This window comes from Malaclemys terrapin, chromosome 9, assembly GCF_027887155.1.
Source record: "Malaclemys terrapin pileata isolate rMalTer1 chromosome 9, rMalTer1.hap1, whole genome shotgun sequence".
In the NCBI taxonomy this organism is placed as follows: domain Eukaryota; kingdom Metazoa; phylum Chordata; order Testudines; family Emydidae; genus Malaclemys; species Malaclemys terrapin.
Genome location: NC_071513.1, coordinates 78,222,396 through 78,507,216, shown reverse-complemented (window position 1 = coordinate 78,507,216; position 284,821 = coordinate 78,222,396). Strand labels below are relative to the sequence as shown.

Below are 284,821 nucleotides of genomic sequence, written 5' to 3'. Positions count from 1 at the left end.
AGTCCTGCCACTAACTTTAAGTTGCTGCCGGCTCTAGGTTGTTCCTGACTAGATTGCAGATGTACCTACCACACATAGATTTTCCCAGAAAGACATATTTCCACGGAGGATGAGAACTGTAGAAGAGGCCAGTAATATATAACACTGTTCTACAGCCAAAATGCTTCTGAAATAAATGTAGTCAAACTTTACTAATTCTGGGTCACTGAGAATGAAAATGATGTTTAAAATTGTTGATTGGCTCTAGTTTTCAAGATATGCTATTGGGTCAGTATATATGACCCTTGACTTGGGAATGGCGGAGGATAAGTGAGTTATAAAGGGAAGGGATCTCAATTTAAACCAGAAATGACTAAAATACATCTTTGACTGCATCTATGAATAAATCTATGACTGGGTTTGGACAGTACTTGCTTTTTAGGCAAAACAATGAATGATGCAATCTGAAGCTGGTATTGCGTCATACATGATATGAATTGCATCATGTTATTCCTAGAAGTTATGGATGATGCAATCATAAAGAAGCTTACATCACTCTGCTGAACAAATTGCCCTATATCAGCTCTAGAAATCATACAGTGTGGTGCTCTCTTATTGGTCAGTGTTTGATTTTGCAAAGGAACACATTTCTGTTTAGCCAAAGTGAGCAGAGATGCCTCATACTTGTGTGAACAGTGCAGATAACTTCTGCTATATTTGTGGTGAAGTGACTTTTGCATCACAAAAGCTCAGTATAACCACTATGGTTAAGAAAGCCTATCACCTTTATTTTGGCTGCAAAATTGGAGATCAGGACAAGAAGTGGGCCCCACACATATGCTGCAACACTTGTGCAACAAATCTTTGCCAGTGGTTGAACAGGAAAAGGAAATCTATGCCTTTTGCAGTGCCAATGATTTGGAGAGAGCCAACAGATCATACCAGCAATTGTTACTTCTGCATGGTGCCTCCAGTTGGGAAAGGTGTGTCAAAGAAGAAAAAGTGGACTGTGCATTATCCAAACATTCCATCAGCTATATGCCCAGTACCCCACGGAGAAGGACTGCCGGTTCCTGATGCAACAGAATCGTTTTCACTTGAGTCAGACGAGGAAGAGGATGAAACTTCTGGTCCTGAACCATCAATGTCACAGGACCCACATTTTCTCCCATCCTCCTCCTCTGAACCACACCTCATAACACAAGGTGAACTGAATGACCTTGTCAGGGATTTGGAACTACCCAAGAGTAAGGCAGAGCTGTTGGGCTCCAGACTACAGCAGTGGAATCTCCTGGCAGGTGATGTTAGGGTTTCCATGTTCCGTGACAGTCAAAAGGATCTTGTCCCATTCTTCTTCATGGAAGGTGATCTTGTAGCCTGCAACAACATCGATGGTGTGATGGCAGCCCTCAACATCGTTCACTATCCAGATGGGTGGAGACTGTTAACTGATTCATCGAAGACGAGTCTTAAAGCTGTTTTACTGCATAACGGCAATGTTTTGCCATCAATTCCAGTTGGTCATGCAGTCCATATGCAGGAAACCTATGACAACATGAAACAACTTTTGAGGTGCATAAACTATGACTAACATCAGTGGCAGCTTGGTGGCGATTTGAAGGTTGTTGCTCTCTTGCTTGGTCTGCAGACTGGATACACAAAGTACTGCTGTTTTCTCTGTGAATGGGATAGTCGTACAAGAGATTCCCATTACATCAAGAAAGATTGGCCACTCCGACAGTCATTGGAGCCTGGGAGGAAAAGTGTTCAGTATCCATCACTTGTTGAATCAAGGAAGATTTTGTTACCACCCTTACACATCAAGCTGGGTCTGATGAAGAACTTTGTCAAGGCCATTGACAAAACACAAGCAGCTTTCAAGTACCTCCGTGGAAAATTTCCAAGGTTAAGTGAAGCTAAGATAAAGGAAGGTGTCTTTGTTGGTCCTCAGATTCGTGAACTTCTTCGAGATGATGCATTTGACCATGCACTGCGTGGCAAGGAAAAGACGGCATGGAAAGCCTTCCAGTTAGTGGCAATAAATTTTCTCGGAAACAACAAGGTAGACAACTACAGGTTGTTGGTGGAAAACCTCCTCAAGGCATACAAAGGCTTGGTTGCAAAATGTCACTAAAGATACATTTTTTGCACTCATCTAGATTTTTTTCCACCGAACTGCGGCGCAGTGAGCGACGAGCACAGCGAGCGATTTCACCAGGACATTGCAACAATGGAGAAACGCTATCGGGGCAAATGGAGCCCATCAATGCTTGCAGACTATTGCTGTACAGTGACAAGAGATGCTCCATTTAATGAATACAAGAGACAAGCCAAGAAGCGCCGAGTAGACACTGAATAGGACTAAACTATGTACATAATAGTTTTTTGCCTTTTGTTTCATAATAAATTTTATTTATATAACCCTTTTGCTGATTTTAAAGTGTTACATAAATAGGACAGGTGACATATTCTCATGTAAAGCAACCATAAACACATGAAAAGACCTAGATTGACAATTTATGATTAAAACTCTACTGTCTACACAATATACATAGACATAATATGTAAAAACTTAAATATCTTAGAAACAGTAGCCAATCAGTTGTTTTAATTGTCATATTTGAATTCAGCACATCAAAATACATAATAAATAGCACATTTTATCTCTGAAGCAGATGACTTCTCAAAAATTGTAGACCAGTGTAATCAGCTTTATTACAAAAGAGGTGGTACCCTTGTAATAGAGCACCTTTTTTCGTTTGCAGTTGTCTACAAATTTTCAAATGGAGGTATGGACCCCTTTGGAAATCTTAGACATAGGTTGCAGATCCCCAGTGGTTCATGGGCCACATGGTAACCATTGTTCTATGGTAACAGCAACCTTTTGTGGACCCCTTAGTCATTGTCTGTGGACCCAGACCACAGTTTGAAAACCCTTGGAATAAATTAACAAACATTTAGAATGAAAGGTACTAATGCTTGATAATGAGTTAGGTATAAGGTATGTTTTCAGAGGTGATTATGCATTATAAATATTTTGAGACAAATTTAGAGAGAGGTTGTAACCTACACACCCGATGGCAGGAAAGGCAAATGTCTTTGTCCTATTTTATCTTACATTTGCCTTTCCTGCCATCGGGTGTGTAGGTTACAACCTCTCTCTGAATTTGTCTCAAAATATTTATAATGCATAATCACCTCTGAAAACATACCTTACACCCTCCTGCTAATTGCTATGCCAGGGATGACTCCTCTTTCTCCTGGTAATGTTCCATTGGCTTGTAAATTACACCCACCTATCAATGTGTAATTTAGATCACTTCTGAATTTGTCCCTTTGTGTTTACCTCCCTTGCAACAAAGATTGACCTAAATAATATTTCCCAGCTAGCTTCTGACTCAATAGAATTTTCCTGTCCATTCCATGTTCCCCAGTTGTGCCCTTTGACTGAATTTGATGTTGCAAGAGAAATTCTGCAATTTCAGCCATCGTCCTTCAACCTGAAGTCTGATGACCCTTCACCTGTATAACTCACTTTTCACTGAAAATCTGGGTTGTGGAGAGACGAGCTTAGTGATCTAAGCATCATGGTTTGAATAGTGTACCTATATTCATTAGAACCATAGGCTTAAATCTTGTTAGAGTCTGTTCAACCTTCATTGGTTAGAGGATGCACTTTACTTTTGTGTAGATGAGTCAATCAAGCTCTTAATAACAAAGATGCTGTCTGTTTCAAGTGGGTTTTAAGAGCCAAATTTTCAACAACAAAAAAAGAACAAAAGCTATGATTGGTTTTATGCACAGATATTTGAAACAAGCATTTGCCATGATTGTGCAGGAAAACCAAGTGTTTGCACACACAATTGGTCTATTAGGTTTCTAAATGGTCAGTTGTGCATATGAATAAATATCCAAAAACAGATTTTGCCTCAGAATAGGGAGATGATGACAACACAGGATGGAAAAGGAATGAGAGAATACACAGGATAGTTGGTAGAAAAGTATTTTTCTTTGTGTTTCGAGTAACTTAGGTTAAGGATTTTGATAGCAAATGTTACCTTAAAACAAAAAGCTTTTATTCAGGCAAAACACTGAGTGACTTCAGTAGTGTGTTTTTTGAGGTGCAAGACTGGACCTCGTATTTATTATGAAATTATTGTAGCATCAGCAATGTCTGTTTTATTTCAGAACTGGCTCTAGCATAAATGATATTTAACTGTTCTTTATTGTTTCTTCTAAGAATAATTATATAGTACTTAATGTATTTCTATGGTATTTATCACCATAGTACTTGAGCATATTATCTGAGGATTCATTTAATTCCCATAAAGGGATTTAAATGTATATTAGACCTTTAACTTATTGTAGGTTTTACTAGAACAGCACCTGGTTACTGAGGAGAAAGAGGACTCCGAGGAAGCATTCTGGGATTTGTAAAGAAACCCACACTGCTGACTAATTTTAGGGCTCTAGGCTGAAATTCCATGGGTAGGGAGGACTGGAACTTGTATCTCCTCTGCTGCAGTGATGGACCAAGACTGACAAATGAGCTAAGAGAGATGAAAACATTATCTAGTTTCCCTCCCAATCTTTCCAGGAGATTACAGGTAGCAGGGTGGCTGGGAAATGTAGTCCCTCCTAGCAGCCATATTTGTAGTCCTGGCAAAACCTGCTGGGGAGGATATATAATTAGCACCCTTCCCACAAAGAGGGAGACAGGTTTTGCTGATATACTTTTTTGAAATTGTGGAAGGTTAGGCAAGTAAGCCTATTTTATGTCTTTATTTATTTTTAAGCCTATGTTTTGGCTGTGGAGAGGCATAAATAACACAGGTAGAGGAATTTTTTAGTTTATATACTCCAAAGATGGCTGTGCCTTTTTTCTGTTTTGGCCAGCCACAAGGTTCCTGAGTGACTGCATAACTCTGCTAGGAAAGAGCCTGCAATAAATATTTTGTAGTGGTAGGTTTTGTAGATTGCTAGTGGAGTAAACTTCATACTCGTGGGCCTATAAGAAAGTCATACTCCAGGCTCCCACAAATTCCACATTCCATTGTAGGTAGATAATATGTGCATTTCTTTTTAGTTCACTGTTGCCATGTTTTTGTTGGATTTTTTTTTCTTTGCAACATCTATGGTATATTTCTTTGCACTTGTTTTAATAAATAAGCTGTCTTTTTCAAATAATTGTGATTACTGGTATAGGGACAATAAATCAGTTGCTATGTGTACACTTACCAACCTGTTGTTTTTCTCTTTTCCTCATGTCTATGTTTCTCTTTCCTCCCTGCTGTTTCTCTTTTCCCTTCCTTTCCTATCATTCCTTCGTTTTTGGCTTCTCCCACTTTTCCTTTTTCTGATTTTTTTCGCTCCTCTTAGTATACCTTCTTATTTCCTAACTGCCATGTCCCAAAAGCAGAGGAAAAATTTGAAAGGAAGGTGTAGACATAAAAATACACAAATATGTAAAATTTATTTCTTTAAGGTAAGTAACATGTTCTCTAATGTCAGCATTTATTTTGTAAATAACTTGCAGTAATATGAAAGAGATCATAGCAGGTTTATGTGGGATGGAAGTAAAGATGTATATAAAATGTGGGACGGCCCTCGAAAGACTCACTCCTACACTATTTTCTCAGGCAAAATACCCATTGAAGTCAGTCAACGTAGGGACTGATTTAGCAAGATATTCAAGTAAGCACATGTCTGTCTTCAAGCATGTTGGTAATCCCACTGACTTCAATGGGACTGTGTGTGCTTAATTACGCAGGGGCTTAATTAAGTACCTTGCTGAGTTGGGACCATAATGAATATCTGTCATTCTGTCCATCTGTATGTGTATATATATAAATGGAAGTTTCCCCTGAGTAGAGTAAGGAATATATAATCATAAGCAGGAAAACCATGAAACTCCAAACTTCAGTACATATAATTACCTGCAATTAATTCAAACCAGGGGTGTGTGGATTTGCCCTTCTGCAGCTACCCACCCTGAAGTAGGAATAGGGCAAGACCCACCACAATCCTGAAAACCCATAAATGACCCACCAAATCTTGGATGGTAGAGAAATTCCATGGATATCTTGGCATCCACAAATTACAGGGGTACCTGCACAGAGAGTTTATGGGTTTTTTTAGTCATCTCCATCACCCTTGGCAACACTGCTCCCTGTGGAACCTTGTATCCATAGTCTTCCCACTAGCTGGTGCTCCAACCCACTCTGAGGTAGTTTAGATGTTGGATCCAAATTTCTACAGATCAGGTAGTTAAACACCTAAGTATTGTCACTTACACCCGCAATTAATTGTGGATGCAAAATGAGAGGCCAGGTTAAAAATGTCCCTTTCAACAAAATACAGCAGAATTCTTAGAATTAGAATTGTCAGTTGCTGTGTTATTTATAGTAGCTTTGTGGGGAACAGCTTTCCTAGAGCCACCAGCTTTATTTTCTATTGAATCAGGCGACAGAACGATAATTTTTGATTTATGATGTGTGCCCTCAGCGAACACATTCCTTTCAAGACACAAAAAGCTGCACATCTCATTACAATGCAGAGATGATTTCTCTATGTGTGAAACCTTTCAGGCTGAAAATAACAAAACCCAACAGAGAGTAAAAATCTTGCAATAATAACTGCAAAGAATAGTAATCAATCAGCCAAACAAGCCATGTTAACTAGAACATCAGAAAAACATTGGGGGTGGGATCAATAAAGGGAGTTATGTGTTGCAAGACTCAGTGTCACAGTACTTCACATTTAGGTGCCTAAAAAAAAATCATAGAACAACACTGTAATACACAAAGTCGTATTTAGGTGCCTAGGTTCTGCCTTATACAATGAATGTGGAGAGATAGTTGCCTTAAAATCTGATCAACAAAAACCAACTAAGTGCAGAGGTGCTGACAACAGGGGTATATGCTAACCCCTGCCTGTCTTTCGGAGATGGTCACCTATCTCTGCTTCCAATCTACAAATGGGAACCTGCCACCTGGAGAGTCAGGCACCTTTGGTATCTAAGCTGCTGCTTGTGGGAATGAGTTAGGTGTCTCACTCCACACAAAGCAGGGCATGGAGGGGTGCTGCCAGCATCCACCTTATAGCTTTTAGCCTAGTAGCTAGAGTATGTGCCTGGAATGTGGGAGACCCAGATTCAATTCCCCCCTCTCTATTGGGGGGAGGACTAATTAGGGGGATCTACTTCTCAGGAGAGTGCTCTAGCACAGAGTTCTGAGATATTGTGATGTGAGGCTCCCTTAGTCTCTCCTGTTGAAGCTATTCCACTGTGGATAAATAATGAGTGACTGGGGGAGTGGATGCCCCGGCCCAATCACTATTTAAGCATTTATCCACAGTGGAAGTGGAACAGTGACTGGGCGAGAGAGGAAAGGACTCTGTGGTTGGGACATCCACCTGGCAGTTGGAGACCTGATCACCCTGCTCCAGTCATTCTTTCATTATTTATTCACAGTGGAACAGCTTCAACAGGAGAGATTAAAGGAAATCCACATCAGACTATCTCATAGTTCAGTGGTTAGAGCACTCTCCTGAGAAGTGAAAGACTCCACTCTTCAAATCTTTTCTCCACGCTCTGGCAAAGAGGGAGGAATTGGACCTGGGTCTCCCACAGCCCAGGCAAATGCTCTAACTGCTGGACTAAAAGCAACAGGGGGTGTCAGCAGTGCCTACCTCTCCCTCCCTCAGAGTTTTGAATGGGACCTGATAGGCATGCTCAGAAGCCCCGCCTGTGACTTAATATCTATCTTGGCTCCAGTTCATGAGTCACTCTGGGACTTAGGCAGCAGATAGGCACCCAAGTGCCTAGAGCAAGGCGGCAGCAGCATGCATGCCCAAGTGTCTAAAACTCAGATGCCTAGGTTAGCTGCTGAGTGAGTTAGGCATCTACATAGAGTTAGGCAGCAGCCAAGTGGGAGTTTCGTGGATTGCAGTGGTGCGCATGGATAGGGATCAGGGTGGTCGGGGGAGGAACAAGGGGTTGAATGGGGGCAGGGGTCGGGGGGGCAGTCAGAATGGGGCAGCAGGGGGCAGTCAGGGGACAGGGAGAAGGGGTGGTTGGATGGGGGAGGGGTCCCAGGGGGGGCAATCAGGAATGAAAGGAGGGGTTGGATGGGGTGGCGGGAGTCCGGGGGTGGTCAGGGGATGCAGAGCGGGGGTGTGTGGATGGAGCAGGGGTCCCGGGGGGAGCCGTCAGGGAACAGAGGGGGTTGGATGGGGCAGATAGGAGGTGGGGGACGGGCCATGACCCCCTCCCCGAACCGGCCCTCCATACAATTTACGAAACCCGATGCAGCCCTCAGGCCAAAAAGTTTGCCCGCCCCTGCCTTATGTGTTTGGGGAAATTACTTCAAGTGAGCAATAATATTCTGTCTGTGTCTTTCTGTACTATATCCCACTGTCAGTTACATTTTAACTGCATGGTATATTGTGAGCTGATCTTGCAGTCCATACTAGGACAAAATAGTCTATGGGAAATCTGCCTGAGTAAAATTGCAGAATTGGGCTCCTTATATGATTCCATACAAAATGAATCACTTCAGTGAAAAACAAAACAAAACACCAGTAAATTAAGTATTATTTGCCACTTCAGGCCCTATAAAGGACTGTGGTAAAAATATAAATTCTGTTTAATAAAATATCCCTAACATCTTCAGAGGCCCTTCAGTGCTGGGGATTTTCTGAAGACTCTAGCATTTGTTACCAAGAGAACAGAGATTGACTAACCATTCTTAAAATAGGCAGAATTATCCTAGGATTAGGATTTATCCAGCGATCAAATTTCTGTTTTATTTTAGACACCATCATACAGTAGGTTCAGTAGTCAGATACTAAGCCATGTTACTAAATTAAAATACACTTACAATTTTTGGATGCTGGTGTTAATATTTTCTAAAGAGTATTTAAGCATTAATTTGCAGGGGAAAAACACATCAGGAATTGCACTTTACAGACAGGAGACCTGATCCTGCAAGGTGATGAGAAACCTGAAATCCTGGAATCACACAGACTGGGGTGGGGGTGAGGGAACGAGATCTGTAACCTACCATCTTTGGAGTGAGTCATCACAGGATGACTTTTTCTTTAGGTTACTGGTTCAGCTAGAACCTTGGTGAATAACTATTGCATTTTTTCTCCTCTGATGGCTGTTAAGTTGCCTATATGAAACTAATGTGATGGTTTCAGTCAAGCTCCTAGATAAATGTCAGTGTCATAAACTCCACTACCCTAACTGGTGCCCAATGAACAAACAGGCATTATTAGGCTATCATTTTACCACCCCTACAGAGCTAGTCCCTGCACATCAAGGATGAGGCCCATTAAATGTTGTGATATAGGGAAGCTGGGCCTGTCATTATCTGTGCTGTACATGTTCGGTGGACAAACAGAGGCCTATAGTCTCCAATACTCAGTCATTCTTCCTAAGTGCTAAATTCTCTGACATTCATACTCCCACTAATTCAGACACAAGGCAGAAATTCCATATTAGGACAGGCATGTCATGAAGGAAGCACATGATCTCTTAAGCCTTGTCTACATTCCATTTTTTGTAAGAATTCTCATTACTGCTAATACTGATACAGCTGCATTGATGTTAGCCATGCTGGGATCTCTAGCATAGATGTCTCTCTAGCTCCAGCAGCCATTTTCAGTAGCACCCGGCCAGTTAGATGTGCAGGGCTGCTTGACAGAATGCTGAAAATTGCTGCTGGAGAGAGATCTCCATTAGGGCTCCTCCCAACACTGGCACATCTGGGCAGGTGTTTACAAAAACTTCACTGGTAAGATTCACACAGTAGACAAAACCACAAAGTCTGATTTAGCTACCTAACCCATAGCATTCCAATTGCTGACTCCTGCTAAGTGTGACTTCCCAGCACACGTTTGCTCTGTGTGTTGGTGAGATCACATTTACCCCAGAAAGTTTGCTGCAGCATGAAAGGCATCACATTGGGTCACATATATCCTTATTCCTTTTTTACAAGTTATTTTTTGTTTACAAAATAAATCTCCAAAACCCCAAAATGAAATTTTAACCGTAAATCATACAAGAAGATGAACCACGTAGTAGTAGTAGTAGTAGTAAAATCAATCTCTTTAACCCTTTCATCCCCACTTGTTTTTACTATCACATGCAAAACAGACCACAGAAGTGGCTCTTATGATTAAAGGATTGATCAGTCTATTTTCCTTGTGCCAGGAATCCCCACCCTGCAAGAGTTAGATAGTGGGACTGATTATGTAGTTTTTATTCAACAATTAGTCCCAGTGAAGTCAGCAAGAATACTTAAATTGAGTAAGGATTGCAGAATCTGGCTGCAGAGCAATGCCTTTTCTCCTTGAGTTAAAAAGGAATCTCTAGTTATCAGCATTAGTACTCTTCTAGCACAGGGTCTTTTTTCCAGTCCCTTGTTCCAGGAAGCATGCCAGACAAGAAGTCTGACCCTGGGAGAAAGCCTTAGGAGCTCTGCTCCACAATTGGAAGCAATGAGTGAACTCTGATGAGACCCACCTGGATTGGATATACAGCCAGGCCTGTAATAGCACTGTCGCACACAGACTCACAATTTGTTTTTATTGGAATGAAAGCCGTGTACAGTCTTTGAAGAAATGCTCTATTGCAGGGGTGGCCAACCTGAGCCTGAGAAGGAGCCAGAATTTACCAATGTACATTGCCAAAGAGTCACAGTAATACATCAACAGCACCCCATGAGCTCCCTCCTCTCCCCCCCCCCCTCCCAGCACCTCCCGTCCACCGGCAGCGCCTCCCCCTCCCCACACCTCCTGATCAGCTGTTTTGTGGTGCAGGATGCTGGGGGGGGGGGGGCAAGGACATGGCAGGCTCAAGGGAGGGGGTGGGAAGGGCTGGAGTGGGGGCAGGGCCTTTGGCAGAGCCAGGGCTTGAGCAGTGAGTACCCCCCGGCACATTGGAAAGTTGGCGCCTGCAGCTCCAGCCCCAGAGTCGGTACCTATACAAGGAGCCGCATATTAACTTCTGAAGAGCCGCATGTGGCTCCGGAGCCACAGGTTGGCCACCCCTACTCTATTGATAGTTTTTTGTGATGGAGATTCTTTAGGGGCAGCTGTTGCAAACAGAAAAAGAGTTTGCTCTTAATCTCTCCATCTACTGCCTGCATGCTGTTTGTTCTCTGTTCCAGGACTGCTGTATATAGTTTATTTACACTTATATATATATATATCCAGACTTAGTGATTTCTCCTCCAGTGAAAAGCCAGCCTGCAAGGCTCTCTCATGTATATCTCAGTAGAAGGCAACAATATTTTTGTTATTTTCAAACAATACTGATCATTACTATCAACCTGCTTTAGTAAATACATTTTGGCATAAACAAAAAAATATAAACAGCGAAACTTGAAACAAAATTAAAAGGTTATATTTTGTGAACTGTTCCCAAGTCAGGAGCCCTTACTGCCACAAGCAGCCAGAACATCTCAGCTAATCTCAGTTGCCCTATGGAGTATAGAAATAAAATTATGAAAGAGGATGGGGATTTGGAAGAGAATGCAGACAGACAAACCAACTCCCTTCTGACATCCCAATCTCACCACTCACCAGTACATTGCTCCAAGGATGACAACAGCGGAGAGTGAAGTGAGGGAGCTGCATCTGTCACAATCCTACCATTCAACAATAGGGTAGTCATGGGTGAGCACCAAAGGGAGATGGGAGGAGAGCAGAACCCTGGTTCTGATCCAAAGCCTAATGAAGTCCATGGAAAAACTCCCATTAGTCATTTTGGGAGAGTATGCCAGCTCAACTTCTCACTTAGTGTAGAGAGCATTTTTAATCTGAGAAACTCATCAGAGTCACAGGGCAACTGTATATTTCCTCTTAGTCGTTTAGCATAGGCACCCACTCTCCAGCTTCTGGCTCCTCGTGACCAGCGTATCTCCAGGCTGAACAGTTGCCTACCTTCTGTGTTAGTCCCAGCAAAAGACAGTCTGCCTAAACAGGCCTGTTTACTTTCTCTTCAGAAGCTAACAACAGAGTAGAACCTCAGAGTTACAAACACCTCGGGAATGGAGGTTGTTCATAACTCTGAAACATTCATAATTCTGAACAAAATGTTATGGTTGTTCTTTCAAAAGTTTACAACTAAACATGGACTTAGTAAAGTTTCAAAGCTATACTATGTAGAAGAAAAATGGTGTTTTTAACCATCCTAATTTCAGTGAAACAAGCACAGAAACAGTTCCCTTACCTTGTCAAAACTTTTTTTAACTTTCCCTTTATTATTTTAGTAGTTTGTGTTTAACACAGTACTGTACTATATTTGCCTTTTTTTTTGCGAGGGGGCAGGGGAGTCGCCGCTGCTGCCTGATTGTGCACTTCTGGTTCCAAATGAGGTGGGTTTGACTGGTCCGTTTGTAAGGCTATGTCTACACTACAGCCAGCAGCGATGCTCTGAGATCGATCCACCGGCAGTCAATTTAGCGAGGCTAGTGAAGACCCACCCAATCAACAGCAGATTGCTCTCCAGGCGACCCCTGTACTCTGTCCCCAAGGAGAAGAGTGTAGACATAACCTAACTCTGGTGTTTGTAATTCTGAGGTTCTACTGTAATTGCCAACAGTTAAGTTACCACAGTTGTTTCTATGCAAGCATATTTTATTCTTAAACTAAAAGTGCTACAGAGAAAACATATCCAAATCAATTAAACAATCTACACACATGCTAAGAACCTTACTAGAGATCACCTCCCAACCCCCATTTCCACAAAGGCTCTGGCCAGTGTCAGTCCTTCCAACCTTTCCCTGAGTATGAGGCTCTCCATGGATCAGGGGTCCTGCCTGTCTGCTGGATCAGAATGAAGGCCCGGGTGTAAACTGAGCCATAGAGAGACTGTGGTATGTCTAAGGTCAAAGAGTAAGTTAATGGCATGTGAAGGAGAACAAGGGTGGTAGAACCAAGAGGGTAGTAGGAGCTAGTGCCCCCACAATAGAAATACTGCAGAAGCTAATTTATGTTTCCAATTCCACTTACCCATCCCCTCTGACTCCACCCCACTCTCCCCAGCTCCATTTACTGCCTCTCCATTGGCTGATTGGCTCTCAATTCCAAACAATCAGGTTATGGCCAGCATCCCTCCCCTCCAGCAATGGGTTGGGGCAGGGCATCTTTCCACACTCTGCTATTCAAGGTGCATGGCTGCTGCTTCTGGTGGAGAACCCAAGAATCCTAAAGCTTATTCCCATGCTCTAAACACTAGCTCACACACCCAAACTATTGGCCTTTATATTTACTTTTTAAAAACAATATAAGTAGCTAATGTTTCTCACAGTGGATTCAGAAGTGTAAATAGACAAATAAAGTTGTTATGGTAACATGAATAAACGTGGCTTAGACTTATTTACAAAACACTTTGCAGATGGCAATAAGCAAACACTTCAGTTTATCAGCTGCCAAGGATCCTTGTTTGATAACTCTCAGTGTTTTAATCAGTAGCACTTTGACTAAGCATAGTTACTGATTGCGTGGACAGTGGGTATGATTAGCTTGGATCCTGCATGTACATGTTTGAAACTTGTTCACACTTGCCTTAATCAATATGGGGTTTGTCGCTTGCAGTAAGCGCATGGGGCGGGGGGGAATTTCCCCCCCTAATTCAGCTGAGCTAGAGAAACACATTCATGACATTGTATCTCACGGTCAGTGCTGCCTGTTACTGCAGGGCTTTTCTGGCAGGCATTTGTTTTGAAGAGAAGAAACTCTTTGCATTTAGGCTCGATATTTGTAGTCTTCTCTGGCTTGTTGTAGTATGGATTTTGCTTTTTTGTTTTTGTCTTTTGTCATTAATTGTGGATATGAACTTGGCAAGGCATGTGTTTTGTTAGCTCAGCAAGGTCTCCTAGCAGTTTTTAAGAGCATTTTGCAAGATGAGGATTTTCATTGCTTTTGAAGGATTTTGTGAATCTTTTGACATTTCATCAGACCAAACTGTGCAAGCTGTAAAACTGATGATAAAGGTAGGTGTTTAACTAATTATCAAGCTAATTATTTTTAATTTTGATATGTTTAACTTATGGTTTAAATACATGTATAATATAAATGTATACTGCATAGTATTCCCTATTCTAATGTAAGGGAGTTCATTTTATAGGTCTTCTGGCTGCCTATCCCTGATTTCTGTGTAAGGCTTCTGAGACTCTTACTGCCTGATTTTCAGGTTTAGCCTAGCTCTGCTTGTTGCAATATGAAAGATGGGGACAGCAGGCAAAGCTACCGTTATACTACCATTATAATAGACAGGCTCCTGGTGAAAGTTAGAGCAATCTCGGGGCTACTTTAACTTGCATTTGGCTGCCAGCAGCCAACCCCAAGGGGCATTTCCCTCAAGTAAGAATCCTCAGGAATTCAACAGCAAACTGGTTACACATCTCTTTCTCCCTAACCATGTTTCCCACATAGACTCTACTGTACAGGTGGGATGGAATCCCTTCCTGATCAGATCTGCCAGCTTTATGGTCCTTCTATGCTACCAGAAAAGCATAAAAATCTGGCCCTTATTCTTTAACAGGGAAATATTCAGAAACAAACTTTTACCTTGTAAAGGTACAGGAGATAGATAATGTTCACTTCTTACATGTGTAACATACATAACATGTCTAGGCACTTCGTCTTCTGCGGAAAGCAAGTGAGGGAGGGCTCATATCTGGTGCTGATACAATGTAGTATATTCTGGAATCAGGACAGAAATATTAAACGTGGATACATAAATCTGAGTTTACTTTTGGGGGTTGTTTTCTTTTTATGATGGTTTACAGGCTCAGTGGCATTGTGTCAGAGCAATTACAGACAAGCATTGGTCTCTCTGCAAAGGCATCTTTTTGAACCACTGACAACAAGCGCCACAATTTTATATGAAATCTGATTGTCTCCATCACCAGCAACTCTGGGAAGGGCGTTCCAGTTCATGGGAGCAACCGGGAAAGTGTTCAGAGCTAGCGTGTGTTTGTGTAGAGAGTCAAGGGAACAGTCAATGGAGGAAGGAAGACCCTGTGGGATGCCCTAGTCAAGGCTGGGATTAAAAGAGAGACTTGAGTCCCCAGAGGTCTCAAATTGTCACCACTGAACTCCAGGCACATGTGCAGCAACTTGCACTCTACATTACATGGTGCCAGAATGATCACAGTGACATTTTAACTTGCTCCTTGTGAGATGAGACTCCTGTGATTCAGGAGTCCCTGTGGCTGCAGGTTTAGCTGCATTGTCTGAATTAACCCTATATTGTTTTATGCATTTACTTTGACACGGCAAGAAAAAGCACTATTTATGTCATGTTCATCCTTTCAAGGAGAGAGTCCACAGTTCTTGCACAGTCAGGCTCACACTTTAAAAATGGCTTCTAATTTTGGTGTCCTCAAGTTCTGATGCCAGCTGTGAATATGTAGGGTGAGATCTTCAAAAGCACTCAGTTTGGTTTAACTCTGTTCCCGCTGAAGTCAATGGGAGTTTTTTACATGAGATCAGATAGGCCAGGAGTCGGCAACCTTTCAGAAGCGGTGTGCCGAGTCTTCATTTATTCACTCTAATTTAAGGTTTCATGTGCCAGTAATACATTTTAACATTTTTAGAAGGTCTCTTTCTATAAGTCTATAATATATAACTAAACTATTGTTGTATGTAAAGTAAATAAGGTTTTTAAAATGTTCAAGAAGCTTCATTTAAAATTAAATTAAAATGCAGAGCCCCCTGGACTGGTGGCAAGGACCTGGGCAGTGTGAGTGTGACTGAAAATCTGCTTGTGTGCCGCCTTTGGCACGCGTGCCATAGGTTGCCTACCCCTGAAATAGGTCAATACAGAGCTCTTTAGAAAATCCCACCTGACATCTAATTCAGGTACCTAAATATTCATTTAGGTGCCTCATTTTAGGCACCCAAGTTTGATGCTGGTAGTCTAGGTCCCTAAAGTTGGGCACCCAAACATATGAGGTAACCAAAAGCAGAGGCCACTTGGGAAAACTTGAGCTTTCATAACTCCCCAGCAAGAAGGTCACAGCCTCCGTATTTTTGCTTTAGCTTTGTGTCACTTGTAATAGATCAGATGTATTCATTTGTAGCAGCAAAACTTCATCACGTTCTTTAGCCTCCTATACACAGAGAATTTATGTAATTTATAAGCAAAAAATAAACCAAGCAAAAAATAAACCTAGCCTAAATCAAGGGTCTTAGATCTCAACACTATTTTCTTTTCAAAACAAAAAGGTATAAATCTTGTATCTAGCAGTTGTATGTTCTTAGAACACTTTACTTGGACTGTAAGCCCTGTGGGGCCAAGAGCAGTTTCTAAGGCACTACTGTAATATACATACACCAATAATGAATGTAGATTTGTTCTGGGTAGGAATCACTGCTGCATAGACGTTCTTTTCACAATTTATTATTTATTTTTAGGATTATTTCCACATTCCACTTTCTGAAGACAAACAAGGCAGACGATATTTGGAGTTGATCTATGCAGGAGCAATACTGAAGGACAACTGGATCCTTGCTGACATAGGGATATCAGTTTCCTCGACTATTAAATGTGTTGTTAAGGTACAGTATGATTAAAAAACTGATAGTCTTAAGTTGTCCAGAAATTGTGTGTTGTTTGGTTCTCCTTCTAGACCCTGTGCTAAATTTAACATCACTAAGCAGCAGTAGAAAGTATCTGACCTCAAGAGTAGCCCCCTGACCTTCAAAGAATGAGTGTAAAAAGTTGTTATGGTAACATGACTGATTGGGCTTGCATCTATTTACATGGAACTTTAAAGACTGTAAAAATAGGGTCTCGCTACAGAAATTGAATTTGTGGAATGAAAGACCTTTACAAATAGGGAGAAAAAGCCTGATACAGCACAATACCCATTTCCCACTGTAGGCAATAGATTTAGGAGGATCTTGTCAGCAATATATTTCTGTCATCCCCAAATCCATTCCTTCCCTCAGTATCAGTGATCACAAATTGACTTTAGGTCATGATCTGTCATTTTTCCTCTGCTGAATATATACCTTGGCAGTCAGTTGCTGCTGCTCCTTCATGAAGTGCAGAAAAGCTAAAGGTAAATTGCATTAAATAGAAAAATAGCACTAGTCTCTCTACTCCCACTTGCACAGGCTTCCAGTAAGCTAAGTGCAGCAAGTTTTAAGTACAGCACATAGTATAGTCTTTATAATACTATTGTTGAGAATAGAGAGAGAGAGAGACCACAGCTGGAACCTTGAACTTGAACCTCTTCGAATTTCAGAGGGTGTAGATTATATCCCAATCCTTAGCTCCAATCCTACCCCAATGGTTTTGGTTCTGAATTGGATTCTAAACCAGAATGAGCCATTTTTCCATTCATGGTTCAGTTGTGGACAAACTTGTGTGAGAAATGCTCACCATTCAGAGGTCTAATCTTGCAAGGTTGCCAGCATTCAAGATGACTGAAATCTCATAAGCAGCTGATCTCATGAGACTTTCACCATTTTGGGCTGAAATCTCAAAATCAACTATTGAGATTTTGAGACCATTAAAAACAATGATGAGCCCTGGCCCTTATTAGACCTCTAAGCTGAACCCTAAAGCCTAACCAAAGCCTATCCCTATATCTAATGAGAACCAAGCATTCTGAGTTAATTTTAGAAGCATTGTTCTAAGAAGAATTATCACTCATTATAACTTAGCATCATGGTTTGGCTTCCTCCTTGCCATGGAGAATACCCATGGAAGAGGATCAGGGAACTGCAGGATTTCCTTGCAGAGTTTCATCTACATAATCCCTGAAAGAGAAAGGATCTGGGGGCAGGAGGGGTGGAGACTTGGAGATCTGTGGAGTAAGGCCTCTTGACCCAGTGCATTCACTGGTTCTCCAGGGAAGGGCTCTTCCCCATCTCCCTCTCTATAGAGGCAGGAACTCATCCACGTGGATGGCTCATCTTTTATTTGGTTCCATTGGCCTCCCTCTCCTCTAGTAACACAACTGCACCAGGAGACATGCTGTCACTGATTGGGTCCACCTGCCCCTGTAGGTGCTTAGTAGCAGTTGCAGATGACATGAGTGGGAGTTGAGAGCTCCCAGCTGTATAAATTTCCCACTGAATTTTTGCATGGAAATCTGGTGTGGTAGGAGGGGACAGCACCATAGAAAGTGGAAATTGCCTTGCTTCGACCCTGACCCCAGCCTCAGTCCAACTCAAAATAAAACTGTATATCAAGAACTAGTTTATTTCAGTTTGTGAAATGTGAAAAAGGAAAAAAAAAATCAAACAGGTGCTCCCTGCATTGTACTATCTAAAACAGCATGTATGATGCAAAAATTCAGAAGACCAAAATCTTACTTTGCAATTCTGCTGTAACTGGAAAATCTCTTCTTCCTTCATTCTCAGGAAGTAGAACATATGATTTCATCTTGCTTTCTAAATGCACCTGTATTGGAATAACCTGGGTTTTTCTTGTTGTGTGTAGCAAAAGTCACTCTTTTGCTGGAATACATGAGAAGGAGTTAAAATTTCAGGGGAATAACTCCTAATTCTGTATTACAGTTCTATGCCAACACTATTAAAGGAAATAAGCAATGCAAAAGATGTCACAAAATACAATAGCAACTTAGGCTGGTACGGTTTGGTAAAATAACTGTATCCTTAATATATAACTAAGGAAAACATGACATATATGATGTCTTTTGGGCATAATTTTCAAACCTGGTAGCCTAAATTTGGACACCTAGACCTGCATCTAGCTGTCTAAATTGTTGCTGTTTATATATACCTGTTTCAGACACATCAATGATTATACAGGCTATTAAAAGTATATTTAGACATCAAAATTGGGCTGCCTAGGGCAAATTCTGTCTTCACTTACAATTGGAAAGTCAATAAATAATACTTCGCACTTCTACACATCTCACATTTCAAACATTGTCTGAGCATTAATGAATTAAATCTCCTAGCATCCCTGTAAGCCAGGTATAATTAGTTATTATAAGTATTCTTTCCATATTACATGTTGGGTAACAGAGGCACGGAAGTTAAGAAACATTTCCAGGGAATCTGGGTACAGCTAGGAATACAATCTAGGTTGCCTGACTCTCAATGCTGTGTTTTAACCAAAAGGTCCTCCTTTTTCAGTGCTGTTGCACACATGGGCCTAAAGACAGAATATGGCAGGTGGGGGCTACAGTTTAACCCATGTTCACTAAAAGTCTGTAATTCCATTAAAGTGTACAACACAGCTGAGCGAGGCTTACACAAATTAAAATGAGATAATTACCAATTGCCATCACGTACATTTATTTTTAAACAGTATTTTGACTGGATTGTTCCCAGTTACAAGAAAAACAGAAAGTACTTCAGTTAAAGAAGGTATAAAAGTTTTTTTTTTTTTTTTTAATACAGGGCTTTTCAGTGTCTGAATGTCCCTTGTAGCCTATGATTACTATGACAAAGTCTTATCATGCAAAGGTATTGTCAAGCTTATTCAATGTTAGGCCTAAAACTTCCGGAAGCCTCAAAGATCAAGCATAGCAACCAGAGCAAGTGTAGCAAGTTTAAACTAGGAAATATTGTAGACTTGTGGTCAGCTGCAAAAAGCAGGCTTTGCAAAATTAGGCATAGCAAATTCAAACTAGGAAATATTGTAGACTTGTGGTCAGCTTCAAAAAGCAGGCTTTGCAAAATTAGATATGGATTTGTGGTCAAGGTGTAAAGCAACCAAGCACTTCTTTAGGCTGCTTCAAATGTGTTTTGTGTCTGACATATTAACCACAATTAGGACAATTGGCTGTATTCGGAGAATCTGAGTTGTGTACCTGTGCATAGATCATAATTTCAAAGTAACCACAACTACCACAGTAAACATTTGGCCTAACCTGATTGGTTGACCTGCTTCAAAACACGGCGGGCAGATGAGATAAAATGTGTAGAGCCTCAGGTAGGCTTGTGTGTGTGTCTTGATCTAAGAGATTGTTCTCTTTGATTGGTCAGACCCACACCCCCTGAACTACACCGACTATCTGTGCAAAGAGCGGTCGACTAAAGGGTAACGTATTCTCGGCAGGGTAAGGTTTTAAAGTAAAAAAGTCTGGTTGCATGCAGTATAAAGTAACGGAGTAGAGAAGTCTGGGTTGCTCGAGCTAATTTGATCTCAAGTTGTGTTGGCACTACAGTATTACAAATGGTAGTGTCAGAATAATTAGATCTCAAGTCGTATCAATGCTGCAGTATTAAAAACAGTAGTAAAATCTTAATAAAAGTATTACATTGTTTAGAAATACAGTAGTTATAAGTTGCTAATATAGTAGTTTTACTTATGCTTGTGCCCACTGGTGGCGGGAACAGTACGTGCAAAGTTGGTAGTCAATAAGTAACAGTAGCTTTGTGTGTACTTGCCTTCAGTATCACCAGCCATTTATATTCAATGCTAATAGTATGATTTATAGTAGGAAGTAATTGATGCATAATATTACCTGTACTTGTGCTTGTTAGCAATATAATTTGCCATTTATATTAATCCTTATTCAATGCTGGTCTCTATTTCTCCTTTTCCTGTGCTGTCTGTGTTGCATGTATAGCTGTAAGTCATTAAAAACCTTTTTTGAGGAATAATCAGTAGTCTTAATTTTCTCTTATATGGACACTCATAGACTTTAAGGTCAGAAGGGACCATTATGATCATCTAGTCTGACCTCCTGCACAATGCAGGCTACAGAATCTCACCCACCCACTCCTGTAACAAACCCCTAACCTATGTCTGAGTTATTGAAGTCCTCAAATCGTGGTTTAAAGACCTCAAGGTTCAGAAAATCCTCCAGCAAGTGACCTGTGCCCCATGCTGCAGAGGAGGGTGGAAAACTCCGGGGCCTCTGCCAATCTTCCCTGGAGGAAAATTCCTTCCTGACCCCAAATATGGCGATCAGTTAAACCCTGAGCATGTGGGCAAGACTCACCAGCCAGCACACAGGAAAGAATTCTTTGTAGTAACTCAGATCCCACCCCATCTAACATCCCATCACAGGCCATTGGGCGTATTTACCTGCTAATAATCAAAGATCAATTAATTGCCAAAATTAGGCTATCCCATCATACCATCCCTTCCATAAACTTATCGAGCTTAGTCTTGAAGCCAGATATGTCTTTTGCCCCCACTACTCTTCTTGGAAGGCTGTTCCAGAACTTCACTCCTCTAATGGTTAGAAACCTTTGTCTAATTTCAAGTCTAAACTTCCTAGTGTCCAGTTTATATCCATTTGTTCTTGTGTCCACATTGGTACTAAGCTTAAATAATTCCTCTCCCTCCCTGATATTTATCCCTCTGATATATTTATAAAGAGCAATCATATCTCCCCTCAGCCTTCTTTTGGTTAGGCTAAACAAGCCAAGCTCTTTGAGTCTCCTTTCATAAGACAGATTTTCCGTTCCTCGGATCATCCTAGTAGCCCTTTTCTGTACCTGTTCCAGTTTGAATTCATCCTTCTTAAACGTGGGAGACCAGAACTGCACACAATATTCCAGATGAGGTCTCACCAGTGCCTTGTATAACAGTACTAACACCTCCTTATCTTTACTGGAAATACCTCGCCTGATGCATCCCAAGACCGCATTAGCTTTTTTAACGGCCATATCACATTGGCGGCTCATAGTCAACCAATACTCCGAGGTCTTTCTCCTCCTCTGTTACTTCTAACTGATGTGTCCCCAATTTATAACCAAAATTCTTATTAATCCCTAAATGCATGACCCTGCACTTTTCACTATTAAATTTCATCCTATTACTATTACTCCAGTTTACAAGGTCATCCAGATCTTCCTGTATGATATCCCAGTCCTTCTCTGTGTTAGCAATACCTCCTAGCTTTGTGTCATCCGCAAACTTTATTAGCACATTCCCACTTTTTGTGCCAAGGTCAGTAATAAAAAAATTAAATAAGATTGGTCCCAAAACCGATCCCTGAGGAACTCCACTAGTAATCTCCTTCCAGCCTGACAGTTCACCTTTCAGTATGACCCATTGTAGTGTCCCCTTTAACCAGTTCCTTATCCACCTTTCAATTTTCATATTGATTGATTCCCATCTTTTCCAATTTAACTAATAATTCCCCATGTGGAACCATATCAAATGCCTTACTGAAATCGAGGTAAATTAGATCCATTGCATTTCCTTTGTCTAAAAAATCTGTTACCTTCTCAAAGGAGGAGATCAGGTTGGTTTGGCATGATCTACCTTTTGTAAAACCATGTTGTATTTTGTCCCAATTACCATTGACCTCAATGTCCTTAACTACTTCCTTCTTCAAAATTTTTTCCAAGACCTTGCATACTACAGATGTCAAACTAACAGGCTTATAGTTACTCAGATCACTTTTTTTTACTTTCTTAAAAATAGGATCTATGTTAGCAATTCTCCAGTCGTACGGTACAACCCCTGAGTTTACTGATTCATTAAAAATTCTTGCTAATGGGCTTGCAATTTCATGTGCCAGTTCCTTTAATATTCTTGGATGAAGACTATCTGGGCCCCCTGATTTAGTCCCATTAAGCTGTTTGAGTTTGGCTTCTACCTCGGGATGTGGTAATATCTACCTCCATATCTTCATTCCCATTTGTCATCCTACCATTATCCCTAAGCTCTTCATTAGTCTCATTAAAGACTGAGGCAAAGTATTTGTTTAGATATTGGGCCATTCCTAGATTATCCTTAACCTCCACTCCATCCTCAGTGTTTAACAGTCCCACTTCTTCTTTCTTTGTTTTCTTCTTATTTATATGTCTATAGAACCTTTTACTATTGGTTTTAATTCCCTTTGCAAGGTCCAACTCTACATGGCTTTTGGCCTTTCTCACTTTATCCCTACATGTTCTGACCTCAATAAGGTAGCTTTCCTTGCTAATTCCTCCCATCTTCCACTCCTTGTAGGCTTTCTGCTTTTTCTTAATCACCTCTCTGAGATGCTTGCTCATCCAGCTTGGTCTACAACTCCTGCCTATGAATTTTTTCCCCTTTCTTGGGATGCAGGCTTCTGATAGTTTCTGCAACTTTGACTTGAAGTAATTCCAGGCCTCCTCCGCCTTTAGATCCCCAAGTTCCTCAGTCCAATCCACTTCCCAAACTAATTTCCTTAATTCTTTAAAGTTAGCCCTTTTGAAATCAAAAACTCTAGTCCCAGATCTATTTTTGTTTATTCTTCCATCTAGTTTGAACTGAATTAGCTCATGATCACTCGAACCAAGGTTGTCCCCTACAACCATTTCTTCCATGAGGTCCTCACTACTCACCAAAACCAAATCTGAAATGGCATCCCCTCTTGTTGGTTCTTCAGCTACTTGGTGAAGGAATCCATCAGCTATTGCATCCAGAAAAATCTGAGCCCCATTATTATTACTAGCACTTGTCCTACAGTCAATCTCATTACATCTGTGTTGGGTGGTGAGAAGTAGCGATCACCCGGGGCCCCATTGGGGTCCTGACGTGTGCCTCCTTCTTCCTTTATCTCCACATAGTCTTTTTCTTGAGTCTTTTCCCTCTCCCAAATCCCATAACAGGTCATTTTCCTTAATTTTCTGAGGTGGCTGATTGCTGCCTTTATTTTAAAGAAAATACAACTCCTCCTCTTGGAGGATTTTCACTCTGGCTGGAAGGAGGAGTAGTTCCCTTTGCATGAAAAGGACTGTTTAATATGGTGACAGGCTTTGCACAGGACCTTTACAGCTGGTATTAAATCTTAACCCAAAACAACTATTTCTGTCCCTCACAGTCAATGTCTGTAACAACCTTGGCTTTTTTCATCCACCATGAGGATCACTTTTATTCTCTCCAGGATGGCATTTGTGTGGTTTTTGTGTCATGGGGCTCCTAACTACCCTTCTTGTCTATAAGCATATCAGATCTTCTCGGCTACTAAATTAGAGTACTCTGTGCACCTGTCATCCATACAAGTAATCATGTCCATGTTACCACTGCTGTGGGGGTTACGCAAAAGTCATGCATTAATAAGGCCAGATCCTTGGCCCTGTCCATTTCTTTGGACTGCCAATGCTGTCTTAAACAGGTGAAGTGCCAGAGTAACTACCCCTACATCACCTTATTACAGCCTCCAGTGGAGGCAGTGTGGCCATGCGGGAGCGGGAGGGCAATAAACTTTTGGGGACCATTACCAGTCAGCACAACTTAGAGCAGCCCTGAGGATAAAACCAGACCCTGGCTAGCCTCAGGACTGAGGGATGTAATGTTGGTGTACAGCCACCTGTGATCACCACTACCCCAGGTCCTGTGCCAAGCACATTTCATCCAGATCTGAGTTTCAGGGCGGTAGGCTTCAGCTGATTTTTCAGCAACGCTTCCTGCATGAGTGCTGGAAAGAGGGAGAACAGGATCCCTGCATTTTCTCCCCACAAACTCATCTATGCTGGGCCAGGCACAATTTGACCTTCAATTTTTTGTCAGAAGGGAGATAAGTGCTGATGCTAAAAAAATACCAGGCAAAACGAAGCATTGTAGAAACAGACATGATAAAAGTACACAACAGTACTGCATCCTAGATTTCTGTTTCATACACACAGGGAAGACTGTCTTTTAGAGTGGGTTTTTTTTTTTTTTTTTTTTTTTTGGATTAGCTGCAAACTGCAACGCCATGTTCAGTAATTAATGAGGTGGGCTGTTGCAAGGCAGCAGCTTCTGTGCACTAACAAGCCTGGCTTCTCGCCATGGTTGTTATATAAGCCGGGAAAGATCCTCAAGATAGCTTGGCTGTATGTAGGTCCCTCAGTCCATAAACAATAAAGAACATTTTTAGTCTTGCTTATTGCTCCATTCTCTGTCATAGGATTAGTTGGCCAGAATTATTGCTGCTCCTGGCACAGCATCACTAGGGCTGCTGCAGCGCATAAAAACAAGGAGTGGAACAGTGAGGCAAAAGGACTGCAGTGTTCAGATGTCTTTGAGAAACTTAGCTGCTTGTTTACTCCAAGTCTTCTGGTTCTAGCATTATTGTTGTTGCTGTTTCCCTGGGGAGAAAGATAAATTGAATTTAATCAAGTCCTTGATCTGTATGCATGTTGCATGCTGTGTGTTTGCTTTTTCTTGGGAAGAGGCAGAGATTTGGTGGTAGGAATTCTTTTTTTAAATTGCCTGATGCAGCACCTCCCTTGGTAAATCTGTATAGTCACTGCCCATTCCTGCAAGGTGGTGACCGCCTCCAGAGAGTCAATAATTGAGAGGCCACCGCATTTTGCTTGAGATGCTCAACACCTCTGGGGAGTAGGCCTTAAACATGTGGCTCTCTTTAGGGTTGAGAATTTACGTGCATTTCCATAACACCAATCAGAAAACACTAGACACACCAACAATCAGTACTTAAAACACCATTTACAAAATATATGCAAAATGACGCAGCATCAACAACAGTAATTGATTTCTCAATTCACCAAAACTGAGACCCTCTCCACTAAATCCAATTTCCCTTAGAAAAAACGTGCATAATAGAAAAGCTTTGCACATGAAGGTCCATAAATTCTGGCTTTGTTGGAACAAAGGGTGACATTAATTTTGGGAGGTGAAAGCCTTCATCCTATAATGTTTTGTCAACAACCCCTAGGCATGGAAATCTAGGAATTGTCAGACTAACTGTCCCAGCTGATATCAGTTGTTGGAATGGAATATAAGGAGAGAGCTGGTCTCATGAAGGTTGCCTTCACTAGAAAATGGTATGATGTGGTTTGAACATGACTGTGTAGAGTTGAGTCAGCTGACACAATGCTGACCAAGACTGAATAACACTCAGATTCCTTTCCTCAGTACTCCTTCCTAGGCAGTCATTTCTCATGTTGTATATGTTCAACTTATTGTTCCTTCCTAAGTGGAGTACTTTCCATTTGCCCTTATTGAATTTCATCCTATTTACTTCAGACCATTTCTCCAGTTTGTTCAGATCATTTTGAAGTTTAATCCTATCCTCCAAAGCACTTGCAACCCCTCCCAGCTTGGTATCATCTGCAAACTTTATAAGTGTACTCTCTATGCCATTATAAGTTTATGGAGGGAATGGTTTAATGGGATAACGTGATTTTAGTCAAAGGAACAGCGTGCCATCGCTGGTAAATAGTATAATGGCCAATGAGGGTCTGGCTGGAGAATCTTGCCTACATGCTCGGGGTTCTACTGATCGCCATATTTGGGGTCGGGAAGGAATTTTCCTCCAGGGTAGATTGGCAGAGGCCCTGGAGGTTTTTTGCCTTCCTCCGCAGCATGGGGCAGGGATCGCTAGCTGGAGGATTCTCTGCTAATTGAAGTCTCTAAACCACAGGATTTGGGGACTTCAACAGCAGAGTCAAGGGAAAGGGTTGGGACGGCTTTGTGGCCTGCATCATGCGGGAGGTCAGACTAGATGATCATAATGGTCCCTTCTGACCTTAAAGTCTATGAGTCTATTATCTAAATCATTGATGAAGATATTGAACAGACCTAGACCCAGAACTGATCCCTGTGAGACCCCACTTGACATGCCCTTCCAGTTTGACTCTGAACCACTGATATTTACTCTCTGGGAACGGTTTTCCAACAAGTTATGCATCTATCTTATAGTAGCTCCATCTAGGTTGTATTTCCCTAGTTTGTTCATGAGAAGGTGATACGAGACAAGCCTTACGAAAGTCAAGATAGATCACCTCTTCTTCTTCTCCCATATCCACAGGGCATGTTATCCTGTCAAAGAAAGCTATTAGGTTGGTTTGACATGATTTGTTCTTAACAAATCCATGCTGACTGTTACTTATATTCTAAGTGTTTGCAAATAAATTCCTTAATTATTTGCTCCATTATCTTTCCGGGTACTGAAATTAAGATGACTGGTCTGTAATTCCCCGGGTTGTTCTTCTTTTCCTTTTTATAGATTGGCACTATATTTGCCCCTTTTCCAGTCCTCTGGAATCTCTCCCATCTTTCATGACTTTTCAAAGATAATCGCTAACCTAATGGCTCAGATATCTCCTCAGTCAGCTTCTTGAATATTCTAGGATGTATTTCATCAGGCCCTGGTGACCTGAAGACATCTAACTTGTCTAAGTAAAGTTTTAACTTGTTCTTTCCCTATTTTAGCCTCTGATCCCACCTCATTTTCACTGGCATTCACTATGTTAGAAGTCCAGTCAAAATCTTTTTGGTGAAAACTGAAACAAAAAAGTCATTTAGCACTTCTGCCATTCTCACATTTTCTGTTATTGTTCTCTCCCACATTGAGTAATGGGCCTACCCTGTCCTTGGTCTTCCTCTTGCTTCTAATGTATTTGTAGAATGTTTTCTTGTTACTCTTTATATCTCTAGCTAGTTTAATCTCATTTTGTGCCTTGGTCTTCCTAATTTTGTCCCTACATACTTGTGTTATTTGTTTATGTTCATCCTTTTATCTTGACCTAGCTTCCACTTTTTGTACGACTCTTTTTTGAGTTTCAGATAATTGAAGATCTACTGGTTAATTCAAGGTGGCCTCTTGCCATACTTCCTATCTTTTCTATTCTGTAGGATAGTTTGCTATTGTGCCCTTAATAATGTCTCTAAAAAACTGCCAACTGTCTGAACTGTTTTTCCCCTTAGACTTGCTTCCCATGGGATCTTACCTACCAACTCCTTGAGTTTCCTAAAGTCTGCCTTCTTGAAATCCATTATCTTTATTGTGCTGTTTTCCCTCCTACCATTCCTTAGAATCATGAACTCTACCATTTCATGATCACTTTCACCTAAGCTGCCTTTCACTTTCAAATTCTCAACCAGTTCCTCCCTATTTGTCAAAAATCAAATCTAGAACAGCCTCTACCCTAAGTGTCTAATGCTGTCATCTATGCTACTTTTAACAGTCATGTCAAATACAATAACATTTTCTAGTGAAAACAAGTCCTAAGTGTCGAGCATGCCAGTGACACTACAGAAATAATAAGGGACACAAAACCCAAACTATGAAGGGCTGAAATCTCATCAAGTGGGTAGACAGCCTTATTCTGTTAGTTGAAATGTGAATGATCTTCAGCTAGTGGTGCTTGGGAAACCCAAAAAATTTCATTGAAAATTTTGACTAACTTTATCATCAGGTATAGCACCACAGTGACTTACTGCAATATGTTCTATCTGGAGAAGACAAAAGTACAGGCTTTTGACAAGGCCTTAGTCAAGCCCAGAGATAACAAAAGCAACTATGCGGGGGGGGGGGGAGGGGGGCTGGCTGGCTGGCTAGCTATCTGAACATCCAGAAGCAGTCAAAGATCCCATAGGAAGTCTAGATTGTAAATTGTAAGATATCCTCTCTGCCATCTCCTCTTGTTTCACTAATAGAGCCAAATTCTGCTCTAACTCACGGATGCTACTCAGCTGAAGTTAATGGGGTGCACTAATGTGCAGAATTAGGCTTACATTTTTAAGCAGTGACCAGTGTTAATTGTTGTACAAGATGTAAAATATAGACAGACCTTACCTTGGAATTGTTATAAATGAAGTAAAAATACATGCTCATGACTTTCATCCTTGCATCTGAAAGCATTTTACAAATCTAAAATAGATAAGCCTCACAACATCCCTGTGAAATAAATATTATTAGATCTATTTCATAGATGAGTGAACTGGAGCACAGATTTGTTCAGGGCCCACTCCTCCAGGTGTTAAAAGCCCCTCTCAAGAGACAATGAGTGCCCTAATGTCTCACTGATGTCAAAAGGCGTTTACGTTGTTCAGCACCTCACAAGAGGTGCTCAATATCTTGCTGGTTTGGAGCTTTTAATGACTGGATGAAGGTCAAGCAACCAGTTTGAGGGATAGCTGGTAATAGAACCTAGTCTCCTGCTCTATCCACTAGAGCACACTCAAACAAAAAGGGCAGTAGATCCTTAGATGTGTAAAAACAGCGTACCTAAACTATAGATACAATTTACAAGAGCAATGTTGCTGGAGTACTTATGTCATTATTATTTTTACTTTTAGGAAGAAGACAAACCAGCCTTCTATGTATACAATGCTGTAACTCAAGAGAAAGTGCCCATTAAGGGGAGTATTTATCTTCTTGCTACAAAAGTGTCCCTTTTGAAAACACTGGTAACCCTGAAATGTGGCTTTCCAAATAGTGTTTATTGTCTCAGGACTCCAGAGGGCAGGGAGATGTATGACTGCAACATACTGAACGATTACCAGTTAGATATAGGTATAAGATGGTTTTATTTTCACTATCTACTAAATAGAGCAATGTTGACCAAATGTGTGTCTAATTCCTTAAATACAGAAAACTGACATGTTATATTTATCATTAAGTTTATATTTAGGGAAACCTCAAAAGCATTAATATTACTGATACTTTTCTAATGCAGATCACAGTATTTAAAAAAACATTTTGGGTCATATGATGCCCTTCAAAATAAAACAACATGAAAGGCAGGTGGAGAGACAAAAATTAATGATGCACAAAAGGAACTCATAATGCACTTCTGCATGCCCTTGTAACAATATTGGGCCTGCACTTGTACCATTGTAAGTTGGGACTTATTTCACTGGAGCTGCACTGGTATAAAACTGGTGTAAGGGAGAGAAGAATGAGGATTATTATCAGACTGAGTGTTGCTTGTAAGATGGGAGAATACACAGAAATTCAATAAGAACAATGCAAAGTTCTACACTTAGGAGGGAATAATCAATTACACAAATACAAAAAGGGGAATGACTGCCTAGGAAGGAGTACTGCAGAAATGAATTTGGGGGTATTAGTGCATCGCAACCTAAATATGGGTCTGCAATGTAATATTGTTCTAACAAAAGCAAACATCATTCTGGGATGCTGTGGCAGAGGCATGGTTCACTTCTGCCTCTTTCCACACAAAAAAAACTATTTGGAGACCTTCTTCAGGTAAAATACCAAGTGATTCATTTACAAAGTTTGTTCACAGACTGTGTAGCAGCTTTATCAGTATTGTGGGGCTCTAAGGGTATGTCCATACTGCAATTAAAAACCCACAGCTGGCCCATGTCAGCAGGCTCAGGCTAAGGGGCTGCTTAGGTTGCTGTGTCAATGTTTGGGCTTGGGCTGGAGCCCTGGCTATAGGACCCTGCGTGGTGGGAGGGTTCCAGAGCTTGGGCTGCAGCCCAAACTGAATGTCTACACTGCAATTAAACAGTCCCTTATCCTGAACTCCCGGAGCCTGAGTTAGCTGGCACAGGCCAGCTGGGGACTTCTAAGCCCAGCAGGGGAGAAATCTCCTATGTCATTGGCTCTACCAGCCTACAGCAGTTTCTCTCCCACCCATTGTACTTCCTTCCGGTGCCTTTTTACCTTCTGAGTTAATGAGGTAATTAGTTATTAACTCTTCCAGCCTATCAGTTTGGCTCAGTTCCCACATTCAGGTGTGCATAGGGCAACTAACTGAAGTTGCTATGGTCAGACTGCTGGATCAGGTGCTGTTGCTTGGCACTCTGTCACACATGTATTACCAAGAGTGTTGTAAGCTAACACGTGAGAAGTAATTCTTCCACTCTACTCAGCTCTCTTAACTAGAGAACTGTGTCCAATTGTGGGCACCACATTTGGGGTAGGATGTGTACAAATTGGAGAAAGTCCCGAGGAGAGCAACAAAAATGATTAAAGGTCTAGAAAACATGAAAAAAATGGGTTTGTTTAGTCTGGAGAAAAGAAGACTGAGGAGGGACATAACGGTCTTCAAGTATGTAAAAAGTTGATAAAAAGAAGAGGGTAATAAACTGTTCTTCTTAACCTCTGAGGACAGGACTTAAATGGGCTTAAATTGCAGCAAGGGAGATTTAGGTATGACATTAGGAAATGTTTTTCCTAAATGTCAGGGTAGCTAAGCACTGGAACAAATTACCTAGGGAAGTAGTGGAATCTCTGTCCCAGGAGGTGTTTAAGGACGGGTTAGACAAACACCTGTCAGGGGTGGTCTAGTTAATGCTTAGTCCTGCCTCCGTGCAGGGGATTGGACTAGATGACTTATCGAGGTCCCTTCCAATCCTACATTTCTGTGATTCAATCATTCATAGTGTGCATGTATTTATGCCCAATTAGTTACAATATATTCTAATGACTTACAGTGATCTTCAACTTGTAAGGATACCAACAGTGGATAGTTTGCAGGTAGCCAGACTCTGAAAGAGAGGCTCTTGAGGCCCAAAAACTGATGGTACGGCTACGACAAGGGAAACATGGAGCTTCAGAAATGTTATATTCAGTTCTGGTCACTTGATCTCAAAACATATAGCAGAGAGGATTAAGAGAGAAGTGACAAAAATGGGATTGTATATGGAGAGATTTCTGTATGAGAGACTGAAAAGACAGGGACTGTTTAGTTTTGAGAGGAGACAGAAGATGGGACTTGATATAGGTGTATGTAATAATGACTGCTGGAAAGATGGCTAACAGGTCACCTTTATTTACACTCTCTCATAACAAGAACAAAGGGACATTCCATACAGCATGTAAATTATCTGTGGCGCTCTGTGCCACAAGACATCACTGTGACTAAGAGCTTAGTAGCACTGAAAAAGGATTAGACATTTATGTGGCTAATGAGGACATCCACAGTTTTTGTTTTTTAGAAGGCACATACACCTCCCCCTCCCCCTCCCCCCCCCCCCCCCCCCCGTGCTCTGAGGCACTAGTGATTAAACTGGTTGGTTGGAAGCCAGGACTCCTAGTCTCTATTTCTGGGTATCCCAACAAGCCACTACGTGACCTTGAGCATAGCACCCAGCCTCCCTGTACCTTGGTTTACCCATTGGTAAGAAAGAAAAAATAATAATGAAATTAATCACACAGTACACGTAGAACTATGGATGACAACCAATAGTACAGATAAGGGCACAATTTCTTCCCTCATGTCTACTCCATATAAACCCATTCATTTTAGTGGAGGTGGATCAGGCTTCAATAGGACTACTCACTTGCTTAAAGTTAGGATTGTGTACCTTGCTGAATCAGTGCCTATGTAAAGGGAGAATTTACCCCCACCCTAACTTTCTGACGTCCGAAAAGCAGTATGTTATCGTATCGTTTATTTTTCCCTGAAGTAGAAAATGTATGTTTGTGGATAAATGTATGGAATAAACTAGCATGTTAATATAGACTTAAACATACTATAGTCCTAAGTCTGGAGAGTGAATACGAAATACAGACCAATTCTGCACCTTGTATAGTCAATTTATACCAGTATAAAATGAGTGTAAAATGGGTGTAAAATACTACTATTATGATCTGATAATGCTTTACACCTGCTCAAATTTCCATTAATGTGGATGACTACACAAGGTACAGGGCAATGTTTAATTTGTCCCCATAATATTTAGAAAGGGAATAAATATAAAATAACCCAGACAAATACAAACTTACAACAAGCAAGTAATGTTTGGTTTCTAGGAGTATATTTACAAAAGATGGATAATTAAGTTGCTGGTCAAACACACATCTGATACCATTTATACAGTATTACAGAAATAAACATTCACCAGCAGACAATCTAAATGTAAACTGCTTATAAAACTGTTCAGAAAAAAAGCCCCAGGACTTGGTCACCAGTATACATACAGAAACTGAACCATTGAAATCATGAGTTAGGTAATCTGATCAATAATTCTACTATCTTGGGTGTGAATATTTGGTGCAGGGTCCTGAACTCAGTATATACACAGTAACATTTACAAATCAGAACAGAAACACGTTAGAGATCCAAAACTTAGAGGCCCAGTTTTGCAGTCCTGATGCATTCACAATTGCTGTTGCAATCATTGCAAATGTGGGGGTTTGTGTGTGGGAGCTGTCCGCACTCACACAGATTTAACACCCACATAACTCCATGAATTTAAATGTGAACATAAAATCAGCCTGCCAGGAACAGGCTCTAAACGATTAAATTTAGAATCTCACAGCCTATCTGATATTTGCAATTTTAACACTGGGCCAACTTCTACCCCCAGAAACCAGTGGATGTTACAGCCATGAAAAAAAGATCAGGACTGAGACCAGAGTATTTTTAATGCCCTCTAATGGAAGTTTTAATTACAATACTTCCTAGAACAGGAAATTCCTGCTGAACTTCACTGCCCCAAATCTTTTACAGGAAGTTGGGTCTGTGACTATGTTTAAAATGTGAATATCAAATTATAGTGGATTGTTAGTAGCAAACCTCAAGGTCCTTTCTTACTTATCATTTATCTGTTGTTTTTTTAAATTTTGATTTAAATAATAAGAAAGACACCTATACACAGGCTCTAGGTGCCCAGACACTCAATCACGTTTACAACATAATACTTCCAGTGGCATTAAAAAGCAAACCATCAGAGAGGAACAATAGCACAACTCAACTAGCCAGCCAGCTACAAAAAGCTCCTTTCAGTCTCCTCCCATCCACCCATCATTCTGAGACCATACCCTCAACCCTCTCAAACACCCCTTCCAATAGACAGTTTTTGCTACATGCCTGTAAGGTCACAAAATTCAGGCTATTTCAGACCAAGTAACCAATTAATATCCCATCTGTGTGCAACAGACTACAAACATCCCCTTTTTTGAATATAAACTAGCCAAAACTAACACTTCTTCAGATGGTTGGGTAGTTTGGTAAATTCCCAGTGATAGGGGGCTTATATTCTCTTTTCTGGCCAGCCACTAGAGGACAAGCTATTCGCAGGTGTGTGGCCTGACATGCCCTCCAGTGGAGGGTTGTGGTACACACACTTCAGCCAGTAGGTTGCAGACAAATATCTTTTATATGCAAACCGAGAGGTTTAGACATTTATAAATTGCAAAAATAACAAAGCTGGAAGCAAGGTAAGTGATTGCATCTCGCTGTTGGTAGGCACAACACTTCGCCTGGATGTGTGGGATGGATGGAAAGAATTCCTGACTGGGTGCCTCTTAGGAAACAAGCATACAGTCCAACGCTTCCTGTCTGATGAAGAACCAGTACTCAAGTACGGTAACTAATTGCGTTTGGTTTTTAGCCCATTTTAATTTCTCCAGTCCAAGCACCTCTGTTCCCTAATAATGTCTTTTGAAAATTGATTATGTCTTGGATTTAACTGCCAATTTACTTTAGTATTTTAATGTAAGGTACTATTCAAGCAATTGAAATATCTCCTAAAGGGAGTATAGCAAAAATATCCTCATAATATAAAAAATATACCAGCTACCATTTTAGTAATTTGGAGCCTGATCCATATTGATGTCAGTTGACTGAGGATCACACTTTTATTTTACAACAGGAGTGTATGTATTTTAAAAAGTCACTCTTATTTGGACATTTGGGAATTGTAATGACATCTCTGAAGGCTGCCCTAAAGATCACCATCACTTCTTCACAATTGTTTTTAATAAACTGTTCTTGCAACCGAGCAAGAACTAGCCTTGTAAAATTCTACTTGCCCATTCACCTGGAATGAGTTTTTCCTAGGCAAGTAAAATATAATTAGTTTTAAGTTGTTATGGTAAAGGAGACCAGGTAGCTTTTGTGACTGTGCCACTACATTTTCATGGAGATTTTGCAATCCAATGCCATATTTAATGCCCCCTTAATAACTCTGAACACATATAGATTGTTTTGCAGTACATAGCTTTGGTGTGAGATACAAAGGAGAGAAAGGATCCCAGATCTTATCAGTGCAAGGGAAAAGCATCCTATTACTGACCTAACTGGATAAAGAAGATCATTTGACTATGAAAGATCTTTAGACATGACATAACACAATAAGATTTATTCTAAATGAACTACAGTATACCAGCCTTTGCCCCTGTAAGAAATCACAGCACTGCCTGATAGTGTGGCACCATGTTTAGAACATGGCTACAGACCTTGTGGAACTTGACTTTATCAAGTTTTTTGTTTCCCCCATCTTATGGGGTTATAACAGGAGTAGAGCACAAGATTCTCAATATTTAATTTACTAATTAAAAACCCAGACTGTAAAGTGTCAGAAATATAAACAAATGGTATCTTTTTACACTGGATGCTAGGTAACAAATGACTTGACGCTATAGATTTGGAAATAATTAATTAGTGCCTTCATACTATAGAGTCTGCCCTGAGTTCAAATAGCCTATTGCTGTCGGGAATAGTTCATCACCCCATCAATTTTTTACAAGTCATACTACTTTCCAGAAGATGGCAATATCTCATCTGAATTTAATCTGTTTCCTTTAAATCTGGGCATTATAAACACAGTGCCTCTTTGTGGTATCTAATTATGAATGCACTATAGGATATAAAAGAGCAATGCATGAATAACAGACTTGAACGGAGTATTAAGCTAGAATAGAGTAGCTCTCCATCAGTGGAAATGTAATGAAAGATGCAATATAATGAAAATAATTGTCATATGGATTACAGTATATGAGATAGTAGCTCAGTGTCAATATTACTCCATATCTAGATTGTGGTGATAGTCTAAGGTTTATTTTTCTATTTAGTGGCAGTGGCTTTGCATAGCAAGTGGTTTCTACTGTCTTTACCAAGAACAAGGACACACAGAACATAAGGAATTGTTAGATAAGAATTAGCCAGACAAGTCTATCCTCTTTACATGTATTTTAACCCTTGTCCCCTATTTTGTACCTGTATCATTTAATCTCCTCCCCCACTTTTAAAATGTCCAACTATTTGTCTCTGAAATGCTTACTCTTTTTACACTGGCCTTTAAAGATCTCATGGTACTCATCTTCTCACATTTTTGAATGTCATGTGGATGTGAAACACCTTACTTTGTGTAAACTGTAAATCCTGTTCCACTTTATGAAACCCTTCTTCACCCACGATATCTCTAGTGGGTCATCTTAAAATCTTCTCTCCACAGACCGTAAAATCAGCGTATGCCTCTGTTTTCATTTGTGGATAACAAATATGATCAACAGTGACTAAGCCTTTTAACAAAGGTACAAATTACTTATTCATATGGGGATCATATTATCTAATCAGCCCATTAGAGCACAAAATTATGAGACTTACAGACATATCTTGGCATATGTTTGGCTGAATATTTTTGTGCTGTCATTCTGCAAAGAAACATACATCATTTTGAAAGGTAGTATTTTTCTAATGCTTATGTGATGTTGGATTTCTTTAGTTCAGTTAATTAATTTTTTTGCATGTTTCTTTTTTTCAGATATCAGAAGAGGGTGGCTCTTTACATGGCAGCATTTTTTGGGCACCTTGAGCTCGCGGCATGGATCCTGAAACAAGGCGTGAGACCCAATGCGGCTGTGGGTGTTCATCCCTACCGAGAATGGTGTCAGGAAACACATCATCCAGATGTAACTAAATGTCCGGTTCATGCAGCTGCAGAAGCAGGCCAACTAATTATACTGAAGGCCTTTGTCAATTATAGTGTGTTGTGCCTAGAGTGCCAAAATCCAGCAGGGCAAATTCCTCTGAACATATGCCTCAAACACAAGCATAAGGATTGTGTGCTATATTTAGTTACCAAAATGTGGTCACTGGTTTCTTATCCTAATTTTTCACTTCCCATGAAGATCTATATTAAATTAAAGCAGTGGCTGCTTAGGGCTCAGAGTCACATCTTTACCACGAAATGGCTTAACCAGGCTGCAGTCTTCAGAACACGAGTGGGGGACACGGTTATTGTGGATGGCTTCACAAAGCCGAAAATGACTTCCAAAGCCAGGATCAAGGCAGCAGGCAATACGGACTATCAGTTACCAAACCTAACTGATCAAACTCCACATGAGAGAGAGTCATGTCCCTTGACAGTTACAAAGGGGAACCAAAAAGTAATAAAGCTCAAATTACCTCCATTGGAAGACACGAATAAGCTCCCTAACATACACAGACTTCACCAAAAGAAGAATATTAGAAAGAAGGCTGCTCAGCCTAGAAAAGATGAAAGTATGGACCAAAATATGTGTTTAGCTAAAGTTCCTTTGCCCCCTATTTCTAGCCTCAGAAATTCACGCCCTCCTTTCTACTATTCAACACCTAATGCTAAATTGCTCTTAAATTCCTCCTCTGAGTGTTTCTCAGAACACAATGGAAGAACTCCAAGAGATAATGCAATCTACTGCTTAGCTATTGCCAGGTATGGTATTCTCTTTTGTTTTCCTTCTTTATTTATGTCCCTCCCAGGTGTTTATATTTTCTTCTCCCAGTGCTTGCTCATGTCCATTCCACATTAGGTGTGGGTGTGCCCCAGGCACAGTCGTTGGAGATTTTTCCTTCAGTGGTATCCGTTGGATCAGCTTTAGCGCCCTCTGATGCTATGCGCTCGTGCACTGGTATAAGGGCCCCGGACAACCTGCACCCTCTCAGTTCCTTCTTACCGCCCAAGATGGTTGCTGGAACAACTCCTCTTGCCTCGGCAAGGCTTTCATCTAGTGGCTTTGTTATTCCCTTCTTTCTTCGCAAGTTTAGTTACCTTTAGTTTATTTCTCTTAGTAGTGTGTATATATATAGTTAGACCCCACAGTTGCGTAGAGGGACATGCCCCAGTCTCCAGACTTCAAACTCTGTGCCTCCTGTGGCAAGCCTATGCCAGTGAGCGACCCGGACTTCAGCTGTCTGAAGTGTCTGGGGGAGGCTCATGTGCAAGAGCATTGCCAGATCTGCCACCAAGGGTGGGTTGTGGAATACATATCTGCAGCCACATCTCAAAGAACAACTGTTACAACAGGTAAGTAACTGTATTTTCTAGGTATAATAATGTGATTTGATTTACAGTTCTGTTTTGCCCTCGTTATTAAAATGAATGAGAAAAGGAACCAAAATACTTAGAAGCTGATCCAAAAACTATCAGGTTTTGTAAAGCTGTATTTTGTTTGTATGACGTTACAACTGGTCACTAAGGTTTTTTAATCATGGACTGGTGAATTATAATTGGCACTTTCTTGGAAGTTACAAATAACCAATATTGGCAGAGACAAGGTGGATGAGGTAATATCTTTTATTGGACCAAGCATCTGTTGGTGAGAGAGACAAGCTCATTAGCCATTACAAACATTGAATCTATCTCCCCTTGTAAGTATTCTCACACTTCTTATCAAACTGTCTGTACTGGCCTAGCTTGATTATCACTTCAAAAGGTTTTTTTCTCTTAATTAATTGGCCTCTCAGAGTTGGTAAGACAACTCCCACCTGTTTATGCTCTCTGTATGTGTGTATATATATCTCCTCAATATATGTTCCATTCTATATGCATCCGAAGAAGTGGGCTGTAGTCCACGAAAGCTTATGCTCTAATAAATTTGTTAGTCTCTAAGGTGCCACAAGTACTCCTGTTCTTCTTTTTACAGTAAATTATGTATCAGAGGGGTAGCCGTGTTAGTCTGAATCTGTAAAAAGCAACAGAGGGTCCTGTGACACCTTTAAGACTAACAGAAGTATTGGGAGCATAAGCTTTCGTGGGTAAGAACCTCACTTCTTCAGATGCAAGTAATTACTTGCTTATGCTCCCAAGCTCCCAAGCTTATGCTCCCAATACTTCTGTTAGTCTTAAAGGTGCCACAGGACCCTCTGTTGCTTTTTACAGATTCAGACTAACACAGCTACCCCTCTGATACTAATATATATGGTTTATGATACATTGTGTTTCTACAACATCTTCTATAAGAGGATCTTGAGGTGTTTTATGAACCATGATCTGAACCTTACAACCTACCTGTGGGGTAACTAATTGGACACAACCAACATATCTAGCCAATTTGAGTTAAAGAAAGTTGCAGGTTCCACACCTGCCTCTGACTCTCTAGCAATATCTCTGGTTTTACAATTGCTTGCACAAACAGCAGAGGGAAAACTTACTGACTATATAGGGGAAGCAGTGAAACTAGCTATACATAAAATGGTATAATATAGTGTAATTTCCCCACAAACTCTTTCAGTTACACTAGTGTTGGGGGTTATAACAACAATAGGTTAAAAAAAATCAGACAAGTGATTTTTTTTACTTGAGTGCCTCATTTTACTGTTAATAATTTGCACTTATAATTTTCATCAGAGGGGGGTTATGTAAATTATGCAGATGAAGTTAATAAGATACTTTTAAAGGAAAAATAATTACCTTGTTGAATCTGCAACTAAGTGAAGACATCAGAATTTGGACTGATATAAGGGAATTAAGTACATGCCTAATTTTAAGCACCATTGGCTTCAAAGACACTCCTCATGGACTTGTGTCTTGATGAATTAGGGTGTTAGTGTTTATTCAGTTAATGGAAATTTGTCTCAGTAAATGTTGAGTGAGGAGCTCAGGATCTGGCACATTGTTATTGTCTCCTTTCATTTTAAAAATCAAACTGTTGGGAGGAGGGTGAACTCCTTTGCCCTCAGGGGAAGAAAGTGGGTGTGAAACTGTTAAAGGGCAGAAAAATGTCAAGAAAAACAGATGATTTTGAATTGCTGTTAGTAATAGGTGGCAGGAAGAATCTGTCAGATTTTTTTTATGGCTGAAAGACAGGGAGAAGAGCAATGTATGATTCCAAGGTGCAAATGGAAACATTGACAAGTATGAACAGAGCCAGTGCCAAGCTTGAGTCTATTTCCACTAAGCGATAACTCAGGGGTTCCCAAACTTTTTGCTGGCATGACCCCATTTTAATGAATTATTTCCTCCTGAGACCCCAGACAGCATGAAGGACTCCATTTTGGAGAGCAAAATGGTATTCTCCACACAGCGTGAACATGCATACCCCATACACGTGAGGTTATACCGCATGGAGGACGCCATTTTGCTCTACAAAATGGTGTCCTCTGCACAGTGTGACTTCATACTTATGGCACATGCAAGGTCACACTGTGCAGAGGTAGGGTGACCCACCTGTCCCTAATTGGGCAGGACAGTCCCAAAATGTACGTTTCAAGTCCAGGTCAGCATTTGTCCCAAATTTCCTGTGGCGCCACTCCGTGCCTGCCCGAGGCTTAGGGGTGATGCCAACCTTTTCTTGGTGGGATGGATGAGGTGGGCCTTAGGGCCACCCCCCCCGGCCATGAGGCCCTGTCACCTGCTCCTCCTCTCAGGGCCGGCTTTAGGCTGATTCCTCCGATTCTCCGGAATCGGGCTCCGCGCCTAAGAGGGCCCTGCGCCTTAGGCGTCTTTTTAATTTAAAAATTTTTTTTACTCACCCGGCGGCAGTCCACTCCGGGTCTTCGGCGGTGCTTTGGTGGCGGGGGGGTCCGCTCTGGGTCTTTGGCGGCATTTCGGCGGCGTGGCGGGTCCTTCAGTGTTGTGGAGGACCCAGAGCCAAGTGAAGGACCCCCCCCCCCCCCCCGCCGAAGACCCGGACCGCCGCCGGGTATTTGAATTGGGCCCCGCAGGTCCTAAAGCTGGCCCTGCCTCCTCTTCCCCCCAAGCCCTGCCCCATGCCAGGCCAGAAGCTGGAGCCGGGCAGTAATGAGAGCCACCCAGGGAGCCCGAAATGCTGTGTGGAGCCCTGGATGATTCACCTGCCCTGGGTGGCATGCCCCGGGAGCAGGGACACAGGCTAGGGACTCCTCTTGGGCACCCCGGCCTCCCACTTAGGGCAGGTGGAGGGTCCAGTGCTCCCCACAGCAGCCCAGGCTCCCTAGGCGGCTCTTACCACTGCCCAGCTTTGACTTCTGGCCTGGACAGAGTCTCAGGGGGACGTAGAGGAGCCGGGGGACAGGGCTCCTGCATGTGTCCCATTTTTGCATGTTGAAAGGGTGGTCAAACATAGTACCTATCTATAAAAATGGGAATAAGGACAGCCCAGGGAATTATAGACCTGTCAGCTTAACTTCAGTACCTGAATTCAAACAATCAATTTGAATAAGGTAAGAGTCAACATGGATTTGTCAAGAACAAATCATGTCAAACCAACCTAATATCCTTCTTTGATAGGATAACAAGCCTTGTGGATAGGGGGAAAGCAGTAGATGGTGATATATGTCAACTTTAGTAAGGCTTTTGATATTGGTTTACATGATCTCAGAAACATACTAGAGAAATATGGCCTAGATTAGCCTATTACAAGGTGGGTGCTTAACTGGCTGGAAAACCATACTCAGAGAGTAGTTATCAGTGATTCACAATCAAGCTGGAAGAGCGTATCAATTGGGGTCCCACAGGGATCAGTTCTGGATCCACTTCTGTTCAAATGATTTGGATAATGGTATAGAGAGTATACTTATAAATTTTATGGATGATACCAAACTGAGAGGGATTACAAGCACTTTGGAGGACAGAAGTAGATTTCAAAACTGGAACAATGGTCTGAAGTAAATAGGATGGAATTCAATAAGGACAAACGCAGTTAGGAAGTAATCAATTGTACAAATACAAAATGGGAAATGACTGCCTAGGAAGGAGTACTGCAGAAAAAGATCTGGGGGTTACAGTGGATCACAAACTAAATATGAGTCAACAATGTAATAATACTGTTGCAGAAAAAGCAAACATCATTCTGGCATGTATTACCAGGAGTGTTGTAAGCAAGACACAAGAAGTAATTCTTCCACTCTACTCAGCACTAATAAGACCTCTACTGGAGTATTGGGTCAAGTTCTGGGCACCACAGTTTGGGAAAGATGTGGACAAATTGGAGAAAATCCAGAGAAAAGCAACAAAAATAATTAAAGGTGTAGAAAATATGACGTATGAGAAAAAATTGGGTTTGTTTAGTCTGGAGAAGAGAGGACTGAGGAGGGACATGGTAACAGTCTTCAAGTATGTAAAAGGTTGTTAGAGGAGGGTGATAAATTGTTCTCCTTAACCACTGAGGACAGGACAAGAAGTAATAGGCTTAAATTGTAGCAAGGGAGATTTAGATTAGACATCAGGAAAATCTTTCTAACTGTAAAGGTAGTTAAGCACTAGAATAAATTGCCTAGGGGGGGTTGTGGAATCTGTCATTGAAAGTTTTTAAGAACAGGTTATACAGACACCTGTTGGGGGTGATCTAGTTAATACTTAGTCCTGCTTCAGTGCAGGGGACTGGACTAGATGACCTATTGAGGTCCCTTCCAGTCCCCCTACATTTCTATGGTTTTCTGATTCTAGTTGCCATTCTTAAGTAGTAATGTGGCACTTTATTGTCAGATCAACCTCCTTCCCCATGTTCTGGTGTCCCTAAACCTCTGACTGCTAGAACCTGGGACTGGAACTCAGTAAATTGCCCTGTTCTGTTCACTCCCTCTGAAGCATCTGACACCGGCCACTGTCAGAAGACAGGACACTGGGCTAGTTGGATCATTGGTCTGACCCAGTATGGCTGTCCTTATGTAGTAAAACCAATGGTAGGAGTATAGGAGGAGGAACACTCCACATGGATTTCTTCAGAGTTCTCTGTTAATTGTTGGAAGAGGGAGGGTTGCCTTGTCTTTGGAATGACTGGCTGCTCCACCTCCATATCCCTGCACAGAAGCCCCGCACCTCCCCCTCGCTTCAGTGGAGATGCACAAACAAGACTTTTCCTGGCCAAGGCTGCCCCCAACAACCCCCATTGGCTGGGAACAGCGAACTGTGGCCACTGGGAGCTGTGGGGGGCCGTGCCTGCGGACGATCAACGTCAGCAAAATGTCTCACGATCCGCAATCAAATTACCCAGGTGGGCCGCAGGTTCCCACCCAGGGGCGGCTCTAGCTTTTTTGCCACCCCAAACACGGCAGGCAGGCTGCCTTCAGCGGCTGCCTGTGAGAGGTCCCCAGTCCTGCGGATTCGGCGGCATGTCTGCAGGAGGTCCGCCGGCCCCGCGGCTTTGGCGTACCTGCCACCGAATTGCCGCCGAATCCGCGGGACTGGCAGACCTCCCGCAGGCAAGCCGCCGAAGGCTGCCTGACTGCCACCCTCGCCTTGGAGCGCTGGTGCCTGGAGCCGCCGCTGTGCTCGCCACTGCTGTAAAGCCATCCTTGCTGCAGCTGCTGTCCCTAGCACCACGCTGCACCCCTGCCTTCCAGACCGGCCTGCCCAGGTGCCATGTAGGTCCCCAACTCTGAGATGGGACACAGGGTGCTGAAGCAGGGCAGGGCCAGGCAGATCCCCTGAGGAACTCTTGTGCAGGAGCGAGTCCCACAGCATCAGTAAAGAGGAGCAGAACTGGCCACCTCATGCCCACTCAGGTTTGGCCCTACCACCAGCCCTCTGTCAGGACAGGGAGGGGATAAATGGTATTGCAATCTGGTGCAGGGGAGTCGCAGTGCCACTCAGGTTTGGCACTGTGTCCCTTCTGTCATGACATGAGGCTAAACTTCAATAGCGCTGCAATGCCCATGCACCTGGTCACAACACCACTCACTCAGTTTAATCCCTGTAGCACTCCCCGCTCTGCTGTTATGACCAAATCTGAATGGGCAGTGGTATGGCCAATGCTGTTCCCCCTCACTGCTGCCCAGCAGTATGCACTGTGCGTAACGTGCATATAGCTGTAGGTGCCACAGATCCCTGCTCTAGCAGGGGAGATAGATGCATGAATCTGAAGGCCATGATCAGGGCCACAGACCGACACATTCTATTACCAAAACAGTAGTGTACGCGTTGTGTAAATGAATCTGCTGATTCAAACTTTGGGCTTATGCTCTATCAAAACTGTTTGCTTCTTTTTAGGCAATAATATTAAACAATCCTTGAGGATTACAGAATAAAATATATTAATATAAAGTAATGTGGTAATATGATAAAAATGCTTTAAAATATACTTTGTGAATGCGTTTTTGGGGGTTATCAAAATAATACTAGATGGACGGACACTGTAGATAAAAGTTGTGTAAAAATGGTTTTAATTTATCACTGGATAAAATCTATGATATTTCTTCTTCACTGTTATTTCCCATACATTTAACTGATTTTCTAAATTTCCTGTGAGCAATTGTGTGTCTAATTTGTGCACACTACTACAGCAGTTCCAGTGTGCACTCATATCAGGTTGCTGCTCATGGCCTGTTTGTATCTAACCATATAATATGCACATTCAATTACTTTCAATCATGGTATTGTACACACAAATTAGACAATTAATTGTGCATAGTCAGACTGATAATCAGGCCATTAGTGAGAAGAATTGTATATTATGAACTTGATCTTGCTTTCTTGGGAAAAATACCCAGTCAAGTCAATGGAAGTTTTGCCTGTGCAAAAGGTGCAGTTTTGCCTGTGCAAAAGGTGCAAGATATATCATATATACTCGTTCATAAGCCGAATTTTTTTAGTAAAAAAGGGAAGCACCAGAGAAGGGGGTCGGCTTATGAGCGCGTAAGGAGAGGGAGAGGTGGAACACAGTCCCTCCGCCCAACAGAGGGAGCAAGGAGAGGCAGCACAGCCAGCAGAGACAGAAGAGAAGAGGCGGGGCCAGAGTGTCTCCACTTCTGTCCACACTGCTCTCCCCCCAGCCTCCGAAGCAGCTGCAGCTCTGAGGCTGGCAGGCTGCAACCATGCCGCTCGGCCCCACCCCCTAGTGCAGGCTGGGGCTGCGCCGCCCAGCACAGCCTGCTGGAACATGCTGCGGCCGCGTTGCCCAGCCTGCCAGAGCAGTTCCAACCAGGTCAGAGACATTCTCCCCTGGCCCTCCCCAGATAAGATGGAAAGGGATGGGATGGAGAGAGTGTGGGGGTCCCGGGCCAGGGGTGGGGTCATGTGGGGGGTGGTCACAGGGGTTACTCCTCTGACTCCCAGCTTCTCCCCCACAAAAAAAATTTCCTCACCAGCTGCTGTCCCAGCCCATCAGGGTAAGCAGCTGGTGCGCTGGGACACTTTGTTTACTTAGGTTTACCTCCGTGCCTCTGGACGCTCAAGGTAAACAAACCATCTTAACCCCCCCAGCAGCTTATCCTGATGGCCCGGGAGCCAGAGTTTGCTGACCCCTGAATTATAGGGTCAGCTTATGAACGGGTTATAAAAAATTTCCATTTTTACTTATCCATCTTGGGGGGGGTCAGCTTATAAACGAATCGGGATTGAGTATATACGATATAAGCAGATATATGTATATGGAAACAGTTAATTTGTCCTGTCACTTGTCTTGCAGTGCATTTAAAGAGAAACCATGGCTTCAACAACTGGGAATTGCAAGAACCCTAGCTAAGAAGAGCGTCTGCAAACCTGTATACTGATAGAGGCCTGATTTCATATTGAATGTTTCCAGGAACCTGTAGTTTGGGAAGAGAGCCTATGTTTGAATGCTCTAACATTATCATCAATGTCCTATTTGACAAGCATCCTAAATTCAATTTTTTCCACTGACATAGTACACAGATATGGTCAATGAAGGTATATTAACAATTAATACATTACACGAAGATAATGTATAAATCATTAGTGGATGCTCTGGGCTTCAACTGTTTGATCTCTTTAGCTCTAAAGAGAAAAAAGATTAAATCATGTGACAAAAATAATTCTGAAAAACGGAATGCAACGTGTAAGGGAAAAAGAATGACTCATTAGATTAGTATGAACCAAAGGTTTTCAGCATTGTATAGCACTACCGTGAGAGGAAAAATTAGATCACTTAGGACTAAGCTTTAATGTGCTAAGCAAAGCCTGTGAGAATCTCCCATTGAATCTCTAGTCATGCTAGCAGACTTCATCCTCTGGCACTCCCTAGGAGTTTAAAGACCTTCCACTCCTATATCTAAAACAGTTTCAAAATGACTTTGATTAAAATCTTTTCTGCAGCTCCTGCTATCCGGAACAGCCTGCCCTGTGTCTCTCTACCCTTTTTAAGTCTCATCTGCAAATCTATCTTTTCTCTCTTGCATACTTTCTTTCTCTCTTCTATTGAGATATTTATTTAGGGTTCTCGTTCTGTCACACCTTACTTACATGAGTAATCCTTACTTGTGCAGTTCCATTGAACTTAAGGGACTAGTCCTGTGTGCAGTAAATGTGTGATGAACAGGAGTGTTTGCAAGGCCTTGTCTACACTTGAAATGCTAAGCAGCACAGCAGCAGAGCTTTAGTGTTGAAATTAATTACAATGATGGGAAGGATTCTCTCGTTGGCTTAGTTAATCCACCTCCCAAGAGCCGATAGCTAGGGCTACATCAACACTACAGCCAGGATCCACGCTCTGAGATCGATCCACCGGTGGTCAATTTAGCGGGTCTAGTGAAGACCCACCAAATCGACAGCAGATCGCTCTCCAGTTGACCCCTGTACTCTACCCGAGGAGAAGAGTAAGGTGGGCAGACAGGAAAGTTTCTCCCGTTGACCCCACCCCTCCCGTGGTGTAGACCCTGCAGTAATTCGTCCTAAGGTATGTCGACTCCAGCTACATTCTTCACGTAGCTGGAGTTGCATAGTGTAGGTTGATTTACCGTGGTAGTGTAGACATAGCCTAGGTCAACAGAAGAATTCTTCTGTCACCCTAGTGCTATCTACAGTGGGGGTTCGGTTGCCTTAACTACATCACTCAGGAATATGGATTTTTCATTCCTCTGAGTGATTTAGATGGATTGACTTAATGTTTGAGTGTAGACCTGGCTTAAGAGACTGGTCTTTATTGTCTGACCCCAGTCATTTGATATGGGAAAGGGTTAAAAAAAGTTAACACCCTTGTCACATGACAGGGGTGATTATCCACTGACTTGATCAGCTAATGTTAGAATGAGTAAGACTTATTTGCAGGAGTAAGAGTTAACATGATCAGGCTCTAACTGAGGCTGTATTACTTATCACTGCAAAGCATTTTGGTGTACAGAGCCTGACTTGTCTCCCACAGATATCATAGATTTACCATTGACTTAAATGGGAGAAGAACAGGGACCCCAGTTAGTGTGAAATATTCTATTACATACCCTGTCACATGAACTGAATTAGAAGTACTGTAAAATACACAAAGAAAAAGGGGTCACACATTTAAAATCCTGCCATTTCATAAAATGAAATCTCCTGCATTGGCAGGCATATGGACTAGAGTGCTTAATAAATCATTTCCATCTCTCAAAATGTCCCTGATATACAGGTAGCACTTTCATATTGAAATTCTTTCCTGAAATATAAAATGATAAAATTGTCTCTGAGGGCATGCCTACACTGCCTGGCCTGCCTCAGACTATGGGGCTGTAAAGAATAGTGCACACCAAAGTGCTGTGCTATAACTCCCCCATGTGGATGCTGCAGGCACAAGCAAAAAGGTTTCTCATTTACATTAATATAGTCCTCTCCAAACAGGACTGTGGTAATAAGTACTGGGAACCTTGTTCCCACAGTGTCTGCACAGGAGAGTTACAGCACAGGACTTAGGTGCGTACTGCTGTTCACAGTTTCGTAGTCCGAACTGCAGGGCAGTGTAGACATGCCCTGAGATAGTATCGTCAGTGGTTCTGTGGGAAGCAGGAGTAACAATGCGTATGTGTGTCTTCCTGTGTATTTCTTCTCTGCCCCCTCACTCTTATGAGAGAAAAGATGGACAGGTGAGCTATTAAATTAACAACTGGAATACATTTGTTGGTCTAGCAACTGATTGCACTGTATGTTGCCTGTGATTTTTGACATCTCAGTATTCTTCTCAACCAATGTCAACATGAATCTCACACACAAAATATAAGATTGTTTTTCTACAGAATTATAAAAATAAAAATGATTACAATGTATTTCCATTTTTCTTATATATCTTCTTTTGACAGGTATTAGCATATAATATCTTTATTTTCAATGCTGCACATTTATATACCATACTTGTACTTAAAACCAATTGGTGACTACCTTTTAACTACAAATCTAGGATCTGCTCCTCCTCCCATTTAAATCTGTGGCAGTTTGTCCACTGTGGCATGAAACCAAGTATCAGAGGGGTAGCCGTGTTAGTCTGTATCCACAAAAACAACGAGGAGTCCGGTGGCACCTTAAAGACTAACGGATTTATTTGGGCATAAGCTTTCGCGGGTAAAAAAACCCACCTCTTCCATGCATCTGAAGAAGTGGGTTTTTTACCCACGAAAACTTATGCCCAAATAAATCTGTTAGTCTTTAAGATGTCACCGGACTCCTCATTGTTTTTGTGGCATGAAAGAATTGGTCCCATTGTGGTCATATTACACTAGACTGCACTTTATAGGAATTACAATGTCATCAATAAACAAAAAGCCACAAAGATGCCACAGATCCAGACTAACAGAGCTACCTCTCTGATACTTGAGTATCATTGTAGAGCATTGGTAAAATCAAAATCTGATCTATTTTGCTTATATAATTCTTTTTAGATATCCACAATGAAACTATTATAGGATTTTTTACAGTTCCTAGCCCTGTAGTAGATGAGTGATATGTTTAAACAAAAACCTCTCCTACTCATCCAAGGCAGTCTCTCAGACCAGTTGGAAACATTTTCATTTAGAATATTATTTTCTGTTTATTAATATATCCAATAGTTTAAAATTAGATAAAAGGAACAGGCAGAAAAACGATAAAGAACATTAGGCTGATTGTTTTCCTCCTGCCCTTTTTGGAGGGGACAGTGGATTTAGGGATAAGCAAACATAGGCATGCGCACGGGGTGTGCCCAGGCACACCCTAATGCAGGGGTGGGCAAATGGCCCCCTCTCCCGGCGCGGCAAGCCGCGGGGTCTGCGCTCCCGGGCCGGAGCGCCCGGCCGAGTGCTGCAAGCTGCCGACCCCTCTCCCACCTTCGCCCCTCCCCTGGAGCCATACCGCTGCGTGTGCAGCGCTCCGGGGGCGGGGCTGTGCACTCCCGCAGGGCACCGTTTAGCTCCATGAGGAGGCTAGGAGCCTCATCTTATGGTAAGGGGTCCAGGGCCAGGGGAGTTGGATAAGGGGTGGGGGCAGTCAGGGGACAGGGAGCAGGGTGGGGTGATTAGGGGTGGGGGATCTCTGGAGGGGGCAGTCAGGGAGCAGGGGGGGTTGGATGGGGCATGGGAGTCTGTCGGGGCAGGGGGTGGATAGGGGTCAGGGCAGTTAGGGGACAGGGAGCAAGGAGGGTCCTGGAGGGGCTGTTGGGGAGGGGTCTCTGGAGGGGGGGGGTCAGGGGACAAGGAGATGGGGGGGTGGATGAGTCGGGTGTTCTGGGGGGGGCTGTCAGGAGACAGGGGTGTAGAGAGGGGTTGGAGGAGGCAGGGAGGAGGGGGGCGTTGTATAGGTCGGGAGTTCTGGGGGTCCTGTCAGGGGGCGGGGAGCAGTTGGATAGGCATGGGAGTTCAGGGGGTCTGTCTGGGGGCGGGGGTGTGGATTAGGGTCAGGGTAGTCAGGGGACAGGTAGGGGGTAGGGTCCTAGGGGTGCAGTAAGGGGACAAGGAGCAGAGGGGGTTGGGGATTCTGAAGGGGGAAGTCAGGGGGCGGGAAGTAGGAGGGAGTGGATGGGGGCAGGTCTCCCTGGGTGCACACCCTCATGAAATGGGCTGCCCACGTCTATGAAGCAAACCCTATGCCTTCACCAGATTTGTCAAAACTTGGGGGGGAGGGGAATATCTATGAATGGGTGACTTTTAAACTAAATTTGTAAATATTTTACTCGGTATCCACAGGCCTTTTCCATTTCTAAATTAACTTCTTCCCAAATAAAATCTGCCAGCTGTGGGAATCTTAGTGCACCCACCTACATAGGGCACCCACAAATAAGTATTAGCTGCTTTATTCTCTCATTTCCCTTTTGAATAATTTACAGTAAATTGAAAGCTAGAGGTGAAGCACAGCTACACATCACCTATAAATATTAACAATGTTTGAAACCAATTCTTTAGCTCTTCACTAGTGAGGGGCAGGGCTCGTACAGCGCTTTGCACGCGTAAAGCACTGTCTGGACTTGATTACGCTCATGCTTTGCGGGATCAAACCCTGAATGTGGGAATTAACGAAATTATAAATCAGTAACAGCACTGAAACAGTTTCCCTAAACTACTGCGGAGATGTTAATCCACGCTCTGGGTGGGCCGCAATTAGGGTGACCAGATGTCCGAATTTTATAGGGACAGTCCCGATTTTGGGGTCTTTTTCTCATATAGGCTCCTACTACCCCCCACCCCCTGTCCTGATTTTTCACACTTGCTGTCTGGTCACCCTAGCCGCACTGCAGCAATAAATCTGACCCACACTCGGGCGTGGAGACCTTCCTACTCTCGGGGGGTTGAAATCTGGATGCGGCTCTTAGCTGTGCGGACACAGACTCTTGGTGGGGGATTGAATTGTCCCCGGCACACGCAGGCCCAGCCCCCATTCCGTGCAGAAGAGCCGCTCCCCGCCCGGCCTTTCCCCTGCTCCTGGAGCCCCGGAACCCGTGTGCCGGGCTGCGCTCGCCGGCCGGAGCGCGCTGGCGGAGCCACCCTGACGGGAAGCGGGTCAGCTGACCGCGGGGAGGCGCCCGGCCTAGGAGCGGAGCAGGCGAGAGGCCGCGGGGAAGATGCTGCTGGTGTTATCGGAGGAGCACAAGGAGCACCTGGGCTTCCTGACCCAGGTGGACAGCGCAGGTCCGGCTCGCCCTGCCCCGCCCCCCCGCACTGTTCCCCCGCCCTGGCCGGGCTCCTTCGAGCCCCCGAGCCCCCAGCACGAGCGCGGCCCCCCTTGGGCAGCGAAGTGGGGTCTGTTGCCCTGCTAAACTGAAACAGGGTCCTCTGCCCTCTCCCAAAGCGCCTGACATCACCCGTCTCTGGAGCCCGCTGCGGTTGAGGGGCCCCTAGGAGCCCAGGGTCTTCTGCAGGGGCCACGCGGCAGCTCTGTTCATGAGGGAGACCTGGCAAAGGCCTGGCCGAGGTGTGAAATGTGTCCCTGGCATTGCAAAACGCCCCGTCTCCCAGCAGGCCGGAACTGCCCGAGGGTTACCCCAAGCACAGGAGTCACTGGGCAGGTCTGCAGAGCGTTTAATCTCCTTTCATTTCAGTTGTTGGTGAATTTGGCCGTATCGCAGTGGAGTTCTTAAGAAAAGGCACCAACCCGAAAATCTACGAAGGAGCCGCAAGTAAGAGCGAGAGAAGCGGGGCAGAAGGGTAATGCTGCCTAGGACCTTCTTGGACTGAAGGGGAATTGTTAAAACTGAGTTTTTTAAAACACTAATTTAAAAAACCTAGGTATTTTAGATTTTATTAATCAAAAACATATGCCCTACTCTAAGGAGTATTTCTCCCTGAAAAGGGAGAATTGCCATAGACTCCATGAAGTCCACTAGGGACTTGGCTGTTACTGATAATTTCATATAGAAGGTGCTTAGATACTACAGCGGGTGTGGGCAAATTTTCTGGTCCGAGGGCCACATCTGGGTGAGGAAATTGTATGCAGGGCAATGAATGTAGGGCTGGGGCAGGGGGGTGGGCTGCAGCAGGGGGGTGGGGTGCAGCTTGGGGCAGGGGGGTGGGGTGCAGGAGGGGATTCAGGGCAGGGGGTGGGGTGCAGGAATGTGTGGTGCAGCAGGGGGTTGGGGTGCAGGGTAGGGAAGGGGGTTGGGATTCAGGAGGGGGTGTGGAATGTGGGAGGGGGCTCAGGGCAGGGGGTTGGGGTGAAGGGGTGTGGCAGGGGGCTAGGGGGCTCAGGGCAGGGGGTTGGGGTGCAGGAGGGGTTCAGGGTGTGGGCTCCAGTGCCACTTACCTTGAGTGGCTCCGGGGTGGAGCAGCGCGCAGCAGGGCTAAGGCAGGCTCCCTGCCTACCCTGGCCCTGCGTCATTCCTGGAAGCGGCCTGTATGTCCAGCAGTGGATACTGGGGGTGGGGTATGGTGGGGCAGGCGGCACTGCCATGTGTTGCTCTCGTGTGGGTACCACCCCGAAGCTCCCATTGGCTGCGGTTTCCCATTCCTGGCCAATGGGAGCTGCAGGGGGCGATGCCTGCAGGCGAGGGCAGTGCACAAAGCCCTCTACCTCCCCCCTTCTGCCAGGGGCCGCAGGGACATGGTGCCAGCCATTTCTGGGAACAACGCAGGGCCAGGACAGGCAGGGAGCCTGTCTTAGCTCCACTGCGCCATGGGACTGGCAATTCCGTGGGCCGGATTGAAAGCCCTGACGAGCTGGATCCGGCCCACGGGCCATAGTTTGCCCCCTCCCTTGTACTACAGTGTTGAGCAGCAATATAAAATTCAGAAATATATTTGGGACAGATGTAACATCATGATGCCTTAAATGGATGTCATCAACTTGAAATATGCAATTAACAAAATAAATTTCTGGTGCTTCTGAATTTCTCTTCCAATTTTTGTTGTTTTACAGTAACATTTTCCTGGTTTTCAAAAAATATTTTTCTGTCTCCTGTTGCTTTGTGAAAGGCCCATCCAATTATCAGGGTAAAATTGTCTGTTTAGTGGATTATAGCTGGGAGGTGGAGGAATGAAATTAGCTGTACCCTAAGGATTATCAAATGTATAGAGAAAACCAACTGAAAACACTACTTTTCTTTTTTAAATCTTTCATCTATAGCAATCATAAATTATACTTGTAACTGTGGTTTAAATAATTTAGGTGTTTGTGTCCCTTTAATATAATGCCTCCCTTTCCAAAGGGCAAAGTCTGAAAGTTGGCAACACTAGTACCAATCTGGTCACCATTGGTTAGATTTAAAAAGTGATACACAAGTGAGCATATTACTTTATTAAATCATATCATAAACTCTAAAGGGTTCTTTCAGGCCCCGTTGTGACTTACCATGCAATGTATGCTTAAGTCAGTACTAGTTCTGCTGTGCTTTTTAAAATTATTTTATTTATTTGTTTGTTTATTTATGTATTTAAATGCCATGTGTGTTATAGCCTGAACAGATGCACCTTACCTTGTCTTGAATATCTGTTTTGTTTTCAGGAAAACTTAATGTTAGTAGTGACATTATTCAGCATGGAGTTGAGGGATTAACATATCTTCTCACTGAGGGCTCCAAGCTCATGGTAAGGATAATGTCGCGATAGTATATATCTGGGGGTAAAAGTTTGAGAGAAGTCCTCCAGTTTTTTATTGGAAAACAAAGGCTTCCACAATATGCCTACAATGCTGGAAACACTTAGACAAGGAATCCAAGTCAGGTTTTCAAAATTTGACAACTTCTTGATGATGGGAGAATGAAAGGGTGTGTATAAAGGCAACATCATTTTTACATAGTATCGTAATATTAAGCATCCCAAAGCACTGTATGTGATTCACTTCACTTTGCCTAGCATGTGCATTTCAGTGGCTCTGGAGTTAAACTTTTTTAACAGCACATAGCAACAATACACAACAATAAAGAACAGAAGGTGAGGAATAATGCTTTAAAAAACAAACAATCCAATTTAAGTGAAGGGAAATCTATTTTTTGAGTTCTGACACTGTTCAAACGCTGTACTGAATACAGACTAGATTAACTCCTCTTATTGGTTGTTCCTTGGAGCTACCCAGGCTACTACTGGTCTGACTGGCCTGATGCTGCTTAGTTTGTGAGATTTTAACTAAATCATCATAAAAGGTAATGTGAATCCAGGCAAATAGGAAAGAAAGAAAGGCACCTGGTTAATAAATTGTCTTCCCATTGGAAAGACTGTTCAAGAAGTAAGAGGATACTTGAATATTGCAAATGTATGAAATAAGTGGAGCAGTTGACTAGTAGTCCTGAGTTAATGTCGTTCACTTGTATTCTTCTGGTATTGCTTCCAGTTCTTGGAATAGAGTGAAATATCTTCCTTTGGAAAGTAGGGTGACCTGAAAAATGAAATAAATTCTCTTGGTATTTTGATGGGATAGAGCTTGCCATGGAACACTTATAATATGTGAAAGCTGTTGGCAACAGTGCAAAAGAAAGACTCTTCTCTCAAGTACATGACTCCTTCCAGAATAATAGAAACTGAACCAGACCATAAAATAAAACATACATGTAGAAAACCATTGATCTGGGACTGTCAAAGTACAAGGGCCACTCTAGATTAATGTAATGTGAGCTCTGGTGTTGCACCCAGTGCTTACATACATAGCTTGAAATTTCTAAAATGCCTGAGTACTTTAAAATTTTAATAATAATGCTACACAATAGTTTATAAATTTATTTGATATCTAGAAATGTACTAGGATCGGTCAAGGCCCAGTAAGTCATTGTTATAAGCGCCTTCTATTGGTACGTTATTTTGGTTCTTACTACTTTCAAATAGGTGTACCAAAATGATTAAATACAAAATGTTAAGCGTATTTTTGCCCTTTTTAATTTATTTGAGTAGTTGCGTTTGAATATTATTATTGAAGTTGATGTACGTTGGTAGCAATATCATATCCGCAATTATACATTAGTTAACATGTGAGAGGTTTGATGGGTTCTAGATATGGAATTCCTCTCTTATATTTCTGCATGAAAGGTATTGTAACTAGGTAATGTGACTTTAGAAAATGTAATATATAGATTCCGGGGAGCAAGTAACATAATAATAGCAACAACAGTTGTGCAATTCCTGATTACATTCTAAATTGATAATTTCTAGATCTCTGAGATAGACTTCCAAGACTCTGTACTTGTTCTGGGATTCTCAGAGGAATTGAACAAATTATTGCTCCAGCTTTACCTTGACAACAGAAAGGAGATCAGAAGCATTCTTGGTGAACTGGCCCCAAAGCTTCCCAGTTACCACAGCCTTGAATGGAGACTAGATGTGCAGGTAACATACCCTAGTATTAGTAGATAATCTGAATTTCATTTTAGCACATTTTGGCAGAACAGGCTGTTGTGAAAAACATAAGGTTAATTCAATCTTTTTAAAATGCTTGAGGCTGCAGTATCTGCATTTATATAAATATTTGCAGATGTTTATTTACCAGTCTGCATTGGAAGACGGGGGGCTTTAAGATAGATAAAGAATATAGTTAATGTTGTGAAATGATTTCATTGTTTTATGCACTGTTACAATGCGGAGTTCAGTCAGAGATTTATATACTAAATTAAAGGATAACTTTAAAAACAATAAAATAGACTAAATAATAAAGTCTTTGGTGTAATATATAATGAAGCATTGTCAAATGACAGCATTGCAAAAAAATACATTGGTTTAAACCAGAAACTGCAATCATTATCTAATAATGATAAAACTAGATACAGATGGAAAGAGTAAACTATGTCAGTCTATGAATAAAGTTGCAGAAGTGTTGAGTTCCAAATTGACACTTGGGTTCCTAGCATATTTCTTTGTTTTAACACGTACTGTTTCTTTTTTTTCCCCTTACTTCCCCATTTCATCTCATTTGAATATCTTCATAAAGCTTGCCAGCAGAAGTCTGAGACAACAGATTAAACCAGCTGTCACTATAAAGCTACACCTTGATCAAAATGGAGATCAGACAACCAAAATATTACAAACTGACCCTGCTACTCTGCTCCACCTAATTCAGCAATTGGAACAAGCCTTGGGAGAAATGAAAACAAATCATTGTAGGCGAATAGTCCGCAACATCAAATAACATTAATTTGTGACTTATCTCATTAAGTAATTTGTGAAACAGTAGTAGAAAACAATGTTCACAAATATACATTTTGAGGAAAATAAACATCTGGATCAGATGAAATGCTTTCCTGTGCCAGGATCTTGAGCCAGTGGTTACAGGCCGAACTTCCTTTGTTGCTAACTTTATACAGCTGCCTGATGTGAGTTAGGATAATTGTCTTGTGCTTTAACTCAATATAGAAATTAGTCTGGTCAGCGCTACGTTAGTTATTTCTCCTTGATGAGTGTCCCTAATATTATATAGGGCTGCCTCAATGTAATACAAAATTGTGTATTCATTGCTATATTTTTCAAGCAACATTTTTCTCTTGTGTTCTTTCTTAAAATAAAAAAATACTTACACTGAGAAGGAGTGATATTTTACCAGGATTGGTCTTCCCTCTAAATTCTTATGCTTATAGAACCACTGAATTTAACTCTTAAGGTTCCCACTTCTTTTCCCTGTCATAACTTCTGTTAGTAGCTGCTAAGATGCTTTTATGAATAGGTGGCAACAAATTCTGTAATGCTGCATATATCATCAAAGTCACATTACAGACAAATAGTAGGTTTGTTTTAGATGTTTCCTATGTTTCTGGCTAGACTTGCAAATAAGAGAGTCAGTCCACTTTTAAGTTTAACTTATGTTAGCCAAAGCACTCTACTACTGTTTAACTTTCTGCAAAGATGTGTAATATGGTAGCACTTCCTTGACTATAGCAGGGTGTGATGGGGTGGCTACCTCATGCAGGAGTGGAAGGGGTTAATGGAGGCCAGATGGGCCAATTAACCTAGTAGATTGGAGGCTAAGAAAGCAGCCCTAATTAGAGGAACAGGCTGTGCAGGAACAGATGGGGCCCTTATAAAGCCAGGTAGCTGGCTGCAGATAGGGGTCACTGTTGCTGGGCAAGGCTGCTGCTGGGCAAGGGCAGTCTTCCTGCAAAGCGGGAGCAGTGTTTGGAGACTGCAGAGTGCATTGGATGCAGTCATACCCTGGAGAGAGGGAGGAGGGTTTTGGAATTGGTAGACCCAGAGAGAGAAGGGGAACCAATGGTAGGAAGCAGTACAGGGAACGAGGAGTGAGGGTTAGGAAAGGAAAGTCCAGGACTGCTGAGCTGAGGGGCCCTGGACTGGAACTCAGTGTAGAGAGTGGGCCTGGGTTCCCTTCCCAGCCCCTGGGGAGTGGCCAGGGCATTGGAAGTGTCAGCTAGACAGCAGGTCTGGAAAGACTGAATTCCCTGGAAGGGGAGGACCTTAGTGACCTGGCCAGAGGGCCAAGCCACGAAGAATAGGCTGCATATTCAGGGCTGCAGACTGAGGGCTTGTCTACACTTACCGGGGGATCCACGAGCAGCGATCAATGCATCGGCGGTCGATTTAGTGGGTCTAGTGAAGACCCGCTAAATTGACTGCAGATCGCTCTCCGGTCTACTCATGTACTCCACCGGATTGAGAAGAGTAGGGGGAGTCGATGGGAGAGTGTCTCCCATAGACATCGTGTAGTGTGTACCCCACAGTAATTAAATCCAAGCTATGTCGATTTGAGTTACTCTATTCACGTAACTCAAATTGCGTAGCTTAGATCAAATTTCCCCTGTAGTGTAGACAAGGCCTGAGACAGGATGGGGGGAAGACGCACTGGAAGGAGAGTGCGCTGGCAGAGCTAATTGCCAGAATGGCCAGCGGGAGTCGTTGCAAGTGGTGACTTTGACTAAGGGCTAGTAGTTACTACTGGCACATTCTGGCTACCAGCTAATAATGGCTAGCTTAGATAATAGTTTGTACATGCAAACCCCAATGGCTCTGCGTAAGTTCAGACAAGAGAATCTCAGAGTTATGGACACCAGCGTTATGAACTTATCAGTCAACCACACACCTCATTTGGAACTGGAAGTATGCAATCAGGCAGCAGCAGAGACCAAAAAAAAAAAAGGCAGTACGGTGTTAAACGTAAACTACTAAAAAAAAGGGAAAGCAGCATTTTTCCTCTGCATAGTAAAGTGTCAAAGCTGTATTAAGTTAATGTTCAGTTGTAAACTTTTGAAAGAAAAACCATAAGGTTTTGTTCAGAGTTGCAAACATTTCAGAGTTACTAACAAACTCCATTCCTGCTGTGTTCGTAGCTCTGAGGTTCTACTGTAAACACAGGTGATCTGAACAGTAGCAAAAGCAATATTATGGGTTAAGCAATGATAGTTTTTAAGCTTTAAAGAAAGCTATTAGGAAAAAGCAAAAGTGCAACTGCTGCTTCATCCTCTTTTTTTCAGATTTGTTGATTAAAACATTCTATGGCTTGGATTTTTCTCTGACAGGTCAGTTGTAGCAAGTTTTCCAGCCTGTGGAAAGATGGCTTTATAATGTGGAAACATTGACTTAATTATTGCATGTGAATGTTATTTTAATTAAGAAATGTAAGTGGCTTTTAGCATCTAACATGGATGACAAAAAAATGGGACTTCTAACATTTCATTCATGCTTTAGTATAACACTTTGTAGCTTCAGTGAATAGGATGTTAGTATCGCTTTGTTGTTACTAGTGGGAGTGCATTATACACCATGGGAACTGTAGTGGAGAGAGAACAGATAGTGAAGGGGAGTTTTGTACGTGTGATTTGGCTTCAATTCATGCTGTCCCCCCTTCTTCCACGTTGATGTTATAATAATGCTCCTTTGCTGCTGCTCAGGATTTATGGTATAAAATATACTTTTTAATTGTTGTAATTTTCTTAGTGTTTTGGGTTTTTGCTCCTTGTGGAAAGTAGCATTTAAAGCCAAAGACAGCAGAAGTGCATTAAACTGTAGCAGTTCTTGCTATTTAAAAAAGGGGCTTAATTTAGAAGTTTCAAGCTTAATTAGTTTAGTTTATTTTATTCTTTGATTTTTGGGGGGAGGGGAGAGCATAGGGGAGAATAGCCAATGTTCATGGTTCCCTCACACAATTGTTCACTCACACAATGATGACTAAATTTCCTCTCCCATCTGCAACGGAAGTTTATATCAGTATTGTTTCCTATTTTAAAAAATGGCAGACCCTTGGTGTGGAGTCTTGTTATTCAGTTTCATTACTTAAGACCAGCTAGCAGGTTGTAGAAGGGCTACTGTATCTCATCTACGAAGATCAGAAAGGGTTTTGTTAAGCACATATGTTCCTCTGATAATTATTGACTAAATTTGATCCACTAGCCTCGTCTACTGGGACTCGGCTGCTGTTGCTATCATTTAATGGAGAAAAAGCATTTGATTAGGTGCAGAGGATATATCTTTTGCAGTAGTGGGATGTTCTCTGAATGGATTAAGTTCAGAACACAAAGTCCTGTGCTAAAGTGGAGGTTGATAGAGTTGGTTTTGCATTAGCGAGGGGTGGGCACCACTGTCTATTACACATTCATTTGAAGCACTGCTTGAGAAGATTAGTGAAGGGCTACTGGGTGTTGTGTGGGGAGGAAATAAATGGTGTTTCCCTTTCCTTGGATGCCAGTGTCATATTTGTTATGCATCTGATCCATGAAAAGATTTGTTTACTATAGATTCCTTGGAATGCTTATGAAGCACTATTTGCTAGTTTAGAAAACTGATGTGAAATGAGAGACTATATATAGCTTAGCCTTTGATTGTCAGAAGAGAAAGAATAGTCAAGTTTTTCTTAGTCTGTCATCTGTGTGTCCTCTGTGTGTGTGTGTGTGTGTGTGTGTGTGTGTGTGGCACATCACACATATGGGGATTGTATCAAATAGCGAACTACAATCAAGTTGAGTTACTTGGTATCTCCATTGTTTGTTTTTTTTCAGTGCCAGTGCTGGTCTTCCATATTTTTAGAGGAAGTGCAAGAATAGCTTGAGTAGCCAATTCATATTTCGCCCCACTGACCTCTCCTCAGTTGGGCCCCATTCTAAAGTCCACTGAAGTGAATGGGAGTCTCTCCATTCACTTCAGTGGGATTTGGGTCAAGTCCAAGAAGGCTCTCGTCATTCACTTCCTAGTCCCAATGAGGGTCTGAGCACACCTATCTTTTCCATCTTAAAGAAAACCTATTTTATTGCAGCTATTCTCAGCTACTGTGGACCAGTTGGTACCATGTGCAACTGTTTGTAATCTCTGTAACCATGTCTGTGGGGCATCATTGTAAGGTATGGGGGTATTTTTGTTGTCCCTCCACCACCATATTCTGAATAGAATGGAGAGTTCCAACTGGACCTTGGGAATATAGAAAATTTGGGAATGATAGTCAATGCATATCCCACCGGCATTTCTGTATGTCTCGTGCGCTTATGCAGTTTCTCTCAGTGGTGCACAGGCAAATGCTATATTCTGCAATATTCACTTGTTTTCAGCAAAGCTAATCGCTGCACGGCGGGCCTCTGTAAATAATCTCCACCAGTTCAGTGCTGGTGCAGATGGCTAGTGCTGGAGTAATAGTCCCTACAGTGAAAATAGTTCTCCTGACACCATTGCACTGTACAAGTCAACTGTGTGGATGGTCTGTACTCTACTATCCCAGGTTACATTTTCCAGAAACCTTTATACCAAGTGCTGCATGCACTGTTCATTTGTATGCTATTTTGCCAACCTCAACTTCTCCAGAAATGATATTGTCCTGAGATCCACTTCTTTATCAGCATGTCTAATGTCTTAGAAAAACACTTTCTATGCGTGTTGCCAGCTGGCAAGAGGCGGATGTGTAGGTACTGATGGCAAGGTGATCCAGTTGGAGCTGAACTTTGTGATTGGGTGTCTAAATGTCTTACCAAGCAGAGCGTTGCTCAGGATAGCACACAGTGCTATGAAAATATTAAAGGGCTGAAGCTGCAATATAACAAGGTCCAAAGTAGCAGCTGGCATGGAGGCAAACCCGCCCAGTCAGATGCACTGAACCAAGTTCTTGCTGCCTGATAGTATGGAGGCACTCTGTATACTATGATGGTGAGGGACCAAGATGTGGAGGAGAAGAAAGAGAACACCAGCTTCATGTCTTCAGCAAGGACCCAGGAGGAGGAGCTGGATTGGGGGATGCCCAAGACTATGCTTGGAACCGAGGCCCAGTTTAGAGAGTACCAAGCTTTGGAGGTGGCAGCTGAGCAGGTTCAAGATGAGAAACTGGGAGACGAAGACCCCTTGCAAAGTACGTTGCTTTTTATTATTTGTACCATTGGGGCTGGTTTTTCAGGCAGACATAGGGGCTACAGGGACAGTTTGCTGGGTTCTAATTAACGCAATCTGACTCTTAAACAGGGCCGGCTCTAGGCACCAGCCTCCTAAGCATGTGCTTGGGGCGGCATTTTTCAAGGGGCGGCACTCCGGCAAAAAACCTGGAGCCAGCCCTGCTCTTAAATGGGTGGTTTCAGCCTCACGTGAGGGTAGAAGTGGCCCCTGTCTCCAATTGTGCAAATTCCTCTCTTTCCTTGCCTCTGTAGTTCAAGGTGGAAGATTCAGCAAGTCAGCAATGGAATCGAATACCCGTGTGGAGGCAGGGTAAAACTGAAACATATTGGCTAGTTTGGATGCACTGCAGCATGGCCACTTACACCAGTATAATTCCATTGATTGAATTACCAGTGGTTCAGTTCTCTAGTGCAGATGTAACCCAACGGCCTGAACTAGCAACCCAGGCCCTGTCTACACTGGCAAGTCTGTGCGCAGTAAAGCAGCTTTGTGTGCTGGAACTCCCGAGGTGTAACACACTACCAAAGCCACTTAGTGCGCAGATGCAGCACTCTTAAAAAACGACCCAATGAGAGGCGTAGAGCTTTCTGTGTCAGGGCTACAGCGCTGCGGTGCCAGTGTAGAGACCGTAGTGATTACAGTGCTGCAACTGACCTCTGGGAGGTGTCCCACAATGCCTGTTCTCACCTCTCTGGCCATTGGTTTGAACTCTACTGCCCGGCCCTCAGGTGACCAACCGTCAGTCCCACCCCATACATTCCTTTGCAAATTTGAAAGTCCCCTTCCTGTTTGCTCGGTGATGTGTGCAGTGGTATCAGCGCATCTTTCCAGGTGGCCATGCCTGCTCCATGCACCAGGTGATTCCCCACTTGGAGCAATGCTGAGCTGCTGGACCTCATGGGCTTTTGGGGAGAGGAGGCAGTGCAGTCACAGCTGTGCTCCAGCCGTTGGAATTATGATACCTACGGACAGATTTCTAGATGCATGATAGAAAGGGGCCATGACCGAGACACATTGCAGTGTAGAAGCTGAGGAACATCTACCACAAGGCGTGGGAGGCAAACCACTGCTCTGGGGCTGTGCCCACGAGCTGCTGGTTCTACAAATTGCTGGACGTGATACTCGATGGCAACCCCACCTCCACTGCGAAGGACCCTGTGGATACTTTGTTGGCTTACGTGCCAGTTGAGAGTGGACCGAGCCAGGAGGAGGCAATCTTGGATGAAGAGGGGGACTGAGAGGCAGAGGATGACTCGGAGGCCAGAGATGCATGCAGTCAGGAGCTCTTTTCTACCCTGGAGGAGCCTAGCCAGTCACAGCAGTTGGATCTTGGCGAAACGCAAACAGGAGAGGAGGCCCTGGTAAGTGGTTTCTGATTTTGGGAATTGCTGAAGCGAGTTGTTGGGGGCAGGAGGGTTGCAGAAAGCAGGCTTGTCTCCCACCTCATGCCTAGTCTGAGCGGTGGAACAGGCAGTTGACTCCCTCACTTCACAGGAATCTCCCTCAGAGATCTCCAGGAAACTCTCATGGAGATGCTGGGCAATCCGTTCCTGCAGGTTCCTCAGCAGAGCTGCTTTGTTTCTTGCCCCATAAACAGTAACTTTCCTGTGTCACTGTGCCATCACGGGAGGCAGTGGTTTGCCTCCCACGCCTTGTGGTAGGTGTGGTAGGTGTTCCTCAGCTTCTACATAAGCTAGCCACATAGGCACCACAGCGGAAGCCGCAGGCTTGGAGAAGACCCTCCCTTGATTCCCTGCTCACTCTCAGCAGTGAGATATCTTCCATAATGATCACATCCTGTGGAAAGTGTGGGGACAGGAATGATTATCAGGCCCACCCTACAGTGCTGGCTCTCTCCAAGAGCCACGTCCCCGCTGTACAGCAGGGTCCTGGAACAGTGATTTACTCTGCCCCTGTGGCTGCTCACCACTGTGGGGGTCTTGTGGCTCATGTGTGCTTGCCTGGGGTCAGCCAGTTAGTGTCAGGTGTGTGAGTACTGGCTGTGTTTTTTAAAGCGCTGAAACAGTGTTGTCTGTGTTGCAAACAATACTGCTTCTGTAAAATGTTGCATTTAAACTTCACATAGATGACCTTGGGAGCACAGCCTCCCTCTTTGCTATTGGCAACAGAACGGCTGCGCAGAATTAGAAAGCGTCCAAGGAGGACTTTATGCGTGAGGTTATGATGCACTCCGCCGCCGAGAAAAAAGAATTGAAGGAGTGGCGGGATAGCGAGAAGGGGGACCGAAAGGAGAATGTGGCACATCAGAAAGAAGCCACAGAGCGGCTCTTAACAGTTATGGAGTGCCAAGCTGACACGCTCCAGGCGATACTAGCTCTTCAAACTGAGCCGCTCCGTGCCCGCCCTCCCCTGTAGCCGCTGTCGCAAAACTCTTTCCCATGTGCCCCCCAAGACACCAGCAACACACTGGTATCAACCTCCTGGCTCCAATCTATACCCACAGCATTCCACTCCTCCCCCCTCACAGTCCTGCAGTGTAGACTCCCACTACCCACTGCACTCAACACCCATCCCTCTGCAGTTTGGCTGTGCTGAAGTCCAGCACCCACTGCATCGTACTCCAAAGGAAAAGGTTGGGTGTGATCCTGGACATTCACAATCTGTAGCTGTCCCAGGACCCCTCTTCCTCTTGATACCGTCTCTTCCCCCATCACCCTCCCTACTGATGTTTTTTTTTTTTTTCGTTTGACTCTCTCTCCTTTGGTTGTTGTCTTTCAATAAAATAATTGTTTGTTTGAAAGCAATCTTTATTCTATTGAGTGAAAGCAAAAAGAGCACTGCAAAGCAACATACAATTATGTTAAGGGCCCCCTCTTGCATCATGTGCACCGATCACTTCCTAGCATTACAGGCAGTACAATCCTGAACATAGCAACAAATATTAGTGACTTTCAGTTTCAAATTGCTGTCTCAAAGCATCCCTGATCCTTACGGCCCCGTGCTGGGCCCTCGAATAGCCCTGGTCTTTGGCTGTTCAAACTCAGCCTCCAGGTGCTGAGCCTCCGTGGTCCAGCCCTGAGCGAAGCTTTCTCCCTTCCCAAATATTATGGAGCATACAGCGTGCGGCTGTAAGCATAGGAATATTGTCCTTGGCCATGTCCAGCTTCCCATACAGGCATTGCCAATGGGCTTTTAAACGGCCAAATGCACACTCCACAGTCATTCTGCACTTGCTCAGCCTGTTGTTGAACCGCTCCTTGCTGCTATCAAGTTGCCCCGTGTATAGCTTCATGAGCCACGGCATTAAGGGATAAGCGGGGTCTCCCAGGATCACAATGGGCATTTCTACTTCTCCTACGGTGATCTTCTGATCAGGGGAGAAAGCCCCTGCTTGCAACTTCTTGAACAGACCAGTGTTCCGAAAGATGCGTGCGTCATTCACCTTTCCGGACCAGCCTGCGTTAATATCTGAAACACCTACGATGATCCATAAGTGCCTGGAGAACCATTGAGAAATACCCCTTGCGATTTATGTGCTAGGTGGTCTGGTGCCAGAATTGGAATGTGTGTGCCATTGATTGCCCTTCCATTTGTGCAAAGCCATCCACAATGTCACATACGTTGCCCAGAGTCATGGTCTTTTGGAGCAGGATGCAATTAATGGCCCTTGCACACTGCCATCAACACGACTCCAATTGGTTAGCGACCGATTGGTAGCAGTCTGGAGTAGCCAGCTTCCGCAATGCAATCGCCACGCACTTCTTCAGTGACAGGGCAGCTCTCATTCTCATGTCCCTGCGCCGCAGGGCTGGGGTGAGCTCATCACAGTCCCATGAATGTGGCTTTCCTCATGCAAAAGTTCTGCAGCCACTGTTCGTCATCCCAGACATGCATCACTATGTGGTCCCACCACTCAGTGCTTGTTTCTCGAGCCCAAAGTGGCATTCCACTGTGGTCCGCACCTCCGTGAATGCCACAAGCAATCTCGTGTCGTAGCTATTACGCGTAGCAAGATCAACGTCACACTCCTCTTGACTTTGTAGTTTAAGGAATAACTCCACTGCCACTCGTGACGTGTTGGTCAGAGCGAACAGCATACTGGTCAACAGCTCGGGATCCATTCCTGCAGCCTGAAAAATCGTTGAAAGATGGCGCCAAATGCGGACGGAAGCACAGGGATTGCTGGAGTGCAAAGCAATGCATCACGGGGCATTGGGACAGGACCCAGGATGCCCCACGAGCGCCCCCCACCTTCCCACAAGTCTTAGCAACAAATGAGAAAGAGGTGCTCTATGGGATAGCTGCCCAGAGTGCACTGCTCCAAATAGCACCGCAAGTGTGAACACACTATTGTGCAGACAGCTGTCAGAGTGAAAGCACAGCACCGGTTTTCCTTCGGCGCTCTCTGAGTGGCGCTGTAACTTTGCCAGTGTAGACGTGCCCCCAGTCTCAGTACCTCTGAGCTGTGGTAAAGTTGAAATCCAAATTTGGATCTGGAATTTCTACAGTGCTCATTTCAAATCTCACCCATTTCTGAAGCACACAGAATGAGAGTTCTTTTAAAGGAAATAAGTAAAATTTCCTTCCTTCCTGATGGCTTTGCTGTTGCTTTCCAGAATCAACCCTTCTAGTGTTGGAGAGCACATGGCCTTCTTCACTTCCCATAAATTATTAAAAACATTGAGGTAATGTCCTTAACTCTAATCCAGTTAATTTTTAAATAGGCTACCTTTTTATCATCTCCATTTTCTGCCAATAAAAATAAAGAGCCGGTTCTGAGGTCACTTTCAGAACTTGAAAAAATAATAATGCATAGAGGAATAGGAAATGTCTTGTTTCTGCAAGAAGAGTAAAGGGTAACTGTTGAATATAAAAAGGAAAAACCCCAGCACCCTTAAGGGATCTCTTGGTTGCCTCTCATTGTAGGCAATCTGCTTGTGTGAATAAGGGAATAAGATTTAGCCCTAAAATCTGTATGTTTAGGTTAACGTCAGATTTTGATTAGGAGCAATATTTAGTAGTTTGCTGTATAGGTAAATACCATTAGTTTCAATGGGACCTTTTGTGGAGTAAAGTGCTATTTAACATGAATAAGGGTATCTAAATCTGGGCTATACTTGAGACAGCAACCATTCATAAAAATCAATTACAGTCTCTGGTCCTAATCCATTGATGCATTTGGGCAGCTTTTTGCTGGTCAGCCTGTTCAAAGCTTCTGTGGAGCCAGCTTAATTAGCCATGTATGGATTTCCCAGCAAAGAGAGAGATCAGCTGGTGTCAAGCCACCATAGCAACTCTTAATCACCACCACCACTGGTGGCCGCTATTCAGAGAGCATGGCCAGTGGGAAGGGATCATGCCTAGAACATCTCTGATTGTCAGGGTGGCCTCTTGAGGCCCTTGGCAGGCATCACAATTTAGAGCAGCCACTTGGCCTTCAGCTCTCTGGAAAATAGACTGGCACATGGCCAATGTCAGGATTGGGGGGGCCATACAACCTCCTTTGTGCCCTCTCCTCCTCAGCCATAAGTTAAGATCTGTCTCTTGGCTTAGCATTATTATGCATTGTTTTCAAGTTTAAAAAAATAATTTGGAAGATGTAATATGTTTTTGGAGCTGTTGCTATGATGTATTTGTGTACCGTGTGTAATGAAATGAAGCTAGTTTTGCATTATTTGAACACAAAAAGCTACTGAACCTGGAATGACTATTGTTTTTAAAACAGGGTGTGGCTTTGTGTGACAAATTTCAAATAGGAATTGTACATTATTGCTGAATTTTAAATATAACTATTGAAAATGGAAGCCTATAGCAGGAACACGGACCCAACTTTTACAATTATATAATAGAATAATTATGATAATGTGGCCTTTCATCCAAAGACCTTGCAGCAATTTGCAAACAGTAATTAATGAAGCCTAGAACATTCTCTAAGGAAGTTAAGTATGACTATAATAGCTTTAAAGATTGACATGTTTATCAATCTGTTGTATTTAAATTTCATGTTAAGGCGTGGTGCTACTCTGAAAAATTATTTTAAAATGGTCTCTACCCAGCAGATCTGCTCCCTATGTGTATTCCAAGTCATAAATGTTTTTTGTTTTTACTGATCCTCCAATTTGCTCTGGATGGGCACTGAAATATGTGTTAGCTACTTAAGCTAAACAATCTGTTCTACCTTGTATTTAGCTGTGCCATTCCAAGTAAGTTTCTGAGTCCTGAAGAAGAGCTCTGTGTAGATTCAAAAGCTTCTCTCTCTTTCAACAACAGAAGTTAGTCCTATAAAATATATTACCTCACCTATCTTGCCTCTGTAATATCCTGGGACTGACGTGGCTACAAAAACACTGTATACAACAGCCCTGTGAGGTAGTTTTGTCCTCCCTTATTCATTTCGCTACACATTTCACAAACCCAGCTATATTGGGTATGGTCCCATATCATATCCACTGTACCCAGGAGACTTGGGCTTTATTCCTGGATCTGCCAGATTTAATTTAAAATGGTAAAGACAAAATAAAATACGGCACTCTTCGTGTGAAATAATTGTTCACAGAGAGACTTGCACCAAAATAACTAAGGGTGTGAGAATTTATTTTGTTTCAGTTCCAATTTGTGTGTAGACAAGCCCCACGTCTCTTGTATCTTGTAACCTTCCATGGATTGCAACAGGTGTTGTGTAGCAATGAAAAACTGAGATTAGAGATAATCTGGCATGACATTTATAGGTTAAATTATGCCTTTCTAGTTTATCTAAGTAAGAGGAAGTAAATCTCCTATCTCACCCTATTGGGTCTGGTGTGGAGCACAGCCCCAGCTCTGTGGAGACTCTACACCCATTTCAGGTTATGTCCAGGTTGTGAGGTACTGGACCATAAAAGCTTTTTTTGGCTGAGGATTGAATATAGCAAGTGAAACTTGTCCCACTATAATTTTAAATCTCTGCTTTTACCTGATCCATATTAGTGTGGGTGGTGGGGAGGGGACATTTTTGTGGCAGGTTGTGTTTTAAGGTGGTAGTTTGAAACCTGCTCAGAAGCTTCAAATATTACTAGTAGTCCTGTTGGAGATGGATTAGTGGGCAGACTGCTAAGAGCAAAACAAATGATGTTTAACGTGATTTGTGTAATAAAGAATTTCAATTTGACTACAGATTGTATGAATTAGAGACACTATACAGTAAATGATATCAATCCAATCAACCTTTCAATCCATTTATCAAAGTGCAAGAACCTCCTGTTTCAAGAGAAACAACAAATATATACACCCAAATTTACCTAAGTGAAAATAGCATTCAGGCTGAGATACAAACCATCATGACCAAGCATGCTTCAGAACATATGCAATACATTTCTGCCACACTTCAAATGGTGTAAGATCCCCCCCACACTAGTTTGCCTACCCTGCTGTTTGTAAAACTTAATACACTTTCACTGGCAATAGCATAACAATTTTCATTAAATAGAATCTGTGGAATTTGTTTGTATATTTATAAATTAATGTGCAAAAAGGTATCTACCTTGTTAATGACAGATCAAATGGCTAACACATCATGGATGCAAAAGTCAGGAAACATCTGCACAAGGCTAACATTATTCCATGAAGCTATGGCAAACAATGATAGCTTTAGTATGGAAAACTTTGCATCTATGGTTTATATAAAAATGGCAATCAGGATAGCTTCTAATTATTCAAGTTCAAAGTACAGGTATCACTTAAACTAGTGCCCAAACACTTTTTATTCTAACAAATAAGATATATTTTGATTCAGTTGTTTGATTCACTTGTTGAGTTGTTTGCATTGCTATCATTCATATAATCTTTTCCTTAGCGTTTTCACTCTCATTTTGACAGTTTTGCCTTTTCTGCATATTCTGTCATCTTCATTGGCCCATCATGATATAGAAACATAGAGGATGCAAATTCCTATCTGATTAACATCCCTGGTGGTGGTCAGTACTAGCTGTGCCAGAGAAACCTGGGAAAAATCCACAGTGGACAGTTATGGAATAAACTGCCCATAGGGAAGGGTTTCTTCCTAACTTCAGGAATTAGTGGTTTGTTTATGTCCTGAAGTGAGAGGCTAAAGGCTTTTCTAAGCCACCCTTATTTTACTCATCCTGACATAATGTATTTGTTGGTGGTTTTTTTTTTAAATGTCTGGGTTTTAGGTGTGCAAAAAGCTGAAATGTTGCAAGTTTGCCATTCCTTTCCAGAAACCATATAGCTGAATCACTTGATCCAATTCTCTCCTTGCTTCAGGGAATGGTGTAGGGCAGGGGTGGCCAACCTGTGGCTCCACAGCAGGAATGGGCGGAAGGGGGTGTGTGTGTCCTGGGCCCTGCCTGCATGCTGTGAAACTGCTCATCGCAGCAGGTGGGAGGGAGGGGGGAGGTGCTGATTGGCGGGGCTGCCCACAAGTGGGAGGCGCTGTGGGCAAGGAAGGGGGGAGATGATGGGGGGGCTGCTGATGTATCCCTATGGCTCTTTGGCAATGTACATTGGTAAATTCTGGCTCCTTCTCAGGCTCAGGTTGGCCACTCCTGGTGTAAGGGGTCTCAGCTTGCAGTCTGACTTACCTAGACTGTGAATCACAGATTCAAATCCCAACAAGGCTGACTCAGACCTTCATCCATAAAATGTTAATACAGAGTTGTATAGACAGGGTTCTCTGAAGGTAACTTAAAAATTTAGGTCCTGCCTGTGCTGTATGAACATTAAAGATTCCGTGGTATTCTTTTCATAGACATTTATCTTAGTGTCCTTTTCAAAAATGTCATCTTTGCACAATTGTTGTGATGTCCCGCATACTGATGAGTTTATCACCATGCACCCCCAATGATGACTGCATTTTAGATGTGGTGGATGTATACAATTTGTAAAGTTCTTTGGGAAGAAAGATTCTATGGATTATAAATCAGTCATAAACCACATATCCTAGGGCCCAAATCTGGAAACCCTTAATTGCCTGAGTAAGGGTTAGCAGGATCAAGCCCTAATCCAAAGGATGATTCAGGAGAAAGCAATGCATGTATTTTTAAAATCGGGATAAATTGTTTTGATTGCTGTTTTAGGTGAGTGATTAGCATTTTATATACTTAGATTTATATACTAGTTCTCATTTACAGGGGGGAAAAAGGGCAAAATAGTTGAGATTTTCTTTATGGTCCTTTGTATAATTTATTGAAAATCACAGCATCAAATCAGGTATAAATCAAAGTATGATTGGCTAGATAGTGTATTAGAAACAATCCTTTAATATTTATATTGTAGCTTTTTACCCCAACAGTTACAAAGCACCTTACCAATTTTACACTCTCAATAGCTGCAGCAATTTCTGAGATGCACCATAGCATCTGCTTAATGGTGCACAACATTACCCAACAGTTTAGGACAGGAAGTGAAGAAAATATTGCTGTATTCTGTTGGTTGACAACATAGGGTTGGATTGTTCAGTTGTAACCAAAAATGTGCATTCTAGATGTTTTAGGAAATGTGATACTGCCATCGTTTGACATCATATTTCCAGCAACCCTAGTGGGCGTACAATACATACACAGGCCTGTGTGTCAGGATAGCTAGGCTCTACTCTTCATTCACCTGCTGAGCTTGGGAAAGTCATATAACCTCTTTAAGTGGGAAAGGAAGGAAATCCAAACTTGAGAAGCCTTCCTCAGGCACATCTGCAAATTGCATCTTGCATCTATTGGTTTTTGAATCACGACCAGGTCTATACTAGAAAAGGTTTGCCATTATAGGTACAAGAGTATAGCTAATGTAAGCATAACTCAAACTAGCAAAAATGTGCTTTTGTTGATATAGCTTGTGCCACTTTTCATGCAAAATAAGCTATACCAATACAAGGGGTGGAGGGATCACTCAGTGGTTTGAGCATGGGCTTGCTAAACCCAGGGTTGTGAGTTCCATCCTTGAGGGGGCCATCTAGGGATCTGGGGCAAAATAATCTGTCAGGGATGGTACTTGGTCCTGCTGTGAAGGCAGGGGACTGGACTCAATGACCTTTCAAGGTCCCTTCCAGTTCTACATTTCTATGATTCTAAGCAGTTTTAAGCTGGTATGTCTGTTTCTATAGTAGGATTTTTGCTGGTATAGAAATGGTGCAATAAGAAAATCATACCCTAATTGACATTACTATAGCAGCAAATGCTTTGAGGACCTTATATACCCCAGTGAAATGTATTATAATAGCTATGTCAGTCAAATTTAGGCCTTGTCCACACCATAAATGCCAACCAAAGGAGTTTTTCTGCCAGCATAAGACCACCACCATCCTGAACAACATTACCTATGCCACAAGAGGCACTTTTCTGTCAACGTAGTTGCATCCATGGGGTGGTAGGGAAGGGAGGAGGTTGTCCTTTGCTAGCTTAGCTATGTCTCCTAGAGAATGTTTTTACATGGCTGTTATAATACAAAATAAACCACATCAGGGTGGGCAATAGTGGAACATTTGGGGCACACCTTGGGTGTATTGTGAGGCACAAAGCCAAAGGTTTAATGTCTCTGAGTACCTGTGAAATGTGCAAATAGCTCAGTAATGCACACCCTATCAGTGTATGCTTAAAAGCTACAAAGACAAGCTAGAGCATCAAAATACCTCATGAATCTTCACTGGGAAAATGAGTGAGATTCTGCAAGGCCTAGAGGTTTAATTTACAGGAAGTCTGAGGAAAAAGTTCTGAAGGCAACTAGGCTACTGGATGTAAATTAAATGGAGCAAAATGTATTCTGACAAACCCAACTAGTTCTTACTGTAGGATATAAATGACTGATGAATAGAGATAAGGACAGATGAATATCAGCACTATAGCTGAAATGTTACTACTTATGCATGTATCAGACTGAGGTGGGTCTATAATAAAATTTTAGAGAAAGTTCAGATCTAACTTGTCATCATAAAGCCAACCTCTTTATAAACTGTTTAAAATAGATTCTGTGTAGCTACAGGACAAAGTGCAGAAGAAATAGCTAGAAACAGATAATTTGTGTCATTATGGATCTCGGCTTCTTACTGCCATCCATTTCTATCGGTTTAGTTCCTATATTGGCACCTGTCATCAGAGCATCTCAGCATCTCAGCTCTAAATTCACTATTAAACTGCCATTAAAAATGGCTTCATCTAAGAAATTTTTGCTCTGAGAGTTTTTGAACAGTCTTGAGAATTTTTTTAAAGTAGTAATCTGTCTCCATTAGAACCAAAATGCTGTTAGAGGAAACAATTTAGAAATCAGTTTTTAAAAAACTATTTCCTAGCATTATAGGAACTTCTTTGAATTGCAACCTTGAATGAAATATAGAATGTCAAAGGAAGTTTCAGAATCCATTTTAATATAAAATATCTGTTGCATGAAATAAATGCAAAGACACAAACTTTAACTTGCCACCTTTATACCAAACCGTGCTAGGTAGAATGGTTCAGGCCCCCTGTTCATAATATGACATCCATATTGGGGGCTCAGATTACATCCTAGTTTCCCCCCTTCCTCCCCACATAAATAAAGCATGGGTTCAGATTGGGCAATTTTTAAAAAATAGGTCAACTAAATTACAACTGTCAAGGCAACCAGTTAACAGTTTTCTTCACCGCTGTTAAAGAATGGTTTAACCCCCATCTTGAAGAATGGATGAGACCTTAACTGTGACCTCAGATCATGTTCCAGCTGGAGCTGTAGACTTCAATAGTCCCCTCATTATAATAAGGAATTAACTCTGTTGGATTAATTAACTCTGCAGGGTCCCCAAATACACTTGTGTTTGTAGTGCAGATGGACTCCATCTCCAAGGGGCCGGGGGGGCTCTCTTGCTAATATCTGCCCCAGGAGACTACAACAGTTAAAGAGAAGAGGGGAGAGTTGGGGTCTCTTGTGAGAAGCCTTACCAGGAAGATGGAGAGCTAGTGCCACGTCACTCCTTTAGGGGGAATTAAGAGATTTCCTCTAAAGAGTTGGGGGACCCTGAGGAAGCCAGGGCTCTTCTTCCCCTAGCAGGACTTGGCACTCTCCATCCTCCCCCAAGTTGTGGGGATCCCATGGGGAACAGCCCTTCCTAGGGGATCCCGCAGGGCCGGGCTCTTCTCCCCACAGGGACACAGGAGACGAGGGTTCTTCCCCCCGCCCCCAGGGCAGGGCAGGGGTCCTCCCACAGGTCAAAGCTCGCTCTACCCGCCCGGGTGTGTCTCACGGAGCTGGGAAGCGGGGGTGGGAGATCGAGTTTCCTCTTCAGGATACCAAATATGGTAACGATGGGAAAACGGCATCGCTTGGCGTTGTTACTGGGACGTTGGCCCGACGCTGCAATCGGGGCTGGTACAGCAGACCGGGGGAGTCTGTGCCCTTCTGCGTCTCCCTTAGGGGATCGGCGGATCGATCTCTCTTTACAGCCGACCAGGCGGCACCTTTGCTCCGCCTAATAAGGCCACTTGTGCCTTCAAGTGTTGCAACCTGAACCAGCCCCGCCGCCGGGGACTCTGAGTGACGAGAGCCCCGCAGATCTCACCCCCGAGAGCCTTTTCTCGCATAGCTGAGACTCCACGACGGCTTTGGGGAGGCTGGAGCTCGGAAGGGAGGAGAAGGGGGCGGGGCTCGGGCTGCCCTAGGCACACTGCTCATGAATAATGCCGCTCCCCAACTTTTTGCCCCGCCTTATTCTCAGAGAATTTTTCGCAAAGTTTGTTTGGGACAGACCGGGATTGGGAGCAGCCGCGGCGCAGCCCCCACAGCGCAAAGCGCCTTGTGCGTCAGGCTTAGGCAGCCTGGATTGTGAGGATGTGAGGACAGAATCACCCCCCGCCTTCAAATTCGCCTTTGCAACGCGGTGCCAGCGCAGAAGAAGCAAAGTCCTGATCCTGCCCGCCTCTGTGCAGCTGGGGGAGGAGGAGGCGGAGAGCGAGCGAGCGACTCCGTCCCGGATCCGGACACGGGTGGCAGATAGAACGTTCCCTGGGTCCCCACGTTCGGATTCGGAACGTCCCAGACTCCCCCTCCCCCGCGTGCCTTGCTCCCCGTTGGAATCCGGACAGCAGCCATCTCTCGCCCGGTGACAGCCGCGAGAACTCTTCCTTCGCCCTCTAAAGGAGCCCGCACCCCCTCCCAGGGAATTGCAGCAAGTAGCCAAAGTTTCAGAGAAAGTTGCATAACTTTGCGTGGGGACTGACTCGGATGCACTCGATCGTGCGAGATAGAGATTCGTGTTTGAGGGGACTGGCTCGGACCCCTTGCTTGGTCTGCTGCTGAATGTCCGGACGCCGGGCACTCGAGGGAGGGGTGCAGTGACGTTTTGTGGGGGGCTGGTTTGAAGTGCCTTTATCTGCTGCTGATCACCCAGGCCCTTGTAGGATACAGGCACTACCTGCACCCCTCATTCGCTGATTGCCCATCCCCTAGTTTGTGGGGGTGCTGCCTGAGACCCCCCCCCCCATTCGCTGCTGACTGCCCGCCCCTTACGGGATACAGACACGTTTTCAGGGGAGATCTGCCCTGGATCCCTGATCCGCTGCTGATTCTTTGCCTCCCGTTGGGAAGTTTGTTGCATTGAGCTGGTGTTGCGGTGCAGAAGATGAACCCTGCTCCCGTCCCTCCGCCTCCGGGGCAGCAAGTGATCCATGTCACCCAGGACCTGGACACGGAGCTCGAGGCGCTCTTCAACACGGTCATGAACCCCAAGCCCAGCTCCTGGAGGAAGAAGATCCTGCCCGAGTCCTTCTTCAAGGAGCCCGATTCGGGCTCGCACTCCCGCCAGTCCAGCACTGACTCGGGCAGCCACCCGCTCCGGCTGAGCGCCGCTGGTGCCCAGCATGTCCGCTCACACTCCTCGCCCGCCTCCCTGCTAGGCGCCGGGGCCGGGGCCACCCCCAGCCCGGCTCAGCAGCACGCTCACCTTCGCCAGCAGTCCTACGACGTGACCGACGAGCTGCCGCTGCCGCCCGGCTGGGAGATGGCCCTCACCCACACGGGCCAGAGATACTTCCTCAAGTAAGTGGGGCCCAGGGTGCCTGGAGATCCAGGCGGGGCGAGAGGGGCTGGGGGCAGGTGTAAGGGTAGGGCTGAAAGAGACCTTGGGCCCGCTGTGTGTTTGGGGTGGTGGGGTTAAAGGGGCCTTGCACCGGCTGTGTGTGTGGGGGGTGGTGGTGGTGGTTAAAGGGTCTTGGCCCGGCTGTGTGAGTGGAGGGGTGTAAAAGGGACCTTAAGCTGGCTGTGTAAGGGGATGTGTGAAAGGGACCATGAGCTGGCTGGGGAGGGACGGACAGATGGATGTAAAAGGGACTTCGGCCAGGTGTGGGGGGCAAATGAGGGCTTTTACCAAGTTCCTTATATAAAACATTGATGATGGGGGCAAAGAAGATTCTTGCACTGGGGCACCGTGTGGAGATAAAGGGGCCCTAGGGTTACTGACTGTTGAAAATGAAGTTAGTCATTGCCATGTTCCTCTAGGATGACATAGAAGCTGGTTGGGGGGTAGTTATGGGGACTATAAGGTGGTTGCCAGGTTTTGATGATGAAGGGGGGAGGGTTAATTGGCTGGTTGCCATATTTCTCACATGTTGATGCTGAAGTGGAGATAGCAAAGGCTATGGTATGGAATGGTTGCCAATGGTCTTATGTATGTTGTTGAAACTCAGAAATTGGTGTGGGTGCCATGGAGAAGTTCATGAAATTCTCACAAGTCACATACACATAGAGACCATAGAAATCACAGAGAGACATTCTACGGATCACTCCATTTTAAGGAATTTCATTCAGGAGGACCTGGGCACACCCATTTACAAGTGAGTCTATAAGGAATGATGGAGTCTGACTGAAGGCTGAGCCCATACGGATAGGAGATAATACGCCATTTGTGAAGTTTCTGTATCCTGTAGTTTTTTGTTTGTTTTATCTCCTTGATTTGCAAATTATCTTGACTGTTAGTACTGAAAAAGAGAAATTTACTTAGATTACTATAGTCAGTTCACTCCACCATAATACAATTGTCATGGTTTGTCACATGATTTTTTCATGATCAATTTATGAAAGGACTCTTGGAGATAAACAGGATGAGAATACTTAATAAATAGCAAGAGAAAAATATAGGTATGATTGTTTTCATGGTCTCAGGTGAGTGTATGCTGTGTTGCAGGCATTAAAATGTGACCTAAATGGTATCACAGGTTAAATATTGCAGTATATTAACACTTATTTCAGTGAAATATAAGGTTATCTTTTCCCATTGTTTCCACATTAATTAGTATTAATGCACATTCATTCAAGTAAACTAGGTTAAATAACTGAGATAGAAATTCACAAAAATGAACGTCTTCAGATTAAGCTGCTTTAGTGTCCTTAGTTCAATCCTTTATTGCCATGGAGTCTCAACAACATGATCCTTAATTAGACAGTTCTGTGACACTGTACAAAAATAATAAAGATACCTTGCTCTTTGATAACATTTTCCATCAGTATATTGCTAAGTGCTTTACAAAGGAGGTAAGCCTCATTATCCCCATTTCACAGATGGGGAAACTGAGACACAGAGAGGTGAAGTCACTTGCCTAAGGTCAGCAGGCCAGTAGGGGAATCAGGATTAGAACCCATGTCTCCTGAGGCCTAGTCCAGTGGTCTATCTACTAGGCTGTGCTACTGTGCTTTTCTGTACTGCTTTCTGTCTGAGAATTCAAAAGCACTTTACATCCTCTAATTAAGCCCTACAACAATCCTGTCAAGTAGGGAATTGTTATCCCCAATTTACAGAAATGAGAAACAGGCATAGTGCAGTTTTGTGACTTGCCTAAAGTGAATATCTGTGGTAGATATAGGAACATAACCTAGGCCTCCTGGCGTTAGTTACAAGGCCATCCTTCATATCTTGGGTGGCTTTTGAAAATGGAATGTAATTCTGCAGTGCAACCGGTGTAAATTATATTTTTAGCTTCCATATCTTTAGTGACATTGGATGCTTCTTTATACTAGTGACATCTATTTTTTTTTAAGACGTATGTATGGCAACATCATCCAGTATCGTTTTGGTTAATAATTTTGGCCAAAAGAGTATTATATTTTATTTCTGACATCGACATCAAACTGGTGCATAGCAGTGAAGCAGGCCTGATAATCACTGTATTTATTTTGGTAAATTTCTTTTAATAGATTTATTCCTGTACTCCAGAGTTCATTGTAAACAAAGTGGTAGAATATTCAGTTTGTAAACAGTCAGTAACAGAAAACCTTGTTAGTGTAACAAATATATAAGAATAGTGTGGGAGTTCAACTGTTCACGCTGCAGGAGATATATATTCATTTAGCACAACTTCCCATCAAGGGAAATAGGAAGCTCCTTGAGCTTGAACCTAGCCATGACATAATATATGCCATCTGCATCAACAATGTATGAGAGGGCTAGAAGTAAAGCTAGTGAAGATTGTATTCTGAAGAAAATCAGTGACATGGTTTTATTATGATTTCATCACTTGACCACTTTGCAACCTGAGGATGATTCCGAAACCCCAAACCCAAACCATTTATGCACTTCCCCTGTGGAACTTGAGGTCCCGCCTTTGGTTGTACTCCAGGTTACTGTGAAACATGAAAATACACCTTCCCTATTCTGCCATTTTATGTTAGTCTACATTGGTGATAACATTCTGATGGCTCAAATAAGCATGCTTCTAAGGTCTGAGCCTGTGAGTTATTGAGTGCTCTGAGTTACCACCTAAGGCAATGGGAGACTTTGTCACTGGGTATCTTTCAGGATTAGTCCCCAAGAGAGCAATGACAAAGCTATAGAAAGAAGGAAAAGACTAAAAAGAGACTGATAACAGCACTGTAAACAGTCACCCTTAAATACAGGTTTTTCTGTTAATACCTGTTAGGACTCAGCCAACAGGTATTTTCAGGGTTTGGCTGATGGTGGCATTAAACATGATGAGTTACTATACTTTTGTCAGCAATCTGGCTTTTGGTTAAGATCAAAGTGATCTCCTGTGCTCTCACCTTCACCCATGCTGTGCGCATAATGCTGGCCCAGCTGCAAAACCAGTATTTACAATTTCCCATCATTCTTCTATTTTTGCCTGGGAAAGGGAATTGCACATGGGAGCACACAAGTCCATTTGCTGCAGATGATTGTCCATTTCTTAAGTTGCACTTCTTTCCTTTAGTATTCTACATTCCATTTGGTAAATAAGTATCAAAAGATATGATCAAGTGTAAAAAGGCATGTGTCATTTATGTGGCCTAGTTATCCTGGAGCAGTACTTACTTATCATTACTCATTTCGTTCATCTGATCTTAAAATTGTCAGCTATACCTCCAAGCCCATGCCACACAGTTGTGACACACAGAACTATTCATATTCAGCCAAGAAAACTCCAAAAAGTTAGATGCATTCCTGCTATATAGGCCAAAAGAATATGGCCCTCTGATCTCCTGCACATGTAAGCCTGAATAAAAGTATCTTCTATATTTTCTCCCATAACAATAACAAAAAAAATCAGGACAGGTTTTGGGGAATTTTGTTTTATTATGTTACTTTGTGCTTTATTTGTTGTACTTTTAAAAATGGACATGTCTTGGTTCACAACTTACTATTCTTTCCTTTAATTAAGGTTGACATTGTGTGTATGAATCGCTGCCTAACCTGGAATCTTTTGTGTGTGTGTTGTGGACTTTTTGTTTGTTTGTTAGGGTTTTATTTGTCCAACAGAATTTGTTAATCATTAAATTGCTGGGATTTTTTATTATAATTAAAAATGTGTGGAATGAAAGTTTTGTTATACGGCAAAGCAGTATTATTTTTTTGAGGATAACACCTAGCTACCTAATAATCAATTTTTAAACTCCGATATTACCACTGAGTATAATATATTTGAGAGAAAATAATATTTGTTGGAGAAATCCTGATTTAAAATAGTGTTAAATGATGTTTCTTAAGAGCCAAGTGAAAAATAATCTGTAATGTCAGAGACAAGTAATAAGATTGGTCAATCAGATTAATTTATTTTAAAAACAGTTTTGGTCAGACCACATATATAAGGTTAACTTTGTGTATTCTTAGAGGCTATCTTTTCAAAAGTTTACATTGTCATCCTGTCTTCAACATTTATTTGTGCAGAGTCATTGGCATAAATCAGTTGTGAGGTAGAGGAGCAGAAGGAAGTTCAAATAGCAAAAATAAAGTTGTCCTACTCTTATCAAAGCACATTATATTTTTGTATTTGTTAAGATTTTTAAAGTAAATTCAGCATATCTATCTATCTATCTATCTATCTATCTTTTCAAGATGATTAAATGAAAGTAATGGTGTAAATGTTAATGAACAATAAGTTTTGGTTAGCTTTGCTGACCAAGAACTAGCTATAACTTGTAGAGATCACAGTCTTGCATGTTAATTCCTGTAGGGGAGTTCTGGCTATGACTGGAAGAAACATAAGTAGCCCCAGGACCGCTCCACCCTGTAATTAAATACCAAACCACTGAAGTGGGGGGATGGAAAGCAGACTAATAAACACATTCACTCATGCAGTAATGTTATCTAAAACATTTTTGCTGTGTGTGCATGTGTGGAAAAACCCTTAAATTTGATTTTTCTTCTAATAAAGAGGATTTCTGGAAAGATAGGCATGCCTATGCATGGTCCTTTTTTTGGTATATGACAGTATCAATTTCATATTATTCAACATGCAGAAATGTGTCTGTAGTAATAAGGATTCTTCAACTAATACTTATTACCACTTATGGTGTTATTTTTATAGGAGGCATAGCCTAATATTTCAAATGAAGTCTAAGGTTCAAGTGTTTTCTCTTTGTGTGTTAGTGTTTCTGGTTGGATTGTGATTTCATTCCAGAGGATAAACAGGTCTGCGTAGAGTACAGTTTTTGTACTGAACAAATTTGTGGAACTGGTTGCAACTTTTATCTTTACCATTGTGTATTTTTAAAAAATGTTATAGTAAATGCTAGCAGTTTAAAGTAAAATTTACTAATAAAAGCGTGCTCAGGGAAAAAGCAGTGTAATTGTTGGTAGTGTTTTGTTTATATGGCATGCCCCAAGTTTTCCTTCTAGTGCCAGTGGGGGACTGGAAGCTTGGTTTCACATCTGGTCCGTTTTATATTACTGAGCATGTGCATGGAGTAGGGAAAGGGAGAGGAGATAGGAAGCAAAAGGAGACAGTATGAATATGCTTTTTCCAGAAAGGACCAACAAGATGTACAGTATTAAAGATAATTATTATACATACATATTTTCCTAATACTACTTTCCTATAGCAAATTCCAAAGTAATTTCTGAAAGTGCCATAGGGATTACTATTTATTATTGTTTAGTGCAGACAATGTACTCAGTGCTGTACTGTACTCAAAAATAAAAATATTTGCCCTAATGAATGTAAGATGTTAGTTAGTTCCAAAAGGGAGACGAGTTATCTATAAGTCTTACAATCTCTCTATTAAACTGGGTTCCACAACAGGAAAAAAAATAGTGTCTTTGTACTACAGTATTCTGCAGTAGTTGGTCCAAACCACTACGGACCTGTCTACAGCAGGGAACTACATAAATGTATTTAAACTACTGCCAACCACTGATGTAAAAGCGCAGCAACACTGTGGCTTACTTTGGTATTAATGTATAGTGTGATGGTGTTAGGCAAGAGGTCATACATCTTCACTATTTTTAATTTTGTGATTTAGAAAGCTACTCACTTTGCAATGTTGCAAAGTAGCAGCCGTGTTAGTCTGTATCCGCAAAAAGAACAGGAGTACTTGTGGCACCTTAGAGACTAACAGATTTATTAGAACATAAGCTTTCGTGGGCCACAGCCCACTTCTTTGGATGCATATAGAATGGAACATATATTGAGGAGATATATATACACACATACAGAGAGCATGAACAGGTGGGAGTTGTCTTACCAACTCTGAGAGGTCAATTAAGTAAGAGGAAAAAAAACTTTTGAAGTGATAATCAAGATAGCCCAGTACAGACAGTTTGATAAGAAGTGTGAGAATACTTACAAGGGGATATAGATTCAATGTTTGTAATGGCTCAGCCATTCCCAGTCCTTATTCAATCCTGAGTTGATTGTGTCTAGTTTGCATATCAATTCCAGCTCAGCAGTCTCTCCTTGGAGTCTGTTTTTGAAGTTTTTCTGTTGTAAAATAGCCACCCGCAGGTCTGTCACTGAATGACCAGACAGGTTAAAGTGTTCTCCCACTGGTTTTTGGGTATTATGATTCCTGATGTCAGATTTGTGTCCATTAATTATCTTACGTAGAGACTGTCCAGTTTGGCCAATGTACATGGCAGAGGGGCATTGCTGGCACATGATGGCATATATCCCATTGGTAGATGTGCAGGTGAACGAGCCCCTGATGGTATGGCTGATGTGATTAGGTCCTATGATGATGTCACTTGAAGGCACTTTGCAATGCCTTTTAGAGTATTTCATTCATCCTTTAGAATCTAGGTGCCTTTTCCCCATCTCTAATGACTGTCCAGGTGGAAGGTAGTGATTCCATGACCATGCATAGGGGATAATCCTGGTCCCCTTGCCAATATTCCCGCTCAATAAAAAAGGGGTTATAATGTCCAAGGGTATGTGGTATCTATTTCTGAGTCCACAATGGCTGCTGTATACAATCAGTGTGTGTATTTAACTACTTTACAAAGTCCTTTATAGGTATGAAAGTTTTAATACAAAACCAAAGTTTATTCTTCGACAATTCAACTATGTCTGACTTTTATTAACAGAGCATTTGAATGTCAGAATGTACGCATCAAAACTAAACAGATTTGATGATTTTGGTAACTGGTGAAATATATATCATTACAGTAGTTTTCCTAAATATATGCTAAAGTACCTTTAATTTAAGATCAGGTTTACCAGTATCACTTTAATGTCTAATGCATTACTTATCATGAGTCTATGGACCAATTATTTTCTTAGTTACACTGGTGTAAATCCAGAGTAACTTCCATAGCTTCTGTGCAGCTGAGAACAGAATTTGACTTTATCTCTCCAGTTTCATGGGGATGGACTTGATCTACTAAGTATTTTCCATTTCTAAATTCTGTGACTTTTAAATTACTTTTTTGGGGGTCAAACCCTCATTCCTGTGCAAAATTTGAGTGACTGGCCTGTGCCGGAGGGAGATGCACTGCAATCCAATAGGAGAGGCAAATAAATCCATTAATACAGTTTAAAGAAGCAGGGGATCGTACATAACCCCACAGTCAGTTCATTCGGTTCCACATGGAGAACACTTACAGGTTCAGGAACTGCAGAGTCTATATATTCCATTGATTTGGTAATTTGTAGTACCATATACAAAAGAAAATCCAAGTGGAATTTGAAAATTGATTCTCTTAACCAAAGTTTGATAAGGTGCAAATCGCAAAGTTCTTTATGGTTTGTCTAATTAAGGACTAAATGAGGACTTCAGGATTTAGCTCTGTATTATTTGAAGAAGATTGTTTGTTTGTTTTATTACAGTGCAAACAAAATATCTTTTACACTTTCAGCAATGAAGAGTTTTCTCTCTGTGTGTGTGTATATATATATACACACACACACACACACAGGCACACACACATACATGCACACACACATTTAAACTTTGTTTGAAAAAGTCATTATGAAAAATGTAATTTAAGTTCAGTAGAGATAATAATTGGGAATCAATCATGAGAAACCTTAGTACATTTCTTTTGCAGGTCAGTAACATTGGTGCTGAAAGTTATGATCAAAAATACTAATAAAAGCTGTAGATGGTGGGCCATATTCTGCTGACAGTTACACATTTGGAACCCTACTGTGTTCATTGTGGTTGTACGCAAGTAACTGAAAGCAAAATTTGGCTTTTTGTGTTTTAATAGTAACAAATGAGAATTTCACTGCTCAGAAAAATTTGCAACTGTATTTTCACATACATACTCACTTTTTACATCTTGAGTTTGAGTGCCTAATTTGATTATAGTTAGACTTGAAAGAAATTGATTTTTATCAGTAGGGTGACCAGATAGCAACTGTGAAAAAACAGGACGGGGGTGGGGGGTGTAATAGGCGCCTATATAAGAAAAAGTCCCAAAAAACGGGACATCTGGTCACACTATTTATCAGTAAATAGAGGTAAATGTCAATTTCATTGTATACACAAACCAACAACAAATATTTCCATTGATAATTGAAATGTACAGATCGGCAAAGTAAGAAATATGGAGCTTGAGAACTTATTAGAGTTTGATATAAGGCTCTGTATATTTTGACATGTAACACAGAAATTTTTTTGTTTTAATGGTTATAAAACTTTAACTTTTTGAGTCTCAACATCTGTCATTATATAATTATATATAGCAACATCTGACCTTCCCCATGATTTCATGCAACTGTGAAAATTTAAATAGATAAAAATTGAAGAAAAATTAAACCCCATAATTTTGCACAAATGTGAAAATTGATAAAAATTGAAAAACCGCTTAAAAATAAAATCAATATTATCCATCAAAATGATTTAAAAAAAAAGTTGAATTCTGCCAAGCCTAATTATGGTCTTTGGGCAGATACAGATACACCAGTAGTAAAAATTGTAGGTATAATATGTCAGTCTAAACACTCTTAGTACAAAGTCCTTAAACTTCTTGTCTTGTTACATGAAGGTAAAACTGACTTTCTGGTAGTTTTAGGTACTTTTCCCAGCTAATAATGGTGCTTAAAGGTAGTCTACATATATCTGACAAATTACAAAGAGTACATAGCCAGGGTTGCATGCAGGGCTTGTATAAACATGTGAGTTATTAGGGATGGTCAAGAATAATAGAATAGAACAGGAAGGAAACTTCATGAATGATTATTCAAAAGCTTACACTAGTTTCCTGAAGACAAGTTGTTGAGTGCAGTCATCTTACGTTTGATATGTCTCTTTTATGTTTGTATAGTTTTAAAATGTATTACACAGTGTATACAATATACATATATGGTACATGCAAACTTCCATACGATTAATGACAACGTGCATTGCATTAGGGAGATTGGCAGGGAATTGTGAGTTTGCTAATTGTGTTGCTTTGGTTGATTTCCAGGTTTTAAGATATTAACTTTCATGCCAAATGTTACCTCCGAAACATTGAATTGAAGAACTGAAAAACTGCATTTGGATCTCCCATGTGTATAGATTAATTAGAAATAAAACATGTTTTACAAATATAGTTAATTTTTAGGCACTTTTTATTTGTATTGCTGCAAAGGTGTGCAGTTAGTCAAACTACAGAGAATATAAAAGAGAAAATAGTAGAAAGTACTATGTAAGATACAGGGACATCAGGTATCAGCTAGCTCATTTTTATTTGTTATAATCCAGTCAAGTGGGTATAAGCTTGGATAGGCTTCACTATTGTAAGTTATAGAGTTGCTTAACAGGACAGGTAACAATTTGTCTTCAATTATATCTTCGCTTTAGGTGAGTTGTCCTGTTGAACTATTGTGTATGTAAAATCTCTAAAGTTTAGTCATTTTTAATTTAGCACATGCACCGTTTCATTATATTAATTTTGTGGCACTCAAATTAAGCATCACACTCAATGTATGAAAAAAGGACATTTATATTCAAAGGTGCACTAATTTAATTTTAAATAGGCTTACAATAATACCTTTAGTTAAAGTGGTGCGACTTCAAATATAGACCAGACCTAAATTCACTATAGGCGCCAGATCCTGTGAAGGGCTGAGTGCTCTCAACTCTCAATTCCCGTTGAATTCAGTGGAGTTGGGGGTTTCTCCACTCGGTATCTTGCAGGATCAGGGCCTGTGTTGAAACCTTGAAAAAGCTATACTCAAAGGAACATGTTCCACCAGTATCACACATGCGAAAGTAATTGTTCTTTGTGTTTGTCTGTAGCTACATTTTAATAATTATTGAGCTATGGTGATTATTAACCAAGCTTATGTTTAACTGTAGGTGTAGAAGTGGATTAAAAATCATTAAGGGAAATGTAATACTTTCAGTTGTTCGAATGGGAGACAAAAACATTTTCAGGTTAACTTAAAAACTTTTCAGACTTTCAAAGTAAGTGGGAAAAATGGCAGATGAAAACATTATGGTTTAGTAGCACAACGTTTTGTAATTATTACCAAGAGTTTAACAATTCCAGAATTTGCAGCAATGTGTTTAATTTAACCTCATAATTCACCAGTTGTTAGTTAGCAAACTATTATTTGGGTTAAACATTTTGAATTGACAAATCATTGGAATATACAAGCATATTATGAAATTTGTTACCATTAGTTATGAAATTTGTATGCAAAGGTATAAGAATAAATCAATCATGTAAATTGAATTATAATGGCAATACTCTTATAGCAGAAACTCAGAGGCAGTTAAGACACAGTGTCTAGCGTTCATAGGTCATGTCTACACTATGGGACTAGTGGCATAACTACAGAGCTGTAGCTATTCCAGTATACCCTGTATTTTAGACATGACCTACAATGAGGGAAGGGGTTTTTCTGTCACTGTAGGAACGCCACCTTCCCACGGGACAATAGCTAGTTCGACTGAAGCATTCTTCTGTCAGCCTAGCTGCATCTACACTGAGGGTTAGTTCGGTGCAGCTACAGCGCTTAGGGGTGTAGATAGCTATATCAACCTAAATTGTAAATGTAGACCAGGACTTGGAAAGTCCTTTTGAGAGCTGTTTGACATCTTGTTGACTGATAAGTATCTATTTTGGGTCTTGATTTGAGAGGTGCTGAATAGAGCAGAGTTTGGAGTTCTAAGTTAGTGTGTTTGTAAGCTGACTCCACAGAGCTGCTGCAGCTGAAGTGACAGATCATATTTACTGACACTGGTTATAAATGGACTATTTAACAATGTCTGTTTTGTATACTAAGAGCAAGGGCTGCCAAATGTAAGATTAAACACACAATTATAGTTTAGAGTGAAATAAAAAGAAGGAATATGCATAACAAATAATATCTAATTCCATTGAAATATAAGGTTTCTTTTCCAAAGGCGTATATGAATACTTAGAGTAGATGGTTTTAAAATCAGATCGTTTCACTGGAGGAAATTGTAAATATGTGATCTGACTAGATAATTCATTTCTCTTTTTGTAAGAGGGGAAGGGGGGTGAGGTGGGGAGAAGAGGCAGTGGGGAAGGAAGGGGGATGGGATAGGGCAGGGGAAGAGAAGGGAATAGCGGAATGGGGTGGAGGATGTGGAGGGAGGGAGAGGAGGAAATGGGCAGGGGGAATGGGGAGGGGGAAGCAGGAGCCCTGCATGCAGCAGCTGGGGCCCCCCGGTTAAGCCAGCCCAGCGCTTGCAGTCCACTTCCAGTGAGTACCCCTGCCACAGGTACCTCCTTCAGTGCCCTCCAAATAACCCTTCCAGCACCCCCTAATGCCATCTCCAATTCCTCTTCCCTGTCAGTGTCCTCTATTTGGGAACTTGAAATATGGTAACTTTAGGAGTTGCTCTGTTCTCACGGCCTTGGTTTCTGGAGCTGGTGCGAGGAAGTCCACTCTGCCAGCAGCCGCCTGTCCCCTGGGCTGGGCATCGGGCTCATGTGGCCAAGTTCAGAGTTCAGTCTGTGTGACCAGAAGCCAATGGGGTAGGGCAGCCAAGGGGGACAAGGGGCGAATCTGCTCCCTGCGCACAGGGAGTGTGGGGAGAGTAACCCTGTTGCAATGGCAAGTCCCTGGGTGGCAAGCGGGGTCTGACTGGGCTGCTGAGAGCCAGATGCCCAAGAGGAATGAGTACTCCAGGGAGCACGTTGGGGAGCATCTCATGGCAGCCAGGCTTCGTGGGCAGGGGTCTGCTTCAGGGGATGTTGCCGGCCAGCACAGAGCTCCTTCAGGGCTGAGGCAAGAGCATGTTGGGGCGCCAATTGAAGTTGTGCCACCAGCTCTGTCTGGGAGCACCAGGCTACGCAGAGGCTACGCAGAGGCGGCCTGGCTCGGGGAGCAGGGCAGGGAGGTCTGCTGGGTGGGCAGCCAGCCAGTACTCTGGCTCCCAGAGCATGGAGAGCTGGGGGCCCGAGTGGACTAAGGCCATTCCATCAGCTTCCGATCTGCTGGCTCCTGGCAGGAGGCGACGGTTTTCAAACTGTGGGGCACATTCCTCTGGGGAGGTGCACGCCACAGTTTGAAAACCGCTGTGCTAAACATGTGATCCCCCCACATGTTGCCTCTAGGGGCGCAAATATGACTGCTTGCCCCGGGCACCAAAATGCTTATTTATGACTCTGCTGGAAGTTCCAGCTGAAGATGGCTAAACATGAGCCCTGCGGTAGGCCTCAGAAATATTGCCAAGAAAGGTTTCTTGGGTGAAATATGTGAGAAACCTATCACTAAGGGCTTGTCTACATTCAGAAGTTGCTCCAGTTTAACTTAAATTGGTTTAAAAATTATTTATTTTAAAACCAGTGCAAATCACTGTGTGGATACTCTTATATCAGTTTATTTTCTATCAGTTTAACACTGGTTATATCTGTTTAGCTTGCACCTGTAAATGTAATGACACAAGCAAAACTTATTTAATGAATAGAAGCTCCCTTCCAGTCCTACATTTATATGATTTTAAGTGTCCGCATGCAGAGTTACACGACTTTAGCTAACTTGGTATAAAATTGCACCTTTAGTGCAACTTTGTCTGTGGAATAGGCCCAAAGTCCTTGGGCGTATTGAATGGATGACACCAATCACCTATGTATCTATCTGTTGGTGTCAGCAGGAAATTTGATTGCTCCACATACAGTAGTGTTCAAAACAAATATCAGCTAGTTACTAGTACTTTTTTAAGGGGAGGAAAAACCTGCAAATAGATATTGTATGCTGAAGGGTAACAAAAATAAAGTGGCTGTTTTAACTACCTTTTACATATATTTTCATACTGTTAGCCTAGAACACTAAACTTTTTGTTTGGGATCATTCCAGAAAATGTGTACTTGACCTAACTAAAGAAGTAAAGGATTTATAACTTGTTTGGGCTGATTAGAGTAAGAAGGGAGAACTATCAGTATGGGATTTTCTTGTTTTGTTTTGTTTTTTTAATCTTTTTAATGAGTTGGTGGTGTTACCAACTTTTAAAACTCACTAAAGTGATATGAGCTAATTGAAAAGAAAATCTCTCTGAACACCTCAACTCTATAATGCATAAATAGGCTACAGTATGCAGGGTAATCTGCTGAACCCGAATGATAAATGTGTCTGATTTCAACTGTCTGACAATGTAGAGACTACACAGTCTGTCATTTGCAGCTCTCTGCTGTTTTCTCTCTCAAATCCTGATGGAAGAGCCAGTGGTTAGGCTTGACTCGTTTCCTGTTTTAAGTATGCTTTGGATGAAGTTGAAAACCTGTTTATTTCACTCAGTCTGCTCAGCCTTACCCATAATTCCTTTACTTTGATTATGGAGGTTATTATAGGACAAGAGCTTCTTTGTAACAAAGCATATATAGTACTCTGGGGCCTAGCGTGACTAGCAGATATAAATTGTATGGAAGCAATTAAACTACAAGGAAATGTCATATGGGCTGAATTTAAATGTACAGACTTGTGGCATTGATTAATTTTTTTCCTCATTTTATATAGAGAGGGAGAGTTAAATTTTTTTTTTTTTTTACATTTGGTTAAATCAAAGTCCAGACCCAGTGTTATGCTGACGCCTGTGCCCGGTGTATGAACTCTTAAATAATGTACATCTCAGGGGAATTATACTATACTTTAGTATTTCTTTCCTGTGATAATTTTTAAAATGCAGATGTGGCTCCAGCAGTTGAGGAGAGCCTGTTTTTTTATTTTTTGTTAGTTTGTTTTCTGTTTAAATATGTTGCTTTCTGAACATAAGGGAAGAATATACAGGCACAGGCACAATTGTTTGGGAAGCTGAACAGAGCTTATTGCAGTTAGACTAAACTTTTAGAGTAACATCTCCTTATGCTCAGGGGTTCTGGAACAATTTTGATAGTGGGGGTGCTGAGAGCCATCGAACCAAGCTGTAAACCTCTGTATATGATGGAAACTGCTTCAAGCTGGGGGTACAACAGCACCCCTAATTCCAGCACCTATGCTGATGCCTCCTTAGTTTTCTGGGGCAGGGTTTTCATTTCTGTATGGAGCTCTTCTAAATATTGATTTTTCTCAATTCCTCTATGGATTGAGCTTCTCTGACTGTCCAATAATTCACCCAGTAGAGGATAAAAGCCACCGAGTCATAGTGAGTGGCCCAGTTACCCTCCACACTATTATTAATCCTACTGTTCCACTCCATCCTTTTTTTCCAAGGTTAGCTTTCCTGTTCCACTCACTCTCACCATTTCTATTCAATATTTCTCATTCCCATTTTTCAAGTGTTTAGTGAGCCATAAAAAGAAAGGCCTCACAAAATGAACTTGAAATAGAAGTTCTTAATCAAGACGTAATTTATATTTTTTTAAGTCTGTATTTTTTTAAATTGGAGTATAATATGTTTTTAATTTGGTAAACTGTAAGATCTCATTGCTTCCTAAAACTTCAAAGGACATTTACTGTCAGCTGTACAAATCTGAATAATATGTTTTTTTAGCTTGAAGCGTTTACATGCAGTATGCTTAAACCTAAATACAACAGTATTCTGGAGGATGGATGGCCCAGTGGCTAGGGTGCTAGCCTGGGCTATAGGAAACATGGGTTCATTTTCTGCTCTGCCATGGGCAAGTCACTTAGTCTCTCTGTGACTCAGTTCCCCATTTGTTAAAATGGGGATAATTGTGCTTCGCTACCTCACAGGGGTGTTGTAAGGATAAATACATTAAAGATTAGGAAGCACTAAGATACAATGGTGATGGGGGCATAGGTACCTAAGAAAGATAGACGACAGATAGCATTGAGCAAGGGCATGAGTATCAGAAATTGGAATGGATTAGAAACTGACTAGCCCAGTGTCCTTGTCTAAGGAAAACTAAACAGACACAGTGGATGGTAAATTGTCTCTGTTAGTCTGTATCCACAAAAACAACAAGGAGTCCTAGTCTTTAAGGTGCCACCAGACTCCTTGTAATTCTTGTATAAATTGTGCTATTGCCTAAACCTTGTAGGAAGTTTGATGTAGACATTCTCTGGACCATCCCTTTGCAGCTCCTGTCCCATAATCCACCTAGAATAGGCGTTGGGGAGCTCAAACAAAGCGGGCTTTGCAGCAGTAAATGAGTTTATTACATTATACAGCCTGCATTACATAGCCAGTACTGTACAGCATTGTCTTGGACTACATTAAAAGGTCAAGATTTTCAAGCTGACAAGACTAGAATTTAGTGTGGGAGTTCTTTACAAAAGGTTTTATTCTTTCAAATTTTGGTTTTGACACTACATTTTCCTAATTGTTTTGACATTTTACGCATCTTATTGCATGCTTACGCAGACAGAAGTTTAACTGTGTGCTTTGAAATAAGGATGGGAAAAATGCTTTTTTGCACGTTCATATTACTTCACTGCCCATGCCTAGGTTAAAAATGAATAGGCAAGGTGAAGTTAACCCAAATAAAAAACGATGGGTCAGATTCAGCCTATAGGCAGGCACGTGTGTTTGTACATGTGCAATATACAATCCCCGTGCCAGCAGGGGCAGCTTTGCTGATGGAGGGTAGGTGGTAGAGCCACTGACCCTTCTGCTTCTTTCCCTCTAGGTCCAGGTGGAGGGCAGCTTAGTTAATAGCCCAGTGCTTCACGATAAGTCTCTCCTGAAGATGTGCTGAATCAGTTCATTTCCTAGCTAGCCTGGCCACAGTGTCTCCCACCTTGGCCTCACCCAGTTTGTAGGCTGTACCTATCACCTACATGACTTTTTTTTTTAAGAAGGGGTGTGAGGTTCTACTTGTTTGATCATGTTTTACATTAAAAATTCAGATTTTTGTCTTTGCTTGGGCGACACTGTGGTGACTGGAGAATCAGTGAGATTATGACATCAGAAGAATCAAGAGTGTGAAACTGAGCAAGTAGAAGGGAAGGGATTTAGAATTAGGTGTTTTAAAACACTTTTTCTTTATATAACACATTTAATTCCAGTGCTTGACTAACATTTTCCAGAAACTAAATCTGTTAAAGATTCAACACTTACACTCATTTAATAAATGTGTAAGAGGAGCTCACAGTATACATGCTCTGAGCATAGGATTGCCAACCCTCTAGGATTGTCTTGGAGTCTCCAGGATTTAAAGATTAATCTTTAATTAAAGATTATGACATGTGATGAAACCTTCAGGAAAACGTCCAGCCAAAATTGGCAACCCTATAGACTAAGCATCTAGGAGATCTTTTGGCAAAGCCAGGAAAGGCCAAACTTGACACTCCTGATATTCCTAAAGTTTAAAAAGAAAGAGAGAAAGAACCTCCCAGACTTTAAAGCAACAATAAAATACCTTCTTTAAACATAATATTGAAACAGAGACAGGCACAAGCCCAATTAAAGTTGACGTGAAAAAAATTTTTATAAAGTCTGGCTGTTGAGAATTCTTGGAGGTATTTATTTGGTACTATTGGGTAATTTTTGACTTTGAGTATATTCTCTCCCTGTAAAATGCGAGTATTTTTCAATTCTTTATTGACAATTTATTCACAAACCCAAACAATTGAGAGTTAAATCTGGGTTTCAGAGTTATTCTGATCTATCTTGTCAAGGCCTTTGTAGAGAATTGTTAGTTCAAGGACTATTGACGTGATCAGCTGTAACAGAGACTCGGTTGCATCTGACTCAGCAGGAATACTACACAATAAGATATTACATTTTCCACCCTTGGGAGCAGTGGTTATTGTTTTTACCTTGCATTTAATTTACATCTGGAAAGGGGAAACAAAGCTATGTGGAAAGTTTGAGACATGAATTGACAAATGGCTCTCTGTAATTTCTTTTAAGTCCTCTTTTTAGTTGGCCAACATTTTACTTTTGAATTAATAGTCCTATTTAGGGGTTGAGGTTTTATTAAAGTATTTTTTTAAAAGACACTATCAGCTGGGGCTTTGTTTGATCAGTGCTGCTGAACTTTTTCTCATTCTTTATGACTGTTTATCTTAAAAGGCAGTGGAAAAAAACAAGCTGTAAGTAAGGTACAGCCTTAACAAATCATGTGATCTGATAGGTTTTTAAAATTTATTTATCGTACCTACAATCTAATGAAGGTGTTGTAAAACATTTAACTAGATAAACTTCCTGATACCAAGAAACATTAATGGTGGAAGGCTTACATTACAAAATAAATTTGGTTAGGTGTGTTGTTGTAGCTTTTTTTCTGTTACCAACAAAGAGTTTGATTCCATAAATCCTTACTCAAGTGAACTATGCCTATTCAGGCAAGTAGTCTCATTGACCCAGACTACTCCTGTGAGTAAGAATTACTCATCCGAATAAGGGATTACAGGATTGGCTCCAGAGTGGGATACAGTATCCCATAGAAAGCACTTCCTCCCTTCTCCTTCCAGAAATGGAATATATCTTCCAAAACTTTGAGTTTGAATATATGGTGTTAGCATCATATTTTCCCCCTGATGGAAAGATGTTTGTGGCTTCACAGAAGGGCTATGGGTCTAGGCTTCATACATGGACCCTGAGTAACTGTGAAGATATCCAGTGGAGGGGCTAGACCCTCTGCTTTGTCCCCTGAGTTACTGTTCCCATCCTGGCTGAATGGTTTGGTTTGCTGATGATCCATTCTGCCATTGGCTCCCCCACTGTCTTTTCATCCCGTTCACCTTTTCATATGTGGGATGAAGACAAAAGAGTAGAAATCAATGCCGTTCCAAGAGTGGCTTTGCTCCAGATCTGCCTTCTTCCTAGCAAGGGCGTGATCCATACCGATATGTGAGGATCCACCCACAGTACGCTAATGTGGCAGTTTTTCATTGGGCTTACAGGAGAGTTGGACTCAATCTTTGTCTTGCAAACTATAATGTCTAATGTACTTCTAATGATTTACCAGTTTTACAGATAGCCTAATCCTTAGGTCATGCATGAGTTATATGCAATATTTATTTTCCTGGATTCCCTGAATCCATTGAAGCAACCCATCTGCAAGCTGAACTCCCATTCCTGACAAAGGTGGTGCTTTCTTGGGGGGGGGGGGGTCCACTCAGTTTGAGGCACTTAAAGGAGAGGAAAGTGATCAGGAACAGTCAGCATGGATGCACCAAGGGCAAGTCATGCTTGACTAACCTAATTGCCTTCCATGAGGAGATAACTGGGTCTGTGGATGAGGGGAAAGCAGTGGATGTGTTATTCCTTGACTTTAGCAAAGCTTTTGATATGGTCTCCCACAGTATTCGTGCTGGCAAGTTAAAGAAATATGGGCTGGATGAATGGACTATAAGGTGGATAGAAAGCTGGCTAGATCGTTGGGCTCAACGGGTAGTGATTAATGGCTCCATGTCTAGTTGGCAGCCGGTATCAAGCGGAGTGCCCCAAGGGTCGGTCCTGGGGCCGGTTTTGTTCAATATCTTCATTAATGATCTGGAAGATGGTGTGGACTGCACTCTCAGCAAGTTTGCAGATGACACTAAACTGGGAGGAGTGGTAGATACGCTGGAGGGTACGGATAGGATAAAGAGGGACCTAGACAAATTAGAGGATTGGGCCAAAAGAAACCTGATGAGGTTCAACAAGGACAAGCGCAGAGTCCTGCACTTAAGGCGGACGAATCCCATTCACTGTTACAGACTAGGGACCGAAAGGCTAGGCAGCAGTTCTGCAGAAAAGAACCTAGGGTTACAGTGGATGAGAGGCTGGATATGAGTCAACAGTGTGCCCTTGTTGTCAAGAAGGCTAATGGCATTTTGGGCTGTATAAGTAGGGGCATTCCCAGCAGATCGAGGGACGTGATCATTCCCTTCTATTCGGTATTGGTGAGGCCTCATCTGGAGTACTGTGTCCAGTTTTTGGCCCCACACTACAAGAAGGATGTGGAAAAATTGGAAAGAGTCCAGCGGAGGGAAGCAAAAATGATTAGGGGGCTGGAATGCATGACTTATGAGGAGAGGCTGAGGGAACTGGGATTGTTTAGTCTGCAGAAGAGAAGAATGAGGGGGGATTTGATAGCTGCTTTCAACTACCTGAAAGGGGGTTCCAAAGAGGATGGATCTAGACTGTTCTCAGTGGTAGCAGATGACAGAACAAGGTGTAATGGTCTCAAGTTGCAGTGGGGGAGGTTTAGGTTGGATATTAGGAAAAACTATTTAACTAGGAGGGTGGTGAAGCACTGGAATGGGTTACCTAGGGAGGTGGTGGAATCTCCTTCCTTAGAGGTTTTTAAGGTCAGGCTTGACAAAGCCCTGGCTGGAATGGTTTAATTGGGAATTGGTCCTGCTTTGAGCAGGGGGTTGGACTAGATGACCTCCTGAGGTCCCTTCCAATCCTGATATTCTATGATTCTATGATTCATCTTAAACGGGACTGTTTTTCAGAGAGCAGGAGCTCAGCACTTTCTGGAAATAATCAGGGTCTTCTAAGGTGACTGTAGTTGGGCACTCAAAAACACTTTTCACTCTTGAAAATGTAGACTATAGGACTTAATCCAGAGTGATTTTGACCCTCATACCTAATGTGGACGTCAGCTAAAGTTGTAGGGGTTCACCATTTGTCAGGATAAGGCACAAAGTGTCGTTTTCAAAATAAAATTTTCCCTTCTGTTTTTTCATTATTTTTTGTGACAATAGAAGTGTTTGGTTCCATTTCGTAGAAGCTGTTGAGCTAGGAAAACGAACAATAATACTCCTATCTTGGGGATGGTCAAGCTTCACCTGGCTGTTCGCCAGGTTTTGTTGTTAATTTAAATATACCTGTGAGCAAGATAAATGAGCTGCCTTTGTCACTGAGACCTCCTTCCCCAGCCTTGGAATATGTCAGATAACTCCTATTCAATGATGGCTAAAATGCAGATTATTTTTTTTTCTTTTTCTTGGCTTCTAGTTTATCTAAGCAGGACTATTCTGAGTTGAAGGATGCTATCTAGATTTTTTTTGGCCCCCTTTACCTTTGTAGGTTTTTATTATTTTTCTGGTGGGGTCTATGTTCCTCGTTTCCCCAGTACAATTCTCTTTGAAATGGAATCTTCAAATAAAATTTAAAAAAAGAAAATCCATACACAGATTTGTAAAAATCCGCCACTTAATTTGTTAGAACCAAGAATAAGTAATGAATTTAATTATTTTAGGCTACTTGAAAGATCGTCTTAAAAATGTTAACTGGTACTTTTAAAATTTGTTTTAAAGTGGAGACTTCATATTAATGAAGAAATAATGTAAATTATACTATCTTATAAAACTGTTTTGATCAATCATATGTATATTTTTGTTCAGTAGACTTTTTATTTTCAGGGTTTTTCTGTGAACATTTAATAAAAGGTAAAAAAAAATTAAGTAAAAGTAGAATGAAATGGAGGCAAAATATTATGCATAAAGTTTCTGTTCTTTAGGTTTCAGAGCAAATATAAAATCCTCCTTGTGCAGCAGCAGAATGGTGATCAAGGTTGGATCTGTGCCAACAACATGTTGAAACAGTAGTACAGGAATGTGGAGAGTTTAATGGCAGGCCACTGCGTTTAGCATGCAACACCCTATGAGTGCACCTGCAGGTTATGGTACTGTTCATCATATTAGCTTGGGGGAATAAAAACTTAAATTCCCAAATTATGGTTGCGGCAACACTTTGAACTTGACTGGCAAAAAGTAGAATACTTCAATAGCTAATTAGTCTGAATGACTTAATTTATTACCCCAAGATTAATCACTGAAATGTTGGCAGTACAGTTTTCTCCTTTATCGCTACATAATTGTTGTAAAATTCTTGAACTGTAACTTTTTTATGCAGACTTTTTGTGATTTGAAACACATTCTGCCTTTTCAAAAAGTAAATGGTGAGCGTGAAAAGAGTACGGCAAATTTAATAAAAGCATGATTTTCAATCCATCGTAATAACTAGTACTATATCACCAGAAGTTATTAGATGTGGTTTCATATTTATTTTTCTCGCTGCATCTTTAGTCTATCAAATCACTGAAGGCAGACAATAGTGAAGATGGAATGAGTTTTCAATTTGTGACATCTCTAGAGTTATGGGATGTGTCATTAAACTTCAAACTAACAATGACCTATTTTGAAGGCTTTATACCTTGCTCATAAAAATTAAGTCTGGGCTAACTTCAGAAAAGTGAAGGTTATTTTTCTATGTAAGCAAATCCTGACAAAGATTGATCAACTTTGTTAAGTTACAGCAATGTAAATGAACAAACAAACACAACCCCCTCACCCCCCAAAAAAACATGTGGTTGGGAGTGGGAAGGTTGAGTAATTAACACTTAAACAGCTTTGCAAAAACATTTAGTGTTAAGGATGCATAATGTACAAACTGTTTGTTACACATTTGTTATAATGCCTTATTTTAATTGCATGCACAGCAAAACATTACAATACACAATATAATATACTTTATAGAACTTCATGCTGCAAACATCTCAAACTACTATATAGTACAATAATATAAAAAGTAAATCAATATCTCTAATCCATACTGTAAATTGCAAAGAAAAGGTTTAACTATACTCCTAAAATTATCAAGGATAGAACTTCTCAGAATCCCTACTGGAAGAGTGGCAGTGATGGAGACATAATGTGTGGCAAAAACTACATTTGCAGGCTATTACAGTAACCTCTCGCTTAACGTTGTACTTATGTTCCTGAAAAATGTGACTTTAAGCTATACGATGTAAGCAAATCCAATTTCCCCATAAGAATTAATGTAAACAGAGGGGGTTAGATTCCAGAAATTTTTTTTTCACGAGACAAGACCATCTGTCTGTCTATCTATCTATCTATCTATCTATCTATCTACACACACAGAGAGTATAAGTTTTAAACAAATAATTTAATACTGTACACAGCAATGATGAGTGTGAAGCTTGGTTGAGGTGGTGAAGTCAGAGGGTGGGATATTTCCCAGGGAATGCCTTACTGCTAAATGATGAACTAGCATTCAGCTGAGCCCTCAGGGGTTAACACATTGTTGTTAATGTAGCCTCACACTCTACAAGGCAGCACGAATGGAGGGAGGGGAGACAACATGGCAGACAGAGGCAGAGACACAAACCCTGTGTGTGGGAGAGAGAGAGAGATGCGTATTGCCCCTTTAAGTATGCTGACACCACTCTAAGTACATTGCCTTTTTAAGTAGATCAGGAAGTTGAGACAGCAGTGCAGCCAACAAGCTCTCTCCGTCCTGAGCCCTGTCGTGTCCCCACCCTGCTCTATATGGAGAAGGGGTAAGCGGGGGGCAGGAGTAGGGGGGAGGGGGACACCCTGACATTAGTCCCCCTCTTCCCCTTCCCCCCCCCACTCAGCAAGCAGGAGGCTCCTGGGAGCAGCGCCAAGGCAGAGGGCGGGAGTAGCACATGGCAGTGGGGGGAGGGACAGCTGAACTGCTGGCAATTGATAGCCTGCCGGCCGGCTGCCACACAGGGAACTTAGGGGAGCGGGAAGCTGATAGGGGGGTGCTGGTCACCCTGGTTCCAAGCCCCCACCAGCTAGCTCCAACGGGCTACTCTTCCTGCAAGCAGTGGACAAAGCAGGCGGCTGCCAAACAACATTATAAGGGAGCATTGCGCAACTTTAAACCAGCATGTTCCCTAATTGATCAGCAATGTAACAATGAAACAACGTTAACCGGGCTGACTTTTAAATGAGGAGTTATTGTACATTCTTGACATAGAGCACTGAAAGCTTAACTTTATTCTTACCTCATCCAGTTGTCTATATATCCCTGAACAATTCATACTTTTCTTTTTGTTCTCTTTTCACAATGGCATATGCTAAGGATGCAGAGATGGCCTTAACTTGGAGTTTTGTAATTTGCATTGGTTTGTGTCACAAGCTATAGTTCCCGCCTCTATGAATTTGTTTGATGGACCAAACACTGCCATCATGTCATTGCATTACTATCACATCTGGGTGAAGATCATGCTGTGCTGCAATATCATCACCTTGTGATGTAGCATAATAATGTGCTGACAGTTTGTGGGCCTCAAAAATGATTTCAGGACTTGTGAATGTCCAGCAAGCAGCTCTTTCATGATTCGCAATTGCTCCTATTAAAAACAGTAAGCTGCCATAGTCTGAATGTTGTTTAATTAACACTGTTTTGAACTTAATTTAAATAAAAGCCTTTGGGCTTTCATACTAAAAGAAGTCATATGGAGGCATTTATATTGATTTTTCAATTCAAATGAATGCCCAAACTTGGCACGCTAATTGCTCCTACTGTTTGGTGCAGTGTGGCTCTGGCAAAGTCTCTCTCTTAAAACATCCATTTCACTTTGAATTTTTGACATAGGGTATCTTGATTATCCTCTGTCTTCCTCATTCTTTCTGCAATATGAATCTTAGAGAAAGCTGTATGTTAAGGGGCTAAAAGAAGACATAGTCTTGCAAATAAAACAGTATAATGAATATCCCTTATTTTAGGAACTTTGTCACTTTCCATTTTGTGCTACCTTGCAAATTTTCCCTGTGGATGTAATCAGATGTTTGCATTTATTTGAGTAGTTCTGGAATATTGTCTGGTCTACTTTACTAAAGGGATGGCTGTTGCTGAGGATATTGTCTCATGTACGTTTCCTTTTTCTGTCAGGCTGGCCTCTATTAGAAAAATATTTTTCTCAGGCTTTTTTTTTTTTTTTTTTTTTTATCTTGGAGAGACAGAAATGCCTGGTTCATCTTCCTAGAAAAACAGGATGCTGTTAAGCACCCCAAGTGACAGTGAAATAGACTCCATTACTCACAATTACATTTATACAGGTACCAAACAATATGAGAGTAAATGTGTGTCAGTTACCCATGTTGTGTTGTGATTGTTTCCTTTCCTCCCATATTGTCTGAACCAGTGGGGTATGCAGAGGTCTTTCCCGGGGGTATATTCAGTGATGAACTCCCAAAATCCTAAAAACCGGTTCCCTACCGGGTCCTCGGCAGCACTTCAGCAGCGGGGGGATGGGGGCCTTCACTCGCTCCGGGTTTTCGGCAGCATGTCCTTCACCCGAAGCGAGTGAAGACACACACACACACACACACACACACACCTGCTGCCGAAGTGCTGCCGAAGACCCGGTAGGGAACCGCGCGGTGAGTACAAGCCCCACATGCCTGTCTCCCTCCCCCCACATCCGACCCCAACCCACATCCTGCCCCCCTCAGAACCCGCAACCCATCAACCCCCCCGCTCCTTGTCCCCTGACCACCCCCTCCTGAGACCCCAACACCCTAACTGCCCCCCAGGACCCTGTCCCCTACCTAACTTGCCCCACTGCCTGTCCCCTTACTGCCCCGACCCAATCCACCACCACCCCGACAGACCCCCGGAATTCCCATGCCTACCCAACCCCCCCATTCCCCGTCCCCTGACCATCCCCCCAGAACCTCCGCCTCCTTCAACCTCTCCCTGCCCTTTATCCAACCCCTCCTCCCAGCCCCACCCCCTTACCATGCTGCTCAAAGTGGCAGGAGCTGCAGAGCTGCCCAGAGCGCTGTCACTGGCGCGCTGGGGCTCTGCAAGAGGGGGAGAAGCGGGGGAGGGGCCAGGGAGCCTCCCCAGCTGGGAGCTCAGGCGGGCCGGACAGGACGGTTCCGCGGGCCGGATGTGGCCCTCGGACCGGAGTTTGCCCACCCGCCGGCCCCTTTAGGAACCGGTTCTACACCGGCTTCTAAATTTAACAGCCGGTTCTTGCGACCCGGTGGGAACCGGCTCCAGCTCACCACTGGTATATTAACTCATCTAGATATTTGCCTAGTTTTACAAAAGGCTACATAAAAAGCACTAGCGAAGTCAGTACAAACTAAAATTTCATACAGACAAAATGAGAAAGTCAGCAATTTTGCAGCTACAGTGTTCTGTGACTGTTTGTATTTTTGTGTCTGTTTTTGTAAGCAAGTAGTTTTTAAGTGAGGTGAAACTTGGGGTGTGCAAGACAAATCAGACTTCTGAAAGAGGTACAGTAGTCTGGAAAGGTTCAGAACCACTCTGAACCATATATAAAACAGTTTTATGCACAGTGTATTCCGCCTTAAATAAAAGTATACAAACCCTTGACTAAACCAATGCTCAGAATAAATTGTGAGCAAATAAAGGATTACCTTTAGAGTACATCCAGTCTGTACAAGTTTGTGAAGCCTCAGTTATATTAACATTTACAAACTACAGAACTCCTGTTGCAACTCTTACTCATGTGAATAGTCCCATTGAATTCAGTGGAACTATTTGTGTTAATAAAAGTTGCTTGAATCTGTTCCCAATGGCAAAACAACCAATGGCACTGGTCAAACCAGTATACATACAGTAGTATCGGCACTTCTATGATTAAATGTTTTTAGGCTGAACAAGTGAAAATAAATTTACCAGTTTAAGATGTTTGTTTGCACTTGTATTAATTAAAAAAAAACCAGCTTTGATTTATAAATGGAATGAGACAAGGTTGTTAGTTGACAATATGTTATAATTGCTTCTGGTCCTCTGAAAAAAAGAAAACATGAATTATTGTATTATTAAAAATTAGCTACTGCATATGCACAGAAAGATTTTTGGTATGGAAATCATTCATCCTGAGGGCAAAATTCCCTTAGATCTGCATAGAAACCTCAACTCTACCATTCTGGTCTCCTGCATGCTGCAAAACACCCACTGCAAACACATGTAGGAAGCCAAATGACAACATGCATAAAGGGAGAACAGAGTATTGGAGTCATGTTCTACCATATGAATCAGAGAAGAGAATAACCTCTACACTTCTGACTTCTGTGTAATATGTACTTTACTGTTAGTGAAGTTTTTATTTATTTTTGCAGCCCCAGTAGTGTGCATGGTACTCTATGGACCCCTAAAACACCAATTCTTGCCCAGAAGAGCTTACAGTTTAGGCGTCATATCCTGTGAGGTCCCTTGTCTTTGCCTTGCAGGATCAGTGTTGGAAAGAGCCCAGTAGACATGGATAGCTTTCTGTTACATACTTGTTTCAGAAAATTACTTAATGATGTTTTCACCCAAAACAGACCAGAGTGGTTCCAAATGATACAATTTTCTACAAAACTGCTTATTTGTGAAAAAAAAAATGTAATAAAAACCCTTGTGGATGGCAGTTTTTATTTCATGATTTTTGCCTCTGGATGAAAGCTAATGGTGACAAGCTGGGGGAAAAACTTCTTTTAGAGTGTAAAAAAATTATGAAAGGAAATCTCGAGATTAATATTTTTACAGTAGCTACTGTTATAGCTTCCTTTAAAAAAATTCAGAATAATACAGAAAACAAAGGTTTCCAGATCAGAATGTTTTTGAGGGGGAAAGGGGTTATTAGTCTATGTTCCGCAAGGGTTTAATGCTCAGTCATGTGTCCAGCCTCTGTGGACCAAAGTTCATGCATGCTTGGTCACAAAGTGCCATGAGTTTTCTATGTTCTCCATTGTGACATCTGTCCGCATCCACAAACCAGCATGGCATAATCAGCAGTCTGTGCTGCTTACGTAAGGTTAGTGTGTTGCAGGTAAAAAAGGAGGGATAAGGGCAGAGCTACATGTGTCTGCATTATGCCAATATAGCATAACTCTAGTCTGCATTATACCAATATCTAGCCAGGGTTATATTTATATGTTGCTCTATGAGCACTAAGAGCTTCCAAATAAAAATAGGGCTTTAAGAGTCCAAATTGGAAAAATAAAACAATGTTTCTGTAGTGAAATTTGCAAAAAATACACTTCCAGGAGTTGCAGCGTTTTCTATGTCTGTATACAAATGGCATGCGTGGCTTCCATTATTACAAGTAATGTGTGAGTTATTTTATTTTCTGAATACAGAGCTGTTAATCCTGCTTGCATTCATTCCATAACTATTTTTGTTAACTATCTCAGAGTAAATTATTATTGTTTCTACTGATCATCAGTTAGAAAGGGTGAGCATCTCACATCATGTCTAACTAAATCAGTAAATACTAAGCAGGCGCGCTCCTCCCCAAACTTTCTCACGCAGTGTCAGCAAAGTTGTGTTGATATGCTTTGTGATTTGTTTAGTGGAAAACAGCAATGTAATAATAAAAGCTATTCAAATCACTGGGAGAGCGTCACTGTTGATACTCAGTATTGCCAGCTCTTGCGATTTTATTACTAATTTCATGATATTTGGTGTTTGTCTTAAAAATTCTGCTCCTGCCATCTTGGAATTAGGTGAGTATCTCAGTGTTCATTTAAAAAAGTAAAAGCTTGTCTACAGTAGAAAGTGTTGCCATTTTAACTATTCCAATACAGTTAAAGCATCAACCCCCCATCCCCAGTGTAGTTGCAGTTATACAGTTCTAAAAATGCTTATTCTGGTATAGATTATTCCTTTTCAGGAACCAAAATAAGTTGTAGGCACAATTATAACAGTATAATTGTATGTACACTAGGGCTTTTACTGGTATAGTTATGTCAGCAAAAACTGACAACCCTAATGGACATAGTTATACCAGTAAAACTTTTTAAGTTTGTCAGGCTGTAGTTTCTAGCCTTCATGGGTACAGAGAAAAGCTATGGGGGTGCCTAGCTGACAAGGAGATATAATTTACACCTCCATGTGCCAGCACTGGTGAATCTTGTCTACTTGCTACAGAGGCTGCAGTCCTGGTGGGGCGCAGCGGAGACTGCTGGTCAGGATTGCGAGGAGGAAGAGGATGAGCCTCTGGCAGCGAATGAAGCCACCCTTCTACTGAATGGCTACATCAGGGGTCGGCAACGTTTGGCACACGGCTCGCCAGGGTAAGGACCCTGGCAGGCCGGGCCAGTTTATTTACCTGCTGATGCGGCAGGTTCGGCCGATCGCGGCCCCCACTCGCTGCGGTTCGCTGTCCTGGGACAATGGGGGCGGCGGGAAGCGGCGCGGGTGAGCGATGTGCTGGCCGCAGCTTCCCGCCATCCCCATTGGCCCGGGACGGCGAACCGCGGCCAGTGGGGGGCCGCGATCGGCCGAACCTGCCGCGTCAGCAGGTAAATAAACTGGCCCAGCCTGCCAGGGTCCTTACCCTGGCGAGCTGCATGCCAAACGTTGCCGACCCCTGGGCTACATGGTGCCTGCCCTTCTGATTATCTGAACTCTCGATTATCAGAAGAAAATCTTTATCCCCAGGCTGTTCAGACACTCAGAAGCATACTATACTATCTTGATAGTGTTATGAGTATAATGAAAAAAGAATAGCTAGTGCTGATGCTGCCACCTCAACAGTTTGTTGATTGCAGCCTGTATCTAATCGTCATCTTTTTAATGCCTGGGAAATAAGATATTTTCTAATCTGTGTTGGTATGGTTAAAAAACCACTAACCTGGTAAACAGTGTTTTAATCACCTGTTAGAGTAAATTAACCAAAAATGCAAAAAGTTATAGTTCATCATGGGGTGAAGCTGTTTCTGTTAGTTGGCCTCTGCATTCGAATGGGCGTTCTGCTAGGAAGTATCATTAAATAGCAACCCAAAGGAAGAGAGACATGGAAAAAGCCCCAGACATTGAGGGGAAACAGTGTAAACAGCTTTTCTTAAAAACTGTTTTGAAGATGTTGTGTTCAGAATATGTGAAATTCTGTGTCCGGTTCCACAGGCAGGTAAGTGCTCTGTGCAGTGCAAAGTGTGTGTTTCCACTGTGTGGAAAGGGACTGGGAAGGACAGAATACATGGAACTCTGTTCCTTTGTGAACTCTGTGGAGCTAAATTATCTGGCACCCATCTTTGCAATAGCACTTGGAAGTTTTAGATAGGTAAGCAAATAGGAAGGAATGGCCACTAGTTCCACAATTTGGGTTGATCCATAGAAGAAAACCCCACAGAGAGGCTATGCAGTGGCGTGTTGCTGCTTCTGTAGTACTTGGACAGTAACTGTGGCTCCTATGTACAGATACCCTGAGCCATGCCTCCAACACACACCTGTCCTGCACCTCTAGTTGCTTCTTGGGCTTTGATCAGAGGACATGAATTCTACCCATAGTAAATATTTATCTAACTAACTTGGGGCTATACTTTGACTCTAAGTTATAACCATGTATTGGGCAAGCATCGGAATTGTGCTACAGTGGGAAGAGCAGGAAGAATTCTTGCTGACTTCACTAGAATTCTTCTTGGGGTTATGGGGAAGTGCATATTGCCACTGAAGCTCCACCATACTTTTTGTGGATGAAATGTTTGGCCTTCTCCTCTTTGCACAGGCCAGCTCCGTTGCCTACTGTTTGGGGTCAGGGCCTCACCCTGTGTCTCTTTTGTAAGGCTATCACCAAGTTAACACAGTGAGGTGCTCCCCAGCTAGGGAGACCAGATAGCAAGTGGAAAAAATCGGGACAGGAGTAGGGGTTAATAGGCGCATATATAAGAAAAAGCCCCAAATATCGGGACTGTCCCTATAAAATCGGGACATCTGGGCACCCTATCCCCAGCCATATTATGTCTTGCCCTTACACAAGTGCACAACTAGGAAAGGCTTCTCTTGCCCTCATTTCCCAAGCCTCTTAGCAGGTGCATAGGGCTGTTCCAGGTTTGCCTCTGAAATATTAACTGATCATTGGAATTTTCCTTTAAATGGCACTGTTGCTTTTTTAAATAGCTGTTGTTCCACTGGCTTATTTTTATTCCACTGTTTCAGCAGTTCAGGATAAAAATAATTTTATTTGAAATTCGCTGCTCTTGAACAAAACAGGTATTCTTGAATAAGTAAATGCTAATGTGTGATGAGGATTTGTAGTGCACATTTTGTATCTGTAAAAAAAAAATTGAGAATATTTTAAATCTCTTTTGCAAGTGTACATTGTTAGCTCAAAATCTGTTTTTTAAGAAAACTGAATGGAATTTACCATTCAGTTATCTAGTGATTAAAGCACAGGATTGGGAGTCAAGAGATCTGGGTTCTATTCCCAGCTCCATCACTTATTTGTTTTGAGAGCCTTCAGCAAATTATTCAGTTTCTCTCTTCCTCATTTTTCCCATCTGGAAATAAGGGAGTACTAATGCCTGTCTAATAGGGGTTTTAAGTGGTTTAATTAATTAATTCTGGCAAAATGCATCGAGCTGCTCAAATGGAAGGTGCTAAGGAAGAGTACAAAGCACTTATTGCTATTATTATTTATCATTATGATACACCTTGAGGTCTTATTCAGGTTTTACTCATTCCTTACTCAGGCAAATTCCCACTGATATTGATGGGATTTGAATCATTATTCTTACTGTGAAAGTCATCTTCTACAGGATATGTTCAGTTGATGAAGTACATTTTCCTATAGCATAATCTACATCAGCAAGCTGTTAAGGTGGCATGGCAGCTACCTGTTTTTCTTAAAAACAAAGCTTTTTTAGTGATATCTTTTTCTGTGTAGTCAGTGTAATGATTAGAATATATTTTATATTGCAGTAGTTTTCTCTTGGAAGACACGCTGTCAATTGGGTAGCCATTTTTTAAAAATATGCCAGACTTGCAAACATTCCATGAGCCACATAACAGCAGAATTGATTTTTTTACCCATTTTCATCTCCTAACCAGTGTGTGTGTGCTGAAATAGCCAGTAACTTAAAGCAAGCTAAAATGGAAGCATGTGTTTATGTTTACAGCTGCCAGTGCACACACTAGGCCTGATCCTGCTGCCTCTGTGTAGGCAAAACTCCCCGTGATTTCAGTGGGAATTCTGCCAGAGAAGGGACTGCAAATACAGGCCCAGTACTGGTGAATGTGCAGAGAAACCCAGCATCCTGCCACCTGAGAATGGAAAATCACGGCCAGATCTCCTGGTGTGATCACTTTAATGTGGAGGCCAATGTATTGTTGTTGTTTGAATATTTTTTAAATGGGCAGTTCATCAAGAGTCATAAGAAAGAAAAATAAATCCTGCTATTAAAAGCCTCCAAGAATATCTTCCTTGAGGTTGGTAAAATATGAGACCCATGAGAGATTGATCACGTCTCACTAAATGTCAGAGGAAGAATAGTTTTGCCCATGAAGAATACTGTAACTTAAACACTATATAATGAGAGAGTGAGAGAAAGAGAAGATCCCTTTCAACCACATTTGTCCACTTGAAACAATTACTATTGTGACCAGAAGGACTCTTTACTTACACAGTGTTTGAAATAATTTACCCATCTCTAGCTAACATTTGTAGGAGGACTGGTTCTCAGGCTTCACTAATCATACCTCCACTGAAATACAATGTGGTGTTTTGTAACTCTAGCAGCATTAGCAGCTGTGCTAGTGACGTAAATGAATACAATTGCCTTTAAAGTCATTCTTGAAGGGGGAAAATCGAAGTTTACTCATTTGAAAAGCTTTGTTTTTAAGACAAACTCTGCATAGATCTTTGCAAAAAGCTCTTATAAGCTAATTTAATTTGCACAATGCTCATTTAATTTTCCAATTTATTTTGCTTGTTTACTTGTAAACAGTACTTTATTTTTACACTGAAGTCATTAAACTTGGAACTAAAATAATAAATCATCCCTCTTCAATTTTATTTTCCTTTCACTTGTCTTATTTACTCAGAGCTGATTGTTATTCTTTAGTAAAAGAGTTATTAATGTATACTTAAAATCTTTACCACACTGTGACTTTACAAACAAGAAAAATAAATCTGTATTAGGGCCTGGTGCTGCAGCATTGCATGCACAAAACTCCCTTTTACTTGAATAGGAGCTGTTCAAGTGAGAGCTGTAGAAGGAGAGAAGAGCTGTTAGACATATTATGCATTGCTGTCCTGCATCAGCCAAGCCTTTGCTCTTACTCCCTTTGAGGCCCATGGGAATTTTGCCACTTGCTTCTGTAGAATCAGGATAGGGCTTTTTATGAGCAATGATCAAAAGGGTTTTCTTTTCCATGTCTGATACTTCTTGTATTAAAAATGTTCAACATTCGTCTAATGACTTAATGTCAAATTCTTGTAAGTCTTGTGCGTGCAATGCTGCAGTTCCAGGACTTTGGCTCTGCTCATTTCTTCCTCATCTCATTTGTTATGCAGATGTAAATTGGGGCGATGCAGGTACATTTAGTCTCTAGAAATTAAAATGGCATGTTGTTCTGCATTAGATTTTAATCCCCTTTTTTAGGTGTGCCAAAATGATGCAAGAAGGAAGATGGTGTGTCTTTAAATCTGTCCTAGTCTAAAGACTTAAGTTACGTATGGGACACATGGTATTAAAACCCTTTATTTTTTAGGGAGATTCTATTTGCAATTTTATCTATATTCCAAGTTACTCTTTTTAAAAAATAATGTGACTCATATCCTCTTTGGGACATACTTCCTGCAAGAAATACAGAGATATGAAGCTGGAAAGTGCCACTTTGAGCTTCATTTGTGGTAACATGCAGGATACACGCACATACACCAAATATAATATTTCTAGTAAATAGAACTTGTTTAAAACAATTGAGAATTTCCTTTGTCAAAAATTTGCCAGCAGACTGGACTTTTTATAGGAAATAAACAGTAAAATGACAATACTCATTGATACATACCAGAACTGTTCATATGATCAAGATAATAAAACAATGATGGCTACTAAAAAAATGCTTTGAAATAGCAGTAACTAAGTTACATACTTTTAGTATTAATTTAACTACCTAAGATATAAAAACTGTCATTTTATTTTAAGTAATTTTGATCTAGTGTTTGGCCACCGTTCGCCACATACAAATCTTTCACACCTCACGCCCTTTGCTTCCTTTTCTCCGCAGTGCACGATCAAACATTTGAAGTTGTTTGAATGTCAAGATATTGGCATTTTTGAAATACAAATAGCCATGTTTACAGAAGGGTTTATCATGTGTTAACTAACTTCTGTCAGTTAAAAGCACACCTTTTTCTTAGTGAAGACAAGGCCTTCATTAAATGAAGATTTGGAACAACCTTTTTTTGTTTTGTTTTGTTTACATTGTACCTGCAAGATGCTGACATGCTTGATTTACTGTAATTAAAGGGAGAATAAGAGTATGTCTACACTTAAAACACTACGGCGGTGCAGCTGTGCCACTTTATCCCAGGGTTAAACCCAGGGTTGTGAGTTCAGTCCTTGAGAGGGCCGCTTAGGGATCTGGGGCAAAAATCAGTACGTGGTCCTGCTAGTGAAGGCAGGGGGCTGGATTCGATGACCTTTCAAGGTCCCTTCCAGTTCTAGGAGATAGGATATCTCCATTATAAAAAAAAAAATCACTTTAGCGTAGACACTACATGTGGCGTTGACAGACCTGGTACCACCTCAAGCCAAGGTCCCAGGCCTTACTGAACACTGACAAATGCATAGCTGGACACCAGCCTGGCTCTTCTGTATGTTAGTATTGTTAAGATAGATATTAGAGTGGTAAGAATGTATTTGGTGTTTAAACCTGAGCAAACCTTATTGTTAATATAGTAATACAAATTATGACCTCCCAATAAGAATGGTCATGCAGTTGATCATTGAAATAAATGGAGATATCCCATCTCCTAGAACTGTAAGGGACCTTGAAAGATCATTGAGTCCAGCCCCCTGCCTTCACTAGGCAGGACCAAGTACTGATTTTTGCCCCAGATCCCCAAGTGGCCCCCTGAAGGATTGACCTCACAACCCTGGGTTTAGCAGGCCAATGCTCAAACCACTGAGCTATCCCTCCCCCATTGACTCAGAGATGGGCCACTGTGATGCTCAGGCTTTGTCTTTGCTGCTTAAACAACAAGGTAACAAATCCGCCATAGTTATTTCACTTTAAAATCCTAAGTGGAAACAATACAGGTGTGATGTTTACTGCAAGGTAGCTAGCCAAGGTTAGCATTATATCCCCGACTAGAGTTGACTTTGGCTAGTTTACTTCACAGTAAAACCTAGTGCCTTGTCTCCACTGTGATTTTACAGTGGGATAGCCAATGTATATTAGTTATCCCAAAGTAAAAACACTTTTTTGTTAGTGAAGACAAGTGTTAAGAAGAGATGAAAAGAAAGAACTTGGTCAAAGGACACAGATGCCTGAGTTTTATTATAAAAGCAAATATTGCTTATTAAATTGCAATGATTATGAGTTTTGACTAGAGCTAGAAGAAGTTTTCTGAACTCCCAAAAAAAGTTTTTGATGTACGGGGAGGAAAAACCCGCAACAATGCTGACAAACATTTTCATTGACATTTTTCTAGCTGATCAAAATATTCCACATTTTGAATTTTGGAGGAAAAACTTCCTCAAAAGGCACAGACAACCTTCATTCTGGCATTTCCTAATTTTTGAGTGCTTGACTTTGTGACCTTAATAATGTTGTTTTAGTGTAGGGTATTTTTTTTTGTGTGTGTGGGTATAAAATATATATTTTCATAATAATCCAAATACTGAAACAAAAATATCTAGTATTCACAGTAAACCTACAACTAGCCTGTTAAACTCTGACACTGATTTATAGATCGTTTCAAAGTCCTTTTCCTAGTTATGATATATGGACTATAAAATAATGAATCAGCCCTTCAGTTGGCTTCTAAATTTGTGGGCATAAATTTGCATCTGATTAAATTATGAAAGGATTTCCTAATCTAATTTCCTTATCTCTGGGCTCAGTCAGATAATATCTAAATCCCTCTCATTTGAGCCTGAAATTTGTGGATGCCAAAATGTAGTCTCATTAATGGCAGGTGCAAAATTGCATTCACAAAGTTTAAAGGCTATCTTTGAAAATCAAGCCCCTAATGTGAATATCCTGTGGACTATTTGTTGAGTCCTTGGAATCCTAGCAATAGCTGCTACATATAGGTACGTACATTTTTCATACTGGAGGTAAGAGCCCTGTCATAGTTTCAGGACAACTGCAGCTGTATTGCCCCTCTGTGATCCATCCATGCTTCTGGCTCTCAGCTGTCACCACTCATGGGCAGAGATCTGCATCTCATTCCTTCATGACTGGGGGATATGATATTTAAGGCTGCACAGTTTCCTGTCAACACTGCAATGTCCCCGGCAAACCAGACTGTATAAAAGATCTCTGCTTTGCTTTCTCTCGAGAGGCTATGCTCAGTGTATGTCTGGGAGTTAGTTACCACACAGCTCTTTGTAAGCAAGCATGTTTATTCTTAAAGTGAAAGCATTCCAGAGAAAACATATTAAAAACAATAAAAGAACCTACATGCTTGCTAAAAAGCTTACCAGAGGTCAACCCCAACTTTAGCCTCAGGCTCCACAACTGAGTTTTCTCCATGGTTACAGGTTAATAACTGTCTCAGATACAGACCCAGAATCAGGCTGGGCAGTTCAGCCATTTCTTTATCCAGCTCAAGCCTTTAATCTTCAGTCTTCAGGAACAGGTAGCAGATAAGCCTGGGATTTTGCATAACCGAAAATAGGGAATTAGCATTAACCACTCCCTAAGTATTTTCCAGGAACTCCACTTCACACTTATTGTCCCAGAAGTCCATTGTTGTCTGGCACATTTTCAGTATAGTACTTTGAACTCCTAGGCCTCACATCCCATCATCCTCATAGAGAGATTACACGCAATCCCGGCCCACAACAATACATAACCTTTTCATTGAATACAATGGATCCCAAACATACATAAACTTAAGTCAGTAAGGGCTCCCAAGGATATGCCATATACATGTTTTTTCCGTGTATTGTTGTCACTTAGCAGCAGATACATTTGCACATTATTGAGGTAGAGCACTATAAGAAAATACCTAAAGTGTAATGTTGTTGTTTTCTTTTTGAATCTAACACATTCTTCCTCTTTAATTAATCATATGGTGCCTTCCAAAAGTCATCTTCCAGGGCTCAAAGGGAGCATCAATCATGGGGAGAAGTGGGGCAGTTGAAGAAGCCTTATATGGTCACTTCTGAAGGGGCTCTCACTTAGGATATGTAGTGACCTCCATAAATGTAGAGTGTGGAATATCCACACAGCTCTAGTGGGCTCTACTCCACCTCTGCCCAGGATTTTGTTTTTTGTGAAAGTACACTATCTTTATTATTATTATTATTTATTGTTAAAGAAAAGATGCCACCTCTTTTTTTCCCCCTCCTGTAAATGTTTGGTTTTATTTGAATGTTCTATCAGCAAGCTAGCACATTATCCTGTATTATAGCACATAAGGGATCCTATCCTGTTCCCACTGAAGTAAATGGAAATATTACCACTGACTTTAATGGGAACAGGTCCAGGCCCAATCAGAACAACTTGCTTGGTAGTGGAACATTTTGAACTAACAGTAAGTAATACATAAAAATAAAATGTCATCCACTTGCATCCAGCAGATTAATCAAATTATAATATATTTTAAAAAATAACTTACTGTGTATAGTTAAACTGGTCTTGTTAGTGTTGTAAACCATCTGAATGCATCCAGACTAGTATAATAAAGATACTTTTGAGCTCAGTTACACTGGTGTAAATTTCAGAAACTCTAATGATTGTAATGGTGGTTTTGAGGACTAATAGTGGTTAAGTGAGAGCAGAATCTTACCAAGTATCTCCCTGTGCAAAGGTCCATATCACTAAAATTAAACCAGCACCAGTCATTTGATTGAATATAAGGTGTTGCTGATGAACATTGCTACAGCATCGTCTCCTCCTTTGAAAACAAGACTGCTTCACCTCATCATTTTTATTTCAGAAAATTTGACTTTGCCTTGATGTTTATGCAGCAGACCATGTTACTATGACAGCATTTTATTCCATAGTTAATATCACACGATTAATGCATTATTTGAAGAAACTATCAGTTATTGTTCAACATCATTAAATACATGGACAAAGAAAGGTACGTAATATAATACTGTCTGTGATGTTAGATCATCGCCTTAAGGGCACAGAAATTATCTATATCCCAGGTCATGATTAACCAATAACTACTGAAGGAGACTGTAATTTTAGGTTTGAATGAAAGAAGCTGATGTGAAAACAGTACATTAGAAAAGACTAGAATAATTCACATCATTCTGTTGTCTGACAAGCTGATTATTAGATTTATTGTTAGTTTTAAAAGCGTCTTAACATGGCTGACTTTTTGAAAAAAGCATAATTTGAATTCAAAACGTTTTTTTTAACAGATCTATTCTTCTTGTCTGAGCTCAACATGCCAAAAAATCATCATCAATCTTTGTTAAGATGGTAAAATTCCTTGTGGAACCTATCTTCATTTCCATTCTCCTGTAGAGTTATTGACAAAGAGGTCTTTATGCCACCTACTACTTTAATTGCAGTCAAGGATTCAATTTTTCTTTTAATATTGTATTGAATTTTATTACTGCACATTATTTATGTTTTCACTAAAACAGGGATTTTGAAGGCCCCCAAAACAATATAATACAATCTACCGAAAGTATTTACTCATTCTCAGTTCTGCAAGTAGTCCCACAAAAGTACCTGCGACTATTTGCTGAGTAAAATACTAAACATGAGTAAGGGTGGGAGAATCTGTCCCAAATAATTTTTTGTCTTTTATTTATATGTATAAATTAAGCATCAGAATTTAATTTACTTATGAACCTTATATAACATTAGCACTATCTATTATTTAAATACCCTTCACAATCATTGAAAATATTATTTTTACAAAGTTACATTGCTGTATTCTAACGTTGAAAGTGTAGATTGGTCACACTTTTACTATGGATTCAAATGCTCTTGTTAGGTTTTCCAGAACTTGGTTTAATTAGATAAATGCTGAAAAAACAACTTTCAGGTTTATTGTAGATGTCACATTGGCTTTGTGAGATCAGACTATACATTTGGTTTAGCATTATGAAATCAACAGATTTAGAGCCAGAGTTTGTATCCTAATCATTATGTGATGTTGTGTGTCACAGCATTAATTTGTTTAAATGCTGCATGCTGCATTGCAGTGTATGCATCTTCTCAGACTTGCACGAGCGCAAAATAATTCAGAAAACCTTTGGGGGTTTTATTTTATTCTTTAAAAATAATTGCATAATTGTAACCAACTGCAGCTAGCTTTTTTTTTTAGTGTGCTCATTATTCTCCGCTTAACGGAAGTCTTCCTAGTCTAAGTTTTTTCTTAGATTGGAAAAAAAAAAGGCAGATTTACTTAGAAGGGAGTACTTTACATTGGATTTATCACAGTGTCAGAATTGGCAGCACTTCCTTGTGTTCAACTAAATCTCATTTCAAATCCTGGCCCCATTTTAAAATTCTTGAAGTGAGCACCAATGCAGAACTGTCACCCTTCTTCAGCTGAGGTCAATTAGCAGCTAGCAGACACTGTTTCTTTATTTTGGAAAGGGTTCGTTTGGGCAAAGACAGTCTTTTAACCAGATCCTGCTTTTCATCTGTTTTTGATGGCAAAAGACCATATTTCCCAGCCATTTGCAAACAGCAACTGTCTGGCAGGATTTCCTGGATACACAGTAGTTTGAGATTGTTAAAGGCCATCTTTCTGAACTTTAGTGATTAGCCTGGTTATTTGTACTGTTTTTTCTTCCAAGAGAACTAATCAGCTTATCATTTAGAAGGTAGAAATGGGGTCCAAGAATAACCCATCTACTAGCTGAACCCCTCCATCACAAACAAACAAACAAAATCCTTGAAATTGGGTGTCTCCAGATTTGGTGAACTAAGACTTTCTAAAGTGCAGTAACCAGCATTTTAGAAGTCGAAGTTTAGGATGTAGTAATGACCGACGATCAATTTGTAAACTCCAGAAATTGAAATTCTGTAGTCTCTCTGGCCCTCATTTAGCTTGACACTGTTAGGTGCTGAGCTGAACAAGTGCTGAGCACCTCACAAGATCAGGCTATCGGGAGGAGGAGTTATATAAACAGAAAACAATCGATGACCAATTCTGTTAATAAAAAGGAACATTTTTTTGAAAATTAATCTCTTTTTCCCTAGCAAGCTGACAACCACAGTTAAAAGCATAGGGATAACGAAAGTGTGTAAAAGCAAGTATGGGTACAGCCCTTGGACTTCTCACAAGTCCGAGAAGCCCCCAGCCCGCTCAAATGGATGATCCCATGAAAAGTTTCAAGCTGAAACTTGTGGAACTTTCAGGCCTTCTGAAGTTTTCGGGTTTTTCCAGAGGAATGGATGTTGTGGCCAAGTATCACTGTTATCTTTTATTGGGAAACCTATACAAGCTTGAGGGGATGTGTGATTCCTTGGGGAGCAGGAATTCCTGTGGCCTCAACTCATAAAGTCAGTGGAACAGCATAGGGGTTGGGGTTGATGATGCTTAGGATCAGTCTAGCAACAAGTCTCTAGCAACAAATGCCCCAATTTTGTGTACTTTTAAAAAATTTTCTTACCCTGTGTGGGATTTTGAAGCGGGCAGGATCTTTCTCTCACTTTTTATTATTTAGGATCCCTCTAATTTTCTTTATTCCAAGCGATTTTGCACCTATAATGGTTTTACCTTCTCCCTGATGATTAAGAGACTCTTAGAGGTACAGGATAAAGAAAACAATGAATGGTGAAAACATGGGATGAAATCCTGGCCCCATTCAAGTCTATGGAAGCTTTACTATGGACTTGAATGGGCCCAGAATTTAACTCATGGAGTTTATTTGGTTCTAGGGCATTCAGCACCTGGACAAAAAGTCGTAGAAAAAAGGAAGTGTAACTGTGCATCTCTCTGATTAGTGGGAATTGTTAACATCAGACACAAGAATGATTCTTATATCTCCTTTCTCTGCCCATATCATCCACAGGGTGTGAATCACATTCTTTCTGAATCTGAATGAGATACGAGTGTTGTGGGTTTGTTTGGTTGTCCATTTTGTTTTTTTAAACCTGGCACCCAAGCTATGATTGGCCTCAAGAATGTTAATCTCTGTGTGGTTTGTTGCTGACTTGCTGGCCAATGAGGGCTGAGGCCCCAGGATGATCAGTGTGGGAAGGCAGGATTCTCAAACCAACACCAAGGCAGACAGGCTGGAGGGAGATGTGCAAAGCAAGGGGAAAATGGGGGGGGGGGGGACCAGGGGGCCGGGGGGCGGAGGCGGAGAATGACCCTAGCTGCAGCATGGATCTGTTTAGAAACTGGATACCATCTGCTGAAGTGCATGTTGTTATATCTTATAAAACTAATTTATAAACATTTCTTAAACTTAGTTTAAATGTTGCGATGGGCCACATACAGGTTTGAAAGAATATATCTTATTTTTGACTGTCTGACACTGCAAGGAGGAACGGTACTTGGAAACAGCACAAAGCTGAAATTCTTTCTTAGCCACCTAAGGGGCTGATCACATACTTCCTTTGCAAGCAGAACTCCCACTGAAGTCAATGGAAGTTTTGCCTGCGTAAGCAGTAGGTGATCTTGAAATGCAACCCAATGTACCTCATATGTCTGTCTGTTTCATTGAATATATCTGCAGAACAAAAATTTAATATATTGGAGCAGTGACAAATGGATAAACTTTAATGTTTGTCTACTGCAGGGGTCGGCAACCTTTCAGAAGTGGTATACCAAGTCTTCATTTGTTCGTTCTAATTTAAGGTTTCGCGTGCCAGTAATACATTTTAACGTTTTTAGAAAGTCTCTCTCTATAAGTCTATAATATATAACTAAACTATTGTTGTATGTAAAGTAAATAAGGTTTTAAAAATGTTTAAGAAGCTTCATTTAAAATTAAATTAAAATGCAGATCCTATCAGTTTAGGGTGATCCTTGCCCTTGCTTTTCCTTGCTGAGTTTTCCAATGTCTGGCACATATTTGGATACTTTAAGCTGCCCGCAGGCTTCTGAATGATCAGTTGTTAACCAGCTCCGAGAGGGACAGAGGACAGATTTCATGTGTGAAAATACCTGTTCACACAGGTATGTGGATCCAAATGCTGAAAGCATTGCAAACGCAATTTTCTTCAAACAGTTAAATTTCACTGGCAGGGACATCCAGCAGGTCAGAATAGAGGCCCCATAACTTTTCTTGGTAGCTTCAAGTGCACTCTGCAGATCTCCAAACTGATGCCCGCAGTTCTGAGCTTTTTAATTGAATGCACTGCATTTCAAAATCTTCAACACCTATCCACTAAAATACAGACAAATCCAAGTCACTTTCATTGAACTTTTCAGGGTTAATTAGAAAAGAAAGCATTGGGCCAAATCACTGGAAATCTTGAAATCTGTCAGAAAATTCTGATTCCAGTTCTTGCACGTACATTCCAATCTCATCGACACTGACTGTGCAATGTGTTGATAGCTCTTTTATGTGTTGGAAGTAGCGGAAAGTCGAAGTTCGAATATCCCAAGAAAAAACTGCTAGTTTTACAACCAATGCCTTCCAGGTTTCATAAAGATCCAGAACCGTTTGCCCTGCATCCTGGAGACAGAGGTTGAGCTTGTTTAGGTGAGCAGTGATATCAGTTAGAAACATGAGCTTACACAGCCATTTGTCACCATCCAGTTCAGGGTAGTTTTGTCCTTTTTCTGACAAAAAGGCCTTCATTGCATCAAAACAGTTTACAAAGCGCACCAAAACCTTGCCACGACTTAGCCACCAAATGTTGCTGTGAAGTGGAATATTGTTATAGCACTGTCCATCTCTTCTAGCAGTGTTTGAAACAGTCTGTGCGTCAAAGCAGACCGAGCAACAAGGAAATTCACAATTCGCACCACTGTATTCATCACATTATTAAGCTCTGAATTAGAAATTTTAGCACACAGGTTTTCTTGATGGATGTGTTGTCGCACAAAATATTTTTCTGATGTCAACTCCTCATTCCTCAAAATGGTTTACAAAACTTTCCACTATATCTTCCCCCTTTGATGTGCCATGCAACACAGGCAACAAAGTTCATCTTGGATTTCATCGGAAGCACAATATCTTACAACAACTGCTAGATGTGGAAGGTCGTTTATATCCACGATCTCATCAACTGCGATGCTAAACACTGCTGTGTCTGTTAATGCAGTCGTCTGCTTTTTGTTAATGTTTTCTGCCATTTTGCTTATGCGTCTCTCAATTGTTCTGGCAGAGACAGGCAGTTCTTTTATTCTAGATATGATCGTATCGTTATTTGGCAAATCATTGAACAAAATCTCCGAACTGCTGAGAAACTTTTTATATAATTCCCATCTACTGCAGAGTTTCTTTTAGCATTTATCTTTTTAGTACCCACAAAATATTTTCTAAAATGTTGAGGTGTGTGTTTGCAATTTTATATAATTCCAACTACAGTGTAGAGCTTGATCTTGCAAATATATATACACTGGACTAACTCTACTCACGTGAGTAGTTCCAAGAGCAGACCCATTAATGCATGACACTTCTTACTGATATACATTATTAACGTCTTAATTTTTAATAAATCTTTGGGGAAAACACTGTTGCCAAAGTAAATTTGGCAAACTAATTAAAGGCTTATTGACCATCTTTATGTCCTGAAGAATTAGGAATGCTGAGCTTTGAGGAAAAACAAGCTGCTGGCATGACAACAGAGAAAATATATTTTAGGGCCTACTCCAGCTCTGCATGTCTAGTGCACTACTGCAATTGCCATTTGTATTAAAATCTAAAGACTATTGCTCTCAAGGTCAGAGAGCTACAGACCAGAAGCTGTTACCTCTTTTTTATAAGTTAATCAATGTGCTGACCTGAAAGCTGAGGTTATGAGAATGATCTCTGAGTGAGAGCTGCAGTACCAGGACCTACTTTACACAAGTGTGTGTATTTTGAACTGTAGTGCTAATTTTCCAGTGGAAGAGAATTGTCCATTAGAGAAATGAGTTCCTGAAAGCCTTTTGTGTTATCAGTTGGAAACTCTGACTAAGCAGAGCAAGAAAAAGAAAACTTGTCATAGGAAAATATTAGAACTGCTATGCACACTTAAAGATTCCAGAGGCTCCTGTAATGCCATTTTATTGTCCCTTTCTGAAATTCCTAGTTCTGCAATATGTCAAAAACAAAAAGATGTCCAACATGAGGTTCTGAAGTGAAAAACAAATTTTGTTTCTGTAACAACAAGAAAGAAAGAAAGCCAAAACAGAACATGTGCTTGGTAATACTGTAATGATCGTAAAAATGTTTGTGGGTATTTATTTTTTAATCACAGATCAAAAATAATTCATCCATTGTAAATTATATAAATATAGCAAGTGTTGAAGTTTTAGTCAAATTACTCATACAGTAATGTACTGAACCCTGGTTACTTATCTGATCCAGAAAGAAATGGTGTTGAAAAGGCATTGAATTTTCTGTACTCATGCTGCCGTATACACAACTTCTGGTGGTATTAATAGTCCCTGAAGTACAGCTTTAAGAGGAGAATTTTGCCCTAACTTTGTAAAGACTAACCGAGAGTCCTGTGGCACCTTTAAGACTAACAGATGTATTGGAGCATAAGCTTTCGTGGGTGAATGCATCCGACGAAGTGGGCATTCACCCACGGAAGCTTATGCTCCAATACATCTGTTAGTCTTAAAGGTGCTACAGGACTCTCTGTTGCTTTTTACAGATCCAGACTAACACGGCTACCCCTCTGATACTTTGTAAAGACTGTGCCACTTTCTGCCTTGGGATACGTATACACACAACTCCCTTTGACTTAGTGGCAGAATTTAGCTCTTCGGTTAGAAAGGTGAATTTCTTGCTACGTAGTTCTCGATTACAAAAAAAAAAAAAATTTTTTTTTACTAATACATTTTTAGTAGCAACAATTCTAAAATCTGCATGCTAATCAACACTATAGTAAATTATGAGTTATTGTTTCTTATTCTTTCTAATGCTTCTGTTTTTACAGTTCAGCCCCATTTTTTTCATTTAAACTTTAATTGCTATTAGATGTTTCTCTTTTTGACATAGTTGTTGTACTTGTAAGTAGCCAGGAGTGATCACTGGGAAATTTTGTATGGCTCTCCACCCCAAACAGAACAATTACTTATTTTTCATTTTGTCATGTATTTAACACCTTCTATGTCTTCATAAATCAGAGACACTCAAGTATCTTTGAGAAAAGGCATATTTGTGTTCAGATTATTTATTACATATAGAACATATAAAAATACAGGAAAAATGTAAAAGAACCATATGTATCTTTAAATATTAATTATGTAAAACCATATCAAACAAATGCATTTATATCATTATGTACTGTATATATTAAAAAAAAATCCCACGACAATGTTGTATATAATAGTTTCATTCAATGTCCTCTTTTCCCTCTCTCAAGAATTGGGATTTCATCCAAACTGTAAAGGTTAAGTTATCAATAGAACTCAAAGGGTGTTTTGTTTCCATTTGTATAACTAGTTTAATGTTTTTAAGTCCACAGCATATACTAACAATGGAATCAGTCAATTACAGGGAGGCTTAGCAAGACATTCTTAAAGTTCTCTTCACAGTAGCAAACACTGTTGAAACTAATTCAGGAAAAAGAGCAACTCTTCAGTGAAGAAATTATTTTAATTAGTAGTTCACATAGGATAATAAATATTCAAATATTTCTGTAATGTTCCAGCTTCAGAATCAGTAATTATAATGAACGTGCAATAGGAAAACAGGAACTGTGGCTCAATCAATTAAATATAAATAATTACATTGTGTCCCCTTGTTACAGCTTCATGAAATTTTCATGAAACATTAACAGTGCTGGTAAAGGCAAGTGACATGAATTTTATTAGACAAGTCTGCAGGCTAACATACTGTATACAGTCATAGAAAGTGGAAATGAATAGTTGAGCTATTGAATGATGGTAGTAGGCATAATCCTAATTACTGAAGTTGTAAAGGAGAAGAGATTGAGACATACTGATTTTGTGCGTCTAGTGGTCTCACAAAGGACAAAATCTCATTCATTCCAGTTGCTGAAATTAATTGTATAAATCAGATCACTAGCATATAGATTTAAACTCTTCATTTTATCAGGCAATCTCTCTCTCTATATCCTCCTGTAAAATGCTGTTGGTATACTTTGGTTTTGAGTAACACAAGGTGTTTTTGCTTTCCTGATTTACAGTGAGTGGTTAGTATCAGGAGATAAGTAACATGCTAAAGTTAGAAAATAAGATTTAACAGCTGTTTTCAGTGCCTGGTGCTCCATTCTCACCAGTTGTTTCAAGGTTATTGAGAGGAGCCACCCATAGTGCTTTGCAACAGCTGTATACATGGGCTAAGGGAAACTCATTTATTCTGAGTGCCAACAAGTATTTTGAGACTGCACTAAGAATAGACACATCTGTTACATTTAGGAGGTAGGAGTTGTAAGGTTTTATTGGAAAAAGCTTATTTTTTTAAACTCATGAAGTAAAATGTCCGTTCACTCGTGAAAAATGTTTCAGATATCGAAGATAAAACTTATTTGTAGATTTCCATTAATCTACCTGTAGTAGATTTTTTGTTTGTTTTCAAATTGTCTTGACCATAACTGAACTTGTACTGAAGCATACACTGCCCTGCAAACCTAAACTCACCCATTTATTCTGTGTAGTATCCACCCATAGATTACCTGTTGTTTCAGGAATTTAATTATAGAACACAGGAACACTGTTAGCAAAATTATGGGCCAGCCCCTTTGTTGGGGTGAACTGTGCTGAGTACAGGACCAGGGATGCAATGAGTGGCAGCAAAGGTGTGACTTAAATCACCCTTGGGCTCTCACAGTTCCAGGGCCACTGTAAATTAGTGCGCCCTCAGAGCTATTCTGTTTTACACCCAGCAGCCTACACCCCACAAGGTCTCTTTCAACTGGCAAAAGATCAGCAAGAAACAGCAGTGTTATGGCCAACCCCCTGTGTCAGGAGCAAGGTGTCACACATAAGCTGCTACAGTGTTCCTCCAGCACAAGAGGATTGCACTATGCAGGAAGAATCTTCCAGTGACTAGGTTTGCCAGGCCTATAGCTACTCTGTGCCGGTGGGATGGTGCAGTGTAACCCTGGATCAGCACCAATGTGTGCATACACTCTGTAAATTTATCCATGTCTATCCTAAGGTAATGTATTGAAGACTAATCTGTCCTATACAGCACTGATCACTGTGGTGTCAGTACATGATGTTGGATAATTTTCCACAGGAACTATCATTATTTCTCACCTGTCATCTGTGGGTAGGTGGAGCAGCTTAAAATAAGTGGACATTGCAGTTGTGTATATTGAAAAAGTCATAAAACTCTCTTCTTTGGAATATCTGAAGTAAAACCAACCCTATGATATTTCTTTTAAGTGATGCAGAAAAAAAGAACTGTTGTGGAAAAACATTTATTCTCCTGACCTGTCAAATTTCCATACTGTGGTACAGATAAAAAATGTTATAGTGGAAATTTATTGTAAAGAATAGGTTCATGGAAAACTGTTTTTCTCTCCCCACCTTTTTTTTTAAAAAGACTCTAATGGCTTATTACATATACATAAGATTGTCTATATTACAGTCCTGCTCTTTTAACTTTTGGTAATATCCCATTGACTTGACATCTGTGGGTAGGGTGTTCCACTCCCATCTAATTATCTGAAGTAGAGCGTGTGAGATGCTCCCTTGACTCCAAAATATTAAGCTTCCTCTAGAGCTATGACACAGTTTTCATCTTCATTTGGGGCCTCCTTTAAACTTCTAATTCTGAAGTCACTATTGTGATTACACCTTACTTCCACTGAGGAAAACGGGAGTTGAATTGCATGGGTATTGCCAAGGGCACAGTGTGGACTGTAGTCTCTGTAAATCTGTCTTGATTGTCATTACTGGCTGGACCAAGCTGCACTGGTATAAGCCCTGCTTTGTAATGGTGTAACACATCTATTCTAAGGGTCTGCAAGAGTGTTAACTATGTGAATTTCCTTAATGTAAATAGGGCATAAATTCTAAATTATAATTTTGTTAAAAGCAAATTTTACTTCTGGTCCCAACATAATTGAGGGAATACCACACAGATTCACAGACTCAGAAGACACTAAGGGTATGTCTTCATTGTAGTTGAGGTGTGATTGCAGCATGTGTAGACTAGCTTTAATCTAGATAGCATGAGTACCAATAGCAGTGAAGCTGCAACAGCAGGGACTTCAGTGTAGCCACTCAATGCACCCAGAGTCCAGGTCGGCTTGTACAGCCTGTGCTGCTGTGACTTCACCGATATTCGTACCCAGTCTAGCCGGATTAAAGCTAGCTCAAGTATGCCCACACATGTGGCAATTACCTCACTACCGTTAGAATGTACACATAAGGTAAGGACCCACGATTTAATCTCTTCTCAGTATGTGAGAATGCATTCTTCCAATTAACACTAGACCTTAATTGTGTGGAGGCCAGAGGGAAAACTGGCTGTTGACAAAATTATGATTCTGAATTTAAGTATGGTAATGAAAGACAGTCAAGGCAAATGTATAGTTGCTGTGGTCTGCCTTTAGTTATTCTGTGAAACCCCATTTTCTTCAGTGGAATTGCTGGAACCCTGCTGCCCCTCCACCCCCATGCTGGAATGCTGCTTCCCCTCCCCAGCTCTGCCTCTGTGGCGGGGGGTGGGGGTGGGGTGTGCACTAGCATCTATGCTCACCCCCTCACTAGGGTTGCCAACTCTCCAGGATTGGCCTGGAGTCTCCAGGAATTAAAGATTAATCTTTAATTAAAGATTATGTCATTTGATGAAATCTCCAGGAATTTGTCCAATCAAAATTGGCAACCTGTACGGTCTGCCATACCTCACCCCACTTTTTTTTTACAAAAGTGGGCATTTGTCCCGTTTGCTCTTGCCAACTGATCAAGTCAGCAAAAGCAAGTGGGACAAATGCCTCCTTTGGAAAAAAAAAAAGTTGGGACAGCCGTGACAGGGCTTAAAAAGGGGACTGTCCCGGCCAAAATGGAATGTATGGTCACCCTATTTCCTAATGAAAACCAAAATAGATCTTAATCTCTTCAGGGTAGTGACTACTGTTGTCTAATTTGTTTGGAAAGTGCCCCCCACATTGTGGGAACTACTGCAGTCTAATTAATGAATAACAGTAATATCAGTGGCTCTAGTGAGTATTGTTGAGATATGTTACGCTAGTCACTGTGTCATGGTATTCCAGCAGTAACAAAAAAATTGTCATTGTAAGGCGGTCTCTCTGCATTTTCACTTTGCAATCTGAGCCCAGGAGTTGGCCAGAAATTTCCAGGCCTCAAAAGTGAGGGATGGGAGAACAAAAGGAAGCCGAATTTGACAGAGAAAACTTTGTTTCCTCATACAATTACTGAGTCGTGTCCTGCCCCTGTTCTGCCCACAGAATGACCATACAGATCAGTGGGTGTCTCTGCACATGCAGTACGGATGATATGTTCGTAAGGCCTTGTGTGGTGGTTCAGCTAGCAAATTCAGACTATTTGAAGTGGAGATGTAATTAACATGCTGGGTTTTTTCAGTCTTTAAAGAAGGATTCTCACAAGTGTGATTCCCTTTAATGCTGAAATGGAATAAAAAGCCCCACTGAGAATGTACTTTTCTTAATAATGACAAAAATATTTTCAGTTTAATCTTTTTTACTGAACACAATAAATCCCCCACCCTGTCTGGATTAGGAAAATGACAGCAATAATTGAAGCGCAGCCATGAGACTCCAGCACTGACAGGTGTTGGATATAAGATGTCCCTGGTAGTGCTGTGAAGCAGTGATACACACTGCTGAAGAGTGATAGGCTACATTTGATCTGATGAGGGAGAATGTTACTAGCTAATCTGGAAACCCCCACCCAGTTCTCCCACTAGTTTTAACAGCTGCCATGGGTTGCTGTGAAATATTGCTTAATTATAGAATTTTCCTTGATCCTCTTTATCCCCTTTAGAGATTTTTTGGCCCCACCCTTGCTCAAACTAACCACCTTCAGGCAAGGCATTCATGGTAGTATTATAGTGGCGCCGTTTATGCCACTGTAGTTAGGGAACTGTTGGTGTTCCCATGCTGAGCCATGCCAGTAAATATCATTGCTGTGGGCTAAAACCATGTTTTTTTAATCTACTTGTGAGTTTCAAAATTTCTTTTTAAATGATTTTTTTATTTTTCTATACATAGTTAAGTGGGCCCAATCCTTCTCTCACTGAAGTCTTTTGGGAGTTTTGCAGAGAATAGACAGGCCTTGAGAGATCATTATGTATAGCTGTATCTCCTCTTTTAGAGAAGAAAAACTGAAATCCAGGTTTTTCCTTAAGGAAAGAAGGGCTATTTTACACACGCAGTAACTCTTTCACCCAAAATGTTGCATGTGGACAGTCTATTACTCACATTTACTCCTATTAACTCTAAAGAAGCAAAAGCATACTTCCGAATTCACTTCACTTGTTTGTTCCAGGGGTGAGTTCGATCCCATATTTTATTGTGGATTCATTACTGTCTAATAATTACCAACAGAGATTGTTCTAAATAAATCTTGACTCCATAAAAGCTAGTGGTGTTTTGTAGAATACTGGTGTTTCCCATACTGCAATAAAAAAGCTTCCATCTCTTCAGAAAACCATACTGGATTCACAGTACATATTTAAATTACAGCACATTAAGATGGAAAATTAAAAAACCACAAAGACATCCAAACTCTCATAAGAGGGACATTTTCTGAATTGAGGCTGAAAGGCCTTCGCCAGCCCCTTACGCATCTTTGAACGTGGTACAAATAGTAAATCATTACCATCATTCATTCAGTAATGTTTCTTCATATTCAGATGCATAGTGTCCGAAATCAAGGCTTAAGCAGAACTTAAGTAGTGCATAGGCTTGTTTTGGCTGCTTCTGCATAAGGTGAATTTTATCAATAGGGCAAAATTGGATGTCCATGGACATACACACAACTCCCACTGACTTCCGTGGGAATCATAGACACAATTTAGCTCATTGTTTTTATAACTGAGGAATTACAATTGCTGTTGATTTATCATTTTATTCCAGCATTAAAAGGAATTTTCAGTTAAATGAAATTAACCATGCTAATGTAAAACCCTCAATATTTATGTATGTTGACACAAACCAAATTCTATTAACAATTCACTCTGCAGCCGCTATTCACTAATCTTTTTCAATAACAGCTTACTTAGAAATTACTTAAACTTAAAAATTCATGTTTCAGGAATTATTAATCCTTTTTGGAATTTGTAAAATTGTAGGAAACTCTGTCCTGAGTGTCACCAGCATTCTGATACATCCAAAGGCTAAAAAATTTGGGTTTTCCATTCTGGACTTTCATTTTTCTCCTTCCCTCAAATGTGATTGTACAAGAACTCAGGAAATTTCTCACAGCTCTTACCAAATAGGCAGTGCCAATGATATTTCCATATAGTATAGTAGTATAATGGTAGTATAAGTAAATGAGGTGGGTTTGGGCCTTTTCATTTTATTTATTTTTATTTTCCTGCTCTGTTCCCCAGACAGCTGACAACGGAACTGGAGGGGGAAGTTTTCTTACTCACAGCATCTTTGGCCCTTCTCTTGCTCGAAAGCCTAGAAATCATAAGGGCCACACAGAGATGTAACTGCATTTATTTAAAATTGTCAGAAAACTTACTAGCCTAGGTATGTCTTGCTCATAAGCTTGCCCATAGCTGGGCAGAAGGAAAGACAATGATGGATACTGTAGGGCACCAGCGCAGAAGTGCTTTGGCCCTAGCCTCATAGGGTCTGAAGGGAAAGGCTTGTGGTAGCAGGTTCCTTGGGAAATCATTAATCTTTACTTCCTTTATCATAGGTCTAAGACTTGAGTGGTGGGAGCAGCAGCCCTTGCAGCTGCTCCTCCATTCATTCCACTGCTGAACTGAGGCAGGATGCTGGAGCTCCTGCTACAGGCCAGACAGTATAACAGCAGCTGCGTTCACACTGCCCCTTGCAGCTGCAAGACCAGTTGCATTCAGTCCATGTTTTAAGCACCCTTTCTTCCCCTAACATATGGGCTAGGAGGCCACTATTTTGAAAAAGAAAACTTAAATCCTGAAGAAGTTGAAGGCATCGGTCGTACATTCCCCCTGCCGAGCAGGGTTCTGTAAGGCTAATAGAACTTACATTTACATATGGATCACTCTAGATCAGCTGCATGGCCTCTTACAATCCATCATGAAACAGTATTAAAATAATAATACATTTGATTTTGCATTTCTGTCTGTATCACTTTTCATCTCAATAGCTCAGTGCAGGTAAATATTATAACCGTTGTACAAGTGGAGAGACTGTGGCACAAAGAAGTGAAGTGACTTGCCCAGAATCTAGAGTCCACGTATCAAAAACACAAATATATTTTTACACACTTGGTAACTTCAAGTAAAAGACCAAGCAAAAAAGTTAGTTATTTTCAACAAAGTTTCGCTTCCTTTTTGTGCCACCATATACATCTGTTTATAAAGGAATCAACAAACAAACAAGCAAATGAACAAAAAATGCAGATGCAATTACTGATTTAAAATAACTAGCATTTGGAGTGGCTCGGAAAATCAGCTTTCAAACAGTTACCTTTAGAACCACTGCATGATTGGAAAAATAACTTTAAAAATATGTACAACCACACAGAACCTGAAAAAGCAATTGTTAAAACGCTTAACATTTAGCATAGCTCAGTGACTGGAAAAACAGCTTCTTATAAAATGGCTTTTAATGTCAAAAACTGTTTTGCAGCTGGAAAAACAATTCTGTATGTGGAATATTTAACATATAGTACTGGATCTCAAGGCATTTGAAAAGCTAATATCAGTACAACAATAATTAAAAAAAAAAAAAAACTTGTTGACGTGGTGTAGCAACCTATCAACAGCCTGACTAAATCAACTCTCTCACAGCTTTTTAGTAGTTAGAATAGGCTAGATTGACTAGAGCAATGCTTCTCAAAGCCGGTCCACCGCTTGTTCAGGGAAAGCCGCGGGCAGTCCTGACCGGTTTGTCTACCTGCCGCGTCCGCAGGTTCGGCCGATCGCGGCTCCCACTTGCCGCGGTTCGCCGCTCCGGGCCAATGCGGGCTGCGGGAAGGGTGGCCAGCACATCCCTCGGCCCGCGCCGCTTCCCGCAGCCCCCATTGGCCTGGAGCGGCGAACCGCGGCCAGTGGGAGCCGCGATCAGCCGAACCTGTGGACGTGGCAGGTAAACAAACCGGCCCGGACCGCCAGGGGCTTTCCCTGAACAAGCGGCGGACCAGCTTTGAGAAGCACTGGACTAGAGTATAGTCTGAAAAAGAAATGGGACATCTCTCCGTCCACTGAGGATGCAGAAGGTACACTGTGCTGTTTTTCAATCTATCTGAGAGGGGACCAAGGCTTAATCAACTAAGAACTGAGATTTATTCTTTTAATTATTAGCGAGATGTCTCTCCTCCCCAGTACAGCATAACTTGACATACTCCCACTTGCTTCTTCCCTGCCTGGCCTACATTTAGTACAATACGAGTTTATCTTGCATTAGTGTATTCAAATGAGATTTTAAAACAGATGGGGTGTTGATAAGGTAGAGATATATAGGAAGGTTCTTTTGGGTGGAAGGAGCTGCAAAAGAGGAAGTTCTCATACCCATTACTAATGGAATTGTTCAAGGAGACATAAAGAAGGCCAACAGTAGATGAGCAGAGGATAGGGGGACAGGAGTAAGATGAGAAAAGTACTGTGAAATAGACTGGAGCAAGTCCCTGGAGAGTTCTAGAAACATGGAAAGCTTTTTTGAACTGGATCTTGAAATAAATGGAAAGTCAGTGAAGTTGTTTGAAGACAGGAGTGATCTGGTGAAGGATACTGTTTTGTGTATGAAGTATTTGGAGTGATATGAAAGAAAGCTACTCCCTTTGCAAAGAAAGAGAAGATTAGAGATTGTGGTGGTCAGTGGTGGATTTTTTAAGTGGGAGGGCGTGGGCAGGAACACGTTTTTAGAGAGCTGTGAAGGTATCAGGGGCAAAAGAATTCTACAAATAAACAAATAACAATTATTGTAAGACCTTAAGATGGGGACCAAATGATGGGAGAAGAAAGTGAGTGAAGAGAGGTAATTTTCTTGAGGCAATGGGTTATGTTAGAAATGTCTGGAGGTTTGTGGAGAAGAGACAAGAGAAAAGGGGAGGGGAAGTGAAGGAGAAAGTACTTATTGGAAGGGTTTGGGGGGTGGGGCGGAGTTTGGAGAGAGACGATATCAAATATTAGCTTGAAAAAAGAAAGTAAATTTTCTGATTCATTTTCTGTGTCTTGAATTGTTTATCCAAGTAATCCCGTTCTCTTCTCCCCATTGTCTTGAAAGTTGGCTCTGTGTTCAAGCACTACACTTTGCCCACTCACTCTCATAATTAGGACCCTACCAAATTCATGGTCCATTTTGGTCAATTTCACAGTCATAGGATTTTAAAAATCATAAGTTTCATTATTTTAGCTATTTAAATCTGAAATTTCATGGTATTGTAATTGTAGGGGCCCTGACCCAAAAAGGAGTTGTGTGTGGTGGTGGTGGTGGCGGTGGGGGCGTTTGTGGATGGTACTGCTACGTCTGTGCTGCTGCCGGAGGCAGTGCTGAATTCATAGCTGAGATGCTGGAGAGAGGCGGCTGCAGGTCAGGAGCCCAGCTCTGAAGGCAGAGCCACCGCCAGCATCAGTGCAGAAGTAAGAATGGTATGGTATGGTATTGCCACCTGTACTTCTGCGCTGCTGCTGGTGGGGCGTTGCCTTCAGAGCTGGGTCCCTGGCCAACAGCCGCTACTCTCTGGCTGCCCAGCTCTGAAGGCAGCACCAAAATAAGGGTGGCAATACCATGATCCTCCTAAAATAACCTTGTGACCTTCCTGCAACTCCCTTTTGGGTCAGGACCCCCAATTTGAGAAACGCTGGTCTTCCCCCGTGAAGGGGGAATAGGGTAAAGGCACACAAAAGACCAGATTTCACAGTCCGTGACATGTTTTTCATGGCAGTGAATTTGGTAGGGCCCTACTCATAATTATTTAACACTTATATTATGGTAGAGCCTACAGGCCATCCAGGCCGGAGTCCCATTGTGCTAAGTGCTGTACAAACATATTGTAAATGATAGTCCCTGACCCAAAGCTCTTACAGTCTAAAGATCAGATATAACAGCTGGATGATATAAACAGGTGGATTGGAGATAGGGAAGACAGGATAACAAAAATAAGAGATGCACATCTTATTACCTTTAAGCAAATGGGTTGTCCTGTTGCCTCCAGTGGGACTACTTGCATGCTTAAATGGTTGCTGGATTGGGGTCTAAATGTGCCAAAGATATTAATTTAACTAAAAGCCAAAATATGAATAGTGCACCGGAAAATTCTTTTGTTTTCTAAACAAAATAATATAAAACCAATAGTAAAGGAGTGGAACATCAGAAGTATATAAATAGCAATACATTAGTCTTAGGAAAGCAACAACAACAAAAAATCCTAAATTGGTGTAAATTTTTTAAATGTAAAAATAGTTAAAATTTGCTTCCTCCTCGCCCCTTCAGTTGTGCAATAAAGTTTACTCCCAGGTTGAGATCTGGGATGCCACGTTTCTGTCTGGAGCAAAATTTTTACAGCTCTGTTACAAACCCCTGAAAATAAGACATCTAATGGAAACACTGACAAGGCCGCTAACGATAGTGATACTTGCCGGTGCCACCATAATAAATGGATAAAGAAATCATATTATTTCTCTCTCCCTGTGACATTATATACTCCATGCCAGCTGAAATGTTGATTTGCTGTTGACATTCACTTAATAAAATTAAATATTGCTTTTTCATATGATTCGGTGAATCCTTTCCTAGCACTGTTGTTATATAATATGGTAGTTAAGTAGTGAAACCTTAAAGCAAATTAGATTAGAAAAAGAAAAAGGATTGGATAGACTTTCTTCTTTCTTCTTTTTCTTGTTAGAAATACACATGTGCATGCAAGAGCAACACAAACACAGAAAATTCTGTATAGCATTTGCTCAGCACCTGGTGAGGTGAGAGCCTTTGGACTTCCTTTTGGGTAGGGAGTGTCCAAAGAGCTTGGGGGAACAGTAGCTGCAGCAGGCCAGAACTTGTCTTGCAAAAGGAAACAACAGCTAGGAAGGTAATAATACAGGTTTCCTTCTCATCTGTACCCTAAATCAAAGTACTCTATAATAGAAGACAGTTGCTGAAATGCTGGTAAATGAGAGGACTTCACACACATAAAAATAAACAAAACCAAACATCTCAACCTTGGGCTCAATCTTTAGAGATGGAGGCTTGCCTGAGTCTCAGTCGCAGTAAAGTGCCTTTACACCACTCTGGTAATGTAAAGTGACCTTAGATAGGATTGCCAGGTGTCCGGTTTTCGACCGGAACAGCCAGTCGAAAAGGGATCTTTGCAGCTCCGGTCAGCACCACTGACTGGACCATTAAAAGTCTGGTTGGCGTGGGGCTGGCAGGCTCCCTACCTGGCTCTGTGCGACTCCCCGGAAGTTACGACATGTCCCTCTGAGTCCTAGGCAGAAGCGCAGCCAGGGGGGCTCCGCACGCGTTGTCCCTGCCCTGAATGCCAGCTCCACAGTTCTCATTGGCCGGGAACTGCAGCCAATGGGAGTTGCCGAGGCGGTGCCTGTGGATGGGGGCAGCGAGCGCAGAGCCGCCTGGCCATGCTTCTGCCTAGGAGTTGGAGGGACACATCACCGCTTCCGGGAGCCGCCTGAGGTCAGCGCCACCTGGAGCCCGCACCCCCTCCCACACCCCAACCCCCTGCCCTAGCTCTGAGGCCCCTCCCGCACCCTGAATCCCTTATTTATGACACCACCCCAGAGCCCATACCCCTTGCTCACCCCAATGTCCTGTCCCAGCCCTGAACCCCCTTCTGCACCCACACCCCCTGACCCAGCTCGGAACTCCCTCTCACACTTGAGCCACCTCCTGCACCCCAAACCCCTCATTCCTGTCCCCACCCCAGAGCCTGCACCCCCAGCCAGAGCCATTACCTCCCATCCGCACCCGGGGAAGGGGCATGACGGGGGTGTGGCAAGAGTGTTAGGTTTTGTGCAATTAGAAAGTTGGCAACCCTAACCTTAGAGTGGGTGCAAATTTTAGGGCTGCTTGATGTCGTCAAAGCAGTATAAAAGGGGATTGTATTGTACCTGAGAATCAGGTGCAGTGTAGTTAAATGATAACTGAGACAAGTTTGGGAATAATTTACTTCACTAACAACAAGAAATAAGTTATAAATTAAACACAGTGCAGTTTAATTCTATCCTGGCTATATTCTGTCTCTGTCCCTGCAACTAGTTCCCATCTCTGAGGCCAAGTCTATACTGGGATTTTAGGAAACAAATCCCACTAGTGCTACCTCAGGTTCAGCCATACCAGTGATACCAGTGGGAACCCTACTGGACAGGTTTAACTGCTGTGGTAGAAATATCGAAAGCTGCTGGTGCTTTATCTTTATATAGGCTTCCCGTTCCCATTGTTACTGATGGGAATTTTTTCCTAAAATTCCCTAGTCAGTCCTGAGTGTGACAGAGTCTGTGAGAATTCACAAGAAGTGTGGCACTGGGGAGTGTCCTGCAGGACATTTAGGCAACTTTAAATGCTCTGTTGAAGCTTAACCCCTTATAACACTCAAGAATCTGAACACTCTCAATATTAGCGCCTCACAGGATCAGGCCTACAGCTTAGGTTTAGACAATAACTAGGGTGAAGAACATTTAAATTAGTACTTGATTTCTGCTGTTCATATGCATATACTTTGGTCATGCAAAGCGAGAGCCTTGATTGAATGCAGGCCTTCTGAATGTGAGGTGTGTCCCACCTTGATCTTGAGAGAATATTTGGTCAGCTTGCTTCTGACATTAACAGTTACTTAAAACAATGTCACTTAGAGAGAGGGAAAATGGTGATTAAAATGTATAATTCATAACAATCTGCCAAAAGTAGCAGCTATCGCTCTGGGGAGGATGGAGCTGGTACCTTATTGCATGAAAGAGAGGTTTATTTCCGAGCACGTTGGAGGTCACTGGCTAGGCAGTAAATGGAAGCTCTTAGTGCAGAGATTTGCCATATGTCTGTTCTGTGCAAATAGATTGTTTTCTAAAATAAGCTCCTGAAACACTAACATATTGAAGGCAGTTCCATTACACTCTAACTCCCTGATGTACAGTTACTCTTTCATTACTGGATCCTTCATACTAAGGGTCATTGAACTTTTGTGCGGCTTGGATCTGGCTGTAATTTTACCAGAAATTGCAGTGTAGCTCAGTGAATGAGATCACTAGACCACAGTGTTGTGGCCCGAGGTCAGCTTTTTAAATTAAAAAACAAAACAAAAAACTATCCATTTATATAAAACTCTGCCCACCACATGGTACAATACTAAAGCACTTGCAATTACTCTGAATTGAGAAAAAGCGTCTTTCCCCCCTCTTCCTTTCTTTCAGGGAACAGAAAGGAAAAAAAAGTTGGGCAATGACTTGGCTCTGCTTACAGAGATGTAAACAGATTTCCCAATGTTTAATAATGGTTGTATAGCCGGAAGTGGATGACTGTTCTCTAGCACAATGTGAGCTGTCACCCTGTGAAGAGCAGTAAATGAGTCAGAACATGTGGGTTGTTGATGTTGATGAGTCATCAGCTTCTCGCTTGCCTTAAAGCAGATTTACTTTGATGTGGCTCAGTCACAAAATCCACTCTTTTCGTCCCTGTGACAAACCTTTGGTAAAGAAGCCCATACAATTACTATAGTGATAGCCAAATTGTAAACTTGTATTATTTTATGTGACAGCACACTTGCAAAATAATAGATTTCAGATTAGTTCATCCTCCTCCTCTCCCCTTCATCTTTTTAGATGACTAGGTTTGAATCTCATGGGGCTGGGGGGAAAAATCCATGAAATAGAAACCAGTGAGGTCAATTTATCATTAGAGTGGGCAATGGCAAAAGGAGGACTAACAGACTTTTCATGCTACTGCTTACTAATTTAAACTAACTGATCCCTCTTGGCAAGGCAGCAGTGGAAGTCAGGGATTAGAGCCTAACAGTTTGAAAATATGATACATGAATTAGTTCAAAATTCTAAAGAACTTTAACATTTTAAAGTGGGAAGCCCACATTCAGATAGGAAACTTGTCACAAAGCACTAGGAGTTAGAGATGGAACAGAATCATAAAAATCTTATTAAAAATAGATAAGGACTTTTGCTTTACCATGTTACAAAGATGGGACAGCCACTAAGACCCCAGAGTTCATGGGCATAGAGCTCATGTTTGAAGTCATGAATGGTAAAGCTCCCTTTGATGTCAGGGAGAGGAGTGTTAGCCCACAGCTGAGCATTTTTGAAAATCCTACCCTTGCATTTTGTCTTTTCTGTCTACTTATATGGCCCGCATCACTGTAATATGTGAGTGCCTCACAGTAATTTAGAAATAGAAATAACTTCTACTGGTGAGAGAGACAAGCTTTTGAGTGGCTTGTCTCTCTCACCAACAGAAGTGGGTCCAATGAAAGATATTACTTCACCCACCTTGTCTCTCTAACATCCTGGGACTGACATGGCTACAATTACACTGCTGAAACAAGTCTTAACTCTTAAGCTTTGTCTACCAGAAAGAAGTTTTACGTTATAACTTAAGGTCTCAATTTAAACCAATATAGTTATATTCCAGTATAAGTGTCTGCACAGGTGCTATATCTGTATAACCATATTGGTTTAACTGGTAAAACTTTCCCACGTAAACAAGGCCTTAGAGAAGGCTCTGTTGTCAAGGGGCTTTTACACATTGTCACCCAGGCTCAGACCTAATGCTGACTTTAATACTGCAAGATAAATACATACTTAGCCTTTAGCCAGTGAAGCCATAAGAATCAAATGGTATGAGCAGTTAAAACTTTGCTGTCCGTCTTCAGAGTAGTTTGTCTTTTCCACGTAACAGAGTAAAACTGCATTGCAGTATTGTCCTCTTAACACTGAAGGGATGATTTGTGATTTATATTACTTGGTTTTGTCTGAAGCTTTGCTCTCTCTCTCTCTCTCTCTCTCTCTCTCTCTCTCTCTCTCTCTCTCTCTCTCTCTCTCTCTCTCTCTCTCTGATTTTTGTAAAAATCTTGCCTTGTGGGATTGGTAGTTCTAGAAATAAAACAGGGAGCAGCTGGGCTCATATAAACCCTCAGTAAGGGTGTTTGGAGAGTCCTTTGCATAGTGATTCTCTCCATTTTGCATAGAAATACACAGACTTGAGCTGAATACTTAAATGAGTCTTCGTTACAAAGACATTTCACTAGTATTAGTGAAACAGTTTACTCTTTTTTTTTACTTCAAGCACTGGACCAGCATCATACTTTTAAGCAATACAGTTCCACAAATACTTTTAAGCAATACAGTTCCACAAATACTTTTAAGCAATACAGTTCCACAAATAATGCTAAACTCAACCCTTAGTTACCCTTGCACAGCCCTGCTGAATTCAGGTTGGCCACCAAACTTAATGCATGTTGTTATACTTTTATAATAGTGTTCTGCATAAGAGCCATGTCTCTTTCAGTGTCTGTGATTCTGTGCTGGTAATAAGAAGAACAGGAGTACTTGTGGCACCTTAGAGACTAACAAATTTATTAGAGCATAAGCTTTCGTGGACTACAGCCCACTTATGCTCTAATAAATTTGTTAGTCTCTAAGGTGCCACAAGTACTCCTGTTCTTCTTTTTGCGGATACAGACTAACACGGCTGCTACTCTGTGCTGGTAATGTATCTTAATTCAGTGGTTCTCAAAGTTGATCCGCCGCTTGTTCAGGGAAAGCCCCATGCGAGCCGGGCCGGTTTGTTTACCTGCCGTGTCCGCAGGTTCAGCCGATCCTGGCTCCCATTGGCTGCGGTTCACTGCTCCAGGCCAATGGGAGCTGCAGGAAGGCTGGTCAGCACATCCATCAGCCCACGCTGCTTCCCGCATCCCCCATTGGCCTGGGAGCCGCGATTGGCCGAACCTGCAGACGTGGCAGGTAAACAAACTGGCCCGGCCCGCCAGTGGCTTTCCCTGAACAAGCGACTTTGAGAACCACTGTCTTAATTGGTTCTGATACTGGAATTTCATGCGTTGCCTGGATTCTCCCCTAAAGGAGTGTTTGAACTTTAGACTGAACACAAGGAGCTACCCAGATGTTCTGCATTCGAAAGTTTGAAACCCACTCACGAAGTTCCATGTCTTGCTCATCAGCCTTTAGCATAAAAGAGATTGCTGTGAATTGAAACTTGTCAGTTCTGATAACCAACAGGTCATGGGATTGGTATAAGGCTCACCCCATGCAGCTTTTTCAGTGTCCAACCTAGACCTTTCTGGTCCAGGTAACAAGACATTGGGCCAAATTCTGATTTCAGTTACCCTGGTATAAATCCATTGATTTCAATGGAATGGGGGGGATATACATGCTTTTGCAAGGGCTTAGTTTGGTCTCCAAAAGGTTAACAAAAACTATCTAGAGAGCTGTGATTTATTGTTTATTTTAAAAAACAGCATTGGATGTGAGTGGAAAATGAACCATCTTCCTCTTTTCGTACTTCCTGCTACCTCTCTAAATGCCATATAATTTTTTTTTTTTTTTGCAAGATCCTTTAGAGTTGGAATCTAATTTTTAGAGTTGGTGTTAGTTTTAAACCTGTACTGGTACTAATTTTCTTTTTACTAACAATAACTCTTCACATCTAGTAATGTTAAATAAACAGTGTCGGTCAATCACAGTCTTTTCCTTGAATAATGGGATAAAAACCTGTCTAGTGGACTTAGTTAAAAGTTCCAGTAGTGATCAACAATTCCTTGATCTTGAGAATCACAATATGAACGCCATACTTCAGCCCCTATATTAGAACTCTCTCTTCAAGTTTTTGAATGGAGTAGATATGTTTGTACACTGCTAGATTGGCATCAACATGGGCAATTCAGGGCACTTGTGGCTTTTGGCTAAGGCTATTGAGAACATTTCAAATTTACATAGAGCATTCCTGGGGGAGGGGGTAAGGGAGGGGGGGTCATGCAGCTGGATAGTTTTAGATCTGTGATCACTACATTTTTGGATCAATTTCTCAATTCTTTGGGATGTTCAGAAGCCTTGTCACATGGCTATCATTGCTTTACTTTTCACATGTATAATTAAGGCACAGATTATTGTTGTTCATGTAAACAGGATAAAGTTTTTGAACAATACCAATATTAGTTGCAGCTACAGTTTTGTGACTAGCTGCTTTGCATGGCAATTTGCAGAACATTTTTATCATCAGTTTTTGTAAGTCTTTTTATCTGAGAAGGGTTTTATTGCAGTGACATGGCTTGTTTGATTACATTTGTTTTACATCTTTAACTTATAGTTAATAAAGACAAAATGTGCAGATTGTGCTGATTTTTGTGTAAGATTGCAATAATACTTTCTAAAAATGTCTTAACTTAAAAAGAAAATGATTCTTTGTTTATTTATATCAGATGTTGTTTGGTTTCTTCATGTTTTGTGCTGTTTTAATCCTGACTGTTCTAATAGCTAAGAAAAGGCACAAAGTTCACAGGAAGCAAATGGCAGAGCTGTTCCTTGTAATCCCTTGTAGGCAGGGCATCTTCAGAGGGCATATTTTAAATTGCGTGAAATGGGCGGAGAATTGGCTCATGATACAAAGAGGGGGGGAAAAACCTCTTTTACAGAACTGCAACTCATTTCATCCTAATTTGGTGATCAGAAATCAAGTGCTCTGACAGACAAATGTGACAAATGTTTCCAAAAGAACAGCTATCACTTGACTGTGGCATTTATAGTATATCACAGATAGTACTAGGATAGATGTATTAATAAAAACTAAGAGTTTCAATTCCATTGTTTTGTTAAACTAAAAAATATATTTACCTCATTCTAAAGTGCCCTAACATTGAAGCTTGGTCCCCACACGTAAGGTCTGAAATAGTCCAGGGCACTCTGCAAGGCCAGTCTATTTATCCAAGCTTTGAGAATAGGAGGGGCATGATGAGGCCTGGTATTTATGGATGAAGTGGAGTACAGTTTGGGTTTGACTTTATTTCTTCTTGCTGATTTTCCTGTGTCGGGTGGGTAGAAATTGCTGGCTTATTTAATAGTCATGTATTGTTTATATAATGATGTTTTTAAAGTATGTACGAATTACTAAGAGCTTGGGACAGGTACCTTTGTTATACACATGAATCAAAAGAAGTAAAATAAACATATAACTTGCAAATATCATTAATATCTTCAATACTGACTCAAGTAATGCAACCCCTGTATGTGATCACTGCTTCTGGACTGAATGAGAAAAAAGTAATCATGTTTCTTAGTCTATTAATGCCTGTTGCTTGCAGGAAATCATTGAAATGCAAGAATGCTAATGCTGAAAGGAACTTTGATAAGAGAGGAGGATTTTAAAGCTGGGTATTTTAGTATTCTGTGTGTTTTTCTTTTTGTTAAGAGCCCTTCCTATTGTACATAATTGGTAGTTGCAGTTTAAGGTTTCTGTTTTGTAGTAAGAGTCACAGGCACGTTCTGACAAGTTATGGGTTACCTAATACAACTGGCTTTATAAATACTTTAACTTGTGCATCAAGTTCTTCTAAAGGAATGTATGCTTCCAGTTTGTAAAGCTGTATCTGCCTTTGAAAATCACTTAGAAGGAAAATTTAATCTGGCTTAATTTTTTTATCTTGACTACATTTTAAAGGATTGTAAAATAACTTGAAAGTGAAGAATCTATTCTGACATAAGATTAATTAAGATAGTATTTCAGTAATTTCTAAAGATTATGTTTTAATACGTGCTTATCCCTACTTGGGCAGTACATTTTCCCCCTATATGTTTGTTAGAAATCCCAAATGCACAACCCTGATTAAATTTAATCTTTTTACTTGAATTTAGTGTGCCAGTTCAAACAGAATGGTGGGCCTTTAAATAGAATTGACAGTTGCTATAATTACCCCCCACCCTATTTAAAAGTAAATTGGACTATACACTAGAGAAGGGGTTCTCAAACTGGGGGTCAGGACCCCTCAGGGGGTCGCGAGGTTATTACATGGGGGGTCACGAGCTGTCAGCCTCCACCCCAAACCCCGCTTTGCCTCCAGCATTTATAATGGTGTTAAATATATTAAAAAGTGTGTTTAATTTATTAGGGGGGTCGCACTAAATGGCTTGCTGTGTGAAAGGGGTCACCAGTAAAAAAGTTTGCGATCTACTGTACTAGAGAACATTGCCAAATTTATTTTTATAACTGCAACTTTCATACAAACCATTTATAACACTTTAGAGTTGGAGGTAGACTTGAAAGAGATCATTTCACAGAACCGACTACAATGATTCTTATACTGACAGAAAGGGAAAGTGAAGTAGAATACATGAAAAAAGCTGAAATGTTAATAGTGGTAAAGGCTTGCATGGAGGGCAAGATGGAAGGATGAAATAATGGGGGATGGGAAACATGAGTGAGGTGTATTGCTATAGCCTATGATCAGCTAAGGAGAAAGTATTAAGGCGAGGCTTGAAAGGAAGTGACTCAGGTGTGTGATCTACAGTTGTGGAGACTTGGAGGGAGTAGGTTAAATGTGAAATGAAAAGTAAAAACAAACAAGCAAACAATTATCAGAGGTATAAAGACAGCCTCAAAACTACTTGTTCATTTTGTTAAGGATTTTTTCTGCTTGGGGCTTATATTATTTCTTGCAATATCCAAACCTGACTTTAGAGCTTTTGGAGGAGTGGGATGGTAACATCACAGTAGGCTGTTGTGATCTCACATACAATTGACCCAGGGTAGGTGTCTGGTCCTTTGGAACTGGAAGTAACCTGAATGATGATGTGATTTTTAGTGCAAGGGGCCATCTATCACAAAAACAAGCTTGCCTGGGTGGCAAGATAGACCAGACCAAGGGGACTGACTGTGACTCCATGTTAAGGCTGTTACAGTTCTTGAGGAGTTCACAGCTGATACTTGGTGAAATCTAAGTATAGAACTCACACCCAGTTTGGGATTTGTGCCTTGGTTTGTAACAGTCTGTCCTGAGGTTGGCAGTCGCGTTTGTGAGCCACTCCAGATAGCTTGACAGCTGTAACCTGATTTGCAGCGCTCCCAGAGAGGAAAAGGCAACTGGAGTCTTAGGATGAGGGGTGGAGACTGTGATAACAGGAAGGTGGTGACAATTGGTCCGGAACAGAGTCCAGTGAAGATTCCAGTGATGGGTCCTGTATACAGGGCATGGGGAACCCCCCTTCCCGTAAATATGCAAAAACACACACAGATAGGTGTGTGTGTGTGAATTGTGAACACAGCAAATCTATAGCAGTCTGATACCAGTTTGCTGTGTTTCCAGTTCATAGTTAGTAACAGCGTCAGGGCATTCTTCTCCACTGCTTCTGAGACATCTACGCCGACTATGCAGTCAAGATCTGAAATGAGGCAAGCCACAAGGATTTTGAGTGGGGCTGGAATGCTGGATTTACTACTCAAGCCACAGACTGAAGTGATTGTAGAGCACTCTAAAGTGTTACAACAGGTTAAAGAATATTTAGATAAATTAGATATATTCAGGTCATCGGGGCCTGATGAAATTCATCCTAGGGTAGTTAAGGAACTAGCTGAAGCAGTCTCGGAACCAAGAGCTCACAGAGGATGGGTGAGTTCCCAGAGGATTGGAGAAGGGCAAACATAGTTCCTGTCCTTAAAAACAGGAACAAAGAGGACCTAGAGAATTATAGACCAGCCTAACTTCAATACCTGGAAAGATACTGGAACAAATTATTAAACAGACCGTGTGTAAGCACCTGGAGGATAAAAGAGTTATAAGGATTAGCCAGCATGGATTTGGCAAGAACACGTAATGCAAAACCAATCTAATTTCCTTCTTTGACAGGGTTATTGGCCTAGTGGGTAGGAGGTAAGCAATAGACATGATACATCTTGATTTTAGTAAGGCTTTATACACAGTCCCACGTGACATTCTTATAAGCAAACTAAGAAAGTGGTCTAGATCAAGTTACTATAAGATGGGTGCACAAGTGGGTGAATGACAATACTCAAAGAATAGTTATCAATGGTCAATCACTGTCAAACTGGGAAGGGCATATCGGTATCCTGCATGGGTCAATCCTAGGTCTGGTATTTTTCAATATTTTCATTAATGACTTGGATAATGGAGTGGGGTATGGTTCTAAAATTTGCAGATGACATCAAGCTGGGAGGGGTGGCAAGCACTTTGGAGGACAGGATGAGAATTCAAAATGACCTTGACAAATCGAGAATTGGTCTGAAATTGACAAGATGAAATTAAATAAAGATACGTGCAAGTATATGTAGGAAGGAAAAATCAAGTGCACAACTACAAAATGGGAAATAACTGGCTAAGTGGTTGTTCTGCTGAAAAGGATCTGGGGGTTATAGTGGATCACAAATTGAATATGAGTCAACTGTGTGATGCAGTTGCAAAAAAGGCTAATATCATTCTGGTGTGTATTAGCAGGAGTGTCGTGTGAAAGACGCGGGAGGCAACTGTCCTGTTGGCACTGGTGAGGTCTCAGCTGGAATACTGTGTCCAATTCTGGGTGCCACATTTTAGAAAAGATGTGGATAAATTGGAGAGAGTTCAGAGGAGAGCAAAGCAAATGATAAAAGGGTTAGAAAACCTGACCTATGAGGAAAGGTTAAAAAGCTGAGCATGTTTAGTCTTGAGAAAAGAAGACTGAGGGTGGACCTGATGAGTAAGGCTGCGAGTCTTTCACGGAGGTCACGGAAGTCAGGGATTCCATGACTTTCCGAAATCTCCATGACTTCCGCAGCTGCAGCCACACTGGCCACTGGTCCGGTGTCCCTAGGGCCAGCCACAGGGAGCAGTGGTCTAGGAGTAGCAACGGTGCCTCAGGGCCTCCTCCCCTCCCTCCCTACAGCCGGAGAAGTGGCGGCGGGACCATGGACCGCCCCACCCCAGGAACGGCAGTGGGGCCACAGGCCACCCCCTAGGAGCAACAGTGACCACCAGAGCACCCACCCCAGAGCAGCAGCGTCTGCTGGAGTGCGCCCCCTCCCCCAGCACCTAAGTTTTAGTTAGGGGTATTTTTAGTAAAAGTCATGGACAGGTCGCTGGCTGTGACTTTTTGTTTATTGCCCTTGACCTGTCCATGACTTTTTTACTAAAAATACCCGTGACTTACTGATGAGTCCTCAGGTATGTTAAAGACTGTTATAAGGAGGACTGTGATCAATTGTTCTCCATGTCCACTGAAGTAATGAGCTTAATCTGCAGAAAAGGAGAATTAGGTTAGATATTAGGAAAACCTTTTTCTAACTATCAGGGTAGTTAAGCTCTGGAATAGGCTTCCAAGGGAGGTTGTGGAATCCTCATTGTTGGGGGTTTTAAGAGCAGGTTGGACAAACACCTTCCAGAGATGATCTAGGCTTTCTTGGTCCTATCTCAAGGGGGTTGGACTTTCAAGATCCCTTCCAGCCCTACATTTCTATGATTCTATGAAAATTGCAGTGGACCTTCAATCATTTTTGTTGCTCTTCTCTGGTCTTTCTCCAATTTGTCCACATCTTTCCTGAAATGTGGTGCCCAGAACTGGACTCAATACTCCAGTTGAGGCCTAATCAGCACCGAGTAGAGCGGAAGAGTTACTTATCGTGTCTTGCTTACAACACTCTTGCTAATACATCCCAAAATTATGTTTGCTTTTTTTGCAAGAATGTTACATTGTTGACTCATGTTTAGCTTGTGATTCACTGTGATCCCCCAGATCTTTTTCTGCAATTCCTAGACAGTTGTTTCCCACGTTGTATGTGTGCAACTGATTGTTCCTTCCTAAGTGGAGTACTTTGCATTTGTCCTTATTAAATTTCATCCTATTTACTTCAGACCCATTTCTACAGTTTGTCTAGATAATTTTGAATTTTAATCCTATACTCCAAGGCACTTGCAACCCATCCCAGCTTGGTATTGTCCGCCAACTTTATAAGTGTACTCTCTATGCCATTATCTAAAATCACTGATGAAGATCTCGAACAGAACTGGAACCAGAACTGATCCCTGTGGGGCCCCACTCAGTATGCCCTTTCAGCTTGACTGTGAACCACTGATAAGTACTCTTGGGAACAGTTTTCCAACCAGTTATGCACTTACAACCTACATGGAGCTACTATGAGATATTTCCCTAGTTTGTTTATGAGAAGGTCATGTGAGACAGCATCAAAAGTCTTACTAAAATCAAGATATACCACATCTATCGCTTCCCCCCATCCACAATGCTTGTTGTCCTGTCAGAGAAAGCTATTAGGTTGGTTTGACACAATTTGTTCTTGACAAATCCATGCTGACTGTTATTCGTCACTTTATTATCTTCTAGGTGTTTGCAAATTGATTCCTTAATTATTTGCTCCATTATCTTTCCAGTTACTGAAGTTAAGATGGCTAGTCTGTATTTCCCGGGGTTGTTGTTATATCCCTTTTTATAGATTGGCACTATATTTTCCCTTTTCCAGTCCTCTGGAATTTCTCCCGTCTTCTGTGACTTTTTGAAGATAACTGCTATTGGCTCAGATATCTCCTCAGTCAGTTCCTTGAGTATTCTAGGCTGGGTTTTATCAGGTCCTGGTGACCTGAAGACATCTAATTTGTCAAAGACATCATTGTGAGTGCTACCATTTGTCCAAATTCGTGAAGGTGATCCATATGGAAAGGTAAGCAAAGTGGTGTCACAGCAGATAGAAAACTTGGAAGGCTGCAGTTCATTCAAGAGTAAAAGTAAAGGACAGCATTATAGGTGTTTATAAATGGATTGGGGTGAATCGAGAAGAATGGATAAATGAAGGATCTGAGGAATAATTGATTCCTTTTATGGCACTATGTTCTGACAATCTGCATAGTATGCTTGAGGTTTTCCTTTTAAATTGATCTCCCTTTCTTTCCCTTTTGCAGTCATATTGAAAAAATTACGACATGGCAAGACCCTCGAAAGACCATGAATCAGCCACTGAATCATATGAACCATCATCCTGCAGCGACTTCGACACCAGTGCCGCAGAGGTCAATGGCAATGTCCCAGCCAAATCTGGGTAAGTATTGCAAGTCATTTCCTAACTTTAAAAAAAAGGAACTGGCTGTTTATTATACTAGCATTTTCCAATGTACTTTTTGCTTGAGGGCAGGTAACTGTGGACATCAGTGATCCTGTCATCAGGCCAAATAGTATAGTCCCTGTTTCCTCTGTCTATTATTTCTTTCCGAAATCTCAGGAACAAGGGAATAACAGCATTGTTACTGCTTGAGATAAGGTTCTGACATTGTCAAGAGGCTTTTTGTTTTGGAACCTCCACGGCAAATCCCTTTTGTGGTATTGAGGAGGACAGAAAAGTATATCACCCCAATACTTTTCCATTCAAGCATGCTATAAAACATGCCTTCACCACCACTACATTTTATCAATCTCAAAGCTATAGTACAAAGTTCTGGTAGAAGAAATCTGCCTTGAGCCTTTCCTCTCTCTGATCAAGTCCATTGCATGTATTAGATTGTTAGATTCTGCAGCAGCAGTTGCTTAAATGCTTTCAAAATAAAGCTATTCTATTTACATTGATCTATGTCAGGTGGAGGGATGTGAGAACCACTTACAAATGGAATGGATTTTAAAAGAAACAGTTTAAATACTAGATTTTCAATAATGAAATGTGAAGACATTTGCTGAATGGCTTGGGTACTTAGGTACCTGTTGAGTCAGCAAAACACTTAGGAATGTGCTTAACTTTAAGCATGTGCTTACGGTAAGTCCATGAAGATTTAAGAGGAAACTAAAAAGGAAAGAAAAACCTTCCTTATATGCTTAAGAAATAATAAGAATAATAATTAATAATTCTTTGCATTTATATTGCACCTTTCATCTGAGGATCTTAAAGTTCTTTACAAAGGTAAGTAGTATAACTTTTTTTACATATGGAGAAAATGAAACATAGAGAGGTCAGGTTACTTGCCCAAGATCAGACAGTTAGATTAAAGAGGTCTGGTTGAGAGTATAAACCAGATTTTAGTGGAGAGCTGGCCATTGAGTTTGTGTTTATATGTTCTGTGCATATGTAATTCAGCTGGGATCTCTTTTCACACATTGAAAAGACTCCAGAAATCTTTAAGTTGTCAAGAGTCACCTATGGCAGCAATACAAAAGATATACTCATTTTCATGTTTTGTTTATAAGTACTTTACTGATAACTAGTCTCTAAGGTAAATCACCCCATGCTCTCACCACTTGTTTTTTTCCTAACAACTGTCACTGCTTGGATATTTACAGTACAAAGCTATTGTTGGTTGTGCTATGCAAGTCAGTGGACAGTAGCAGATGTGTCACGAGAATGGACATCTGAAGCAGAAACCTGAATAAACTCCAAAAGGCTAGTGAGTCACACTAAATGGTAATACCAACACTTTGCTCTGTGCGTATTATTTAAAATCACAGCTGCCAGTAGTTCACTCTGTGTTCATAGCAATCCTAAAATAAAGGCTCAAAAGGAAAAAGATGGGACAATTTTTTCTTTTGCTCACGTCAACCCTTCAGCTGGTGTTGCCACCTTTATCTTCGCCATACAGTACCAAAAAAAAGGAGGGGAAAAACCCACACATTATAATTTTTAAGACAGGATTTCCCCAAAGATTTTGAGGAAAGGCAGAGAGTCAAATCCATTAAGTAGTGATTAAAAAACAAAACAAAACAAAAAAAGTATTTTTAAATTAAAGGTTGTGTGTGGGGGGTCTCAATGAGGATTCAAGAGATTAAAAATAAAAGCCAGGTGGGGCATCACCCATTGGTTTAGTTGGGGATTTCTCCTTGAAGGGATTTGGATGCCATAATATAGTGAAAGGAAAATACTTTGGGTCAAGTTCATCCCTGGGACAACTCCACTGACTTCACCTTCAACTACTCCGTACACTTCATTCAACCTCCCACCCCCACATAATTTGGAGCAATCTTTTCTGTGTTTGTACAGGGTCTAGAACAATAGGATTCTAGTCTGTTATTAGGTCTACACACTACTGCGATAGAAGTAAAAAGTTAATTTCCACAGTGTCGACATTAATGTAATCGATTTGGTGATTTCTTCAACACAAATTACAGGGGTTTTTCTGGGCCTAGCTACTTCTTTGTGAGATGGTACAGCAAGTCCTTGGGAGTTTTGGCTGCATGGTAGGATAACTCTTTTCTTTCATCAGCTCTGTATCAGGTGCTGTATCAGGATTTCTGGTTTTACAATCCAAGTACTGATCTAGATAGACCACTGAAATGTATGTGTTAAAACCCTAAAAAAGAAAACTATATTAACTTACTAAATAAAAACGGGAACATCATTTTATTTAAAAACAAAAACAAATAATTCAGTTTAGTCTAATTCAGGGGTAGGCAACCTATGGCATGTGTGCCGAAGGCGGCATGCGAGCTGATTTTCAGTGGCACTCACACTGCCTGGGTCCTGGCCACCAGTCCGGGGGGGCTCTGCATTTTAATTTAATTTTAAATGAAGCTTCTTAAACATTTTAAAAACCTTATTTACTTTACATACAACAATAGTTTAGTTATATATTATAAACTTATAAGAAACCTTCTAAAAATGTTAAAATGTATTACCGGCACGTGAAACCTTAAATTAGAGTGAATAAATGAAGACTCGGCATACCACTTCTGAAAGGTTGCCGACCCCTGGTCTAATTGGAAAGTGTTCATACTTACAGAGATTGCAAGATTGTGATTTAAACCTTCCCCCAAAAAACTTTCACCTATCCTCATGCAAACACACTCTGGATACTGGATGTGACAGTTCAAAGTACACATAACCAGTTTTCAGTTCCATATCAGGTGTCTCTATTTTGAAATCATTTTTGCCAAAAGAAAATGACATGTCCCTTTGCTATTTTGTGACACTACCAGTGTTGTTATAAAACCTGCTTTGTTGGGTTCATGTCAGACATTTAAATGAGCAGTTTGCTGGAATAGTGCTCCGGCCCCTGAGCCAGAAGCTATTGTGCCAACATCCTACCAGACATCACAGGAAAAATGAAAACTGGATAACAAGATAAACCGCCCTTCTGGCGATAGTTGGTTCCTAACCTTTTAGCAAAAGCAGTCTACGCCTCAGTCTGTTGCCTTTTTCAACACTGTAGGAATTAAAAAATAAGTTTTTCTTTTGAAGATATGCCACCTACAAGCAAGACGTTTAAGTATTCCAGGTCTGAGTCCTGGTCTGCACTTCCAATTACTAACATGTGTTTTTCTTGCTATGCTTCTTGTGATGATATGGAAAATGTGGTCTGTTTTGTACAGCTTGTTGTACTGGTTTATAACTTCCCTTCAGCTATATTTTCTGGGAAACGTGCAAAGGCACTTATAAACTTTTTATCAAAAGCAAATAATGCGACTAAATGATAGCAAATCCTAATATGCTCGTGGCTTTGGGCATAGAGAAATCTATAGTGAATGGTCATTGAAATTTGAAGACAGATTTTAAGGAATCTGCAGCCCTTTTCTATGCCCCCCCCCCCCTTTTAACTATGGTTTATGTGGTAAATTTATGAGCTACACATCTGCGGTTTCATATAGCTTTACCAGTTCTGATGCTCTCACTACCTTTTAAAAGTTTGTTTTTATAACTGCTATTTAATATAGAAAACTGAAGGCATTTCTCTCTTTGATGGATCTTGTTAATTCTAGACATACTCATGTAAAGCCAATCTATGCTTATATGCTAGGTCAGATTAGTCCAACTCCGCAGAAGTCAATGAAGTTGCACTTGTGTAACTGAGAGCAGAATTTGGTCTTAAAATCAATATAATTGGCTAGCAAATGTTAGGGGGTTTTTTTAAGCCTGGAATTTCTAAACTGCTCACTCATTTGTGTCTCCAAAATTGTTAGTATCTGGCTGTACAAAGAACAGATTACTTTAGCAGGAGGAGTTTTCTAATTATAGGGTGAAGGAAGTGTCTCTGAAGACCTGAGGCTAGGTCTACACGAGAGAACTTACAGCAGCATGGCTGTCCCGATGCAGCTGCACTGCTGTAAGATCTCTTGTGTAGCTGCTCCATGCCAATGGGAGAGAACTCTCTTGTTGACATAATTAAACCAGCCCCAATCAGTGGCGGTAAGCCGTGTTGGCAAGAGAAGCTCTCCCACCAACATAGCACTGTGCACACTACCACTTATCCTGGTGTAACTTATGTCGCTCAGGGGTGTGTTTTTCACACCCCTGAGTGACATACGTTTTGCTGACATAAGTGGTAGTGTAGACATGGCCTCAGTGAAAGACAGTATTTCTTTTCCTTTCATCAACACTTGATATGCCCCATTTATTTAATGCTGAATCTGCACATGAATCCAGTTTCTGTCTAACCTAACATGAATGGATCAGGTGAAGCAGACTAGCTGTCTTTCTCAAATGACTGAAAGAAAAAAAAATATTACTCCAAAGTGAGTGAAAAGTGGTCTCCAAACTGATCTGCCCCAATAAAAAAGGGGCAGTGAACCATTCTGAAGTGTCTATGAATCTTGCCTAATACCTTCATTAGGACTAGAGACACAAGTCTGCTATCTTTTCTGATCCGCTAACCTCAGTCTAGGCACAGGATACAGCCTTCTTTGTTAAGTGTATATTATTTGTTTGTATTATTTCTTAATAATTTGCCCAAGTGTTTAGCTCATGGAGATCACACTTTATATTGAGGTTCCATTTATAAATGGTTAATAAATGATTAATAGATTGTTATATAGTCAGACAGATAAATATGATGCTTACAATGTATAACAAACATTACTTACATCTGTATCATGCTCATTACATCTATTAATCAGTTATTAATCTTTTATAAACCATTTCTAAACGGAACTTGAATATAAATTGTGACCCCAATGGGATTATTTGAAACTTAGGGTTGTAAAGAAATATGATCTGCAGTGACCTTAATAGCAATCCCTGGAGTAAGAGGGTTGCTGAGTATTGTTTTAGCCTGTATGTAGGCAAGTATTTTTTTTAAAGCAGACCCTCATGAATGTTTGATTTCTTTGTATACTGTGCATCATGCAACACACAGATTTTCACTCTGGTTCCTTGGAGCTACTTCAGTCGGACTACTTTGGTGCATACATACAACCCTTACTGAAGTTGCTGAACACAGTCTGGCCTTTAATTAAATATTGCCCAGATTTATCATTATGCAAATTGCTTTAATATGAAATGTAATGAAAACACACCAGGATTACTTGCTTCACTTTTTGATATAATTCAATTTGTGTTTATATGGCTGAGTAGCTGCTATTTAGAAAAGGTCTAACCAAAAATTAGGCCAAGTTTCAAAGAAGTCAGTGGGGCTCAGCATGGGTACAGGCACACAGCTGTGTACCATCAGTTGCAGGACTGAGGCTTTACTACAAACGCTAGATACGTTTGGAATAAATGACTGGTAAAAGAAGTCAGTCTCTGTTTCTGTCTTTAATATTCTATTTAGAATTTTTGATTAATCCTTCCAAAGATGCTTAGATATAGAAGGTCATAGATGAACGACAGTAAATTTTGCTTTTTAATCACCTTTTTAAAACTCTTAAGGGTTTTTCTTACCTAGTTATTTAAGAGTCCACTTTATTATGAATATCAGATATTCAAGCATGGGCTTCCCCTAGCATCTCTGAGCTTATTCAAGGCATAGCTTTGCACCTTTCTGACATGGCATATTGTCATTTGCATCCTTATGTTGCATAAGCCCCAGATATATTTGGAGGACTGTTTTATCTTCCCATAACTAGTTCTCCCATAACAGCCCCATCAAAATGTAAGACAGCTCAGTTTTTCCTTAATTGAAGTTGTGAATGCTGCCCTCAGTCTGGAGCTTTTGTATTACCCACCAATTAAAATAATTCCTGTGATAAATTAATAGTTTTGTCTATGTAATGACCAGAATTCTTGCATGGCTCAATCCTTTCTGACCCACTGGAACTTTTTTGTTGCTCTGAGTTTGAAAGGCTTCGTAATGCAATGCTCTATCCAAGAAAGGTGAAGCTGAAATGTCCTGTTATTCAGCCATTTGTATAGCTCACTAACAAAATCACCACTCCCGGTGAAGTTCCCACAACTTTCTTTGAGCCATGTCTTGAACCCCCAATTTTATCATTCCTGTACAGTTTTTGAAAGTTTCATGAGTGCAGATGGTCTTTTCTTCCTCTACTCCCAGTTTAAAGTGAAAGAGTAATTTATCTTCTTCTTTTGTAGAGCTAAAATACTTCTCAGTGAATGTTGCTAGTTGGCAGTGATCAGTAACAACTGCTATAGCCTGCTTTTTTCTAAATAATTTGTGGTGAGGAAGTCAGCATAACTTCTACTCCCATAAAGGGACTGTGGCATTCATTGCCCTAGAATCCCTAATGGTTGCATAGGGCTTTATGTGCACACACCAGGCCCTCAGCCACAGTGCTTGGGCAAAAGGCCTGTTTTGATGATTTGCCCTTTAAGGCCTAGGGAACCAGTTGGCTATGAGGACTCTGAGGATGAATAGTTTTGCAGACAGACTACTATCAATGACTTTGTAAAGTGTTACAGTTCTTTTTTCTTTTTGAGTAATAAAATGATATAGTGGCTTCTAAATGCTCTCTTCACCTGCTTTGTCCTCGCAATGATATTCCAATTATTTCCAACTGAGCAAGTGAGGAGAGGGGTAGTTGTTCCTAAGTGACTCCTGTCCTTTTTCTATGAGAACTCAGAGTGTTTGGGGGTAATTGTACATGTGCCCTGAGGCCCTTATGATGAGGGGCTCCACAGCAATCTATTCTCTCAATCCCCCTGTTCAACAGTGCTGGCAGTGCTGGCAGAGATTGGGATGTGGTTAAGGTCTTGCTAGATGAAGTTCAACCCAGGAAAAATGGAGGTGCTTTTATAGAATGGCAGAGATAATATTGGCACTCTCATCTGAGAGGATATGCTTACCATTGGTTGCCAGATATACAACCTGGGGGTTTGGATTTTTCTTTTCAGATGTGGACCTCACCATGGCCATCTTTACCTTGGCTAGTTTAAGGCTGGATCTCTGTAACTTGTTCTACATGGAGCTACACCTCAAGGCTATTCTGAAAGTACAACTAATACAGAATCTGTGTGTCTATCTTCTAAGTGGAGCATGTTATACCTGTGCTCCATGATCTGCACAGCCTTAAACCACAAAATCCCATAATATTCATGAGTCTGCCTTCCTCAGTGTCCATGTCTCTCTTTATGAATTCACAGTAGTGCAAGTAACCAAGGTGCTCCAGCTTGTACCCTTCCATTTTGAAAGAGAGAAGCTGACGGCAGGTCTTTTTCAAGGAGGAGTCCTCACAGCTAGATTTTTTTTTTTTCTGCTTTGGTCTGTCAGAGCCTAGATTTTATGACCTTCAGGGCATACTGCAAGGCCCAATTGTTCTATTATGCTTTTTCTAGAGGCCTGGGGATTATTAAGTGGGGTCCTGGGGTTGATAGTTTGGGAGAAGTTTGTTGGCATTTTGTCACTTTATAAATGTTTTGGGGTTTAATTATTTATGTAGGTGTTCCATATACGTATTCAGAGAGTGTTGTTAAAATGTGCTGATCAATCTAAATAAACTAGTAAAACAATAGTGCCTTTGGATGATCCCATCATTATCTCTAGTGCCCTAGACCATCCTCTCTGTCTCCTTCACTGTTGGCAATCTAACAGCAGCAGCACCCCCAGAAATGGAATTCCTGCCTGACCCTCCCCACTTGGAATTTTCCTTTTCTGGCATGCCAGGCAGCTTGTATGCCTCAGCAATCTTTGCCCTGAGATGTGATTGATGGGTGCAAGTGCAAAAGCTGCGGTCGCATACAGGCTGTCTGGCAGGCCAGAAGTGTCAGCGAGATGAAGCAGAGTCACGCAGAGAGAACTGGAGCAGAGCTGTGTCCCTGTGGGTCTCAAACCCCCTGCATCAGTGTGGAGACAGTCTTGCCTACTTATTCTTACTCCCGCTGTCATATTTATTCCTCCATAACATATTTTCTATTGTGCTTTGCCAGACTTCTGAATTCTGCCCTGATCTGCAGTGTTTATCTGACCCAGCTAGCTCCACTTTTGCCCGCTAGCCTTTCTGCCTCAGGGAATTCTGTTCAGTGGGAATAATGATGTAATGATACTTACCATACCTTCTTCACAGGTTTTGTAAGAATTAATCGCCAATATAAATGCATTGATGTGAACGTATGTAGTATTACAACTGTGTAAATACTGTCATTCCTGAGAACTGAATTTCTATATTCTCACACTCCTTTCATATCTGGATCAAGTTATTTATGTCTCTGCTGCCACTTTCTTCATCAGTTACATGCTATTGTCATCCAGTTAGGAGGGTCATTAGAGGCTGTGGACTCATACAGACCTAGAGAATTGAGGGAAAGCTGTTGGAAGGTGATAAGAAGTGCTGTGGGTATGCAAAGGTGAGGCAGCCTAGTCTAACATGGGGAGGAAATTAGATGGATTTCCACAGAAATGGGCCTGGTGAAAATTAAGTTCATGGCAACCTGGAATAATTCCTCACACATTTTTCTTTATCAAATGCAAGATTCTGGCATCACAAATAAATAGATGCCACACAAGGAGCTTCAGAAGATGGAATTACAGAGCACACATTATATATTTTTAAGGGATCAATTACTGGCAGGGCAAGTAGTTCTATATGTGCTTCTGCTTGCACTTGTAGAGCATTTTTCAGCTGAGCATCTCAAGTGCTGTATGCACACTAACTCACTAACTCAGCTTCAAAACACCTTCGAAGGAGGGAAATAATATTAGCCTTATGGCATGGATCAAGAAACTGAGGCATAGAAAAGTGAAGAGCCTGATTTTAAATTCAGTATTGTCTGTGAGAGTTCATCACCTTTGAAAATCAGACCCTAAGTGACTCATTCAAGGTTACACAGCAAAGTAGGTAGCAGACTCGGGAACAGACTCCGGAACTTCTGACTTTTATATCCACACTGACTCTTAGGCCTGGTCTACACTGGGGGGGAGGGAGAGGGAGGGAGATCAATCTAAGTTACGCAACTTCAGTTACGTGAATAACGTAGCTGAAGTCAATGTACTTACATCTACTCAGCGCGGTGTCTTCACTGCAGTGAGTCGACTGCTGCCCCTCCCCCATCGACTCCGCCTGCGCCTCTCATGCTGGTGGAGTACAGGAGTCGAGGGGAGAGCGCTCGGGGGTCTATTTATAGACGCGATAAATCGACCCCCGCTGGATCGATCGCTGCCTGCCGATCCGGCAGGTAGTATACACATACCCTCAGTCTTATACTGTGATCATTAGACCATTCTTTCTCTCTGTATGAAACAGAGCTGCACTAAACTCTGGAGGAAGAAAACTTCAGAATTTCACTACAAAGAGAGAGAGGTCTTTCCCTGAGCAAAGGTCTACTAGCAAGTATGAGCCCAGTGGTATGGGTTGTACAGTTTCAGCAGCTTAAATAAATTGTTCTTAGGGAGTTGAAGACATCATATGTTAAAAGGGTAAATTTTAACAGGGAAAGCAGCTTATGCTAGCAATGGCTTGTATTAAAGAAATTCACTTGTGAACTAAAATATTTGGCCTACCACTACAATGCTCTGTGGTAACTTAATTTGGGCCTGGTAATAATGTGGTTCATGGTATTTTGCACCTGCTTTAGTGTTTTTAATCAGCCAGGAAGTCCAATCAATAAAAAGTTACAGTAATTCTCTCTAGCAGTAATACAGGCATGAACCAAAGTTTCCATATCCTGCCGTGATAAAAGGGGGTGTAACTGTGCTATTGTTGAAGATGATAAAATGTCGTTGTGGTTACACTATCACTATGGGACTCCAGGGATAAGGCCACACAGACGCCTAAGATTTTAAGACCGGCAAGATGTATTTCAGTGATAGCCAACATAATATTTGGTGTTTTGGAATTGTCTGTGTTTAGCCAGACTTAGTTTGCTTAAATCTGGCTAGAAATCTGTAATATTGAGAGGAAGAGTTTGTTATTTCCCCAATTGGACTGTATCCATACATCACCAGCACTGTAGAAGTGCTTTCTGTTTCAAATAACTTTTGATTATTGGAGATCCTGAAATGTACAGCCAGTAGTCAGATGTGGCTGTGGTGAATAATGTTAGGAGATGTTTATGGTTAATGAAATATGATTTATATGAGAGATGGAACCCCTCCTGGAGGACCCTGCGTATTACATGGAAATGAGGCTTGTGCCACCCTCCTTCTGGAAAAGCATGTTTTCTGGTTATTTAAAATTAAAACCACCAAGAAGCAATTTAGGCAGATTTAGTACAGACTAGATTAGAGTAATTTATTCATATTTTACAGAGAAACAGCTACAAAGCTGTAGTGACCAACAGGAGTTAACTTCAGTAGCATGAACCTGGAACATTCAAAGAACAATGTGTTCAAAAGACACTAGAATATTTTTCAAAGCCTATTTTTCTAATTTAAATGAAAACATGTTTCTGTTTGGATGTAAGCATTCAAGGCTAGCAACCCCAACATTTCAGCATTGTGCCAATACAAGAGAATCAGAAAGTGGAATTGACTAGTTCATTTTCCTAGTCCAAACAGAATGAAATGCTAAAAGCAGAGAAACAACAAAAATAAGGAAGTATAAAAAGCACTTGTATAATTATTAATTTTTAAGTAAGAGTTGTTATTGGTAACAGTGCTAAGGAATTTAAGATATAGTTCTAACCAGCCTCTGCCATTTTAAGACCAGCTGTGCTAAAGAAAAGCTAACACTCCAGGTATTTATTCAGTTATTCTAAAAGATCTGTCAGACAGTTTTGTGTTAAATTCAGTGTTGATGCTATACTTGCAGATTGTTTTAAACCTGAAGCAATGAAGACAGGAAAGTGTTGCTAAAAGTACTAATCACAGACCCCTCTGCATACAGCTGGAACTGTTGAGAAATTTCTACATGGTCATTCTCAGTCCAGAAAGCTGAGTGAAGGTGCTCTGTGTTCAATGGGATAGTGCAACTTTTTTGTTTAATACTTTACAGATTTTTTGGAACGAAATCCACACTGAACTGAAAAGCAGCATTTTTGCTGACCTTGTTGGAAGGCTAATGCAGTTTCTGGGAAATAAGTAAAACAAGCAGTTCTTTGTTGGCAGGAGCAGAGAGAGAGAGAGAGAGAGAAGGAGGGAGAGACTGGTCTTTTTTTCTTCGCAATGTCGTGACTAAGTCAAAACTGTAATATGGTTAGATTTGTCTTTTACCTCTGCAGACATATGTTTTTCATCAGACCGTGCTGCGTGACACCTGATGCTGGCGAGTTCATATGAATTAGGCTGTGGACTGCCCATAAACAGAGTGGGGAAAAGAAATCCACAGCTGCACTCAGATGCTTGACACTGAAATAAATAAAAGTTGGTACAATCAGTTCGACATATATGTCAGAAATAATTTACACCTGCATTATTTGGCTTCTGCTGCTTGCAGATTCTTTTGACCACAAAATGATCTCTGCTTTGTTTATATCCAGCAAGGAACATTATTTTAAAAGTCTTTCCGCCAATGTCTGAAAATCTAACTTACTTATTATTTGGATAAAGAAAATCACATTGGGCCAACTTCAGACCTGGACTAAATGGTTGCAACTCCACTGACTCTAATGAACTTATAGCTACTTACTCCAGGACTCAGTTTTTCCCATACATTTTGTTCACTTTCATTTGAGCTGGTAAGTTGGATAATAGCTGCTCATTGAGCAGGCTTGCATCATTCTGCAAAACAAACTTGTTTGTTATAAGAGAGTCATATTAGAAATGCCACCTTAAACTTGCCTTTTGGAACATGTCAGGGTAGAATACTGTTCCACATTTTATGTTATACAACACCACTGGATTGCCAGATGAATATCACTGGACTAAAACCAGCATTCATGTTGAGTAGTCTGGTTTATACTTGAATTGTGAGGTTTTTCTTCTTTGTGACCTAAATTCTGTTCTTTTCTGCATAGTAAAACCTTAATATATCCATAAACCATCTACAAAAAATAAATTGTTCTTAAAGTTCATATAACAAGAATGCACAGTAGGAAATGAACATAAATAAAAACAAAAACTAATACTGTGACAATGAAATCAAGCAAGTACTACAATAAGTGTTTGTACTGTAATATGATTATATCCTAAAGATCAACCATGTATAGAATAGACTTGTACTGAAAAGGAGTGATCCAGTGCCGGTTGGCATCAAAGGGAGTTTTCCATTGACTTCAGTGGGTGAGATCAGGCCATAAGTGAGAATGGCATTAAATATATGCAACAAAAGTCTTATTGTAACCTACTTAGTAAAAAAGAGGTCAACTACATGGTTCACATGAGAAAGGAGATAGGAAATCCATAAAAGTTTGGGGTCATTCCAAGAAAAGTTGAATAGTAATCCAAGTTTGATGAAAGACAAGCTGGTGGGCATTTTTTTTTCAAAATAGATCTCAGATTTGTAGGTAGACAGGCTGTTTATCCATTGATTGGTATTCCATGAGAGCTATCTTTCTGATACTGAATTGCCAGTTTAATGGGACACTGTCAACTTGAAATATAGCCAACACCAAACAAATGAGTTCAAAGTAGTTTCAGCTGCTACACCTGCATTGTCCTTCTTCCTCCCACTCCCCACCCTCCTAATGTTTCTTTCCCCTGTTGCTCTGTGGATGCCCCATACAAACAATAGGAGAAGCTTGGTATTGAAGTAATTTATGCATGGGTGGGATTTGCCCAAATTGATTTCATTGCAAGATAGGCACCTATTTGACTATACAGGGCAAATATACCATGTGCTCAGACCAAACAAACTGAAATAATAGAAAGAAATATATTTGTATTCTCTCATCTTTCAATTATAGTAATCTGAGGTTTTGATAAAATAGCACTTCAAAAGATTTTTGGATGGAAATGTGATTTTCATGTTGGTGTTGACCCTTTAAAGGAAACTGCTAAAAAAATACTGGTAATTCTCTGGGGAAGCACTTCATTTGTTATAAATTATTGTATAGGGTACGTCTACGCTGCAGTTAGACATCTATGGCTGGCCTATGCCAGCTGACTTGAGCTTGCGGAGCTTAGGCTAAGGGGCTATTTACTTGCAGTGTAGACATTTGTGCTTGGGCTGGAGCCTGGGCTCTAGGACCCTGTTAGGTGGGAGAGTCCCAGAGCGTGGGCTGCAGCCCAAGCCCAAATGTCTACATGCAGTTAAGCAGCCCCTTGGCCCGAGTCAGCTTGCACGGGCCAGCCATAGGTTTTTAATTGCATTGTAGACATACCCACAGAGATTTACTTTTGGAAGAGTTAGATGTTGTAGAGACCATGTCCGTTGCAATATTTAATTTGTAAATGTTTGTAAAGCTGAGAATCAGCTTTGCTGGTATAGACCTGGTAAAAGTATACACTGGGGTTCATTCAGCAGCCCCAAATAAAACATTTCCTGGGAAAATGAACTTTCACTTTAGCCATAATGAGTTGAGTAATTGTTTGTTTAGATTCTTGAAGATCTAAACAATAGTGAAAGTGACAGGGCAAATACATAATATATTGGGGAAAGTCATAGACGTTGCCACAAGTAAAAATAGGAGGCAGTTACTTTTCTCCATCATAAGACAAAGAGGAAACTATTCATGATCAATGTGAGCAAACCATCTGATTTTATGGCATACAAAGATGTTTTATATAATAAGGGAAATTGAGACCACCATAAGGTTTTGGATGAAGTGCTCTTTTCATGCCTACTAGAAGATGAATCACTACATCATTTCTGCTTTTGCCAGCACAGACTTTGGAAGAGAGGCAGAAAGTGCACCAGGATAGGTTGAGGCATCAGAAAGCATCCACTGCTGTCTCTGCATCAGAGAGGTTGTGTGGGGCCAGCACAGCTCAGAAAATGTGGGTGCTGGCCAGGAAGAAAGTCTGGGTGTATGGGGAATGTACTGATTCAATTATCCTCTCAGAAGCCCCAACTGGCAGAGTCCTTGGCAGGAATTAAAGCTGCCTTCCTCTGGCAGAAATCCCACCAGCCATAATAGTGGGTGAATCCCACCACAAGGGCCTCTGAGGTCAGTCTGACTTCAGCATTTGAGATGTAAGGTGGGATTACAGATGTCTCATGTTTTTAACAATGCCCAGCAAGGTTTGTGCGGAATGAAGTTTTAATTTCAGATGCAGGTCTGGAGATGGTATGGGGTGTTCTCTGAATGGGAGATAATGCTTCAGGTAGAGAGGGTAGTTTCTCCCATTGGCAAGGAGGTAGAGGTTTTTCTCCAGTGATGCTGGAGGATGCTTATGTATTGTAAGTGAAATGGTTGTACAAAATCCTTTTGTTTGAGAGGTTCTGATTGAAAACATACTGGAAGCATCCTTATTTTTCCTTGTTTATTCCAGGGAGATATTTGTTTTGATCTGATTTAGATTTCTGATTTGCTGAAGTTCCATAATGAAAAAGCTGCATGCTGTGTGTGCAAGTTGCACATACATAAAACCTGAGGAGCTAGATCTCTGAGTTGAGTTCACAAAAGTAAGACACAGCATGTCTTGAACTTATTTATGGGACCTCATTTTGATTGCATTTATGCTGGTGTAAATCAGAGGTAACTCTCATGGAGTTATACTGGCATAAAGCTGGTTAGATAAGAATCAGGCCCATATTTGTCTATATATGAACCATTTAAGAATTTGAAGGGAATTTTCTCACCAGGGAAAACTGATTTTCAAGTCATGGGGATGTAATTCCCCATTTTAAATAAGACTTTGTCGATGAACACTTGCCAGCGGATACCCTGGTAAAAAGTGCAGTTAAACAAATGGAAGCTGACATATCTGTTGAGCCTGGGAGCTTAAATTCATAACTTTGCTAGACACTAAAAATCATGATCTGAGGCCTTGTCTACACTGCACGGTCAGGTCAACGTAAGTTGTCGTGCGTCGACCTAGCTGTGGAAGTGTCTTCACTTATATTTGGCTCCCACCAACGTAAGTGCCTCTCTATGCCGATTTAGTAACACTACCTCCCTGATCAGCGTAGAGTCAGAGTCGATGTAATTAGGTTGATGTGGTGTCAGTGGAGGCAGTGCATTGCTTATAGAATCATAGGACCGGAAGGGACCTCGAGAGGTCATCTAGTCCAGTCCCCTGCACTCATGGCAGGACTAAGTATTATCTAGACCATCCCTGACAGGTGTTTGTCTAACCTGCTCTTAAAAATCTCCAATGATGGAGATTCTACAACCTCCCTAGGCAATTTATTCCAGTGCTTAACCACTCTGACAATCAAGAAGTTTTTCCTAATGTCTAATCTAAACCTCCCTTGCTGCAATTTAAGCCCATTGCTTCTTGTCTTAGCCTCGGAGGTTAAGAAAAACGATTTTTCTCCCTGCTCCTTGTAACAACCTTTTATGTACTTGAAAACAGTTATCATGTCCCCCCCAGTCTTCTCTTTTCCAGACTAAGCAAACTCAATTTTTTCAATCTTCCTTCATAGATCATGTTTTCTAGACCTTTAACCATTTTTGTTGCTCTTCTCTGGGCTTTCTCCAATTTGTCCATATCTTTTGTGAAATGTGGTGCCCAGAACCGGACACAATACTCCAGTTGAGGCCTAATCAACGTGGAGTAGAATGGAAGAATTACTTCTTGTGTCTTGCTTACACACCCCTGCTAATACATCCCAGAATGATGTTTGCTTTTTTTGCAAGTGTTACACCGTTGACGCATGTTTAGCTTGTGATCCACTGTGACCCCCAGATATTTTTCTGCGATTCCTAGGCAGTCATTTCCCACTTTGTATGTGTGCAACTGATTGTTCCTTCCTAAGTGGAGTACTTTGCATTTGTCCTTATTGAATTTCATCCTATTTACATCAGACCATTTCTCCAGTTTGTCCAGATCATTTTGAATTATAATCCTATCCTCCAAAGCACTTGCAACCCCTCCCAGCTTGGTATCATCTGCAGCCTTTATAAGTGTACTCTTATGTCGACTGTTACTGGCTTTCAGGAGCCACCGACAATACAATCAATACAAATGTAGCTGGTGAGGACACGCTCCACCGACACAAGGAGCCAAGTGTGCACATACACAAGCGATTTAATAACTCTGGTGGGTGCATGCCACCTAAGTTAGGTCGACATAATATTGTAGTATAGACATGGCCTTAATAAAGACACTGGATGTATGGCTTATTATTACATTCTGTAACCCAGTAACCCTCCTTTTTTGCCCTATGACTGCAAAGGTGCCACTTCACCTTGAATGGTCTCTTAGAAGATATGTTAACTACTTATACTAAACAATCTGCTCCAGCTTGTGACACTCTGAGCATCTTTCCTAGACCTGAAGAAGAGCTCTGTGTAGCTTGAAAGCTTGTCTCTTTCATCAACCGAAATTGGTCCAACTACTTTACTCACCTTGTGTCTCTTATATCTTGGGACCAATACGGCTATAGCAACACTGCAAACAACCTTCTGTATCTAACATTTTCAATGTGTCTGGCGAGCTATGGCTATGGAAAAACTGTATGCCTGCAGAACTGATAATTATGCTGATACATAATTATTTCATTCCCATTTCACAAGCTGAAAACTGTGGCTGGAAAAACTGACTTGTCTGAAGATTCAAACTGGCCTACAGGAATAGTTCCAGGTGATCCAGAACTTGGAGGCCCTTCTAAAGACCCATCCTAGGAGTGACAGTTCTAGAACAGCACCATTTCTCTGTGGATCCAAGTTCTGCCTGGCAAGGACCATTGTTCCAACAGAACTTAGATCCACAGAAACATCTATGGAGAAGGGCCAGAGAGCACAGGCAGTGGAGTGGTCCTACCTGTCCCTTGTTCCCTGCTGTATTTGAAATCAGTATTGTTTTGTTTTGTACATTATAGGCGTGATCTAAGATGCTTCCCTAAATTCAAACACAAGAGGCAGAAAATGGCTGGAGGGCACATATTGCAGTGAAAGCACAGAGTCAGTCAGCTGGGTCCATGAGCAAATCACAATATGAAGCAGAGTCAGTTGGGCACTTCCAGCTCCTTATCTAAGGGAAGAAAAGACATCCCCTCCTGCCTCCTACATCCAGGCCCCAGTGGTTTTGGTTGGTAGACACAGTTACCATCACCAGAGGCCCAGACACCATCAGAGGCTTATCTTCTCTCCTTTTTTAGAAGCCCTTTCCTCCCCAGTCTGATGCTGCCTGTCTATACCACAATGTTCTAATATAAACGGCTCTCATATGAAATACTACCATCTCCTCCAGTGAAACTTTCAAAATTTTCCTTTAGGTAAATCATTATGTCAGATTCAGCTGATAGAAGTAGTTTATTGTTGGAAGTGAAATGACTGATTTATTGTTTTGTTTGTTTATTAGTAAAATAATCATATGCTGTATAGCGTACTTAATCACTCATGGGTCAAGCAGTGTCATGTAATTTTTTTATATTCCTGTGATGTTTAAACTGTTTACTGCACTAACACCAGAATGTAAGTCCAAGCTTATAGCATGTAACAGTAATAAAATGGTTGGAAAGCAGAGGAAAGAAAGTGCATTATAAGTTGTACATTTCAGTGACCTAATTCCCAAATACAGACTCAGTATTCAGAAGTGACTAGTTTAAGTGACTAGTTTACAAATAGAGAGCGAGATTTTCCCTTCCACTTCCATGAAGGGAAAGACTCAGATCTGTTTTGGAGGGATGAAGGGGGGCATAACACTAGGAGGTCCACCTCTGCAGCATTGCCCTATTCTTCCCCTTTTCTCTTCTCTAGCCCCAGAGAAGCCCATCTGTGGTGCAAAAAGAGAATTGAGATCTGCTGGAGGCAGGAGAGCTGTGGGCTATAGAATTTCCGGTGTGGGCGGGAGAAGTTCTCCCGTCGACATAGCTTCTGCCACTTGCAGGGGCTGGAGTAGTTAAGCTGACGGGAGCGCTCTCTCCTGTCAGCTTAGAGCTGCTATATTAGAGAGCTCTGCGCTGCTGTAAACTCTCTAGTGTAGCTGTGCCAGTAGACATCCATGACTAACACATTCCATAAGACTGCTACAATTCAGGCTGTCACCCTGCTCTTCCCTCAGAGAATCTGCACAGGCAGGGTGTTTGTCCAGTGATATTTTCATAGCCTTTTTCTGTCCCAGCATTTTACATTTGTCCCATACTTTTAAAAGATTTGCACTTAAGAAGAATCTAATATATTGTGATTTTCCTCAAGAGATCAATGATGCTGGGCTTGATTCTCCTCTCACTTAGGCCCAGATACTGCAGAGATTTAAACACATGCTTAAATACATATGCGAAGTTAAGAACTTGCATAACTGTTTGCAGAATTAAGGACTTACCCCAGTTTTACATGATTTAACTCATTAGGCTTCAGTGGAGTTACTCCTGATTTACATAAGAAGACAATCAGACCTTCTCTGTGTCTTAGGCCTTGTCTACACTACACAGTTTTGTTGACAAAAGCCGGTTTGGTCGACAAAACAGTGGAAGCATACACACTGCAATGCTCCTTCTGCTGGCAAAACTCTCCTGCTTTGCCAACAAGTGGCTTGACGAGAGGTATAGAGCTTTTTGCGGCAAAGTTATATCAACAAAGTGTCGGTGTAGACACTGCATTTGGTTACGTCGTTGTAAGTGGCCTCCAGGAGATGTTCCACAATGCCCATCCTGAACGCTCTGGTCAGCAGTTCAAACTCCACTGCCCTGCACTCAGGTACACAGGCATCTGCCCCTCCCACTTCGAAGGCTCGGGATTTTTTGAAATTCCACTTCTTGTTTGCTCTGTGTGGAGAGCTCACATCACATCTTCCCAGCTGACCATGGCGGCTCCACGCAGCAAACGCTCTCCCTCTTGGAGCACATCTGAGTTGTTGGATCTGTGGGGAGAGGGGGCTGTGCAGTCCCAGCTCCGCTCCAGCCATAGGAACTTGGATACCTATGGGCAGGTTTCCCATGGCTTGTTGGATAAGGGCTACAACCAGGACACGCAGGAGTGCCATGCGAAGATAAAGGAGCTGAGGCAGGCATACCAGAAGGCACGGGAGACCAACTGTGCTCCTGTGCTCTGCTAAAGACCTACCGCTTCTATAAGGAGCTGGATGCCATCCTTGGCGGCAACCCCAACTCAATGAGCCCAATTGATACTTCATTGGGGCTGGAGGCAGCAGACAGTGGACTCAACCTCGAGGATGAAGTCGTGGATGAGGAGGTCGAGTTGGAGGATGATGTGGAGCACGCAGCAGGGTCTAGCCAGTCCCAGCAGTCCGTCTCTGGCGTGCATGATGCAAGAGAGGAGAGCCCAGGTGAGTGATCTTTTTGAGTTGATGCTGCTCGGTTGTATGAGGTAGAGCTGTCCTTTGCTCTGTATATTCTAGAAGTGGGTGAAGGGATAGAAATGTACAAGACTAGATGTGTTTCTGTGTGCTCCACATTTCCTTGTGCGGCAGAACAGAGTGTTAATGCACACCGAGATTTCATGGGAATCTTCCAGAGAGATCTCTAGGAAACTGTCCTGGAGGTACTCGCCAGTCCTCTGCTGGAGGTTCCTTGGCAGAGCTGGTTTGTTCCTTCCCCCATTGTAGGAAACTTTCCCGTGCCAATCGGCAATCACTTGTGCCGGGACCAAAGCGGCACACAGGCGAGCAGCATAGGGACCAGACCTGAAGCTGCACGTGCAGGAGATGCATCCTTGCTAATGCTCAGGAGTGAGATATCTGCTTCAATGACCCCTGCCTGTGGAAAATGATGGCAGAATTTACAATATTGTCCCTAGTCACCTGCAGTGATCCCCTTAAAAAACACCTAGACCCTTTACCCCATCTTGAGCACCAAACCCCCCACTCCCCCCTACCCCCCCAGGCTGAACTCACGGTGTTTAGGGTGTTTGCTGAGATGTGTGCTTGCCAAGGGACAGTGAGAAAGTGATTTGTATGTAAAAAGAGGTGTATTTTACTATAATGATTCAGTGTTGTGTGTGAACTAACAATCCTGTTTCTTATGCTTTTGTAGATGTGATCTTCAGGGGAACCCTCTACAAACTGATGGAACACCTCTGCCAGATAAGGAAGTGACAAATGCAGAGCAAGGAGGACATGTTCCGAGAAGTACCCCAATCCTCAGAGGCTGAAAAAAGAGAACACAGGGAGTGGAGAGAGACCCTGAAGGAAAATTTTTAAATAGAAAGGCAGGACAGAAAGGAGAGTGAGGAGCACATTGTAAAGGGTCACGAGTGGATGATAAAAGTGATGGAGGAGCAAACAGATGTTGAACTCCCTAATCACGCTCCAGGTAGTACTCGCTTCTCCCTGCAGCTGATACAGAACTCTTTTTGCCCTTCCCAAATGCCTCCCACATATTCCTTGCAATGTCCCGGAACGTCTCGGTACCCCATTCACTCCACCCCTTCAGACAGCTTCCAAAATGATAATTGGACTTACACACAGCTGTGAGAGCCTACACTGCCCTGCACTCTTATCTCTTTTCCCACCAAACCTCTTGTGTGCGTTGTTAATTGATATTAAATAAAAATGAACTCTCTGAAAGATAACCAATCTTTATTTGTCTCCTACAGGTAGTGGTTGCTGCTGGGAGTAATACATAGTAGCAATTTGATCATTTGCTGACTACAAATTCTGGGCAGGAATCATCACAATTTTCATGCAAGGCGACAAGCTAACAAAAGCATGGCAGAGTACTGTACAGAAAGACAGATTACTGGTGCTCATTGTCAAAATGTCACCTCAAAGCCTCTCTGATTCAGATAGCCCCCTGTTGTGCCCTTCTAATACCCCTGGTATCTGGCTCCTCAAATTCAGCAGCCAGGCGATCCACCTCCACACTCCACCCTAGGGGAAACTTTTCACCCTTAGCCTCACAAATATTATGGCGCACGCCGCAGGCTTCTATGACCACAGGAATATTTTCCTCATTTAGGTCTAACCTGCCATAAAGGCAGCACCAGAATGCTTTTAATCTGCCAGAGGTACATTCTACAGTCATTCTGCACCTGTTCAGCCTATTGTTGAAGCATTTCTTGCTGTTGTCCAGGTTTCTGATATAAGGCTTCATGAGCCATGGGAGTAAGGGATGTGCTGGGTCTCTCAGGATCACTATGGACATTTCAACATCCCCCCACTGGAATCTTCTGGTCTGGAAAGAAAGTTCCTGCTTGAAGAGCAGCAGAATATGGACCCTGGACTTCAGAAAAGCAGACTTTGACTCCCTCAGGGAACTGATGGGCAGAATCCCCTGGGAGAATAACATGAGGGGGAAAGGAGTCCAGGAGAGCTGGCTGTATTTTAAAGAATCCTTATTGAGGTTGCAGGAAAAAAACATCCCGGTGTGTAGAAAGAATAGTAAATATGGCAGGCGACCAGGTTGGCTTAACAGTGAAATCCTTGCTGATCTTAAACGCAAAAAAGAAGCTTACAAAAAGTGGAAGATTGGACAAATGACTAGGGAGGTGTATAAAAATATTGCTCAGGCATGCAGGAGTGAAATCAGGAAGGCCAAATCACACTTGGAGTTGCAGCTAGCAAGAGATGTTAAGAGTAACAAGAAGGGTTTCTTCAGGTATGTTAGCAACAAGAAGAAAGTCAAGGAAAGTGTGGGCCCCTTACTGAATGAGGGAGGCAACTTAGTGACAGAGGATGTGGAAAAAGCTAATGTACTCAATGCGTTTTTTGCCTCTGTCTTCACAAACAAGGTCAGCTCCCAGACTGCTGCACTGGGCAGCACAGTATGGGGAGGAGGTGACCAGCCCTTTGTGGAGAAAGAAGTGGTTTGGAACTATTTAGAAAAACTCGACGAGCACAAGTCCATGGGGCCGGATGCGCTGCACCCGCGGGTGCTAAAGGAGTTGGCGGATGTGATTGCAGAGCCATTGGCCATTATCTTTGAAAACTCATGGCCATCGGGGGAGGTCCCGGATGACTGGAAAAAGGCTAATGTAGTCCCCATCTTTAAAAAAGGGAAGAAGGAGGATCCGGGGAACTACAGGCCAGTCAGCCTCACCTCAGTCCCTGGAAAAATCATGGAGCAGGTCCTCAAGGAATCAATTCTGAAGCACTTAGAGGAGAGGAAAGTGATCAGGAACAGTCGGCATGGATTCACCAAGGGCAAGTCATGCCTGACTAACCTAATTGCCTTCTATGAGGAGATAACTGGGTCTGTGGATGAGAGGAAAGCAGTGGATGTGTTATTCCTTGACTTTAGTAAAGCTTTTGATACGGTCCCCCACAGTATTCTTGCCAGCAAGTTAAAGAAGTTTGGGCTGGATGAATGGACTACAAGGTGGATAGAAAGCTGGCTAGATCGTCGGGCTCAACGGGTAGTGATCAATGGCTCCATGTCTAGTTGGCAGCCAGTATCAAGCGGAGTGCCCCAAGGGTCAGTCCTGGGGCCAGTTTTGTTCAATATCTTCATTAATGGAGGATGGCGTGGACTGCACTCTCAGCAAGTTCGCCGATGACACTAAACTGGGAGGAGTTGTAGATACGCTGGAGGGTAGGGATAGGATACAGAGGGACCTAGACAAATTAGAGGATTGGGCCAAAAGAAATCTGATGAGGTTCAACAAGGACAAGTGCAGAGTCCTGCACTTAGGACGGAAGAATCCCATTCACTGTTACAGACTAGGGACCAAATGGCTAGGAAGCAGTTCTGCAGAAAAGGCCCTAGGGGTTACAGTGAACGAGACGCTGGATATGAGTCACCAGTGTGCCCTTGTTGCCAAGAAAGCTAATGGCATTTTGGGCTGTATAAGTAGGGGCATTGCCAGCAGATTGAGGGACGTGATCATTCCCCTCTATTCGACATTGGTGAGGCCACATCTGGAGTATTGTGTCCAGTTTTGGGCCCCACACTACAAGAAGGATGTGGAAAAATTGGAAAGAGTCCAGTGGAGGGCAACAAAAATGATTCGGGGGCTGGAGCACATGACTTATGAGGAGAGGCTGAGGGAACTGGGATTGTTTAGTCTGCTTTCAACTACCTGAAAGGGGGTTCCAAAGAGGATGGATCTAGACTGTTCTCAGTGGTAGCAGATGACAGAACAAGGAGTAATGGTCTCAAGTTGCAGTGGGGGCAGTTTAGGTTGGATATTAGGAAAAACTTTTTCACTAGGAGGGTGGAGAAGCACTGGAATGGGTTACCTAGGGAGGTGGTGGAATCTCCTTCCTTAGAGGTTTTTAAGGTCAGGCTTGACAAAGCCCTGGCTGGGATGGTTTAGTTGGGAATTGGTCCTGCTTTGAGCAGGGGTTTGGACTAGATGATCTCCTGAGGTCCCTTCCAACCTGATATTCTACGATTCTATGATACGTGCTAGTGTTCCTGTAGATGTGTCATGAACCTTCCTGGACCTCCCTGTGTTGATGTCAGTGAAACACCCACGGTTATTCTGCAGTACCATAGAGAAGTATCCCTTTGTATTGATGTACTCCATCACAAGATGGTCTGGGGCCAAAATTGGAATACGTCTGCCACCTATTGCCTCACTGCAGCTAGGTAGTCCCATTGCCGCAAAGCCATCCACTATTTCCTGCACATAGCCAAGAGTCACAGTCTTTCGTAGTCCATGTGATTAATGGACCTGCACACTTGTGTTAACACAGCCCCAATAGTTGACTTTCTGACTCCAAACTGATTTGTGACTGACCGGTAGCAGTCTGGAGTCGCCAGCTTCCACACAGTGATCGCCATGTGCTTCTCCACCAAGAAGGCAGCTCTCATTTTGGTGTCCTTGAGCCGCAGTGCTGGGGCAAGTTTCGCAGACAGTTCCAAGAAGGTGGCTTTCCACATCAGAAAGTTGTGCAGCCACTGCTTGTCATCCCAGACCTGCATAACAATGCCACCACTTGGTGCTTGTTTCCCCAGTCCAGGACTGATGTTCCACTGTGTTCAGCTGCTCCCTGAATGCCAAAAGTAATCTGATGTTGTTTCTTTCCATTGCACACAGCAAGTCAAGCAACTCTGATTCCTGTTCAGATTGGGGGTTCATGATCTACTGCATGACCATGTGATATGTTTATAACAATGACCACAACAGTAGAGAGCAGTTCAGGATCCATCCTTTCAGACTGAGATGGCTGGCATGTAGTAAACAGGGGCAGTTGAAAAGTGCCATAAAATGCAGTCGAAAGCTGATGGAATCCTGGGACAGAAAAAACTGCATTGTAGGACATTAAGCCTGCATCCATGATGCACTGCGATCCACTCCACCTTCCCACAACTCCTAGCTGCAGAAGGTGGCGAGTAGCACAGTGCTAAAGCACCAACTGTGGCCACACACAAGTGATGTAATTAAACCGGTTTCTGATCGTCTGTGTAACCTGAGTCAACAAAACTGTGTAGTGTAGACAAGACCTCAGACACATAGTTTGAGTAGTGCTTGTTGTTTTGCAATAGTCCCTGTTGCTCATTCTATCTTTATTGTTATCTACAATACTGAAAGACCAGATACTCTGAAGGTCAGACATCCACATAATATAAACTCATCCTGGTCTGCAGACAGGAAGAGAAACCAGTTAAAATTTTGGCTTTCTTTGTGATAGGAGCAACAATGAGAAAAAGATAAGAGATAAAAATCCCTGCTTCTTTGGAAGGAAAAACTTCTTTAACATTTTCCTTATAAGACAGTGTTTTGAGATTAGAGGTGTTCTTGTTTGGAGAGGGAAGCTTGTCTATTTGGGTTATTCCTTACTTAAAGGACTGGCAATGGATCAGTGCAGAGAAGTTCAATAAACTTTTAGGGAAATTTGTGGCTGCCAACCATTATCCAATCTGGATTCAGACAATGCATGTGGAGTACTTTATTGTTAGTTGTTATTATTTTGGTTTGTTGGTTGGCTTTTTGTTTTGTTTTTGTGGGGATGGGGGAAATTAAGTGCACTGTTTTAGTGCTCCATGAAAAGTATTGGATTGACAATACTGGAAACTGAAGTATTCCACCCGTGGATAATATGGAGCACAAACGGTAGTGCAGGCTTCCCCACCTTGCCCTATATCACCTCTTTGCCCCAGCCCAATCCTGGAGAGAACCACATCTAGGGATCAGAGGGTGGTTCAGTCAGGACCGCCCAAAGGATTCAGGGGGCCTGGGACAGGGCCGGGTCTTCGGCAGTGGGTCCCTCTCGGAGGGAAGGACCCGCCGCCAAATTGCCACCGAAGAATGAAGCAGTGGCAGTAGAGCCGATCGCGGCTTTTTTTTTCTGGCCACTTGCGGTGCTTGTACTCACTGGGCGGCACCGGCCGCCAAAGTGCCACCGAAAACCTGGAGCGGCTCACGGGGCCCCTGCAGGGCCCGGGGCCTGGGGCAAATTACCCCACTTGCCCCCCCTCTGGGCAGCCCTGGGTTCAATATCCGTGTCCAAATCAGTCGCACTGCTGAGAGTGCCTGTTCTGACTGTCTTTTGATTACATGCTCAACTGAGGAGCTGCATTGAGACTATTGTTTTATTTCACATATATCATTGAACAGCCACCAGCTGAGAAAGAATTCTGCCCCTGATTGGTGGTCCCTGAATTTAAACAGAACAAGCTACCTTGATTTGAGTGACACGGTATGTCTACACTGCCCACGTTACAGCGCAGCCGCGGCACCACTATGACGTGGGCAGTGTAGACACGCTTTATCGCCGGGGGAGAGCTCTCCCGGCGATTAAAACCACCCCACACCCCGAATGAGGGTGGTAGCTTTCCCGACGATAAAGCGCTGTCTATACTGGCACTTTTCAGTGCTAAAACTTTCATTGCTCAGGGGGATGTTTATTCACACCCCTGAACGACTAAAGTTTTAGCAGTGAAATTGGCAGTGTAGACACAGCCTAACTCTCTGACCAGTCTATTTCCGGTGTTGTTTGGGGAGCATTCAGTTGGTTTCAGTGCAGTTGCATCAGTTTTATTTGAAAAAAGCTTTCCCTCCTCACCTTCCCTCTGCAGAGCTATCCTCCAAAGACAAATGTTTTGAATACTCCATCAAGGGTGCGGTTTGATGGGTCTACTCCAAATCTGAATGCTCCCACAGATAAGGTTTCAAATATTAATAAAGTTTGCTGAGGGGTATCTAGATCTTCTTTGTAAGACATGAACTATATCAGACACTCTATACATACAACCCAAGAATCTTGAAGATTTACATATGCCTCTATTGTAAACGGATCTAAATTAGTCTTTGTAATCTCTAATTTATTATACTTTTCATTTTGAAAAGAGACTAAGGGCTTATCTACAGTTACAGTGCTGCATCGGTGCAGCTGCACCACTGTAGAGTTTAGTGAAGATGCAACCTATACTGATGGGAGAGCTGCTCCCATCTGCATAGATCGCCACCTCCCCAAGTGGTGGAAGCCCTCCCATCGACATAGCACTGTCTACACAAGGGATTAGGTTAGTATAACTATGTTGCTCAGGGGTGTGGATTTTCCACAACTTGGAGCTACCTAGTTATACCAACATAAGTTTTTAGTGTACACCAGAACTTAAACTGTGGACTGGAAAGTCAGTCTTATCTGACTCAGTTGACCTAATGGAGTTACACCCGTGATGAATTTGGGCTATTCTGTTTAGTAAAAACTTTTTAAAGTCTGCCTTTTGATAGGTTATTCCTGGTATATTCTCTCAATGCAGGGTGTTTTTTCCCTCCTAATTTTGCTAAAGAGATTGGTTTAATGCAGTGGTTCCCAAACTTGTTCTGCCGCTTGTGCAGGGAAAGTCCCTGGAGGGCTGGGTCAGTTTGTTTACCTACCGCGTCCGCAGGTTCAGCCGATCGCGGCTCCCAGTGGCCGCGGTTCACTGCTCTGGGCCAATGGGAGCTGCTGGAAGCAGCACAGGCCAAGGGACGTACTGGCTGCTGCTTCCAGCAGTTCCCATTGGCCCAGAGCAGCGAACTGCGGCCACTGGGAGCCGCGATCGGCCGAACCTGCGGACGCGGTAGGTAAACAAACTGGCCCAGCCCGCCAGGGGCTTTCCCTGCACAAGCGGCGGAACAAGTTTGGAAACCACTGGTTTAATGTACCAGCAACTTGCAAATTATGCTGTTTTGCTATTCATAACAGTTCTCAGAGCACAGATGGCTAACTTTCCACTGACTGCAGCCGAAAAACAAAATGGCTGAGGCCATGTGGGGGAAAAGAGGTACTCTTTGTTCAAAAGGCACAAAAACATCTGTCAGGAAAAGTGGGCAAAAGCCAGCTGATCTGTATTTATTACTATTTCTTTGTTTTTTTTTAATTTATGAAAGTGCTCATGATTCAGATTAACTCTGTTTGTACCATATTTATTATTGTTTCACCTACCTTGAAATGTGAATTGTAAGAGCTTTAATAAATGGACTAAAAGGCTATCTAGTTTCATTGCAGCTCTTGTTGGTATCTGGTATCATCCTCTGCTGAACTAATTTTGTTACTTCTAAGAGCCACGCTTGTCATTGGTTCTTAACATATAACATTCCCTCTCTCTCTATGGTACTTTATGGCCCTCGTTACCTTAGTATCAGTGTGCCTCACAATCCTTAATGTGTTTTATCATTACAACACTCCTGCGAGGTGGGGAAAAGCTATTATTTCCTATTTTACAGATGAGGCCAAGAGAGAGTAAGGCTTCAAATCAGTGAAAGTTAGGGACCTAAACACCTTTGAGGATCTGGGCCTAAGTGATTTCTCCAAGGTCACACTGGAAGTCTGTAGCAAGGCAGGGAATTGAACCTGGGTCTCCTGCATCGCAGGCTAGCCCCCTAACTCATTGGACAGTATTATCTCCACTAATGATGTACAGAAGTTATTTTTCCACTACTTGTGGAAAACACCACTGTTACAAAACTGTCAAGACCACTGACTTGTTCTACAATAATTCAGTTAGCTTCGTCAATAAGATAAACATGTAAATAATGAAAATATTTCAACCAGGTCATTACATGCTGTAGACTTAGTCATGTACAAGGGAATGTATTGAATTTAAAAAAATTCATATACTTTACTGTATAAAGTATTGTGTCTGGGGATTGGTCCTGCTTTGAGCAGGGGGTTGGACTAGATGACCTCCTGAGGTCCCTTCCAACCCTGACATTCTATGATTCTATGATAACGTTAGATAAGTATTGGATCATATCAGGGCTTAACCTAAACTGAACTTTTGGTTTTGAATCTTAAACAATGACAACTAATTATTAAATAATTACTTATGTCAAATCTCATCAGAGGGAGTAGTTGCTATTTATCCATATGTGAACAATAACTGTACACTGAACGCAGATGGAGAACATATGTACTGGGCCCTCTGTTGTCTTAAAGTAGAATTCAGACACTGTAACATAACCAGGTCTATCATTCTCTTTCATAGTAATGAATCACCAACACCAGCAACAAATGACACCAAGTACAACCATGTCCCAGCAGAGCCATCCTACCCAGAACCCTCAAGGTGGGTTGTTGAACATGCCCAATGCACTGACTACCCAGCAGCAGCAGCAACAGAAGCTGAGGCTTCAAAGGATCCAAATGGAAAGAGAGAGAATTAGGATGCGCCAGGAGGAGCTTCTGCGACAGGTACTGCTACTCTTTCTGCAAACATTTTTCATTTGATGCGTCTAATTATGTTTTTTTCTATGCACAAACCACAAACAAGTACAGCCAGAATTAATTTTTCTTTTAGATGAAGAGAACAAAAAAAGGAAATAGTCTTAGCGAGTACACGATATGTGTGTTTCTTTTCACAAACTGCACTGAACAGAACACAAAGTGGCTTCTTATTTCTCCATCTAAAAGTCCTTAGAAATTTAAATGTGCAGTATATGGGGAAAAAAAGAAGTCCTGACAGTTTCATAACTAAATACACAATAGCTATAACAGCAGAGAGTAGAGACCAAATTCTGCTCTTTTGCAACTGTGTAAATCCAAAGTAACTCTGTTGATCTCAGCTGAATTTACACTGATTTGAGTGAAAGCAGAATTTGGCTCTAGCATAACACTGTGGGCCAAATCTTGGTCCCATTAAAGACAATGGCAAAACTCCCAGAATTTGTTCCCAACAGTCTGTCTTAGAGGTTTGGGGCCAAATTTTGTTACTGGTGGCATTTTGCCCTTTGATTACAGTACAACTTTGAGTTACATCTCACATGAATGTGGTCTGGCTGGTAATTTTTCCAGGGGCAGTGTGGGTTTTTTTGTTTTTTTACATTTTGTGTATTCTTATTTTTAAGGCTCAGCTTTATAATGACTCATAGAATACAAATAGATATGTAGCTTCCTTTGCACTGCTTTAAGGAAATAAACAGTTTTAACAATTGCAAAGGATGTGTTTCTTCTGTTAGGGAGTACTCTGCTGATGATGTTATGTTATATAGTATATTAATCAACTTCCTTAGAGAACACAAATAACCTGTTTCCCTTAGGAACACAGTGTGAACTGAGTACATTTTATTGAGGATATTATGGTCATAGACCGTAGCCTTGTAAATGGACAGTCAGAGTTCCAAACATCTAAAAAAATGATGCATTTTCACCAAAGAAAAATCTTAGAAATCTGTTGCTTTAATTATTATTTCATGATTACAGTTGTCTTGACTTGGGATTTGTGCCTAAATACGTGTAGTTATTTCAGGGTAACATTTGTTTATACTGTATTTCTAAATACAGTATCACATTTCTTGGCAGCAAATAGAAGTATGTTTTCTCTTACGGTAATGACACCAATTGACATAATATTTCTGGTGTTTTATTAGTGTACTGTAAATGTACCAGTGTTTGTTTGCTTGTAATAGTCACTATCACAATATAATTTTGAATTTTGAACTTCCTTATTTTGATCTTAGATATTTCTTTTATAGTGATTGGTGCAAGTAGCAAAGAGGAGCTCAAATCAAAATTCCTTAGTAAATGCCCCTAGACTGTGGCAGAATCTGGCCTCTGACTATCTTGCCACAATTAAGTGAATCTACTTTTTCTTCTTTTTATTTTTTTTACCTAGGGAGGTGAATTAATGAGGGAAGATGTGTTAGTGATGAGAATAGACTGGAATGTTTAGAACATATTGGGGGAGCAAGGAGCAAAAGTGTCATCATGTCGTTGAAGCTTTTAAGAGGGAAACAGAGATCTAGATTATCAAAGCAGATGTTACAGAAAGGGATGTTTGCCTGCCCATATAGGATCTAACTTATTTTAGGACAGATGGAAAGTTTCCTCAAAGCCACAAATTAACAGCAAGCTGGTTCGTTTCTCCTTGCCAATATGCGGCAAAAATGTAATGAATGGTGATTACCTCTTTTTCCTCTGTTAGCCTCAAAGTGCCTAGGAGCATTACTGATAAAAGGAATAAGAAGTCCAAGGTCCTTCCAGAACATTTTACCATGTATTTCTGCCATCAAAACTTTGGGACGTCTCCAGTCTGGAATTCTTTTTTCTTGGAGTCTTATTTGAATTATCACTGTAACAATAGTATCTACAGATGGATTGCAAAGAATCAACAATTTTCCTCTATTTTGGGATTTCCTATGTGTAGCTGTTAGTGCAGATTTTGGCTCAAAGTTACAGGTTCTGCTATCAAATACTGGTGTTCTGTACCAGCACAGGAAGGTTTCCTAATATAGTGAGAAAGGACACCCCATTTTAACTATATGATGTAAAGAGTAGAGCTGGACAAATATAGCATAAGAGAATTTGCAAATACCCTTTCTAATAAAATGTGCTAATTTGCTTCACTAGTATTTACAACTCCTTTCATCCTTTTTTCTACAAATATTTCTATAAACACATTAAAAAAAATTTTTTTAAAGATTGCATCAAGACACTTTGAAACTTTGCATAACACCGTCTAGTTACATTTGTAACAAACAAGAAAAATATCAAAGATCAAAATGCAGTCCTGTTATAGGCCTGGATCCAGCAAAGCACTTAAACACGTGCCAAATTTTAAGTTAATAGTTCCAGTGCCCTCAGTAGAACTACTCACATGTTTATAGTTAGGCATATGCTTAAGTACCTGGCTGAATTGGGGCCACAAAGCAGGGACAACTCCACTGAAGCCAATTGAATTTTATCTGCTTATGCCAGTATTGAATTTGGCCCTTAAAGTTTAGGCCTAATCCTGCAAACATCTTGTACCCAAATTCTGTACTCTCACACCTCATATAAGTCCCTTTGATGCTGCAAGTACATGTGTGGCAAGCAGCAGGGAGTCATATTATGCTTCTTCACATGTGAATAAAAGTATGATGACGCACTAGGTGTAGTCCTCCACACTGAGCAGTCTGCTCCACCCCCAGCCACAGTTCCACTCCCCTCCCAGCCCAACCCCAGCCCCAGATGCAGCTGTGCCCTGCCCCCAGCCCAGCTCTGGCCCCAGCCCGAGCTCCATTCCGCCCACTGGTCCACCCGCAGCCCAGCTCTGCCCTCATTCCCTCTCCACCCCCGGGCCAGCTCCGCCTCTAGCCCCAGCTCCTTCCCCAAACCCAGTTCTGCCCCCAGCTTTGCCTTCAGCACAAGCTCTTCTGCTGAGCCAACTATACAGTAATGGAGGGAGGGCACAGACAGATCCCATTACTGGTAAGGGGAGGCACGACAGGAAAAGTTTGGGCCCCACTGCCCTAGAAGATAAAGTGTAAAGAAAAAAAAGTATCTTTGCAATCTGTAGCCTGTAGTCTTAATCAACAGGAACTTTATAAACTTCTTGTCAGCAGTCAGAGCAGTACTGAGGCCTAGCAGGATGATGGAGTGTAGCAAACCCCTGAGGGGCTTCATTGTTGAAACATTGTTATTCCTATCCTAATCCTTCACTGCTGCTTTTGCTTTTTTTAATGCAACCTGTCTAAGAAAAAAATGCTGAGTAAGTGTATGTGCTTGCTGCTAGGCGACCGAAATGAGGTGAAAAGGGTTTGGGTGAAAGGGAGTGGAATTCTTTTGGCAGGTCCCTCAAATCTCTTTTCAGCTTGACAGCAGCTGCTGGCTGGCTGGCTCTTTCCAGTCATTCCTGTCTCCGCAGCTGCTCTGCTGGAGAGACACACCCAGCAGTGAAGGAATACAGAGTTCTAGGAGGTTTCTAGTTAGAGTGTTGTTTTTAACCTCCCCTTCATTTTAGTAGGTGAAGGCTAGCGTTTGAAAAAGTAACAATTCTCTTTCCTTCAGCAATTGAGTGGGGAGCTGAGCAGTTGATGTTTAATAAGGGTTCTTTGTTTCATAAAGCAGAATGTGACTCAGCTTTCATTTGAATCTTGCCTTGCCTTGTCATTTCAGAAGCATTTCAATTTTCCCAATTTCTTTCCCACTGATTATTTTTGTCAGTCTTGCAGAGAAAAAATGGCAAACCAGCCTTTCTAAAATCCGTTGGAGATGGACGTTATTAGAGGAGCTGTCAGTGGGAAAGGTCTGAAAGGCTCACATAGAGAAAGTGCCCTGTTTCCACTTTCTCTTTATGAGCTGAATGGTTGTGTAAGTGTTGAACTTCAGAAACTTTTCACCTTGTCATGAAGTGCAGGGGAAACCAAGCCAAGGTCATGTTTCCCAGATGTCACTTTCATGGGCGCAGAGGGCCCAGCAGAATTCTGCAATTCTAATTCAGAAAAGGGAAGGTATGGGAAGCCTGAACAAGGGAGAAGCAGTGTGGGAGAGTTCCAGATGCAGATCCACCAGCATTTTGTCCTTGTGGGGTGGGAGCTCACTGGCTGCTGGGCTCCTAGAGTCCTGGGGCTGCAGCAACAGTCCAAAGGGTATATCCAGTGCACAGCCTGGCCATTAGCCCTATGTTAGGGTTACCATACGTCCGGATTTTCCCTGACATGTCCGGCTTTTTGGGCTTCAAATCCCTGTCCGGGGGGAAATCCCAAAAAGCCGGACATGTCCGGGAAAATCGGGACATGCGGGCCCGGCGGTGCTGGGCCGGGGGCCGGCGGTGCTGGGCCGGGGGCCAGGGCCGGGCCGGTGGTGCGGGGGCGGGGCGGTGCTGGGCCGGGGGCTGGCCCGGGGCCGGCACCCCAGGGCCCGAGCCGACCCAGGCTGGAGACGCCGGGGGGCCAGCCTGGGCCGCGCCTCCTCTCCCCACCCCCCCCACCCCTTACCTGCTTCAGGCTTCCTGCGAATCAAATGTTCGCGGGAAGCAGGGGAGGGGGCAGAGTTGGGGCGGGGACTTTGGGGAAGGGGTGGAGTTGGGGCGTGGGCGGGGGTGGGGGCAGGGCCGGGGCCCCGTGGAGTGTCCTCTTTTTGGACACTCAAAATATGGTAACCCTATCCTATGTATTGAAAGCACACGCAGTGTCGAAATGCTCGATTTTCTACCATAAGTGAGAGGATCAGCAGGAGAGGAATGATAATGATTAGCAAAATCAAACCAGTCTCTCTTCCCATTCTGAAAGGGCAGTTTGGAACCTGAGCATGTGCAGTGAGATGTTTCTCAGGGAGGGTTGCAGGAGATGTGATAGTGGATCTCTAGAATCCTTTGGCATACAGTTGAAAAGAGGTTTACATCAGAAGTATGTACAAATACAATGAATAATTCAATATGCTGCACCCCTTTGAAGCCTCTAAAGATTTTGGCAGCTTTAGCAAATACCCTCCGAAGAAGCAGGTATTTTGACAATGTTGTAATCTCAGGATATTGCATTTATTTTTCTTTTTGTTTCCACTGATTCCCCATCCCCTTCCCTCTTTGACAACCTCTACTGCAACTCCAGGCAGATTATTATGGGCATTCACTCCCCTTTGAAGTGAATGCCAAAGGCTGCTGAATTGTCTTTTTGCTGTCTAGAAAGCTGGAGTCCTACAGCATGTGTCTCCAAACCTGTCATCCACATGGCATTGGAACAGCGGCAGCACACTGCCAGGCACTTCAGTTATAAGGAGCCTAATACTGTGTTGCTGGGCTAGACACTAACTAGTCCTGCAGTGCTGTGCAAAAGGAAGGAGGGAGCATCAGGAGCCTTTTTCCTTGTGCCCCTGTGCATTGTTCAGGCAGTCATGGTCTTTGTTGCAGTGTCAGCCAAGAAACAAGAGGGTATATCATTGACAGCAATGCTTATAAAGGGGCCCCACACCACATCCCCTGCACCAGAAAGCAGAGCTGGACCAGAGCAGGGAACGAGTGATGATGATAATGAGGCTAGTCACCTCGATTTCAAGGACAACGTCGACAATCACAGTTTGTACTAATGGGACATTGCGTGACTCCGTAGAACAATTCAGGAAGAACAGTGTTTACCGCACTGGCCAAAGAGCCATTTGCCTAATTGTGTTGATTGAGCTGCACATTGTTTTCATGCCTGACGCTGTGTTTCCAGCAGCTCAGTGTGATTCTTCTCAAAAGTGTGGACACCCAACCTTAAGACATGGTGTCCTGCAATAAGATCCATCACCAGTTGCTCAATGGTCGAGTCAGAAATGTTGGTTTTGTGCAGATTTTGTGTCAGAGTGCCTTTGAAACGTTTAATACGCCCTCACTGATTATAATGCTGGCGCTTAATTTTTAAGACTTGTTTTTATAGCTGTGATGCCATTTGAAGAGCTATGAATGGCTTCTTATAGCATCACAGCTAAGAATAGACCAAAAGGGCTATGAGCCAGGACACATTGTTGCTTAACCCCATTTGTGATTGGAAATGGGTCTGTTAGTGGTTTTCAAACTGTGGGTCACGACCCAGTACTGGGTCGTGGAATGTAAGGCACTGGGTCACGGCAGCTCTGGTCAGCACCAACGACTGGCCGTTAAAAGACCTGTCAGTGGTGCTGCCCGGCTAAGGCAGGCTAGTCCCTACCTGTTCTGACACAGCGCTGCACCCCAGAAGCAGCCAGGAGCAGACCCAGCTCCTAGGCGGGGGCACCACGGGGCTCTGTGCGCTGCCCCCGCCTCGTGCACCAGCTCCACACTTCCATTGGCCAGTTCCAAGTTGGGGGGGTGGTGCTTGTGGGCAAGAGCCGCACTGAGCTGCTTGCACGCCTCCGCCTAGGAGCCGGATCTGCTGCTGGCCGCTTCCAAGGCACAGCACGGTTCACAGTGCCAGGACAGGCAGGAAGCCTACCTTAGTACCCCCGCTGTGCCGCTGACCGGGAGATGCCCAAGGTAAGCCCGTGCCCCAACCCCATGCCCCAATTCCCTGCCCCAGCCCTGAGCCCCCCCAAACCCAGAGCCCCTTCCTGCACCTCAAACCCCTCATCCCTGGCCCCAGCCCAGATCCCCGACCCCTTCCCACACCCCAACCCCCTGCCCCACCCCAGAGCCTGCACCCCCAGCCTAGAGCCCTGACCCCCTCCCACACCCCAACCCTCTGCCCCAGCCCTGAGCCCCTCACACACCCCAAACCCTTCATCCCCAGCTCCGTTGGGTTGCGGGCATCAACAATTTTCTTCAACTGGGTCACCAGAAAAAAGTTTGAAAACCACTGTTCTAGATGGCAGTAGTTGTAAAAAAGAAAATTCACACACCAGCAGGGCATATGGAAGGAGAGCTCACGTGGCTGGTAGAAAGAGAAGAAATTTTTGAGAAGTCACACTGTCTTAAACTGTATTTGTAATATTTTGGTACACTGCAAACACACCCACAAACCTTCTAATATAAATTTCAGTTAATGTGGGGTTACTTTGGTTTAACTTCTGTAACTCTCTCCCTGTAGCTATGATTATGGTAATTTCATTTTTGGGAGAAGATAAGAGAACACTTAACAAAATAGCATCAAGCATTTAACAGCTGTGGTACCTCATGTTTATCAGGCTGTTTAGTTTGTGGGCAATATGATAAGTGGTCAACTATTTCAGAAAATTTTTCTCAAAACATTCCTCCCACAAATAAGAATTTTTTGACAAAATGGCCATTCTTTCCAGAGCACTGGACTCACTGCTTCTGCACAAACTGAGAGTCTCGCAACGTGTACTTGGAATTTAATACTGTCTGGTGTTTTCTGTGCTGCAGCTGAACTGGTATAATCACTTAGCCAGGGAATTCAGATACTGAGCTCTCTGGAAAATGTGGTGCCAACTACTGATTGGTCCAACTAGGAGAGATTCATGCCCAAATTAATTGACTATGTAGCCAGATATAGTATCTGGATTCAGACTGTTCTACTTCAGAGTGATAGCATAGTCAGCAATCTATTTGAGGATTGCTTTCTCCACTCCAAGATTTAGACAGGCCTTGAGTATCAAGGCCGTCTTTGAGCTACAAAGCAAGGGAGCTACAGCAGTGGTTTTCAAACTTTTTTTCTGGCGATCCAGTTGAAGAAAATTGTTGATGCTCGCACCCAACGGAGCTGGGGATGAGGGGTTATGGTTGTGGGAGGGGGGTTCTGGGCTGGGGCAGGGGGTTAGGGTGCGGGAGAGGGTCAAGGCTCTGGGCTGGGGTGCAGGCTCTGGGGTGGGGCCAGGGATGAGGGGTTTGGGGTGCAGGAAGGGGCTCCGAGTTTGGGGGGGCCCCAGGGCTGGGGCAAGGAATTGGGGCATGGGGTTGGGGCACGGGCTTACCTTGGGTGGCTCCCGGTCAGCGGCGCAGCGGGGGTGCTAACGCAGGCTTCCTGCCTGTCCTAGCACCACGGACCACGTTGCGCCCAGAAAGTGTCCAGCAGCAGGTCTGGCTCCTAAGTGGAGGCATGCAAGCGGCTCCGTGTGGTTCTTGCCCACAGGCACTGCTCCCACCAGCTCCCATTGGCCCAGCCAATGGGAGTGCAGAGCCAGTGCTCGGGGTGGGGGCAGCACACAGAGCCCCGTGGCCCCCCAGCCTAGGAGCCGGACCTGCTGCTGGCCACTTCTGGAGCGCAGCGCGGTGTCAGAACAGATAGGGACTAGCCTGCCTTAGCCGGGCAGTACCACTGACGGGACTTTTAATGGACCGGTCAGCGGTGCTCACCAGAGTCGCTGCGACCCAGTGCCTTACATTCCGCAACCCAGTACTGGGTCGCGACCTGCAGTTTGAAAACCACTGATCTAGAAAAGCCTTCCTATAACTTTCTGTATGGAGACAGTGCTAGGGCTTGTCTGTATGAGAAAGTTGCATCAGTGTAACTTGAATCAGCTTTTAAACTGATATAGTTGAACCAGTGCAAAAGGCAGTGTGGACAATCTTATCTTCATGGAAAAGTAATTTATTTCAATTAAGTCTTCAGAACAGATTTAACTAAATTGAAATAAGCCACTCTTCTACAGATAGTATTCACACAGCCTTCACTATATCTGTTTACATTTACACCATAGGTTATACTGGTTGAACCCTTTTATTATTTTATTTAGTTATTTAGTTATTAATGAGATGGATCAGGGAGAGTAGCAGACAGCAATATATACCATATACTGTCTGGTCTCTTCAATACAGTTTAATTCTCTAAAGTATTTTGCATCACAGTTCTCATGAAAGATCAAAGGAGGGAGCCTTGCTCTTCCTCACTCTCCTTTCGCCTCTGCACAAGTTGCCCAGCATTCCACTGGGGAGTGCAGCCCCTGCTTCCTTCTAGCTGCTGTCCCAAAGGGGGCAGTGTTAGGCTGGGAACATCACCCACCACCCTTTCTGTACCACTTACAGAGCTGGCTGAGCAAGGAGCACATTAACCCCTCTCATGGGCCGGTGCTGCTACTGCTCTGGCATGTGCATTCTGGGAACCATGGCAGGAACGGGCCTGAGCCAGATAGAATTTCTCCTTGGGAGTCAAACTTGCAGTGCAGCCGCTCTGTACCTGCGAGTGCCAAGGGCAGAATTTGTCCTGTCGCTGTATGATATTTTTGACCGGTTGGGGATATGTCTGTATCAAATTGTAAAATCCATTTTGTTTTGTGAATCTCAATTTGTTTCAGGGACTCAGATTTTGTATTGCAACTTCCTTTGTGGATTAGAGTATCCATTTTATAGCAGGGGCTTGACACCTAGTGGAAAGACTATGTCTGAGAAACTATGATAGAGCAATAAAGGGCCATCAAAGCTGAATAACTTTTTTCTACTAGTAGGGCCATTGACTTTTAATTAATCTCTATACCAGAAGCCAACCGTGGGTGAGGGAGTGGGCCCAAAAATCTCCCATCTGAAGCACATGAGCAAAAAGGGGACAGAGACTGTTTTAAAAGAAGGATGCTTCACTATGCAAAGGGCTAGACCACAAGCACAGGGAAGAAGACCAGGATAATGAAGGCAGGGAAGGGTTGCCTAGCCTAAGGATGTTGCTCAAACCCAGGACAAACAGGAGGAGTGAGATCAGACATGGGGGAGAGGGCGGATCAGGCTGTGTTCAGGATTTAGTTATTTTTCCCCAAGATCTGTAACTCTATAGTGTGCTCTGTTAAGAGTAAACCGTAATGTTAAACACATTCCTTTGTTAAACCTGTGTTCCTTGCTTTCCAGCCACTTGTCTTGGATTTAACTAGAAACCAGAGCTCCCACAGCCAGGTGGACTCTGGGGAATCTTGTCTAAGCAACCGAGGTCTTGGGATGGGTGGGCTGAGGCCCTGGTTACAAGATTTAAGAAGGCCCAACTGCAAGGAAATTGCCCAAGAAGGATATCATATACATGGTCTACACCCAAGAGCATGCCTGTGAGATCCAGAGCTACGAACAGTGGCCAGCCTCTGCCCAGAACCAGCAGGGTTATTATAACCATGGGGGATTCATCAGATGGGTTCACTAACAGACTGGTCTATCCAGAGAGGAGAACTGGGCTAGGTTGTAATAGTATGGTATAGCAAACCAGTGTTGAACAGACCATAGGCTGTGGAGCCAGTGGGGGTACCCAGGCCATGACCCAACAAATTTTTGGCCAAGCCAAACCTGACTGGCATGGCAACCCCAGGCACCAGGTCACAATGCTACTCACTCAAATTTGGCCTGTCAGCCCCTTATGCCAGGGTTTATATGCCCTTGCCTGAACCCCATTGCATACCACCAGAACCTTTAATTTGTGCGCCCCCTGCCCCCAAACTATCAACAGTTAGGCATTGTCTCTGATGGAGGGGCAGCCAAGCCAGACCTGAGTGGCTCTGTGACCCCATGCATCAAGTCACCACACCACTTGCTCATATTTGGAGTAGGTAGGTACAAGGACTAATAGGATGGGTTAAGCTGCTGGTGGGCAGGGTACCTGAGAGGTGGAAGAGGAGAGTCAGGTTGGGAGGGAATCTGTGCCCCCTCCCCCCGCACACACTTTAAATGGCACTTCGCGGCCCCTGGAACAGACTACAGTGGTGTTGGGAGTTGGCTTATCTTCATGAGAGAGAACTGCATTAGTAGCACAGCTGTCATTACTGACTTTAGATGAATAACCTGACACTTCATCTGGTTCATGATGAGTTTACTTGGCTTACATCTGCAACCCCTCTCTCCTCAGCCTTTGGAGCAACAGCCATTTATATAGGTACCTCAAGCTCAAATTAGACTGCTGCTTGCCTTTTATTTTGACCCTTTTGCGTTTCCTTAACAAGCAGCTGATCTCTTGTGTGGCCATGTTGCATAACCTTGGAGACTGCAACACTGGAAAGCTACCAAAGGAATTAGGGTCTTGAAGGATGAGGTGGAGGTTGTTTGGTGTCTTTGAAAAGAGGGAGGCAGCTCCAATCATACAGGGCTTCCTGGAAGAAGGTAGAAAGTGGGAAAAGAAGGCACCTCAGTATTCCTGGGATAGGTTAATTAGAAAGTCTTCCATAGAGAGAGAAGGTATTTATCTCCATCCTCCATTTAACTTAAAACCGAGTCTATGGAAGTGTACAGATTATTCAAAATCTTATTTGACTCCTTCCCCCTACTTCCCTCCTGCCCATCGTTTTGATTTAACATAACACTTTCCCAATGACTTAGTAGACCAGTGGAGTGAAGACATCTTCCTGAGTAATGGAATTCACTAGCTACTCTGAATTAACTATGTCTTTGACAGTGTTTGAGAACAATTCTGGAAAATTACTTGGAGAGAGCTTTCAGCTGCCAATATATCATTACCTGCTGTAGAAACACAGGAGACTGGAATAGCATACCTGCTAGGCATCTGACCATTTTAATCAAAAGAGTTGCAAAACTCCCATGCTGTGCATCCACCTACTGATTGTAAACAAACATTCACTTCAGAAATGGCCTTTCTCCTCTACCAGCGTGTGACCTGGATAACTCTTACCTCAGTAGATTTTCTTTGGCTGGGCTGTGATGCAGATTCCCCGTGATAGATAATTGGTAGATACTCACAGTCATTGCTGGTCATCACTAATATCACCTTTTCCAGTAAAGTACATTTTATAGACCAATCTCTTTCTACATTCATTTTTCTCTATTTCTAGTCAGATTCAAGGACTTCTGCTATTATAAGTGGCACCAGAACTTGTTAAAATGTTGGTTTTATGTAGTGTGGTCCCTTGTGAATACAGGCTGCTGCATCCAGGAAGGTTTCCCAGTCACCTTTGCACAGACAGGATTATTCAGTCTGATATTCCTTACAGTTCCAATGAACTTATTTTGCATTCTGGAAATTGCAAAACTGGCATGACATCCAGCAGGAACAAACTTTAGGTAATGAAGGTGACCAAATTAAAAAATGTCACTTCGTAAATCTTCACTATTTTTGGTGATGCACACAATGAGGTCCCAATCTTGATCTCATTGCCGCCAGTGACAAAATTCCCAGTGGCAGCAGGAGCAGGCCCAAAGTTTTGTGTTTTGTCCTGTGTGTTTTACCTGAGAAATAGATATCAAAAGTTGTTTGGTTTTTGTTCTGCTTAGCAGTGACCGAATAAGTTACATGCAAGTCATGTCCTATGCTTATCATCCATTGCCTTCTGCCCTTCCTTTAATTGGGGGAACACCTCAGGAGCAGTGACACAAGCCTGAGCCAGTAAAAAGATGCCATCCATTCTGAATAGGACTTGGTTCCAAATACCCGGGAGAGAAGTATATTAATATTCACAGTTATTTGGCCTCAGACTCAGTTCTACTCTAGAGTATTGGCTAAACTTACTTTAAAATTATTTTACATCCTTGCAAACAGAATAAATAGTTCCCATATTGAGTCAGTATTTTCTGCCCCTTGCCAAAATCTTATCATTAATAATGTATGAAGGCCCCAGTTATGACTGGAAAACATATTGCCCAAATTGCTAAAATATGGCCTTGAATGGCTTAAAGATTGCATTGTAGCAAAACAGATCCTAGCAAACCTTCTCCTGCATCTTTTTTTGTTCTTCTTTCCTCCCTCTGCCCCATTATTCTCCCAGCTTGATTTTTTTTTTTTTGGTTGGTCTTTATAGTTTATGCTTTAAAAAAATCCTTTTCAATAAGCTTTGGTGCAGTAGTAGAAATTTGGCAGTGCTCTAGGATTCAGATATAATAGTGTCACGTATGTCACTCACGTGAGAGCGAACTTAGGTTCTATCTGCTGTCATCCACCTGATTTGAATTGTAAGTGGGAAGGCTGCCCAGTAGGCTTTATAATAATTTTAGCGTGGCAAACAAGATGACATGGTGTTACAAAAAGGCTCTGAGTCTGTTTACTCTTCGCATACTCAACTCATATCTTGACAATTAAATGAAACATAATACTAAGCGTCTATCCTAAAATATGGTGTTAAGGTAAAAGTTACTCACTTACAAGTGAAGAGTCCAGATTGGCCAGTATCACTGGAAGAGTAAGCTACAGGTACAATAAAACACGTGGCACCAAATTCTGCCCTCAGGTATTCATACTTGTTCAACTTACCTGGATGTTAAAGGGAGTTGCATGTGTGAGGAAAGAATTTGGCCTTAAGTAAAGAGAAAATTTGGCTTCAAGTAAAGAGTAAGTTACAGTACAATCACGTGAGATTAGAGGTCTGAGCAAACAGCAATAAACTTCATTAACAACCATTTAAAACACCAAAAGGTCCTCATTGCAATCCGGACTGACTCTGCTTTCCTCAAACACCAGTAAAGGGTTGTTAGTTGTCCTAGGGCAGACGTGGGCAAACTATGGCCCACGGGCCACATCCGGCCCATGGGACTCTCCTGCCCAGCTCCTGGCTGGGGAGCCTAGTCCCCAGTCCCTCCCCCGCTGTCCCTCCTCCCCTGCAGCCACGCCGGCCGCGCTCTGGCCTGCCGCTCCCGCTGGGCAGCGTGGGAACTGCAGCTGGCTCTGTTCGGGTGTCGCGGCTGCGAGCTCCTGCTGCTGGTAAGGGGGCGGGGAGTTGGGTAAGGGGGGGTGGGTAAGGGGGCGAGGGGTCCTGGGGGGCAGTCGGAGGAGAGGGCGGTTGGATGGGGTGGAGGTTCTGGGGTGGTGGTCAGGGGATGGGGAACAGGGAGGGTTGGGAGTGGGAGTCCCAGGGGGCCTGTCAGGGGGCGGGGATGTGGATAGGAGTCAGGAGGGCAGTTAGGGACAGGGAGCAGGGGGGGTTGGATAAGGGGGTGGGATCCCGGGGGGCAGTTAGGGGCGGGGGGTCCCAGGAGCAGGTGGTCAGGGGATGAGGAGCAGAGGGCGGTTGGATAGGGGGTGGGAGTCCTGGGGGGGGCTATCAGGGGGCGGGGGAGTGAATAGGGGTCAGGGGACAGGGAGCAGGGGGGGTTGGATGGATTGGGGGTTTTGAGGGGGGCAGTCAGGGGGCGGGAAGTGGGAGGGGGCGGATAGGGGGTGGGGGCCAGGCTGTTTGGGGAGCACAGCCTTCACTACCCAGCCCTCAATACAGTTGCACAACCCCGATGTGGCCCACGGGGCAAAAAGTTTTCCCACCCCTGTCCTAGGGCAAAGAAACTCTGAATATTCTGTTACATCATGTTTATGGTATTAGTTGAGACAATCTTAATTTTAGCTTTTCATAAAGTCTTCTTTACTAATCTAATTTCAAAACTAGTGGGAATAGTTACAGTCATATTAAAGGAGTTAAATATTTTCCTCTTAAAGTGGCTGAAATTGGTTGAATGGAGAAAGATTTTCTACCAGGGTTTGTAGAAACTGCTCCTTTAATTCATTTTTTTAAAAAATTAGTAATTGAGGTGAATAACTGATATGACTTTATTGATTCTTACACCTCTGAATAGGAGACGTATTCCTTTGGGCCATCCATAGGGAATAATGCACCCTATGTAATCATCCATTTTGCCATTAGATGTCACTGTTGTTCCACAGAAATACAGTCACAAGGGTGTTTCTCTGGATTTGTCTCTTAAAAAGAGAGTTTAGAGAAACAAGTTTCAAATGTTTGCCTCAGCTCTAATTACTGATTTATCATCTTCTGTACAATGTACATGAAACAGATCATTAACACCATAGGCAGTTCACCCTAAAGATTGTTGGATCAAATTCCTGATTCCTGGATAATGTTTTAGCTACTCTGTTACTCATCCAGATGGCGCTGTTATAAGATCTAATAAATTAGTCTGTCTAGTAGTTGACAGTCTATTTTTAGCCCCTGACTCTGGTCTCTTTTATACCAGTATAAATCAGGAATAATTCCATTAAATCAATGGAATTACACTGCTATAAAACAAATGTGAGATCAGAATCAGGTTCTTAAAAAGTTTTATAATTGCCACTTTGAGTCATGCCTTAATTCTTTCAAAGGGCTTGGCTTCAATACAGAGTTAACTCGAGTTATAAGTTGGGCATGGCTCCTGACTCACATCCTACCAACACACAAACCCCCTGAATGTGGTGCTGCTTTTAACTCGAGTTGATTGGCTCATTGGGGAGTACATAGGCTACAGTTCAAGTTCGTATAACTTGTCAGCTGCTAGCACAGTCACTCTGTGGTCCTAATGCAATCGCTGTGCAGTAATTCAGTTGCTGTGGGCAGCTCTGTGTTATTTTGCAGCATGAGTGCTCACCTGATATAGGCCAACTCCAGTGTAGTTAACTCTGCAGTGAAGACCTAGTCATGGTCTGTAGTAGGGATATGCGTGCCAAAGGTGGCACGCGAGCTGATTTTCAGTGGCACTCACACTGCGTGGGTCCTGGCCACCGGTCCGGGGAGCTCTGCATTTTAATTTAATTTTAAATGAAGCTTCTTAAACATTTTAAAAACCTTATTTACTTTACATACAACAATAGTTTAGTTATATATTATAGACTTATAGAAAGAGACCTTCTAACAATGTTAAAATGTATTACTGGCACATGAAACCTTAAATTAGAGTGAATAAATGAAGACTCGGCACACCACTTCTGAAAGGTTGCTGACCCCTGGTCTGTAGCTTTGGAGAACATCTGCCCCTGTAGCCAGTATGTGACTTCTTAAACCAACAATCATAATTATAGTGTTTGGAATCAAGTTCCCAGGTAAAAACAATTGAATTGTAGACTCACTTCTTCTTAGAATGGGTATTTCAGATGTAAAGGCACTTTGCTGCCATGTCTCTGAGATGTTTGAGTAACTTTACCTTTTTTCTTACTCTCTTATTTATTAATTTTTATTTAGGAAGCTGCACTATGCAGACAACTTCCCATGGAATCAGAGAATATGGCCCCAGTTCAGACTGCTGTGAACACACCTGCCATGACACAAGACATGAGGACTATTACAAATAATGGATCGGATCCTTTCCTGAACAGGCAAGTTAATGTCCTCTTCATCAACTGTTTGGTTCTGTTGTTTTATCTGTGGCACAGATTGTTTTGCAGATGCCTTTCCCTAGCAAACTCCTAAATTCTCAAAGTTTTATAAAGATTGGCAAAATTCTAGTGCAACTCTGAAAACTTAGCAGTGTCATCTCAAGAAGGAACTGGCCACATCTTAACCATTCAGACATTTATTTTGTGAAAATTATATGGACAGTAGTACTGTTCAGTGAGAGAGACCAGGTAAGATGAAAACTTTGTTTATGCTTCAGATGACAGAAGAGGACCTTAAAAAAAAAGTATGTTGGAGACAGTATTACAGATAGATTACATTATTTTAGACTGCAGAACTATTGGAATGCAATTTTTATATCTAGAGAAAGTTTTAGTTTTTTTCCCCTCCAAAATAAAAACTGGTTCTACAGCAACCACTAGATATTTGGCTCTAGACTTTAAAAAAATGGCCTCCAATTGTAGGCTGAGTTTCATGTTTACAGTTGCACCCATTTAAAAGCCTAACTACATTCACAAGTCATGTGTTTAAATCTCCAAATGGGTGCAGTTGCAGAAACAAAATTGTCTCTGCAGTACTGGAGGCCAGATTGAGGCCTGACTAAAAATATCAGGGCAATATTTACAAAATGGTATGGGGAAGACAGTGCCCAAATCCTATGCACTGCTCTGAAAATGCCTGCCTGAAAATGTTACATAGGTTGGGCCTGGTTCTATGTTAGGGTTACCATATTTTGTGCCTCCAAAAGGAGGACACTCCATGGGGCCCTGGCCCCGCCCCCAGCCCCGCCCCAACTCCGCCCCCTCCCCAAAGTCTCCGCCCCCTCCCCTGCTTCCCGCGAACATTTAATTCGCGGGAAGCCTGGGCAGGTAAGGGGGAGTGTGGGGGGAGGAGGTGCGGCCCAGGCTGGCCCCCCCGACGGCTCCAGCCTGGGTCGGCTCGGGCCCTGGGGTGCCGGCCCCGGCCGACCACCCCCGGCCCGCCCAGCACTGCCGGCCCCCGCCGGCCCAGCGCACCCCCCGGCTCCCGGGCCCGGCGGCCCAGCGCACCCCCCCGGCGGCCCGGCTCCCGGCCCGACCCCCCGGCTCCCGGCCCCGCGGCCCAACGCACCCCCCCGGCGGCCCGGCTCCCGCCCGGCCCCGCAGCCCAGCGCACCCCCCCGGCGGCCCGACCCCGCTGCCCAGCGCACCCCCCCGGCGGCCCGGCTCCCGGCCCGACCCCCCGGCTCCCGGCCCCGCGGCCCAGCGCACCCCCCAGCGGCCCGGCCCCGCGGCCCAGCGCACCCCCCCCGGCGGCCCGGCTCCCGGCCCGACCCCCCAGCTCCCGGCCCGGCGGCCCAGCGCACCCCCCCGGCCCCGCGCACCCCCCCGGCGGCCCGGCTCCCGGCCCGGCTCCCGGCCCGACCCCCCGGCTCCCGGCCCCGCGGCCCAGCGCACCCCCTCGGCGGCCCGACCCGGCACTGCGCCCCTGGACCCCGGCCCGGCACCGCGCGCCCGGCCCCGCGACCCCGGCCCAGCCCTCCCTCCCGATTTTCCCGGACATGCCCGGCTTTTGGGGATTTCCCCCCGGACGGGGATTTGAGCCACCAAAAGCCGGACATGTCCGGGAAAATCCGGACGTATGGTAACCCTATTCTATGTTATTGTGTACTAGTGCAAATGACCACACATAGTGCCCATCTAACGACGTATTTAAGTCTAGTGTTTGGACTATTGTTCTCCTTTTCTCAACCACCACCCTCAGGGATTATTTCTAAGAATATCTTTACTGAGGCTTCTTCATGTTTCAATTCATAGTGGGCCATACCATTCCAGGGAACAGAGCACAGACAGTGGCCTAGGCTTAGGATGCTACAGTATACCAACAACACCTGAAGATTTCCTCAGCAATGTAGATGAGATGGACACAGGTAGGAACAAGGAATATACTTATTTTGCTTAAAATTTCATAAATTGTGTTTTATAACCAAATTTCTAATTGTGTGAAATGAGTAATAATCTCTCATCCTTCCACATATAGGAATAGACAGGCCATGGGGCCCCCTCCTGCAGGGTGCTCAGTGCATTTGGTCACATTTATGCCAGCATTTGTTAAAGGTGCTCAGCACTTCACAGGATGGGGCCTATGAAGAGTATTGTCTCGACTGGAACCCTTAAGTTATAATGCATGAAAGCCTCCTCCTATTAAAATTAGGGATGTAAAAGATTAACCAGTTAACTGATAAAGCATCAGTCTTATCGGTTTTGGTTAACAGTTAATGGTTAAACTCCACTGCCTGCCAGAGCCCAGGACTCCGCTGCCGCCCTGGGGATGGCAGCCGGGAGGGATCCCGGGTGCACAGCCGGCAGCAGAGTCCCAGGTGTGGGGCTGGCAGCCGGGACCTGGGCGCGGGGGCTGGCAGTGTGGCCCCCGTGTAAAACGTGGGTGTGCTGCAGCACCCCCCGCACCACTAGTTCCCTGGTTAAATGTCTAACCTTGTAACCGATAAAATTTTTATCAGTTACACGGTTACTTTTTTTAACCACTATTTACGTCTCTAATTGAAATAAATAGACCTTCTGTAGCTGACTTCACTGGGGCCTTGATTTCGACCAGTCCTAATAAATAAGGTTAAGATTTTTTCATGGATATTTTTAGCAAAAGTCATGGGCAATAAAGAAAAATTCATAGAAGCCCGTGACCTGTCCCTGACTTCTACTAAAAATATCCATCACAAAATGGGGAGCTGCTGGGCAGCTGCAGGGGCCTGGCTGGGAGCTCCAGGGGCCCCCACCACCCATGGGGGCTCAGAGCTCCAGGGTATCTCCCCTCCGCAGCTCTGAGCTGCGGGGTCCCCCGCTGCCAGAGGCCAGCAGCTGTGGGGTCCCCCCTTGACCCTGGCCACTGGGAGCCCTCCGGCACCCCCAGCCTGAGGAGCTCTCAGTTGCCTGTGGTGTCTGGGAGCTGCGGGGTCCCCCACGACCTATGACAGCTGGTAGGTGCGGGGTACTCCTGCTGCCTTGGGTGGCAGTGGTACCCTGTGGCTCCTGGCCACCCCAGGCGGCAGCGGTACGCTGCAGCTCCCAGCTGCCTGCGGGATAAAGTCACAGAGGTCTTTGGAAGTCATGGATTCCGTGATTTCCATGACCTCTGTGATAAAATCATAGCCTAACTAATAAAAAGATGCTTTAAGATATAGTCGGCGCATGCACTACCAATTGAGAGCCCAGTCCTGCATTCCTTGCCCTCCCAATACTCTGAGGTATGCAAGGAATGATGAATTGGATGCTAAGGGTAAGAGTTTAAAATTGTCAACCAGATGTCCTAGGTGGCTTTGAAAGACCTCAATCTAAATGTATGTAGGACTGTTGAAAAGTTAATATAACATAGTACAGTACTGCACTTCTACAGTACTTAGTACAATGGGCCCTAATCCATGATTGAGGCCTGTGAGTGCTATCACAATATAAATAACTTCCAGCAAGCATATACCACTCAACTGCTTGCAGTGGAATCTGATATAGTAAAACTCTATTTATAGTCGGGTGACCAGACAGCAAGTGTGAAAAGTCAGGACGGGGGTGGGAGGTAATAGGAGCCTATATAAGAAAAAGACCCAAAAATCGGGACTGTCCCTATAAAATTGGGACATCTGGTCACCCTAATTTATAGTGAAGAATAAAACCTGCTTATTGTTTCCCTGGTCATGCAAATGAAAAATTGTAGTTGTTGTTAGAGTGAACTCTGCTTATAGTTTTTCTGTTAACAGTATTAGTGACTTCAGGATTCCACTTTATTACTAGTATGGTTAGCTGCAGGGCTGTTATTCATATATGGGTGAGATTCACAATGTGGGTCCTAATATTCTGACTCCAGATACAAACAGCACCCAATTCAAGCTCCCAGATTGGCATCTTTGTGGGGCAGCTGGCCCCCTTCTCAGCTTTCTTGATCTACATCAATCACTGATTTCAGTGGGAATTTGGGGCATGCAAGGAATGTGTAGGGTCAAGTTCTTCAGTGGCAACTTGAAAAAGGGAGCACAATAAGGGGCCCTGTTTTTCATCTGTCATTATGGAGAGTTGTGTGTGAAATCCCCCTGACAGAAAATTGAAGATATAGCCCAAAAGTGAGCCAGTGAGTTTTGGAAGGATTTCCTATGTATCTGCCCCAGATTTGATTTGCGGGGATATAGGACCAGATTCTTCCTTTACTCATTTGGCCTGATACTTGACACCACTAAGTCAGTGGAATTATTCGGGAATAAAGTACTACCCCACATGAGTAAGCATGGCAGAATCTAATCCTAGGTGAATTGGTTTTAGCTCTTCCACATCTCTGCTTTGTCTAGTTCTGTGGGACTTCATTGCGTCATGAGAACAGTCTCCTAAGAAGAACAATTGCATTGGGATTTCCTTTCCAAACATGTATCCAGTTCATTGAGATATTGATTTTTTTGGTATTACTATCTTCACATTGTTTAAAAGATGAAAGTAAATGATTAGTAAACACATCAGTTCTTTCCAGCTACTGAAATAAGTGAGTGAAGTCAATGGGACTCAAGACTCCCTTTGAAATCAGTGGGAGTTCTGAGTGTGCAGTGAGTACAGTCATGCCCTTAATTATTTTACTGTTCATTATTGTTAATTGAGCCCAAAAAATAGAGTAATAACATTGCAAAGGAAAGTTCCTGTAAAACAGTCATTAGCCTTAGTTTGAACTATGGGCTATGGATGAAATTCACTCCTGTGCAGAGAGCCAGAGCACAGTGCTCACGTGGGCTTTGACTCCATTAGCCCTCTGCACAGGGATGAATTGCACTGTACTGCTTAAGTGAGGGGACCGAGGCTGCTCATTCAAATACTGTTCAAAAGAACTTTTTTGTGCTTTTGAAGCACAACAAAAGAGAAATCCTTCTCTGGATATGCTTTTCTGTAAGCAAAGGAGGCTTGACGGTAGTGTTTATAGAAGATACTTGTAATGCGGTGATTGTGGGAGGCGGCGGGGCGGAGGGGGGGAGTGTGCCTATGATTTTCAGCGTGTGCATTGTTTTAGAATCATTTCTAGAAGGGAGCCAGCAACTCTACGATTCTTCTTTCTTTTACAGGCGAAACTGTGGCGCAGACTCCCATGAATGTAAGTTCGCAACAGACACGTTTCCCTGATTTCCTCGACTGTCTTCCAGGAACAAATGTAGACCTTGGGACTTTAGAGTCTGAAGACCTGATCCCTATCCTCAATGATGTGGAGTCCGTACTCAACAAGAGTGAGCCGTTCCTCACCTGGCTGTAATTAATCACTCAGTGCTGATTCAGCCCTTAATACAAGCCAACATTTCCTTTCCCTCTTGAAATAGAGGTAGAGCATCTGAAAATCTTCAGATATACACTTGCTGCCTTAATGACTTGCTATATCACCTTTATGGTCAATTTAACCTGTGCCTAAATTTGATTGACAGTAATTTAAATATAAAATATATATTTCTTTCTGTTTTTCAAGAACTGCTTCTGCACATCTGTAACCTGTGTTTCCTTTACAGATCATATAGAAGTGTTTCTTTTTGGGGGGATGGGAATCGCAGATGGGCAGAGTATGGGATAGAGATCTGTGTCCATGATTAAACTCATGGGCTCTCAGTTAAAATTATGACTCTTAATGAACCAAAAAAGCTGACCACACATAGGCAGCTTGGTTCAAAAAAACCTGCACAGAATCAGACCACAAGTGCAGTTTTATAATTATATTTATGACAATAGTACCAAATGCTTTTTTATCTATTTAACTTGAGCTTTGAGCTTTAAAATCATTGTATTATTAGTAAGATTATGCAGTATGGAATACAGAATAATTCTGATTCCATAGCAACTATGATAATCCTTATTATACATTTGCAAAGGCACAAACCGTACTATTGCAGTTTATTTTCAGTATATTACTGTATAGCTTCCAGATAAATACTTCCAATTTGAAAGTAGCTGAGTGGTTCAGTAACAGTTTGACACTACAATAATATTGTAAAATAACCAGATTGGTACTAACTACCGCCTTAAAAAAAATCATAAACATGTAATTTTAAAAAAATGCATCTTAGATTTTGATGTTTATTTTATTAAGCACTACAATTTTATAACTAAATACATGAACACATTTTTTTAAATAAATCTGTGGCAACTCTATTTTTGACAACTGCAAAAATATACTTAAAAATCAGGACAGAAAAGAGTGGCACAACTTGACAATACCATAAGCAGTTTAAAAAAAAAAAAAAAAAGCCTTGTTCTTCTTGTTTTCAGTAGTAGTGTTTTTTAACTGACAATATCAATGAAACTGTACAGGTAACTGAATACTTGTAAACAGATGGTCACTTTATCAGATCAGTGATAACCAGGCAGGTGCTTGTATGTCTGGTAAAGTTGCTAAAATCCTAATCCTTGTTGCTTGCTAGAGTTGGTATACAAGACACATGGCATACTATCCTGTATATTCATATCAACTGTATATCCTATAACGGTTTCTTTTTCAAATGTTTGGGGCTGAGAAAGCATCGAGGACACAAAGCATGCAAAGTTTCCCTGAAATGCAAATGAAGTCCTGAAATTCTTAAGTATTTTGAACTTATTATTATTTATAATCTATGAATTTAAGCTTTTTATTTTGAAAAAAAAATGTAACTGTTTATGAAAGGCATTAATACAAGTCTCTGAGCTTGATCCAGTTTATGTGGGGAAAGCAAGAGATGTAGCACTCAGTGTAAATGTCTGTTTGTCAGGTCTAATCCATAAGATCCTATCTGTGCACCAGAATATTGGACACTAAAGAATTTTTTCTATCTTGTTGGGAAAGAGGCAGGTGAAAGGGTTAGAGATGAAGTGGCAGAAATATGGACTAGATTGGAAAGGTGAATGATTAAGTAACAGAAAATAATAACCGTACCTGAGAGGGAAGGATGGCTGCAGATAGGGACACACATGTAAGGAGAACCAGCTGTGTTCACTTAAACAATACCATACCATGAACCCAATACAAGAAACTTCCTTGTGAGAGAAGAGCTGCTTGGTTGCATGTTACCACAGTGGCATGGAATCTGTCTTGTCTTTTAAGCAAGAGAGGAGCGAGACCTACCCAATGAAGTTCTATTATACAGAGAAGACTAGTTCTTTATATATGTATTTTAATATAACACGGGATGAGGAGGCAGAGTTGCATCTGCACAGAATATTGCTGAATGGGCATTGTTTTATTTTTTTCCCCCCACTTATGTTAGAACTAAGCATTAAGATATTGGAAATTATCTTTCTGAACAAACAAGGGACCGAGTGGGGCTGAACGTTGTTACTGTATTATCATGAATCATGTTTCAGGTTATAAACTTAAATGAAAATCAGATGGTCCTACGGTTTTGTTCTTTTAGTTACACAAATGGCTTTATATAGTCAGATAATTTGGGATTTATGGTATCTGATTTTGACAGAAAAACTTTTAAAGCCAAATCCTCAGCTGCTGTATGATCAGTTAAGCTCCATTGAAGTCACTGGCCTAATAGTACAATTTACACCAGGGGATCTGAACCCTACCATGATTCAGTCAAACTTATAATTAAAGTTTAGAAAAATTAGTGTAAGCATTTACTAGTAAGTCAGTGTTTTTAATTGTTTTTTGTTTTGTTTTGTTTTTTGTCATAAAAAAACAAAGCTCCACAGAGCAGAATTCTAAATCTGGTGCCTGCTTCTCCACATGTATACTGGTGTAGGTCGGGAGGGTTGAGTGAAGAGAATAAGGCCCAGAAACATTACATTTTGTAATTGTTTTCATATTCCTGTGATCATAAAACAGCAGCAGAGTTGAATGGAAAGGTGCTATGTAAACCATTATTGCTACTGTAAAGCCAACTGCCTGTAAGTTAGGTCAAACCTTTTTTCATTCTGAATCAAATGATGGTGAAGATAAAGTAATTTTTTACACCACAACATGTTCTTTTTTCTACAGAGAGTATGTGCTGGATCACATGCACAAACACTCTCCCCCATCCCCATATTATCCTGTTTGTTGTGAAGTCATCCTTTCAAGGAGTTTTCTGACTTTAAAAACAGGCTGTGACAGAAGTATAAGTATTCAAAAAGCATATGTATTTGTAATTCTATTGAAACAATTTAATTTTTTACAATATTTCACTATTATTTCAATTTGTAAAATTACATTTATTTTACTGAATTCACACTGTCTACTTGTCTCAATACAGTAAATATGCTAGTGGGACAGTTGTACTGTTGACCATCACTGAGCGTGACATACATAAATGTTGGGGCTACGAAGTAACAGGATGTTAATTACAACTTGTATTCTGATAACACTATTAGAATGTAACTTTTTGGGGAGGGTGGGTTGACTATGAAAACAAATGCTGGGGTGTTTTGGGGGGCTGAGAGAGTTTAAAATGTCTTTTGAATATGGGAAAATGGGTGATGAAACAAACTGTTTCTTAATACACTGCATCCATGTATGTGCTAATACTTTAACTTTTTTATTTACTTTCTAATTTTATGTTATGATGTGTGAGCAGTTGTTTTTAATTTAGGTTATTTTGCATACAGAGGGTATGCATCAGAATCAATCAGATCAAACTATTGTACCCGGAGTTTGGTTCTGGTTTTTATTTCTTTGATCTTATACAAGAGAAAATAAATAAATGAATTAAAGCTTTTGGCTGCATTTTTGTTCCGTACAAATTTTTTTTATTATTATTTCTCTGGAGGATTTTAGAACTTGCTGAGCATTGTGTAACTCCACTTGGAATAAAGTAAAGAAGCAGTTCTGTGGAAAGAGATTACCTTTGGCTTAAGTGGCCAACATTTAGCAAAAGAAACCTTAAGATACAGAATTATGGTTCAGGTTATTAATAGCTATGAGTAGGTATTAGGTGATAGATATCCTGGTTACACCCACCCATGCCACATCCAACATGCATCCCAGAGGCACACTACTCATTTGTCCCCACACCACCTCCTAACTCACCACTATTAGTGCTTCACTACAATGTCACTCAATGAATTTCATTTCCAGAGAGGACCACCACTCTAAGGTCAATGTACCACTTAAGCCCTCACAATATAGTGTAAGTGGTGCATTGGCCTGGGGCTGCCCCTCTGCCCAGGGCGTGAATTTCACATTAACAGAATATTTTTCATCATTTGCTGAAGACAAGTCAATGAGCTTGTATGTTCCAGGCCTACATTTGAAAATCTGGCCTTTATCTACCATGTGTTGTTAAGACGAATACTGAAATTGTTCTAAACATATGCTTGTGAACTTCGACTTCCCCGTGCTTCCAGGCCATATATCCTGCACTCTGATATGTGGGTGAAGTGCATAACATTCAAGTATCAGAGGGGTAGCCGTGTTAGTCTGAATCTGTAAAAAGCAACAGAGGGTCCTGTGGCACCTTTAAGACTAACAGAAGTATTGGGAGCATAAGCTTTCGTGGGTAAGAACCTCACTTCTTCAGATGCAAGTCTTATGCTCCCAATACTTCTGTTAGCCTTAAAGGTGCCACAGGACCTGCATAACATTGTGTATTTTGTAAAATCAGTTACTGCACTCATACAACTGTGTTGTGGCATATGTTGCTCTCATACTGTAGGGTCCGTACTGGCAGGGCTTCCGACGGGGGGTGGGCAGCAATGTTAAAGCGCTGCCGCGGCAAAAGACCATTCTTAAAGCGCTGCCTTCATTAGCCATTAGTTAGAGCCAATATTTAAAGATAAAATGAAGCCGTACCTTCCATGATTACAGCTCAGCCTACCTAATGAACTTGAAGATCTGTAATGTAACTTCTTCGGATGTGGGTTGTAGCCCACGAAAGCTTATGCTCTAATAAATTTGTTAGTCTCTAAGGTGCCACAAGTACTCCTGTTCTTTTTGAGGATACAGACTAACACGGCTGCTACCCTGAAACCTGTAATGTAAGGGCTTATCAGTGAAGACAGAGGCAAAGTGCCAGGTCTGAATTCAGTGCTCATGAAAATGAAGCCCTTATAGCCTGCTTGGCTTTAAATCCTATTATGAACAAGCAGTATACAAATTTCCCCAAATTACCCCTGTGCTAATGCATGATCTGCAAAACACTGCATTCTAATCCTGAGACTCTTGGTCAAAGACTACCAGTTTTGGAAAACGTGGGGGTTACTTTATGATGTGGTTAAACATTCACAACAGGAACTACGAGTCTACCCCATTTGTGAATGAAATCAGGATTTGATCCCAGAGTGATTGGCTAATGCATTAACACATTGTGCCCCCAACTATAACAGAAGTGCTGTTGGTGATTTGGACTAGTGATCTGAACACAGGCCTGTGAGCCAGGAGCTCCTGAGACTTAATCCAGATTCTCTCATTGGCAAATCACATAATGTTTTCCCTAATTAACAGCTGAGTAAACAATTTCTCTTCCTCTCTATCTCACAGGGGTGTTGTGAGGCTTAAGTAACTATTTTGGAAAGGTGCTTTGAAGGTGATCATTTTAAAAAAGTAGTTAGAACTTAACATATACATGCTGCCCACTGGGTGAAGGAAAACAGAAGGATCCCCCAAACAATTTGCTTGTTAGACTGGCTTTCTCAAATCCCTTAGCCTTTCTGAATCTCAACCACATCTTTTTTCCTAAGGCTGTTTTCCTGAAACCCTGATTCTGTGCCCTTTGTCTACAGCAAATACTACTTATGTACTCTAATTCTACACCAGAGGAATGTAAAGTACTTCAAGGACTTACAAGCACTGTAGCCTGGTAAGCTGTTCACAAATATGTCAAATAGGATAGAATCCATTTGCTGTGACTTGCATTAATAAAAAAAGAGGGGCCTTAATAATGCATTGCACAAGCAGTTATAAAATTATGACATCAAAGGTAGCTGGAAACAGCTGCAGCATCCATCTGCTCCACTATGCTACTATGGAATGTGATATCATCCTTTACTCTAGCACCTGTTGATGTAACTATCTTACACGTATCTTTTCATTAAAGGTTAACAGCTGTCCTGTGCCTGATAGGTCTTGTCTTGGGAGCAAGGAATGTGTCTTATCTGTGATCTGATGGGTGATGGGTAACTGCACAGTGCAATCCGAAGAAGTGGGCTGTAGCCCACGAAAGCTTATGCTCTAATAAATTTGTTAGTCTCTAAGGTGCCACAAGTACTCCTGTTCTTTTTGCACAGTGCAAATGTTTAATGCCATTAATAATATAAATCGGAGTTGGACTAATGAATATCCAACATGAAACTGTCGATGGGATCTAAAAATAACTAGTTCATCATGAGCAGAAGCTCCTAATGAGCCCAATTGTGCGATAATTATGTGATGTGAGCTAATCTCCACCAGAGACTAAGACAAGACTCACACTTGCATTTCCTTTTGTAATCAGAGCTGCATTTGACCTTAGGGCATCTCAAAGTCATAGGGAATGCATCAAACCTACAGGACACAGATAAGAAACAGGTGGGCCAGTTGACTTTGGATTTCCAAGGGAACACAGTATCCATGCTTCTTGGTGTCTAGTTCCAGTTCCTTATGGCATATGTCATAACTGGCAGTCCATTGGACTTCTGTGGTGTGGTTCACCTCAAGTTACCTCTTAAGGGAATCGCACCAATATTTCTAATGTAAATTCAGTAACAATTGGGGGCTGATCAGTGAAGACAGAGGCAAAGTGCCAGGTAAAATTAAGGCAAGGAAGGGGATGGGCAGATTTTAGTTCAGACATGGATAGAACTATGAGACAAGAATAAAATGCAAGGAGAAACAAAGAAGTGAGGGGCAAAGAAAGAAAGAGTAGTGAGGGAATTGGAGGACATGGGAGCACAGAAGAACTGGAGAAGCAATGACAGCTTATGCCCTAGAGAAAGGATCGGCAACCTTTGGCACGTGTCGCATCAGGGAAATCCGCTGATGAGGCTGGTACACCGGGATGGTCAAATGCTGTAACTCTCCATTTGTATTTAGTACTCCAGGTGCACCAAGTTGAATACAATAATCAGCATAATGTCATTTATCGGGCGATCTATATGTTACTTTATTGGTGAGTCTTTTCAGAAGTTTTGTTTCTGAAGTTCAGAGGGAACAATTACCCAACGAAAGATGCTTGTGTTTCCTTTAAAATGGCCATGTTAGCCAAAAGCCAATAGCATCAGTTTCCAGTCATTCACATCTGTTAAATCAGGCTAATGTTCTTATTTTACAGTGCCTTAATTCCCGAGAATCTAGTGTGGCATTAGTTCCCCATTCATGGCTTCTTCCCTGCTCAGGGAGAGATGTAGGTTGCAGTGGGGAAGCCAATGGCAACATAGTTGAGCTGTGCCGCCAGAGAGCTGCAGGAGCTAAGACCGAGCTTGTCTGCCTGAGATCTATGTGGATGGACCCTCTATTCACACAACATGGGCACAAGCCCCTAGCACTGAATGGAGAAGGGGCTTGGATACCGTGGTGATGGGCATGCAGTAAGAACCTGAATAGAATAGCATAGCTCTGAAACTTGATGAATTTTAACTTGCAGAGATTTCAAATCACTTTTTCCACAGACTGCAAGAGGAGAGAAGATGTGAAATTGAACTGGAACCAAAGGTGCTCCACTGGGAGAAGATTGTGCTAATATGATGGGGATTTCCATAAAATCTTCATCTAACAGCTTCAACAATGCACTATTATTTCTCACCAGACACTGCTCTTGCTATTGGCATTTGCAGCCCCCTGTGCTGAAATGTCGATAACGTCCATCAGGAAACCAACCTGCAAGTATGTGCTCCTGGCGTGGTGTTCCTAGTGTAGGTGCTGAAAGCCACTGCAGTGCACATGATCCTAATGAAATGGCGAAATAGGTGTCTGCCACGCAGATACATATGTGCCGATTGGTGAATTCTGGCAGCTATTAACTGATATTCCTTTCCAGCTCAGAATTGTTAACAGGTGTGGCTGTGTCCAGCAGCATGTGATATTACTTGTAACTGCATTATCACTGCAAAAGGACTCTTGCAAAAGAAATGACACTTCAAGTGTATGTTATGCTTGTAAACGTCTCATGGCCTGACAGCCATGCCCTAAGGCACACTGGTGACCAACAAGCAAATGTGCATCGTAGCCATCTCCATGAATAAAAGTGTGATAGAACAGAATGTGGGGTAAAGACGAAGTCCCAGGATGACTCAGTCCCTGACAAGTTTCCATGGAAGTGTTTTCTGGCAGCACTAAAAGGTTTAAAAAAAAAAAAAAAACCCACACCCCAGCCCTTTTAGTGGGGTATATGGCAAGAACTGCTGTGATCCAGCTAGTAAACCCAATGACACCCAATAATTTATGTACAATCACTGATCACAACAGCCTGGATTTTAAAACATTTATTCATTTTTTGTAAGCAGACGAACAAAGAAGAAAAGGCCCCTAGTGAGTGAAGCACCACCTACGAGAGACAAAGGCTCCCTAGCACGAGGGACCTGCCAGTGTCTCACTTCTTATGGCCACCCTCAGCCCTTACAGGCTATTCCTTGCAGCTCTGACTTGCTCCGCTGTGCTTTCAGTCCTACTACACTTTCCATTCTCTTTCTTCCTTTTGTTTTCCCCCTGAGACAACACCACATGCCAGAAGGTTACCAAGTTAGAAAAATCTGCAGGTTAAAAGTGCTCCTGACACATGCCCCAGGCTTTCATCTGAGCATTGGGGAATGGATGCAATGGTGTTAGAGACACTCTGGACCATAGAAGGTGGCATCTTATCTAGAACCCACTGGTCAAACATAGCTGGAAAGGAATTACCTGATGCCTTCTGCTGACAGCTCAGCTCTGGAAATGAAACTGAGACAAAGATTTGCATATGCAGATAGCATAGGAGTAAACTGAAAAAAACTGGTTTGGGGCCTTTCTGGGTACTTCCTTAAGGAGCATTTTCATAAATGTTTGTCAGAGGTGAGTGGAAGGGCAAGGTTTTGACAGCACTGGGTGAGTAGGGCTAATGGTTGGAAAAGGTGCCTTTTTCCTTTTTACACACACCCCAATTTTGCAGCCTTCCCCCATCTTTGTTCAAAGAAACATTTCATGGCTGCTTAACTTCAACCTTTCTTCCTGAGACAGACATGCAGAACCACTGCTGCAATCTCAGAACTTTCTTTCGGTGCGGCTGCAGCTGTAGGTGCCAGGGCCACAAGTGGCACGGCTGTGAAAGGGACACTGACTAGATCTACGGAGGAACAGAGTGCTTGGGCCAGCCTGACGTTAACTGTGATCAGCCTAGTTTTCTTGTCATGAAACCTGAAAATCTGGGCAGGTAGGCAGACAAATCTGGGAAACCCCGCAAAGAAACTCAGACGCGGTTGTGCTGTGTGCGCATTATGCACAATTCTAGTCATCACACTTGAAAGAATTCCTTTTTAAAAAGCTTGAGAAAAAACAGCAAAAAGCTTTATTGTTGATGCTAAAGATAAAGATGACTTTGAGGCCCTGCTAGAAAAGATTGCAACTGAAATGCAGGATTCACAGGAATGTCTTCAAAGTTTCTCTAGGCACGATCTCTGCGGCAATAAGCATTACCAGTAAGGATTCTCAAGGGAAAAGTGGGACTAACAGTTGCACAGAGGCAAAGCATTTCCATGGAATCCCTTGCAGGTTTCTCGTGTGTGACAGTTTTCTTGATGTGGCCTACAGTGGAGCAGCTGATGAAAAGCAAGCACAGAAGGCCAGCAAGTGGGACTATTAAATTGCCATCTGGGGAGGCCAAAATGTTGAGCCTTCCCCGCTCCTAAATGGATGAGGCTTTCCATAGATCACAATCTTGGGAGATGACTCATCAAGAAACAGTTTTATAACAGGTCTGTCATGAGAAGACATAGGCACAATACGGCCTAACATGGAATTAAAGCAGAAATATTCTTCAAGACTCAGTTGAAAGACCTTGTTGAGCAAACACACACATGAAGTTTCTGCCAAAGAAACTTGATTAATATTCCTGAATTAACAAACTTGCTTCTCAAAACAAGATTAGACACTAATTATCAATCTTCCAGCATGGCTGGGGGAGGCAGGGAATGTTTACCTATATTCTGTAATATTCTATATGCAGAAGGAGCCTGGTTCTGTTCTTAGTTACAAGAAACTCCTATCGAAGTCCTGTTGAGCTGCTCCCATAGAAGTGAAGACAAAATTGGTTCCTAAGTGGATTTACATACACACTTCATTATTGCAGTGTTGGGGCATAGTTGGATCCCAGGATTCCAGCTATATTAATGTTGTTGTTATAATGATAAGGAAAAAAATTGGGAGGTGAAAAAGATAGTCACTATCTTCAATTTGGAGAGCAGAATCACTTTTCCCCCATGTTCTCTCACTCAAATTGCCGACTCCATCTTTCCTCCCCTTCTCCCCCCCCCGCCCAAAAAAAACAAACCAGCTCACCTTGTGATGTACCGGCCTGTACCGGCTCACTTTCACCCCTACTGATAGGCATTCTAAGGCCCCAAGGCCACAGAACCCCCTCCTTTCCGTCACATGTCTTTGAAGGAAGCCTGATGGCTGTTGGTTCTCTCTCCTTCCCTGGTGTTTTTAAGGTCAATGAGCAACTTCTCCTATCAGAGATTTTTTTGGGGGTTGGTAGGAAAGGCACCAGGTCCCTGGGGAAGAGGTAGGAGGCATTGGAACACTGCCTTTCCACCACTAATCCAACATTGCAATGTTCCTTTAAAATAAAGATCTTATCTCCTAAAGAACTTTGTTCATAGCAGGGTTACATTAGCTTATTTGTGAGTTTTACCTCTGGCAATTGGATCTCTGTTACAGTAGTTGTTAAAACCATCACTGTGCAGTACCACTTAGCTTTCTATGGTAAGTTATTGCCCCCAACGTCTCCTCCGTCATAATTCTTTAGGCCTCCATTTTGTCCACTATCATTTTGGCCCAGGAAAGAACTCCGGCAGATGAGCTCTCTCACAGAGTCCATGACCAACTGGTCAGGTTGCTACTGAGATATACAAAAACCACAGTTCTTCTAGGGACTGAAAACATTTACCTCTACAAACCTACGTTTGAATAGGGGCTGATACTCCACCCTAAATCTGGCCACAAACACCATCAACCATAATCTCACTGGGTAAAGTTTTTGGGAGTGCCTAAATGACATGCCACATTTTTCAAAAGTCACTTAGGGGGCCTAAATTGCATTGAAAGTGAATGGGGCTGTTGGCTTATTTCCCAGGCCAGGAAGGCACCGCACCCAAATTCTGGTTCAGGGCCTCTTTCTCAGACCAGTCCTTTACAATGAAACAGTTCAACATAAATTCTACATATAAATCCTGTCTTTTCCCTGGACCCGGGATCTTCTGCAGGGTCTTAGCTATTCCTTACAGGTTCCCACCAGCTACTTGCCTGAGAATCACCCTGCTCCAGCGCCTGCAATAGGTGCTAACAGGAGTACAACAACTCTCCACCCCCAACTGAGCCACCTGCAGGCTTTTATATTATCTGATTAGTCTCAGCTGGGAGGTAGATGATCAGTCACAGGTGCAGTAGTATCGGAGACGGATTATGGTTTTGTGGGGCCCTGGGCTTTCCCTTTGGTAGGGACAGAGTCACTGACGTTGGCAGCACTGCAAGGGATGCTGGGCCCCATTCCCCTTAAAGGGCCAGCCACCCAGTTTCCTAAAGTCCAGCTTCTCAGAGACATTGAGGCTCCTAGCTTCCAATGATTGGCACCGATTTCAGTGAAGTTAGGAGGAGCCTCAATGGCTCTGAGGAGCTGGGCCTACGGCACTTCAGAAAATGGGACTCAGGCACCTAAGTCATTTAGGCACCTTACCAATGCTGCTGTAGCACATAGGTGCCAAATTCCTTCATGTCAGCCAATACAACAAGTATTTAGCTATTTGCGGACAAAGGGGAACATCAGGAAGTGAGAGAAGCACACGGTGCATGAGGAAGTGCACAGGTGTGGGAGCAAAGGACAAGTGGGACTTGAATGGGTCAAAAGGGCTGGGTGGTGGAGGAGGGGCTCTGAACAGAGCAGAAGAGACTTTGGGCAGGTCTGTACTTAAAATGCTGCAGTTGTAGTACTTCAGTGAAGACATTACTATGCTGATGGGAGAGCTTCTCTCACTGGCAAAGTTAATCCACCTCCCTGACAGGCGGTAGCTATGTGGAAAGGAGAAGCCCTCCCGTCAACCTAGCACCGTCTACACCGGGATTTTCTCACCCTGAGCGACGTAGTTATACCAATGTAAGTTTATAGTGTAGACCTGGCCTATGAAGAAGAATACTCCTCATTGAGAAGTAGCTGACAAGGTAGGATCTTTTCTTCTCCCATACCTTTGAGGGGAAAAAACAATCCTTTTCTTCTAGTGAAATGAAGTTATTGGTTATGCAGAGTATTATAGTTCCTTCTGCAAACAGTTCAAGCCCAGATACACAGGCATAACTCCTACTGGCCACATCCTGTAGTCCTTGTTCTGATCAACTTTCCATTGACTGTAGTGGGAATTTTGACTGAGAAAGATCTGTATGGCTTGGTTTCTTGATTTCAGTGGAAGTTCTGACTGAACAAGTACTGCAGGATTTGGCCAATTGACTTCTATGGGACTTGCATCTAAGGGCAATACTGATCTCCTATGACCAGCATGCAGAGTTGTCGCTATCTTTGTAGCTATCAGTTTTGCCTTTTGCAAGTAGAAAAAAGAACAAGTAAGCAGTAAGTCTCCAGTCCCATGTGTTGACTTCATTAGTTGATAGTCTATGTCTACCATGCAATTAGAGATGACACACCAGCATGGGTGTAGATGTACCCGAGCTAGCATTGATCTAGCTAGCTTGAATTACAGAAATGAATAGAAATCAAGCCAGTCAGTAATGGTTGTACAAGCCTGCACTAGCGGGTGCTGCCGCAGATTCGCTGCTATTGTTATTCAAACTAGATCAATCTAAACTAGCTCATGTGTGTCTATGGTTACATCTCTGATTGAAGTGACTGGAGTAAGACAGATAGTGGGTGACTAAGACAATGTTGGAATAAGCAAAATCATCATCATCATCATCATATTAAATTGTTATGTATTTCCCTTTTTGGCTTAATTCCTGATATGAGTCAGGAATAACTTGGGGGCTTAGTGACAACACACTCATTCCTGCAGGATTGCATTCCACACTGCCCAGTGTGCTCATCGCTTTTGCCCTTGTATTTATATGCACAATAATCATGTTGTGCAGGATCGATGCTGTGTGTCAATCACAGTCAACGAAAAGGAAAATCCCATTAGACTTCAAATGAAAATCATTAATAACACAAAGTCTTTTTACAAATAGCATTTTAATTATCTCAGGTCTGGAGCACAGAAATCTTCACTTTTCTATGTAGAAACAAATAAAACTTTATTCTAGAGTTCAAAAGAAAGTTACAGCTTTGTCTCATTTTCATTTCATAAGTGTCAAAAAAGAAACAGATACAAGTTCAGTTGTAATTTAATTGTATTAGAAGCATTTATCTGTCCCCAGTCAGAGAGCTAATTCATAAGAGATGATGAACATCCACTCTGAAGAGGTTATTTTCAAATGGAAGCTGTTTTACAAAAATAAATATGTGTAATAGCTGAACAGCCACTTAATTCATTCTAGGACGTGGGATTTAAATGGCATGTGAAGGGCAGTCAGGGCTTTGTAGCAATAGCGTGAAATGCCCCTCATTCTAGACCTTCTTAGTCAGCGTGTGTGCAGAGGAACATGGCTCACCAAGTAACGTACAAAAGAAGTGCCTCTAAAGGGATTCTCCTCATATGAAGAGATTTCTGCAGTCTTCATTCTCTTTAAATAGCTCCATTTCCCTAGAAGGATAAAAATACAAAGATCACTTATATTGGTTAATATTCATGTGAGTTTTAATGGATTTTATTATTATTTTGCAAGCCCTGTGGGAATCTTAGATAAGCTCTGTAAATGTGCATTGTTTCAATCTTTGTAATTTGTCAGAGACTCAGATTATGTTTTCAGCAAGTGCAAATGCTTTCAGGGTTTGAACTGGAATTATTCCAGTACACATTATCCCGAGGCTGTGTGGGGCTGGTTCAGCCCCTCTTGCAATTTAGAGCAGATTCAGGGCTGGTCTAAGTTGCACCAACTGCAAAATCCACCTTAGAACGGTTGTGCTGGTAGACCTCACTAGAGCGCAGTGGGCTTGGGCTTCACCCGTTACCAATCGCCAGCATGCTTCTGACATTCCCTGTACCTCATGAGGGCTGGTAGGGGGTGATGCAGAGCTGGCTCCACCAGCTTTATGCCATTTAGGGATTCCCCTATGACCAGGAAATCCCCAGGTGCCCACTTAGGGCAGTTTTAAGTCCCCTTTAAGCTGCAAGAGCACTGCAAAGGGAACTTAGCAGCGCTGAGAATCTGGCACAGTATCTTTTAAATCTTCCACAGTATGTCACTTAAAACAACATTGAAATCCTTTCTCCATAACACACTTGGGAGTTTTGCAATTACATTAAGTTATTACGTGGGGCAAGCATATTTACATGCATTATTGATTAATGTAATCACATGAGGAAGACACAAATTTGCTTACCCCACAGCATCCACAACAGGTGCAGTCCCCACAGATTGTTCCAATGAGTCCATTGACAACCTGAATAGCACAAAGCACTACTTGAATTCCACTCATTATCAGCAACAAGGAGAAGAGGGTCAAATTCCAGGGAATTATGTGTTCAGGTGATTTGCACAAGGCCCACAGGGTGTCATTGCTTAGATAATTCCTGTGTAAAAAAGAAAAAAGCATATGAGAAAGACAATAGAAGTCAATGTAAATCAGTAATGCAGTACTAGTGTTACTACTAGTTTGTTGTTATTGTAATCTGAAAAGTGAGTCACTGTATCCACTTGACTCTAAAATAATTTCCACATCACTATTAATGGTACTTTATATTTCTGCTTGTGGAATAATGAAAGAGTTTTGATTTCAAATAATTCCATTGCATTTATAAACATTGACATCATCTCGCTGACTACAGCATGAACAAAGAGCAGGTAAAGAAAGAATAAATATGTTCTGAAGGCAATTATATACTTCATTTTATTTTGTCAGGCAAGAACTGTCAAATAAGATGTACCAGAACTTCATATGAAGCTTGTTCACGCCAAGTATGTAGATGCAACATTAATAGTTAAAACTTCTAGTGGTGAAATGGATGAACTATCGATAAAGGTGGGAGTACATCAGGGATCAGCACTGAGCCCTTTCTTGCTTATCCTCATCCTGGATACCCTCACAACAAACTCACAAATGAAGACATCTTGGTGCATGCTGTTAGCTGTAGATATTGTTCTATGCAGTGAGTAGAAACATGGTCTAGATAATAAACAGGGAGATGGGTTGGAGAGATGAGAGATCAAAATAAGCAGAGAGAAATACCAGAGGATATAGCATGTAATTTCAGTAATGTGAGCACTGAAGAGTTATCTTTGAAACTGGCTGGGCAGACAATACAAAAAATGCAAAATTTGAAGTGTCTGGGTTCCAGAATCCAGAAAAATGAGGAAATGGAGGCTGAAATTAGAGATAGGATAATAAATGCCTGGCTCAGATGGAGAGAGGTAAGTGGTGTAGTATTTGACTGGAAGATACCAGGAAGAGTAAAAGGGAAAGTCTAGTAAATGGTGGTCCATCCAGTTAGAATGTATGGTGGTAAGTGCTGGACAAAGAAGAAACATGAGCAAATGATCTGTTCCACAGAAATGCAAATGTTGAGATGGCTGAGTGGTGTAAGCCAGAAAAAACCATGTGAGAAATGTGTATGTTAGAGACAAAGTCAAACACCCATAGATGAAAAAATGAGGGAGTGCGGGCTCAGATGGCTTGGGTCACGTAAAGCACAGTCCTGACAACAGTGTGGGTAAGAGGGCCCAACAGATCAAGACTGAATGAAAAAGACAGAGACACTGAGCAAGAAGTGGTAGGATGTCATAAAAGAAGACATGTTGGTGTGATTAAGGATATGGCATCAAACAGAGCACTTTGGAGGGTGAGGACTTGTAGGGTGGACTCCAGCTAATGGGATTAAAGCAAGGAAGAAGATGAGAAGGACCATCAAATAAGATCCATGCCAAAGATCTGCCTGTTCAGTGATCACCCAAACTTGTATCCTTCTTTCTTTGAAAGTCAAGTGTTTTTTCTTACTAAACACAGTTCCAGTTATGCAGTTGTATAGAGCAACCCTGACATCTAGTGGTAAATTCAGTACATCTATATATGCATATGCATATCATAGATAAGGTTAAGATTCTGTCATGGATATTTTTAGTAAAAGTCAGGGACAGGTCGCAGATGTGACACCCTGGCACCCCCTTATTCACCACTGTTATATAATTAGGATATGTTTTGTATAAAGTATGCCTTGTGAGGTATCATTCTAAAAGTCTTGATCTGCTAGACATTAATATCTCATTGGATTGTATGTGCTATCATCATATGTGAAGTTATGAAGTTTGGCTATGTATGTGTTACTGAAACATGTTGTGAAGTTGAAAACACCCACAAGCAGCTTTTCAGGTACAACAGTAAAAAGGCCAAACAATGTTAATGGCTTATTGAGGAAATGCACATAAACACAAGACTGTGTACCGTAGAAACCTCTCAGAGATAGCACTACACAATGGGAACTGTTTGACCCAGGTCACAGCAAAAAAGCTTTCCAGTAAGTGGGAAGAAGATATAAATGGGGGAAATGACATCATGATGGTACCTCACTTTCCCTACACAACACACCTGGAAACACCTGAGGAACAAAGACTGAACTGGGATGGAATGTGCGGCTGTGTATGTATACCTGGGAAACCCAAGCTACAAAGCTAATGTAGCTTGTGCCTTAAGAATCTGCCAGCCTGATTATCACTCAGGGTGAGAATTTGCTAATTCATATCCTACCTATCTAGTATGTTAAGCTCAGTTTGCGTTTTTGTTTATTTACTAGGTAATCTGCTTTGATCTGTTTGCTATCACTTATAATCACTTAAAATCTATCTTTTGTAGGTAATAAACTTATTTTATGTTTTAATCCAAACCATTGTGCATTTGACTAAGGTTTCTGGGGAAAATCTCAGCTTGGTTACCACAAGCGTGCATGGTTCTCGTCACATTGAGGGAGAGGTGTAATGTGTATTAAACCCATACACTGGCTAGATTTGACCAGGGCAGAACGGTACTGCTCTGGGGTCCTAGGCTGGGAGGCTGGCGGTTAGAGAGCCTGCATGTGACTGCAGCTGGTGTGTCCCTACCTGGGTGAATGCTGGTGAAAGTGCAAGCTTGGAGGGCTTTGCAGCTTGTCACAGTGTGATAGGGAGCCCAGGCTGGTGGGTCAGAGGGCCCAGTGGTACCCCAGTTCCAAGTAGCACCCTGGGGGACCCTGTCACAGTGAGCAATAAACAAAAATTCCTGGAAGCCCACAAACTGTCCATAACTTACTAAAAATATCCTGGGATGGGGGGACAAACAGAGCATTGCCGGGGCTTACAGCTCCTCCAGCCCCGCCACTGCTCCTGTGTCAGTGGCTGACCGCTGCTGCTCCAGCCCAGGAGGGGCTAATCCAGCCCCAACCACTGCTCCAGCGGACCGGGAACCATGGCAGTGGGCCACCAGTCAGCTGTTCGGTGGCCCTGGGGCTGGTCAGCTATTCCGGCAGCTGCTGTTCTGGTGGACCTGGGGTGGGCCATGATGGCCACTGCTTGGATGGCACCAGGGCTGACCAAGCCTGCTGTTCCAGTGACCATTGCTCTGTGTCCTGAGGGCTGGCTGCTGGCCAGCTGTTCTGGTGGCCACTGCTCTAGGGCTGGCCCCTGCTCTGGCAGCCCTGGGGCTGACAACTACTCCACAGTCCTGCCCTAGAAGAAGTCACGGAGGTCCCAGAAAGTCACAGAATCCGTGACCTCCATGACAGAATCGTATCATTAATCATAGGGTTGCATTTAGAACACGGGGAGCTAAATTCATCCTTAGTGTATATCGATTGCTCTCATTTCATCTCAGGGATAGATTAGATAGATTTCAACGCTCTAAGCACCAAAGTCTGACCTTGGATTAGAGCAGGGGTAGGCAACCTATGGCACGTGTTCCGAAGGCGGCATGCGAGCTGATTTTCAGCGGCACTCACACTGCCCTGGTGCTGGCCATCGGTCTGGGGAGCTCTGCATTTTAATTTAATTTTAAATTAAGCTTCTTAAACATTTTAAAAACTTTATTTACTTTACATACAACAATAGTTTAGTTCTATATTATAGACTTATAGAAAGAGACCTTCTAAAAGCATTGAAATGTATTACTGGCACACAAAACCTTAAATCAGAGGGAATAAATGAAGACTCAGCACACCACTTCTGAAAGGTTGCCGACCCCTGGATTAGAGGATGCAACTCTCATTGACTTCAGTGCTACAAAATGTTAAATGATTTTCAATGGGAGTTGCAAACATGGAAACAATGGTAAATTTTCAGACCCAAATATTTTTCTTAATTGTTATGGTTTTACATTGTTATTAAAACAAAACAAAGGAAATTCTACTACAATGAGAAAAGGGAAATAACGTTTCTAACAAACCATCAAATGCTGACAAGTCACCTGTATTTTATCTCGTGCCTAGATAACACAGCAGCACAAACACGTCCCTGGCTGTTCTAAAAGCCAGTCCTGAGGCACAGTACAATGAGATAAGGATGGAATGACAGACCTCATTGCCATTTTCTGGACTTTGCCAATTTCAATGAAAATGTGAAGGTTATTTCAAAACCCAGTTTGGGTTTGTTTTTTTAATATTGCCTCTGGATACGCCTAATGCTCTGTTAATTTAGAGAGTAACAGTATTAAGATCAGAAGGGATGTTTATGATGATCTAATCTGACCTCCTGCATAACACAGGCCCTAGATTTCATTCAGTGGTTCCTTCACCTTGACCAACGCCCTTCAGCTGAACTACAATACATCATTCAGAGAGCGCTCTGACCTTGGTTTAAAGATTCCAAGTAATAGAGAATTTACCACATCCCTTGGCGATCTGTTCCAATGGTTAAAATGGGCATCTTATTTCCAGTTTGAACTTTGCTGACTTAAGGAATCCAGGGATATGAACAAGTGACACACATGCATGATACCAAAGAAGTTTCAGCTACATAGTGTGGACAACACCCTCCAATTTCCATAACCAAAATAAAATTACATAAAGACTAACTCTTAAATATTAACAGCCTCAGTTTCAGATCTGAGATTCCCATTAAAAACACTCTTAATCATATGATTATAGTCTAGCCCCCCATACTGCTTTAAAAATCTAAGGAATAAACTGACAAGTGGTAAATTGATCTTAATTGGGGCTCTTTGAAACCTCTAGTTTCAGCTGGGGATGGTATTCTTATTCTAGAATATTGTGTAGCCATGTACTGTCACAGTATACGGCAATACTTCATCCAACAGGCAGCCACATTGCAGTCTCAGTAATGTGATTGTGTGCGATTCCCTATTTACACAAAAAATTTAAAGCTAGAAATTACATCACAAACTTCCTTATCGCAGTACTGCTTCAGTGAGTGAATATATCACATCTTTTCTAGCTAACCCATGCATGATGCAGTGCAATATCTTACCCATTCTCAAATGGATAGTTCCAATTACTGCCATTGTTACACTTAGGGCCTCTATTTAGAGCAACCGCTGACACAACAAAGCAGTATCCGGCTCCCAGAAGTCCAACTGCTGCAAATATTATAGAAGTAAACATCTGATAGAGACAGAAAAAGATTACGTTATTTTTGACCTCTTACAAACAATTAAATGTATCCTGCTTAAGTGAATGTGTAGTACAGTCTCAACCCTAACTTCTGAACAGTTAAGATAAATGCATTATGTAACTAGACTCTAATGTACATTGCATGTCTGCAGGCATTGCACTTTGTGCTGCAATTCCCATTGGTCCTTAGAAGCTTAAACCAAGTCAGACTGGAGTAGTATTTGCATAGGAGACCTCAGAGGAACACCTTGATACTACAGGAAGTGGTAATGGTGATTCAGTATATGGCACTCTTCCCTCAATCAGTACTAACCCTGTCTGGTGTCCGGGGGCACTGTGCCACACTGAATGTTCTGTCAGATGAGATCATGGCCAAAACTGAAGTCCCAACTGTTTGTGAAGATGCCATGGCACATTTCGCAAGAGCAGAATTGTTAATTTTGGTGTCCTGATCAAATTTTGGTTTGGTTAATTATATTCTGCCTCAGTAAATTTCCCCTCCCTTTTCACATTCTTTACTTCCTATTGTGTATTTGTGCTCATCATAACCAACGTCACAGCTGGCACTAATGCAGAGATGGCACTTTCAGTTGAGAGGCAAAAGACTGAGTGGACATGAAGTATGGACTACAATATTACACCAAAAGGTTAAGGCCCTTTTAGACCAGAGTTGAAGGACGTAGGTGGGAATACTTCTACTACTCATGCTGCATCTATTCTGTGGCTAAATGAAGACTTTGTTTTCCAAGAATGTTATTCTGGCATTCTTCATGATTATTTAAAAAAAAAAAATCACTGAGGAACCAAAGCCTTTGCTTGCACTTCGAAAACATTTTGTTACTTTCACATAATCAAATCTTTAAATCATTCCAAGACAATATTAATTTCATAACATAAGCCTGGTGTTCAAATTAACATGAAAGGACAAATTCTGTTCTCAGGTATACAATCCAGCTAAATTCAACTGAGTTGCCTAGGTGAAATGATGGTAAAATCTATCCACAAAGCATTAAATGTATTTAACAGTTCAAAATATGTGGTAGATATAAAAGCTCTCCAACAGCTGAACTGATTTGGGATAATAAATTGTTGTGACAGAAAATTGGCAGCGAGATGTCATGGGATGGAATGTGTGGCTCCTAAGCTTAATTAACTCCCTCCAGCGTTAATTTAGCAATAAAGAAGAAAAGTTTGACTTGGACCCTAAACCTACACTGGGATCCACTACTGCAGCCCACTGCACCTACGCAGAGCCCTAGTTAAATCAACAGAACTTTGCACAGCCGTGAGGGGATTGTGCTAGTGAGTCTTGATGCAGGATCAGGGCCCTGGAGAGAGGATGAAAGAACAAACAACATGTGAGAGATGCGTAGTCACATCACTTAATGCACTAGTGGAAGGTGTTCAGATCTGGAGTAATTGTTACTTTGGTGGAGTTATTCTGGATTTACACCAGGCCACTGAGATCAGAATCTGGCCCATTCTAGTCTACTGAGTATGAGAAGTGCATTCTTCTACAAAGATTCTGGACCAAATTCTCCAGCCCGCTAAGTCTGCCAACCCTAAGTAGAAGTGGTCTCCACAGGCATAGAGTAGATGGAGGCAGCTACGTCATCTCCTGTGCTAGCTGCTCCACCCCTCCACTGTGTACGATGGAGGAAGTAGCATTTGAAATTAGAAATGAGCCTAAGCCCAAAAGTTCAGCTCCACAGCCAAAATTCCTCTATGTCTTCAGCAGGGCCGGCTCCAGGGTTTTGGCCGCCCCAAGCAGCCAAAAAAAAAAAAAAAAAAAAAAGCCGCGATCGCAATCTGCGGCGGCAATTCGGCGGGAGGTCCTTTGCTCCCAGCGGGAGTGAGGGACCGTCCGCCAAATTGCCGCAGAATACCTGGACGTGCCGCCCCTCTCCGGAGCGGCCGCCCCAAGCACCTGCTTGCCAGGCTGGTGCCTGGAGCCGGCCCTGGTCTTCAGGGTGTTTGGATCCATATTTTTAATTTAGCCCATTATAGAAAAAGTTTGAACTGGACTCTGCATCTCAGCTCCCCAAAATATGGTGGTGGTGCAGTGTAGGGATTTTCAGATTGGGGGAGGTGAAGGGGGGTTGTTTGGACCTGCCTCCATTTGAAATACAATTTCCCCCCCCCCCCCACCTTAAAAGTCATAATACTTAAAAGTTTGGAGAACTCTTACCAAACAAAATGCAGTCCTGCAGAGTGCTTCTGTATCGTGCCCTATAATTGGCACTGATACTGAGTCGACTTTTAAACTTCAATTTGAGGTGCACAATTTATGCTGGATCTTATTTCGAAGCAACCACTCTATATGCCCCACCTGCTTCCTGACAGCTGCCTTTCAACACGCTGAGAGACAAGGTGGGTGAGGTTATATCTTTTATTGGACCAACTTCTGTTGGTGAGAGAGGTAAGCTTTTGAGCTTACACAAAGCTCTTCTTCTTGTACTCTTCTTCTTCTCTGAGACCTGAAGAAGAGCTCTGTATAGCTCAAAAGCTTGTCTCTCTCGCCAACAGAATTTGGTCCAATAACAGATATAACTTCACCCACCTTGTCTTTCTAATATCGTGGGACCAACACGACTACAACAACACTGCTTTCAACAGACTGTTACTTTAACCTATTATTTTGCTATCATACGTTCCATACCACCACCCTTTTCAGCCCTTTGCTTAATATTGTTGGGTAGTGAGGGGCTTTCTTATGGTGTGCTGTGGATTTGCTAAAAGGAAGAAATAACTGTACGATGGAAATGGCTATAATATTTTTCAGAAGATCCACATTATATATTATGTAGGGTCCACAGTAAAGCTATACGGTGACTGTAATGGAGCAAAAGACATCTGTCATAAAAGAAAAAAAATAACTGTCCCCTCATCTGAGAAAAGCAAAATGTGGGTCTTTAGGAAATTTATTTTATTGGTACCCACTTTTAACAAGCCATGTCAGGGCTACAGCTGTATTGCATTGGCATGCCAACAAGGCAGCATGATAAATGTGGTCTTGGTACTATCAAGGGGTCTTGGTACAACGACATCTTGGCACATCAATAATCCTTGGCTTAGGGCACAAAAGGATACCAGGATTTTTCACTTTGTGCTATGGACAACAAACACATGCACTACATATTCACATTTTAAAACATCATAAATATATATGGACAGACATGATATAAATGTCATTGTTTGTCACCATTTGGCTGTTTTTTGGGGGGGGGGGTGGCCACATCCTTCTTTTCCACTTACCGCAAACCTCTTTCCACAGCTTTCATTACCACAGCATCCACAACAATCGTTATTCTTAAGGCCCAAAAATACCAAGGCAGGAAAGATCATCTACCAACAATAAAAATACAGTTTGATTAGGTTGGACCATTCTGAGTTAACCTTATGTTTTAATCTATTAGTCCAGTGTCTTATTTTTCTTATCACTACATTGAATTTTTAATTACTAAATCAAAACAAGTTTTAAATTGCCTATTTACTTATTAAACAAAGTGCACCATCAAGAATCATGTGCAATGTTGGTTGTACTGTATTTGAAGTGCAGGGGAATTACAGTAAAACCCAACCTTTTACTTTAGAAAATAAAAGTGAAAATTTCAGGATTTGTCTACTCACCAATACACCGGATCCCAACATCCCTCCAAAGTACCAAACTTCATCTGTGATGTGTTCATTATTGCTTACGACTTCTCCTCCGGGGAAAAACAGCAAAATGTTAGCTAGAGTACATAGCACAGCCAGAGGAATGAGGGTGATTCCCAGGCACTTGGCACAACCACCGGAGCACATGCTTTCTAAACAAAATTATGAACAAAACTAAAGAAAAATGAAAATCCCTTATTCTTGTCAGTGTTTTAAACAGGGGTGTCTCAGCATAATTTACAAAATCCAATTCTGTTTTGCCCTTGGGGAATACAGCCTATAGAATGTTTCCTTCGGAGAGGCTGCAGTCTGTTAGTAAGCCAGTGCTCCAGTTACTTATAAGCTCTCACTACCATGATGTCAATTTTCTGAACCCCCCCATAAATGAGATTACAGTCAGACCAACCTCTGTTTTTACCATGACGACCAATAGCCTCTGTTAATGTTCTACCAGTGCAGACTAGACCGTCAGTTATGTGGAGTCCAATTATTGGAAAATAGCTTGTTCGGTTCTCAATGGTCAATTTTGTAACACACTGTCCATGCCCACATTGGAAAATAATTCTTAGCTGTCACTGAAAAGAAAACATGTCATTAATCAGTTTGTGATGGTTGTAGCCAGCTGCAGTCAGGAATCCCCCCCAGTAAATGGCTTAGGATGGTCAAGCTAATAAGCATTTCTTATTTTGAACTCTCCTAAGAATTAGTGCACAATCAGAATCAGAATTTACGTAGGCATTTTTTGCCATTAGCATCCTGGCGTAATGGGGGCATTTAGAAAAGAGTCATTGAATGTCCTCCTTTTTTGTGTTTTTGATTTTCTTTGTTGTCTTAAAGGAGGATTTCTTAGAGTCCGACACCACACTGTTTACTTAGGCAAAACTTACATTTAAAATCAGTTAGAGGTTTGTCTGAGTGAATACAGTAAGGTTGAGCCCTTTAAACAGAAATACGCATTAGATCCTAATCCTACAAGCAGAATTGTGGCAGGCAGATCCCTGAGCTCATGAAGAGCCTTGTTGACTTTGTGTGGGCTCCATGCAGGCACAGGTGTGTATCTGCACAAGTTGGAGGATCACAGCCTTAGTGCTGAGATATCATTTGTGGATAGTTATAATTCTGAAGTTGATATGACTATGTGTATTATGAGAACCTTTCCCATTACAAAAAGAGATATGTAATATGTCCCCTCCATGCCCCTTAGCAGGAGTTTGGGGCAATCATAGTAAGGAGCCCCCAATTAATCCAACCTGGTTTTACAGAACACCCAGTTCATGCTCACACCGGATATCTGGGACTTTCTATACAGACCTCAGTAAAGCTGCTAGTCTCTTCAGTTAAATACTGAGTGGTGGAGCCAAACTGTGGGCCAGATCGATAGTCCATTGAAGGAAATGGAAAGACTCCCTTTGACTTCAATGGTCTTTGAATCTGGCTGTATCCTCTGAACTACATCCATGAAAATGTCAATGATCCCAACGGTGTTTCCTGGGTGTAATAGTGCAGAATTTGGTCCTTAGCGTTTTTTAATTCCCACTCCAGGAAACCTAGCACACAACAGGCTGCACAGCTTACAAATAGGGTTTAGGCCATGTGCAAAATGTGGTGGAACAAACCAAAGTGAATGACCCTCAAACAAGTGCCTCAGTTAAAAACAGACCTCAGGGCCTTTTAATACATATGCTAAACTTCAGACCTTTTCCTTCACACTTAGCCCCTAAATATGACCCTCTTCTCCTGAGTTTCACACTAATGCTTAGCGCTGGTAGAAAGTCAAGGATTCCATTCTAGTCAAATCTCCAAGGTGACATCTAATTCTGAGTTCTGTTCAGAAACAGGTGACTTTTCCCAAAAGAATACCCTTGAAGTATTTTTCATTCAAACTTTGAACAAGTTTTCTTCTCATAGTAGTTTTGTGCCTCAGGGCTGCTCTAATTTACACGGGCTGCTGCTGACTGCAAAGGGCCCCAGCCAGCCTGCCTTTTCAATTGCCGAGTCCCCTGCATCAGAAGCCAGAAGGGCAGGTAGCATAAAGGCCACTAACCACGTCATTGCACAACCCAAAGATTTCCTTAGGCAGAGGATGTTCAAGTGGCACAATCTGTCAATTTTAGGGCTGTTTTCACCATCAGAGCAGTAAGGGAGCTTTACTGTACTGGGGGATCTGCCCTAGTGTGTATAAAGAACAGCACTTGTTTACAAAAACAAAAAACAGGTCACGTTTCACATATGCCAAGCCTGACAGTGTTTATTTAAGCCAAAAGTTGTGATGTTAGAAATCTTCTTTGTGGCTAAATGTAACGTTTATACAAGCGAGGGACAATAAGCACAGGTATGAGAAGGTGTGTCAGGATCTGTGTGGGCTTCCCCAGTATGACTCATTACTGAGATATAACTCTGCTATTCCAGCCTTTGCTTCTACTAAGCAAAGAATGGGGTTTCTGGGTTCTACTGTAATACAAGGAATAAATAAACATTACACATCATAATGATTAATTTTTAATCATTAACAACATTGGCGGTAGAACTGAGTACAGTCATTCTCCCAGTGATGCAGATGGTTAATGGAGGAAACTACAAAACCCATTTTCACATCTGACTTCAGGCCAGATTCTGATCCCTTTATTCAAGTTGACTTTAGTGAGCCTGCTTGAGGAGTAATGTACTTTCAGGGTGTGTAAGGCTATTAAAATCTGTTCAACCATCGAGAGTTGAAACTCTGCAGGCGAAAGGTTAGTGCGCTAACCCCCTGAGCCAACTATTCCCCAGATTGAGCAAATACTAGTAACAATCTCCTGATTTTTCCACGCAGTGCTGTCCATGAGATATTGTGAGCCAGGCAAGTACTGAGCACTCAGTCTGGAATTCTGGCTGGTAACTGATAATCATATGTTTCTAATATGCCTATTGTTGCCTTAATTAAGAGAAATTAACATGCTTACGTATATAGCTGGAAACTGCAGATACCCACTGAAAACTATGTTTTTTATTGGCAGCATATGGAAATCCAAGAACTGGTGAGTAAAATAATTATAATAGCTTGAGGCACAAAAGAACAAGTTCATTTGTAGAAGTGACCTCATAAATCAATAAAACAGTGATTCAGATGCCTGGTCAATATGGAAGGCTCCATTCAATTTCCCGTTTCAAACATTCTCCATGGAGTAGCTGTCTCACGGTATAACATGGCCATGAAACGAGATCATGTTACAAGAAACAGAACAATCTACCAGGAACTCCTACATCAGGCTGGATGAAAATGATACTTGGCTGTGGACTCCCATGTCCCCTCTGGAGTCAATTCTGGTGTGGCATGGTTTGCTGCACCAAGACCAACCATGCCTAGGACAGCCCACTGTGCCTCTGTGGTGCTGTGAAGGATGCTATCCACATATTGGATGGTTGCTCTTTTTGCATTAGGCTCCCCGAAGCTCTTCTCAATCTGAACACTGCTGATACAGAAACTTTTGATTGACTCAGACCTGATCACAGAGAGGCCCCTCCTTCTGTTCTCCTTGAGGTGTTTTAGTCTCCAAACTCTTTATACTTCAATGCTCCAGCACAAATCAAATTGGTTGAAAAAGGCTGAGGGGTGAGCAGTGCTAGTACGGATGGCTTAGTGTGGTTATCACCAGGTTGGGGTTCATATGAGCACTACGTAGAATCATGACTAAAAACTGAGAAGGATGAAAATCAGCTTTTCATCCTTCCAATGTTGAGAAGATGATTTTAGGAGCCAAATTCTGCTCTTATTTACCCCCAGAGTAATCTAGAGCTATTCCACTGATTTCAGTAGAATTACTCCAGATTGTCACCAGTATAAATGAGATCAGGATTTGTTCCTACACTGTTTATTCTATTGGGAGCTGTTAGATGAGACCTTAATAAACAAGGTCTGGTCTTGTCTGTACGGATATTAAAGATCCAGTGGCATTTTTTTTCCAAATAGGAATTTGTTCCCTTGTCCCTGGGCAACTCTTTCCATTGTCCAGCATGCCACTGATTGCAGAGGCAGGTGCATTTCCATAACTCTATTTTGGGGTCATTTTGAGATGAAAGGCATGATAACAGTAAAATAAGTTTCTTCTTCTTCTTTTCTTCTTTGTTTTGGAAACAGTGGGAGCAGCAAGTCAGCTGTTCCCTAGGTTGTGAGACAGGGCCAGTACAAGGTCTACTAAGAGACATTGGAAACAACAGAAGGCAAAGCTCAAAAGGTCTCAGTGATAGCAGCGTATGGAATTTTGGAAATGGATTCCCACTGTTCTTCTCAGTGCTAGAACTCTTAGTAGGAACATAAGATTTGCCACACTACATCACATTAGTGGTTCATCCAATCCAGCATAATGTCTCCATCAGGGGGCAGAATCAGATGTTTCAGAAGGTCTCTTTAAATCAGATGCTTACATACTGCAAAAAAAGGACTTGCTTAAATTATTCACAAGTATTTATTCCTTGAATTTACTAGGTGATAAGTTAATTGCTCCTTACTACATAGAATGTGTGATAAGACATACAAAACAGGGTTTGGCTCTAGATGCCATTATAAGGTGACATAATTTAAACGTCAGATGGATAAAGTACAGGGGAAATTGAACTAATGATGAGACATATACCCTGATAAAGATATGCATACGTAAGAGCAAAATAACTGAATATGTCCCTTAGAGGGGGGGGGAGATCTGAAGGACTATTTAGGTAACGTTTAAGCAAGTATTGATTTATTTGGCTTTTCAGTGGACCACCTCTGCTTTAAGATCTACTAGAATTAGTTTTCAATCAGCATTTCTATCAACAGTAAGAATTTCCATAATCTTTCTCCGGTTCAAATTCTGTTCTCAAGTTTTACAAGTGAAATTTTAAATAGCTCTACAGAAGTCCATGGAGTTTCTCTGGATTTACACCAGTTAAACTATGGATAGAATGTAACCCATATTGCACAATAATTTATACATTCTATAGAAATGAAATAAACTAGGAAAACAAACAGAAACAACAACACAGGTGAAAATGTACTACTATAGGAAGGAATTATTGGGGGAGAAAGGATTCCCAAGCAATTTTAGGCTTTGTTTAGGATTTGCAAGTGAAAACCTTTCATCTTGGCCTGTGTTACTAGAGGAATATAATGTTTAATAAGGCCATAGATTTCCTATGCAGTACTCACTTATATTCACAGGAGATACAGAAGGTATCTCTCTCACACTGGAAATAAGGTGTGACTGGGGTCCCAATGGGGGCCAGCTATGGTCACTCAATTAGGGTGAACTGCAAAGAATGGGGCAGCCAAACCCCAAAAAGCTAGTGGATATTCCAATACTTAGATTTACCAAGCCAGCATAAAACAGCTTCTTTATTACCTTACTGGTTACTCAGAAGTTCAAACAACACAGTTCGCTTAAAGTGATTCAGCCTGAGGCCTCCACCCAGATACCCACATCAAATATGATGAAAATTTCTGTAAATCTTATTTCATTATATAAAAGAAAAGGTTCTACCAATCCCAAAGGATTGGAAACATTACCTCCCAGGTTATTGAATATTCCAGATCTTACCCACATACACGCTACACCCAATTCTGATTAACTAAACTAAAATTTATTAAAAAACAAAAGAGAGAGAGTCCGGTTAAAAGATCAATGTACATACAGACAAGAGTTCAATTCATTTAGGTGCAGATTCATAGCAGAGATAGTGAGCTTTGTAGCTGCAAAGAGTTCTTTCAGAAATAGTTCATAGTTTATAGTTCAATGTCCAAATCTCACATGCAGGGCGTACCAGCATAACTGGGATCTCAGTCTTGTGACTCAAACTTCCCCTGATGAAGCCTAAGCGGATCTGAGATGACAGAATCAGGACCCAAGGACCTTTTATACAATTGCATGTCCTCTTTGACAAGTTGGGATTTCCTCAGGGAACAAAAGGTAATTAGGATGACTTTGAAGGAGGTCCATCACCAGTACTTAGCTATACGAATTAACATAAGGCCATTTGCTCGTTCCTCCACCATTCACAGTACATTTCAAAGAGAGAGGAATGCAGAGATATCATGTGGTTACAATTCATTTAAATGATAGGATCTTCTTTTGACCTCTGATGATTAGAATACAGCATAGACAGGGACTGTAGATTACTGTAGAGCCTTCTCATACATATGTAAATACACAAAAACACAAACATTATTTCCCCACATGTCTTTTGAGGGTTATTTATTTTGCAGGATGTTTAACCCTTTCTAGCCATGCGTCACACAGGCATACATTTTTAATGGTAAGAGTAATTAACCATTGGAACAATTTACCAAGGGTCATGGTGGATTCTCCATCATGGCCAATTTTTAAACCAAAATTGGATGTTTTTCTAAAAGATCTGCTCTAGGAATTATTCTTGGGACAGTCTAAGGCCTGTGTTATACAGGACATCAGACTAGATGATCACAATGGTCCCTTGTGGCCTTGGAATCTATAAGATTCCATTAGACCTACTTACAGCTAATTTACCCATGTGTAATGGGAGCCAAGCCAGTGCATTTAACCTGTTTAAAATGTTGTAAGTGGGTAGAGTAGGGTAAGGGCTGTTTTAACATATACCTTCCTACACATGAGTAGAATGTAAGTATGTCTCAGGGAGTGCAAGAGATTCTGAGCATAAAAGAAATCTAATTGATGCCACCTTAAACATTGCCTCTGAATTTGGCCCACTGTCTATACCAGGATAAATACCATCTTTGCCATTAGCACACCCATCCAGGAACACAGAGAAGGCCCATCAGAACAATTTGTATTTTACGTGGCTTTTTCCGAGCAATGTACACAGAATTGACTGTACACAAAATTGTAGTCATTTTTGGTCAAAGACTGCAACAAGCACAAGAATGACAAAGATCATATTACTTTACTCTTAGCAGCAGTCCTAGTAGTAATATTGCTATTAGTTTGCCATGTTTTTTTCCTGGTTCTTTTTGAAATCCAAGTGGCATGGTCATTCTGTCAGCTGTGCACTTGGGACTCTGACTGAACTCAGGCGGGGAAAGGCTTGTGAGGATCCGAGAAAGAACATTCCTGGGCACCAGAAATTCATTCCCATGAAAGAAAAGGATGACCCCAAACTTCACAATGTTCACAACCAACTGCAAAACTTATTTCATGGATTTAGCTTTCCCTCAATAGCTCTTCACGCACATACACAATGAACCTTAACCTCCTACATTCCTTCACAGGCAGAAAAAAATCAACTGTCTGGTTAAATTTGCTCTGACAGGTTATGAAGGGAAAGTTTATATTTTGCAATGGTTATTATTCCTCTTAAATACTTGTGGTGCTCACATATCATGGTAATGAGGGCCATGTAAATAGATAGACAGATAGGAGTTGCACGAGAACAACTGATGAGATGATCAAGTCTAGCGTGTTAAATTGTACAAATTAAGAGATTATCAGAAAAAAATGTTCGGAGAAATCAGTTTTTAATCTCTATTCATTCTGCTACCATAGCCATCACCATTTTGTATTTCATTCCACTGTTGTTTGAAAAGATTAGGCCATAAATGATGTACAGTTGCATGCTGTGCTTTTAAACCGTGATGACCCTACCTGCCTAAAGAAGCACATGTTGAGAATTGTGATCAAAACTAAAGAGTGAGGCTGGCCCTTAGCTCACAATCATGGTAGTACTTTAAGTGCCTGTTACCTTGTTTTCCACCAGCATGAGGGGAAGTAACTCCACTGAAGTCAATGGAGTTACAATGGTGTAGGACTGGTGTAAGTCATAGCAAAAGCAGGCTCTAACTTTCTACATTGAATAATCCACCAAAAAAATGGTGTCAAGTATCAGAGGGGAGCCGTGTTAGTCTGAATCTGTAAAAAGCAACAGAGGGTCCTGTGGCACCTTTGAGACTAACAGAAGTATTGGGAGCATAAGCTTTCGTGGGTAAGAACCTCACAGTCTTGCATCTGAAGAAGTGAGGTTCTTACCCACGAAAGCTTATGCTCCCAATACTTTTGTTAGTCTTAAAGGTGCCACAGGACGCTCTGTTGCTTTTTCAAAAAAATGGAGTTAGTCTAGAGGAGTATGAAAGGATGCACTTAGCAATGTCTGTGGACCAGGTAGAATTATAAGGCAGTAGGTCCAGTGTGTTAAACCTAGGCTGGCTGACAAGGCAGAATGTTACAAGTAGCACCATATGGTTCTTGTGGTTTAAAAACATGTCTTTTGTCATGAGCAGGGATGCTCTCACTTCCACAAACTGTGCGGCCCTGAGACTTGGAAGATGCAGAGCTACCAGGAGGAGCTTATTTACGTGACATTCTCTCCCCTGTAGAGCTCTGCAAGTCTCACTCCCTGCCATGGAGCCACAGATTGTTTTTCATTGTGCCTACCACAGTGGGGTGACCTTTTCCCCTGACAGAGTAGGGTGTGGTGGTGCCGGCGTCCATGGCCTTCCAGGGCTTATATTGCCCAGAAGACAGCAGACATTTTCTGCAGATTGGGCAATGTGTTTTTCCATACTTGTATTTGAAAGGCTGACTTTTATGTTTATTTTGTAACCTCTGGAAGCTGTGCTGCACAATATGAGGCCATTTCCAGGAAAGGCTGAATTAGAAACTCACATATTTTTAATAACCCTAGCACATTTTTATCAATTGCCAGATCATATGATTAAGATATGAAAGCTCCAGCTCTATCTTACATCCTCACTGCTATTTAAATAGATAATACGTTTTAAAATTGTAGTATTCATTCAATTTTCTGGGGGTTTTTTTGCTTTGGAAGGAAAATATGTTTTACGTGATATAAAATCCATCTTAAATTCAGTAAAGAGGTTATGCAGAACTCCCAGAATACCACATACCTTACTTTGTGTGCTCAGGAAAAACGTATGTGAGGGCCTGTTCCTACGTTGGAATGAACTCTTGCAAGCTGCTGAATGCCTGCATCTCCACTGACTTCAGTAGAGTTTCAGGGTGCTTAGCATTTCCTAAGAGGAGTACAGCAGAGATCCTTCATCTGCAAACTCAGTTTTTACTCAGCCTTTGGTCAGTCAAACACCCATTGGCTGCATTGAGAATTTTGGCTCAAAGTGTCACGTAATGGCCTCAGGATTTGATGCCATGGGAATTTTCAGTGCTTTGCTTTTAAAAGTAAGTAACTCACAATTAAAGATATAGTGGGTCTGATTCTCCTCTCACTCCAGCATAAGGGCCTGGTCTCATACCACTGAAAGTCTAGCTGGGGAAGGCACCTAAAATACTGGGACTGACAGTTCCACGAGTTTTTGGGCCGAGGATGGGATGCTGCCTCCGCCGGACAAAACCCAAAGCGTTGAACACCTGTGGTTCCCAGTGAACTGGTGGAGCTATATCAGTGCATTAAGTGCCCTCTGGATAGGTGGGACTTGTGATCCATCTCTAGGTGGTGATTCAGGGTACTGGTTCTGGAATAGGGTAACCAGATGTCCCAATATTAGGGACTTTGTCTTATATAGGCAACTATACTCCCATGCCGCCCCTCCTCCCCGCAGTGTCCTGATTTTTCACACTTGCTATTTGGTCACTTATCTAGAAGTTGTGTTAGTTGCTGGTTTTGTCAATAAAACCCCGCAGATATTTATGTTGCTGGAGGCAGGGAGTGTAGTGAATCATATCCATTGTTTGGGGTACCTGCCTCTTTCAGAGCCTCACTACTTTGTGCCCTTCCTGTATGGCTCCCTCTGGCTCTGAATGCCCAGAGAGTTCCCTTGGGGCAGTCATAAGCTCCTCCATTCTATGTCATGCCAAGATACACATGTTCCTGTCATTACCCAGACCTGGATCTGTGATGTATCTGTTTCCAGGCTCACACAACAGAAGTCAATGGGAGTTTTCCCACTGACTTTAAGGGGAGCAGGATGGGGCCTTAAGTGAGAGAGAGGAGAAATCTCGCCCAGTGTGCCTACATGGAGATGTTCATACCTAATGGGGAGCATTTCAGAAAGAAATGTGCTCGTTAATCATCCATTAGTCAAATCAAACATTTTGGATAAGAGGCTTATTGCAACACAACAAACAGGCACAAAAACCACTGGAGGAAGTTCTGTATGTTAGGCAGCACACTCAGCATATGCTATTCAGCCATAGGTCAGCGTTAGGTGGGTTTAGACCGGGGTGGGCAACCTACGGCCCACGGGCCACATCCGGCCCGTGGAACCGTCCTGGCCAGCCCCTGAGCTCCTGGCCCGGGAGGCTCGCCCCGGCCCCTCCTCTGCTGTTCCCCCTCCCCCGCAGCCTCAGCTCGGCCGGCACAATGCTCTGGGCAGTGGGGCTGTGAGCTCCTGGGGTAGCGCAGCTGCAAAGCCCGGCCTGAGCCGGTGCTCTGAGCTGTGTGGTTGCGGCGGCAGTGTGGCCCGGCTCCAGCTGGGCAGTGCGGCTGGAGTGCCGCCAGCCACCGGTGCTCCAGGAAGCGTGGTAAGGGGGCAGGGAGCAGGTGGGGTTTAATAGAGGGCAGGGGAGTTCGGGGTGGTGGTCAGGGGGTGGGGGTCGGACAGGGGTCGGAGTGGTCGGATAGGGGTCAGAGTGGTCGGATAGGGGTCAGAGTGGTCGGGCGGGAACAGGTGGTTGAATGGAGGCAGGGTCCCGGGGGGACAGTCAGGAAGGAGAGGGGGTTGATGGGGCAGGGGTCCCCAGGGGGCAGTCAGGAAGGAGGGAGGGTTAGATGGGGCGGCAGGGGGCAGTAAGGGGCAGGGGACCCAGGGGCTGTCAGGGGACAGGGAGAAGGGGTGGTTGGATGGGGCTGGGGTCCCTGGGGGCCGTCAGGAATGAGAGTAGGGGTTGGATTGCGTGGCAGGGGTCTGGGGGCAGTCAGGGTACAGGGAACGGGGTGTGTGGATGGGGCAGGTGTCCCAGAGGGGCCCTCAGGGAACAGGGGGGTTGGATGGGGCAGGAGTCCTGGGGGGGGGGGCAGATAGGAGGTGGAGGCCGGGCCATGACCCCCTCCCCTAACCGGCCCTCCATACAATCTATGAAACCCGATGTGGCCCTCAGGCCAAAAAGTTTGCCCGACCCTGGTTTAGACAGAGTCGCCATGGGTTTCTGTGGCCTGCCAACTGCCTTCACAGGCAGGAAATTCCAAAGCGGAAAGTCTCCACTCTCCTCCCCTCCACTATCCACCACATTAAATGGACTTTCATGTCATTCACCATTGATGGAGGGTGTGTGTAATTCAGATAGTACAATGGGCGCAGATGGTCATACAGTATACAGCTACTGTAGATGGAGCAAAATCTATTTTTTTTTTTTAAGTTTTGGGGGTCATTGCACCTGTCACTCAGGCTGTTACCTGGGTGCCTGCCATCTTCAACTAGGCCCCCTAAGGCCTCACATTCAAGTATGTCTAAGACTTGCAGATTCTGTCCGTATAACATCGCTGAGGCACAGTCTTTCCTATCCCTCCACACACCTAAAAACTCTTGTCCATGCTCATCTCACATCTCATTTACTGCAACAGCCTTCTGTTTGGTCCTTCTCATGTAATCTTGCCCCACTGATATCAGGGCAGAATGCTGCTGCTACTAAGATCATTTTGCTAGCCCTTCGCTTTGATCACGTCACCCCTCCTCTCTTTGCATCCCTTCACTAGCTCCCTTTTCTCTATTGTATCAATTATAAGCACCATGGGCTTGTTTACATGAACATTTAGGGCTTGTCTACACTACTGTGTCGACACAGCCTTGTCGTTAAAAGTCGGCAAGTGTGAACGCTCTTTTGCGGTATTTTGTCGGCACTTTTGCCGACAAAATACTTCCAGCCCCGCGAGTGGCATAAGCTTTGTCGGCAGGAGAGCACTCCTGCCAATAAAGCTGCGTTCACACTGCCGCTTGCGTTGGCAAAACTTTTGTCTTTTGCGGGGGGGGCTTTTTTGAGTTCCCGTGAAAGACAAAAGTTTTGGCGACAACTATGCAGTGTAGACATACCCTTAGTTTGCAGCCAGCTGGGGTGTGAATCTAGCCTGCGCCAGCCTGCTGTGCTCTTGTCCTGTTTCAGAGAGGACTAGATCAAAGCACATTAACAAGCTGTTAATACGCATTAGCAAGGTGCACATAGACAATTAGTCTGCAGCAGCCTCCTGGGAGTAGATTCACACCCCAGCTTGCCACAAACTAATTGTTTGTGCAGCCAAGCCCCTTGTCCTCACTTTCAAGCCCTTCACAACCTATCCCCACCCTACCTATGGTCTCTCATTCAGTATCCAAGGTTAGTCCCTGCTTGCACTCAGCCCACATCAGCCTCCATTGCCCACTTGTTACATTTTTAAACAAGCACCTTTGTGCTTTCACTCATACTGCCCCTCACTTTTGGGAGAAGCTCCCCATAAATATTCACACAGTTACCCTATTATCCACCTTCAAATCCCTACTCAAAACTCCCCTTTGGCATGAAACCAAGGCAAAACTTGTCAGTTTTGGCTGCTAGTGGCAGATCCCACTGCCTAATATGTTGACGATCATTGTCTTATTGTTTCTCTGTAATCCTCTGTTATCTTTTGTCTTATACTTGGATTGTGGGCACTTTGGGGCTCGGGCTATCTTTTTGTTCTGTGTTTGTACAGCAGTTAGCTCACCTGGTCCCGGACTGGGACTTCTCGGTGCTACACTAACGACAATACAAGAATATGACTCTTTTCCCCACAGCTGTGAACGCTGGCATGGCATAGAGGAACAAAGGTATAAATTGTGTTGCTTTCAACAACCCTCCCCCACTTGACATGTAACTCAAAGGCAGATGCCATGATAAAACTTTTATTGGGATTCCTGACAAACCCTCTCCTCTAAAAACAATCCCAAATCTTCTACTCCAGGTCCAGATTGAGGATGCTGACCTTAAATAAAAAATAAAAATAAAAAAATAAATTAAAAAAAAGGACACCATTTCTCCTGCTCCCCCTCTCTGTCAATAACCCTGCAGGCCAGCTAGCATGATCAGACTCCTTATACTTCTGTTCCAGCCTCTTACTGAGTTACTTGAACTGACTTCACTCTTCATCTAAATGCAAGGCCTTGGTTGGTTTCGCTGCTGCCAGCCCCTAAGTGTTCAGTTATGACTGCCTGTGAGTAGGAATGGATTATGGCTAAGTGACATCCAGACTGAGCTAAAAGCAGAACTCCAAACTCACTCTTGTTTTTCCACAGCAAAGGGCGGACTCATATGCCCTAGAAGAGGGTCTTGCTTTCTGCTCTAACTAACATTCTTTCCAAATCTGGGTGTCTTTTTGGAACATGAGGCCAGGATTAGGCAATCCATGATTCAATCATACATGACCTTCAACTTCACATGGGGCAGCGGATTTGTGGGTTTCCCGTGCCTTTGCCTGATTAGCGTACATTGTATTTCTTGCTGGGAGCTTGGCACTGAGAGACTGCTTACTCACAAAGGAAATTCCCAGACTTTTGGGTAACTAGTTGCTACATTGCACGTCCCTTTGTGCTATGTAATGGGAAAGAGCATATGGCCATCTTAGAGCAGAATATTCTTTTAAGGTTCATGCCCTCAGTTCAGAGCCAAAGCAGAAGTTTCCTGAATTCTTTTTAAGGCAGATTAGTGTATATATTTATGTTGGACTCATCAGGACTCTGTGAGCAACAGGAAAAGGTTAAGGATAAGTAATGAAAACATTTCAAAATAATGGATCAAGGTTCATCAATAAAGGCAGCTCAAAAGATCCTATATATTGTACATGTAGCAACATACCCACGCATCTAAAATTGTCCTCCTGACTGAAGTGTACATTCAGAGAGAAATACCATATCCACAAGCAGGAGATTCCTTGAGGATAAGTGAAAATATCCCGAATGCTGATACCACAAAATGAAAACCTAATTTTGCTACAATCTTGTCCTGCTTTTTGCAAACAAGCATCCTGATAATATACTCTTGTTCTATATGCACAAGCAACATATGACAAAAAATTCCCTTTTGCCAGCTCACTCTGTTGCTATGAGACAAACTCACCACAACTGGATCTGAACAGTAACATGAGTTAGAAGGGCACTGGGATGTAATTATAAAAATAAAGTTCTGAACAGTCTCAAATGTTTGCAATACTTTCTTTGGTTCTTGGCAATTGTTTCTCTGTCAACTTCCCTTTTTTCCTTTGGCAAACATTGATTTTAAAATACAACGGAATATCTAGCATAGGCAGGCCATGTTGTGTTTAAAAACATGTTAGCACCACATTCTAAAAATAACTTCTTGCTCTGGTATACACAAGCCCTTAGTGGGGAAGTGTGTTATCGAGATAAATTCTAAATATTAAGCGATCCTCAATACATGACTGCACTAGAAAACTTCAGTCAGGTGGAACTGTTAGCCAATATATATTTCTAGAAGGCTTTGTATTCTTTTTACTTATGCTAACAGTGTGTAACTGAATCATATTCCCAGCATGCTTTTTACTTATGCTAAGCTTACAGTGAACTGTATGCACCTCCAGTTCCCTGTACATGTAGAATCTGTCAGAGGGCTGCATGTTCTGTTAAAGCTTGCCAAATATGACAATGCGCTAGATACAGCTCATACAGACATGACAGATGATTTTGTGGAGGCTGTGCTGATACGCAATCCTTACCAGCCTAGTGCCGATGCATGATATCTCTGGGTTTGCCAACTTCTGGAAAGCTATATTCAAAACAAGGTAAGAAATTGATCAAAAAGTGGGTGTAACTTTCCATTGTTGTACATGAGTTAAGTATGTGTTTAACCCTCTGTGTGTGTAACTCATAATTTCAGAACAGATTTGAATGCTGCCAGATTTTACCAGTCTGGGAAACAAAGCATTAATCCTTTCATAGAATACTAGGGTTGGAAGGGACCTCAGGAGGTCATCTAGTGCAACCTCCTGCTCAAAGCAGGACCAATCCCCAGACAGATTTTTGCCCCAGATCCTTAAATGGCCCCCTTAAGGATTGAACTCACAACCCTGGGTTTAGCAAGCTGATACTCAAACCACTGAGCTACACCTCCCCCAAACTGATGTGCCAAGCAAGACTTGAACTCACAACACCAGCATCACTCCATACTATACTACTCTATAATTACCATGCACTAACCAGTTGTGCTACTGGAGCACATTTCCTTTCTCTGTTGGGCTGTTTTGGCTTTGAATAAAAAAAGAACCCGAATGAGCTAATGTATCTGATCTCTCATCAACAGTCTACAAAGAACCCTACCAAAACCCATGTTCTAATGAAGGTTTTTCCAAACAGACCGAGTCAAATCAGTTATTTTTCTCTGACTGCACTTGTCCTTTCTGGGCACCTGATTTGGGGGTCCCATTGGCAGGTCTCTAGTCTGGTCCTAGCCCTGGGAACACAGCCTGTGATTCCGCTCCAGGGGCAGTCAGTGGGACAGGGGTGCCTCAGGAGGTGACAGCTCTAGTTTGCACCAGGGATACTCAAGCTTCCTTGGACACTCTGCACCTGCTCTGTCATGTGAAGAGCTCCAGCCCTTTGCTCCCTCCCCCCAGGAGAGCTGTGACTGCAGCAGCCCATGCAGGGAGGGAAGGGCCTACTGGGGAGGTGGAAACATACTATACAACTTGTGCGTCCACCTAAAACAGCTAAGGTTTGGCATGTCAGTCTAAAAAATGAACGATATACAGACAAGTTACAGACCTAGAATTATTCACTAGGTAATTTTTGCAAATAATTTAAAATGAAGAATAAGTTTGAGAAACCACAATCTGTTCAGAGAGAAAAATGTAGTTGTTGAATAAATAATATAACTAGAGACTTATTCAAAAAATTCTAATTGCAGTCAATTGGATACAGCATCGCTGTACATGTGATAGGCAAAAGTACTATTACAGTGTGTAAGCTAAAATATAAGAGAGCAGGTACTAAGATTTTGCCTGTTTATTAATAGAGATGACCACAGATAGATTCGTGTTCAGTCATCAGCTCTCTAATGTGTGGGTGTGTGTTTTTGTTTTGTTTTTAGATTTTCTGTTGGACTAAACACACATTTATTGGCCTGGAGATGATGTCATAGCTTAAGTTCCATTTGCGAAGATCCCCAGTGATTTGTATCAGTGGTTGTGTTGCTTGGAATCAGCTCCCTGCAACAAATACTGGTCTTAGGATTAGTCTTTTGGTTCTATGATTGAATAGATGGAGAAAGAAAATGGTACTTCACACTTAAAAAAAAAGTAGCAAACTGTCAGTTCTCACATCATAACCACATTTTTTAAAACTTGGATCGCAAGATGATTGTACTATTTGTGCAATTATGACCTGAGTTTCAGGGGAACTGAGCACTTGCTACTGCTTTGACTTCAGCTGAAGTTTATGGGTATTCAGCACTTCTGAAAAATCAGCCCCATAATTTCTGTAGCCATTCACTGTGCTGTTGGGGGTGGGGAGGGGAGGTTGTTTGAATTTCAGTATGTGTCATGAGTTCTTAGATTGCCTCAGGGCCTGCTTCTGATCCCACTGAAGTCAATGGGAGTTTTGCCAGGGGCTGCAGAGCGCCCTAGGTTAACCCCCCACCACACCTGACCCTCCTCTTTCCCTGTCAACCTCCCCTCCCCACCACCAACAGCCTGACCTCCGACACCCATCCTCTCCAAATTGGGTGGGGTGAGTGGTATTGCAACCTGTCACACAGGGTCACAGCACCACTGATCCCATGCACCAGGTCACAGCACTCACTCACTCAAATTTGGCCCACGTGCTACTTCATCATGATGGAAGGGTGGCCAATCCCAATTTGAGTGAGTGGTACTGCAATACCACGCACCAAGTCACAGCACCACTCAGGTTTGGCCTGGCCAAAAAATGATTGGGCCATGTCCAGCGTGGTTATTCTCTTCTCGCCTTCCCAGCTCTACAGCCTATGAGTTTTGCCATTGACTTCAGTGGGAGAAGATCTGGGACCAAAGATGCGTACCAGCACCAAAACCGAACCCATTTAGGCCTGTGCTGTTGAAAAGCTATATATAGTTAAAAAAAAAAAAAAAAAAAAGGAAATACCGAAGGAATCTGCATAAAATAACTGGGGGCAGTGTCATATTTTGAAAGATTTTTTTTAAAAATAGGTACATATGACAACAGCTTTCCCTATTTGTGGCATCATTTCAGTTTAGGCAATAAGGGGATTTGGTTGGGTGGGAAGCTAGAGGTAATTGGTCCTTTGCCTGTCCAAGAGGCAAACCATTCCTCTCTTCCTGCTACCCTATTCTTCAGTAGAGGGAAGGATCAGGTCAATAGGGAACACAGGCCTTTAGGCACCCACATAACAAGACAGTGAGCATGTGTAAACCTTTTTTCCTCATTGGTGAATCAGGCCAAGGGCCCATTTTTGCACATCTCATAAAGGAGGGGAGCATACACAGGGATGTCTGAGGGAAGGGGCCACATATTAGAAGTAGAGGTGTATATCACAGAAGGGGAAGCCATAGTGGAGGCCAGTTATATCCAGGGCAGGGGTCATACAGGTTACTAGACAATATGCGTATGGGGAAGATGAGCATGTATGGGATTGATGTTCTCATAAGGCAAGACAGGGGATGCTATCATAGTTGTCAAAGTTAGACTCAGGCAGGTTTGTTTTATTAGACCACTTTGTTTTATTAGTACAGCGCTCTGCTAATACATTCAGATAATGTGAGGCCCGCCTGCAAGATTCAAACAGTCTTATTTATACAGATAAAAGGGTGCGAACTAAACAAAGGGACAGAGAGCAAAATTGTAAAATTTTCATGGGGCACGATATGCATATCCTGCTTCCTTATTAACTCTTATCGATCTAAGGCTAATGTTTCACCAATTGCCCTTAAGTGATTTTAGTCAGTTAGTCAACAACGTGCCATCGCTGGTAAATAGTATCAATGGTCAATGAGGGTCTGGCTGGAGAATCTTGCCTGCATGCTCGGGGTTCTACTGATTGCCATATTTGGGGTTGGGAAGGAATTTTCCTCCAGGGTAGATTGGCAGAGGCCCTGGAGGTTTTTCGCCTTCCTCCGTAGCATGGAGCGGGGGACGCTAGCTGGAGGAGTCTCTGCGACTTGAAGTCTTTAAATCACAGGATTTGGGGACTTCAATAGCTGAGTTAAGGGAAAGGGGGTGGGTCAGCTTTCGTGGCCTGCATCATGCGGGAGGTCAGACTAGATGATCATAATGGTCCCTTCTGACCTTAAAGTCTATGAGTCATTAAGCAGTTAATGTCTGCTTTCCTGCCCCCTGGCTTGCAGCATTTCTCATTTCTACTTAAAGGTACATACAGCATTCTTTAATTCATTCTAGTTCTTTAATATAATTCATTTCACTTTCACATAGTGAAGCATATGAAGGATAGTCAATGGGATAAAATTGTCTGTGGGGGAAAGCCAGATATCACTAGCTTTCCCCTTGCAGTGGGCTCCACTAACCGTTAGATTACCCCCAGCCATTTCCTACAGCAGAGGCTGGCAACATGCACCGCCTACCCTATACCTTGTTTAACCTTTGTTCTTGACATTTCTGGTCAGATAAGGGCCTGTGACAGATGTCATTTCAGACAGATATTTTTAAGAGTTACACATCAATAGCATCATGAACATAGGAAAGCAGATGTGTTCAGAATATTTAAAAGAAGAAATAGGCTGGGGGAACCTTTCTAGATGGAGCATTTGTCTTTTCTAGGTAGGGCCTACCTAGAGCAGACAAGTGCTCTAAGGGACATGTTTGGTGGGTTTGACTCGGCCCCTAGTGGAGGTGATTTCCATTAATAAAAAACATCACAGAAATTGGGTCCAGTTCTTATCATCATTAAAGACTGAGCTGGTTTAGGGACCAAACTACTAGTAAATAGTTGTTAGCCCTGGAGTGGATGGTCCCTCCATATTAGCATCGAGGCAAGGAAGCAGAGCAGATGGGGAAGATGATCTTTAATGTCTTATTCCACACCCATCATTTTAGCATCTGGGAACCTGAACATTAGCTGTCTGACTGTATGCTGGCTCATAGTTTTAAAAACAAAACTGCACAATACAGAGGACTTCCTCTTCTATTACCAGTGAAGATATGTTATAAGAAAGCATTATAGAAAGTCTTCCTGGCACCTTGACCCCTCTCCTGTGCAATCTCACAATGATTCTCTCCCAGACAAGCTTCCCCCTGCACAGGACTTAAGTTATTCATTCTTCTTTAGGGTACAATTGTTTTAGTCCCTGAAGTTCATCCTTCTGGGAGCCTAGGTGCTAAGTCCCACAGGCCTTCTCTCTCAAGTTCAGGAGTCTGGCAGTCCTGGGCCTGCATACTACAAGCCAGGCAGGCTTACCCTTCTTGTTCTGAAAAGTTTCACAGCCCTCCTCTTGGGCTCTGCGCTAGTAAGTCAGCTGTCCCGCCTAGCATTGGGAAAGCACAGCATCAGCAATCCTTCTTCTGAGCCTGTCTCGCTAGCAGCTCTTCATAATTCTCCTCTTCTGCTAGGAACACTCCCTCTTAACTAACCTCTGGTAGCCTTTTATCAGGTACAGGTGCTCCTTAGTCAATTAGCTGCCAACCAGCCACTTAGGCAGCTAATTACTACAGGTGGGCCAAGAAAGCCTTGTTCTCCTTAGAAAGCCTGTCATGGATAGACTGGACCCTGACTCTTCTTAAAGGGGCCAGCCACCATGCCAAACATCTTTGATGAACTGGCTTATAAAGTGGCCACCCTTAAAACCTGCTTAGTTCTATAGTAGGGGTTCCCAAACTTGATTCGTGGCTTGTTCAGGGTAAGCCCCTGGCAGGCTGTGAGACGCTTTGTTTACCTCAGCGTCTGCAGGTACGGCCGCTGCAGCTCCTTGTGGCCGCAGTTCACTGTTCCTGGCCAATGGGAGCTGTGGGAAGCGGTGGCCGAGCCTGTGCCACTTCCTGCAGCTCCCATTGGCCGGGAATGGCGAACTGCGGCCACAGGGAGCTGCGAGCGGCCATACCTGCAGACGCTCGGGTAAATAAAGCGTCTCGTGGCCTGCCAGGGGTTTATCCTGAACAAGCCGCCAACCAAGTTTGGGAACCTCTGTTCTATAGGAAATTGCCAACTAATAACAGCCAGGTAGCTGGGCAGTAGGACTTTCAGATGTTTCTCTAATTTGTTAATATACAAATTGATTCAAAACCATCTAGCTGTGCCTATGTAAACACCTTTTTGTTGTTGTTATACTCACTTGTTGCATCTTTATTATTTAGCTTGTAAATTCTTTGAGGTATGGACTGTGTTTTCTACTCCAGGCTTGTACATTTTTAACATAAAGAAGCCTCAATCCTGATTCTGAACTCTGTGTATTACTGGAAAAACAATAGAATGGATTAGCAATAATAGATGATATTTCACCTAGTGGCTAAATCAGAAACAATAGAGATGGAAAACCTGTTACATTTAGGGTTAGATGTAAAACATTTGTGTGCGTGCGCGTGATCACGTGCTTTCATAAATGCTTGTTTTATGACTACAATTTTGTCATAACCCATTCCTATAAAAATCAGAATCATTTCCCTAATTTTGTGTCTGGCTAGTTACAAATTCACTCACAGACAGGGTTCTCATCAGCGTCAGAGCCCAGCAGCTATCTGTTTAATGTCTCGGTCCTCTTGCCCGGTATAATTTAGTTTTTCTCTTTCCATTCAACATGACGGAGTCAGACATATTGCCGGAGCAGGATATAAAAATGCTTTTCTTTGCTTTAAGCAGGAGAAACATTTACATAAAACTGCTTAACGTTTCTACCAGATCATTCACTAGAGGAACAAAATTAAGTCTTTCATCTCCCTCAGAGGAAATGTAATTGGCTATTGTCAACATTTTCAGTCTCATGTAAATTTCCTGTTCTTTCTGGGGTTATTCATGTTGTAGGAGGTTAATAACATCATGTATCCTCAGAGTGGTACAATGTTCATTGTGACATAGTAAATTTCTGTGGCATGTAGCAATATGGAATGTACCTCCATAAAGTGTCCCCCAGGGCCATTGGTATCTATTTGTAGGATCTTTTCTGATGGTCTGCGGAGTCCTTTTCATATTGATGCTGGGAAGATGGAGAATGGGGAGATGGTCCACAAGAGGATTTCCTCTAATGAACTGGTATAAATGAAAACATTTGAGAACCACTGATATAAAGCCCTGGATGAGTAAAAAACAAGAGGCTCTGTTATCTGTTCCTTAAGCTCTGTAGATGAAATCCAACCCCATTGAAGTCAATAACAAAACTCTGATTGAGTTCAGTGGAGGCAGGATTTCACCCCTTGTATTGTTCTGAGTTTCTGATGGATGGTTATGTTGTTTCTTCTTTTCTCTCAGTCTCCTCTCCCCTCCCCGCATGCCAGTATTCTCATATTTTTGTTTTAGAAATTAGTTCCTAGCATTTCTATCTTTCTAAGGAACAAAACCTTTTTTTAAAATAAGAAAAGTTTTCAGAATTTTTATTGATGAACAGTTAAGGCAGCAGTTCTCAACTGTGGGTCAGGACCCCAAAGTAGATTGCGACCCCGTTTTAATGGGGTCGCCAGGGCTGGCTTAGACTTGCTGGGGCCCAGGGCCCAGACTGAAGCCCAAGGGTTTCAGCCCTGGCTGACAGGCTCATGTTACAGGTCCCTTGCCTGGGGTTGAAGCCCTTGGGCTTTGGCTTTGGCTCCCGCACCCAGGGCGGCAGGGCTCAGGTGGGCTCAGGCTTCAGTTCCCTCTCCTGCGGTCATGTAGTAATTTTTGTTGTCAGAAGGGGGTCGAGGTGCAAGGAAGTTTGAAAATCCCTGAGTTAGGGAGCCAAGTATAAATATGGAGTAACTCCTGACTTAAAGGAAGTTATTTTGGTTTTACACTGTTATAAATGAGAGCAAATCTGGCCCAGAATCTCTTTTCACTTTATGATATTTCTTCTTGCACCTTTCTCCCTTCCTTTCATGGAATTAGTTCAAATGTGTGAAAGAAAAGTGAGTGTCTGTGAGTTGAAGACCAGGGACAAGAAGGGCAGTATCAGCAAGAGATCTTTAATTGTTCCGGGAAGAAGCATCTGGGTGAAATGTTACTGTCAGGCACAGAATTATTTCCAGACCACTCTGCTGAATTGAGGCCAGTTTATTACTCTTGAATCTGGGGCTCATACGCTGTGGGTTTTGCTGATCCAAATGCTGATTTTTGAGGGAAGATTAGGTCTCTGGTTACAGAACATCACACCAGATTAGAAAAAAATGTTTTCCCGACTGAGTCTCTGCAAATTTTCACTTGTCACTGGCCTGACTTTATTGCAAATTAAAGATAAAATTAATAACATTAATTACCATCTGATTTAGGCTTTGCTCCTGTAAACCCTCTGTGTGGAGAAAGCTCACATGGGCTTAAAAAGGGATTCCATGTGCAGAAGACTTGCAGAATCACATCTCTAGGGTTCATTTTATAAAAGCACAATCCAGAGCAGAAGGGAAGGTCTTTTGGATTTCCTTGTAATAACTAAAGACTTTTATTCATTACTAAAAGTCACAGGAGGCTGATACAAAAAAGGGAAGTGTTATTTGTTAGCCAGATTGGAGTGGTTGTGGCTTTCAGAAGTGCTTTGTTTGAGGTTGGGAAAATCCTCCTTGTATAACAACTAAAGTTATTCATCTACTGGTGACTGGATGACTCCAGAGAGAGCTCCCAATGAGTTCAGAGTAAGGCCCAGTTGACATTTAAAAATTAGATCAACCAAGCTACGTCACTCATGGCCGTGAAAAATTTCACTCCCTGTGTGCCATAGTGTGGTCAACCTAATCCCCAGTGAAGATCCAGCCAGGTCAAAGGAAGAAATTCTTTCGATGATCGAGCTGCTGCCTCTCAGACAGATGGATTAATTACATCAATAGAAAAACCTCTTTTGTTAATGTAGGAAGTGTCTATGCTACGGTGCTACAGTGGCACAGCCGCAGCCTCATAGCTGTGCCACTGTAGCAGCTATAGTGTAGACATGGCCTAAATAAAGGCCCAATCTTGCTGCCTTTGAAATTAGTAGCAAAACTCCCATTGACTTGAATGGCAGCAGGATTGAGCCTTAGAATCTTCCGTGGAAGTTGGAGCAGCTAGCACTCAGCTGCCTCACAAGATCAAACCCTAGACTGGTATTGTTTTGGGTGAGCAAGTTCAGATGAGAGGGTCACCATGAATCTGATCTTTCAGCCGCTTATACAGGCAAAACTCCAGTTCAAACCACTAAACTTTCCTGGGATTGCATAAGTGTAACCGAGAGCAGAATTTAGACTGATTTCAATAGGAATTTCATCAAAAAAAAGGCGTACAGAGTTAGACTCTGTCTACACAAGGCTTGACAACATCCATAACATCATTGTCATGCCCTCTTTGTTCATTTTTACATGAGTGCCCTCAGGCTGAGTTGTGTAATACCTTTTTTGAATTACAGTCAAACTTCCAGATGGCTAGCCAGTCTCCAGCGCCAGTTTCACTGGAGAGACATTTGTTAGGGAGAGGTCAGAGTCCAGATTTGCACCTCGTTTCCTTTTCAATTGTTTGTTTAATTTTCCTATATTTGACTTCTATTCAAATGCATTATTCATAACGGCAAAGAAATAACTGTTATTCCACAGTGGACTTTTATTGTACGTGTAATCAAGAAGCTATAAAGGAGGCAGGCAGTTGGCTTTATAGTCTACTAGAGAGTATTATTGTGGAAAGAATATCACTTCCAGGTGCCCTTACATTCTTGTTTGTTATGGTCATGAGGGAGAGCAATGAATACTCTAATGCAGATAACACTGATTTTCTTCACCTGTCTATGAAGAATCAGGAAACTATTTTAATGATGTAACTCTGAGTTACATCCAATTGTACTAAGGGCCCCTGAGCTCTCTGCTGGAAATACCATTAGAGAATCCTTTCCCTTGGAAAATATTTTCCATTATTCATTGCAATAATTTGCACAAACTATATCAACGATATAAAAGTGATAGCAAAATACAGATAATTTCTTGGAAATAAATATGAGATAAAGTCTGATTGAAACTTAAAACACAAGGGTAAAGGAAAAAAATTACATTGGTTTGGGATCCTGGACTTGCCATACTGAATACTGGAACAAGGCTCAGAAATATTACTAATTGAAGGGACCAGTGACAATTTGAAGGTTCAATTTTTTCACAAGTCACCAAGACTAGAATTTTTTTGCTCTACAAGGTCTGTAGGCTTGGGCCTAAATGCTGTATCTCATTGAAAACCTGCTGACCAGCGTGATACAGCATTTACTTCTACTCCCGGTGGTTCATAAGATGGCAGGCTTTAAAGCTACATTTTTCTGATTACCATTTTACCTTCTTTCGCCCCATTTCAGTTCTGATCTATTTTTAGCAGTGACTATCTCGGAAACGGCTAGAACCCAGTATTTTATGCAGGCGGGAAATCCAACTTCCAAAGAGCTATCTCCTGTGAGGTTCTGATACACACACTCTCAACTCCCACGGACATTCCAGTGAGTTGTCAGCTGTGCTAAGTAAGGCACCTCACAGAAAGTGTCTCTGACAGGATGACTGCTGACTTTATGGCAGAAATGAAATAGGGGAAAAGTCAAGGTGGCAATTCAAATAACTTGTTTTTAAATATGGTTGTCAACTAATGTATTTTATTTCATAGGAGTTTTTGCAGAGTAAAGACTGCAGGATATGGGCCATAGGGAACTGTTTTGTGAAAAATGTGACTTTGTTATAATTGTTCCAGTGCATTTTCATGCTGTTGCTGGGCATGCTGTTACTGCTGTGCTGTGCTTACAGTGTCACTATCACTCTTTTGTTAACTGAACCTGATGGCCTGATATTTTGTTCTGTTACGTATGTACTTCTGTTTGCCTTGCAGTGGCAGGTCTCCAGAGGCATTGACCATTGAGCTGTTCTTCATTTCATGCTCATAATATCACTGTGCCAAGTACAACAGCTAGCTGGTGCAAAGCTGTTTCCCTATATGGAAGCAAAAAGGTGAAGCTCAGTGAAAATGTTTGTTTAAAAATGTTGTTTAATACACATAGAGATTGTTCTAGGTACATAAATACAAATTCTGCTAGCAGTATTGTGAGTTTTTTACCCATTATCTTATCTTTGTTAAATCTGCTGTTTAATCCAGCTTTGTTTCCTTTTGATGTCTGCGTCTTCTATTTTTCAAGTAATTTCACAACCAAAGGACAATGTTCATGGGTGAGGAGTTCAAGTGCAGACATGTGCTCAGATTTGGGGTTGTGGTTCTGGCTCTGGCCCTGGTCCTGCCCCATCTTTCTAATGGGACAAAACTGCAAAGCTTGGATATGGATCTAAACTTTCCTAAGGGGCTGGGTTAGGTCTCAAGTTCTGGTTTATGTCCTTTCCTAGGTTTTTTTCATTTTAAAAGGAATGGGAAGGCAAAATTCAGGAGCTACCTTTAGGTGTTTGTTTAAGTAGATGGCTCTCCTTTTGTTCCTTTATATAGGAAACACTAATTTGTAAAATTACAGTAGTGCGTTTTTTTTTAAAGGGAGGGAAATGTTATAAAGAAAATCCCAAAGACAAGCAGATTAGCCATTTACATTTAAAGTTCCCTTTCATATTACCCCCCACTTACTGCATTAGGGGAGTGATCATGACACCATCCCATCCTAATACTCTTCCCTACCAAGAATATTTGAGAGGTGTTTGAAAATCAAAAGCTCACTTGAGCACTGAGCTAGGAGCAATACTTAGGATTTGTGCTCCCTGGACTGGTAGCAGTTGAGAGTGTAGCAGAGATGGGAGGTTTCAGTTCTTGAGGGAGGAGTGGGGTAGTCAGCACGGGGCACCGCTTGTGCTCCATTCAACAACTGTTGTGTTAGCAAGAAGGGAAAGTGGGAAAATCGTGTCCCAGAATTACAGGGATGGCAAAAGTCTTCTATCCTCCTAGACCTGCCCTTCTTTCATTGTTAATAGATGAGAAAAAACAGTGATAAAGAGTCAGCATTGAAATCTGGATACTCTCCTGCCATAAAAACTGAGCTGAGCAAAACCCTACTACATAGGCCATTACAGGGGAACAGGAGGGAAAAAGTAATTTGGTACCGTGCTACTCCACTGAAGTGTCACTTACTTACCTATAACTGGTACAAGTAGGCATTGCATGTGTAAAATAATAAGAATCAGAAGTTCCAAAACAAATGTAGCACTTTAAGCACAGTTGTAGGTAAAGTGCCATATTGATGCAGTCTGATACTCTATGTGTTGGTTTCTTTGTAAGAACTAAGGTCCTGCTCGTACAAACAGTTACACATATCTAACTTGATGTTTATGAGTAGTCTCACTGCCTTCTGTGGAACGACTTATGTGTAAAGTTAAGCCCATGTGCAAGATTTTGCAGTTTTGGGCCCGAGTTGCAAATGCAATAATCTGGAAATAATTTTGTCATCTTTTCCTAATTGTTTATTCTGCTCTCCATGGGACAGATTCTGCAACCTTCTATCAAATTGGCTGAGAAATGTTTTCCTGTGTCAGAGATTACTGCCTATCATTGGAAATATGGTGCTCATGTTTTACAAGCACCAGGAAACAAACCTGGGAAAGAGCTACCGATTCATGGCCACACTCCTCATCATGGACAAGGGTTCTGCAATCCCTTTTTGGCCAACACCTTTGACATAAGGAAATCTGTTTTTAGATTACAGTCCCTGGGACATTTGGAACCAACAAAGTGTTTGCTTTGTTTGTAAAATTAAACTTATTTTAGCATGCATCTCCTTATTAATGTCACAACTGGGATGTGAGTGGTCTGAACTACTGGTCAGAGCAGGAGTCCGGCAGGATCAGGTAACCAGGAGATCAGAAGTAGGAGACAAACTTAACAAACACAGGTCTAGATGTAAAAAATACGAACAAGTAACACTTTAAATGTTTATTGTGTTCGTTAAAAAAAGTACATGATTTGCACAACTATGCCTTTCACCCCCAAAATTACCATGCCGTATATCCTGCAGAAATTATTATGGGACAGTTCTAATAGATATATTTTTTGTAAATGGTTAACATTTTTTTCCTTTTGTTTCTTAATGTGTCTGGATGATTAAGGAGAGGAGTTCACTGAGCTTCAGCTGATTAGTTGTCTCCTGTTAATATTTAACAACTTGGTACCAGATTGTAACCTGTTACTTAAGGGAACACTCCCTTGTTATATAGAGAGACGAAACACCTCATCCCACTGTTTGTCCTTTCATCCCTTCAGTACCAGGTACCTCCTGGGGCAAAATGCACTGTCTGATTCACCATTGCCTTTGAAATGCTAAAACCCTGTCACATCAAAGAAGGTTGCTGCCTTCTATCTCTACACAGAGGTTGTGGTGGAACCCCGCAGTGCAGCGGCTAACATTCATAGGGCCTGATTTTGATCTCGCTAATGGTGGTATAAATCAGAAGTAACTCTTTAAGTCATTTGAGTTACACTGGTATGAGTAGAAAACAGCCTTGTGAAACCCTTCTCCTATTAAAGTCAGTGGGACTCTTGCCATTGACTTATATGGGGCCAAGGTTACAGCTGTACTAATTGGTCTTGTATGAAGAATCTTCTCCTGAATAATCCCATGCCACCTGTTAAAAAACTCATTGAACATATTTCTCATTGGGAGAGGTCATTTTTCTGTATACTCCATCCATTCTTTCTGTAGATGCGCTCTATTTTAAATTCTAATCCTGAGACCACTGCTTAGCATGCTGACCAATATTGTCTCATTGTTCACTTGTGGTCCTCCCCCTGTCTCTCTCTATCCAGCCGTTGTGTCTTGTTTTATAGTGAGATTATAATATCTTTGAGGCAGAAGCCACCTTTTTGTTCTGTGATTCAGATCGGTTCCTCTGTGCTACAGCAATACAAATAAATAATATTTATTGAAAGCTGAACAAAATAAAGGTATAACAAGTATGCCCACATCTTAAATTCCAGACATAGATCAAATAAAGCTATAGTAAAAAACACAGCAGATTAATTTAAATTTAAAACATCCTCAAATGTAAACTGTGCTGTCAGCACGAACTACAGCAACCACTAACCAGAAATGAAATGAATTAGGCCCTCAAATTCCCTATCTCACCCAATGTTTGTAACCCTCTAGTAAAGGGGCACATAATGCAGACATCTGAGGTCAATAGATTGCAGTTCTCCCGCAGCTATAACCCTTTCTGTTCGCAGACTTTTTTCTACTTGGCTTGTTCAGCAAGGGCTATATTCACAACAGGATTTAGGCACCTGACTGCCATATTAGGCATCTAAACCCCAGAATGAAGCTCCAATGGTATGTACAAAACACCCCCTGCTGAACCTTGTAGGGACCTAAACTCTCTTGGTGCATACATTTTTCCAGTAAAAGTTCCTTAGACACCATGTTTCTGCCTTAATCAGGCACTCTGCAGTTCTACTTTGGATGAATAATTAAAGAATCATTGGAGCAGGTGGACTGGATGCTGTCTCCCCCACATCCTGGGTGAATGCTTGAACCACCAGGCCATAGAGTCATTCCTATGCTTGTGCTCTCTCTCTGGCCCAGTGACTCTCTGATTATTTATCCACAGTGGAACAGCTTCAAACAGGGGAAGTTGAGGTGCCCTGATTCAGAATATTTCATAGCCTGCTGGTTAGGGAACTCACCTGAGAGAACATAAGAACGGTCATACTGGGTCAGACCAAAGGGCCATCTAGCCCAGTATCCTGTCTTCTGACAGCCTTGTGGTTAATATGAGCCTAACGCTGGGGTGGCCAACCTGTGGCTCTGGAGCCACATGTGGCTCTTCAGAAATTAATGTGAGTCTCCTTGTATAGGCACTGACTCCAGGGCTGGAGCTACAGGTGCCAACTTTCCAATGTGCCAGGGGGTGCTCACTGCTCAATCCCTGGCTCTGCCACAGCAATGGCAAAGTTCTTGGTTCAGGCTTGTAGCAGTGATAGAATAAACTGCAAGTTCAAATCAAGTCTCTGGAGTACATCCACAGCTGGGATGGGTCATTCAGTCCTTTGTATAGAGCTTCCTTTTATAGCAAAGTCCCTCCAGAAGTATGAAGCAGGATTGAAGACAAGATGGAGACGAGGCATCAGCCTTTTATAGTCTCTTGCCATGTGGTCTTTGCTTTCTTTGTCCCAAGGACACTCTATCCAGCATGTGGCATAGAAAAACCTTAGAGTTCTGTCCATAGGCAGGTCCCTGCATGCCTTGCTGAGTCACAAGGTGTATTTACCTTCTCTCAATGGATCAATTGTGTAGCTCATGGTCCTCAGTGGGCCATCAAGCAGGCTAGGCAGAACTAACACCAACTTGTCTGGGGTGTTCCCCGGAAGCATAGCACAAGTTTGAAATACAGACAGTATAGAGCCAATATTCATAACGTCAACTACAAAACTGATACACATATACAGATAGCATAATTATAATCAGCCAATCAGAACCTCTCCATAGACCCCTTCCACGACAACCTTTATACAATATTGGCTGCAAATATATAACAGTGGTCACAACGGTGATCTATACAGTTACAGATTATGTCAATAGCATCACAGGAGGTGACACGGCATCAGTGAGACTGATATTGGAATACTGCATCCAGTTTTGGTGTCCTCCTTTGAAAAAGATGTTGTGAAATTGGAGCTGGGGCAGCAAAGAGCCATCAAATGGTCTGAGGGCTGGAGAAAAATGCCTTCTAATGAGTGATTGAAAGAGCTCAACCTGTTTAGCTTATCAAAAGAAGATTGAAAGGTGACTTCATTGAAGTGTTGAAGTGCCTTAATGGAGAGAGAAGATTGGGTATTAAAGGGCTCTTTAATCGAGCAGAGAAAGGCAGAACAAGACCCAGTGGCTGGAAGGTGAAAAGAGACAAATTCATATTACAAATAAAGCACAAATATTCAACAGCGAGAATGATTCACCACAGGAACAAGCTACCAAGGAAAGTGGTGGATTCTCCATCTCTTGATGTCATTGAATGTAGACTAGATGCCTTTCTGGAATGTGTTTGCCCCCAAAGTAGCTATGGTGTCATACAGGAGGCCTGTGACATGCAGGGGGTCAGATTAGATGCTCTAATAGTCTCTTCTGGCCATCAAGTCTACTAATTTCTGAAAAACTGAGTGTAGCATTGGGAGCAGCGTCTGAGGTCTTACTGTCTAGTCGGCTTGCTTCCTAAAATGAACACTCCTTGAGTGGGGTGATCCACAGGGAGTAGCTCAAAGCTCCCAAGTGCCTGGCCAGGGGCAGGACATTAGCACAGCAAGGGAGGGGCATGGCAGTGACATCACAAAGGCCTTTTGCAGGACCTCAGACTATTGGTCAAAGTTGCTGACCTCACAGAGAGATGCTGACATCAGCCAGGCAGGACAGAGGCGAGTGGCCCGGGAAACCTCAGAGACTCCTGTGGCTTTGCTTCAGCAAGTCTCTGTCTCGAGGTCTCTCTTTGAGGACTGAGAGAACATTCGGGTTCACGTACGTGAGCGGCGGGAGGAACCTCTGTTGAGTTTTCTCCTTCCCTTTTTGTGATTTGTACTAGAAAGCAGACGTCCCTGTGTAGAAGGTAAGAGCCTCCTCGAGGTTTGAAACCTGTTCAGTCTGATCCATCGGGTGAGAGTTGAATTCTAGGCATGGAAAACATGAGCTTAAGGAGGCAGAATTTTATTCCGCACCTGGGATTTTGTCCCTTAGAATCACTGGGGACATTGGGGTTTGTCCTTTTTGTTTCACCTTTTCCTCCAGTCCTCCCTCCTTTCTTTTCTTCTCTTGCTTCTTTTGTCCTTTCCCCTGTTCCCCTCCCAACACCAGGGTGTGTGAGTTTGTGTGTCGCGGGGGAGTGCTCTGCAGCTCCCATGGTGGGAGGTCCACCCAAAAATATGGGGCTGAAATAGTGCCCCAGCAGTGATCCCCACCAGTAGCGTAGCTAGGGGCGGTGCAGGGGAAGCAGCCACTTCGCCTCAGCACATTTTCCAAAAGTGGCGCCTTAGTCAGGGGTTACCATGGCACCAGCGGGCGGGGCCCACGCTCCGCTCTGAACCTTGGCCTGCCCTGACCTCCTGCACGCAAACGGGGGACAGCACGGCCGGAGGAGCCATGAGGGGGGGCCGCGGGGGCGGAACGGCACGGCCGGAGGAGCCATCCTTTGGGCTCTCTGGTGAGAACCCTCAGCCTCGCGTCCTCAGCCTCTACCCTGACTGGCTGAGCAGGGGGTTATTGACAGGGAGGAGACTCAGGTCCTTGTTCTCTTTTAAGACCAAGTAAATAAGTCATAAGCAGTTCTAGGTTTGATGAATTTTGCTGCTTCTCTGCATTAATTGTCTCTGAGCAGCTCATGATTCTCTCTACCATTGCAGTTCTCCTAAAATACTTGCTGAATAATTACTGTGCACTGTTGTTGGTCTGGAACTCATCTGAGAGCACTTTATTCAGGAAATTCAAGATCTGATAGTTAGTTTGAAAATCAGGGCTCTTGGGTCCTGTTCCCAACTCTGCCACTGACTGGCTGTGTGACCTAAGACAAGTCAATTCTCCTTTCTCAACCTTAGCATCTCCCTCTTTCAAGTAGGGACAATAATGATCCGCTCCTACTTACCTCATGGTGGGTGGAGGATGGAGATCCATTGGAGAGTGTCACTAGGAGGAGTGCATAATATGAGGTGTCCTATCACATTTACTCAGATCAGATTGTGACATAATAGAATAGCTGAAATAGTTTATTTTATTTGTATTTTTTATTTTGAAATTGATAAGAGCAGCAACTACTTAGCTCAGACTGAAGCATTTTATCTAATTTTCGAGATCTAAGTGTCTCCTCTTGGTGTGCGAGGAGACAATTTAACACACTGTGACAAACAGGAGATGCTTTTGTTTTGCAACAAAATCTTTTTGCAAAGAACTTTCATCCCACTTGTTATGAGTTCAAGAAACAAACTGGTTTAGTCTGAATGGGATTTTCTGACAGAAACGGTTTCAATGAAATTTCCCCACCATCTTAATTCCTGGGCTCTGTCCCTGCCCAGGGGTGAAAGGAACTTAAAGGATTTACCATTACGCCGGAGTCCTGAGCGGGGGTGTAGCCTCAACCGGAAGAGGCGGGGCCTTTCAAGATTTAAAGGCCCAGGGGCTCCGGCTGTGGCTGGGAGCCCCAGGGCCTTTAAATCACCCCGGAGCTACCAGCTGCAGGGGCGGCTGGGAGCCGCGGGGCTCAGGGAAGAACTAAAGGGCCCGGGGCTCCAGCCACCGCGGAGCTCTGAGCCCTTTAAATCACCGCGGGAGACCGGCTGCTGGAGCTCCAGCGGCGCTTTAAAGGGCCCAGGGCTCCCCACAGCGGCTGGAGCCCTGGGCCCTTTAAATCACCGCCACGGAAGCCGGTCCAGTCCGGCACGGCGTACTGGCTCTTGCCGCTAAGCTGTACCGGACAGGACTGGTTTACTTTCCCCTCTGCCGTGCTTCTGGGGGGGTTGTTGTCCATTAGAACAGGAGTCAGGACTGGTGGCTTCTCTTTCTGGCTCTGCCACCGCCTTGCTGTCTAGGCGCGGTGCTCGGCAGGGGCTGGGGCCGGTGCCAGCGCGGTGCTGGACCGGGGGCTGGTGTGGTGCTGGGCCGGGGGCCGGGCCAGGAGCCGGTGTGGTGCTCAGCCGGGGGCTGGGGGCCGGCGCGGTGCTGGGCGGGGGCCAGCGCGCTGCTGGGCCGTGGGCCGGGCCGTGGGCCAGCGCGGTGCTCGGCCGGGGGCTGGGCCAGGGGCGCGGCCACTTGGCCGGGGGCCGGCGCGGTGCTCGGCCGGGGGCCGGCGCAGTGCTCGGCCGGGGCCCGGGGCCAGCGTGGTGCTGGGCCTGGGGCCGGGGCGGTTCTGGGCTGGGGGTGGCATGGTGCTCGGCCGGGGGCCGGCACGGTGCTGGACCGGGGGCCGGGGCCAGTGCGGTGCTGGGCCGGGGGCTGGGCTGGCGGCCGGCGCGGTTCTGGGCCGGCAGTGCGGGCACTTGGCCGGGGACCGGCGCGGTACTCGGCCGGGGGCCGGGGACCGGTGCGGTACTCGGCCGGGGGCCGGCGCGGTGCTAGGCCAGGGGCCGGGCCGGGGGCCGGCGCGGTTCTGGGCCGGCGGTGCGGGCACTTGGCCGTGGACCAGCGCGGTACTCGGCCGGGGGCTGGGGGCCGGCGCGGTGCTGGGCCGGGGGCCGGGCCGGGGACACGGGCACTTGGCCGGGGGCCGGTGCGGTGCTGGGCCTGGGGCCGCACCAGGGGCCGGTGTGGCATGGTGCGGGGCAGGTGCCGGCGCGGTGCTAGGCCGGGGGCCATGCCGGGGGCTGGCGCGGTGCTCAGCAGGGGGCTGGCGCAGTCCTGGGCCCCGCCCCAGCCTACCTGCTGCCTTCCTGTTTCAGGCTTCCGGCGAACATTTGATTCGCGGGATGCATGGGAGGGGGAGGAGCAGGGGGCGGAGCGTTCAGGGGAGGGGACAGAGTTGGGGCAGGGCTGGGAGCGGGGAAGGGGCGGAGTTGGGGCAGGGCCGGGGCCCCATGGAGTGTCCTCCTTTTTAAAAATTAAAATATGATAACCCTACTAGTGAGCATGGACTTGTCAAGAACAAATCATTCCAAACCAATCCTAGCTCCTTCTTTGGCAGGGTTCCGGGCCTAGTGGGGGTGGGTAAACAGTAGATGTGATCTCTCTTGGTGTTTCTAAGGCTTTTGACACAGTCCCATGGGACATTCTCACAAGCGAACGAGGGAAATGTGGTCTAGATGTAATCAGTGAAATGTGAGTGCAGAGCTGGTTGAAAGCCCAGACTCCAAGAGCCCTTCTCCATGTCTGGCTGTCCAACGGAGAGGGTGTATGTACCTACTGGGTCCGGCAGGGATCAGTCCGGGGGCCGGTACTATTCAATATTTTCCTTCAGGATTTGGAAAATGGAGTGGAGAGCATGCTTCTACAATTTGCAAATGACACCAAGCACTTTGGAGCACAGGATTGGAATTCAAAATGCCCTTAACAAATTGGAGACTTGGTCTTCTTGAGCCAAAGTCCATGGCTGGGCCCCTCTCTCTAGACTGGGCTGAAGTGAAACCCCAGAGCCAAACACTCCTCCTCCTGGGCAGTGTGCTCCCACCTTCAATGGGCAGATGCTGCTTAGCGCTGTCAGAGCAGCTTTTGCTGGGGGCTTCTCCCAGCACTTTCCAATAGCGGGAAAGTATGAAATCCCCGTTTGACTGCTAGGGACAGAGCCAGAGAGCGGGGAGCAACTTGCCCAAAGTCCCACAGGAAAAGGAAAACAACCATCAGTGGAACCAACAGGAAATCCAGCAATGGAACTCAGGAGTCCTGGCTCCCAGTCCCCTGGTCCAGTCACTCCAGTGGAGCACACTCTCTCTCAAAGGCAGGGGGAGTGGACATGGGGGCCTGGTTGTAATTGCCAGCTGTGGGAGGGAATGTGCAGCAGTGGTTAGCGAAGGGGCCTGGAAAGAAGGCCTGCTGGGTCCCATCCATTCTTCTGACACTTGGTGTGACCCTGTGCCAGTAGCTTCCCCTCCCAGGCCTGGGTCTCATCAGTGGGGTTGGGGTCGCTGTCCCGACAGCCCAGGGGGGTTGGGAGGCTCCAGGAAGGTGTGTAAAGTGCTGGGATGTCGGGATCCCGGAGGTGCTGTCACCCCTGCACTAGGGCGGTGTTCTGCACCCCCTGCTGCTGGCCGAGTTTCTCTGTCCCTTGGCAATAAGACAGACTCTTGTTTTCACAGCCAGCCGATCGCCCCGTGCCATCACCCTGCCTGCTTCCTGGGCAGGGTAACTCCTCAGCTCACCACCACCCTCTCCAGCCTGCCTTGGGCTTGGAGAGTGAGGAGAAGGGCGAGGGACGACCCTGAACATCCTCCATCCATCTCTCCGTCACCAGAGCAAGTGAGTGGCATTAGAGTTCCTCAGTGGCGTCCCCTGTCTGTCTGGGGAGAGGCAGAAAGGGGGAGAGAATCTCTCCCAAAGGAGATTGGATTTGCAAACAGCCCCCAGGAACCCCTCGCTCTCAGACCGGGAAGGGGCTTCTCCAGAGCCGTCTCCAGTGTGTTTGACAAGGTCCCAGCAATGGGGCTCCCAGCCCTTCCCTTGTGGGAGACTGTTCTCCAGGCTGAGAGTCTGTGAGCTGGGCCAGACCCAGTGAGCTGCTGAGCATGGAAATCAATGGGAACCGAGGGGGCTCTGGCCTTGCTATGCCTAGGGACTTTGAAGTGGAGAAGTCCAGACTCCTGGGTTCAGGGCCGGGTTTAACAAGTGCGGGGCCCAATTCCTGAGGCGGCACTTCGGATTGCCGGCTGGGGGAGGTGGCCCCGCGGGGCTGCCGCACTCTGGACGGCGCTCTGGCCAGGAATGCAGGGCCACGGGGCTTGCCGCGATCCGGCCGGCGGTCTGGCCGGGGTCGTGGAGCTGCAGGGCTGTTGCGGTCCGGCTGGGGCTGCGGGGCTGGCCGGAGCTGCAGCCAGGGTCGCAGGGCCGTGGGGCAGCCACGTTCTGGCCGGAGCTCCAGCCGGGGTCGCGGAGCTGCAGGGCTGGCCACACTCCGCCGGAGCTCCAGCCGGGGTCACGGGGTCACAGGGCTGCCACGCTCCGGCCTGGGTCGCTGGGCCACGGGGCTGCCACGCTCTGCCGGAGCTCCAGCCGGGAGAGTGGGGCTGCGGGGCTGCTGCGCTCCGGCCGGCACTCTGGCCAGGGGAGCGGGGCCCCCGAAGACGAATGCCGCTGGGGTGAGTGCGCGGGGCCCTCTCAGGCGCGGGGCTCGATTCTGGGGAATCGGGCGAATCGGCCTTAAAGCCTGCCCTGCCTGGGTTCTGTTCCTTCTCTAGCCTGGGCGGAGGATGGGGGCGTGTGAGTGTGGTCTGGGGTGGCAGGAGGGAGCTGCTTGTCCAAAGTGACCAGTGTCTTTGTGACTGACCCCAGTGCTCGAAAAGGACGAGACTCCCTGGTTCTTGCAGCCACAGCGATGACGAGGGGGAGCGATGAGGGGGAGCAGAGCATGCAATGAACTCCTGCCAGTGGGGGTAGCTTGCCCTCCCTGCACCCGTGTGGGGGGAGCAGGAGCTGCTCTGGCTGGGGCAGGGATGGGGAGGGACCGAACAGGCTGGTTAGTGAGAGGCTGCCTTGACCCCAGACTCACGCCTGCTCCCCGCTGGGTTCCAGGATGGCCAGGCTCCTGAGGATGTTCAGGAAGAAGGCTGTGCAGGTGGCCCCAGAGCCTGAGGGAAGCAGCCACCATCTTCCCCAGGAGCGAAGCGGCCCCTCCATCCCCGCTGGAGGGGAAGAAGCTCCCGGCCGCACCAGGAGGTGGAAGTGCCCAGCCTTCTGGCGGAGGAAACCCACTCCTGGCACAGGCGCCGAGGTGGGAGCATCACCTCCCAGGCCAAAATGGAGCTGGGCCAGGCTGCGGCTGGGCAGGCAGGACCCAGCCCAGGGGCGGAACCGGGCAGGGTGGCTCTGGGGCTTGTTGTTGTGTGGGCAGCAGCGGCCCCAGGAGCCCAGCCCCAACTTCCAACAGGAGGCATCGCCCTGCTCGGTCAGGGAGGACCTTCCAGCCTCCCCAGGGCAGGAGGTGGAGGATCCCTCTGCCAGCCCCAGCAGCCCGGGCCGCTCCCCATCCGACAGCAGCAGCGCCTGCGACTCGGACAGCAGCCTGGCCGACGGACGCTTCTGCTATGTTCTAGGTGAGGAGCCAGGCTGGGCTCGGGGAGGGGTGAGGAGGGGGCTGTGAACACCCTGGGCCCAGGCCCTCGAGCAGTGCTATGGGGGCGGGTCTCCAGCCCAGGTGTCTGGCCTGAGCCATGTGAACCCCACGGACACTAGATGCTGCCACTTTGGTCCTTGGTGCTCCATTGGGCGGGGGTGAGGGGAGGCACCTCCAAGGGAGTCCAGGACAGTGGGGAGGGTCTCTTTGCTATGGGCTCCTGAAGGAGTTGGGGGCTGATGCCATCACTGAGAGGGGGGAGTGTGGGGCCCAATCTGCCCTATGTCCCGGAGGTGGGAAGGGGACACATTGTCCCACCATGCCCCTGTCCTTCCCCCGAGTGGCAGCAGGAGTCACCTTGTCCCCTTCTCTCCCTGGTGCAGCGTCCGCCAGGGACTCTGAGAACGACGAGGAGAAAGAAGAACGGGTAGACTTGGTAACAGAGGAGGCTGCTCTCATGAACATCCGAGAGCAGCTCCATGCCCAAGAAAAGGTACAAACGTTCCCCAGCTGTGCTGGAACTGAGATTGTCCTGCTCCTTCCCAGCATCCCGACCCCCTGCAGAAGGTCTTGGCTCTAATGGGGACCTTTCTCCTTCATGATCTGGGACCCCCAAGGTGGGGGTGTTTGTCACACACCAGCCGGGGTCTCCTCCCCCGACAGGCACTGTCCCAGTTCCTGACCCTGATTGTGGAGGAGTCGTGGGTGATTTGAACAATAGGCAGGTCCCCACTATCCCCCATTCAGGCCTAAGTCCTGCAGCTGGTGTGGCTGGGGCAGGGAGGTCCCTGGCTAACTGGCTCTATCTCCCCTAACCCCACTCCTGGTGGGCACAGGACGAGGTGCAGCAGCTCGAGTTCCTGCACGCCATCTACCCCGCGTGCCTCGCTGCCCAGCAGAGAGGGGACTACACATTGGAGCCACACTGCTCGAAGGCGGCTGTGGCGGAGAGGATTGTGGTGAGTGAGACACGGCGCCCGGGAGCTGGAGGGTGGACAGAGATATGGGAGGGGCAGGGGTCTCCCCGGGCCGAGGGTTGGGGGATGGCTGGTGCTGGAGGGCAGCTGAGGGCAGGGATTGCTGGGGCTGAAGATTGGGGAGAGGAGACGGGAGAACTAGTGGGCAGGAATCGGAGGAGCGGGAGGCAGCTGGGCGGATCCTGCTGGCTGTGTAATCTCCTCCTTGGGGAGTGTCAGTGAGGCCCGAATCTCACACGCTCCTTTGTCTCCTTTGCATCTCATAGGAGCTCATTGAGGAGCTTCCTCCTAACTCTCCACCCGACGCCATCGTGGCCAACTCCCTCATTGCTGTGGCCAACCTCAGGTACCGAGACCCTCCCGCCTGGTTCCCCTAACCCCGGTGCTGCTCAGGCCCATGGCTGGGAGTCACTGCCCCTCCCACTCCCAGCTCACCTCCCAAGGGTGGCTCACCTGGCAGAGGTGGCAGGAAGGGTCACTCCCTCTCCTGGCTGCTCTGTTCTTTTCACTCCAGTCACATTGCAATGGCTTTGGGGAGAGGCTGACTCCCAGGATCAGATACAGGAGGGGCAGCAGGGTCCAGGGAACAGGCGCCATTCCTGCCCTGCCACTGTCGGTTTGGGAAACCTCGGCCTTATCACTCCCTGGCTCAGTGCCTCAGTTTCCATTCTCGCCAGCCTCTGCCTATTTCCCTGCAGTTTCACGTCCGTGTTGGTGCCAGTCCCACCCCCGCACTGCACAGTCTAATACCGGCTCCTCTCTCTTGCCAGCACCATGACACCTGCCCTGGAGCCGGAGCTGGAGACCCACCTCCTCCGAGCCACCCTGCACGCAGTCTTCACTCTGGGCACGCAGACGGACACCAACCAAGTCCAGGTAGATCAGCCAGCTGTTATCCTGCCCGAATCCTTGCTAATTGCCTGCAATGGGATGTGAATGAGAGAGGCCAGGATATGTGTTTGGGGGTCTCACCAGTGCTTCCCAGAGATCCCTCTTCCCATCCTGTGGCAGGTGTAGCCCCAGTTTCCCTAACTCTGACCCATGGCTCTCCCTTGCTTTGCAGGATCTGCATAGGGTCATACCAGACCTCCTGGACGCCATGCTGGGGAACCTGCTGGCAAAGACCCCAGACACGGACAAGCTCCACTACATCTTGGAGGTGAGCCCGATGAGGGGGTGGGGGCAATTTTACCTTAACTCTTAGATCCATTTTCCAGTCTGTCCTCCTAGCTGGGCCCCCAGTGGCCATCCTTGGTCAGGGCAGTCAGTGCAATGCAGGGTCAGGCCTTTCCTCCTTGAAGGAGAGAGGAAGGAGCTGGGACTTCAAGCCAGAGCTCTGCCCGCTTGTGTTGAGCACTAACCACAGAGCCCCTGGCTGGCTTGGGGAGTGAGAGTCTGAACCCCTCCTGGGAGATCCAGAAGATGGTCCTCAGAGAAGAGCCACAGCCTCATTCCTAGAGAAACAGGAGGGCCCCAGAGAATCAACCCTTGTCTCTGACGGGCCCCGAGATTCCTGGGGGGATTGTGCTCACACTCAGTCCCTTCACCCAGCCAGGGACTTGAGAGCCAGGGAGGGGGGAGGGGTCTGTCTCCTTCCTGGGGAGCTGTTCAGGAACCAGGAGTTCAGGGAGGATGGGACCAGCCCCGACACTAAGCATTGTCCCAATCTAGAGAGACAATGACAAGTTGTGACCTGCAGGATACAAGCATCGTCCTGGGGGCAAGAGTCCCCTTCTAAAGCTCTGCGGTCAATGAATCTGATATTCCACCCTCACCGCATGCAATGTCTCAGCCCCCTTGGGATGGGGGGGGCCATTAGCACTACACATGCACCCCCTCATCAATCCTGAGCTGCCTCCTTTCCCCACAGCACATTAACTACTGGACCGTGTCCAGGGTGCCACGAGAGAGAGCCAGGGCCATCAGGAGCAGCGCGGCCCTGCTCACGTCCGTCATCACTCTCCCTGACTTTGACGTAAGTGGCCTCTGAGCCCAGTTTCCTGACTCCAGGCGTAGGCAGGCTGACTCCAATGGGCTGGAGGATCTGCTGCTGCAGGGGCTGTGGGCTAGGAGTGTTCCCCTTGGGGAGGCAGAGTCAGAGCAGAGAATGAGCCTGGCTTGAGTCAAGTTCTTCTTGTCCTGGTTAAGTGGCGACTCTCGCTTGTAAGGAGACCCTGCTCCAGGTTCTTGCCTTCTTGTCATCCTGGAGCAACTGGGGAAGCAAATCCTCCTGGAGGGCCCTGCCCACATCTCTGTTCTCCGGGCTCCCGTGCAGGCAGAGATAACTAAGGATTCAGCTCTAGCTACTATCCTCTAGTATCTCCTGCAGAGGGGCTGAGGGGAAGGAGAGTCCTGGCCCAGGCGGGGACTGGGAGCTGACAGGAAAATGCTGATGGAGTCCCCTCTCCCTCTCCCTTCCATTAGAACTCAGCCGAATTCCCCAGGATGGGCCACCACGTGGCACAGCTGGCTCTGTTCGTCGGTGACCCAGACGAGGACATCAGCCAGCAGGCCAGGGAGGGGGTTTACCGTCTCTACCAGCTCCTGCTGCGCCAGAGGGGTAAGGAACACGGCTAGACGAGTGAGACTGGGACCCCAGCCAATTTCTCTCCGAGTGACCCCGGCTGGCGGATAAGTCTCTCTCTATCTCTTTCTGTGTTCTCCACCACCCCCACAGTCCTGTTGGGCTCTGCCCACTGTGCAGCCACATATGGGATTGGAAGGACACAAGCCCTGCAACCAGAATGACCAATGTGTATGTGTCTCTCTCTTTCCCAGACCTGAACATCCATGAGGTCGAAGACCTTTGGTGCTGGGACTGGCACCAGGACAGCAGGCTCCTCGGCTATAAGAACACAGCCAGGGTGGGGGAGGTAAGGACACTCTGCCAGGGCATGGCACAGCTCTGGCAGTGCGGGTGGCTGCCTCCTGGAGCCACGCGACAGATTTGCCGTTCTAGGCCAGGATTTGGAGCCTGGTTCTGGGCAATCTGCTGAAGCCTCACATCTGGTTGGTTTCAGGTTTTTGCCAAATTTTTCTCGGCGGGGCAGAGAAGATTCTTCCTGCAGACAGCAGTGCTGGCCATGCACGACCCCCTGCTGCGTGTCAGCCAGGCTGGGCTGCTCCTCACTTACTCCCTCCTGGGGCAAGCCGAGCAGCTGATGGGGAGCAAGGTGAGCAGCTGCATTAGACTCAGGAGATTGGGGCGGGGCCCAGACCTCATTCCCATCCTCTGGCCATTCGCCGGCCTGGCAGCAAGGCGACCGGAGGGGAATGAGAGTGAGAGCAGGTGCTCCTGGGAAGGGAGATGAATTCACCTCCATGAGCAGGAGGGAGCCAGCTTGTTCCCAGAGCAGCTCCAGCCCAGCTCGTTAGCAAGGCTAATGAATGACAAGCATTGCCTCAGCATGGACTTCTGTTCTTGGGAAGGGCAGCAGAGTCCTCTACGTGCCCTCTGCGAGCCTCTCCTGTCACCCATGCCACCACCCAGAGTTGTTCCCGTCACTGGCAGCCTGGGAGGCCAAGGACTGAGGGGTGATGGCGACTGACCGGGCGGTTCTGAGGCACATGGGCGGGGGAAGCTCGTCCTGCTGCCGGCAGGGCTGGACTCGCTCTAGAGAGAACAGGAGGATTCAGTCAGCAGGGGCTGCTGATCTGCCCCATTCACCAGGGCTGCCATCCTGCGGCTTCAGCCTCAGTGGCTGGGATGACTTGGGGAAAGGTCTCAAGCTGCCCACATCCCACTTCACTGCTGCCAGAATCCCTCCGCCCCCCACTCCGCTAGAGCCCCCTCCCTGCCCAACCTGGGTGGGAGTGGAGGAGAGGGGTCAGAGAACTTGAGCTGTGGATTGGAGGTGGAACAGCTGTCAGGGGCACTGGGTGGGAGGTGGCAGGAGCTCCCCCTACAAGGAGGTTGTTGGCACTGGAGGTCCCTTGAAAGGAAAACAAGACTCCATTCTGGGGGTCAGGAGCGGGACTTCATCCCTCAGAGGTGCGAGAGTGCTGGGTGGAATTGCTGCTGGTCCCAGGTGCCCTTAATTCCCCCTGATTCCATGGGGGCATCTGAGTCTCTGACAGGTCCTCGTTCCCTTGCAGCAGGAGGTCGTGACGGCCAACATAATGAACCAACTTCACATCATCCGGCACTTGCGCCAAGTGCCGGAGGCGCTGCAGGAATTCTGCCTCCAAGGCCACCAGCAACTCCAGCTCCCTCTAAACGGGGAGTGCAGTGAGACTGAGTGGCCTCCCTCCGAGCAGGAGAGCGAGGGCCCCTCTACATGCCCCTTGGAGGGCAGAGCCTATATCGCCCCACCCCCCTTGCCTGTTGGCTGGCCACAGGGGCCTCTGGTAGACTCCGTCGCAACTGAGCGGCCTCCCTCCGAGCAGGAGAGCGAGGGCCCCTCTACACGCCCCTTGGATGGCAGAGCCTATATCGCCCCACCCCCCTCGCCTGTTGGCTGGCCACCGGGGCCTCTGGTAGACTCTGTTGCAACTGAGCGGCCTCCCTCCGAGCGGGAGAGCGAGGGCCCCCCTACACCCCCCTTGGAGGGCGGAGTCGATATCGCCCCGCCCCCCTCGCCATAAGGACCGGGGCGTGGGGTCAGAAATATAAAAGGCCGGCCCTTCACCACAGTTGGGGGACAGCCTGCAACAGAGGAGGACACTTGGCCTGTTCTCCAGAGTCCCCTAACCCTAACCCCAGACATGGACGAGGACTGGCCTGGAGTACCCGCTGCGGTTTACCCCAAGGAGCCGGAAGAGGCCTGGAGGCCGCAAGTACCAAACCCCGGGGAGGCAGGAAGTAGCCCAGGGGCAGCCCGGGAGCTGCTGGCTGCAGAGTCTGGCGCGGCTCAGTCGGCGTGTTGCGGCTGGATCCCCACCGACGCAGGGGCAACCAATCCTGCCCCTGCCAGCGCCTTGGGCTGGGACGCGGGGGAGGAGGGTGGAACCGCGTCCCCCTGCCACCCCACCCCGGGTGGCTGACCCCCTACACGGTGCAAGGAGGCTCTAGCCCAGGACAGGAATTGTTTATTGGCTGGCCACCGGGGCCCCACCCAGGCCAAGGCCCGCCCTTGAAGTCTGGTTGTTTGTGGGGTGCTTGGGCCCCGCCCAGGCCTGAGCCACCCCCAATACAGTGTGTTGAGGGGCTGACCACTTGAGCGACCTCAGCCCAGCAGCGCCGGCTCTACCATTTTTGCTGTCCCAAGCAAAAAAAAAAAATACAATGCTCGGAATGCCAAAGCGAGCAAAAAGAAAACCAAAAAAACCCCCCAATCACTTGGACTGCTGCCACCTGAACTGCCAAAGCAGAAAAAAAACCAACAACAACGCTCGGACTGCCGCCGCCCGAACTGCTGAAGTGCAAAAAACAAAAAAGTCGCCTGGCCTGTGCTGCCCCAAGAATGGACGGAATGCCGCCCCAGGCATGTGCTTCCTCCGCTGGTGCCTGGAGCCAGCCCCAGAGCCCAGGCCACAGCCTGGTTGCGACAGCTGATCGCTGAGGTGGGGCGGCTGCTCCACCCCCATGCAAGAGGGCGCTAGAGTAAGCCAGAGCGGCTGCAAAGGCTGGTAGCCAATCAGAGAAGGGCCAACTGAGAGCCAATCAGGGCCGAGATTAGAGCTAGCCAATCAGGGCTAAGCTAGGCCCTATATAAAGGCTGCCCAGGCGAGCGGCAGGCAGTCTGTCCTAGACCTTGGTGGGAGAAGGTCTGTCTTCAGAGCAGGAGACCAGCATCTCCGAAAGAGCAGTGCTGGGCAGGCTCAAGGGAGCATACTACAGCTCTGGCCCAAGACCTGCCAGACTGTGGGCCCTGATTGAAAGGGCCCAGAGGGGAAGTGTCCCAGGGACAGTTGGACAAGGGGAGAGCAGGGATGCTGCCACTGGAGGATCCCTGGGTTGGGACCCAGGGTAGTTGGTGGGCCTGGGTCCCCCCCGTTCCCTCTTGTGCTGCACCTGGCCATGCGGTGGCTGAGTCAAACTGCAACCGGCCCTTGAGACAAGGGGCTAGACTCTGGGGGTTTTGGTTGGCCACTGAGGCAGGTGCAAGGACTGTTGCTAACCTGCTTCCCCCCTCCCCCCCGGAAGGAGATGAGGATGGATTAGGGGGCACTGCTGGAGGGAAGTGGCCTGAAGAAGGACACCGTCAAGCGGACTAAGCAGATTGTGCCACATGGAGAGACCAAAATGGCGGAGAAAAGAGACTTCTTTTGGAGGGCCTGGGTGGCTCGGCTTGCCGAACAGCAGAGGGAGTTGTTCTGGCTGCTGTGGAGGTCGGCACCCAGGCCAAACGAGATCCGGCTCTGAGGGCGAGAGGCCAGGAACGCTGAACTGCTTTGCCTGTAGGTGACAGGGACACTAAAGGAGGGAGTGTCCCTCCTGGGAGGGGGCAGAGAGGCCCCACCCAGAAAAGGCACCCCCTGTGAGAGTAACAGGGGGGCCCCCAGCTTGTTGGGTCTGTGGGGAGCTATGGCACCTGAAGGGAGAGTGCCCCTACAGGATTCTCAAGGCCCAGGCCAGCCCTGAAGGAAGGGCTAGGGCCCAAACAAGCAGGAGTAGGGATGTAGCAGGGGGAAGACCCAGAAAGTGCTTCCACTGCCACCAACGGGGACATCTAAAGAGGCACTGCTCCCTGAGGCAGAAAGGGGGAGTGTCTGAGACAAGGGCTCTGTCAGAGACTAGCCACAGAGAAGAGGTGGTGAAGACGGAGGCCCCCTAGAGAGAAAGGGGCTGGGGCAGAGAGGCCCCACCGAAATGAGGGAACCCACATAGGAGCCAGGAGGGCCCATGTGGGAACCCAAACAGAAGTAGGAACCCACGTAGGACCAGGGCGTTCAACAGTGGGAACCCAGACCCTACAGCTGGGAAGCAGCTGGCTCCAGACTTTGGAGGGCCTGTGAGAGGAAAGGGATGCCCTGCAGGCCCCACTATGAAGGAAGCAGGGGTGATAGGGACCCTTTCCTCCCCTCCCCCGTGAGCCTTTTTTAAGGGGGAGGGTTTGTGGTGGGACGGCTGCCCCTCCCCCATGTGAGAGGGAACTAGAGTAGGCCAGAATGGCTGTGCAAGCCGTCTTCCAATCAGGGAAGGGCCTACTGAGAGCCAATCAGGGCCGAGATTAGAGCCAGCCAATCAGGGCTAGGCTAGGCCCTATATAATGGCTGCCCAGGAGAGCAGCAGGTAGTCTGTCCCAGAATTTCATGGGGGAAGGTCTGTCTCCAGAGCAGGAGACCAGCATCTCGGGCTGGGCAGTACTGCATCTGGCCATCCGTTGGCCGAGACAAATTGTAACCGGCCCTTGAGACAAGGGGCTAGACTTTGGGGGTTGCAGTTGGCCACCGAGGCAGGTGAAAGGACTGTTGCTAACCCCCGCCCCTGGAATGGGGTGAGGATGGACTAGTGGGCACTGCTGGAGGCAGTGTCAAGCGGTGAACAGCGCGGCTCCAGATGCCAATGGAGGACAAGAGACGGATGGGACGCTGCCAGCAGAGGGCGTTCCCCATGGACTGAGCTAATTCCCAGAGCAACCAGCGGGAGGCGCCATGCTGGTGAGTCCCAACCCTGTCAAAACCGCTCAGCCCTATTGTGGGCCCACTGCTACCCTGCAGACTCTGGTCAGGACCAGACTGGGCCAGCTGGAGTGGCCTCCCTCTGATTGGGAGAGCGAGAAGGGGAAATGGAGCCCCCTGGCACTCACAGAAACTCTCTCCCCTCTCTGTGGAGCAGGGTTCTTCCCTCTGCCCCCCAAATTCCTTCATATGGGGCAGGACCTCTTTCCCTTGCACCCACTCCCCTCCCCCCTTTCCTTGGTCTACCCCCGCTCATTCCCGTTGCGCCCAGGCAGAGCTCTCCCTGCCCCATATGGTGCAGAAAAGCCCTTGTGTCAGGCCACAGCCCCACTGGAGCTCGGAAAGCTCCACTTTTGAGGAGGTGGGGGTGGGACAGAGGCTCAGGGCTAGCTTCACCTTCTGCCCTTTATTCTCCCCTTGGCCCTTCTATGGGGTCTCTGGGTGTGACAGGAATAGGAGCCTCCTTCCCAGCTGTCTTCCAGGCCCTGGGATCTGGCACAGCCTCCCAGACGGGCGCTTCCTGTAGCTGAGCCACGTCAGGGAGCAGAGAGGACAGGTCACCTCGTCCCAGCAATGCCGGGTCTCAAAGAGGCTTAGATGGAAGACCCCAGTCCCTCATTGAGGTAAGAGCCATTTACTTCTTGGGGCGTGTGGGTCTCTTGGGGGAGAAATGGCATCCCCGATGCATAGCCTGGCTGGGAGCTTTCCCTGTCCCTGGATCCCAGCCCTGGTACAGAGCCCTATTTCTCATCGTGATATCCTCATTTTATTCTCAGAGGCGGTGTCCAGGATCCTGGAGACTGTTTCCTGCTGCAGGAGGTTTGAGCGGGGAGAGATCACTCACTGTCACGACCCAGGGGTCTCCAACCTGGGTCTGCAGGGTTCATGGGAGCAGCCACGCTCCAACCCTCCACCTGGAAGCCTGCTGAAAATTGCTTACCTCGGACCCATGAAGTTCAGCCCCAGTTTGAGGCTCCACTCATGAGGTCCTATTGGAGGAGTCCCAGGAAAGCTCACTGGCCCCCTGACCCTGCGTAAGACAGCAGCAGGAACACGAAGCTGACTGAACACCAGGCCTGCTCCCGGTTCTGGACCATGCGCTGCCGCTCCCCTGACTTGATTTCCTGGCATCTGAGTTGTGGTGGTGATAGCAAGTTTGTCTTTTGCTGCTGATCTTCCAGTATCCTGACCTGGCTGACTCTCCACTCCTGTCATGTGAGTGTGGACTCTGGCTCTGACCAGTAGGTCTGGCTGCACTTGACCCAGCCGTGACATTGACTTTGGTACAACTTCTCCATTGCCCCTTTCTGATCTCCAGCAAGATACACCAGTCCCTTGGCTCCCAAAGTCCCAATTGCCCGCTATTCAAGGGCTGAGGGGTAGTGCTTGTATCGCCCCATCCCAGCTGCTTTTCCTAGGGGAATCTCCCTAGAGCAGAGGAGAAATCTGCTCTTTTCTTAGGATCAGTCCCACTCTGGCCTCAGCTCGGCTACTTTGTTTACCTGGGGTCAGACACCACTTTTGAAGCCCTTAGCGTGGGGGTGGAGGTGGGAGCAGAGGCTGAAGCTCCAGCAGTTTCCACCAAAGAACACCCCCCCCCAGTCTTTCTATGGTCCGGCTAGGGCTCCCCATCCATCCTGGAGCTGAACACCAGATGGGAGCTGATGGATTGTCCTTGGTGGGCCATGTTCTTGTGTGTGATGAGAGGGCCAGGAGCAGATGCACCACGCCTGGCCCAGACCGGGCTAAACAGCCTGTAATGCTAGGTGAGTCAAACCAGGGCCACAATACAGACACCCTGGGCATCCATGGGGACTGAATCTGGGCCCTTCACTACCAAGAGCACAACTGGTTCCAATTTGAGTCATGACGCTGGTGACCCCTGCCAGCCCCTCTGAGGTGGGTCAGTATTATCCCTGTTCGCTGGGGCATAGGGAAAGAAAGCAACTGGCTGCAAGGTCACACACGACGTCCCTGACAGAGGCAGGAAGGAAGCGTGGGACTGATACCAGTCCAGCTCCAACCACTAGACTCCACCCACTTCCAAAGTCCGAGAACCCAGGAGCCCTGACTCTGACACTAGGCCTTAAATGACAAGACCAACCTCCCTCCCACTCAGGAAGCCATAGAAGGGACCATCTGCTGAGCTCCCCTTGGAAATGCCGCTGTCAGAGACCATTGCTAGTGGGTGCCAAGTGCCTGAGCAGGGAACTGCTTGAGAGCCTCCTAGAGACTCGCAGGTGTTTGACTGTGACCCTCAGGGAGCCGTGGCAAGAGACTCTCCGGCTCTAACAAGGGGTTTCTGTTCTCCTAGACAGTCAGTCAGCCAGTGAGGCCAGTTTGCAGAATGTGGAAGAGCCCTTTGGTGAGGCGTTGGAGGATTCACCATGAAGGTGGCAGCAGCGGCAGTGCCTGGGGTCCCTATGGGCCAAGCCTCAACTCCTGCCAATCCAGGCTAATCTCCCCCTGCCTTCAGGCTTTAGCTGCTGGGCCTGTGAGCCTAGACCAGGGGTCTCAAACTCAAATGACCACGAGGGCCGGCTGAGGACAAGTTCATTGGCCCGAGGGATGCATCACTGACACACACACCCCCCTCGCTGCCCCCAGTCCTGCCCCCAGAGGGGGCAGGAGGAGTTTGGCAGGGACTCAGGGCGGGAGTTGAGGTGCAGGGGGCTCAGGGCGGGGAGAGGTGAGGTAGGGGGTCAGGGTGCAGTAGGGGGCTCTGGGCAGGGGGTTGGGGTACAGGGTGCAGGAGGGAGTGTGAGGTGTGGCAGAGGGCTGGGGTTCAGACAGGGGGCTCAGGGCAGGGGGTGGGGGATGCAGAAGGAGACTCAGGATAGGAAGTTGTGGTGCAGGAAGGATGTAGGATGTGGCAGGAGGTTGAGGGCAGGGAGTTGGGGTGCAACAGGGGGTTGAGGTGCAGGCAGGGGGCTCAGGGCAGGGAGTTGGAGGGGTGAGGTAGGGGGTTGGGGTGCAGTAGGGGGCTCTAGGCAGGGGGTTGGGTTGCAGGGGGCAGGAGGGAGTGTGAGGTGTGGCAGAGGGTTGGGGTGCAGGCAGGGGGCTCACGGCAGGGGGTTGGGGTGCAGGATTGCATTGGCCTATGGCCTGGAGCCGCTTACCTAGAGAAATAGCCCCGCAGGCCGTGTGTTGGAGACCCCTGGCCTAGACAGAGCACTCAGGTATTTCCATCAGCCTACTCAATGGCAAATGCAGCCACCCAAAGAAGTGAAGAAGACTGGAAGTGAAAGAGAAAAGCTGGACCATCCGCTGAGCTGCTGCAATCAAGTGAGCAGAGCCGGGGAGAGAAGAGGGAGAACTCGAAGGTGGCTGGCGGCAGTGGGAGGAGAAGCAGTTTGGGAGCCAGGAGAGGAGAAATAAATAGTTAATGACAAATGCTGCCGGCTTTCTCTTGTGTGGTGAAGGGTTGAAAAGGGGTCTCTTTACTATCAGGCTAAACTTTAAAATAGCTGTGTATGATGGGGGGGGGAGGGTGTCTATAAAGGTAAGAGGTCACTCTAGGGGCTTGAAGTCCCAGATTGTGGGGCTATTGCAACTCCCTCAGGTGGTAGCAGGAGTGAGCGCTTGTCCTCCTTTTCTGGACTAGCCACCAGATAAAGGACACGATACATGTGGCCAAGGAAAGAGAGAGGCAGTGTTGCCTGTTAACATGGCTCTTGTGGGGGGAGCACGGCAGGTTACTTTGGACTAGGTAGGAGCCACATGTCTCCAAACCTGCACCTCCCGAGTCTCCAGAGACTTCACTCCCGATCCCAGAGCGTCCTCAGAGTCCTACAGCACCAGATGGAATCTGGCCTCTCCCCCCACCTCAGCAGTCCAGAAAAAGTTATTTGTAGACATGTTCTGTGTCCTCTCCTGCCACACTCCCCTGTTGGCAACTAATGTAGTCACAGAGTCCAGGCTCGGATATTAGGAAACACTATTTCACTAGGAGGGTGGTGAAGCACTGGAATGGGTTCCCTAGGGAGGTGGTGGAATCTCCATCATTAGAGGTTTTTAAGGTCAGGACTAAATGACCTCCTGAGGTCTCTTCCAACCCTGATATTCTATGATGTCTCTGTCCCTCTTTTATACTCTCTTTCAGTTGCTAGAAAGATCGTTGCTGTGTCATGGGGGTCAGGCAAGCCCATTGGTCAGGCAGTACCCGACTGACTAAGTCCCCTCTTCAAGGAGTCTCTCAGAGAGTGGATTCTTCCTGATGGGCCATCAACACCTTTCTGGCCCTCCTTTGTTTCTACTGTAAAGCTGGCTGTGGGCATCTCCCAACCTCACAACATATTTCAGAAACGCACAGAGAGCATAACTTCCCATACAATGACAGCACATCCAATCCAACAGGTTATTAATGTTCAACAGATCCAGACATTTTACATACCACCTCACAAGGCATGCATAATACAAAACATCTCATAATCATATCACAGTGGTGAATACTGTGTGCTACTGAGGGATACAGGGTTCCAGAGTGTCAGTGTATCATGGCCAATGGCAGTAAAAGCCCAAAGGAGATGCTCCCCTGGAACAGCCTTTGGTGACAGCAAGGTCCCCACTGAGAACTTCAGTGCGACTCTGCAGCTGTTACCCACCTGTCCCACCCCAGCATCAGCTGCAACTCAGTGCTTTTTGAGGGGCTTCATGCTGGCTGCATGCCTAGACAGCAGATAAAATCTTCTAAATATTTTCTTTCCCAGAAAGAGCCATTCCCTTGTTTCTTTCGATTTCCACCCGCGTCAGACAGGAAACAAACCCAATGCAGAGTGGAGGGTGTCACGGCCGTGATGCACTCTGAGAAAACCCAACAGCATTCACAGCTGGCTGTGTAACTTTTCATTGTCTGATCACTGCCTTCCTGCCTCCCAGCCTGAGATCCAAAGTGAAGATGTGGGGTGTTGAGAAGTGGCTTGCCATTAGTAGGGTTCAGAGTTAGCACCACATTGAGATGGATTGAGGCCAGCTCGCGCCCCCCCCTCTGATAGCTGTTGTGTGAGGCCCACTACAGACTTCAGGCAGAAGTTAGTTTGTTCTGGAACAGCCTTCTAAGAGGAGCAGTGAGGGCAAAAAACCTAACTGGCTTCAAGACTGAGCTTGATAAGTTTCTGGAGGGGATGGTATGACGAGACTGCCCACCATGGCATGTAGCCGATCTGTAACTGCTAGCAGCAAAAATCTCCAACAGGCGGTGATGGGACACTAGATGGGGAGGGCTCTGAGTTACTATAGAGAATTCTTTCTCAAGTGTCTGGTTGCTGGGTCTCCCCCACAAGCTCAGGGTCTAACTGATCGCCATATTTGGGACTAGGAAGGAATTTCCCCCAGGTCAGATTGGCAGAAACCTGAGGGGAGGGGTCGCCTTCCTCTGCAGCACGCGGCACAGGTCACTTGCAGGTTTAAATTAGTGTCAATGGTGGATTCTCTGTAACTTGAAGTTCTTAAACCACGACTGGAGGACTTCAGTAACTCAGCCAGAGGTTCGGGGTCTATTACAGCAGTGGGTGGTGAGGTTCTGTGGCCTTCAATGTACAGGAGGTCAGACTAGATGACCTTCTGACCTTAACGTCTATGAGTGGTTCACCCTTAATCTAAAGAACCAAAACCTGGGAAATACCAGACAGGAGACCATCAAACAGGAGTAAAAAACTGTAAAAAGCCTCAGCAAAGAGCTCCAGGATACGTAGAAGGGCTCATGTGGCAGTGAGTTCCAAAGACAAAAGGACCCATTCATAAGATCACGTTATCTGAAGAAGCCACCCCAGAGACAGCTGCATCTCAGCGCTGGGCGAGCCATCCCCATGTAGTGTTGCTGTGCTGCTTTTCCTCAGCTGTTCCACCCCAGAGGTGACTGCATCTCAGCCCCAGGTGACCATTACCCAGCAGTGGAAAGAGTTCAATATTTGCTAAGGGTTTTTGTTTTCAGTTCTAAGAAATGCCTCATTTCTGAGAAGAGGCAGTTGGGATGTCATTTCTGGACGGAGAGGCAGTGGTCACATCCAGAAATTCTCTGGCCAAGCTGTCCGGCCCCCCAAGTTGATCACAGTTCCTGGCACTTTCAGTGCCTTTTAAAGCACGTGCACTTCCAGACCCTGCTGCTCCAAAGAGCCCGTGGGGGGATCTGGGGAATGAAGATTCTCTGCACCCTCCAGTCTCTGTCACTTGCTTTTCCAGCCTGGCCCCATCTCTCCGGGCCTCTCTGTGCTCCCCTCCCACACGCACTCTGCCTCCCACCCCCTTGCACTACAATGTGAGAGCAGGGCTGCCCCACCCACCTTTAAACTCCCGCCAGCTGGGCTGCTGGAAGGATAAGACACACGGAGTTACGCTTTTGTTTCTCAGACTAAATTTTGCCTGCACGGAGAGAAGCGGAGATTTGGCCGGCTAAGAGCAAGAGGCGGAGGGCATGTGGAGGGTGTTTGCCCCAATCTAGCCCATCCCCCCACAAGGAGCAGGATTGTCCCCCCCCACTCTATCCCCCTCCCCCCTCCCGCACCAAGGGGCAGGATCGTCCCCTGTGCTCTATTCCCCCAGGTTGCAGGATTGTCCCCCGCAGTCTATTCCCCACCCATGGGGCAGGATTGTCCCTGCTTGTTCCCCATGTTTCACCCTCCCTAACTGTGCTAGGGCATTGCCAAGTCACATGATAAGTCCTGGCTCTCTGTGGAGCGGAAATTCCCAGCGGGTGGGGGTGTTCGGACCTTGCCCTCTGTCCAGCAGAAAGATAGGCTCAGACAGCGGCTAATCTACCCCCAACGCTGGGTCTGGCTCATGGCGTGATTTGAAACACTGTCAAACTCTGACCAGTTCAACCAGCTAAAACCCGAGCAAACCCTTGGGCCTGTGGAATCCCCCAGAACAGTGGCTTGTCTTGTGTTAGCCACGATCGGGACATTTACAGGCACAAGCCAATCTATGGAAGGAGAGCCGGCCCCTCAGATGTTCACCCCCCCCCCCCCACACACACACAAAAACGAGGGATTCTAGATATTTGCTTGCCGGTCTTTGGAGCCGCTTTTCCAGTCCTTGCCACTGGAGGGAGAAGCTGGAAAAGGGGCTCCAAAGACCAGCAAGCAAATATATAGAACCCCTCTTTTTTAGGGGGCTGGCTCTTTCCGTGGGTTAGTTTGTGCCTGTGATGCTCACTGCTTTGCCTTATCACAGCGCAGCAATCCCATGCCTCCAGCAGCTGGGGATTGCAGGAAAACCCCAACTGCCCTGTGAATCTGGCAACTTTTTGGTGGATGAAATCCTGATAGATTTCGTCCAAAGAGGGAGGGAAACAAAATTCCCATCTTCTATCTTGACAGGGCGGGAAGGGGATGTCCACTTAGGATGAAAAAACGAATTGGGCTGGCCCTGGTGCTTGCTCAGGAGACATCACTGATGGTAGGACAGATAGAGCCGGTCCCCTTTGGGGCCCATCGATGGCTGGGAGGGATCCCAGGGTGGGAAACTGGGGAGTCTCCAGCAGAAAAAGAGGAGACTTTGGTGCTCCAGGACCAGAGCCCAGCGTTAGGGGAGTGGGGTTGGGCCAGGGCATGTTCTTTCCCTTTTCTGTGCCTCAGTTTTCCCCACCCAATGCCCAGGGCTCTGTGGGGGTGAGAGGGTGAATTTGCTCTCACGCCAGCTGGAGGAAAGCTCGGCCAGTCAGCACCCAGCTCACTGTATGATGGGAAGGAAGCTATTTCCTTGTTAGGCCCTGAGCGTGGCCTTTCCTAAGGCCGAGCTCGGTGCCTCCCGGACTCGGGGCTCCAGGAGCCCCTGTGTCTCCCCAGCTGCCCTTGGCAGCGAGTCTGACTGAGATCAAACTCCTCTCAGAGGCTTGTGCCCCTGCCGGGCGTGGCACTGCCAGTGATTAACCCGTGGCACATGGTGTCTGCCAGGCCGTAGGCAGCAGAGAAAAGTCCAGTGTCACCAACAGCCCCAGCGCTAGGGTAGGCTGGGCACAAGCCAACAACACGTGCTGTGATACAGCCAAAGAGCGTCGGCCATGCTCCCAGCCCGGTGGGGGGTGGAGGGGTGGGTGTCCCTCCAGGGACGCAGAGATGCTGACAGAGTGTAGGGGGCCATGGGGGATAATCAGCTGGACGTGAGCCCCTGTGCGACAGTGTGGCCAAAGGCGCTAAGGATGCCCAAACAGGGGAATCGCGCGTAGGAGCAGAGAGGTCAGTTTACCTCTGGATTTTGCGCTGGTGCGACCGCTGCTGGGGTCCTGTGTCCAGTTCCGGAGCAGTCCAAGAAGGATGTGAATATATTGGGGAGGGGGCAGAGGGGGGCCAAGCGAATGGTTAAAGGATTACAAAACGTGGCCTGGAGTGATAGACCCCAGGAGCTCAAGCTGTTTAGCTTTGCAAAGAGAAGCTCCCACCTCCCGGGGTGACTTGACTCCAGTCTAGAAGCACCTACACGGGGATCAAATATTTAATAATGGGCTCTTCAGGCTAGCAGAGAAAGCTCTAACATGACCACATGGCTGGAAGTTGAAGCTGGACACATTCAGCCTGGAAAGAATATATCCGTGTTTACCAGGGAGGGGAATTAACCATGGGAACAATGTACCAAGGAGTGCGGTGGATTCTCCCTCGAGGTGGGATGTGTTTCTAAGAGATCTGCTCTCGTTCAAACAGGAATTAACTGGGGGCAGTTCTCTGGCCTGTTATCCAGGAGCTCAGCCTTGGTCCCTCCTGGCCTGGGAATCTACCAATCTCCGCCATGACTTCTTGGAATCCGTCTACTCTCTCTGGTGCTGCCCGGTGGACAGGGACACAAAGTGGGCAGGTAAACTGAGTCACACAGCTTGTTCACAGAAATATTCCCATGTTCTCTCTCTCTCTCTCTCTCTCTCTTTTTCTGCATCTCAGATGTTCATTCAGGTTGCGAAGGAGGTTGGAGGGACCTGCAATCTGGCCCCAATCCAGGTGGGTCCTTGTTTCCCATCACCCCCCATCTGAGGATATAATGCTTGTTCCACCCCCCACCAGTCCTGTTATCCCACCTGATTCTTACTATTCCTATTTCCTGTTTCTATTGCCAGAGCACCTCAGAGCCCCTGTCCTAGACCCAGACTCCATTGTGCCAGATGCTGGACAAACCCCAAAGAAACAGCCAGTCCATTGTTCTCCCTCCACGCCCACGTCATGCCAAGGGTCTCAGTGTCCGTGGCTGGGTTGGACAAGAGCCTCCAGCTCTGGTCTCCTCTCTGTGCCCCCAGCCCCAGTGTGACCCTTCTCCTGTGCTCTCTGTTGCAGCGCCTGGACCTGTTGGTGCGAGATTGGCAGCTGTCTGGAGCCTACGGCGCGGACGCGGGGCGGGAGTATCTTGGAGAAATCACACAGGTAATGATCAGATACCACGCGTGTTCATGGAAACAGCAAACTTTGGGGCGGAGCTGAACGTTTCCACAGCGGGTCTGATTCCCTGCTGACGGCCACAAATGTTGCTTTGACTCCCGCAGGACCTGGTGAGCAGCCCCAGGTGTTGGAAGCCCTGAGGGCGAGTGGCACCCGGTGCTACCTATTGCCCCACCCTGGCACTCAGTTCACCAGGAGCAGGGCAGGGACACCAGATGGTAAGAGACCCTCATCTTCTCACCTCTCACCCCCTGCTCTGCTCCCCCAGTCCTCACCCCCTCCTGCACTGCCCCCACCTTCTTCCCTGCCCCCATCCCCACCCTCTCTCCTCTGCTGCCCCTTTCTTCCCCTCTTGCACTTCCCCCACCCCAAAATCCCAGTGCCCAGCTCACCCCCCTTGACTTAGAATTGACTCTACTGCCCACTGCACAGGGGCAATTGCTGGGTCACAGCATCTGTCTGGGAGGGGAGAGGGACATGGGGGGGGAGTCACTGCTGGGGTCCTGGTCTGCTAGAGGAACGCTGCTGGTGTCCCCCTTTTGGGTCTTCATGGGTCCCCTGGCACCACCCAGTGGAGACTGCTGTCTCCCCACTACAGCCTCTCTTTGCCCCCTCATGCCTCTCCCCCATTTTCCCCCAGGCAGTGGGGTGGGGGGCGTTAAGCAGCTGTTGCCCAGAGATGGAATCTCATTTCCTGTGGCACAAACTAGCCCACCCAATCGCATTTAACGTGTGTCCTACCCTGGACACCTGGATCCCTCCCGGGTGCCTGGGTCCTTTTCCCCTCTGCAGACATGGATGAGGATTTCCGGCAGTACCTGTGTGACTATGTCACCAGTGTGGTGCACTCAGCAGGGACACACGTCCGGACAGACCAAGCCGGGCAGGTGCCGACGGGGGCTCAGCTGGCTGCCAGGATCAAGGTGGGAGAGTGGGGGCTGTTAAAGGGGGGGGCTGGATGGGAGACAGCAAAATGGGCCACAAGGCGGGGACAGGGATTCAATACGGGGTGCCATTCTGCAGGGAGCGGGGCAGGGTGCTCAGTAGGGGGCGCTGGGCTGCAGGGAGCGGGAAGGGGCTCAGCGGGGGAAAGGGGCTGAGCTGTCCCTGATCCCAGTTCCCCCGGGCGTTATTCCCTGCAGGGCGTCTCACGATATCGGAAGACCCAACGCTACGACTTCTCCTCACCCATGAAGGTACCAGGTCACCCCTCCCTCCGCCTCTCTCTTTCCAGCCTGGATTTGAGGTGGGAGCTGGTTCTATTGACCCCAACCCCGGGTCCTCCTGACATTGGCCAATCACACTAGCCCAGAAGGGAGCACCACAACAGCTCCACCAAATGTCCTGATCGAGGACTCCTAGCAACCAAGAGATAAGGGGACCTGCAGGAAGCCCTGCCAGAGAACCAGCCCCTCCACTGGGGTGGCAGCAACGTGGTCATGCTGTGGGGTTGAGGTGCTGCCGTCTGGCTCTATTGAAATGTGGGGGGTTGGGGATCAGTTCGGAGGTGATAGCGAGGAGCAGGTCCTGTACGAATGTGGGGAAGGTGGTGACTGTGGGGGGGCTCCCAGTTCAGAGGTGGGCCCATCCCATCCGCACCCCGAACCCCGTTCCCTCTCCCCACACAGATGGCTGAGGCGTTTGCAGTGATGAGACAGGAGTTAAACAGGAGAGCAGTAGAAGCCACCAGGAGGGAATATGACCAATTTGTGCAGGAGCTGGTGAGTGCAGAGGGGCTGCGGATTGGGAGTGAGGGGCACCAGCATCCCTGGGGGGAGGCAAGGCTGAGGTAGCAGGGGGCTGCGGATCGGGAGTGAGGGGGCTGCGGGTGTGTGAGGAGGCAGCGCCCCCTGTGGCTGGGTAACGCTAGTGCTCGTCCCTAATGGCCGATCACTCCCCCATCCCGGCAGGACCGTGACCACCAGAGCACGAGCAGCTGCCTGAGGGTGAAGCCCGTGGAGATGCAGCGACGCCTGGAGGGGAAACGCCAGGAGCTGCTGGAGCGCTGCCGGGGGGAGCTGCGGGGCGAGGACCCCCAGAAACAGGCGGCCTTGGAGGAGCTGAAGCAGGAGCTGGACAAGCAGATGGACCAGTTCCTGTCGGCCTACGGGCAGCACTTTAAAGTGAAGAAGGCCGAGTGGTTGGGCCTGTACATTGGGCCATCGCCAGGTGCCACCGCGCGCTGGGCACGGGCTCGCCCCCACTGGCCCGCGCACCTGCCAATCAGCAAACGGCTCCGGCCCATTGGCTGCCTCTTCAGGAGGTGGGATGGGGGAAGCAAGATATGCTGGGACTTGTAGTTTTATGTACCCAGTGGAGGAGAAGGGGGAGCTATGGCGCTTATGCGGGGGGGTCTAGTGGTTGGACAAGAGTCCTGGGGTAGCAGGGGGGCTCCGGGGGCTATTTAAAGTGCCGGGGCTCCAGCTCCCTCTGCTGCCTCGGTCCTCTAAATAGCCACGAGAGGCCCGCATCTTCCCCAGGGCTCCAGCAGCTATTTAAAGGGCCAAGGTGGTAGAAGCAGGGGGGCCCCTGCCCTACCTGCAGCCAGCCCCTGCTGCACCCCCTGCCCTGCCTCCAGCCCCCTGCCCCCACCAGCCCGTCTCCAGCCAGCCCCTGCCTGCAGCCAGCCCCGCACCCCCTGCCTGCAGCCAGCCCCTGCTGCACCCCCTGCCCTGCCTCCAGCCCCGCACCCCCTGCCCCCACCAGCCTGTCTCCAGCCAGCCCCTGCCTGCAGCCAGCCCCGCACCCGCTGCCTGCAGCCAGCCCCTGCTGCACCCCCTGCCCTGCCTCCAGCCCCGCACCCTCTGCCCTGCCCGCACCAATCCCTGTCTGCCTCCCGCCCCGCACCCCCTGCCCCCACCAGCCCGTCTCCAGCCAGCCCCTGCCTGCAGCCAGCCCCGCACCCCCTACCTGCAGCCAGCCCCTGCTGCACCCCCTGCCCTGCCTCCAGCCCTGCACCCCCTGCCCCAGCCAGCCCCTGCCTGCAGCCAGCCCCGCACTCCCTGCCTGCAGCCAGCCCCTGCTGCACCCCCTGCCCGCACCAGCCCTCCACCCCCTGTTTGCAGCGAGCCCCTGCTGCACCCCCTGCCCTGCCCGCAGCCAGCCCTACACCCTTGCCCTGCCTCCAGGCAGACCCTACCTCCAGTCAGCCCCTGCCCTGCCTCCAGCTAGCAATGTATGTAATATACAATTTTTATTTTATTTATATAGTTATGGAAAGTAAATAATACATGGAAGAAATAAAAGGGCGTTTTTTATGTGTTTTTATTTTTTTTTAGTCATCCCTGTCGGGGCCCCGCCTAAAATGTTCAAATTGGGCCCCACACTTCCTAAAGCCAGCCCTGGCCACAGGCCCTGCCCCCTACTCCACCCCTTCGCACCCTCTCCTCTGAGCCTCCTGTGCCCTCGCTCCTCCCCCTCCTCCAGTGGTGAGCTGGAACCAGTTTGCACCAGTTCGCGAGAACTGGTTGTTAAATTTAGAAGCCGGTGTAGAACCGGTTTCTAAAGGGTTGGGCGGGTGAGCAAACTCCAGTCCGCGGGCCACATCCGGCCCGTGGGACCGTCCTGCCCGGCCCTCCTGAGCTCCCAGCTGGGGAGGCTCCCCCGGCCCCTTCCCCCGCTCTCCCCCCCCTTGCAGAGTCCCAGCGTGCTGCATTGCTGGCGCCAGCGCTCTGGGCAGCTCTGCAGCTCCTGCCGCTTTGAGTGGCATGGTAAGGGGGTGGGGCTGTGAGCTCCAGCGGCCGCACGGCATCCTTACACAGCAGCATGGTAAGGGGGCCGGGCCAGGGCTGGGAGGAGGGGTTGGATAAGGGGCAGGGAGTGGTTGGAGGGGGCAGAGGCTTGGGGGGGAAGGGGCAGTCAGGGGACGGGGAACGGGGGGGGGTTGGGTAGGTGTGGGGTTTCTGAGGGTCTATTGGGGTGGTGGTGGATGGGGTCGGGGCAGTCAGGGGACAGGGAGCGGGGCGAGTTGGGTAGGGGGTGGGCAGTTAGGGTGGGGTGTCTTGGGAGGGGGTGGTCAGGGGACAAGGAGCAGGGGGAGTTGATGGGTTGCAGGTTCTGAGGGGGTCAGTCGGGGGCAGGACGTGGGTTGGGGTCAGATGGGGGGGAGAAACAGGCACGTGGGGCTTGTAGTCATCGTGCGGTTCCCTACCGGGTCTTCGGCGGCACTTCGGCGGCGGGGTGGGGGTCTTCACTCGCTCCAGGTGAAGTATCTGCCGCCGAAATGCCGCCGAAAACCTGGAGCGAGTGAAGACCCCCCCCGCCGCCGAAGTGCCATCGAGGACCCGGTAGGGAACCGGTTCTTAGGATTTTGGGAGCTCATCACTGCCCTCCTCCCCACAGCCTCCTGCATGCCACGAAACAGCAGCACTTTAACATTGCCAGTGTAGACTAGCCTTTAGCTAACAGCCAGTTGGCTTTAGAATTTAACATGCTAAAGTCACAGTAAGCATCTTGGCTTGGTAATGACAAGCTATGGTTGTTGCTATACCCCTAAGGCATCTCATTATTGTAGCTTAAAAATGCACCTTGCCCTGTCTTTTGCTTACTTATATAGCTATGGAATTCCCTTGAATTTTTAACATTAAGTTATTGCTGTGTGACCTATATGCTAGTTCTTTAGTATCTGTCACACCCTTGCTTCTTTGAATAAATGCATTACACATTCATGCACATATAATTATAAGACAAAGTTACTTGCCCTACCTGCTGAAGCACCAGTATCTGTGATACCTTGGCTTCTTCTGCTTAATAAACTTAGGTTTCAGAGTAGCAGCCGTGTTAGTCTGTATCCGCAAAAAGAAGAACAGGAGTACTTGTGGCACCTTAGAGACTAACAAATTTATTAGAGCATAAGCTTTCGTGGACTACAGCCCACTTCTTCGGATGCATAAAGAATGGAACATATATTGAGGAGATATATATACACACATACAGAGAGCATAAACAGGTGGGAGTTGTCTTACCAACTCTGAGTATTCTCACACTTCTTATCAAACTGTCTGTACTGGGCTAGCTTGATTATCACTTCAAAAGTTTTTTTTCTCTTAAATAATTGGCCTCTCAGAGTTGGTAAGACAACTCCCACCTGTTTATGCTCTCTGTATGTGTGTATATATATCTCCTCAATATATGTTCCATTCTATATGCATCCGAAGAAGTGGGCTGTAGTCCACGAAAGCTTATGCTCTAATAAATTTGTTAGTCTCTAAGGTGCCACAAGTACTCCTGTTCTTCTTTTTAATAAACTTAGTTTCTCTTCCTGGCTTAGTCTCTCCATTCTTACCATTCAATGGAAATGTAACTTTCTGACTTGGGGCTCAGTCATGGTTGAGCTGAAGTCACTGAGAGTTTCTTCTCAACACTGACGTCAGGGGGAGTAGGATTGGGCCCATACCTTGCCTATATATTAATAATGCAAAGTACATTGCTGATGTAACACTATGTGCTGCCAATGCAAATATGTCATGTCTTCACTAATCAAAACTAGTGAGGTGGTGGATAGAGAAAGCATTGTGGATTACCAAATGCGAGTTAGTGAATTCTGCAAGTGTGTAAGCCAGGACAAATTTAACCCTTTGGGAGTACTAGATACCACAGATATTGCTCAAAAAGCTCTGAACTCAACCAAAGATGGCTTAAAGTAACCAAAAGGGACAACAAGCTAAGTGCTTCCCTGTTGACAGACTACCATTTCAATAGAGATGCAATGCTTTGAATGTGTTGCATAGGATGTAAGACAAGGCAGAACTGGATCAAAGTTCTCCCAGATGCACAATCATTCTCAGAGTGGATTTTACACATCTGGCCCATGTAAATCACTGAAATAATTCAAATGATATAACCAGTAGAGTTAAATAGTTTAATCCACTTGAAGATGCCAATTTAACTTTGACCAAGACAAACTTGCCTCACTAGAATGTCCTTTGTTTTGTAGTTTCCAGGCTACATGCTACAACTCTTTCAGGAGCTGACAAAATCTGGCAAGAAAAGATTCTATGAAGGTTGTGTTGCAGAAGCTATTATAGAAACTGTTCAGAAAAATGGAGGAATAATGGATTTAGAAGATCATGTCACTGATGAAGTCAAACTGATTTTCACAAATTCAAGGTATTCTGGACAGTTCAGTATTCTGAACTCGGTAGAGATCATGAGTTTGGTTTACCAAGTTAGGCATGAAGAAGTGTACTTATGTATTTGCATGCCTCATGTATATCTGCGAATATGCACCATGCACTAATAACTCAAGTATTGTCCTTGTGAATGCATATGCCATTTGTGTGCATAAGGCCACCTAGGTGCCTAACTGGCTATATAGGCATACAAATATTCTAGCTATATGTTCACATCAGCTATTTATGGGTAATGTGTGTTTGCAATTGTGCAGTTCTAACATAGAAAACATAGCCCTGTTTTGTTTGTTTCTTAGCAATTAGCTAATGAATTAATTACAAATTAAAGATGGACTCAAGCTGTAAAATTTTGATTCAGATCTGGATTTTGAACACTGAGGTTTGAAGTGTTTTGATCCATGAGTTTGATTCAAGCTTGTAAATGTGAATATGATGAGCTAATGAATGGCTAAAAAGCAAATCAATTTTTTTTAGTTAAGAGTGGAAACTATTTCTTTTAATTGTAATTATTTTTAATAGAATGTAGACTGGACAGTCTGTTCAGCATGGGGAAAAAGCTCCAGGCCTTTCAAGTTTCTACATCCATCTGAGGAATTCAGCAAGAAATCACTGAGCTGCAGTATTTATCAGGGAAGGGGGAAGCGAGGGGTAGCTGAGTAGATCTGCTGTCCAGTGCAACTTTCTATGTGACTTACAGGAGCTAAGCAAAAAGAACAGGAGTACTTGTGGCACCTTAGAGACTAACAAATTTATTAGAGCATAAGCTTTCGTGGACTACAGCCCACTTCTTCGGAGCTAAGCAGTTTATTTTAATATTCACAGCTGAGGTAGCCAGCAGCTGCACTTTGCCACTCAGCAGAGATCCATCTGAAAACATTCATACTAAAAAGAAAGCAAACTAGTGTTCTGCCTGCCAGTGAATCTCTCTCATTCAGGTTGTGAATTCTAGGCCCTATTTGTACACCTCCTGAAGTCTTTACTTTGGGAAAACTCCCATTGACTTCTCACTGAGTAAGTACTTAGGAGCTGAGTCCCCTGATAATGCCAAAAATATGCTGAATTTTGAGGTATTAGTTCAGCAAGGGACTTACAAGCCTGTGCCTAAACTTAAGCACCAGAACTATTGTAATCATTAGAACTACTCTCATGCTTACAATTAGGCAAGTTGTTAAGTACCTTGCTGAATTGGACCCTGAGGCCAGAAAAGGGAGCATTAGGAGAAAATTCAGCCTTGTGATTTCCTGGGCCTTTTATCCCTCCCCCCACTCAGAGCTTTTTCCACAAGAAGCTACCATATATTGCTCATTGTTTTTATATTCTCCTACCTCCCCATCCCTCATACTTCAGAGTAGGATTTTCCTGTCATGCAGCCTAGACTGGAATCGAACTGAGGTTTCCTTGCCAATCATCTTTGGAATTCTTTCCTTTGTCCCACAACTTCTCCTCTGTATGGTGGCCAGATTGGCAAAATAAAAACCCTTCCTTTCCCCTATGCCCACTGCTGACCTGAAGATTCTCCATAGCTTTACACAATGGGATCACAATCAGACTCTCTCCTTCTTTGCTTTTCCAGCAGGGGTTGGATTTGGGAATGTGTAACTGTGGGGTGGTTGGAAAGGGACTTTCTGAGCATCTGCAGAAAGAGATGGACTAAGACTGAGTATTGACCAGAGTGGAGTTTCAGAAACGTTTTAAGCCCATATCCAGGTACCCTCTCTCCTCCTTACTACCTCAACAGTTTTCTTGAGGCTCTTTCTCACAACCTCCTTCCATCTGACTCCCTCTCCTCCCTTGTCACACAAGCGGATTTCTTCAGCCTGAAGGGAGACAAAAAAACATCCTGTTCTTTGCAGCTGCAGGGAGTTCAGCCATGTCCTGGGAGGACACTAATAAGGCAATGTAGAAAACTGTCATCTGAACTTTGTTCAGTGACTTACATGAAACTCATATGCCGTGAAACTCATAGATTTTTATGGCCAGAGTGATCACCTAGTCTGACATCCTGCATAACACACAGAATTTCATGATGGGACTCCTGCATCTCGCCCATCAAGTTGTGATTGAACTGGAGCATATTTTCTAGAAAGACATCCAGTCTTGGTTTAAATTCTCCATCATTTGGAGTCTTACCACAGCCCTTGGGATCTGTTCCAATGACTAATTATCTTCCCTGTTAAAAATGGGCATCTTATTTCCCTTTTGCACTTTGCTGACTTAAATTCCAGCCACCTGGGCGGCCTGAGCAAAGTTCCTAATGGATGGGATTCCTCTCCTTGAAAACCACTATCACAACTCATACAGCACTGGCCCTCATGTTGGCAGTATCAGCAGAGATGCCAACTACTGAATGGGCACAGAAACTAACTTACTTTCCCACCTCTAAAGATGGTCCTTTCAGAGTTGTAATGCAGTGTGGGGATGCTATGACTACATGTGCTTTTACCAGCTTTGTGAGTACAGGTCTCCAGAGCTGTCAGTGCAGAGCCTTCCCAAAGCACGATGTTCATTGAAAATGCAAAAGACAAATATTTTTTTAATGGTAGGGATTGGTGGTTTCTTAGGCTTGATCTTGCATTCTTTGCATATCCCAGACTCCCATTAAGTGCCACAGGAGCTGTTGGTGCATAAAAAAATACAGGATTGGGCCCTAAGTGTTTTCAAATGCAGTATTCTCTGGCTGTGTGTGATGTCACATGGATTTGGAAATTATATTTTGGATATTTTAATATTCCCACTAATCCAATAACATAGGATTGCTGAGCAGCATTTTTTGAGTGCATCGTTTTTATTCTCACCATATGAACAGTTGATTCTTGCATTATTCATGGAGTACATACATAGGCAAACGCTGTGCTTGCACATCCAACTAACAACTAAGGTATGTCAAAAGACAGTCAGTGCTTCCTGACCTGCTAATAAAATCATTAGTCATAGATACACACCCACTATATACTGAGTAATATTGCTAAATAGAGATACAAGGGAACATACCCAGAGCAATTTACGCATGCTATTTTGAAATAACTTGGCAAGTCTAGATCCAAACCTATAGTCCAGGGATCGCCAACCCTTGGCCGGTGCCCATTAGGGAAATCCGCTGGCGGGCCGGGCTGGTTTGTTTACCTGCGGCATCCACAGGTTCGGCTGATCGCAGCTCCCACTGGCCGCAGTTCGCCGTTCCAGGCCAATGGGGGCTGCGGGAAGCGGCATCCCTCGGCCCACGCTGCTTCCCGCAGCCCCCATTGGCCTGGAACGGCGAACTGCGGCCAGTGGGAGCTGTGATCGGCTGAATCTGCGGACGCAGCAGTTAAACAAACTGTCCCGGCCCGCCATCAGATTTCCCTGACAGCCATGTTCCAAAGGTTGCTGATCCCTGTGTATAGTCCTTACTCAGGGAATACTCCAATTGATGTAAGTGAGGATGTTGTCAAAGAACACAGGGCAGGCTCATTTGTTATTAATTTAAAAATAAGCTCACAGGGTTATAGGGTATAATTTAATATTCAAAGACAGACAACTCTATATATTACTCAGTTAATGCTGATAATGCTGATAAACTTTTCAGATAAATAGGTATTTAACCTTTTGAAGCAGATATAGAACTTAATGGTTTTAACATTAGATTTAACAAGCTGAATTGGATAAGTTCAATGTTACGAGGACAACTTTGCATAAGCACTCAAAGTAATAAGTTTTATTTATGATATTTGAAACATAGGATCCCGTTTTCCCACATACTCCATTGAGCCAACGTATATTTAGGAAAGACTATACATGGGAATTCTCAAAGTGTTTTACAAAGCCAATGTCTGTATTTAGTTTATGGGCAAAATCCGCCCCCAGGCAGAGGACCAGCATTTCATCCTTTATGGCAACAATAAAAGGGGAAAACAACATTGCTTACACTAGTATAATGACAATGGTTTGGGCCATTGATATAGAATAGTGTACTGTTTTATAGGGGTTCCATACTGTTGTTATACAAGGTTGAGTGAAAGAAAAGCTATACCACCTTAATGTTACCTGGTTTCTCTTTGCCTTAAAGAAATGCCAGTTTTATTACATCATTGTTGGTATATACATATGTCATAATATTCGGGAAACCTTTAGAAAGTATTTTTTTTAAAAGGGGGGAATAATAATGTGTCTTGCTATTCCAGAATATGAATGTTTGGGAAATCCCTCCAAACGGACAAGGAATCACAGCTTTGATAGCCCTGCACATTTTAGACAATTTTAATATTAAAGGTCTGAGTTATGTCCAATGGAAAGAATTTTTCTGTGTCTGTAAAATTTTCCTTTAAGGATGATTTAAGCGGACACAAAAGGAAGATTTCCAGACATGTTAATGTTCTTTTTCAACGCTGAAGAAAATTTTTCTCAAAGCCAAGCAGAAGGGGAAATAAAATTGTTACTAGACATGACTCCACTCTACAGCGGATAATTCTCTACTAAATATCACAATATAGTAAACAGAGTACAGTGGGACTTCGACTGGGAAGTTTTCTAGTATGAAACAGCCTCTCTGAGATTTATGTTTTTGAAAATTTAATATAAATTTGAAAATTTAGCAAATTACACTATCAACTTTGAAGAGAGGCCCTGTATACCTTCAAAAATAGTGTGATATTTTATAAATAGCTTGATACTAGTTGTTCAGATAGGGTCAAGTGGTATAAAACACCTAATACTCCTGAAGACTATAAGCCAAATTCTGAAGAATTCTTAAGTCCAAAATGAATGATTATTTCCCTAGTATCCTTGGAAAGAATTGATCAAATCCATCCCTGGTAATACTCCATTGAAATCAATTCAGTAATTAATGTCGTCCAATAACAGCAAGGTAAACAATGTCATTATAGCCTGAAAAAACACTGAAAGGTTAAAAATAAACTAAAATGTTTGTCTTTTTTGTTGCCATTTTTAGACATGGGCCATAACACTGCTGACTATTTACATGTGCTGATTGAAGCCTTGAAACTCAGCTTCTCTGTTACTTTCTGGTTCTGTGCTGACCATGACAAAGCTCCAGTACCTACAAAAGAACTTCTTTCTAAAACGTATGCTAAAGGATGCTTGGGGGTAGTTAATTTACAGAGGTAAGGCTTCTTCCTTCGCTTGCTTTTGTGGATTAGTAGTGTAAGTACATTTCTGATCTTGGTGAGAAAGAAAAGTCCATTCTATAGTATTAAGTAGGCTCTATTTATAAGAGTTGTTGGAGTTTTTAGTTTATTTCTGCATATGCTGTGGTCTGAATATCCTTTTATTCTAACCCTAATCTGTCCCTGTGTTAAACTGTTCAGTGTAAAGTACAAAGAGTTTATTGTTTATGTTACGTCGTTAGCCCAGGTTGTATCTAAAAGATAAAATGAGATGTGATAGGAAACTATCAAACATGATTCAACATATGAATAGATAAAAGTGGCAGTTTTCTCTTTTATTTAGGGCAATAATGGCTTATTACAATCAAGGAGTGGATTTTATTTAAAATATGCACTATATATAGCGTGTAAAAAGTGGAGAGTAGCCCAGATATCTTAAAATAAGTTTGACTCAAAGTTTGATTCAAAATGAATCCCTGAAACAATTTAATGTAAAAGTCACCCAATGATGATTGATCTTCTCTCTTGCTCAGGGTCCAAATTAAGAATGTTTTCCCTGGCCTGCTCTATTTAAGAAAAGGCCCTGTATCTTGATCCCTGTGATCAGAGAGCCATCCAGAAGGCCATAGTGAAACACACAAGGTATGAAAAATCATCTGTGCAACCCTTCTCTTTGTCTCTCAAGTGCTGGTGTCCAGGGCACTGGCCCATCTGCTGCATATGTAAATACACCACTGCCCCTGATACTGAAAAATCTGCCAGCTCTCCAAAAGAAGGACTGCAACACTCAAACTCCTAATCCTCTGCAAAACAGACTCCAGGGCTCTGACTTTGTTGCTCTGACAGAGTGGGAGAAAATCTATTCTTGGTTAGTCCCATCCCAGCCAGTATAGAATAAAGGTGGCAGGGGACTAAACAAGAGACAGTGTGACATGCAGTGCATAAGCCACTGCAACAAATTAGGCCTGAATAAAGACTGGGAGTGGCTGGGTCACTACAAAAAGTAATTTTCCCTCTGATACTCACACCTTCTTGTCAACTGTTGGGAATGGGCCACATCCCCCCCGATTGAATTGGCCTCAATAGCACTGACTCCCCTACTTAGTAAGGCAACTCCCATCTTTTCATGTGCTGTATATTTATACCTGCTACTGTATTTTTCACTCCATGCATCTGATGAAGTGAGTTATAGCCCATGAAAGCTTATGCCCAAATAAATTTGTTAGTCTCACAGGTGCCACAAGGACTCCTTGTTGTTTTTGCCGATACAGACTAACACGGACACCACTCTGAAACCTGCAACAAATCTGGCTCCCTGAGCACATCGCTGGTGGCTTATCCAGCTTACCAGCTGGAGTTTTAACACTGTTCTTGTATGTATGTGTATGGCTAATAGTTTTATTAGTATCAGGAGGGAAGGAATAACACATTGGAGGCTGGAGGTGTTTACATTTTGGTCAAACTCTACAGTGCCCTTTTAAGCATAGACATTTAGGGTGGGGTTTTTAAACTTTATTTCTATTGTTTTTATATAAAATATAAACACAAAATAAAACATATATAAATACAGGTGGAGGATGGAAATACCATACAAAAACAAAATTCAGTGTTCATTATTTGTAAAGCCTGGAAAAAAAACAGAACAAAACTGAACAATCTCCCCCTCTTCCCCCGCAGAACGCATAGAGGTCATGCAGGCATCAATTATTAAAGTGACTAAAAATATAAATAAGTGAGAACATAACCTATGAGTATCAGGGACTAATATATAATAAACTGCAAAAGTATGCAATGTGTGAACAGACATCCTCCTATTTTTTCCAGATGTTTCTATTCAACAGTCATTTTTTCCATTAACGCAGTAGCAGAGAGCTCACTAAGCTCACTGTGTGTGAGGGAGGAATTTCAGATTTTCATTTTCTCAGAATAACTCTTTTGGCCATTAAAATGGTTATTGCAATGTAATACCAACTCATCCAGCACCCGTAAAATACACAAGCTTGGGGAAGGAAAGATTAACAACGCTTTAAGTTTTTGAGAAAGCACTGAATATTGTGTTCCAGGCCACATGCATTTTATGACAGGTATAGAGGATGTGTGAATGGTTGGCATGTGACTGTTTGCATCTCCAACATTCGCTGTGTGTTGCAAATCTATTTTGGGATGATTAGCATAGATAGTAGCACCTTGCATATTTCCTTGTATATTTGAAATAGAAACTGAGAAGGAGCTGTTTCAGAGTAACAGCCGTGTTAGTCTGTATCCGCAAAAAGAAGAACAGGAGTACTTGTGGCACACTCCTGTTCTTCTTTTTGAGAAGGAGCTGGTCTTTTGGATATTTTCATTGCTTGTGATTTATTCCAGTTCATGCAAAAACCAGAGATCTTTCTAAAAATATCAACTAGATTCAATAATGATGGGATTGATGAGGATGGATTCTTCAATAGTACCAAAATGTCATCAGCCTATAAACCGATTTTGTATTTTTTTCCTCTTTATAGTTACATCTTCAATCGCTGACATATGTCTATTGCCAGTGGTTCAAGTGAGACATTAAAAAAGAGGGATGAGGGGACAACCCTGTCATGTCCCTCTTTCTAGTTGAAATGTCTGAGAAATAATTCCATTAGTTGATAGCGAAGCCAGGGGTTTGAGGGTGGTTTTAAAGAATATTTTTAATATATTTCTTAAAGTAATGAACTGCATGAACTGCGTGAAAGACTTATGACGGGTCTCAACATTCAAGAGACCAGTGACTAAAATAGGGTATTTCTAAATGTAATTTTTTTTTAAAGTACCAATGCGTGCTAACCTGCTTTTGTGTACTTTAGATAAGAGTGTTTACTTAAATTTGTTGGCAGTGCTATATTTGTACTTAACCAAACATGGGATATACAATAGAAACCACTTATTGATCTAGGCCTTACCTAGGTCATAAAAGGACTACAGACTTTGGATCCTTCCTGGGCCTTATCTTTCAATGATGTCAGTTGAATTTTACATGATGTCCCTTTTGGGGCAAAAAGAACAGGAGTACTTGTGACACCTTAGAGACTAACACATTTATTAGAGCATAAGCTTAGTCTCTAAGGTGCCACAAGTACTCCTGTTCTTTTTGCGGATACAGACTAACACGGCTGCTACTCTGAAACCTTTGGGGGCAGATTCTAATCTTCGTTATACTCTATTGTCTTTGGAGTTAATCCAGATTATACTAGTAGAGACCTGAATCTGGCCCTTTGTTTTAATAAACAAAACCCACACCAAAAAATTCAGGGCCAAATGCTGCTCGTCATACTTATAGGAATATTCCCATTGACTTCAACTAGGATTACTTGTAGGAGTAAGATGAGCAACATGCGACCCTTATGATGCAATTTAAATTGGGCCATAAAATAGTGATTTTTGTTGCACAATAATGGTTTTTATTTTCCCTGTTTTATAGTCAGTGACAAATATAATAAAGGAAACTTGCTACCAGTAGGAAGTGACACAGTTTACTTCACTGTGGTCCATGCTCAAGGCAATGACTCTTTTTTCATCAACAGCAACTATATGGGCTTTGGCATAGGACTGGAACCAGGTGGCTGTGGATTTACTTTCCAAGTGAGACATTTTTTCCAAACATAACATGTTTTAGTCTGCATGAAAACTCTCTAAAAAGGCAGTTAGAGTGCTTTGCCATACAGTATCCTAAACTTACATTTCTTAATATATATTTTCTTATTAAGTTAGATCAGACTGTGAAATGAGTTGCAGTGTTTAAAAAACAAATAAACAAATCTTCATAGGTATTTCTTTGGCTTTATACCAAGTTAGCATGATAAATTGTTTATAAACAGAGTTTGATGCTTCAAGCTCAGACTTGCCTGACACTTACTGTTAATAGCATAAACGGCCATGGTCAGCAGGTCACCGTAATGACATGCCCAGTCAGTTTTTAACAAGCAGAACAATGGGACCCATGTAGATTTTTCAATACTCTCCTACATAAACAACT

General features: G+C 43.8%; 5 protein-coding genes across 5 annotated transcripts; 4 read left to right on the top strand and 1 right to left on the bottom strand.

Moving 5' to 3' along the window:
- Positions 1 to 13,683: 13,683 nt before the first annotated feature.
- ANKUB1 (ankyrin repeat and ubiquitin domain containing 1) lies at positions 13,684 to 46,970 on the top strand. The gene is made up of 6 exons (XM_054038778.1): positions 13,684 to 13,982; positions 16,411 to 16,554; positions 28,940 to 29,156; positions 33,808 to 33,922; positions 36,107 to 37,036; positions 44,928 to 46,970. The coding sequence occupies exons 1-6, from the start codon at positions 13,893 to 13,895 to the stop codon at positions 45,010 to 45,012; spliced, it is 1,581 nt and encodes a 526-aa protein (XP_053894753.1). The 5' UTR covers positions 13,684 to 13,892; the 3' UTR covers positions 45,013 to 46,970.
- Positions 46,971 to 50,178: 3,208 nt separating this feature from the next.
- On the top strand, positions 50,179 to 55,627 carry COMMD2 (COMM domain containing 2). The gene is made up of 5 exons (XM_054038780.1): positions 50,179 to 50,319; positions 50,730 to 50,807; positions 52,628 to 52,710; positions 54,265 to 54,438; positions 55,037 to 55,627. The coding sequence occupies exons 1-5, from the start codon at positions 50,253 to 50,255 to the stop codon at positions 55,232 to 55,234; spliced, it is 600 nt and encodes a 199-aa protein (XP_053894755.1). The 5' UTR covers positions 50,179 to 50,252; the 3' UTR covers positions 55,235 to 55,627.
- Positions 55,628 to 72,448: 16,821 nt separating this feature from the next.
- WWTR1 (WW domain containing transcription regulator 1) lies at positions 72,449 to 195,319 on the top strand. Its single transcript, XM_054038779.1, has 6 exons — positions 72,449 to 74,370; positions 142,097 to 142,233; positions 170,517 to 170,722; positions 186,488 to 186,621; positions 188,437 to 188,549; positions 191,727 to 195,319. The coding sequence occupies exons 1-6, from the start codon at positions 73,955 to 73,957 to the stop codon at positions 191,909 to 191,911; spliced, it is 1,191 nt and encodes a 396-aa protein (XP_053894754.1). The 5' UTR covers positions 72,449 to 73,954; the 3' UTR covers positions 191,912 to 195,319.
- A 9,784-nt stretch (positions 195,320 to 205,103) lies between these two features.
- Positions 205,104 to 215,425, bottom strand: TM4SF4 (transmembrane 4 L six family member 4). The gene is made up of 5 exons (XM_054040800.1): positions 215,029 to 215,425; positions 214,654 to 214,743; positions 211,256 to 211,389; positions 206,193 to 206,382; positions 205,104 to 205,452 (listed from the first exon to the last, which is right to left on the bottom strand). Exons 1-5 carry the CDS (start codon positions 215,200 to 215,202, stop codon positions 205,435 to 205,437), a joined length of 606 nt encoding a protein of 201 aa, XP_053896775.1. The 5' UTR covers positions 215,203 to 215,425; the 3' UTR covers positions 205,104 to 205,434.
- A 52,881-nt stretch (positions 215,426 to 268,306) lies between these two features.
- Positions 268,307 to 276,690, top strand: LOC128843768 (uncharacterized). The gene is made up of 9 exons (XM_054040871.1): positions 268,307 to 268,327; positions 269,100 to 269,156; positions 269,487 to 269,573; positions 269,693 to 269,714; positions 270,381 to 270,511; positions 270,731 to 270,784; positions 271,217 to 271,309; positions 271,499 to 271,851; positions 276,669 to 276,690. The coding sequence occupies exons 1-9, from the start codon at positions 268,307 to 268,309 to the stop codon at positions 276,688 to 276,690; spliced, it is 840 nt and encodes a 279-aa protein (XP_053896846.1).
- Positions 276,691 to 284,821: the final 8,131 nt, after the last annotated feature.

Excerpts from the sequence above, each read along its gene's own strand:
- ANKUB1 (XM_054038778.1), top strand. The coding sequence starts at position 13,893 with ATGAGGATTTTCATTGCTTTTGAAGGATTTTGTGAATCTTTTGACATT. Across the intron at positions 13,983-16,410 it reads CTGTAAAACTGATGATAAAG|GATTATTTCCACATTCCACT; the intron begins GTAGGTGTTTAA and ends ATTTATTTTTAG. Across the intron at positions 29,157-33,807 it reads CGATTACCAGTTAGATATAG|GCACAACACTTCGCCTGGAT; the intron begins GTATAAGATGGT and ends CGCTGTTGGTAG.
- COMMD2 (XM_054038780.1), top strand. The coding sequence starts at position 50,253 with ATGCTGCTGGTGTTATCGGAGGAGCACAAGGAGCACCTGGGCTTCCTG. Across the intron at positions 50,320-50,729 it reads GACCCAGGTGGACAGCGCAG|TTGTTGGTGAATTTGGCCGT; the intron begins GTCCGGCTCGCC and ends CTTTCATTTCAG. Across the intron at positions 50,808-52,627 it reads AATCTACGAAGGAGCCGCAA|GAAAACTTAATGTTAGTAGT; the intron begins GTAAGAGCGAGA and ends TTTTGTTTTCAG.
- WWTR1 (XM_054038779.1), top strand. The coding sequence starts at position 73,955 with ATGAACCCTGCTCCCGTCCCTCCGCCTCCGGGGCAGCAAGTGATCCAT. Across the intron at positions 170,723-186,487 it reads AGGAGGAGCTTCTGCGACAG|GAAGCTGCACTATGCAGACA; the intron begins GTACTGCTACTC and ends ATTTTTATTTAG. Across the intron at positions 188,550-191,726 it reads TGTAGATGAGATGGACACAG|GCGAAACTGTGGCGCAGACT; the intron begins GTAGGAACAAGG and ends TTTCTTTTACAG.
- TM4SF4 (XM_054040800.1), bottom strand. The coding sequence starts at position 215,202 with ATGTGCTCCGGTGGTTGTGCCAAGTGCCTGGGAATCACCCTCATTCCT. Across the intron at positions 214,744-215,028 it reads TGTTGGGATCCGGTGTATTG|ATGATCTTTCCTGCCTTGGT; the intron begins GTGAGTAGACAA and ends TATTGTTGGTAG. Across the intron at positions 206,383-211,255 it reads AACTATCCATTTGAGAATGG|GAATTATCTAAGCAATGACA; the intron begins GTAAGATATTGC and ends TTTTTTACACAG.
- LOC128843768 (XM_054040871.1), top strand. The coding sequence starts at position 268,307 with ATGGGGGATAATCAGCTGGAC. Across the intron at positions 269,157-269,486 it reads GCAATCTGGCCCCAATCCAG|CGCCTGGACCTGTTGGTGCG; the intron begins GTGGGTCCTTGT and ends TCTCTGTTGCAG. Across the intron at positions 269,574-269,692 it reads ATCTTGGAGAAATCACACAG|GACCTGGTGAGCAGCCCCAG; the intron begins GTAATGATCAGA and ends TGACTCCCGCAG.